We start from the raw sequence: 279,084 nt of genomic DNA on the forward strand, positions 1-279,084 counted from the left end.
GGAGTGATGTTCCAGACCCATGGAAAGGGGGACAGGGTGTTCGGGGAGGGGGGGGGGGGGGAATGTTATAGGGGGGGTGGGAAGGGAATGGCAGGAGGAAATGAAAGGGGGCACCTCCTCCTCAGATGAGACTGCATGTCCCTCCTCCTCCTCCAATATGTTGCCCTGCTGCAGTGCCAGATTCAGGAGGGCACCACGAGTGGGTATCCTCCTCCTCCACTGGGAGCCATGTCCATGAGAACGGGGCACAGGTGCCACACCGTCTCTCTGCTGAGACACAATCTTCTGCAATATATAGTGTCCGTCAGCGCAAGGAATGACCAACGATGCCTGTACACCTTGGGCTGTGGCTGGCATCCCCTTCTGGGTCCTTCCTCAGCCTGATGACTGGCCGGGTCTTCAGGGTGTGCATCGGCTCCCTGAACATGAGGTGCTGCCTCCGGCCTGTGTTGGCATCACTGCCTTCTGCGGCATCTGCACGGCTGCCACAAGCAACGCGAGGGCAGCCTCAACAGGATCCACACCTACAAACACAGTTTCATCTGGAAGGAATTGGAGAAGGAGAGATACTGAAAGTCTATAAGTCTTCCATCCCGGGACTCTCAAATCCCCCAAGCCTCCCGCACCCTTACCATGACTGCCCTGCCTTCTTTCATAGTGCCATCCAGCGAGCCAGTTGTCCTCACAAACCTTGCTCTGCACACTTACCCCTGACCAGGTCAGGAGCCCCTAGATCCCAGACCTGTGTCAGGGACATTAGGGTGACCATGCTCAGCTGCCCTCCACTCATCCAGACATTTACCCTTTGGCTACGAGAGAGTCCTCAATGGTGAAACCCTGCCCTTTACTGTTAGACTGTTGGTAGCTGCCTCTATGGTGCTGACGCTCCTCGAGTTCAGGCAGACTGTTGAAGCATCAAAGTTTGCTGGACATGCAGTGCACCAATCATCCTCTGAGACATGGCACCTGTGCTTTCAAGGAGGCACTTGAGAGCTGAGGAGCGTGAAGTGCTCTCACAACTACAAGGCTAATTCCTCATTTGAAATAGCCTTCAGCTAGAGGCTAGAAGCTGGAGGCTACTCACAGTCAAATGGGGCAAAGTTCACTTTCAGGAGAGAAGCTTCAGCATGTCTTTGTCCTGTGAGTGTTTGTTAGGACAGGTAGGCTGCAGGTGTGGTTGCCACGGTTATGGGTCTCCACAAAATTTAAAGATGGTTTGAAGGCCTCATGGATGCAAAGGCCCTCCCCGCCTCACCCCCAACCCCCCCCCCCCCCCCACCCTCCCGCCCCCGGGCCAGAGGCGACGTCCGACCTGGAACGTTTCAGCCCCCCTCCCCGACCAAGCCCACCCCTCCTCCTCCCCTGCCCGCCCCCAAGCACTGGTTCTGCAGCGGTTCTGGTGCTCCTGAGCTGCATGCCGGAAAATGGAAATGACTTCTCACCTCCTCACTTCCCTCAGTCGCCATTGCGCCAGCTTCATGTTTTTGAAAAGGAGTATTAAACAACGTCCGCATGACCCCCCGGGAGGCCACTGCATTCTCGCTAATGAGATTGAAATGCATGCAAATTAAGGTTGATGACGTTTTCCCATTTTTGGGGTGAAATTCGGAGCTCACCATCGTGAGCAGGCTGGATGAATCGCAAAATGGTTCGCCCTCTCCGCTATTCACCCAAGCACCCCGATCCGCGCCGGGCATAATGTGTTTGCTGAATCACACCCATAGTCATTGTGACACTGAAAGAGGTCATTCTACCCATCAAGGCCATGAAACTCACCTCAGAGCAATTCAAACAGTCCCATTACCCCACTCTATCCCCCATAGCTCTGCAAGGTTATTTCCCTCAAGTGCCCATTTAGTTTCCTTCCAAAATCATTGTTTCTGTCCTGTGGGGTTGGCAAACCTATATATTGTATCCCCACTGCAAGTAGAGAAAGATAGCCATTCAGAGTTTTCAGGCAGTTCCATAACTTTCGACAGTGGACCCCCATATAAGGAGAGCAAGGTACGAGTCTTCTCCTCCATGGAAACCCAGACCGCTGCCCTGGTAATGATAGGGGGGGTAATACCCTGAATATTACTTTCTACCCCTGGGGACAGGGTGCAGACTGCTGTCCATTGCATGGCTTTCAGACTCTAATAATGGCCATCACCTTTCACCCAGGAAATGCACTAGAATAGGGGAAATAAGGCACCAAACAGAATCACAGTGTTCGGAAAAAGAAGCTTGGCTTGTATTTACTTTAGACTAAAGAGCATAGTATAGAGGCCGGCCCGAACAGGGACCGGCATGTTGATAGTCTCAATGGGACTGTGCGATGTAAATATATTCACTGCTATGGGAAGACTTTGTGTGACTGTAAATATGTCGGTGTTCATCCTCCCACTCGACTTCCTGGGTCCTAACACATATAAAACACTATCGACATCGGTGGGACCTGAAAATCTAGCTTGCAGCCAATGGGGAGACGCCTCCACCACCGTAAAACATGCGTAGGTGGGAGAAGAGGGAGGTAGTTTAATTACATCTCTATTCTGTTCCCTCAGGAAAATGTCTCCATTGGATGTCTTCCTTTCCCTGAACCGAGGATTCCCATCTGTTGTGGTTTACACAATTGTGTTTACTTAATTTGTCCACATTTCTGCTCGCACCCCTTCCCTGTCTCATCCCACCCCCAGCTTCCTAGAATCGCAAAATGTCTCCCCTCGGTCTCACCTTGCGCCTCACCAACCTTCCAATTCAATGGATCATCCCCCCACTATTACTCCCGTCCCCAGCACAAGGCTTCAACAAGCACATCTACACCTCCCCTCTCTGCACTCTGTTCTCCCTGCGGCATCCTTGTCCAGTCTTCCATCACTTCCGAAACCCTCTCCTTCCATCCAGCACCTTCAATGTAATTTGATGTAATCCACATATAATCTTTTTTGCATGGTAAAGTACTGAAGGAGCAATATTGCACCCCCCCTAATTTAGGCAATGAAAGATTGCAGTAATTTTCTTGTCGAAATGTCAACCTAAGGCGCTCGTCACGTGCACTGTCTGTGCGGAGTCTGCACGTTCTCCCCGTGTCTGCGTTGGGTTTCCTCCGGATGCTCCGGTTTCCTCCCACAGTCCAAAGATGTACAGGTTAGGTGGATTGGACGTGATCAATTTCAACCGTTGCAAATACAGACAACAACCAAATATCCAACAAGACAATCATTCATTCTGAAATGTATCCAAGAGTGACCCGAATTGAAAGCTCGGCATGGAATCGTCTGAATCTTTAATCGGATACGTTTACAGTTTTGCAAATCCTGTTATCCCCGCCTGCAACGCTTCCAGTTTGCAGGATCAAAGTGCCAATTTATTAGTTCACTCTGGCAAGGGAGTTGGGTAACACATGATTTTGTGCTACTGCCTAATAAATCCTCATTTTTTGCCTGCATGTTTCTTTTTATGTCTGGTCAGAGAGTAAAGTGAGTGACAAATGCGAGTCTTCAGTGTCTTCAGATGGTGTTAAATGAAATTACTTGTCCTGGACCCCGTATTTTATCTATCTGAACGCACTGTTCACACAAAAATGCAGCACTCCTCTACTCGGTATTCTGCCATGGAGTCAGAGAATTTACAGTGCAGAAGGAGGCTATTCAGCCCATCGAGTCTGTACCGGCTCTTGGAAAGAGCACCCTACACAAGGTCCACACCTCCACCCTATCCCCATAACCCAGTAACCCCGCCCAACACTAAGGGCAATTTTTGGACACTAAGGGCAATTTATCATGGCCAATCCACCTAACCTGCACATCTTTGGACTGTGGGAGGAAACCGGAGCACCCGGAGGAAGCCCACGCACACACGGGGAGGATGTGCAGACTCCGCACAGACAGTGACCCAAGCCGGAATCGAACCTGGGACCCTGGAGCTGTGAAGCAATTGTGCTAACCACTATGCTACCGTGCTGCCCTGTATGAGTACATGTCCATGTAGCAACAACAATTTTCATTTATATAGTGTCTTTAGCACAGTAAATTGTCTTGGGGCACTTCAAAGGAAGCATTCTCAGTAATTGTTGACATCAAACCACAAAAGGAGATGTGAGGACAGGTGACGTAAAGCTTCAGCAGAAAGGTAGGGAATTCCAGATTGTAGAGCTCGGGGTAAGGCCACAGCGGTGGACTGGTAGAAACTGGGGACGTGTAAGTGGGCAGAATTAGGAGAGCACAGAGACTTTGGAGGGTTGCAAGGTGGAAGAAATTACAGAGGGAGGGTGGCAGGGTGGTGGTGATTACAGAGGGAGGGTGGCAGGGTGGTGGTGATTACAGAGGGAGGGTGGCAGGGTGGAGGTGATTACAGAGGGAGGATGGTAGTGTGGAGGTGATTACAGAGAGGATGGCAGGGTGGTGGTGATTAGAGGGAGGGTGGCAGGGTGGAAGTGATTACAGAGGGAGGGTGGCAGGGTGGTGGTGATTAGAGGGAGGGTGGCAGGGTGGTGGTGATTAGAGGGAGGGTGGCAGGGTGGTGGTGATTAGAAGGAGGGTTGCAGGGTGGTGGTAATTACAGAGGTAGGGTGGCAGGGTGGTGGTTATTACAGAGAGGGTGGTAGGGTGGTGGTGACTACAGAGGGAAGGTGGCAGGGAGGTGGTGATTAGAGGGAGGGTGGCAGGGTGGAGGTGATTAGAGGGAGGGTGGCAGGGTGGTGGTGATTATAGGGAGGGTGGCAGGGAGGAGGTGATTAGAGGGAGGGTGGCAGGGTAGAGGTGATTAGAGGGAGGGTGGCAGGGTGGAGGTGATTAGAGGGAGGGTGGCAGGGTGGAGGTGATTATAGAGGGAAGGTGGCAGGGAGGTGGTGATTAAAGGGAGGGTGGCAGGGTGGAGGTGATTAGAGGGAGGGTGGCAGGGTGGTGGTGATTATAGGGAGGGTGGAAGGGTGGTGGTGATTAGAGGGAGGGCGGCAGGGTGGAGGTGATTAGAGGGAGGGTGGCAGGGTGGTGGTGATTACAGAGGGAAGGTGGCAGGGTGGTGGTGATTACAGAGGGAGGGTGGCAGGTTGGTGGTGATTAGAGGGAGGGTGGCAGGGTGGTGGTGATTACAGAGGAAGGGTGGCAGCGTGGTGGTGATTAGAGGGGGGTGGCAGGGTGGAGGTGATTAGATGGAGGGTGGCAGGGTGAAGGTGATTACAGAGGGAGGGTGGCAGGGTGGTGATTAGAGGGAGGGTGGCAGGGGGAGGTGATTAGAGGGAGGGTGGCAGGGTGGAGGTGAATACAGAGGGAGCTTGGCAGGGTGGAGGTGATTACAGAGGGAGGGTAGCAGGGGGAGGTGATTAGAGGGAGGGTGGCAGGGTGGTGGTGATTACAGAGAGGGTGGCAGGGGAGGCGATGATAGAGCGAGGGTGGCAGGGTGGAGGTGATTAGAGGGAGGTTGGCAGGTGGAGGTGATTAGAGGGAGGGTGGCAGGATGGAGGTGATTAGAGGGAGGGTGACAGGGTGGAGGTGATTAGAGGGAGGGTGGCAGGGTGGAGGTGATTACAGAGGGAGGGTGGCAGAGTGGTGGTGATTACAGAGGGAGGGTGGCAGGATGGAGGTGATTACACAGAGGGTGGCAGGGTGGTGGCGATTACAGAGGGAGGGTGGCAGGGGGAGGTGATTAGAGGGAGGGTGGCAGGGTGGTGGTGATTAGAGGGAGGGTGGCAGGGGGAGGTGATTAGAGGGAGGGTTGCAGGGTGGTGGTGGTTACAGAGGGAGGGGGCAGGGTGGTGGTGATTAGAGGGAGGGTGGCAGGGTGGAGGTGATTAGAGGGAGGGTGGCAGGGGGAGGTGATTCGAGGGAGGGTGGCAGGGTGGAGGTGATTAGAGGGAGGGCGGCATGGTGGTGGTGATTACAGAGGGAGGGTGGCAGGGTGGTGGTGATTAGTGGGAGGGTGGCAGGGTGGAGGTGATTAGAGGGAGGGTGGCAGGGGGAGGTGATTAGAGGGAGGGTGGCAGGGGGAGGTGATTCGAGGGAGGGTGGCAGGGTGGAGGTGATTAGAGGGAGGGTGGCAGGGTGGTGGTGATTACAGAGGGAGGGTGGCAGGGTGGTGGTGATTATAGAGAGGGTGGCAGGGTGGTGGTGATTAGAGGGAGGGTGGCAGGGGAGGTGATTAGAGGGAGGGTGGCAGGGTGGTGGTGATTACAGAGAGGGTGGTAGGGTGGTGGTGATTACAGAGAGGATGGCAGGGTGGTGGTGATTAGAGGGAGGGTGGCAGGGTGGTGGTGATTAGAGGGAGGGTGGCAGGGCGGAGGTGATTAGAGGGAGGGTGGCAGGGTGGAGCTGATTAGAGGGAGGGTGGCAGGGCGGAGGCGATTAGAGGGAGGGTGGCAGGATGGAGCTGATTAGATGGAGGGTGGCACGGTGGAGGTGATTACAGAGGGAGTTTGGCAGGGTGTTGGTGATTAGAGGGAGGGTGGCAGGGGGAGGTGATTAGAGGGAGGGTGGCAGTGTGGTGGTGATTAGAGGAAGTGTGGCAGGGTGGAGGTGATTAGAGGGAGGGTGGTAGGGTGGAGCTGATTAGAGGGAGGGTGACAGGGTGATGGTGATTACAGAGGGAGGGTGGCAGGGTGGAGGTGATTACAGAGGGAGGGTGGCAGGGTGGAGGTGATTAGAGGGAGGGTGGCAGGGTGGAGGTGATTACAGAGGGAGGGTGGCAGGGTGGAGCTGATTAGATGGAGGGTGGCAGGGTGGAGGTGATTACAGAGGGAGGGTGGCAAGGTGGAGGTGATTACAGAGGGAGGGTGGCAAGGTGGAGGTGATTAGAGGGAGGCTGGCAGAGTGGAGGTGATTAGAGATGGAGGGTGGCAGGGTGGTGGTGATTACAGAGGGAGGGTGGCAGGGTGGAGGTGATTAGAGGGAGGCTGGCAGGGTGGAGGTGATTAGAGACGGAGGGTGGCAGCGTGGTGGTGATTACAGAGTGTGGGTGGCAGGGGGAGGTGATGATCGAGGGAGGGTGGCAGGGGGAGGCGATAATAGAGGGAGGGTGGCAGGGGTAGGCGATGATAGAGGGAGGGTGGCAGGGGAGGCAATGATAGAGGGAGGGTGGCAGGGGGAGGCGATGATAGAGTGAGGGTGGCAGGGGGAGGCGATGATAGAGGGAGCGTGGCAGGGGGAGGTGATGATAGAGGGAGGGTGGCAGGGGAGGTGATGATAGAGAGAGGGTGGCAGGGTGGTGGTGATTACAGAGAGGGTGGCGGGGAGGTGATTACAGAGGGAGGGTGGCAGGGGGAGTTGATGATAGAGGGAGGGTGGCAGGGGGGTGATGATAGAGGGAGGGTGGCAGGGTGGAGGTGATTACAGAGGGAGGGTGGCAGGGTGGAGGTGATTAGAGGGAGGGTGGCAGGGTGGTGGTGATTACAGAGGGAAGGTGGCAGGGAGGTGGTGATTAGAGGGAGGGTGCAGGGTGGAGGTGATTAGAGAGAGGGTGGCAGGGTGGAGGTGATTACAGAGGGAGGGTGGCAAGGTGGAGGTGATGATAGAGGGAGGGTGGCAGGGGGAGGTGATTACAGAGGGAGGGTGGCAGGGGGAGGCGATGATAGAGGGAGGATGGCAGGGGGAGGCGATGATAGAGTGAGGGTGGCAGGGAGAGGCGATGATAGAGGGAGGATGGCAGGGGGAGGCGATGATAGAGTGAGGGTGGCAGGGGGAGGCGATGATAGAGGGAGTGTGGCAGGGGGAGGTGATGATTGAGGGAGGGTGGCAGGGAGAGGTGAAGATAGAGAGAGGGTGGCAGGGTGGTGGTGATTACAGAGAGGGTGGCAGGGGGAGGTGATTACAGAGGGAGGGTGGCAGGGGGGGGCGATGATAGAGGGAGGGTGGCAGGGGGAGGTGATTACAGAGAGGGTGGCAGGGGCGGTGATTACAGAGGGAGCGTGGCAGGGGGAGGTGATGATAGAGGAGGGTGGCAGGGTGGAGGTGATTACAGAGGGAGGGTGGCAGGGTGGTGGTGATTAGAGGGAGGGTGGCAGCGGGAGGTGATGATAGAGGGAGGGTGGCAGGGTGGAGGTGATTAGAGGGAGGGTGGCAGGGTGGTGGTGATTACAGAGGGAAGGTGACAGGGAGGTGGTGATTAGAGGGAGGGTGCAGGGTGGAGGTGATTAGAGAGAGGGTGGCAGGGTGGAGGTGATTGCAGAGGGAGGGTGGCAAGGTGGAGGTGATGATAGAGGGAGGGTGGCAGGGGGAGGTGATTACAGAGGGAGGGTGGCAGGGGGAGGCGATGATAGAGGGAGGATGGCAGGGGGAGGCGATGATAGAGTGAGGGTGGCAGGGAGAGGCGATGATAGAGGGAGGATGGCAGGGGGAGGCGATGATAGAGTGAGGGTGGCAGGGGGAGGCGATGATAGAGGGAGTGTGGCAGGGGGAGGTGATGATTGAGGGAGGGTGGCAGGGAGAGGTGAAGATAGAGAGAGGGTGGCAGGGTGGTGGTGATTACAGAGAGGGTGGCAGGGGGAGGTGATTACAGAGGGAGGGTGGCAGGGGGAGGCGATGATAGAGGGAGGGTGGCAGGGGGAGGTGATTACAGAGAGGGTGGCAGGGGCGGTGATTACAGAGGGAGCGTGGCAGGGGGAGGTGATGATAGAGGAGGGTGGCAGGGTGGAGGTGATTACAGAGGGAGGGTGGCAGGGTGGTGGTGATTAGAGGGAGGGTGGCAGCGGGAGGTGATGATAGAGGGAGGGTGGCAGGGGAAGGTGATGATAGAGGGAGGGTGGCAGTGGGAGGTGATTGCAGAGGGGAGGCAGTGGTGCAGTGGTATTGTTGCTGGACTAACAATCCAGAGTCATGCTTGGGGACATGGGTTCGAATTCCGCCTTGGCAGATGGTGAAATTTGAATTCAATTAAAAATAAATGTGGAATTCAAAGTCCAAAAATGACCATGAACTGATTGTTGTAAAAAAAACCATCTGGTTCACTAATGTCCTTCCATTAAGGAAGGAAATCTGCTGTCCTTACCAGGTCTGGCCTACATGTAGCTCCATGTTCACAGCAATGTGGTTGACATCCACATTCCATGAACAATTATTTTAAAAAGGGGGAGGGTGGTAGGAGGGTGGTGATTAAAGTGGGAGGGTGGCAGGAGGGTGGTGATTAAAGTGGGAGGGTGGCAGGGGGGTGGTGATTAAAGTGGGAGGGTGGCAGGGGGTGGTGATTAAAGTGGGAGGGTGGCAGGGGGGTGGTGATTAATGTGGGAGGGTGGCAGGGGGGTGGTGATTAAAGTGGGAGGGTGGCAGGGGGGTGGTGATTAAAGTGGGAGGGTGGCAGGGGGGTGGTGATTAAAGTGGGAGGGTGGCAGGGGGGTGGTGATTAAAGTGGGATGGTGGCAGGGGGTGGTGATTAAAGTGGGAGGGTGGCAGGGGGGAAGTGATTGCAGAGGTTGAGAAGGACAAAGCAACAGAGGGATTTGAAAAGGAGGTTGGGAATTTAAAAATGGAGTCAATATACGTCAGCGAGCTTAGGGATGCTGGGAGAAAAAACTAGGGTGTGTTATTAGGATGATGCCAGCAAGGCTCCTGGATGAGTTTAAGTTCATGGAGGGTGCAGGCTTGAAGGCTGGGCAGTAGAGCACTGGAGAATTGCCACGTCCCAGAATAACAAAGGACTGGGTTTCAGCAGCAGATAAAATGGTGAGTGGTGACATTACAGAGATGGAAGTTGACTGCCAATAATGTGAAAAGTAATTCAGGAAGTAAAACCTTGGAGCTTTGGTACATCTGAAGGTAATTTGTGACTCTGTTTAAATGTTCATTCCTATGGAGAGAGTGACTGATGGTCCCATAGGTTTTCTTCAAACACACAATGCCCTTGTAAATGCCAAATTTTGAAAAAAAAGAATAGAATTCGAATGATGGTGATTGAATTGTACTTTAGGCTGGTGGATGAGAGTGAGAGATTTATCCACTTGCTGAATTCAGTGAATCCGCTGCCCTCACATTGTTCAGCACAGGAGGAGATGGGGTAACTGGCTGGCTGCCAATTTAAAATGAGGTGTCTTTTTCATGTGTTCGTTGCCGATGAGCAGTCTGTGAGCAATAGCATATGGCAAGGTACCCAGGTTTTCACATGGATTAGGGGAGGTCCACTTTGAGCAAGTCAGAGCTTTGAGACAGGAATGCGCCGAGGCTGACGCCATAGCGGGACCCACGCAGAGGTGGCAGAAAACGTGAATGTTGCAGAGGGTCAAAATAAGCACAACTGCTTTACCTATGCCAAGTACCAGCAAGAAAACGGGGGAGGCCTGCAACCCAGACCAGCCACAGCTCCATGTACAAACCCACCTCAGAAAAGGATGTCTCAGAAGATTCAGAGGAAACAACGTCACGGCGTTCACCTGCACGCTCCCCCAGCTGTGATGATTTCAGTAGCGCCATCTTTGGTCTAGGGCGGCACGGTGGCACAATGGTTAGCACTACTGCCTTAAAGTGCCAGGGACCTGTGTTCGATTCCGGCTTTGGGTCCGCGTGGAGTCTGCACGTTCTCCCCGTGTCTGTGTGGGTTTCTTCCAGGTGCTCCGGTTTCCTCTCACTGTCCAAAGATGTGCAGGTTAGATGGATTGGCCATGACAAAAAAAATTGCCCTTGAGTGTCTAGGGATGTGCATGTTAAGTGGGGTTACAGTGTTATGGGGACAGGGCAAGGGGGTGGGGTCGGATGATCTTTCTGGGGGAGTCGCTGCGGGCTAGGGGATTTTCACAGTAACTTCATTGCAGTGTCAATGTAAGCCTACTTGTGACGCGAACAAAGATTATTATAAAGACTCACTGGTCTGAATAGCTTCCCTCTGCACTGTTCTGCACTACACTGATTCCTGACGGCTGCCTATTGGGGACCTCCAAATGACATCACTGCGCAACACACTCGAACTGCCCATGCTCAAAGCGTGCCGCCTTTGAATATTGTTTTGTGTTGTGCTCGGCAGTTCCATTCCTCTTCATTTTTCGTTCTCCCTCTTGAAGGGGCTGGCAATGTTGTCCTATGCCAGGTCTTGGATGCCACACAGGACCTCACTCAACAATGCTTCCACACGGGTAAGGTCAGACAGTTTGAACAGGAAGCTATTGGTAGGGGTAACTGAGCCTAATCCTGACACCCGCACTCCATCCTGCGCACACTCTCAGTCGGAACGGTGACGAGGAATGCAATCCATCCCTTAATCTCCGACACAGGGCATTGTGTACAATTGGGGAACACTAAGTGCCCCTCACGTGACATCAGCTGTCTCTTCCCATTGTCACAGCCAGGTGAGGATTGGTAGGATGTCTCCCCTCTCTTTCCGTCTCACAGTTGACCGCACCAAGTGGTCTGAAAATAATTTGCCAAAAACAATTCTGTGAGTGTTTACCTGTTTGAGTGCTTTGGCTGTAAAAGTCACGTGCAGACAGGTTTTCCTGTAAGTTCTAAAAGAAAATGAAATATTATTTATTGCACTTAATGCCCTATATGTAAAAATAAGTTTTGAAATCACTCCAACTCTTACGCACACATGCATCCATGCGAGCCACATGCGTAGGAAATATGCTACAAAGGGGGAGGGAGGGTAGATTAAATTGTTTTAAGAATGTCCAAAAAGAAAGTAGATCAAATACAGGTGATGTAGATTTATGCGTTGGTCGGCTTCAGGCCTTGTTTGGTACTTTTTCCGACATTCTGCTTTGAGATGTTTAAAGTTTTGGCAGACAATATATGTCTTTTCCTCTGGAGTTAGTAGCTGCTTGGTTTATGTTGAATACACTTCATGTGGTGTTTGGCTGGTCATCTACAGGCAGGGCACAAACTTGCAGAGTGGCTGGAGAGAGAGAGAGAAAGAGAGTGAGAGAGGGAGAGACCCCAAATTCCCGCCTCGCTATTACCAACTCTTGGTCTTTCTGGTCTATATATCTGACCCTTGGAATGCAGTTTCCTGAAACACAAAGGATTAAGGTTGCTCAGCGCATGACCACCATTCACAAACTGTCCAGTTTCCAAATAGGGTCTCAGCACGTTGGAGAACCCTCATTCCAGGTCCATTATTTAAAGGTGATTAGATTATGACTGGTGGAGCCTCTTTCACAGCCGGGGTCCTTTTCCTTAAGTGATCGAGTTCAAGGGCTTGGCCCGCCCCCATCTGAATAACAGATTATGTCTGGATATCTGTGGATGGTTCAGGAGTTTGGCCATCTACACTTGTTTAAGTTGATCGTGTCTGAGGAGACTATTTCCAGACAACCTGACTCCTTCCTGATAGCTTTGTAATTTGTAAGGGAAGTTATGTAAGTATTCGGCTATCTTAAGAGCTGTTGCTGTTCAGGTCATTAGAATGTGGCTGCCAGTCTTTTTTAAACTTATCCCGGGGCTTCAACCCACTCAGTAAATAAAGTAATTTTCAAAATATAAAATATGGTTATAAAACACCACGGTGGAAGCTGAGATCTGCCAGGCCTTAGAGCAGTTTTTCAGCAGCTTATAAAAAAGGGATAGAAAGACTTGTATTTTTATCGCACTTTTCATGACCACTAGACATCTCAAAGAGCCTGCGGTGATTAGCACTTTTAAGATCAGCCTTAAGGGCCATGTGGCCTGAATAATCAATCAACACCTAGCATTGGGAATCCCTCAAAGGGGAGGAGTTTCCCTTGTTAGAAAGAGTGTACTGTGGACTAACTTGAAGAATGCAACTAATGAAGCAAACTTGTAAACAACACATGTTTGTTCAATTTAAGAAGCCTCTGAGAGTATATCTTCACATCTGGCGATGAGGATAAATGATCCTGGCACTGCCTTTAGCCCTTTACCCTGTGAATATTGCATTTTAAACAATGACTGAAGAAACAAATATATGCTCACCTGTTTTCAGACAAGTAGACTCATTCGAATCCTCCATGGAGGACTGGCGTCAATACATCGAGCACCTTGGGTTTTATTTCCAGGCCAAAAATAAAGGGGAGGAGACAAACTGCAAAGCAATTCTCCTGAGCTTTTGTGGAAGTCGGGCCTACAATATTACTTGCGGTTTCACAGCCCCAAGAGCGCCTGACTCCAAATCATTCAGTGAGCTTGTAGATTTAGTAAAGGGTCATTTTCAATCCAAACCATCAATCCTAATCCAGAGATTCAAATTTGCTTCATGGGTGAGAGCCTCAGGCGAATCGACTGCAATTTATATTGCTACACTGAAGCAGTTATCAGAGTTTTGTGATTTTGGAGCATCCCAAAATAATATGCTGCATTATCGGTTAGTTTGCGGCATAAGCAATAACACCATGCAGTGTTATTGATTGCTTACTCTGCAGTCTTGACTCAGCTCTGCATTGTTTAATCAAATGTCCTTTTTTGTGACAACAATGGCACTCAATCTTAGAAGAGGTGTAAAAGAGATTTCAGGAGGCTGGAGTTTGCCTCAAGAAAGAGAAATGCACCTTTCATGCCACCAAGGTGACCCACCTGGTGCACTGTGTCGAGGCACAAGGGTTGCTCCCCATGGAAGAAAAGATCAAGGCGACAAACACAAATGAACCAAAATCATTTTTGGGGATGGTAAACTACGATGGATATTTTTTACCAAACCAATCAACGATACTGGCCCCCTTGCATATTCTGCTCAAGAAGCACCATCGTTGGTCTTGAAAGGCTCCCCAGAGTGGAGCAATTGCCGCAGTCCTAAAACTTTTCAGTGCACTTTGGCCCACCTAAAGAACTGACATTGACTTATGACATCTCTCTATATGGTATTGGTGCGATGTTGTCCGATGAGATGAACACAGCTCTGAAAGGTCAATCTGGTATGTATCAAGAGGCCTCCCAGTGGGCAAAAGAGGGCATTCACACATCAAGAAGGAAGGCCTACCAACAGTCAAGAAGTTCCGTCAGTACTTACATGGTAGACACTTCATCCTCGTTTCTGACCACAAATCACTTTTAGGCCTCTAAAGAGGACAAGGTTATCCCACCGATACCTCGGCAAGATAACAGTAATTGACTTTATATTACTCCACCTATGATGATACTTTAAAAAAAAACAGACCTGGGGCCCATATAGCGAATGCGGAAGCCCTTAGCTGCCTACACTTGCGGGAATGTGTACTCCCGTACCCGAAGAAATCATAGAATTTACAGTGCAGAAGTAGGCCATTCGGCCCATCGAGTCTGCACCGGCTCTTTGAAAGAGCACCCTACCCAAGCCCACATCTCCACCCTATCGCCATAACCCAGTAACCCCACCCAACACAAAGGGCAATTTTGGACACTAATGGCAATTTAGCATGGCCAATCCACCTAACCTGCACATCTTTGGACTGTGGGAGGAAACAGGAGCACCCGGAGGAAACCCACACAGACACAGGGAGAACGTGCAAACGCCGCACAGACAGTTACCCAAGCCGGGAATCGAACCTGGGACCCTGGAGCTGTGAAGCAATTGTGCTAACCACCATGCTACCGCGCTGCCCCCTGTCTAGGCGTTAAACCTTTTACACACATTACCAGCCTGTGTGAAGCAGATCAGGAACTAGAGCAATTAAGATCCACCTCTGTCCAAAATGAGAGATAAGCAGCGGGATTCTCCCGAATCCCCGTGAAGGCCCGACGCCGGCGTAAAAAGCGGCGTGACCCACTCCGGATCGGGCCAACCGGCAGTTGCGGAATCCTCCGCACCTCTGGGGGCTAGCCGGCGCCGGAGGGTTTGGCACCGCACCAACCGGCAGTGAAGGGCCGGCCCGAGTTAATGCATGCGCAGAACCGCCGACGTGATTCTGCGCATGCACAGGGGATGTCTTCTCCGCACCGGCCACGGTGGGGCCCTACAGAGGCTGGCGCGGAAGGAAGGAGTGCCCCACGGCACAGGCCCGCCCGCACATCGGTGGGCCCCGATCGTGGGCCAGGCCACCGTGGGGGCCCCCCCGGGGCTGGAAACCCCAAGCCCCCCTGATGACCGCACCAGCTGGCCTACCAGCCAGGTCCCGCCGTGTGGGACCATGTCCAATCCACGCCGGCGGGACTGGCCAGAAACCGACTGCCGCTCAGCCCATCGGGGCCCGGAGAATTGCCAGGGTGGCCGCTGCCAATGGCCCTGACCGGTGCGGTGGGATCTCCTGCCCGAAAGTGGGCACCGGAGAATACGGCAGCTGGCGTCGGAGTGGCGGGGCGGGATTCACGCTGCCCCCCCGGGGATGCTCCGACCCGGCGGGGGGTCGGAGAATCCCGCCCAAGGTACGTATGGGATGGGTAAATGAGCCAGTTTCCGAGGAAATGAAACCATTCTTTACCTGCAAGAGTGATTTGAGTTCTCCAGATGGCATCATACTCTGGGCAGCAAGAGTAGTAATTCTCGTACCAGAGCTGCTGCTAACTGCATTATACAGCATTCATCCTGATATCACTATGATGAAGATGCTCACCAGGAGTTATATGTGGTGGCCTGGCATTGATACAGATATCGTATGGGTGGCATGGTAGCACAGTGGTTAGCACTGTTGCTTCACAACGCCGGGTTCGATTGCCGCTTGGGTTACTGTCTGTGGGGAGTTCTCCCCGTGTCTGCGTGGGTTTCCTCCGGGTGCTCCGGTTTCCTCCCACAAGTCCCGAAAGACGTGCTGTTTGGTGAACTGGACATTATGAATTCTCCCTCCCCGTACCTGAACAGACGCCGGAGTGTAGCGACTCGGGGCTTTTCACAGTAACTTTATTGCAGTGTTAATGTAAGCCTACTTCTGACACTAACAAAGATTATTATTATTATTAGAAGGATTGTAAAAGGAGTTAAAGGGAGAGGGATGTGCTGATTATCACTGTAAGGTCAGCCTTACTTAGTAAGGGTCACGTGGTCTGAATAATCAACCGACACCTAGCACGAGGAACCTCTCCATGGGGGTGGATTTCCAAGTTAGAAAGTGTACTATGGACTAGGTCAAAGCATGCAGTTAATGAAGCAAACTTATAAATAAAGCTTATTTGTTCAACTTAAGAATCCTCCCAAAATACATCTTAAAGTGCCTTTGAGCCAGTGATGTGCTTTTGAAGTATAATTAATCACTATTGGAATGTTGTAATAATTTCAGCCAATTTGCACAGCAAGTACGCAGATACTCTGTTTAAATAATGTTGGTGAAAGTCCCCTAATTTTCATCAAAATAGAGCCATGGGATCTTTTACAAAAATCTGAGAGGGAAGACAGTTTAACATCTCATTCAGAAGACATCGCCTCCAACAATGCAACTGTCCCTCAACAATGCACTGAAGTGTCAACCTAGAGCGTGTGTACAAGTCATTGGAGTGGGACTTGAACCGACAACCCTCTGATTCAGAGGTGAGGGTGCCATTATACAATCACAACAATGCAGAAGGGTGCCAACCTGTTCATGGAGTCCATGCTGGCTCTCTGCAGATCAATCCAGTCAGCTCCATTCCACTGTTTTATGACTGTAGTCCTGGATGTTTTTTGTTTGCCTCAAGTGCCCATCCAATTTCCATTTGTTGTGTATACGGAATAGAGTTTATCGCACAATAATGGATGCATGTCTACAACCACAAGATCACATCACCTTCCCCCCGCCCCGCCCCACACCATTTTAATCTCTCCCTTGCTGCAGGAATTTTGTCTTATGCACCAGATCTCCCTCTCCTTTTCCTCGGGAGGGAGAAGCCACAACTCTATTAACCAGAAGCCCTCTCTCACAAATTGGTACATTACAATACGTTTTTGTGGAGTTCAAAAGTGAATTCAATAAACATTTGAAGGAGGGAAAGAGTGAGGCAATGGGACTAACTGGATTGCCCTTCGAAAGACATACAGATGCAATGGGTCAAAACGACCCCTTCTGTGTTGCATTATCCTTTGGCTCTACAATGCAATCATTGCACTACAGGTTAACATTCCAGAATTGCATTAAATTGTTTGCTACTGCCTTTGAACCAGAGAAAGCAGATCGCTGATTCAATTACAAATTCACAGAGCTCTGCTCCCCAGCATTCAGATACCAGTCAAAGCAAACACGAGTGATTAGGCATTGGATGGTTTCAAACTTTGCCCTACATTTTTTGAAGTGACACTACCCCATTTCGCAGCCAAGTCGGTGTAAGCGCTCCTGGAGGTGACTTCACCTTCTCGTTAAAATTCAAAGCACTGTTGGTTCCAGACTCATTCTCTTTATTTGGTGTAAATAAAGCAGAAGTGTGTTGAATTAAACTGGTTGATTAAACTCACCAGCACAAAACCTTGTGCTTTGTGAACACAAAGGCCACTGTTCTGGCCGGAACTCACAACAGGATTTCAGGCACAGAAACCATGAATAATAGTGTAACGAGCACTGATCTCCGAACTTATTCTTGCCTCGCACGTAGCTCTTCTCAAGGAGTCCAAACTCAACTCCAAAATATGTTGACCGGGATTCTCTGTTGGCTGACGCCGAAATTGGGAAACGCGATTGGGCGAAGAATATGTTCCAATGCCGAAACCGTGGTGGGCGCCGATTTGACGACAGATTGTAATTCTCCATCACCTCGACAGCGGCGTCAATGCATTCATAAACACCATTTGCATATCATTAGAGGGCGTGATCCGGTATTCTCCGGGGGCGGCGGCACTCCTATCCAGCGCCTCGGCCAGCGTCTGCACAGATTGTTCCAATTGGGCATGCTGATCCATAGTAGAAACCCTTGCCCCAAGACCTCCACCGTGGACGCCACCCAGGCGGTGTTGGCCTGGGTGGCATGCATGATCGGCTCCACCTCCTGCTCCTGCACACGGTTGGACGCCTCCAACTGCTCCTGCAGGTGCTGGATGCTCGCCAACAACCCCTCATGTAGTCCCTGGCTCTGTGACTGCATCTCCACTATGGATGGAACTGTCCGTTCCAGAAACATGACCCTTTTGAAAAATGGCTGAAGGGTCTTCATTATTTCTCAAGTTATTTATTGGGTCATAAAGATATCCACGTTGATCCAAATATCAAGGAACAGACTGTCGTAAGCAGCTTTCCTGAAAGCTTGGATTTGGCACATTTAGGAAACACTTTTTTCAATGGTTGAGTGAATTGATTAATCTGCTACTGCAATGACAATCCGTGTCTAAATAATGATTTAATTTTTATCAAATGCATCTCCTGTGCTTAAGGCTTGCATTTCCTCTGATGGCCCATTAAGCGAAGCCCAGTTTCTTCAGATGCACAGAACAGCATCTATCACCCATAGAGAGCCTTCAATGCAGTGGTGGCCAACCTGCGGCCTGGGGGCCACATGCGGCTCATCTGGATTCTGAGTGCGGCCCAAGAGACACTTTGTTGATCATTGCTCAAGCGCAGGGTTGTCACATTCCGCTGATTTCCATCCGCGTAGTTTTTTTCCTACCGGTATAACACTTTGCAGACCGCAACCCAGCATACCCAAACCCTGGGTACCATAACCCAGCATACCCCAACCCAGCGTATCCGAACCCAGCAGACACAAACCCTGTGTACCATAAACCTGCATACCCCAACCCCGCATACCCCAACCCAGCGTACCCAAACCACGCACATCCAAACCCTGCAAACCCCAACCCCGCATACCCAAACCCTGTGTACCATAAGCTTGCATACCCCAACCCAGCATACCCAAACCACGCACATCCAAACCATGCAAACCCCAACCCCGCATACCCAAACCCTGTGTACCATAAGCTTGCATACCCCAACCCAGCACACCACAACCCACAGACACAAACCCCGCATACCTCAACCCCGCATACCCCAACCCAGCGTACCCCAATCCAGCATAAGCAAACCCTGTGTACCATAATCTTGCATACCCCAACCCAGCATACCCCAACCCCACATACCCAAACCCCGCATACCCCAACCCTGAATACCCCAACCCAGCGTACCCAAACCACGTACATCCAAACCCTGCAAACCCCAACCCCGCATACCCAAACCCTGTGTACCATAACCTTGCATACCCCAACCCAGCACACCCCAACCCACATACCCAAACCCCGCATACCTCAACCACGCATACCTCAACCCAGCATACCCCAATCCAGCATACACAAACCCTGTGTACCATAATCTTGCATACCCCAACCCAGCATACCCCAACCCCACATACCCAAACCCCGCATACCCCAATCCCACATACCCCAACCCAGCGTATCCGAACCCAGCATACACAAACCCTGTGTACCATAACCCTGCGTACCCCAACCCCGCATACCCCAACCCAGCATACCCAAACCACGCACATCCAAACCCCGCATACCTCAACCCCGCACACCCCAACCCAGCATACCCCAATCCAGCATACCCAAACCCTGTGACCCAGAATCTTGCATACCCCAACCCAGCATACCCCAACCCCACATACCCAAACCCCGCATAACCCAATCCCACATAAACCAACCCAGCGTACCCCAACCCCACATACATGTACCCCAATTCCACATACCCAAACCCTGCATAACCCAACCCCACATACCCAAACCCCGCATACCCCAACCCAGCATACCCAAACCCCGCACATTCAAACCCTGCAAACCCCAACCCCACATACCCAAACCCCACATAGCCCAAATCCACATACCCAATCCCCACATACCCAAATCCTGCAAACCCCAACCCCACATACCCAATCCCCACATACCCCAAATCCACAAACCCCAACCCCGCATACCCCAACCCCACATACCCAAACCCTGTGTACCATAACCTTGCATAACCCAACCCAGCACACCCCAATCCAGCATACCCAAACCCTGTGTACCTTAATCCTACATACCCCAACCCAGCGTACCCCAACCCCACATACCCGTACCCCAATTCCACATAGCCAAACCCAGCATACCCCAACCCCACATACCCAAACCCCGCATACCCCAATCCCACATACCCCTACCCAGCGTATCCGAACCCAGCATACACAAACCCTGTGTACCATAACCCTGCGTACCCCAACCCCGCATACCCCAACCCAGCATACCCAAACCACGCACATCCAAACCCCGCATACCTCAACCCCGCACACCCCAACCCAGCATACCCCAATCCAGCATACCCAAACCCTGTGACCCAGAATCTTGCATACCCCAACCCAGCATACCGCAACCCCACATACCCAAACCCCGCATAACCCAATCCCACATAAACCAACCCAGCGTACCCCAACCCCACATACACGTACCCCAATTCCACATACCCAAACCCTGCATAACCCAACCCCACATACCCAAACCCCGCATACCCCAACCCAGCATACCCAAACCCCGCACATTCAAACCCTGCAAACCCCAACCCCACATACCCAAACCCCACATAGCCCAAATCCACATACCCCAACCCCGCATACCCCAACCCCACATACCCAAACCCTGTGTACCATAACCTTGCATAACCCAACCCAGCACACCCCAATCCAGCATACCCAAACCCTGTGTACCTTAATCCTACATACCCCAACCCAGCGTACCCCAACCCCACATACCCGTACCCCAATTCCACATAGCCAAACCCAGCATACCCCAACCCCACATACCCAAACCCCGCATACCCCAATCCCACATATCCCAACCCAGCGTATCCGAACCCAGCATACACAAACCCTATGTACCATAATCTCGCATACCCCAACCCAGCATACCCCAACCCAGCGTACCCAAACCCCGCACATCCAAAGCCTGCAAACCCCAACCCCACATACCCAAACCCCACATACCCCAAACCCACATACCCAAACCCCGCATACCCCAACCCAGCGTACCCAAACCACGCATATCCAAACCCTGCAAACGCCAACCCCGCATACCCCAACCCAGCGTACCCCAATCCAGCATACCCAAATCCTGTGTACCATAACTTTGCATACCCCAACCCAGCACACCCCAACCCACATACCCAAACCCCGCATACCTCAACCCCGCATACCCCAACCCAGCGTACCCCAATCCAGCATACCCAAATCCTGTGTACCATAATCTTGCATACCCCAACCCAGCATACCCCAACCCCACATACCCAAACCCCGCATACCCCAATCCCACATACCCCAACCCAGCGTACCCCAACCCCACATACTCGTACCCCAATTCCACATACCCAAACCCTGCATAACCCAACCCCACATACCCAAACCCCGCATATCCCAACCCAGCATACCCAAACCCCGCACATCCAAACCCTGCAAACCCCAACCCCACATACCCAAGCCCCACGTACCCCAACCCCGCATACCCAAACCCTGTGTACCATAAACTTGCATACCCCAACCCAGCATACCCCAATCCAGCATACCCAAACCCTGTGTACCATAATCTTGCATACCACAACCCAGAATACCCCAACCCCACATACCCAAACCCCGCATACCCCAATCCCACATACCCCAACACAGCGTACCCCAACCCCACATACCCGTACCCCAATTCCACATACCCAAACCCTGCATAACCCAACCCCACATACCCAAACCCCGCATACCCCAACCCCGCATTCCCAACCCCACATACCCCAATCCCGCATACCCCAACCCAACATACCCCAATCCCGCATACCCAAACCCTGTGTACCATAACCTTGCATACCCCAACACAGCACACCCCAACCCCGCATACTCCAACCCCGCATACCCCTACCCCGCATACCCCAACCCCACATGCCCAAACCCCGCATACCTCAACCCCGCATATCCCAACCCAGCATACCTCAACGTTGCATACCCCAACCCTGTGTACCATAACCCTGCATACCCCAACCCCGCATACTCCAACCCCGCATACCCCAACCCCACATGCCCAAATCCCGCATACCCCAACCCCGCATTCCCCAACCCAGCATACCCCAACCTTGCATACACCAACCCTGTGTACCATAGCCCCTCACACCCCAACCCTGCATACCACAACACCACATACCCCAACCCTGCATACCCAAAACCCGCATACCCCAACCCCGCATACCCCAACCCCGCATACCCCAACCCCGCATACCCCAACCCCGCATACCCAAACCCCGCATACCCCAACCCTGCATACCCAAACCCTGCATACCCCAACCCCGCATACCCCAACCCCGCATACCCCAACCCCGCATACCCCAAACCTGCATACCCAAACCCCGCATACCCCAACCCCACATACCCAAACCCCGCATACCCCAACCCTGTATACCCCAACCCTGCATACCCCGACCCCGCATACCCCAACCCCGCATACCCCAACCCCGCATACCCCAACCCCGCATACCCCAATCCTGCATACCCCAACCCCGCATAGCCAACCCTACATACCCAAACCCCGCATACTCCAACCCACATACCCAAACCCCGTATACCCCAACCCCATATACCCCAACCCCGTATACCCCAACCCAGCGTACGCGAACCCTGCATACCCCAACCCCGCATACTGTCATGTGAGAGTACCTTTAAGTAATGGATGTTTAAGCAATGTACCTTTAAGAAATGGAGCTGATCATATTACTGAAGTGATGTCAGAGGGTGGGGGGAGCTGAGCTCACTTCTGCGTTTTTGAGTTTCAGTTTGAGAAGGCAGCTGGGAGTGTCTGTGTGTTTTGCTGAGAGCTGCAGGAAGAAACACAGAGCTGGTCTGTTGATTTCTGAAATCCAAAGACTATAAATATATTGAATGTAACCTCATGTCTGTTTTTGAAGGTTTGAAGTCTTTTGGATGTTTAAAGGAACAGTTTGAAGGATTATTTAGTGTTGTAGTCTTTTGGGGTTATCTTTGAAGTAATGGCTGTTAAGATATTCAATGTTTGTTTTCAAAAGGTTAACTTGAGTTCATAGAATAAACATTTTTTTGTTTTAAAAACCATTTGTCCAGTTCTGCTGTATCACACCTGGAGAGTATGCCGTGTGCTTCCCACACCACAATCTATTAAAAGTTGTGGGTCGGTTGAACTCCATGAAACTTTGGGGTTCTGTAAACCCGGACCCATAACAATTGGGGGCTCGAGGGGGATAAAAGTCTATCTATTGGGTTGGCTTAACGAACTTAAAGACAGTGAGGGGTGAGCATATTGTGGTTGCATTTCAGGTGTGGTATTTTAGTTTAAGTGGGGAGTGTGTTGTGGACAATGGCTTTTTCAGAGGCTCAGGAGGTTTTGGGGGTGGACACGGTAACACGCAATACCTTACGGACAGAGACTAAAAGCAGACTGTTAGATTTGGCAAAAGCATTGCAGTTAACATTGCCTGGCAAAATGTGAAAAGATGAGGTACTTACAGCGGTAGCTGGCATTTACATTTGCCTGAGATACATTCTGGCTCATTAGAAATGGCAAAGCTTAAATTGCAGATTAAGCAATTTGAACATGAAAACGAACTAAAGCAGCTTGAATATGCAATGAGAGAAAAAGAAAAGGAGAGAGAAGAAAGAAACAAAGAAAGAGATAGAGATAGAGAGGAAAAAGAAAAGGGGAGAGAAGAAAGAAACAAAGAAAAAGAAAGAGTTAGAGAGGAAAGGGAAAAAGAGAGAGAGTTTGAACTTCATAAAATGGCTATAAAACATGAAAATCAGTTAAAATTGGCAGACGCAAAGGGAAACATACAGTTGGATGAGATTGGTGAGTGGGGATCTATTTAAATATGTCCAAGCATTGCCAAGGTTTGACGAGAAGGAGGTAGAAGCCTTTTTCATTTCATTTGAGAAGGTAGCTAATCAAATGAAATGGCCACAGGACATGTGGATATTACTGATTCAAACAAAGCTGGTAGGTAGAGCTAGTGAAGTGTTTGCATCACTACTGGAGGAGGTATCTGGAACGTATGAGGAGGTGAAAAAAATCCATCTTAGGTGCATATGAGCTAGTGCCTGAAGCTTACAGACAAAGGTTTAGAAATTTAAGGAAAGAATTTGGTCAAACATACATGGAGTTTGTAAGGCTCAAACAGAGTAATTTTGATAGGTGGATAAGGGCTTTGAAAGTAGACCAAACATATGACGCTCTCAGAGAAATTATACTTTTGGAGGAATTTAAAAATTCAATTCTTGATGTAGTGAGAACTCATGTGGAAGAGCAGAGGGTTAAAACTGCGAGATTAGCAGCAGAAATGGCAGATGATTATGAATTAGTTCATAAATCAAGACTTGGTTTCCGACACCAGTTTCAGCCGGTGAGGGATAGAAATTGGGGACATGAGAAATACTCAAGTGGTAAAGGTAAAGGTGATCTGATGCGAGATAATAAAGAGAGTGTACCTCAGATTAAAAAAGTAATCCAGGAGGATGGAAGAGAAATGAAAACTTTCAAGTGTTTTCACTGTAGTAAACTAGGCCATGTAAAGTCACAGTGTTGGTGGTTGAATCTATTAAAAGTTGTTGGTCGGTTGAACTCCAGAAAAACACTGTGGGGTTCTGTAAACCCAGACCCATAACAATACCCCAACCCAGCATACCCCAACCCCACATATTCAAACCCCCCATACCCCAACCCCGTATACCCCAACCCAGCATACGCCAATCCCGCATACCCAAACCCTGTGTACCATAACCCTGCATATCCCAACCCTGCATACCCCAACCCCGCATATCCCAACCCTGCATACCCAAACCCCGCAAACCCCAACCCAGCGTACCCCAACCCAGCATACCCCAATCCCGCATACCCAAACCCTGTGTACCATAACTTTGCATACCCCAACCCTGCATACCCCAACCCCGCATATCCCAATCCCGCATACCCCAACCCTATGTACCATAACCCTGCATACCCCAACCCCCATACCCCAATCCCGCATACACCAACCCCTCATACCCAAACCCAGCATACCCCAACCCTGCATACCCCAACCCCGCATACCCCAACCCCACATACCCCAACCCCGTATACCCCAACCCAGCGTACGCCAATCCCGCATACCCAAACCCTGTGTACCATAACCCTGCATATCCCAACCCTGCATACCCCAACCCCGCATATCCCAACCCTGCATACCCAAACCCCGCAAACCCCAACCCAGCGTACCCCAACGCCGCATACCCAAACCCAGCGTACGCCAACCCCGCATACCCCAACCCAGCATATCCAAACCCAACCCCACATACCAATACTCCGTGTACCATAACCTTGCGCACCCCAACCCCGCATACCCCAACCCTGCAATTCAAAACCCTGCATACCAAAACCCCATGAACCACAATCCATGTACCTCAACACCGTACACATATCAGATGCAATGAGGCTTCTCAGGGCACTTCACAGAAGGAAACAGCAATGAAACCAAGAGGGGAGAAATCAGAAACAGGTGACTAAAGCTTGACCAAAACCATTTGCAACGGTACTGTAGTTCATTGGCCACGGAAGGATGAAAAATAAGCATTGCAACATTTTTTCTGAACCAATTATATAAATTATATTGGTGTGACGTTATAGATAATATTATTCTTTTGTGCGCTGTGAGAGTTTATCACCCGTTCCTAATTTTTCTTTTTCCCTTTGTTCATTCATGGAATGTGTGAGTCACTGACTGAGCCAGCACTTATTGTCGATCCCTAATTAATCACTGGACATTTCAGAGTCAACCACATTGCTGTGGATCTCGGATCACATGGACACCATAAAGGACATTAATGAATCGGTGGGTTTTGTTACGACAATGGCTTCATAAAGGAACCAGATTATTATTTAATTCAAATTTCACCATCTGCTGTGGTTGGATTTGAACCTGGGTCCTCAGAGTATTACCCTGGGTTTCAGGATTACTAGTCCAATGAAAATATCATGAGGCCATCGCCTGCCCTGAGAAGGCAGGAGTGAGCTGCCTTCTTGAACCACTGCAGTCCCTGTGGTGTAGGCTGTTTGGGAGGGAGTTCCAGGATTTTGACCCAGCAACAGTGAAGGAATGGCTATAAAATTCCAAGTCAGGATAGTGAGTGTCTTGGAGTGGAAGTTTAAGTGGTGGTGTTCCCATGCACCCAATGTCACTGTTCTTCCAGGTGGTAGGTGTTGTGGGCTTGGAAGGTGCTATTGAACGAGCCTCAGTGAGTTCTACAGTGCTTCTTGTAGATGGTACAAATGGCTGCCACTGTGCGTCTATAGTGGAGGGGGCAAATATTGAAGGTAGTGACTGGGTGCCAATCAAACGGGCCGCTTTGTCTTGGGTGATGTCAAGCTTCTTGAATATTGTTGGAGCTGCACTCATCCAGGTAACAGAAGAGCATTCGATCGCACTCCTGCCGTCTGTCTTGTAGATGGTGAACAGGCTTCTGGGAGTAAGGAGATGAGTTTCCTAGCCTCTGACCTGTTCTTATAGACACAGTATTCATATGGTTAATCCAGTTCCGTTTCTTGTCAATCGGAACACCTGGGATGTTGATAGTGGAGGATTCAGCGATGATAATGCCATTGAATGTCAAGGGACATGGTTGAATTCTCCCTTCTGGAGATGGTCATTGCCTGGTGCTTGTGTGGCCCGAATATTACCTGCCACTTTAGAGCCTGCGCCTGAATGTTGTCCAGGTTTTGTTGCACGATGACATGGACAGCTTCAATATCTGAGGAATCGCAAATGGAGATAAACATTGTGCAGTCATCAACGAACATCCCCACTTCTGGCCTTATGACGGAAGGAAGGTCACTGATGAAGCAGTTTAGGATGGTTGGGCCTCAGCCACCAAGGAACCCCTGCAGTGATATCCTGGGACTGAGATGATCAAACGACATCTTGAATTTATATAGCACCTTTACCATAGTAAAATGGTTCAGGGGCCGGGATTCTCCTGCAATTGGCGGGACGGCCCGACGCCGGCGCCAAGAGCGGCGCGAACCATTCCAACGTCGGGCCACCTGGAAGTTGCAGAATCCTCCGCACTTTCGGGGGCTAGGCCGATGCCGGCAGGGTTGGCGCCAACCGGCGCCGAAGGGCCGCCGTGGGCCAGCGCGAGTTGGTGCACGCACAGAACCGCCGGCGTGTTTCTTGTGCATGCACAGGGGGTTTCTTCACTGCGCTGGCCATGGCGGACCGTTACACCGGCCGGCACAGAGGGAAAGAGTGCCCCGCGGATTGGTGGGTCCCAATTGCAGGCCAGGCCACGTGGGGAGCCCCCCCCCAGGGGACCAGATCCTTCCGTGCCCCCCAGAGGACTCCAGTAGACGGCCTACCAGCCAGGTCCCGCCGGGATGGACCATGTCCATTTCACGCCAGCAGGACTGGCCAAAAACGGGCGGCCGCTCGGCCCCTCGGGGCCCGGAGAATTGCTGGGGGGGCCGCTGCCAACGGCCCCTGACCGGCGCGGCGAAAACCACGCCCCTGCACGAAAACCGGCGCCGCAGAATTCGGCAGCCGGCGTCGGTGCGGCGGGGCGGGATTCACGCCGCCCCCCACCGATTTTCAGACCCAGCAGTGGGGGGTCGGAGAATCCCGCCCAGGGTCTTTCGCAGGAGTGTTATCAAAGTTTGGCTTTGAGTCACCTAAGGAGATATTGGGTCAGAATGTCTGAGGAGTGACAATTGCCCACTGTGCTTAGACTAGAGTGGCACCTTTCTCGCCTAACCTTTTAGCTCGGGTCGGATGAGAAACGTTTATCACAATGAGTTCCCGAGGCTTTCTGTTCCGGGCAGCAGAGTTGGAAGAAGTGAAGCCATGCCACCTTTTACAGAACGTGTTGCTGTAAAGCAGCTAAATTTAAATGGCCCAACCACTTTGCGAGGCCAAGGAGACGGTAAGTGGGTACGTAAGTGAGTAGGATGAGGATGGTTGGGGGGTAAATGGGGGTTTGGATAGTCAATAGGATAGGGTAGGATGGGTAGGGGGATTTGGGGGGTTCAGGTGGTCAATAGGGGGGGTGAAGGATGGGTTGGGGGGTTCGGATGATCATTGGGGGTGTCAGGCGGTCAGTGATCGGGTGGTCAGTACAGGAACTCGGGTCAACAGTGGGGATGGGGTCAGGGGGGGAATCAAATGGCCGGGGGGGGCAGGTTGGGTGGTAAGTCAGTGGATGGGGATAATTGTGGGGGGTTCAGAAGGGTAGGTGAGTGGTGGGGGTTTGCTGAGCTTTGGGTGGGTAGTCGGGTGGGTGTTGGGGGGGGGGGGGTGCGGTAGTTGGGGCATCGAGAGGGTAGTTAGGTGGATAGGAGTTAGTCGAGGTTCAGGAGGGTAGTTGGGCAGGTGGATGGATAGTCGGGGGGGGGGGGGGTGGGGGGTAGTTGGGAGGTCCTCTGGGGAGTTGGGAGGTTAAACAGGGAGAGAGGTTTGGGGATAGTCGGGAGGGCAGCTGGGAATGTAGTCAGGAGTATGGAGGAGTGAGGTGTTCCCATGATGGGTCAGGGGTTGTGGGGGGGGGGGGGGGGTTGTCAATGTATAATTATCAGGAGTTAGAAGTGCTATTAATCCTAGCTTTTACCTTCTCACATTTTCTGCAAACGGATTCAAAACCATCCAAAGTCTTTCATTTAAAGCAGGATTTTGGATTGTTCTGTATGCAGGGTATTTGCCCATTCGGAAGTTTCAACTTTCTGTGCAATTCCCTTGTGGTCCTTGCATAGGAATTTCCCAGCAGGGCCACCCAGCACATCTTCTCGGCTACCCCCTCCCGGGTATAACCACCCCTGGAGATCAGAAGCTGTGGCCGGTGATCAATGCAGAGCCAAAGGTTACATTTCGGAAGCATCTTAAAGAAGGGGAGAGGTAGAGAAGCAGAAAGATTGAGGGTGGGGACTCCAGGCTTTAGTACTCAAACTGCTGCAGGCACAGATGCCAAAGGTAGAGTGAACAGAATCAAGGATGTGCAAAAGGCCAGAGTTGTAGATATCTCAGAGGGTGGTGGGGTGGAGGATATTACAGACATGGGTGGGATTGAAGCCTTGAGAGTTGGAAGGTAAGGACGATTACTTTACAATTGAACAATTGTACTTTCAGGAAATAAAAGTCGGGGGCTTAATGAGGTTGTACACTGACTGCTTGCCAGCTGCAACTACCGAGCTTGCCATCTACTTTCTGTGGGGAGCGAGCGTCTGCTACACTTCAGTGCATTGGGCACTTTTAACATGTTATCAGCCCTATTGCATTGATTCCATTATTAATTCCATCGGTCCTCAGAGGTAAAGCAATGCAAACGTTCTCCATACTTTTTTATTATAGCTTTAAACAGAAAACCAATACTCGGTCTCTCTTCTAATGCACTCTGACTGTTAGTGCCGTCTGCCCTGCTTAACATTAATCTGATGGTCAGGATATTAAACACAGGCTCTGTCTTCTGGCTCAGACGCACCCCTCAATCAACACCATCAAAAATGTAACTTTGAATTCCTACAGTGTGGAAGGAGGCAATTCGGCCCATTGAGTCTGCACCGACCCTCTGAAACAGCACCCTGCCTTGGCCGACTTCCCCACCCTAACCGCACCTGCACATCTTTGGACACTAAGGGGTAATTTAGCATGACCAATCCATCTAACCTGCACATCTTTGGGGTGTGGGAAGAAACCGGAGCACCCGGAGGAAACCCACGCAGACACGGGGAGAACGTGCAAACTCCACACAGACAGTCGCCTGAGGCCAGAATTGAACCTGTGCCCCTAGCGCTGTGAGGCTGCAGTACTAACTTCTGTGCAGCCGTGCTGCCCATTGTGCCACAGTGCCAGCCATCTATTAACTAGAGATTAATCTATCTCACCACTGGCTCATAATTGTGGACACATTTGCCGACATAATGTTGCATTCCCCATGGACACTGTGGTGATGTGCATCAATGTAAGTACATGTAGGCTAGCTAGACACTAGAGGGAGCACCAGAAACATCACACACACACATTCAACTAATAGATAAGTTAGATAGGACGCGACCAATGGACATTCACGATACACAAGGAGGTGACACGACCACAGGGGGGCATTACACCAACCCATATATAAAGGACACCACACACATGATCTGCCTCTTTCCAGTGGAGACAGTCAGTGAGTAGAGACACAGGGTTGATTCAATATTACACCCACCACGTGGATTGCAGTAACTGGTTCATCAGTCTGGGTAGCTATAGTAGGATTAGCAGTAATGTCGAACCCGAGTAATAGAAGTGTAAATAGTTTAATAAACGTGTTGAAGTTATCTCCACGTCTGAACCTTCCTTTGTCAAGTGCACCACAAGGAAGCCGCTTATGTTACACCTACAACATAACAAATCAGAGACCAATAACTGTTAAAGAACTACGATTTTCCCAGCAATTCATAGAAATTACTAGAACATAATGGGCTGGATTCGCCGATCCCCGACGCCAAAATCACGTTCGGTGAAATCAGGGGCGGCGCCGCTTTCGTGATGCTCCGCCCCCTGAAAAGCGGCAGACAGTACGCCGCGCGCCATATCCACGCCCACCTTACGTTGGCTGAGGCCTGCCCCGCGATGCTCCATCCTCGACCGGCCGCGTTCCTGACAGCGTGGGTTGCGTGTGGGCTCACCCGTCTGGAACTCAGTATGGCGGCTGCGGACTCAGTCCAGCGCCGCCATAGTCAGGGGAGGGCCTTTCCGCGGGCAGAAGGGACATATTTGGGGCTGGGGCCACTGTCATGGGGCGGTCTGGGGTGCGCGAGCCGGCCGAAGGGGGGCACTACTTTTGCGGGTCGGGACTGCGAGCGGCATCCGCCATGATGCACGGCCGTGGCCGCTGCAGGCTGCCGCCGTGCGCCTGCGCGGCCACCGGAACCGCCAATTCTCCAGGTCGTATCGGCAGCTAGAGCTGGGAGCACTACGCTGCCTCCCTGCTAGCCCCCAGCAAAACGGGGAATCGGTGGCCATTTTGCACCAGTTTTCCTAGTGTAAAACACCACCGTTTGCACGCCGGGGTGGGGCCATTGGGCAGCATGGTATCACAGTGGTTAGCACAGTTGATTCACAGCTCCAGGGTCCCAGGTTCTATTCCCGGCTTGGTCACTATCTGTGTGAAGTCTGCACGTTCTCCCTGTGTCTGTGTGGGTTTCATCCGAGTGCTCCGGTTTCCTCCCACAGTCCAAAGGTGTGCAGGTTAGGTAGATTGGCCATGCTAAATTGCCGTTAATATTAGGTGGGGTTACTGAGTTACGGGGATAGGGTGGAGGCATGGGCTAAAGTGGGGTGCTCTTTCCAAGGAACGGTGCAGACTCGATGGGCTGAATAGCCTCCTTCTGCACTGTAAATTCAATGATTCTATGACTTAGTCTCCGGAACGGAGAATCCAGCCCAAGATAACACGTTTTAAGACTTTTATTTTATTTTTTAAAAAGATTTTGTGTACCCAATTCATTTTTCCCAGTTAAGGGGCAACTTAGCGTGGCCAATCCACCTAACCTGCACATCTTTGGGTTGTGGGGGTGAAACCCTCACAGACATGGGAAGAATGTGCAAACTTCACTCAGACAGTTTAAGACTTTTATTAAACAAAGTAAAATCAACACATAGTTCAAACATTACTTAACAGGCAACTAATACGCCAAATTAAATGCAATTAAAATACCTCTTATAACTCCATTATCTGGGCACTTTACGTCTGGCAGATGTGCAGCAATACAAGATTAAGTCCCAAGTTAGTGTCAGCCTTGTAGCAGGCTCACTTATCCCTTGCACACCAGGTCAAGTATTCTAGTGGACTTCGACAATCATACCACTCAATCTGAATGTTTCAGAATTTACTTTCACCATCAAAGTTCACCTCGGGCACTCCTTGTTCCTTAAATCTCCAAAAGCCCCATCTTTTCTGTCGACCAGGTAGTCATGTGGATATGGGGATAATGCAGGTACAAAAGCGATCACTTGCCTGGAGCATGAATTCTTTCCTGGGCGCAGGCAGACACACAGCATGTAAGAGCTGCACAGTACCGTTAATAAACCACCATAGTTGTCCGTCCCTTGTTGCCAGTTATTGCAACTTTTATATTGTGTCGGGAGTTGGCAGTCGCCGCATCAACCCACATGTGTTTGCTGAATATGTTGCAGGCATTAATTGCCACCTCCATCTCAGAAAAGCCTTCTGCCTTTCAAATCAGGTTTTGAAAAACATGACTGCAGCAGTCACACTCTAACCCACACTTTTAACCCTTACTGCACCAAACACTTATAATGCAATCCATCTGAAATTCCTACATTCATTGCACACTCCACTGGTAATGTAAGGTCTTTTTCAGTGTTTCACTAGAGCCATTATGTGCTATGTAAATGCATTGCAGAGTGTAGAAGGGTAGACCAGATACAGCTTTAAATTTATGACTGCAGCAGTCACACACTATCCCAGGTTTTTAACCCTTCCTGCACCAAGATATACTTTGTGTGAGATACCAACACGAGTGAAGCTATTATACTTTTTCAGTTTGTGATATAAACAGCAGGTTATTGATGGAATTTAGCAGCCCCATAACAAATAGATCAGAGCAAAGCACAACCAGCTGTGAATGGTAATGGACAACCAAGCTAAGAGACTTCATGATCATCCCCATTCTTAACTGCAATTCCACGAATTCAAAGTTTGATCTCAAAGTCGCCACGATCATCAATGCCAATTGCAAACACATTTGGTTCATTCCACATGACATTAAGAAGTGGTTGAGGGTCGTGGGTGCATGTTAAATTACCAATGGAGTGTGCAATGAATGTAAGAATTTCAGATATATTTTAACAGGAGCTAGTTTAGCACAGGGCTGAAGAGCTGGCTTTTAAAGCAGACCAAGGCAGGCCAGCAGCACAGTTCAATTCCCGTACCAGCCTCCCCGAACAGGCGCCAGAATGTGCCGACTAGGAGCTTTTTACAGTAACTTCATTTGAAGTCTACTTGTGAAAGTAAGCGATTTTCATTTCATTTCATTTCATTGTATGTGTGTGATGCAGTAAGGGTTAAAAGCCTGGGTTAGTGTATGACTGCTGCAGTCATGTTTTTAAAAATCCTGGTTTGAAAGACAGAAGGCTTTTTGGAGACGGAGATGCAATTAAAGCACTGTAAAAGTTGGGCACTGAAAATATTATGGCCCCTGAAATATTCTAACATTCGTGACAAGTGCACCAGAGCTCACCACTCCCCTAGCCAAGATGTTTCTATACAGCTACAGTCAGAACTGTAATACCCAACAATTTAGAGGTTTTTCAGGTCTGATCTATCTGACAAAAAATTAGATAAATGTAAACTGAGTAATTACTAACCATAATATCCTTGAAAACAGTTGGGAAACTCAATTTTCGTCAGCGTCTCTCGAAAGGGCAGATTACATAAGCATTCCTCTGCCTGTACAGCCAGTGCGAACTCAATTGGCAGCAGGTTTCACAATATTTTCCCCCAACTAATCATTGTGCTATCTGTAACTGCCCCCCTCTCCCCCACCTCAAACTCCCTCATTGCCCCTGGTGCTATGCAGATTGGCATGTGCCCATCTCTTATTCGGGCAGCACACAATGGAGCCTTCACTTTGCCGTCCATCTATGTATGGGTGCAATTCTCCGCACAAGCGTAACGAGGCTGATGAACAGCGGGAGAGGCCAAAAACGAGATCCGCGCCAGGCGCCAAAACAGTTTGACATGCCACTGGCCTGCTCCCATAGGCAAAATCGGGATCTCGCCGTAGCGTGGCGAGAAACCAATTATCACCACTTAAGCCCCATTTCCATACATTTAATGGGAGCCACCCCTTATCGAACGGCCTCCTCCATCCCCAGCAAGTGCTCATGCTGGCACCGATTAGTGCACCTTTTGAAAAACGTGAACCTGGTGGAAGGGCTTCCGTGAGCAGCCGAGGAGGTGAGTAGCCACTGTTGCTCGCAGGCAAAGAGCCCGGGGTGCTAGGCTTGCCACCCCAGTGCTCGGTGGGGGACCCTAGGCTGCGGTGGGCTGCCGTTGGGGCAAGGGGGGGTGCGCTGGAGGGGCAACCAGACTATTTAACTCGTCCCATGGTCCTCAATGACCCTGCTGAGCGTCCTTAGGGGGCCCTGGCTCACTTGTCGGCGGCACATGCACAGCCATGCCGGCCTGTCCCATGCGCTGACTGCGTGACACGGCCTCATCAGAGGGGTGGAATTTGGGGGAGTTGGTGGCCACCTTTGCAACTCCAGGGGACGGATCCAGCTTGTTAACCCACTGCCCCTTCCTCACGATCAGTGTCCATAGGGCCCTGAGGTTTACCTTGGGATGGAGGGGCAGCTGGTTTGGGCCCTGGCTGCCCCTGCATCACCTGACTCTGCCAGCCCTGGTGGCTCCCCATGGTCTGCACCATTGTGTCAACGCCCTCAGCGATGCTCCTCAGTGACTGGGCTCTGCAGCGCCTCAGCCAGGCCCATCTGAGAGTGGGACGTGTCCCGTAGGACCTCATCAAGGTCTGCCTGGTACTGGTGACATCCCCCAGTGGATCGGACATTCTGCCGAGACCCTCGGCCATGGCCGTCACCGACTGCGCGTTGCCTTGGACTCGTGGTGCCGATGTAATGCACCAAGCTCTCCACTGCTGTTGGCCTCGGTGCCACACGTTGCCAGCGTCATCTCCTGTGCCCCTAGCCTCTGTGACTCCTCCAAGCGGCTATGTATCTGCTGGAGTGATGCTGACATCTTCCTTTGAACGTCCAAGTTGGTCACTATCATCTCCATCAGCTCTGGATACCTCTGTTCCACAGGCTGAGCATAAGGCTGGGACCCAGCTGGGTCCTGGGATCCAGCACCCCTCCGACTGCTGTCTTCTCTGGGGGTTTCTGCCTCCACCTGATATGCATCAGTAGCTGTGTGGTGCTCACCAGATTGTGCCCCAGAAGCCTGTCCACTAACATGTCCCATCGGGGTGTATGTATCTGCACTGGTTGGGGGGGGGATGACAGCTATGCTGCGACAACCATTGCAACCTCGGAGCTTTCCTTCGAGGTGTTCTCCTCGGAGCCAGGAGAGGGGGCCGCTGAAGGATTTGTACTATTCGGTTACCAGCTGCACTTTGCGATTACTGGAACTCAGTAGAAATTTAAGTTAAAACTTCTCAGGTGCCAATAGGAATTGTTTTATTTGTCTTCTATTGATTACAATTTGAAAGTCATTTAAAAGGTAATTCGTAGACAATTTGAAGCTTTCAAAGAATCACAGACATTATCTTCTTGCTTAGGCACACAGCTGGACAATAACTTTTAAAAGTCAAAGTCTGAAAATGAAATATGAAAAAGAGAGAGAGAGAGGGAGAGCTAATCTAAAACTAATCTAAAACTAAACTCCAACTAAACTAAAACACCCAAAACACACAAAAAAACACAAAATGGCGGGCCAAAACTTCTTCAGTTATACCCTTTCATATCTGTCTTAAGTCATCTAATCACACCCCAATATAATCCTAATTGGTTTGGGTTAGACTCAAACACGTTTGATTTGACGGCAAGCCGTCCATCTTCAATGTGCAACATTAATTTTAATTGTTTCTTGTCTGAATACTTGTGCATGTTATGGAATGCGATATTCTGCTTTGTCTTTACCAGCTTCAACTGGTCTTCTGCTGACTTAGCTGTTATCTGCATTGTGAACAATGGTGCCTTCATATTACTGTGGCATTGCTATGGTGTAGCTCTGTCCTTGATCTGACAGCACAAGTATGGTGTCAAACTGTCTTACAACTGTGCTGTTTTAATCTATGATGGAATTATGCTGTTTCATGCTGTTTTGAGTCTCTGTATGTTCAGAGATGACCTGAGGTTATAAGTGAATTTTAAATGGGTATTTAAAACTGGGGCTTAATATTTATGCTTAAACAGCTATCTTTTACCTATATTAGGTGTATTAGAAATACCTGGCTTCTCCAGCCGCCCAGGACTGACCAGCGGCATCGGCTGGATGGCCTGCGGGAGAATGGACATGTGGTCAGTGGAAGGGATGGGTCAGTCAGTAAGGCAATTACTACTCACATTTGACAGGTCCCCCAGGTGCCACGCAGAGGTTCCTTATCACTGCGTTATTCACCAGCCTCCGTGTTGGTGACCCATGTGTCCTCAGTCACCTCCAGGGCACGCTCCTCGAAGGAAGTGAGGATTCTGGGGCGTCATTCTCCGACCCCCCGCCGGGTCGGAGAATGGCCGTTGGCCGCCGTGAATCCCGCCCCCGCCCCCGCCGAAGTCTCCGCTCCCGGAGATTGGGCGGGGGCGGGAATCGGGCCGCGCCGGTTGGCGGGACCCCCCGCTGGATTCTCCGGCCCGGATGGGCTGAAGTCCCGCCCAGAAATTGCCTGTCCCGCCGGCGTAAATCAAACCTGGTATTTACCGGCGGGACCAGGCGGCGTGGGCGGGCTCCGGGGTCCTGGGGGGGGGCGCGGGGCGATCTGACCCCGGGGGGTGCCCCCACGGTGGCCTGGCCCATGATCAGGGCCCACCAATCCGCGGGCGGGCCTGTGCCGTGGGGGCACTCTTTCCCTTCTGCCTCCGCTACGGCCTCCACCATGGCGGAGGCGGAAGAGACTCTCCCCACTGCGCATGCACGGGAAACTTTCAGCGGCCGCTGACGCTCCCGCGCATGCGCCGGGAAACTGTCAGCGGCCGCTGACGCTCCCGCGCATGCGCCGCATTTCTGCGCCAGCTGGCGGGGAAACAAACGCCATTTCCGCCAGCTGGCGGGGCGGAAATCCCTCCGGCGTCGGCCGAGCCCCTCAATGTTGGGGCTAGGCCACCAAAGATGCGGAGCATTCCGCACCTTTGGGCCGGCGCGATGCCCGTCTGATTGGCGCTGTCTTTGGCGCCAGTCGGTGGACATCGCGCCGTTGGGGGAGAATTTCGCCCCAGATGTCTGGCCCCCTCCGCCAGTCTGGACCCTCTCCTGACGATTATGGGGGAGCTTTTCCTGAGGATACACAGAGGGGGAATCATTAGCCACACGTGTGGTTCACAGTGGTGAGAGAAGGGGTTGGGGGGTTGAGGTGGGTGGGAGGGAGGGCTAGGGGTTGCATGCGGAGTTGGGGAGGTGGATGCTCCTTGGGCGGGGTGGGGGATATTGGTGTCCACTCACTCGTGCTGCACAGTGTAGGTCGTTGACCTTCTTCCTGCACTGAAGGCCAGTCCTCTTGGTCACACTGCCCGAGCTGACAGCTGCGGCCAGGCAGCACTGGCTGCATTGTGGCTCACCCTCCGGGATCCTCAGGGGAACAGAACATCCTTCTTGGTCTGCACACTGTCTGGCTGCCTCCCCAGGTCAGCACCTCCGAATCTTGGGGCCGGTCTCCTGGACGCCATTGTTGCGGGCTGGCTGGGGTTGGCTGAGCAAGTGCAGTTTAAATGCTGCTTGACCTTGTTAGCGGGGGGCTGACGAGCGCGGTCCCGGCGAATCAGCTGGCGAGCCTTCATTTGCAATGAAAAGCCCGTGAGGCCTCGTTAAGTGGAACTATTAACTTGAGTAGTGTTGCCGAGCGCCAGGAAGCTCGAGGCAATTCCCGCTTGCTACCACACTTGGAAATGTTTACGGAGAATCGCGCCCTACATCTCCAGAACAGTGCCATATTCACCCAGAAGGTCATTAAGGCGTGTTCAATGAACTACACCTAAAGATGCTCACCTCTGCTATGACCTCCATCCAGGCTGCTTTGGCCAGACTGGGAGGTCTCCGCTTGCCATCAGCAGGCACGAGGATCTCCCGCCTGTCATTTACATCCTGTAGGAGGGTTTACGGGACGTTATTGTCGAACCTGGAGACCACCCTTGACCTCTTGCCCTCCCATCTCCTGGCTCCTTTCTCTCGGCCATCTGGGGAGAGTCACAGGGAGTTATCAGCCTGAAGTTCAGTCTCTCCATGTTCACTTGATGTTCCTCAACGTTATGAGTCAGATGCATTTCTTCCCAGGTAAATGTCCTGAATGCTTCCCAGTTATAAGAACAGCCATATGTATTTAAAAATTTGAAACATGTAAGATCCTGAGGAGTATTGACATGGTGGATGGGGAAAGGATCATGAATTTAGGAGGAATCACAGTTTGAGTATAAGGGCTCGCTCATTTAAGACAGAGATGAAAATTCTTTTCACTCAGAGGATCATGAGTCTCTGGAGCTCTTCCTCAAAAGGCAGTAGAAGCAGAGTCTTTGAATATTTTTAAGGCAGAGCAAGATAGATTCTTGATAATCAAGGGTCTGGAAGATTATTAGGGGAAGGCAGGAATGTGGGGTTGGGGTTACAATCAAATCAGCCATGATCTTATTGAATGGTGTAGCAGGCTCGATGTGCCGAGAGGCCGACTCCTGCCCCTAATTTGTGCGTTCGTATGGGTGGCCTTGACAGAACCCAAACTGAGTAGGTTATTGATGAGTAAGGGCTGCTTCATAGCATTTCCAATGACGCTTCTGTAATAAAATCAAAGTGGGGCTGTTTGATGAAGATTACATGATATTTGTCTCCATTTATGGCTCCTTTGGTAATGAAGCAGTCAATGGCATTGACAGTAGGACCTGGAGATTTCCCTGGTGCGGAATGACTAGTGACAGCTAACATTTATTTCAAATAGGTGCCTGATAATGGTCGCCTCAAACAAGTAGAAGCCTCACCATCACAGTGGCCCAGATGAGCAGATATTTGGGGTGGAGGACAGGTGCACAAAATGTGCAGGTGCACCGGCGAACCATGTCCACATGTTCTGGGCATGTCCAAAGCTGAGGGGATTTTGGCAGGGGTTTGTGGACGTCATGTCCAAGGTATTAACAACAAGGGTGGCATTCAGTCCAGAGGTGGCAATTTTCGGGGTGTCGCAGGATCCGGGAATTCAGGAGGAGAAAGAGGCAGACGTTCTGGCCTTTGCTTCCCTGGTAGCCTAGGGGCGGATGTTACTAGCATGGAGGGACTCAAAGCCCCAGACGTCGGAGACCTGGCTTTCGGACATGGCTAGCATTCTCAGTTTGGAGAAAATTAAGTTTGCCTTGAGAGGGTCACTGTTAGGGTTCGGCTGGAGGTGGCAACCGTTCGTCAACTTCTTCGTGGAGAACTAATCATCAGCAGAGGTGGGAAGGGGGGGGGTGGGTTAGGTTAGCATAGATTAGGGGGTTAATTAATGGTGGCACCTGTCGGGGAGGGAGGTGGTATACCCACTATGTTCATATTTTCATGTACATTGTCTATATTGCTGCTATTACAATGCCAAAAAAAAAACCTCACCAAAATGTTAATTAAAAAAAAAGCCTCACCATCTCTTTTATCTTTACAAGATTGGGAATCTGAGATCAGGGCACCAATTTTAAAGAGCATTCCGAGCTCAAAGTTTAATTTAAAGCCTATCTCCCCCCCCCCCAAGAACATCGCCTCCTCCAAAGGATGTCGGGACCCCCGCATGGACATGGGACCCTCCCACGGACATCAGGACCCGCCCCCCACTGCTGGATAAGGGGAACATCCCCAACCCCACACACGCAGAAGGGGAACACCCCCAAAATGGAGGAGGGTACCCTGTCTGGCAATGCCTCCTGGCATTGTCTCCTGGCATTGCCCCATGACAAATGCCTCCTGGCAGTGCTCCCTGGAATTACTGTGGCATTGCCCCTGGCAGTGCTCTCTAGCAGTGCCAGGGGGCAATGCCCAGGCATGTGCCTCAACCCCCCCAGGAGCTACAAGCACATTTGTGCCGCCGGCATAGTAATCACGACTGATTTTCGTTTTTGAAAAGTAGTTGTCAATCGCGCCAGCGTGACGTCACATCGCTGGGGGGGAGGGAGATATGTTGGGGCCAGACGCTGCAGCATCAAGTCCTGTAATGACACTATAATTTATGTAAAACTATGTCTCCCTTTCTGGGCGTGAACCTGATCATGTCACCAGCAGTGGGGTGGGCGGGGAAACTTGGAAACTCATCTCTTCGGGTGGCACGGTAGCATAGTGGTTGCTTCACAGTGCCAGGGTCTCGGATTCGATTCCCACTTGGGTCACTGTCTGGCCAGCTTGTGAACATTCTCCCCGTGTCTGCGTGGATTTCCTCTGGGTGCTCCGGTTTCCTCCCAGTAGTCTCGAAAGACGTGCTTGTTAGGTGAATTGGACATTCTGAATTCTCCCTCCGTGTACCCGAACAGGCGCCAGAGTGTGGTGACTAGGGGAGTTTCACAGTGACTTCATTGCAGTGTTAATGTAAGCCTACTTGTGACAATAAAGATTATTATTATTTGTAATTCTGAATCAGCGCGCGACCATTACGGAATCTCCCACAGCGGCCGCGGCAGCTGAATTGCTCCACTTGTCTCTGTAGAGCCGTAATTAAGATGTTCCAATTGGACTCAGCCCCAAATGTGATTGGGAGAAAAATGTAGCCGATCATTATTCGGTGAAGATGCAAATAAGATTGGATCCAGCTCCTACCTGTGGTCTTATATCCCGAATGGCCCAGGTTGAAGAAAAGGTACCTGGATGAGGATGTACTTTAGCCAAAATCAACATGTCCCGAAGAGGAAGTATAAACTGAAGCAGAAGAGAGAGCCAACTTTATTGAAAGGTGTCTGACAGGAACTTTTGGGTTTACTGACAGACATTGTAGTCAGAGGTCTCTTTGATTGTAATGACACTCCAGGACCATCATATCGCATGACAATGATGATTAGATGCTTCATGAAAATGGAGACCACCTTTCACAAAATCAGAGAAGTATACATAATGGCAATTTGTCTGAGGGACAGGTCTGTTTTGTTTATTTTCCAGATGAAAGGATTAAAGCTGATTTCTCAGTTCAAAAGGATGACTCATTTAATCCTGCACTTCGTCCTGATCTCACAAACATATAAATGGATTTTATATTCCATTATGGTATCTATTTATTTTCATATAGAAGGAAATAATGGACCCTGGAGCATTAGAATTAGCCCTGTATCTGACTTCCAGCTGATGTCATGCTGTAGAAAAGGTCTGGCCTGAAACCAGACTCAGACACAAACAGCCACCAGACTCCGCAAGTAATTCCTTGAGATGTTTTTTCAAAAAATATGTTTATTAAGGCATTTATAAATGAACATCAAATAAAACCAGAACCAGGATGAAAAAAAACCCAATAGATAACAAGCAGGAGAACACAACATAACTCAATAAATAGCTTACAAATGTGCCACGCCCTCCCGAACATAGCTCCCCCACCCCACCCTCTCTGCCTCCACTTTTTCCAGTTATTCCTTGAGATGTTTTGACATGATTAGATGCTCCATAAATGCATGTATTTCTGTGGAGTCCTTCAAAAAACACAACTTTCTTGTGGAACGAGGTAGATTTTAAAAAAGGATTCTCCAAATCCAGCGTAGAACAGTAAGATGGTTGTCTGTTGTCTAGTTTCCATGTGTAATGAATGCGTTTATAGGAAGTCTCAATCCTTTTTATTAGCAAGCAGATGTCCAAGTGAAAATCAGGTTTCTTGACATCTTCGAACCAGGGAATTTGTCTTTTTTATTAAAGTTGATTCAACTATTTTTTTAAAGTTACATTTTGAAACTGGCTATCTCATCTGTGCTTAGTTAGCAGTTCAAAGGGTCAATGCTAATTACTTACACCTGTGAAATAGAACTTCCAATTTCTAACACCAACGGGACAGAAACACACACAAATTTTAAAAATAGGCATTTCTTCCCATGTCCTAATTTGGTTTCTATTTTTGTGAAAGATAGATTAAAAATCCATAAACAAATTTCTTTCAGCACAACAGTGATTATATATCAAGAGTGCTTGCACAAGTCGATTGGATTACTTCAACTGTCTCTCTCACTCCCTCTACCACTAAGAAGGGCAAAAGCAGCAATCATAAAATCCGTACAGTGCAGAAGAAGGCCATTCACAGTAACTTCATTGCAGTGTTAATGTAAGCCTACTTGTGACAATAATGAAGATTATTTTTAAACTGTGTTCTTCACCACCACACTCAGGTCACAAAGCACCACAACATTTAATGTTTGAACCATTATAATCTCTCAGAGATATTTTGTGATTTCTTCTAATCGGCTGAATTTTTAAATCAGTCATGCTGATTAAATTGGCTTTGGCACCAGTGTCTACCTTCAGTTGGACCACTGTACCGTTCACTTCACGTGGTAGCAGCCATTTGTCCTCATCAACCACATTTATTTTGAATGGAGCACCAGCTTGCATTTTTTTAAGTGCTGGGGATTTTTTTGACGTCTCCAAAAAATTCTTCTTCTCTGTTATTACTCCAACAAACAATGGTGTTTCATCACTGGCGACTGTGTCTTCCACCGTACTGACTGATCTGGGGTTGAGCATAGAGTAACAATTGATTTAACACTGAGCAAGTGATTTTTGTCTTTGCATCTGGAACAAAACTTGCCAAATGCAGGACACTGTCTTAATTTGTGCCTTTGAGCACATCTTTTATGCAGAAATACTTCATCCTGATCTTTCACCTGTTTTTTGGTGTGCGAGGAGCTGCAGGAACTTTCCCATCATTTGTTTGGAAGTTTCCCACTTTCCTCCAAGAAGACCCCACCATTACTGAGAAACATTTTAGAATGCTGTGTTGCTAGCTCCTGAGCCTGACAAATCTTAACTGTTTGTTCCAAGGACAGTTGCGATTCCCGCAGCAACCGTTCCCTCAGCTTATTTTCATTCACACCAAACACAATCTGGTCCCGAATCATGGAAGATTCCACCAAAGAAAAATGACAGGTTTTAGCATTTAACTTTGATTTATGGACTCTTCTGTCTTCTGTAAACGTGATCTAAACACATAGCGTTCATAAATTTCATTCTTTCTGGGGGTGCAATGTGCATCAAATCTTTGACTTACTTCGTTAAAATGTTTACCATCTTCATCGTTTGCAAATCTAAATGATTTAACACAAATATTGCTTCAGACACTGCTGCTGTTAGGAGCATCGATACCGTACGCAAATCTGATTGATCTCCTAAATTTACTTCAGCAATAAACAAATTAAATTGTTGTTTAAACACACGCCAGTTGCTGTCCAAATTATCATGAAATCTGAGACTCATCGGTGGCTTCAACGACTCCATGTTGTTAATTCGTGCAGTCTGCAAAATCTTCAAATCTTTGTGGACCTTGTGGCAGGCTGATAGTGTTTTTTCTCCGTGTTTAATATCATCCATGTAATGTTCTTATCGGATGGCCTGATTTGTATTACAAGAACACTTGTAGCTAATGCTATAAATGATTTATTAACAATAACTGTGGGCCAACTATATAGAAAACAACAGAGGAATAGCAGTATTAACATGCACAACATGGTGTATGGGGTATTTGAGGCTTTTAATGGGAGGTTGTATGAGTCGGAGCCCCCGGCTGGGGGTGGATGGGGGGGGGGGGGGGGGGGTGGCGGGATACGATGGTTCCTGGATAGGCTGAAGTTTCCCAGGGTGGACGAGGAGTTGGTGCAGGGATTGGGGGCCCCTATTGGGTTGCGTGAGGTGATGGAAAGTATGGGGGCAGTGCAGGCCGAGAACGCCCCAGGCCAGGATGGGTTCCCGGTGGAGTTTTATAAAAGGTTTGGGAGGAACCTGGGGCCATCGCTGGTGAGGGCATACAATGAGGCTAGGGAGGAGGGGGGGGGGGGGCACACCACCCCCCTACACTGTCGCAGGCATCCATGTCCCTGATATTGAAAAAGGATAAGGATCCAGAGCAGTGTGGATTGTACCATCCGATATCGGGGAAGACCACGTGGGTCAAAAGGGATTTTTTAGAGCGGGGACGAGCAATGGGGTGGTGGCGTTGCCGAATATAATGAACTGCTGCTGGGCAGCAAACATCGCTAAGGTTAAGAAATGAGTAGTGGGAGTGGGGTCGGTATGGGGGTGGATGGAGGCAGCTTCTTGTAGGGGAGCGAGCTTGAGGGCATTGCTAATGGCGCTTCTGCTGTTCTTGCCAGAGAGGTACTCCGTGAGCCCAGTGGTGGTGTCAGCCTTGAGGGTATGGGGGCAGTATAGGCAGCATTTGAGACTGAAGGCTACCTCGGTATGGGCACCAATCTGCGACAACCATAGGTTTGCACCAGGGAGCTGGATGTGAGGTTTCGAGGGTGGCAGTAGGCAGGGGTTGAGTGATTCAGGGACCTGTTCTTAGGAGCAGCTTTGTGAAATTTAGAGGACCTAAAGGAAGAGTATGAGCTGCCCGGGGACTGATTTCAGGTACCTGCAGCTTCGGGATTTCGTGAGGAGAGAGGTGCTGTCCATTCCCCGCATTGCTGCCCTTTGAGCTGCAAGATTATGTGCTGTTGAGGGACGGGGTTGGGGAGAAGGTGTCTGAGGTCTACATGGGCCTGATGGATTGGGAGGGGACCGCAGTAGGGGACATTAAGCGGAAGTGGGAAGAGGAGCTGTGGGGGTGGGGGGGGGGGAGGTGGGTGGGCGGGGAGGGGGGGGGGCTAGTGAAGACCGGGTTGTGGGAGGAGGGTCTGCGGAGGATGAATGCGTCCTCGTCATGTGCAAGGCTCAGTCTTATTCAGTTTAAAGTAGTTCACAGGGCATATGACAGTGGCAATGATCAGTAGGATCTTTGAGGGAGTAGAGCGTAGGTGTGGGCTGTGCGCGGGGAGGCCACGAATCATGTCCACGTGTTTTGGGCATGTCTAAAGCTAAAGGGTTCTGGCAGGGGTTTGCAGACGTAATGCCCGAGGTGTTGGGGATAAAGGTGGCCTTGAGTCCAGAGGAGGCAATCTTTGGGGTGTCGGAAGACCCAGGGGTCCAGAGGACGAGAGAGGCTGAGGGTTTGGCTTTTGCCTCCCTGATAGTCTGGAGCCGGGTTTTGCTTGGGTGGAGGGACCCAGAGCCGCCAATAGCTGGCATGTGGGTGAGTGACCTGGCAGAATTTTGGAGGCTGGAGAAGGTCAAGTTTGTCCTGAGGGGGTCAGTTGATTGGTTCGCTCCGAGGTGGAAGCCATTCATTGACTTCTTTATGGAGGATTGAGGGGTCAGCAGAGAGGGGAGGGGGGAGGGGGGGGGGGGGTGGGGGTTGAGAATGAGGAAGGCTGGACGGGAGGAGGGGGTATGGCATGGAGTGGTTGTGGGTGTTGGTTATTTATTGTGTTGTATAATTTTACTTCTGCTTTCATTGTTTTGTTTGTTTATGTAAATTCCTGAATAAAATATTTTTAAAAACATTCTGGTGAATCTTCTCTGCATCCCCTCCAGTACAATTACATCCTCCCTATTTTGTGATGACCAGAATTGCACACAGTACTCCAGCTGTGGCCTCATCAAAGTTATATACAACTTCATCATGATTTCCCTGCTTCTGTAATCTATGCCCAGATTGATAAAAGCGTGTGTCCCATTTTCTCCTTTCACCACCCTATTAATCTGCCCTTCTGCCTTCAGAGGTCTACAGACAAACACACCAACGTCCCTTTGTTCTATGGAACTTCCCAGTTTCAGACCTTTCCTTGTTATACTTCCTTGTTAAATTGCTCCGTCCAAACTTTCAGGGTGAAATTTCATCTGCCATTTATCCACCCATTTGACCATCCTGTGTATATCTTCCTGTAACCCAAGACACTCAACCTCACTGTTAACCACCCGGTCAATCTTTGTGTATCCCCAAACGTACAGATCTTACCCTCCACAAAGTCATCTATGTCATTTGTATAAATGTCAAACAATAGGGGGCCCAGCACGGATCCCTGTGATGTGCCACTGGTCACTGCCTTCCAGACACTAAAGCAGCCGTCTATCACCACCATCTCTTTTGTACCGTGAAGCCAACTATGAATCCACCTTATCAAATCATCCTGTATCCCCTATGCATTTGCGGTCTTAATAATTTGTCTCCCATGTGGGACCTTGTCAAAGGCTTTGCTGCAATCTATTTAACTACATCAACTGCACTATCCTCATTTCGTTACATGCTCAAAAAATGCAATCAAATTTGTTAGGCATGATCTCCCTCTGACAAAGCCATGCTGGCTATTCCTGATCAAACCTTGCCTCTCCAAGTGGCAATAGATTCTCTCCTTCAGAATCCTCTCCAGTCGTTTCCCAACCACTGCAGTGAGACTCACTGGTCTGTGCTTCCCTGACTTGCCTCTACAACCATTCTTAAATAATAGGACCTCATTAGCTGTTCTCCAGTCCTCTGGCGCCTCCCCGTGGCCAGAGAGGAACTTAAAATTTGGGTCAGAGCCCCGGCAATCTCCTCCCTCGCCTCCCACAGCATCCTGGGACACAATTCATCCGGTCCTAGAGATTTGTCCACTTTTATGCCCGCCAATACATCCAACACCTTGCCACTCCCTATGAAAATTTGTTCAAGAACCTCACAATCTCTCACCCAGAGTTCTATGACTCCTCATTCTCTTGGGTGAAGACAGATGTGAAATATTCGTTCAACACCCTACCAATGTCCTCTGGCTCCACCCACAGATTTCCCCGTTGGTCCTTCATGTGCCCTACTCTTTCCCTGGTTATCCTCTTCTCATTGATATATTTATAAAATATCTTGGGATTTTCACTCATTTTACCAGCCAGAGCTTTCCTATATCCCATCCCTGCTCTCCTAATTGATTTCTTAAGGTCCATCTTGCACATTCTGTACTCCACTAATGCCTCTGCAGACTTTCTCACCTTATACTTTTAAAAGGCGGGAATTGAACCCGGGTCCCTGGTGCAGTGAGGCAGTAGTGCTAACCACTGTGTCACAGTGTCATCAGAATTTTTCTTCAGGTCACAATCAATCTTTCTTTAGCAGAATATTAGTGACTAACCCATCAGCTATTTTGGTCCCAATGGTTTGGAAATCCGTTTCTCTGGTCCTCTTGCCACTTTCAAAAAAGCTTACTTAACATCCACCTTGGTGGTCACCGTACCTTCAAGTCTTAAGGCTTCCCGGGTTCGATTCCGGCTTGGGTCACTGTCTGTGCGGAGGCTGCACATCCTCCCCGTGTGTGCGTGGGTTTCCTCCGGGTGCTCCGGTTTCCTCCCACAGTCCAAAGATGTGCAGGTTAGGTGGATTGGCCATGATAAAAATTGCCCTTAGTGTCCAAAATTGCCTTTAGCGTTGGGTGGGGTTACTGGGTTATGGGGATAGGGTGGAGGTGTTGACCTTGGGTAGGGTGCTCTTTCCAAGAGCCGGTGCAGACTTGATGGGCCGAATGGCCTCCTTCTGCACTGTAAATTCTATGTAAAAAACATTCCTCATCTATTGAAGTTAAAGCAACTAAATGGGTGCCAACTGGTGCTGTAAAGCATGCAGCGCATTTACTGATCATCAGGGAAGTATTGTAACAATCCAAAGGTTTCCAAAGATGTGCAGGTTAGGCAGACTGGCCATACTAAATTGTCCCTTAGTGTCCTTGGATGTGCAGGTTAGGTTTCGGGGCTAGAGCGGTGGAGTGGATCTAGGTAGGATGCTCTTCCAGAGGGCCGGTGCACGCCTGAAGGGTCTCTTTCTGTACTGTAGGGATTCTATGATGAATCATTAGACTCTGGCAGCATGGTGACACAGTGGTTAGCACTGCTGCCTCACAGTACCAGGGACCTGGTTCAATTCCAACCTTGGGTAACTGTCTGCCTCCATGGGTTTCCTCCGGGTGCTCTTTTGGAGGGTCAGTGCAGACTCGATGGGCCGAGTGGCCTCCTTCTGTACTCTAGGGATGCTATGATTCGAATACCAACTGTGATAACCGACACGTAAACAGCTGTGCAGCAGCACCTTGAGTTTTAACATTTCCAGCTGTGTTCCAACCCCGCCATCGCCTCACCTTTCCCCAGCTCTGTCACCTTTTCCTGATGCATGACCCTATGAAAACCCTAAATTCCTCCAACTCCGGATTCTTGCCCATCCCCAACTTCCTTTACGTCACCGTTTTCTGCCATGGCTTCAGGCGACTGGGCCCAAAGCTCTGAAATTCCCGCCTCTCCTCTGCCTCATTTCAGATGCCCTTTAAAACTCGCCGTCTTGACCAAGCTGGTGTTCATCTGCTGTTGCGTTGCAGGCACTATATAAATGCAAGTCGTTGTCCGTGACCAATTAACACAGGTTGTTGCATATGTTTATATTTTATTCATTAACAGAAAGATACAAATTGTTTTTTATTACAATACAAAGCAAACTTTTCTTTTAACATGTGTTGGCCCATGAAGTACACAACCATCCCAGGCAATGCTTACATACCACACTCCAAGACAGATGCAAAAGAAAATTTAAAAAGAGATTTTTTTTTCTTTTTTATTAAAAACTACAATATACCGGGTTACGACTGATTCGTACTCAACGTTGCACCAGACGAAACATCTTTTATCATTTTCGTATTATTTCATCCACATTAACCTCATGCTAAGAAAGAGGGGAAGAGCATTAAATACAACACTCACTTTAAAAAGAATGGTAGCTTCAAAACCCAGTAATGAGTACAATACATATTTAAAAAATAAACTGGAGGAAAACAAAGAAATCTTATATATCTTAAGGCTTTTAAATGTGTATAAAAATAACAGACATTTTATCGTAAAAGTTTCAAATGGAATTAGTATGTGGTAGATGTAGTCATTGACATCGTAAAATTTTAAAACATTTACTCATTATGTACACGGGAGTAAGGAGCAACATTAAAATTCAGTTCCATCTTCATAGCTGCTCAATAGTGTTTAATGCGGTCACGTTCTCAGTGGGGAACCTTGCCCGCCCAAAGGGCACACTGGCGAATCGCGCCGCCCTGGTGCACAATTCGCCTCCGCCAGAGCACAAATAGTAAAGTTCTGTGTGCGCAATTGATGATCCCGCAATATGTACACCTGACAGCAAGGTGCAAGCAGGCGTGCAGGGGGGGGGGGGGGGGGGTCAGGATATTCACCCTTTAAACGATCTGAAAGAAGGCGGCTCAATTTACTGGCTTACGGGTGACTCGTTAAACAGGGAAGCAAAGGATGGCTCCACAGAGAGTAGGGATGCCAGTGCGGACTGGGCACTCACATTTCTGAAGGGGCCTTGCAGAAATGTCCAAAATGTACAAGGCCTGCATTTAAAAAAAACCACAAATTCATGTTTCTTCTCAATCCTCCACCTTAGGATGTGGTGGCATTTGTTCGGGTTTCAGAGCATTTTCATGAGGGGCCACTCGATTAGTCGCTGGTAGGATCCAACACTGAGTGGTAAAGGAGGTCGTCACTCTCAGGCAGCTGCTTTGAAGTTGTTTGGCTCAACCCAACACAATTCCTACGCACTTTGATGCCTAGTACAGAAGCACCTTCACGACTGGTTAAAAATTACAAAATTAAAAAAAAAAAATTTGACATGAAAAGCCCACTTGGGTGACACAAGTCAAATTGAGGAAAAGCGATTTCATTATTCCAAACTGGAGAGTAATTCAGACACAAAGTCGCCCACCTCCATGGTCACCATGAAGCCTCTCGTCTAAATGCCTTGTATCAGCCCATCTGGCAGCTACTTACACTTCACTTTGGATCGTTTTTATGTTCAATGAAAATTAATAGATTTTAAATTACTTATTGGCTAAATAAAATTTAACTGGCCTATGGATGACGCAGGACTCGATAGTCCCTGACCTATCAATGTTGTGGAACTGATAGCAATAACTTGCACCTGCCAGTCATTGGCCACTGTCCATGGGCTCCATTCTTCGAAAAGGTAGTGATAACTGGACTGAGAGTTATACTTGAGCGGGATATTAAGATTTTGCTTTTTGCTCAACAAATTCAGATTTGCTAACTGCTGCAGTTAAATCTTTGGTTAAACAGCAACTATTTCACGATTTCAGTGTTATCAGTACTTTGGTGACACTCTGATCCTACAGTTGGCTTTTATGGGTCAGGTTTTAGAAGGTTGAAGGGAGTGGATTGGGATACTCAGTCGGGTTTGGAGCCTGGGTAGTTAGTGTTATTGTTTCATGTGGTTATATCATATTACAAACGGGTTTACAATGTTGTTGCAGCTCGTGCATAGAGTGAAACTTCCTGCCGGGTATAAACACGGCCGGAATTCTCCGACCGTTGGGATTCCCCTGTTCCCGCCAGCAGCGCACCCCCCGAAATCCCGTTAGCAAGTGACAGGAGCAGAGAATCCCGCTGCCCTCGAACGGCGCACCGTGGAGAAACACGCGTCTGGGGTAACGGAGACTCCAGCCCCAATCTCTGCTGTGGGCGCCAGGTAGGGCACTGCCCCAGGGAGGAGAAATACTGACTGATTTCGGAACACAATTAATTCTCAATGGAACGCAGGTACAAAATGTTGGAAATTCTGGTCAGCAAACGTTCACATGGGTCGTCCACTGGTTGCACTTACTACTGGCTGCTTTGGTGCAGGTGTCAACATCTGCATTTTAAAAAATCCACGCCAACGACCGTGAGTCCCAGTGGGAGAAGCATTGAGAGGCAAATTCTGACAATCAGAATTTCTAATCCTTGAAGATTGGCTTTTAAAATAGAACCTTGTTAGACCTTAAGAGGTGCGTTGCGAGGTTTTGACAAACTGGGAAGCATCGGAACGTCAACCCTCTCGCCCTGCTCATGTTCTGCACTCTGCTCTCTTCCATTCTGCATCTCGCGGAGTTTTAATGGGTCACCTTCATCAGCCAGTAAATGCCATGCCTTCCTATGACTTGTCTTTGGTGCTGAGGCATTGGTGGGTCAACTCTCCAATTGCAACCCCCCACCCACCCCAAGCCAGGCCCACAGCTCATCCATTGAGAGCAGCTCTCGGGAAATCAGGTTTGGGCCGCACACGTGACTCGCCCCGTTACAATGTCCGTTGTGGGCTGGAAGCGTGGGTTCCAAATATCCGTTGGGCGGGTTCTGAGCCAGAAGCAGCAAAACCAACAATCTACTCTAAACAGTGCACTAGACTGGATTCACCACAGGAGGCATCAGGTTGTCTGAGAAATCTCTCCTATGGCAGCTGACCAGTTTTAAAACTATCATAAAAAGATAAAACAAAATATATTTCCAGCTATTTTTGCAAAAATGCTCAAATGCTAGGACAGTACCGTTATTAAAAATAGAAAGTTGACTTCCGTCACTCAATTGTCATCAATAATTAATTACTTGCAAAGTACAAACCTGAATCGGCAGTGTAAGGCTGATCATGAACCAGCCTGTTGTATCTACTGTGGCAGAAAGATTGTCCATCTCCCTGACACCCCCACACAAATCTTCTCCTGGGGGCGCCACCTCATACCAGGGTCCACCAATGTGAATGTTGTTTATTGGGAAGTGGTTGCTTACAAGTGAAGAATTGCTGATAACGCTGAAGCTCCCGAAGTCACAGACAACATTGCCAATCTAATGGCATTTCTTAGAGAGTGAAATTACAGTATTAATCCATGGAACAAAATAAGAATTCAGTAATAGCTATCAGACTGGTGTTTCCAATTCCCTTACTGGCCTTGTACCTTGTGATACCAATGCTTCCACGCGTACTTGTTTCTGGGTCTTTATATTTGATTCAAACCCCAGCTTCGAAATACTTTACTAACACATGTACAGGGTGCAATCCAAGCTTGATCTCTCCTTAGGAGAAAGCATTCGGAAATCATACATCGGCTGCAACCAAAAACGCAAACTGATCTTTATTTTGCTTTGCAAACTGCAGCTAATTTGACAGTCTATATGGTACCTAGTTTTGTGAATGAGAGCTACTCTGGCACACGGGATCTTGTTAATTGTTAAGGATGCAGATCTGCACCTCCGCTTTTCAAAGAGTTCCAGCATGGACGCCAAAGCCATCTTGTGCGGCTCTCGCATGTTAACTTTTCATGTGTAAGTCAGTCATTTGACCATGAGACGTATTGCAACTGTGCCTGGTCATCTTAACCCGTGCATTTTCCAGGAAAGACGTGGGAATACAGAAAGGAGCAGGGAGCAGTTGTCCCCCCCCCCCCTCTTCACTAGCTTTTGGGTACTGAGGCTCACTGCGGTATCCCCCATAACATTCTATCCTTAGAGTGTGGTGTTTCAGGTCTTGCGGTTGCGACTAATCCTTCCCTCCTGACAGCGGGCACAGTGTGCCTGCTATGTGTCACCGAGGGACAGGGCACGGGCTTGCGCCCATGACATTTTGGTGACTAAAGTTGTGAGAATAAGGATTTGAATGTGCGGAATAATATGAAAGGGGCTTTTGGGGTGTGTTTTCTCAAGCTGGTAACCTGTTACGATTAAATAAATTGCCGCTCAATCGACTAACCTAACCCCTAAGCACTGCCTTGCGTGGAACTGGAAAGTTTCTGCATGCCAGTTGAGGTTATAATACTCAGCTGTAACGCCTTTCACAGTCAAATAGTCATTGGCTGCAATCCTGCGAAATGAGATTGCGGCCCGTTGTGGCCAGCCTGAAAGAGCAGCCTAAAGAGGGTGAAAATTATGCTCAGAAAAATCTCTGAAAAATTACACCGTTAGAATACAGGCTTAATGAACCCATCCACAGGTTTGTACAGGGATTATCAGGAGGCGAAATCAGCTGTCTGTTTACTCAGTCAATGTTGCTTAGTGGTGTTGCTCCGAACATTCAATTACAGGGCACAAATCTACAATCTGAAAGAGTACCTGGCGTGGTTTCTGATTTGCAATAGGACAGGTGTCGTAGCAATGGCACAATCCTAACATTGACATCCTCTTGTGACATGAACAGATATATTGAATTTGGCATGGCCTGCGTATTTCATGGGAGGGAGTGTACTGGCTGTAAATAGTGTTGCCACGTCGGCCTGGAGAAGTACTGTACAGAGTGTTCAATCCAGTCCCATTGCAAACAGGTGGCTGGCCTCCCAAGGAGGCATCACGAAACAGGTTGTCTACATTGAAAAGGGATCCACTACCAACGGTGCAACACTCCTGTCTTATCACCAGGCGATGCTAGCAATATATGCTGTATCCAATCATATTTACAAGATTTGTGAAAGCCACAACATGCTTACTGCGCCAATATTAATTTCTGCTTGGATTCCAATTTTGGATTATTCTAAACATTAGGCTTGGAGTCCGAAGGTTTAAATTTCAGTTAAGGTTTATAAAGGGTTTCAGTGATGCCGCCTTTTAACAAAAGGCAGCAACCGAGTTGCGAAAACTCATCCTATTGTTTACCCATTACCTACAACAGCAAATTAACTGGATGAATGTGCACTTTTTAACAGTCCACCATGAACTGGTGTCGCCAATCAGTCATTTGAATCAAAGGTTCATCACTGGCTGAGTTTCCAATTCCAGGGCGCCCAACACGGAAGGAGGGAGCTCTCTGACGCCCACCACTGTTTTGATGGACAAGTTTACAGAGGGCTGGAAAACATAGGAGAATTATTTGCTTGCCCTGCGCCCCAGAGAAAGGGTGGAAGAAATAAAGATGCGAAAGGTATAAAATGTGATCGGAATTTGAGAATACTAGCTGTGGCCTCGAAACTATTAAGAGAGCATTTCCCCATCCGACATACTGTGCCTGTTTAGGTGGCAGCCAGCTGATTGCCACCATCGTATCTGACGCAAATGGAACCGGATCCCCAGATAAATCCACGCTAATCCAGTGTGCTGTTTTCAGGCGTGTGTCAAAGGTCACATGACAGCCACTATGCCCTTGCCTTTGTTATCTGCATCTCACCAATCAAAGCACATAAAATCCCTACAGTGCACCATATCTAAGCCCACTCCTCCACCCTATCCCCGCACATCTTTGTACACTAAGGGGCAATTTTGCATGGCCAATCCACCTAACCAGCACATCTTTGGACTGTGGGGCGAAACCGGAAAACTCGGAGGGAACCCATGCAGACAGGGGGAGAAAACGCAAACTCCACACAGACACCCGAGGTCGGAATTGAATCCTGGTCCCTGGCGGTATGAGTTAGCAGTGCTAACCACTGTGCCACCATGCCACCCACATTAGCTTCCCCTGAATTTTCTTGGCCCCTCGCCTGAGGGCACTGAACGGAGCAAGCAGAGACTGCTAGATCTCGCCAAGTGACCATCCTTCACATGCTGACCATCCAAACTGTGAAAGCCGTCAGGCTGTATAACCGTGGTAAGCATCATGGGTCAGCCTGAGCACTCTGCCCTGGTGTGTTGCGGGTGCTACTGAGACAGGGGGACTTTAATCAGCCTGGGTTTCTGATCACTTGGCACAAGGTGCAAACGTAAAGACCATGGGCAAGGACAGGAATTAAACATTCGAGTATCTCAGCACCACTTCTCCAAAATCCACAACTGAGCTATGAGAACAGACCTCACCCTCTCTAGAGGGCTTCAGATTAAAAATTTTCAAGTTCCAGAATGCACAGTGCAGGAATGGAAAAGCAAATGGTTAGTGGTCCAGCCGTGTAGGCTAATACTCTGTGGGTCATGGGTTCAAATCCCGCCATTGCAAGGAGAAATTTAAAATTCAGTAAATGTTTTTTAGATCATTGTGATATGGAAAGCTGGTGTCAGCAATGGTGGCCATCGACTTGTAAAAAACCAGCTGGTTCACTGATGTAAGGAAATCTGCCAGCCTTCCCCAGTCTGGCCTACATGTGACTCCCGGCTCACAGCAATGTGGTTGACTCTTAACCACCCTCTGAAATGGCAGAGAAGGCCGCTCAGTTCAAGGGCAATGAGGGACGGGCAACAAATTCTGCCCTTGCCAGCGACGCCCACATCCCATGAAAGACATTTTTGAAAAACAATGAACAGAATCCTCCCAGGCCCAGGGAGGCAGGTTTGAAGGCGGGCCTGGAGCAGACTCAGGAAGTCACGTGTCCGGTCCAATGTGTTCCAGCCTCTGACTGGTCTTGCCGAAGGTGGGGTCGAAATGACAGCAGCAACACAATCGGCAGTGATGGGAAGATAGTTGAGGCATCAGTTGAATAGTTAGTGACTGATGAGTCTGACATTCTGCTGTGTGCACATGAGACTCGCACTTTGTTTGCAACCCATCCACTCACAGAGGTGGAGAGCAGAGCGGCGAAAATCAGGGCACCATGAGATCAGCAGGAAATCTTCATCTTGAGGGACGAACTGGAAATGAAAATGAAATGAAAATCGCTTATTGTCACAAGTAGGCTTCAAATGAAGTTACTGTGAGAAGCCCCTAGTCGCCACATTCTGGCGCCTGTTCGGGGAGGCTGTTACGGGAATTGAACCGTGCTGCTGGCCTGCCATGGTCTGCTTTCAAAGCCAGCGATTTAGCCCTGTGCTAATCCTTTCACCCGCAAAGGTTTTCAAGAAGATTGGCCTCACCTACAGATAGACCCAGTGGAAAGTGCTGGGTGGGAGGGTTAGGCTGCCAGTCACATAATGAGGGTCGTGCCACCATGGCCTGCTGCCCTCTCCTGCACTGTGTAGATCAGCAGTCCAACAGCCTTTCTAGTCAGTCTGGTGTCCACTCTTCACTGTGGGGCTGGTGTCCACACTTCACTGTGAGGCTGCTGTCCACTCTTCACGTTGAGGCTGGTGTCCACTCTTCACAGTGAGGCTGGTGTCCACACTTCACTGTGGGGCTGGTGTCCACTCTTCACTGTGGGGCTGGTGTCCACACTTCACTGTGGGGCTGGTGTCCACTCTTCACAGTGAGGCTGGTGTCCACACTTCACTGTGGGGCTGGTGTCCACTCTTCACTGTGGGGCTGGTGTCCACACTTCACTGTGAGGCTGCTGTCCACTCTTCACGTTGAGGCTGGTGTCCACTCTTCACAGTGAGGCTGGTGTCCACTCTTCACAGTGAGGCTGGTGTCCACTCTTCGCTGTGAGGCTTCTGTCCACTCTTCACAGTGAGGCTGGTGTCCACTCTTCACTGTGAGGCTGGTGTCCACTCTTCACAGTGAGGCTGGTGTCCACTCTTCACTGTGAGGCTGGTGTCCACACTTCACTGTGAGGCTGCTGTCCACTCTTCACGTTGAGGCTGGTGTCCATCCTTCACAGTGAGGCTGGTGTCCACACTTCACTGTGGGGCTGGTGTCCACTCTTCACTGTGGGGCTGGTGTCCACACTTCACTGTGAGGCTGCTGTCCACTCTTCACGTTGAGGCTGGTGTCCACTCTTCACAGTGAGGCTGGTGTCCACTCTTCACAGTGAGGCTGGTGTCCACTCTTCGCTGTGAGGCTTCTGTCCACTCTTCACAGTGAGGCTGGTGTCCACTCTTCACTGTGAGGCTGGTGTCCACTCTTCACTGTGAGGCTGGTGTCCACTGTTCACTGTGAGGCTGGTGTCCACTCTTCGCTGTGAGGCTGCTGTCCACTCTTCACTGTGAGGCTGGTGTCCACTCCTCACAGTGAGGCTGGTGTCCACTCTTCACAGTGAGGCTGGTGTCCACTCTTCGCTGTGAGGCTTCTGTCCACTCTTCACAGTGAGGCTGGTGTCCACTCTTCACTGTGAGGCTGGTGTCCACTCTTCACTGTGAGGCTGGTGTCCACTCTTCACTGTGAGGCTGGTGTCCACTCTTCACTGTGAGGCTGGTGTCCACACTTCATAGTGAGGCTGGTGTCCACTCTTCACTGTGAGGCTGGTGTCCACACTTCACTGTGAGGCTGGTGTCCACACTTCACTGTGAGGCTGGTGTCCACTCTTCACTGTGAGGCTGGTGTCCACTCTTCACTGTGAGGCTGGTGTCCACACTTCATAGTGAGGCTGGTGTCCACTCTTCACTGTGGGGCTGGTGTCCGCACTTCACTGTGAGGCTGGTGTCCACACTTCACTGTGAGGCTGGTGTCCGCACTTCACTGTGAGGCTGGTGTCCGCACTTCACAGTGAGGCTGGTGTCCACACTTCACAGTGAGGCTGGTGTCCACTCTTCACTGTGAGGCTGGTGTCCACACTTCACTGTGAGGCTGGTGTCCACTCTTCACTGTGAGGCTGGTGTCCACTCTTCACTGTGAGGCTGGTGTCCACTCTTCACTGTGAGGCTGGTGTCCACTCTTCACTGTGAGGCTGGTGTCCACTCTTCACTGTGAGGCGGGTGTCCACACTTCATAGTGAGGCTGGTGTCCACTCTTCACTGTGAGGCTGGTGTCCACACTTCACTGTGAGGCTGGTGTCCACACTTCACTGTGAGGCTGGTGTCCACTCTTCACTGTGAGGCTGGTGTCCACTCTTCACTGTGAGGCTGGTGTCCACACTTCATAGTGAGGCTGGTGTCCACTCTTCACTGTGGGGCTGGTGTCCGCACTTCACTGTGAGGCTGGTGTCCACACTTCACTGTGAGGCTGGTGTCCGCACTTCACAGTGAGGCTGGTGTCCACACTTCACAGTGAGGCTGGTGTCCACTCTTCACTGTGAGGCTGGTGTCCACACTTCACTGTGAGGCTGGTGTCCACTCTTCACTGTGAGGCTGGTGTCCACTCTTCACTGTGAGGCTGGAGTCTACTCTTCAGTGTGAGGCTGGTGTCCACTCTTCAGTGTGAGGCTGGTATCCACACTTCACTGTGAGGCTGGTGTCCACTCTTCACAGTGAGGCTGGTGTCCACTCCTCACAGTGAGGCTGGTGTCCACTCTTCACTGTGAGGCTGATGTCCACACTTCACAGTGAGGCTGGTGTCCACTCCTCACAGTGAGGCTGGTGTCCACTCTTCAGTGTGAGGCTGGTGTCCACACTTCACTGTGAGGCTGGTGTCCACTCTTCAGCGTGAGGCTGGTGTCCACACTTCACAGTGAGGCTGATGTCCACACTTCACAGTGAGGCTGGTGTCCACTCTTCACTGTGAGGCTGGAGTCTACTCTTCAGTGTGAGGCTGGTATCCACACTTCACAGTGAGGCTGATGTCCACACTTCACAGTGAGGCTGGTGTCCACTCTTCACTGTGAGGCTGGAGTCTACTCTTCACTGTGAGGCTGGTGTCCACTCTTCACTGTGAGGCTGGTGTCCACTCTTCACTATGAGGCTGGTGTCCACTCTTCACTGTGAGGCTGGTGTCTGCACTTCACTGTGAGGCTGCTGTCCACTCTTCACAGTGAGGCTGGTGTCTGCACTTCACAGTGAGGCTGGTGTCCACACTTCACAGTGAGGCTGGTGTCCACACTTCACTGTGAGGCTGGTGTCCACTCTTCACAGTGAGGCTGGTGTCCACACTTCACAGTGAGGCTGCTGTCCACACTTCACAGTGAGGCTGGTGTCCACACTTCACTGTGAGGCTGGTGTCCACACTTCACTGTGAGGCTGCTGTCCACTCTTCATAGTGAGGCTGGTGTCCGCACTTCACAGTGAGGCTGGTGTCCGCACTTCACAGTGAGGCTGGTGTCTGCACTTCACTGTGAGGCTGGTGTCCACTCTTCACTGTGAGGCTGGTGTCCACTCTTCACAGTGAGGCTGGTGTCCACTCTTCACAGTGAGGCTGGTGTCCACTCTTCACTGTGAGGCTGCTGTCCACTCTTCACAGTGAGGCTGGTGTCCACACTTCACTGTGAGGCTGGTGTCCGCACTTCACTGTGAGGCTGGTGTCCACACTTCACTGTGAGGCTGGTGTCCACTCTTCACTGTGAGGCTGGTGCCCACACTTCACTGTGAGGCTGGTGTCCACTCTTCACTGTGAGGCTGCTGTCCACTCTTCACAGTGAGGCTGGTGTCCACTCTTCACAGTGAGGCTGGTGTCCACTCTTCACTGTGAGGCTGGTGTCCACTCTTCACTGTGAGGCTGGTGTCCACTCTTCACTGTGAGGCTGGTGTCCACTCTTCACTGTGAGGCTGGTGTCCACTCTTCAGTGTGAGGCTGGTGTCCACTCTTCACTGTGAGGCTGGTGTCCACTCTTCACTATGAGGCTGGTGTCCACTCTTCACTGTGAGGCTGGTGTCCACTCTTCACTGTGAGGCTGGTGTCCACTCTTCACTGTGAGGCTGGTGTCCACTCTTCACTGTGAGGCTGGTGTCCACTCTTCACTGTGAGGCTGGTGTCCACTCTTCAGTGTGAGGCTGGTGTCCACTCTTCACTGTGAGGCTGGTGCCCACACTTCACTGTGAGGCTGGTGTCCACTCTTCACTGTGAGGCTGCTGTCCACTCTTCACAGTGAGGCTGGTGTCCACTCTTCACAGTGAGGCTGGTGTCCACTCTTCACTGTGAGGCTGGTGTCCACTCTTCACTGTGAGGCTGGTGTCCACTCTTCAGTGTGAGGCTGGTGTCCACTCTTCACTGTGAGGCTGGTGTCCACTCTTCACTGTGAGGCTGGTGTCCACTCTTCACAGTGAGGCTGGTGTCCACTCTTCACTGTGAGGCTGGTGTCCACTCTTCACTGTGAGGCTGGTGTCCACACTTCACTGTGAGGCTGGTGTCCACTCTTCACAGTGAGGCTGGTGTCCACTCTTCACTGTGAGGCTGGTGTCCACTCTTCACTATGAGGCTGGTGTCCACTCTTCACTGTGAGGCTGGTGTCCACTCTTCACTGTGAGGCTGGTGTCCACTCTTCACTGTGAGGCTGGTGTCCACTCTTCACTGTGAGGCTGGTGTCCACACTTCACTGTGAGGCTGGCGTCCACACTTCACTGTGAGGCTGGTGTCCACACTTCACTGTGAGGCTGGTGTCCACTCTTCACAGTGAGGCTGGTGTCCACTCTTCACTGTGAGGCTGGTGTCCACTCTTCACTATGAGGCTGGTGTCCACTCTTCACTGTGAGGCTGGTGTCCACTCTTCACTGTGAGGCTGGTGTCCACTCTTCACTGTGAGGCTGGTGTCCACTCTTCACTGTGAGGCTGGTGTCCACACTTCACTGTGAGGCTGGTGTCCACTCTTCACAGTGAGGCTGGTGTCCACTCTTCACTGTGAGGCTGGTGTCCACTCTTCACTGTGAGGCTGGTGTCCGCACTTCACTGTGAGGCTGGTGTCCACTCTTCACTGTGAGGCTGGTGTCCGCACTTCACTGTGAGGCTGGTGTCCACTCTTCACTGTGAGGCTGGTGTCCACTCTTCACTGTGAGGCTGGTGTCCACTCTTCACTGTGAGGCTGGTGTCCACTCTTCACTGTGAGGCTGGTGTCCGCACTTCACTGTGAGGCTGGTGTCCACTCTTCACTGTGAGGCTGGTGTCCACACTTCACTGTGAGGCTGGTGTCTGCACTTCACAGTGAGGCAGGTGTCCACTCTTCACAGTGAGGCTGGTGTCCACTCTTCACTATGAGGCTGGTGTCCACTCCTCACAGTGAGGCTGGTGTCCACTCTTCACTGTGAGGCTGGTGTCCACTCTTCACTGTGAGGCTGGTGTCCGCACTTCACTGTGAGGCTGGTGTCCACTCTTCACTGTGAGGCTGGTGTCCGCACTTCACAGTGAGGCTGGTGTCCACTCTTCACTGTGAGGCTGGTGTCCACTCTTCACTGTGAGGCTGGTGTCCGCACTTCACTGTGAGGCTGGTGTCCACTCTTCACTGTGAGGCTGGTGTCCGCACTTCACTATGAGGCTGGTGTCCACACTTCACTGTGAGGCTGGTGTCCACTCTTCACTGTGAGGCTGGTGTCCACTCTTCACTGTGAGGCTGGTGTCCGCACTTCACTGTGAGGCTGGTGTCCACTCTTCACTGTGAGGCTGGTGTCCGCACTTCACAGTGAGGCTGGTGTCCACTCTTCACTGTGAGGCTGGTGTCCACTCTTCACTGTGAGGCTGGTGTCCACTCTTCACTGTGAGGCTGGTGTCCACACTTCACAGTGAGGCTGGTGTCCGCACTTCACTGTGAGGCTGGTGTCCACTCTTCACTGTGAGGCTGGTGTCCACACTTCACTGTGAGGCTGGTGTCCACTCTTCACTGTGAGGCTGGTGTCCACTCTTCACTGTGAGGCTGGTGTCCACTCTTCACTGTGAGGCTGGTGTCCACTCTTCACTGTGAGGCTGGTGTCCGCACTTCACTGTGAGTCTGGTGTCCACTCTTCACTGTGAGGCTGGTGTCCGCACTTCACAGTGAGGCTGGTGTCCACTCTTCACTGTGAGGCTGGTGTCCACTCTTTACTGTGAGACTGGCGTCCACTCTTCACTGTGAGGCTGGTGTCCACTCTTCTCTGTGAGGCAGGTGTCTGCACTTCACAGTGAGGCAGGTATCCGCACTTCACTGTGAGGCTGGTATCCGAACTTCACTGTGAGGCTGGTGTCCACACTTCACAGTGAGGCTGCTGTCCACTCTTCACTGTGAGGCTGGTGTCCACACTTCACAGTGAGGCTGCTGTCCACTCTTCACTGTGAGGCTGCCGTCCGCACTTCACTGTGAGGCTGGTGTCCACACTTCACAGTGAGGCTGCTGTCCACTCTTCACTGTGAGGCTGGTGTCCACTCTTCACTGTGAGGCTGCTGTCCACTCTTCACTGTGAGGCTGGTGTCTGCACTTCACTGTGAGGCTGGTGTCCACTCTTCACTGTGAGGCTGGTGTCCACTCTTCACTGTGAGGCTGCTGTCCACTCTTCACTGTGAGGCTGGTGTCTGCACTTCACTGTGAGGCTGGTGTCCACTCTTCACTATGAGGCTGGTGTCCGCACTTCACTGTGAAGCTGGTGTCCGCTCTTCACTGTGAGGCTGGTGTCCGCACTTCCCTGTGAGGCAGGTGTCCACTCTTCACTGTGAGGCTGCTGTCCACTCTTCACTGTGAGGCTGCTGTCCACTCCACCTTGGCCAATCCAATTGGGCCTCCTGTTACCGCAGCCCACCGTCCTGCCTAATTGGTTGGAAAACAAGGTGGCAGCCAGTTACCTCGGCTACCTCCAGAAAGATTACACAGGCAGGACACCGGACACCTGAGGGGAGTCAGGTCCTTGGAAATCGCCCTGATGCCTGAGATTCCTCCAAGTCTGGAAGATTCCGCTTAAAGAGCTTTGTTGTCTTAGCAACATGTGAACAGGAGTACATCATTCAGCCCTTTGAACCACTATCACCATTCAATTAGATCATGGCCGATCTGCACCTGGTCTCCATTCACCTCCTTTGGTTCCATAACCTTTATTCTATAAACCTCATTTCTGATTTTTATTTTCTCTTTCTACACCATCTGGCTTAAACCCTTTTGACAACAATCCAGTTTCCTGCACCTGATCTGGAGGAAATGTTTTTAAAAGGTGGACAAACTCAGTCAGTGTACAGGACAATTAATTATTCAATGATCGCTGGTTTCTCATCTCGTACAGGCAGTTTTCAGCATAAATTGCTGCAACTGGTCTCGGCGACCTCCACCTAAGGAGGGAAGAATAAAGCTATGCAGAGCTCTTGCTGACCATCACTGCCCAAAGACCCCTGCTGGGGGGCATATGGGTGCAGAGGTCAGCCAAGGACACATACATAACGAATGGGCACTTGGGTGAGGTACTGGAATGAGTAAGTTCAGGGGAGGAGGGTGAAACATGCTGGGAAGGGATAAAAGTTACACAAAGTGTAAAGCTGGAGTTGAAAAAACCTTCTCTGAACCAATGTAGATAAAAATATTCCTCCAACATCTTCTCTACAGAGAATTTACAGTTAATCATCGAACACAGTATTATGTCTCCTTAGGTGGTACATACAATCTACGGACGACATGGTAGCACAGTGGTTAGCACTGTTGATTCACAGTGCCAGGGACCCGGGTTCGATTCCCAGCTTGGGTCACTGTCTGTGTGGAGTCTGCACATTCTCCCTGTGTCTACGTGGGTTTCCTCCAGGTGCTCCAGTTTCCTCCCACCAGTCCCGAAAGATGTGCTGTTAGGTGAATTGGACATTCTAAATTCTCCCTCAGTGTACCCGAACAGGCGCCGGATTGTGGCGAGTAGGGAATTTTCACAGTAACTTCATTGCAGTGTTAATGAAAGCCTACTTGTGACACTAATAAAGATTATTATTATGTGAATACAGAACTGGACCCATAGGAGTCATTGTAATATTTCTTACACAGGTCCTAATGGGAATAACTTAAGCACCAATGGTAAAGTCTCCTCCCTAACTGCCAACCCTACTCCCCAATGCCGGCATGCTTCCTTGCCCCTGAAAAGTGGCAATCATTCATTTCTCCCCTCTGCATTTTATAATATCGAATTTGTGAAACCTTTTCCAATTGTCAGCATCAAGCGTCACCAGGCACAGCAGAGGAAGCAGCAGAGTAAAGGTTCCTGTCTCCTTCAACAGCGAGCAATGCCCTCTGGCCACCATGGGCAGGATTTTCCCACCCCCTGGCCACAGTATGGGTAGGCAGCGGAGGCGGCTCACCACTGGCCACTGGTGGAATCAGCCCGTCCCGCCGATGCCAATGCCGTTTCATGTGGTTCACCCGTCCCGCCGGGGAACCTGCTGCGCGGTGGGGGTCGACTTCAGCGGGACTCGAAGGTCCTACAGCTGGGAAGGGCTGGAAAATCCTGCTCATTATGTGTTGGCAACCCCACGGAGGGCATTGTCGGCAACCCCATGGATGCAACTGGAAAATGCACTTACCAAGGTGATAACCTACAGTGGACGGGGAACACTTCTGGCAGCCACATGTTATTAGTGACATCATAGCACCGCATCAAGATAGAGAACAATCAAAAATGATTTCCTTTTAAATGCTATTGTTATTTTGTTAGGGATAGTGACCAATGGAAACTTTCTGACTTGAGTTTACCACGCTGCTAATCGTGACTAGAGGGAGTAATTCCCCAAAGGGCCTCTGGTGAGCAGGCGCTCTGCCCTTTTCCTCCTTCCCTCCGAAGGAGAGAGCCCCAATTTAGCAGCGGATTCGAGGCGGCTTGGTGCTATGGGCAGGCGGAACCCCAGTGCGACTGTGTAAAAGTTGCTCCCCACACAGCACCCTCGCACCCAACCAATGGAGGGGAATTTCCACCCAACAGCCTGGGCTCCATTCAATCCCAGGACCCAGAGCTGAAAGGCCAGCCTTCTGTTCCACCCAGACAGGGGCCCTTAAGTGAAACCAACCAGAAGACAGTTTCCTTTACAAACCCACCCATGCCCCACAAACATTTTTTTCCAAACATTTTAACATATGTACTGTTCCACAAGAACATCAGGTCAGTGACAGTGCAGGCCATGTCTAATCTATATTTGTAGACTCAGAGGGACATTCCCTCGGGCATAAATGAATTATACATACTTATATATATATAATATATATAATATATAAAAAATTAAAGAAAAGATTACTATCATTGATTCTGTTGTATAAATCTCTTTGAAATAACAGTATGAAAAGTGTATGAGACATATGAATCTTAATTTTTTTTTAAAACAGGGGACGTGAATGACCAGGACCAGCAGAGTTGGGTGCATTAAATGTTTACGAGTTGTTCAGTATGCCATAAGATTGCAGTGTCCTGTGCTGCTGTACTATTCATTATAGACCAATTATTGTACATCTGGCCACCTATACGTTGTCAAGTCTCTCTCTGCTGCAGTCCAGAGCCACCAGTACTTGATTCCTCCTTAATCAATTGTCCATCCTCATCATCAAGCACTGCCAGGCCAAGGAGAGCACAACGAGATTGCAGAGTGAAGCTCTCCCATCGACTCTGCCCCAACAATCTGCTTCAGTCCCATCCTGGATGGGCATCTCCAATTGCAGCACTGCGTCATTTCCCTCCCCCTCTCTCTCTCTCTCTCTCTCAGGAGTGTGACCTCCAGTTTACGGCTGAATTATGCCGTCGATGGTCAAATCCATTTCCTCTTGGTGGCCCCTTGCAGCACAGAGGGATTCGGCAAGATCAACCCCATCTGTTTGCCCCGCATTTCAACTCCAGGTTTCAGAGGTAGAAGACGAGTTTTGAAGCTCAGCGTTCAGACAGCTGCTCCATGCAACGTGTGCTTCACTTTCTCTGATCTGCGCTATGATTAGATTCCAATCTTTTAACTCACTCCTGAGTTTCAGGTCTAAATAAGAATCACACATCTGCAACATAAGCTCACTTAAGTCACCTGGAGCTGCTGAATAGATTCCAGTCTTTAACTCACTCCTATGTTTCCATTAGTCTGTATATAAACCACATAAGCTTTTTAAGTTCCGCCCCATAATTCACTCTTGGGTAGCTTGTGTGTATCCATTCTGTATAGAAGCAATTTGAACCCCTAGACTTGACTTGATTCCAGTCGATCATCCCAATCTATATCTTATTAAAGGAGACTGACGTTATGCCAGAGTACTTGACAAACCTCTTTGTTTCCAGGAATGTTTTAGCACCTTTGTCACAAAGACATCGCGGGGATGTATTTCAGCAGGATTTACATTATGTGTTTGCGAAAAGAAAGAGGTTTGCCATTCATTCCTTTATGATTCAACCCACGTTAGATGATGAATTGACTTAACTCCCAGAAGAGAAACACTCACAAATTGGTGGCGCAACGTGGCAGGATGTGTAGATGTCTGTTAGTGAAGCACGGTAAACAGCGGGCATTCGGGCAAGGCCAGATTTGATCACCCCCCCCGGAATGGCACTGATAATGTTTAATAGTGGTGGGAGGCATCTGCGGGAAGTCAGTGCCAGCTTGACAAAGTGCCTCAGAATCAATTTCCTGGTCTGCAACCTTCGAGCCACTGGGACTCCATTAAACGGAGACGAGTCCTTTCTCTTTGCAGATTACGTTTGCCCTGGGGCGCCTCTACGCTGCAATTAAAGGCACTCAAACTCGATTCCTGCTATTCACGGTAACCTGCCTCAAGTGCACAGAGGCAGTGCAGATGACATTAAAGCAGTCTATATTATCACAAGCATGTTCTGTGAGGGTGGATGGGTATTCTGTATTGAACTGGTTAGGATGCATATTAAAAATGAGTTGTGTCTGGGCCTGGATGCCGAGCCTGTGAAAGGTAGGGCAAAGACGTCAATTAAACACATGAGAATTGACCATACATTTAGTATAATAATTCATATTAGCTAATAACCGATAATTGAAAACTAGAATTGTCGCACTATCACAGAACAACAAAATGCGATACTGTTTAATAATTCTATATCTAGTTGCTTCTCTTATCTTTTTTCCTCCTTAGTCTTCCTGTGTAATAGTAAGACATATTAAACATTAATAAAAGTGGTGCTCTCAGACACAGCTTATTAAGTCTCAGACAGTACAGATCCAATGCCCTTACTGAGGAAGTTACCAGTCTGTAGGTTACGCTGTTGCTTCCAGTGCCGTTGCCCAGCAACGGAAGGCGTTCCTCCGAGGGATATAGGCACTCACCTCCTTGGCAACGGCCGACACTCGGCTCAAATTGCGTCGTCGTAGTCTTTGGGAGTCTCAGCACTCCTAAGAACTCGGTGCTAATGTTACTGCTGTGGTTGGGCCTCTTGTCAGAGGCTGAATAAATAGCGGGAGGAGACAAATGGGAACGGAAAACTCCTCATCCATCCGCAGAAAGCGCCTGACCTTTGCCCCGGAGCATCCACTTCCTGGAGTTCTGACACAAGGGGCCGATTAAAGAAGGGAAATCCGAACAGGGCAACTTGGGGACTCCGTCCTCTGAGGGGAGTGGGTGTCCAATGCATGTTCCACTGCCGTATGCTTTGCCATATGCTTAATGAGGTATGTCTCCTGTAAATTGTACAAAAGCAATCAATTTCAGCATTGGGTTCTTCATGCAATAGATTCATAGAACACAGTTGTGAGGTTCAATTACAACCAATTTCCAAGGAATGCATGCCAATTATGCAGGTGCTACCGACTTAAATCCATTCCCCGCTTCTCCTGTGACAGCTGTACATACCATATGTAAGTTACACTGCAGCAAGTCGTTGAGATGGCTTTAACAGCACTTCTGGAGCTGGTTTAGCACACTGGGCTAAATAGCTGGCTTTGAAAGCAGACCAAGGCAGGCCAGCAGCACGGTTCAATTCCCGTACCAGCCTCCTCGAACAGGCGCCGGAATGTGGTGACTAGGGGCTTTTCATAGTAACTTCATTTGAAGCCTACTTGTGACAATAAGCGATTTTCATTTCATTTCATTTCACCTTCCTAACTTCATCCCTTAGCACCTCGAAGGACAAGGGCAGAAGACGCATGGGTACACTATCACTTGCAAGTCCCCCTCCAAGCCACTCACAATCCTGATTTGGAATTACATCGCTATTCCTTCGCTGTCACTGGATCACCATCCTGGAACTCCTGCCCCTAACAGCACTGTGGGTGCACCGACAGCTCAGGGACTGCAGAGGTTCATGAATGTGGCTCACCGCCAACTTCTCAAGGGCAATTAGGGAGGGGCAAGAAATTATGACCACGTGCGATGCGCACATTACATGAAATAACTTTTTTTAAAGCCACACGAAGGAGCAAATAGATGTGAAATGTGCCCTGCAATGTCCCACATGTTGAAATTCTCAATCTCGGTTACGGCAAACATGAGCCCAGAGAATCTCTCATAATGAGGGCAAATCTGGAGATGGGCTCTCCCTGCCTCATCTCCCCATCAACATCATATTGAGGTCAAGCAATAAAAGCAAGAGAGCGTCAGCAAAGAACAGGACTGAGTATAATGCACCCTCATGACCACACAGGAATAGGAATGAACATTAGAAGATGCCAGATTGGGCACTGCCCTGTGCTGGATCAGTGATATGTGGTATGGGACGACATTGCAATACAGCAATGGGGCTACAGAGGAGAAAATGCGCAACTACTGCTCCCCCTCCAGATTCACATCAAGTGACTCCTCCCATCAAATGTATGAGAGTGGACTTTAGGTAAAAAAGGGCATTGAACAAGACTTGAATGTGCACTTCTAAAACACATCCAAATTCCAGCAAAAGAAAATGCCCAAAAGCCCTCAACCACTTAATAACTGATATCAAACACTAATCAATATCCCATATCCAACATTCATCAATATCCTATATCCCAGAGCTAATAAATATAACATATCCAGAACCAATCGATATTCCATTTTCCAGCATGAACAGATATTCCATATCCCAGCACAAATCAATGTCACATATTCCAGCACTAAACAATATTTCAGCATTAATCTGTATCCTTTATCCCAGCACTAATCAATATCTCATATCCCAGCACTAATCAATATCCCATATCCCAGTCGTAATATATATCCCATATCCCAGCACTAATCAATATCCCTTACCCCAGTACAATTCAATATCCCATATCCCAGCACCATTCAATATCCCATATCCCAGTCGTAATATATATTCCATATCCCAGCACTAATCAATATCCCATACTCCAGCACTAATCAATACCCATATCCCAGCACTAATCAATATCTATACCCCCCCAGCACGATTCAATATCCCATATCCCAGCACGAATCAATATCTCATATCCCAGCATTAATCAATATCCCATATACCAGCACTATTCAATATCCCATATCCCAGCACCATTCAATATCCCATATCCCAGCACTAATCATTATCTCATACCCCAGCACTATTCAATATCCCATATCCCAGTACTAATCAATATCTCATATCCCAGCACTTTTCAATATCCAAATCCCAGCACTAATTAATATCTCATATCCCAGCACTAATCAACATCCCATATACCAGCAATAATCAATATCTCATATCCCAGCACTCTTCCAATATCCCATATCCCAGTCGTAATATATATCCCATATCCCAGCACTATTCAATATCCCATATCCCAGTCGTAATATATATCCCACTTCCCAGCACCATTCAATATCTCATATCCCAGTCGTAATATATATCCCATATCCCAGTCATAATATATATCCCATATACCAGCAATAATCAATATCTCATATTCCAGCACTATTCAATATCCCATATCCCAATCATAATATATATCCCATATCCCAGCACTATTCAATATCCCATATCCCAGCACTATTCAATATCCCATATCCCAGCACTATTCAATATCCCATATCCCAGCACCATTCAATATCCCATATCCCAGTCATAATATATATCCCATATCCCAGCACTAATCAATATCTCATATCCCATATCCCAGCAGTAATCAATATCTCATATCCCATACCCCAGCAATAATCAATATCCCAGCACTTGTGACAATAAAGATTATTAAAATTAATCAATATCTTATATCCCAGCAGCAATCGATATCCATTATTCCAGCACTAATCAATATCCCGTAGCCCAGATTGAATCAATATCCCACCTGCCAGCATTAATCAATATCCCATACCCTTAGATTAATCAATACACCACATCCCAGTACTAATCAATATCCTATATACCTGAATTAATCAATATCCTATATCCCAGCAATAATTGATTTCCTACATTTCAGCATTAATCAATATCCCATATACCAGCACTGAGCAAAATCTCATACCCCAGATGTAGATGCAGTATTCCAAGGTGGGGGGTGGGGGGGGGGGGGGGGAGCCGGATTGTTGTTTTATGGTTGGGGTGTGTGAAGATTGGGATGGGGGTGGAAATGTTTATTATACCTTGTTTATGTCATTATTATTATTATAAAAACTTGCAAATACCTTAATAAAAATATATATTTTTAAAATAATAATAATAATCGCTTATTGTCACAAGTAGGCTTCAATGAAGTTACTGTGAAAGTACCCAAGTCGCCATATTCCGGCGCCTGTTCTTGGAGACTGGAATGGGAATTGAACACGCGCTGCTGGTCGAGGTCTGCATTACAAGTCAGCTGTCTTGGCCCACTGTGTTAAACCAGCCTCTCATATTCCAGAATTAATCAATATCCCATACCGCAGAATTAATCAATATCCCATATCCCAGCACTAATCAATATCTCATAACCATATTCCATATACGGGATTCAATCAATATCCATATCCTAGCACTGATCAATATCCCATGCACCAGAATAAATAAATATCCTGTATCCCAGAACTAATCAGTATCCCACATCCCAGCACTAATCAATGTCCCATATACCAGCGCTAATCAATATTCCATTTCCCAGAATTAATCAATATCCCACATCCCAGCACTAATCAATATCTCATATATCAGCACTAATCAATATTCCATTTCCCAGAATTAATCAATATCCCACATCCCAGCACTAATCAATGTCCCATATACCAGCGCTAATCAATATTCTATTTCCCAGAATTAATCAATATCCCACATCCCAGCACTAATCAATATCCCATATACCAGCACTAATCAATATTCCATTTCCCAGAATTAATCAATATCCTGTATCCCAACGCCAATCAATATCCCATATACCAGCACTAATCAATATTCCATTTCCCAGAATTAATCAATATCTTGTATCCCAACACCAATCAATATCCCATATACCAGCACCAATCAATATCCCATATACCAGCACCAATCAATATCCCATGCACTAGCTCTAATGAGTGTATTGTATATTGCCCCATTTATCGTTTACTATTTCAACCTGAGTCTGAAATTTGGGAATAAAAATATGAAGAGCAATGTGATATATTTTGAAAAGAGAATTCCTCTATGCCATGTGGTGGCTGAAGGGTGTTCATTGGAACGAAAGTCACTGATACGTACTGAGGTGTAGGCTCGTCCACACATGCTGCAGCAGTAGGCTTTCGTGTGTTTAACCGTATGCGTGGAGAGGTGGATCTGAAGTGAGGCGGAGTCCGAGTACGCTCTGTAGCAATTCGGACATTTGTACGGCTTGTCTTTGTTGTGCTGTCGTTGATGAGACTGCAATTAGAAAATAGAGAAATATAATACAGACCTTACATGACACATCCCGAGGACCTCCAAAAGCTCTTCTGTGCCAATGAGTTAATTTTTGAAGATTTGTTAATGGTGTAAATTTGCCAAGAATATAGCAGCCACTGTGCGTGGAGCCTTGTCTCACAAAGGCAATGGAATCAACAAGCATGCTTTGGTGCTCTCAACTGAGAGGGAAATGTTGACCTGGGTACTGGGCCAACGTCCAGTCCCGGGAGCCTTCTACCCATGCATGGGCAGACTGGGATTCAGATCAACGTTGGAAGATTTCTTGGGGTATGTGACCAGTCCACTGGATTTTTGAGGCTGAATAAATGTTCCAAAATCTGGCAGGCTCCTTTAGGGTCTTCTCTCCGACATGCCTGACTCCCTGATGTTCACTGCGCCCAGGTGATCCTAGGTTCGGCCTTGGGAAATATAAGATACCGAGGGGACTTTGCAGGGTGGATGTGGACAGATGTTTCCTCTTCTGAGGGAATCTGGAACTCGGATCAGCTTTCAAAATAAGGATTCGCCCATTTATGACAGAGAGCTCGTTTAACTGCGTGTTTCCCGACCCTTGCAGTGCTGAGAAACACAATGTTGGCTACCGTCCGATTAGATACGGGGCCTCTGTGAGGAACACAAGGCCGAGGCCGCACTTAGTCCCATTTCCTGCATTGAGGAGCCCCACTCGCCAAAACTCTTTAGTGCAGGGAGAGATCAGGGCGCCACTTATGAATGGCATCCCGATCTCTCGAGCCCCTGACGCGATCCCTGAAACTCTCCCTCCCCAAGTCCTAACTCACTGCAAGGGGGTCCCTGGAACACCCTCTCGCCCCTCACACTTGGGCAGGGCAGCCTCCACCCGATCGCCACAAACGGTCTCCACAAACAGGGACCAGATGGAAGGCACTTGTGGAGGTCACACCCAGGGGATTGGAGGCTCCCAGGTGCATGCCCTCTAGGCCAGAGTACCAGGTTGGCACTGCCAAGGTGCCAAGTTGGCAATTTATGCATGCCGATTGGTCGGCGGGGTTTGCCTTGCGCGGGTGTGGGAGAAGGGGTGGGGGTGTGGCCCGGGGACGCGGGGTGGCTTAAATGGGAAATCCCATTGACAAGCAGAGGACAACCCACCGCTGAGAAACATCCGGCTGAGGAAGTGGAGAATCCAGCACCAGGTCCTGGAGATAAAAGGCCTATCTGGGAAGTGATTGCTCTTTCTCTCGCTGCCAAAGCAAACTCTAGATTTGCATCGTAACCTTTCCCTCACTCTCTGTTCCATTGATATTACGATGTCTGCTCTTCTAAATCTTCCTTTCCTGTTCTTCCTAAAATTCAAACAGAAAATCCTGCACATTCTCCATCCTCCTCGTCCTGAATTATCACACCACCTGCTACTCTGGATTACTCTTCTCTCCGGTCCACAATAAACACCGTCAGACCGATTGCTCTTTGAACCGAGTTCAGCTAGCTCACCCCAAAGCCCGTCTATTTGAAAAGTCGATTCTTTTGACAACCGCTGCAGAAAGGATTTCTGGCAACCTGCCTTGGTCAAGTGAGTTCACGATCTACCACCAGCACCTAAACTAGGTGCATACTCATTCACTGACCTGCAGGTTCGATAGCTGGGTGAATGCCTTCTCACAGCCAGGGTGTGCACATTTGTATGGTCGGTCCCCAGTGTGGATCCTGCATTGGAGAAAACACAATTCAGTTGTTTTTTTATCGGAATATTGTGCTGTTGATACCTGATGGGGGAAATTTTCCCCAAAATAACCTAGGCCGGAATTATCCCTCCGTTCCTGCCTGCGGGATTCTCTGGTCCACCTGAAGAGAATGGAGTTTTGGCTGAGTACCAAGGGCGGGTTTCTCTCAGCCCTCGCTGGGCCGGAGGGTCACCGGGCGCGAATCGCACGACGCAGCCCCGACACCGGTCCTCCGATTCTCTGGAGAGTGGAGAATTGGCGGCAATGGCGCCGGCATGGTCGGCGCGGTGCTGGTCGGAGCGGTCCCCCCGGCGATTCTCTGCCCGTGATGGGCCGAGCGGCCGCAAAAAAAATCCGAGTCCCGCTGGCGCCGTCCATGTGTGGTCTTACCCGGCGGGACCTCGGCGTGCATCCATCCGGGGGCATCCATCCGGGGGGAGGGGGGTCCGACCCCGGGGGGGGGAGGGGGGGGGGCCTCCGCTGTGGCCTGGCCCGCGATCGGGGCCTACCGATCGGCGGGCCGGCCTCTTAGGCTGGGGGCCTCTTTTCCTCCGCGCTGGCCCCTGTAGCCCTACGCCATGTTGCGTATGGGCCAGTGTGGAGAAGGGAGCCACCGCACATGCGCTACCGCGCCAGTCGCAGTGCGCATGCGCAGACCCGCGGCGCCCATTTGAAACCGGCATCGGCAGCTGGAGCAGCGTGGGTCGCTCTAGTGCCATGCTGGCCCTCTGTAGGGCTCGGAATACCTGCTCCTGAGGGCATGTTGACGCCTTCATGAAACACAACAGCGTTTACGATGGCGTCAACACTTAGCCTCTGGATCAGAGAATCCCGCCCCAAATTCTCCGTCCTTGCTGGCAGCGGTGCCAGGGCAAACCCGGATCGGAGAATCCCGGCCTAAGTGTCATTTTGGTCAAGAAAACCGGTGAGAATCCGGCACGATTCCCATCACATATTCATCCACACTTAGACATTTTTATGGAACTTGGAGAGATTCTCACTGAATTCTCCCGCACTTAGAATTCTTTCTGGAGTGGGGACCGAAAGACGGCGGCAAAACAGGCTCCTCAGAGATCAGGGCACCCTTTTTAAAGGAATATTTCTCGGGCATGTTCGGCAAGATGGTCGGTGAGGGTGCATTCACATCCCCTCATGAATTGGGCCGAGCCCATTGTCCACTTCGGCTGAGGTCTCGTCCTTAGATCCACCGTGTTCTGTGATAGTGAGGTTCTACATCTTCAAGGCAAAGGAGGGTTTTGCAATGGGCAAAGGAGCACCGTAACTTTAAGTGGGAAGGCCACTCCATCAGGTTCTATCAGGACATGGGTGTGGAGCTAGCAAAGAAGAGGGCCGCATTCAATGGAGTCAAGGACGCCCTATATAAGAGTGAAATCCGGTTTGGTCGACCAATCTCGGCTCAGTGTTACCTTTGAGGTAAAATACTATTTCTTCGATGAAAGGGGCGGACTCTTGTTAAAAGTTGAGCGCAGTATAATTGGGTTTTGGGTTTGTCAACAGGAGTTTTGAATTGTTACATTTGGGGGGTTTCACGTTTGTTCTTGTGTTTTTCTTGTTCTTGTTGGGGTGGAGTTCTTATAATTCTTGTTTAGATTTGGGATTTTACATTATGTTGAGTTTTGTTTGCTAGGTAGCTTCCTTTCGGTGTGCAAGGTATAAGGGGTTTTGGTATTTTGCTGTCTACATCTATTTTTGTTTTCTCCAGTCGGGAGTCTCCCTGCTAACTAAAGAGTGAGCTAACGGGAACGGTTTTGAAGAGTTTGCAGCAGCTCATTATAGTTTTTAGATATGAGCTTAAGAGTTTTTGTTTTGTTTGGGTTTGTTAGATGAAGACTTTAGTGGTTTTGTTTGCCTCACTTATATTTGTATTATATGGGTGTGGCTGTATGATGGGCAATAGCATGGGTGGAGGAGTAGTTTGCTGATGGCATTTGTAGATTTCTCTTTGTCTAGTCTTTTGACTTGGTTTGGTGGCCATCTTGGGTGGACCTGTTTGCTGTACCTTTTAAGTATCCCTTGGGTAATCACTCTTGGTGAAAATGGACTCCGGATTGAGGAGAGGTGGGGTGGGAGATCTCCAATTCATTTGATTACCTGGAACGTTGGGGGTTGAATGGCCCAGTGAAAAGATCATGGACATTTGCTCACCTTAAAAGTTTAAACTACGACGTGGTGTTTTTGCAAGCGACTCTTTTACGGGTCAGAGACCAAACAAGGCTGCGCAAGGGGTGGTTAGGGCAGGTTTTTCATTTGGGCAATTTTAATTAATAAAAGGGTTCAGCTTTTGGCTTCTAAGGTTGTAGCCAACTCCCAACGGTATCATGTGAGAGAACCTTTAAGAACTGGGTGTTTATTAAATAGCTGTAGTGGATGTACCTTAAGAAATGGGTGTTTATCGAATAGCTGCAGTGATGGCAGAGCTGGGCTGTCTGTCTTTCACTTCGTTTTTGAGCAGGCAGCTACATGGTATTTTTAGTTTCGTTTTGAGAGCTGGATAGCTGTAGGAAAAGCAAGCAGCTGTATAAGGATCTCTCTGCAATCTAAAGACTGTCTCCAGATCATTTGGGTGATTTCAAAGTGATAACTGCTCTCAATAGAGAATTTAAACCTGACCCCTGTGTTTAAAAAGGGTATTTGTCTTATGGATGTTGCAAGGAAAGATTAAGGGTTACTTATAGAATATTGTATCTGTGGGGATGATTGTGTTGATAGTTGTTAAGATGTTTACTGTGGGTTTATAAAGTGTTTCATAAATAAACATTGTTTTAATTTAAAAGTACTTTAGCTCTCTGTTGCATCACACCTGTAAAGTAGGCCCGTGTGCTTCCCATAATCAAAATCTATTAAAAGTTGTGGGTCAGGTGAACTCCATGATATACTTTGGGGTTCTCTAAACCCTGGCCCATAACAACGGTCAATTTGGCTCCCTGGTGAGCACCCTGGTGGTCATGGATAATATTTACGTCCCCAACTGGGATACAAATTTTATTAATACCCTCACATCAGCTTATTTTAGGTGGGGACCTGAATTGTGTCTTGGACCATAGATTTGATCGTTCCAAGCCTAAATCTCTTGCTCCATCGGGTGTGACCAGTGCTTTGTCATCTTTCATGATGCAGATTGCGGGGGGGGGGGGGTGTAGATCCTTGGCACTTCTTGCACCCAAGCGATAAAGATTTTTTGTTTTTTTCGCATGTCCATCAATTATATTCGCGGGTTGATTTTTTTTGTTCTAGATTAGTGTCTCCTCCCCTCAGTGGTGGAGGCTGAGTGTTCAGAAGCTACTATTTCAGTCCACGCCCTGCACATTGTTGATTTGTCGCTAGAGTCTGGCCCCATCCAACATCCACCACAGAGGTTAGACACAACATTATTAGTGTATAAAATATTTTGTGAGCGTATGTCCACTGCCATAGAGGACTATATAAAATTTAACAAAACCAAGTCAGTCTCACCTTCAATGCTTTGAAAGCTCTTAAGGTGGTCCTTAGGGGGGGGGGAAATGATCTCAAACAGAGTGCAATGGTGAAGACAACGAGGGTGGAGTAGCAGAGGCTGGTGGACTCCATTCTTGAGGTGGACCACTCGTTTGATCCCACCCCAGAGTTGCTGGCGAGTAGGAAAACACTGCAAACACAGTTCGAACTATTGCCGACTAACAGAGCGGTATGCCAATTGCGACGTTGAAGGGATATGTTCTATGAATACAGAGAGCAGGCAAGTCGTCTTTTGGCTCACCTGCTGAAACAGCAGGCGGCCTCCCGGGAGATCGCACAGATATGCAATTTGAACAGTAACCTTGTTTCCACCCTTCCTCAGGTTAATGCGGCTTTTGAATCTTTTTAATGCGATCTCTAAAGATCGGGGCCTCCTGTGGATGGATCGGACATGTCTGACCTTTTGGACGGCCTACCCACCCCAACTTTTGAGGTGGAGAGGAGCAGTGAGTTAGAATTCCCGCTACACCCTGATGGAATTTTAAACTGTATTGGACTGATGCAATCTGGCAAAGCCCCCAGTACGGATGGTTTCCCATTTGAATTCCGTCAACGTTCTCGGAGCAGCATCGCTCAGGACTCTATCACTTTACTTCTTAAGAGGAGAGTCCTATTTCACTATTGAATGCAGACATCAAGCTACTTGCCAAGATGCTGTCTCTTCGGCCTTGCCCCCCAAATATAATCTGAGGATAAGGCGGGCTTCGTGAATGGTCAACAATTGTCAGTCAATATATATCGCCTGTCAAATGCTGTCCTTTGCCCCTCCTCGGTGTCCAAACCTGAGGTGATTGCATCTCTGGATGCCGAAAAAGCATTTTATAGAGTGGAGTGGGAGTATTTATTTGAGATTCTTGGGAGGTTTTGTTTTGGGCATAAATTTATTTCTTGGATTTGTCTCTTGGATAAGACCCCCACTGCCAGTGTTCGTACGAATGCTCTGAACCCTGATTATTTCGCTCTGAATAGGGGCACAAAGCAGGGCTGTCCACTGCCCCCATTCTAGTTTGCTCTGGCAATAGAACCGCTTGCAATAGTGCGGAGGTCCTCTGTTAAGTAGAAGGGGATTAATCGGGGAGGGTTGGAGCATCGGATGTCCCTTTACACGGACGACTATAATGCAGACCCAGTACCCTCCATGGACGACATAATGAAGTTGCTTAGCATTTTTGGCTCCTTCTCTGGGTACAAGTTAAACTTAGGCAAGGGTGAATGCTTCTCAGTCAAACCTCTGGGAAGAAAGCCCCTTACCTTTTCACTTTGCCAAGACAAGCTTTCTTTATCTGGGGGTCCGGGTGGACCACAGCTGGGCCTCACTTCATAAATGACTCCAGTCTGGTTAGTGGTATAAAGGTAGACTTACAGAAGTGGAACACCCGCCCCCTATCCCTGGTGGGTAGGGTTCAGATTATTAAAATGAACGTACTCCTGAGATTTGTATTTCACTTTCAGTGTCTATCCATTTTTCTCCCCAAATCCTTTTTTACTAAGGTCAAGAAATTGATATCTTCTTTTATTTGGGCGGGTGGGACTCCCAGATTCTGTGGAGTTCGGCTCCAAAGAGACAGACAATTGTGGGGCCTGGCTCTTCCCAATTTTTTGTTTTATTGTTGGGCAACCAATATTGAGAAAATATTGTTGTAATATAGCGATCCAGGGTCCATAGGGGGTCAAATGGAAGCTCACTCCTCCACTACTTCTAGTCTTCGTGCAATAGTTACTGCACTGTTGCATTTTTTTCCATTAGATTGTTTTCAAATCCAGAGGTGGTCTTCTCCCTGAGAATTTGGAAGCAGTAAAGGGAGCATTTCCAGCTCCTTTCCCTGTCTTCGCCAGCCCCCATATATAGTAATCATCTTTTCCTATCAGCTGATATAGACTCGACGTTTACATTTTGGGATGATAAGGGTTTGGAGCGGTTTGGCGACCTTTTCGTGAAGGGAAGGTTTGCCAGTTTTAAGGAGTTAGCTGAGAAATTCCAGCTGCCCAGTTCCAGTCCTTTTAGGTATTTCCAAATTCGTGATTTTTCGAGTATAGTTTTTCTCTCCTTTTCTTTGGTGTCACCTTCTTCCTTGATGAAGAGGATTTTGCCTCTGGCTAAGCCTGACAGGAGGGGGGGGGGGGCTCCGTTGAGTGTTGTGAGAGCAAAATGGGAGGGTGAATTGGGTTCCATTCTCAATGGTGATGAATGGAGTGAGGCTCTTCATAGGGTCAACGCCACGTCTTCATGTGCTTGGCTGAGTCTGATTCAGTTTCAGGATTTTGCATAGGACGCATTTGCCCCAGCGCTAGGATGAGCGGGTTCTTCGCTGGGGTTGAGGATAAGTCTGAGCGCTGTTCTACTGGGCCAGTAACCATACCAACATGTTCTGCTCCTGTCCCAAACTGGTAGGCTTCTGGACCTCATTCTTTGACACCATGTCAGAGATACTCCATGTAGATTTGGATCTTCTGGTGGCCATATTTGGGGTGCCAGATCCGCCGGTGATACAGTCTGGGATGAAGGCAGATGTCCTCACCTTTGCCTCGCTGTTATGCGGCAAGTTTTGTCTGGTTGTAGGTTTCCCACTCCGCCTAGTGCCCCTGCGTGGCTCTGTGACCTAATGTCATTTCTGCATTTGGAGAAGGTCAAGTTCACCCTCAGGGGGTCGGTGGAGAGGTTCTATCTAAGGTGGCAACCATTTATTTCCTTTTTAAAGGAGTTAGTCACCGTCAGCTGTTCGGGGGTTTAGGTTAGTTTTTGTATTTAAATTAATTCGGCGCTTCGTGTGGTTTTGCCTTTTTTTTGTTCTCTTCTATTGTATTTTTCTGTTTCACTGTTTCCGGTTGTTCCGATTATAATGAAAACTTTCTTAATAAATGTTTTTTTTTTAAAAACCCAGGCAATGAGAGAGGGAGAGAGATAGAAAAAGGGGCTCTGACGAAGAATCATCCAGACTAGAAATGTTAGCTCTCTTCTCTCGCTCTCAACAGAAGCTGTCAGACCTGCTGAAATTGTCCAGCATTTTCTGTTTTGTTTGAGGAAGGAGGGCTACTTGTTTTCACCTGCATAGATTCCGCTGTGTATGTGTGTGTGTGTACATGTGCATATGTCTATGTGTGTGCGTGCACGCATGTGACTCTGTGTGTGCTCATGTGTCCGTGTCTGTGCGTGTGCATGAGAGTGAGTGTGTGCACGCATTTGTGTGTGTGTGTGTTCTGCGTGTTGCGCATGTCTGTGTGCATGCATGTGTCTATGTGCGTGCATGCATGTCTGCGTGTGCACGTGTGTCTGTGTGCATGTGTCTACATGTGTGTGTGTCTGCATGTGAAAGGGTGAGGGCCATGCTGCGCCCAAAAAGCTGTTTGCCACAGCGCAGTCTGGCCGTTGAAAATCGGCAGATCCCACTCCCGGGATCTACCCGGCTTGTAACGCCTCGCGCGATTCAACGCAGACATCGCGATGTGAATCACTTTTTAGCAAATCTGCATTTTAGAGCAAAGCAGTCAGCCTCACTCTAATGTGCAGGTTTCCGAGGTACCTGAGGCTTTGGGATTCAACCCCTTCGCCTCAGAGGCCTTGGGCTAGCACTGGTCCCCATTTCGGAATGGAACTCGTGGGGGTATTCAAGGGGATCAGAGGCCCCCAGCTGCATGCCCTTTGGGCAGGGTAGTGCCCTGGCACTGCTGGTGCCACCTGGGTGCCAGCCAGTGGCACGGCCAGCTGGCAGGGGGGCTGCCAGGTTGTCACTGCCAAGGTGTCGAGCTGGCATTGTTTTGCGCCTACCGAGGGGGTTGGGGGGGGTGCAATGGGGGGGGGGGGGTGCAATGGGGGGGGGGGGGGGGGGTTAAAAATGGCATCCTGATCTCTCACTACAATGGGGAGTTTTGGCGAGCGGTGCTCCCCACTGTACAAAATGGGGTTATGTGCGGCCTCGGTCGCCCATTCCCCGTTCAGGCCCCTATTTAACGGGTGTAATGTTGAATAGCCATGTGTTTCTCACCACTAGGGGACTTGCTGAGGGAATTCGTTCCCTTTTGAGAGAATCATGCTCAAGAGCGTTTTTTGTTCCATTTATATTTGGGGGTCTTGTGTGAACAAACGTTATATTTTCTTCTGATTTAAACTTGACTTGAAGTCATGTCATTAAAAGTCACAGCACTAAAATAGAATACTATGGGGAAGAAGTTAAAAGTCTGGTTTAGGGTGATCTAGAATAAGAGGTCACAGACTCAGGATACGGGGCAAGCCATGTAGGACTAAGATGAAAAGAAACCTCTTCACTCAGAGGGTGGTGAAACTGTGGAATTCTCAACCACAGAAAGCTGTGGAGGCCAAGTCGCTGAATGCATTTAAGAAGGAGAAAGATAGATTTCTAGCCTCTAAAGACCTAAAGTGGAGAGCACAGGAATATATTGAGATAGGGGATCAACCATGGTTATATTAAATGGCAGAATAGGCTCGAAGGGCCGAATGACCTACTCGATCTCCTATTTTCTATGCTTCTATCGCATCACATCTTTCCCGTCCATAACAGGGCTGTCCTCAGCAATGTTTCAACAGAACATAACCTGCGATTTCCCACACACCCGGAGCTCTTGATTTCAAGCTTCTCACTGTCAGGTGCTGCCAAGTGGAGACCAGACATTACTGCACAGGGAAAGACGAGAAAAAAAACTAACGGATCAATAGTTTGATGTTAATTGGGCCCAGGGAATCTTATTTCCAATTAACCAAGCTCCTTTTCCAACCCTATCTTCCACCATTTTGACAGAGCCATTTGTCCTGCAGACTAACTTGGGCCGATGTTGATTTTATAACCGCTATCACCACCCCCGCCCCCCCCGCCCCCCCCCCCCCCCCCGCTCCCCTCCAGCCAAATGAGGGGTAATGATCACAGTCAGTATTTGGAAGAAGGCATGACCACCTGGGGGAAAAAGATGGGGGGGAAGGTGATGGAATTCAAATGTAACCATGCTGACGAATTCATCAGGGCAGAATCACAGTTCCACAAAGAACATAGTCCCCACCTTGTGTGCTGCTGCAAGTGAGAGAGCTGGCGGAAGGATTTCTCGCAGTAGGAGCAGTGATAGGGCTTGACGCCTAAGTGGATGCGTAGATGCTGAGCCAGGTACGAAGCGTTGGCAAACGATTTGGAGCAATGCGGACACTTGTGAGGTTTCGCTTCCGTGTGCGACTTTGAATGAATTTGCATTTCGGACTTGGAGAAGAAGGTCAATGGGCAGATTTTGCACCTGGGCGGCAGAGGCAGAAACAGGATTCCGTTAGAGAAAAAAAACATTCTTACAAGTCAAAGTACCTCAACTAGCTTTCTGGACCCCGACTGCTCTCTTGAAAATGCTGACAGGCTTGGCGACGGGCTCCACAAACGTCAGTCAGTGCCTCATTTAAACAGCCTTCCCAGTCTGTGACTCTGGTCTCTTTGTTACCTGAGGCAGTAAGGAGGCTGCAAATGCCCTCGGCGTCCAGGGGCAGCTGAGAACAAAATCAGCCAACCTTCCAGCACCTGATTGTTTTTAAAAAAATAAATTTAGAGTACTCAATTCATTTTTTCCAATTAAGGGGCAATTTAACGTGGCCAATCCACCTACCCTGCACATCTTTGGGTTGTGGGGGCGAAACCCACGCAAACACGAGGAGACTATGCAAACTCCACACGGATAGTGACCCAGAGCCGGGATCGAGCCTTGGACCTTGGCACCGTGAGGCCGCAGTGCTAGCCCACTGCGCCACCGTGCTGCCCTTAGCACCTGATTGCTACCCAGCGACCCCTCACTACACTTAAGCTGCATTCTGATAGTCTCCCCAACTGCTGACACAGAAAGAATGGCCATGAAGCTTGGACATCAAGGTGGGCCACCTGAGCAGGGCAGCAGGTGCGCAAGGCCCTCCTCCCGTGCTCTTCCCACAACAGGTCACCCAGCCATAGGTCAACTCTGTCAACTGGGAAATGTCTCACAGCGCCAAGGAAAAAGGAGTCCTCTTCAGGGTTGTGGAAAGCTCTGTAACAGGGGCGCTCAGTTCTGGAGTGGAGATCTATATCAGAATAGTGAACCGTTTGTGATCTAGAGAGGCAGATCAACATCAGAATACAACGTTATCCAATAGCGAGCTGGTCTGGAATGGCATGGTTCACCCTTGAATAAGGGGACGGGTAAGAACCTTATTCTAAAACGCGTTCCATCCCATAGTAGGGAGCTCCATTCCTGAATAGAAAGCCACCCCGCAGAATGGTGCACCGTTATAAAATGCTGAGCAATACCCGAGTGTGCTGAACTTGGTTCTGGAGTGTTTCCTTTGGAATAAAGAGTTTTGTTCTTTGAGGACGAGCTACAAGAGGGAGTCTTGTGCCTTGGTCCCCATTGCCCGCTCTCACTGGTAATAGTCTAACACACATCGGCAACGCCTGAGGTGTTTCAATGGAGTCAACAAGGGGAAACCAGTTTCCATTGAATGTGAGGGTCCGTAACCAGAGACACAGATTTAAGACAATTGCCTAAAGAACCCGAGGGGAAGATTGTTTTTTTCTTTTAGACAGCGAGTAATTAGGATCCGGAAGGTGCTGCCTGAAAGGGTAGTGGAAGCAGGGAACTGGATGTATAGCTGAAAATGGAAACTTTGCGGGGTTATGGGTAAGGAGCAGGGACTAGCAGGAAAGTCTTTCATAGAGCACTGCATAGGCATGATGGGCCGAATGGCCTCCTTCTGTGCTGTACAATTCTATGAATCCTGTTAGTCGGCAGTGGAAATGTCAGGTTATGAGAAACATGCCTTACTCTGTGTGGGACAAGTTGGACTCACATATTGCGACAGCCCGTTGCTTCAATGGGAAGGAGTCGCATCATGAGCAACTCAACCTGCCGGAATATAAGAACAGTTTTGGCCAACTGGGTTGAAAGTGACCCATTCAGAACGATTAAAAAATTTTGAACATTTTTAAAACAGACCCTGGTTGTAAGCTGCCGTTTCTGCTGGTTCAGCTCTGACTTTATGCCCACTCTCAGCCCGCCGTCCCAGATTCGACGTCGAGGACAATGCTCGGCTGGTGCAGCCACTTGAGTGCGCCCGCACCCCAGCCCCACTGCTCCTCATCGGGACATCCTACATCTCTGGGATTTGGAAGGTCTCAATTTGTGTAATGGCTGTTCCGCCGTTTATTTTCCAACCTGTACGTTTTCCCATCCTTGGCGGATTCGTTGCCTGAAGCCAGTATGGGATATGGCACCACGAGAACAGGAGGCCCGATGCAGTTTTCGCCCTTGATCTTCTTCCTGCCTCGCTCAATCTTCAGGGTGCTGGTTAGGCCGTTCTTGCTGGAGTATGCGGGGTCCATGCCGTGATGGGTGATTAGCCCGGAGATCAAGCTGGGAGAGGAGACCTCGGCGCGACCTTGGTTGCCTAAGGTAGGAGTTGTCACACTGATGGAGTCACAGGTGGCAGTGGGGGAAGATAGGCTGAGCCCTGGGATGATAGGGGGGAAGAAACAGAATGGCATCTAAAAAATCAGACTTGGGGCATTGTTAATTCTAGAATTTCAGAGACCAAAGTGTGCATGCTGAGAATTCAACATTTATTTCTTTTAAAGTGACACTGCCACTGAAGATTCTATTTTGCCAACAAGAAATACACACACACACAGGCAGAACACACACAAAACACAGAGAAAACACACACAACAAAACAGAGAATACACACAGAACACACACAACAAAACACACACACAAAACACACACACACACACAAAACACACAGAACACACAAACACAGAAAAAACACAGAAAACACACAAAACAGACAACACACACAAAACACACAGAAAACACACAGGTTGCACAGAAAACACACACAACAAAACACACACAACACAGACGACAAACACAACAAAATGCACAGAAAACACACACAAGACAGCAGACAAAACACAGAAAACACACACAGACAGCAGACAAAACATACACAGAATCCATAGAAAACACACACAACAGCACACATACAACAAACAGAAAACACACACACAACACATACAGAACACACACAACACACTGAAAACACACACAAAACACATACACCCAATAAAACACACAGAAAACACACACAACACACATGCACAAAAAATACACAACACACACAATAAAACACACAGCATAACACACACAGGAAACACAACAGGAAACACACAGAACACAAAACACACACAACACTCAACGAAACATACACACAAACAAATCACAAACAAAACACACATGCAACACAACTCACAAACACAAAACACAAGAAAAAATGCATAAAACACACAACAGAAAATACACATAACAAAACACACATCAAACACAATATAACACACACAACACATACACAGAGAACACAAGACACGCAGAACACAACAAAACACACATAGAACACCCAACAAAACACACAGAACGCACACCAAAACACACAAAACGCACAACATACAGAAAACATAAAACACACAAGAGAACACACACATAAGACGCATAACACAAAGAACACACACAACCACATGCACACACACACCCAAACACAAGAGCAAACACACACAGATACAAACACACAGATACAAACACACACAAGCAAAACAGACACGCATGCAGACACATCATATATACATAAACTCACAGACCATACACACACACAACACAAACACAGATACATACACACAACACATAAACACACCATGCACACATAAGCATACATAAACACACACACACTCATAAACGCACGCACCCACGCACCTCAAATTTAAACATATACAAACAACATGCACACACACACACAATTCTAATGTATAGTGCGATGATTGAATTATACTTGACCTGGCCTGTTCAGGTATCCGATGGAGAGGTGATCTTATGTAGGTAAATCCGCAGTCTACACGTAAACATAAGGTGAACACTATGTGGGAGTGCACACTAGGGAGCTGGGCATTTTCTGCCCATGATTTTCCATCTATTTAATTGAATGGTTAAGTGGAAGGCACTCCTGAAAAATATATATTTATATATGTTCTCCTCTGGGATGAGCTGATGATGAGCTCCCAATGGGATGGGGGCACAGACTGTCAGTTCAGACACTCGCGATTGCTTTGTCCCCTTTTCTCCATTCCAAGCATCTAGTCCTGTGTTGCAAACCATGAATCCACAAGGACTGTAACTCCATGTGAAATATCAGGGCAACAGATGTGACGTGCATAGCACCCAACTCAGTCAATTCTTCCGGTATGAGGACGAAGATTTGCTCATTATGAAATAGAACCATAGAATCCCTATAGTGCAGAAGGGGGCCATTCGGTCCATCGAGTCTGCACCAACACTCCGAAAGAAAACTCTGCCTAAGCCCACTCCTCCGCTCTATCCCTGTAACCCCATTCATTGATTATGGCCAATCCACCTAACCAACACATCTTTGGACACTAAGGGGCAATTTTGCATGGGCAATCCACCTAACCTGCACATCTTTGGACTGTGGGAGGAAAACGGAGCACCCGGAGGAAACCCATGCAGACACGGGGAGAACTTGCAAACTCCACACAGTCATCCAAGGCCGGAATTGAAACCGGGTCCCTGGCCCACCAAGTGCCATTACGCCTGGCCCATGTTCGTTTGGATCAGTGTTAAACGATGCCACAGCAGGTACTCCCAGACACAGTCATTTGATCCCGGGCCTTGGGAGACTCCGGCGCAGAAATATTTAAGTGAGGCTAACTGCTCACCTAGATATACAAATCTAGATTCCGCCCAGTGAGGGCTAGGTCCAGATCACAACATCTCACGAGATCTCGATAGATCTCATGAGGCACTCCTAGCATCGCAAATCTCGCAAGAGGCCTCTCATGAGGTCTTGTTGCATCACTGAGTCAGGCGCACAAGGCTGTACGATCACGCCGTGGGGGAGACAAAAGAGATTGTGGGGAGCCAGGGAGATTGCGAGGAGACAGAGAGATTCGTGGAGGCTGGTGAAGACAGGGAGATTGGTGGGGAGACAAGGAGATTGGGGGAGACAGGGAGATTGGGGGAGACAGGGAGATTGGGGGAGACAGGGAGATTGGGGGAGAGACAGGGAGATTGGGGGAGACAGGGAGATTGGGGGAGAGTCAGGTAGATTGGGGGAGAGACAGGGAGATTGGGGGAGAGACAGGGAGATTGGGGGAGGGAGATTGGGGGAGAGAGGGAGATTGGGGGAGAGAGGTAGTTTGGGGGAGACAGGGGGCGAAATTCTCCTACCCGCCCCGCCACATTTCAGCCCCGACCGGCCGGCGGGAGTCTCCGTAACACCGGCCGGTCAATGGGGTTTCCCATTGTGGGGCAGCCCCACGCCGTCGGGAAACCCCCCCGGTGCCGGCAGAACGGAGACTCCCGCCGGCGGAGAATGACGCCTGGGGAGATTGGGAGTGAGACAGATAGATTGGGGGAGAGACAGAGAGATTGGGGAGAGACAGGGAGATTGGGGGGAGGGACAGGGAGATTGGGGGAGAGACAGGGAGATTGGGGGAGACAGAGATTGGGAGAGACAGAATGATTGGGGGAGACAGAGATATAGGGGGAGAGACAGAGAGATTGGGGAGAGACAGGGAGATTGGGTGGAGACAGGGAGATTGGGGGAGAGTCAGGGAGATTGAGGGAGAGACAGAGAGATTGGGGGAGAGACAGAGAGATTGGGGGAGAGACAGAGAGATTGGGGGAGACAGGGAGATTGGCACTGAGAGACAGGGAGTTTGGGGTAGACAGGGAGATTGGGCGAGAGACAGGGAGATTGGGGGGAGACAGGGAGATTGGGGGGAGACAGGGAGATTGGGGGAGAGTCAGGTAGATTGGGGGAGAGTCAGGGAGATTGGGGGAGAGACAGGGAGATTGGGGGAGGGAGATTGGGGGAGAGAGGGAGATTGGGGGAGAGAGGGAGTTTGGGGGAGACAGGGAGATTGGGAGTGAGACAGAGAGATTGGGGGAGAGACAGGGAGATTGGGGAGAGATAGGGAGATTGGGGGAGAGACAGGGAGATTGGGGGAGAGATAGGGAGATTGGGGGAGACAGGGAGATTGGGCGAGAGACAGGGAGATTGGGGGAGACAGGGAGATTGGGGTAGAGACAGGGAGATTGGGGTAGAGACAGGGAGATTGGGGGGAGACAGGGAGATTGGGAGAGAGTCAGGTAGATTGGGGGAGAGACTGAGGGATTGGGGAGGGAGATTGGGGGAGAGAGGGAGATTGGGGAGAGAGGGAGTTTGGGGGAAGACAGGGAGATTGCGAGTGAGACAGAGAGATTGGGGGAGAGACAGAGAGATTGGGGAGAGACAGGGAGATTGGGGGAGAGACAGGGAGATTGAGGTAGAGACAGGGAGATTGAGGGAGAGACAGGGAGATTGGGGGAGACAGAGATTGGGGGAGACAGAGAGATTGGGGGAGACAGAGAAATTGGGGAGACAGGGAGATTGCGGGAGAGACAGGGAGATTGTGGGAGAGACAGGGAGACTGGGGGAGAGGCAGGGAGATTGGGGGAGAGACAGGGAGATTGGGGGAGAGACAGGGAGATTGTGGGAGAGACTGGGAGATTGGGGGAGAGTCAGGGAGATTGGGGGAGAGGCAGGGAAATTGGGGGAGAGGCAGGGAGATTGGGGGAGAGACAGGGAGATTGGCTGGAGAGACAGGGAGATTGGGGGGGGGAGATTGGCGGGAGAGACAGAGAGATTGGGGGAGACAGGGAGATTGGGTGAGACAGGGGGATTGGGGGAGAGACAGGGAGATTGGGGGAGAGACAGGGAGATTGGGGGAGAGACAGGGAGATTGGGGGAGAGAGGGAGATTGTGGGAGACAGAGACTGGGGGAGACAGAAAGATTGGGGGAGACAGAGAGATTCGGGGAGAGACAGAGAGATTGGGGAGAGACAGAGAGATTGGGGAGAGACAGAGAGATTGGGGGAGACAGGGAGATTGGGTGGAGACAGGGAGATTGGGGGAGAGTCAGGGAGATTGGGGGTGAGACATAGAGGTTGGGGGAGAGACAGAGAGATTGGGAGTGAGACAGAGAGATTGGGGGAGACAGGGAGATTGGCACTGAGAGACAGGGAGATTGGGGGAGACAGGGAGATTGGGCGAGAGACAGGGAGATTGGGGGGAGACAGGTAGATTGGGGGAGACAGGGAGATTGGGGGAGACAGGGAGATTGGGGGAGAGACAGGGAGATTGGGGGAGAGACAGGGAGATTGGGGGGAGACAGGGAGATTGGGGGAGAGTCAGGTAGATTGGGGGAGAGACAGGGAGATTGGGGGAGAGACAGGGAGATGGGGGCGAGACAGGGAGATTGGGGGAGGGAGATTGGGGGAGAGAGGGAGATTGGGGGAGAGAGGGAGTTTGGGAGAGACAGGGAGATTGGGAGTGAGACAGAGAGATTGGGGGAGAGACAGGGAGATTGGGGGAGAGACAGGGAGATTGGGGGAGACAGGGAGATTGGGCGAGAGACAAGGAGATTGGGGGAGACAGGGAGATTGGGGGAGAGACAGGGAGATTGGGGGGAGACAGGGAGATTGGGGGAGAGACTGGGAGATTGGGGAGGGAGATTGGGGGAGAGAGGGAGATTGGTGGAGAGAGGGAGTTTGGGGGAAGACAGGGAGATTGGGAGTGAGACAGAGAGATTGGGAGTGAGACAGAGAGATTGAGGGAGAGACCGAGAGATTGGGGAGAGACAGGGAGATTGGGGGAGAGACAGGGAGATTGGGGGAGAGACAGGGAGATTGGGGGAGAGACAGGGAGATTGGGGGAGAGACAGGGAGATTGGGTGACACAGAGAGATTGGGGGAGACAGAGAAATTGGGGGAGACAGAGAAATTGGGGAGACAGGGAGATTGCGGGAGAGACAGGGAGATTGTGGGAAATACAGGGAGACTGGGGGAGAGGCAGGGAGATTGGGGGAGAGACAGGGAGATTGGGGGAGAGACAGGGAGATTGGGGGAGAGACAGGGAGATTGGGGGACACAGAGAGATTGGGGGAGACAGAGAAATTGGGGGAGACAGAGAAATTGGGGAGACAGGGAGATTGCGGGAGAGACAGGGAGATTGTGGGAAATACAGGGAGACTGGGGGAGAGGCAGGGAGATTGGGGGAGAGACAGGGAGATTGGGGGAAAGACAGGGAGATTGTGGGAGAGACAGGGAGATTGGGGGAGAGTCAGGGAGATTGGGGGAGAGGCAGGGAAATTGGGGGAGAGGCAGGGAGATTGGGGGAGAGACAGGGAGATTGGCTGGAGAGACAGGGAGATTGGGGGGGGGAGATTGGCGGGAGAGACAGAGAGATTGGGGAGACAGGGAGATTGGGGGAGACAGGGAGATTGGGTGAGACAGAGGGATTGGGGGAGAGACAGGGAGATTGGGGGAGAGACAGGGAGATTGGGGGAGAGACAGGGAGATTGGGGGAGAGAGGGAGATTGTGGGAGACAGAGACTGGGGGAGACAGAAAGATTGGGGGAGACAGAGAGATTCGGGCAGAGACAGAGAGATTGGGGAGAGACAGAGAGATTGGGGAGAGACAGAGAGATTGGGGGAGACAGGGAGATTGGGTGGAGACAGGGAGATTGGGGGAGTGTCAGGGAGATTGGGGGTGAGACATAGAGGTTGGGGGAGAGACAGAGAGATTGGGAGTGAGACAGAGAGATTGGGGGAGACAGGGAGATTGGCACTGAGAGACAGGGAGATTGGGGGAGACAGGGAGATTGGGGGGAGACAGGTAGATTGGGGGAGACAGGGAGATTGGGGGAGACAGGGAGATTGGGGGAGAGACAGGGAGATTGGGGGAGAGACAGGGAGATTGGGGGGAGACAGGGAGATTGGGGGAGAGTCAGGGAGATGGGGCGAGACAGGGAGATTGGGGGAGGGAGATTGGGGGAGAGAGGGAGATTGGGGGAGAGAGGGAGTTTGGGAGAGACAGGGAGATTGGGAGTGAGACAGAGAGATTGGGGGAGAGACCGAGAGATTGGGGAGAGACAGGGAGATTGGGGGAGAGACAGGGAGATTGGGGGAGAGACAGGGAGATTGGGGGAGAGACAGGGAGATTGGGGGACACAGAGAGATTGGGGGAGACAGAGAAATTGGGGGAGACAGAGAAATTGGGGAGACAGGGAGATTGCTGGATAGACAGGGAGATTGTGGGAAATACAGGGAGACTGGGGGAGAGGCAGGGAGATTGGGGGAGAGACAGGGAGATTGGGGGAGAGACAGGGAGATTGTGGGAGAGACAGGGAGATTGGGGGAGAGACAGGGTGATTGGGGGAGAGCCAGGGAGATTGGGGGAGAGGCAGGGAGATTGGGGGAGAGACAGGGAGATTGGGGGAGACAGGGAGATTGGCGGGAGAGACAGGGAGATTGGGGGGGGGGGAGATTGGCGGGAGAGACAGAGAGATTGGGGAGACAGGGAGATTGGGGTAGACAGGGAGATTGGGGGAGACAGGGAGATTGGGGGAGACAGGGAGATTGGGGGAGAGACAGGGAGATTGGGGGAGAGACAGGGTGATTGGGGGAGAGCCAGGGAGATTGGGGGAGAGGCAGGGAGATTGGGGGAGAGACAGGGAGATTGGGGGAGACAGGGAGATTGGCGGGAGAGACAGGGAGATGGGGGGGGGGGAGATTGGCAGGAGAGAGAGAGATTGGGGGAGACAGGGAGATTGGGGGAGAGACAGGGAGATTGTGGGAGAGACAGGGAGATTGGGGGAGAGACAGGGAGATTGGGGGAGAGACAGGGAGATTCGGAGAGAGACAGTTAGATTGGGGGAAGAGACAGGGAGATTGGGGGAGAGACGGGGAGATTGGGGGAAAGACAGAGAGATTGGGGGAGAGAGAGTGAGATTGGTGAGCGACAGGGAGATTGGGGGAGAGACAGGGAGATTGGGGGAGAGACAGGGAGATTGGGGGGGGGGAGACAGAGAGATTGGGGGGGGGAGACAGAGAGATTGGGGGGATACAGGGAGATTGAGGGAGACAGGGAGATTGGGGGAGAGACAAGGAGATTGGGGGAGAGACAGGGAGATTGGGGGGAGACAGGGAGATTGGTGGAGAGACAGGGAGATTGTGGGGAGACAGGGAGATTGGGGAGGGAGGGAGGTTGGGGGAGAGAGGGAGTTTGGGGGAGACAGGGAGATTGGGGGAAAGACAGGGAGATTGGGGGAGAGAAAGGGAGATTGGGGGGAGACAGGGAGATTGGGGGAGAGACAGGGAGATTGGGGGAGAGACAGGGAGATTGGGGGAGAGACAGGAAGATTGGGGGAGACAGAGAAATTGGGGAGACAGGGAGATTGGGAGAGACAGGGAGATTGGGAGTGAGAGTCAGGGAGATTGTGGGAGAGACAGGGAGATTGGGGGAGACAGAAAGATTGGGGGAGACAGAGAGATTGGGGGAGAGACAGAGAGATTGCGGAGAGACAGGGAGATTGGGTGGAGACAGGGAGATTGGGGGAGAGTCAGGGAGATTGGGGGAGAGTCAGGGAGATTGGGGGAGAGTCAGGGAGATTGGGGGAGAGACAGAGAGATTGGGGGCGAGACAGAGAGATTGGGAGTGAGACAGAGAGATTGGGGGAGACAGGGAGATTGGCACTGAGAAACAGGGAGTTTGGGGGAGACAGGGAGATTGGGCGAGAGACAGGTAGATTGGGGAGAGACAGGGAGATTGGGGGAGAGAGGGAGATTGGGGGAGAGAGGAAGTTTGGGGGAGACGGAGATTGGGAGTGAGACAGAGAGATTGGGGGAGAGACAGGGAGATTGGGGGAGACAGGGAGATTGGGCGAGAGACAGGGAGATTGGGGGAGACAGGGAGATTGGGGGAGAGACAGGGAGATTGGGGGGAGGCAGGGAGATTGGGGGTGAGTCAGGTGGATTGGGGGAGAGACTGGGAGATTGGGGGAGAGATAGAGAGATTGTGGGAGAGGCAGGGAGATTAGGAGAGAGACAGAGAGACTAAGGCAGACAGGAAGATTGGGGGAGAGACAGGGAGAGTGGGGGAGAGAGAGGGAGATTAGGGCAGACAAGGAGATTGGGGGAGAGACAGAGAGATTGGGGGAGAGACGGAGATTGGGGGAGAGACAGAGATTGGGGAAGAGACAGGGAGATTGGGGAAGACAGGGATAATGGTGGGAGATACAGGGAGATGGGGGGGGGAGGAGATTGGCAGGAGAGATAGAGATTGGGAGAGACAGGGAGATGGGGGAGGGAGATTGGGGGAGAGAGGGAGATTGGGGGAGAGAGGGAGTTTGGGGGAGACAGGGAGATTGGGAGTGAGACAGAGAGATTGGCGGAGAGACGGGGGATTGGGGGAGAGACAGGGAGATTGGGGGAGACAGGGAGATTGGGCGAGACTCAGGGAGATTGGGGGGAGACAGGGAGATTGGGGGAGAGACAGGGAGATTGGGGGGAGACAGGGAGATTGGGGGAGAGTCAGTAGGATTGTGGGAGAGACAGGGAGATTGGGGAGGGAGATTGGGGGAGAGACAGGGAGATTGGGGGAGAGACAGGAAGATTGGGGGAGACAGAGAAATTGGGGAGACAGGGAGATTGGGAGAGACAGGGAGATTTGGAGTGAGAGTCAGGGAGATTGTGGGAGAGACAGGGAGATTGGGGGAGACAGAAAGATTGGGGGAGACAGAGAGATTGGGGGAGAGACAGAGAGATTGCGGAGAGACAGGGAGATTGGGTGGAGACAGGGAGATTGGGGGAGAGTCAGGGAGATTGGGGGAGAGTCAGGGAGATTGGGGGAGAGACAGAGAGATTGGGGGCGAGACAGAGAGATTGGGAGTGAGACAGAGAGATTGGGGGAGACAGGGAGATTGGCACTGAGAGACAGGGAGTTTGGGGGAGACAGGGAGATTGGGCGAGAGACAGGTAGATTGGGGAGAGACAGGGAGATTGGGGGAGAGAGGGAGATTGGGGGAGAGAGGAAGTTTGGGGGAGACGGAGATTGGGAGTGAGACAGAGAGATTGGGGGAGAGACAGGGACATTGGGGGAGACAGGGAGATTGGGCGAGAGACAGGGAGATTGGGGGAGACAGGGAGATTGGGGGAGAGACAGGGAGATTGGGGGGAGGCAGGGAGATTGGGGGTGAGTCAGGTGGATTGGGGGAGAGACTGGGAGATTGGGAGAGGGAGATTGGGGGAGAGAGGGAGATTGGGGAGAGAGGGAGTTTTGGGGAGACAGGGAGATTGGGAGTGAGACAGAGAGATTGGGGGAGAGACAGAGAGATTGGGGGAGAGACAGGGAGATTGGGGGAGAGACAGGGAGATTGGGGGAGAGACAGGGAGATTGGGGGAGAGACAGGGAGATTGGGAGTGAGAGTCAGGGAGATTGGGGGAGAGAGAGAGATTGGGGTCACAGGGAGATTGGGGGAAAGAGTGGGAGATTGTGGGAGAGACAGAGAGATTGGGGGTGACAGGGAGATTGGGGGAGAGAGAGGGAGATTGGGGGAGAGACAGGGCGATTGTGGGGGTGACAGAGAGATTCTGGGCGTGACAGGGAGATTGTGGGAGAGACAGTGAGATTGGGGGAGAGACAGGGAGATTGGGAGCGAGACAGAGAGATTGGGGGAAAGACAGAGATTGGGGGAGAGACAGGGAGATTGGAGGAGAGACAGGGAGATTGGGGGAGAGACAGGGAGATTGGGGGAGAGACAGGGAGATTGGGGGAGAGGCACTAAGATTGGGGGAGAGACACTAAGATTGGGGGTGAGACAGGGAGATTGGGGGAGAGACAGGGACATTGGGGAGGAGACAGGGAGATTGGGGGAGACAGAGAGATTGGGGAGAGACAGAGAGATTGGGGGAGAGACAGAGAGATTGGGGGAGAGACAGAGAGATTGGGGGGGAGTCAGGGAGATTGGGGGGGAGTGAGGGAGATTGTGAGAGAGACAGGGAGATTGGGGGAGAGACAGGGAGATTGGGGAAGACAGAGAGTTTGGGGTAGACAGAGAGATTGGGGGTGAGACAGAGAGACTGGGGTAGGGGCAGGGAGATTGCCGGAGACACAGGGAGATTGGGGGAGAGACAGGGAGATTGGGGGAGAGACAGGGAGATTGGGGGAGAGACAGGGAGATTGGGGGAGAGACAGGGAGATTGGGAGTGAGAGTCAGGGAGATTGGGGGAGAGAGAGAGATTGGGGTCACAGGGAGATTGGGGGAAAGAGTGGGAGATTGTGGGAGAGACAGAGAGATTGGGGGTGACAGGGAGATTGGGGGAGAGAGAGGGAGATTGGGGGAGAGACAGGGCGATTGTGGGGGTGACAGAGAGATTCTGGGCGTGACAGGGAGATTGTTGGAGAGACAGTGAGATTGGGGGAGAGACAGGGAGATTGGGAGCGAGACAGAGAGATTGGGGGAAAGACAGAGATTGGGGGAGAGACAGGGAGATTGGAGGAGAGACAGGGAGATTGGGGGAGAGACAGGGAGATTGGGGGAGAGACAGGGAGATTGGGGGAGAGGCACTAAGATTGGGGGAGAGACACTAAGATTGGGGGTGAGACAGGGAGATTGGGGGAGAGACAGGGACATTGGGGAGGAGACAGGGAGATTGGTGGAGACAGAGAGATTGGGGAGAGACAGAGAGATTGGGGGAGAGACAGAGAGATTGGGGGAGAGACAGAGAGATTGGGGGGGAGTCAGGGAGATTGGGGGGGAGTGAGGGAGATTGTGAGAGAGACAGGGAGATTGGGGGAGAGACAGGGAGATTGGGGAAGACAGAGAGTTTGGGGTAGACAGAGAGTTTGGGGGTGAGACAGAGAGACTGGGGTAGGGGCAGGGAGATTGCCGGAGACACAGGGAGATTGGGGGAGAGACAGGGAGATTGGGGGAGAGACAGGGAGATTGGGGGAGAGACAGGGAGATTGGGGGAGACAGCGAGATTGGGGGAAAGACAGAGAGATTGGGGGAGACAGAGAGATTGGGGGAGAGACAGGGAGGTTGGGGGAGAGACAGGGAGGTTGGAGGAGAGACAGGGAGATTGGGGGAGAGACACGGAGATTGGGGAGACAGGAACATTGGGTGAGAGACAGGGAGATTGGGGGAGAGACAGAGAGATTGGGGGAGAGACAGGGAGATTGGGCGAGAGACAAGGAGATTGGGGTGAGAGGGAGATTGGGGGAGAGACAGGGAGATTGGGGGGGGAGATTGGGCGAGAGACAGGGAGATTGGGAGTGAGACAAGGAGATTGGGAGTGAGACAGGGAGATTGGGGAAGAGACAGGGAGATTGGGGGAGAGACAGAGAGATTGGGGGAGAGACAGGGAGATTAGGGGAGAGACAGGGAGATTGGGGGAGAGACAGGGAGATTGGGGGAGACAGGGAGATTGGGGGAGACAGGGAGATTGGGAGTGAGACAGAGAGATTGGGTGAAAGACAGCGAGGCAGGGAGATTGGGGAGAGACAGGGAGATTGGGGGAGAGACAGGGAGGTTAGGGGAGAGACAGGGAGGTTAGGGGAGACGGGGAGATTGATTGGGAGATCGGGAGATTAGGGGAGACAGGGAGATTAGGGGAGACAGGGAGATTGGGAAGAGACGGAGATTGACGGGAGAGACAGGGAGATTGATGGGGAGACAGGGAGATTAGGGGAGCCAGGGAGTTTGGGAAGAAACGGAGATTGGCGGGAGAAACAGGGAGATTGATGGGGAGAGACAGGGAGATTAGGGGAGACAGGGATAATGGCGGGAGAGACAGGGACATGGGGGGGGGGGGGGAGGAGGAGATTGGCAGGAGAGATGGAGATTGGGGGAGACAGGGAGATTGGGGGAGAGACAGGGAGATTGTGGGAGAGACAGGGAGATTGGGGGAGAGACAGGGAGATTGGGGGAGAGACAGGGAGATTGGGGGAGAGACAGGGAGATTCGGAGAGAGACAGTTACATTGGGGGAAGAGACAGGGAGATTGGGGGAGAGACAGGGAGATTGGGGGAAAGACAGAGAGATTGGGGGGGAGAGAGAGAGATTGGGGAGCGACAGGGAGATTGGGGGAGAGACAGGGAGATTGGGGGAGAGACAGGGAGATTGGGGGGGTGGAGACAGAGAGATTGGGGGGGGGAGACAGAGAGATTGGGGGGAGAGAGGGAGATTGGGGGAGAGACAGGGAGATTGGGGGAGAGACAGGGAGATTGGGGGGAGACAGGGAGATTGGTGGAGAGACAGGGAGATTGGTGGAGAGACAGGGAGATTGGGGGGACACAGGGAGATTGGGGAGGGAGATTGGGGGAGAGAGGGAGATTGGGGGAGAGAGGGAGTTTGGGGGAGAGAGGGAGATTGGGGGAAAGACAGGGAGATTGTGGGAGAGATAGAGAGATTGGGGGAAAGGCAAGGAGATTGGGGGAGAGACAGGAAGATTGGGGGAGAGACAGGGAGATTGGGGGAGAGACAGGGAGATTGGGGGAGAGACAGGGAGATTGGGGGAGAGACAGGGAGATTGGGGGAGAGACAGGGAGATTGGGGGAGAGATAGAGAGATTGTGGGAGAGGCAGGGAGATTGGGAGAGAGACAGAGAGATTAGGGCAGACAGGAAGATTGGGGGAGAGACAGGGAGAGTGGGGGAGAGAGAGGGAGATTAGGGCAGACAAGGAGAGTGGGGAGAGACAGAGAGATTGGGGGAGAGACAGAGATTGGGGGAGAGACAGAGATTGGGGGAGAGACAGAGATTGGGGAAGAGACAGAGATTGGGGAAGAGACAGAGATTGGGGAAGAGACAGGGAGATTGGGGGAGACAGGGATAATGGCGGGAGAGACAGGGAGATGGGGGGGGAGGAGATTGGCAGGAGAGATAGAGATTGGGAGAGACAGGGAGATGGGGGAGGGAGATTGGGGGAGAGAGGGAGATTGGGGGAGAGAGGGAGTTTGGGGGAGACAGGGAGATTGGGAGTGAGACAGAGAGATTGGCGGAGAGACAGGGGGATTGGGGGAGAGACAGGGAGATTGGGGGAGACAGGGAGATTGGGCGAGACACAGTGAGATTGGGGGAGACAGGGAGATTGGGGGAGAGACAGGGAGATTGGGAGGAGACAGGGAGATTGGGAGGAGACAGGGAGATTGGGGGAGAGTCAGTAGGATTGTGGGAGAGACAGGGAGATTGGGGGAGGGAGATTGGGGGAGAGACAGGGAGATTGGGGGAGAGACAGGGAGATTGGGGGAGAGACAAGGAGATTGGGGGAGACAGAGATTGGGGGAGACAGAGAGATTGGGGGAGACAGAAATTGGGGAGACAGGGAGATTGGGAGAGACAGGGAGATTGGGAGTGAGAGTCAGGGAGATTGTGGGAGAGACAGGGAGATTGGGGGAGACAGAAAGATTGGGGGAGACAGAGAGATTGGGGGAGAGACAGAGAGATTGCGGAGAGACAGGGAGATTGGGTGGAGACAGGGAGATTGGGGGAGAGTCAGGGAGATTGGGGGAGAGACAGAGAGATTGGGGGCGAGACAGAGAGATTGGGAGTGAGACAGAGAGATTGGGGGAGACAGGGAGATTGGCACTGAGAGACAGGGAGATTGGGGGAGACAGGGAGATTGGGCGAGAGACAGGTAGATTGGGGAGAGACAGGGAGATTGGGGGAGGGAGATTGGGGGAGAGAGGGAGATTGGGGGAGAGAGGAAGTTTGGGGGAGACGGAGATTGGGAGTGAGACAGAGAGATTGGGGGAGAGACAGGGAGATTGGAGGAGACAGGGAGATTGGGCGAGAGACAGGGAGATTGGGGGAGGCAGGGAGATTGGGGGTGAGTCAGGTGGATTGGGGGAGAGACTGGGAGATTGGGGGAGGGAGATTGGGGGAGAGAGGGAGATTGGGGGAGAGAGGGGGTTTTGGGGAGACAGGGAGATTGGGAGGGGGACAGAGAGATTGGGGGAGAGACAGAGAGATTGGGGGAGAGACAGGGAGATTGGGGGAGAGACAGGGAGATTGGGGGAGAGACACGGAGATTGGGGGAGAGACAGGGAGATTGGGGGAGAGACAGGGAGATTGGGAGTGAGAGTCAGGGAGATTGGGGGAGAGAGAGAGATTGGGGTCACAGGGAGATTGGGGGAAAGAGTGGGAGATTGTGGGAGAGACAGAGAGATTGGGGGTGACAGGGAGATTGTGGGAGTGACAGGGAGATTGGGGGAGAGACAGGGAGATTGGGGGAGAGACAGGGAGATTGGGAGCGAGACAGAGAGATTGGGGGAAAGACAGAGAATGGGGGAGAGACAGGGAGATTGGGGGAGAGAGAGGGAGATTGGGGGAGAGACAGGGCGATTGTGGGGGTGACAGAGAGATTCTGGGCGTGACACGGAGATTGTGGGAGAGACAGTGAGATTGGGGGAGAGACAGGGAGATTGGGAGCGAGACAGAGAGATTGGGGGAAAGACAGAGATTGGGGGAGAGACAGCGAGATTGGAGGAGAGACAGGGAGATTGGGGGAGAGACAGGGAGATTGGGGGAGAGACAGGGAGATTGGGGGGGAGGCACTAAGATTGGGGGAGAGACACTAAGATTGGGGGTGAGACAGGGAGATTGGGGGAGACAGAGAGATTGGGGAGAGACAGAGAGATTGGGGGAGAGACAGAGAGATTGGGGGAGATACAGAGAGATTGGTCTGAGACAGGGAGATTGGGGGGGGAGTCAGGGAGATTGGGGGGGAGTCAGGGAGATTGGGGGAGAGTCAGGGGGATTGGGGGGAGAGACAGGGAGATTGGGGAGACAGAGAGATAGGGGAGAGATAGAGAGATTGGGGGGAGACAGGGAGATTGGGGGAGTGACAGGGAGATTGGGGGAGATACAGGGAGATTGGGGGTGACAGGGAGATTGGGGGGAGACAGGGAGATTGTGAGAGAGACAGGGAGATTGGGGGAGAGACAGGGAGATTGGGGAAGACAGAGAGATTGGGGGAGACAGAGAGATTGGGGGTGAGACAGAGAGACTGGGGTAGGGGCAGGGAGATTGGGGGAGACACAGGGAGATTGGGGGAGAGACAGGGAGATTGGGGGAGACACAGGGAGATTGGGGGAGAGACAGGGAGATTGGGGGAGACAGCGAGATTGGGGGAGAGACAGAGAGATTGGGGGAGACAGAGAGATTGGGGGAGAGACATGGAGATTGGGGGAGAGGCAGGGAGATTGGGGAGACAGGAAGATTGGGTGAGAGACAGGGAGATTGGGAGAGAGACAGAGAGATTGGGGGAGAGACAGGGAGATTGGGCGAGAGACAAGGAGATTGGGGGTGAGAGGGAGATTGGGGGAGAGACAGAGAGATTGGGAGAACAGAGCAATCAGGTGAAGAGGAGACTGGGAGATAGATTGTGGGAGAGACAGGGAGATTGGGGGAGAGACAGAGAGACTGGGGGAAAGACAGAGATTGGAGGAGAGACAGGGAGATTGGGGGAGAGACAGGGAGATTGGGGGAGAGACAGGGAGATTGGGGGAGAGACAGGGAGATTGGGGGAGAGACAGGGAGATTGGGGGAGAGGCACTAAGATTGGGGGAGAGACAGGGAGATTGGGGGAGAGACAGGGAGATTGGGGGAGAGTCAGGGAGATTGGGGGGGAGAGAGGGAGATTGGGGGAGCCAGAGAGATTGGGGAGAGATCTCTCCCCAATCTCCCTGTCTCTCCCCCAGGGACAGGGAGATTGCGGGACACTGGGATTGGAGGGACAGGGAGAACAGAGTTACCCGAAAAAAGTGAAAAAGAGGAAGAGAATGAGAATAAGAAGTGAAAGATTAGAGAAGGGCAAGGGAAATGGGAGGGAAAGGGAAAATGGGGAAATGGAGCAACATTCGTAAAAGGGGGACACGAGGGAATGCAGAGAAAAATGTGGAGAGGAAAATGAGTCAATGGAGGGGATACCGGAACGGAGAGACAAGAAGGGATTGGGGGGGGGGGGTGAAAGAGGGTGAGAAAGACAAAAGGGGAAGAGAAAGAGAGGAAGACCCCGATAAGGTGATTATGTGAAGTACTACATATACACTGCGTAATTTTAACCTAATTTCGAATTACGCTAATCCAGTGTATTTTTCTACTTCAAGCCTATCCATTGTTTATAAATAAACATATTTAAGAAGTTTACGTGGGAAAATACCATGATTTAGTTTAGAAAAAACTATTTTCTCCATCAATGACCATCTAAAAATAACTTCAACGCTTCACTTTATTGTACTTTTTCAATCAACATATTTATTTAAATGGTGAACATTGATGACAACAGCTGGGAGGAATTACTGAGCCCAGGGGGCTGGTGCCTTCACATGATAGGGGGAACTCCAGTTAAACTGTTGTTAATCCATTGACTGGACTGCTCCAAATCAAGAACGTTTGAAGGTCCCATCTCCCATATGTGTGTGAATGCCTGTGCGTGTGTCTATGTGAGTGTCTGTGAGTGTGAATGCCCGTGTGTATGTGTGAGTGGTGTGTGTAGTGTGCCTGTGGTGCGTGTGTGGTATGCGTGCGTGTGATGTGTGAGTGTGGCTTGTTTGGTGTAATGTGTGTGTGTGAGTGGCTGTGTGTGTGGTGTATGCGATGTGTGTGTGATGAGTGGTGTGAGTGTGGTGTGTGTGTTTATGTGTCGTGTGTGCTGTGCATGTGTATGGGTGTTTGTGTGGTGTGTGTATGCATGTGTGTATGCATGCTCATACGATGAATGTGTGTTTAGAGTGTGTTTGTGTGTGTATCTGAGTGTGTGTGTGTCTGTGTGGTGTACCTGTGGTGTGTGTGAATGTGTGTATGTCTATTGTGTGTGTATGTGCATGTGCACAGTGTGGCATGTGTGGTGAGTGTAATGTGTGTATGTGCTGTTGGTGCATGTGTGTGTTGGTGTGTGTATGTGTTTGTGGTACGTTCGTGAGTGCGTCTGTGTGGATGTTTGTGGGTGGTGCATATGTGTATGGCATGTGTGTGTGTGCGCGTGTATAGTGTGGCATGTGTGTGTGTGGGGCGAGTGTGAGTGTGTGTGAGTGTGTGGTGTGTGTGTGGTGTGTATGGCGAGGCACGTGTGATGTGTGTGGTGCGTATGTGTGGGTGTTTGTGTGGTGAGTGTATGCATGTTTGTGGTGTGTGTTGTGTATTTGTATATGTGTGATGTGTGTGGTGTATGAGTCTGTGGTGTGTGTGGTATGTGTATGTATGTGTATGTTTGTGCATGTGCTGTTTATGTGTGTGGTGTGTATGTGTGTGTATGTGGTGTGCGTGTGGGTGGGTGTGGTGTGTGTGTCTGGTGTGTGCGTGGTTTATGTGAATGTGTATGTTTGAGTGATGTGCGTGTATTTATGGTGTGTGTATGTATAGTGTGTGTATGTGCGGTGCATGTGTGGTGCGTGTGTTGTGCATATGTGTGTGTGTATGGTGTGTATTGTGTGTGTGTGTGGGGTGTGTGGGTTGTGTGTGGGGGTGGGGGGAGTGTGTGTGGGGTGTGTGTGTGGTGTGTGTGTGGGGTGTGTGTGGGGGGTGTGGGGTGTGTGTGTGGGGTGTGTGTGTGGGGTGTGTGTGTGGGGTGTGTGTGTGGGGTGTGTGTGTGGGGGGGTGGGGGGTGTGTGTGTGGGGGGGTGAGTGTGAGTGGGGTGTGTGTGCATGGGGTGTGTGGGTGGGGTGTGTGTGTGGGGGTGTGTGTGTGTGGTGTGTGTGTGTGTGTGGGGTGTGTGTGTGTGGGTGGGGTGTGTGGTGTGTGTGTGTGTGTGGGGTGTGTGTGGGGTGTGTGTGTTTGTGGGGTGTGTGTGTGTGGGTGTGTGTGTGGGGGGGGTTGTGTGTGGGGTGGGGGTGTGTGTGGTGTGTGTGTGTGGGGTGTGTGTGTGGGTGTGTGTGTGTGGGGTGTATATGTGTTGTGTGTGTCTGTGTGGGGCGTGTGTGTGGGGGGATAGTGGGGTGTGTGTGTGGGGGGGAGTGTGGGTGTGTGTGGGGTGTGTCTGTGTGGGGGTGGGGTGGGGGGTGTGGGGGAGTGTGTGTGTGGGGTGTGTGTGTGTGTGGGGGGGTGTGCGTGTGTGGTGTGCGTGTGTGGTGTGCGTGTGTGGGGTGTGTGTGTGGGGTGTGTGTAGGGTGTGTGTGTGGGGTGTGTGTGGGGTGTGTGTGGGATGTGTGTGAAGTGTGTGTGTGGGTGTGTGTGTGGGTGCGTGTGTTGGGGGGGGTTGTGTGGGTGGGTGTGTGTGGGTGGTGTGTGTGGGTGGTGTGTGTGGGTGGGTGTGTGTGGGGGCTGTGTGGGATGTGTGTGGGTGGCCTGTGGGGTGTGGGGGGCTGTTTGTGTGTGTGGGTGTGTGGTGTGTGAGTGGCGGGTTGGGGTGGGTGGGGGGAGTATGTGGGCGTGTGTGTGTGGGGGGGTTGTAGGGGGTGTGGGGGGGGGTTGGGGTGTGTGGTGTGTGTGTGTGGGGGGGGGTGGGTGTGTGGGTGTGTGGGGTGTGTGCTTGTGTGTGCGGGGTGTGAGTGGGGTGTGTGTGTGTGGTGTGTGTGTGGGGGGGTGTTTGTGTGTGGGGTGTGTGTGTGCGGGGTGTGCGTGTGTGTGGGTATGTGTGGGGGGGCCTTTTTGGGTGTGTGTGTGTGTCTGGGTGGGGTGTGTGGGTTGTGTGGGGGTGGGGTGTGTGGGTTGTGTGGGGGTGGGGTGTGTGTGGGGGGAGTGGGGGGGGTCTGTGGGGTGCGTGTGTGGAGGTGTGGGGGGTGTATGTGTGGTATGTGGGGTGTGTGTGTGGTGTGCGTGTGTGGGATTGTGTGTGGGTGGGTGTTTGTGTGTGGGGTGTGTGTGTGTTTGTGTGTGGGGTGTGTGTGTGTTTGTGTATGGGGTGTGTGGGTGGGGTTTGTGTGTGGGGGGGGGTGTGGGGGGGGATGTGTGTATGGGGTGTGTGTGTGTGGGGTGTGTGTGTGTGGGTGTGTGTGTGGGGGGGTTGTGTGTGGGGTGGGGGGGTGTGGGGGGTGTGGGGGGTGTGTGTGTGGTGTGTGTGTGTGTGGGGTGTGTGTGTGTGGGTGTGTCTGTGGGGGGGTTGTGTGTGGGGTGGGGGGGTGTGGGTGTGTGTGGGGGGTGTATATGTGTTGGGTGTGTGTGTGTGGGGTGTGTGTGTGGGGGGATTGTGGGGTGTGTGTGTGGGGGGGGGGAGTGTGTGTGTGGGGGGGGGTGGGGTAGTGTGTGTGTGTGTGTGGGGGGGGGTGTGAGTGTGGGGTGTGTGTGTGGGGTGTGTGTGTGTGGGATGTGTGCGTGTGTGTGTGGGGGGTTTGTGCGTGTGTGTGTGTGGGATGTGTGCGTGTGTGTGTGTGGGGTGTATGTGTGTGTGGGTGTGTGTGTGGGTGTGTGTGTGTGTGGGTGTGGGGGGGGTGGGTGTAAGTGTGTGGGGTGGTGGGGGTGTGTGGGTGTGTGTGGGGTGTGTGTGTGTGGGGTGTGTGTGTGTGTGTGGGGTGTGTGTGTATGTGGGGTGGTGGGGGGGTGTGGGTGTGTGTGTGGGGGGTTGTGTGGGGATGTGTGGTGTGTGTGGGGGGGGGTGTGTGTGGGGTGTGTGTGTGTGTGGGGTGTGTGTGGATGTGTTTGTTGGGGGTGTGTGTGTGTGTGTGTGTGTGTGTGGGGGGGGGTGTGTGGGGTGTGAGTGTGTGTGTGTGTGTGTGTATGTGGGGGGGGGTTGTGGGGGTGCGTGGGTGTGGGGGTGGGATTGTGTGTGAGGATGTGTGGTGTGTGTGTGTGTGTGGGGTGTGTGTGTGGGGTGTGTGGGGTGTGTGTGTGGGGTGTGTGTGTGGGGTGTGTGTGTGTGGGGTGTGTGGGGGGGGGGTGTGTGTGGGGTGTGTGGGGGGGTGGGGTGTGTGTGTGGGGTGTGTGTGGGGTGCGTGGGGGGGTGGGGTGTGTGTGGGGTGTGGGGTGTGTGTGTGGGGTGTGTGCGTGTGTGTGTGGTGTGGGGTGTGTGCGTGTGTGTGTGGGGGGGGGTGTGGGGGGGGTGTGTGTGGGGTGGTGGGGATGCGTGGGTGTGTGTGTGGGTGTGTGTGTGGGGATGTGTGGTGTGTGTGGGGGGTGTGTGTGGGGTGTGTGGGGGGTGTGTGGGGGGGTGGGGTGTGTGTGTGTGTGGGGGTGTGGGGGGGGGGGGTGTGGGGTGTGTGGGGGGGGGGTGTGGGGGGGGTGAGGTGTGGGGGGAGGGGTGTGGGGATGTGTGGTGTGTGAGTGGGTGGGGTGGTGTGTATGGGTGGTGTGTATGTGTGGGATGTGTGGGGTGTGTAGGGTGTGTGTGGGGTGGTGTGTATGGGTGGTGTGTATGTGTGGGATGTGTGGGGTGTGTAGGGTGTGTGTGGGGTGATGTGTATGGGTGGTGTGTATGTGTGGGATGTGTGGGGTGTGTGTGGGTGGGGTGTGTTTGTGTGGGGTGTGTGTGGGTGATGTGTGTGTGTGGGGTGTGTGTGTGTGGGGTGTGTGTGGGGGTGTGTGGGGGGTGTGTTGGTGCGGGTGTGTGTGTGGGGGTGTGAGGGGTGTGTGTTGGTGCGGGTGTGTGTGTGGGGGTGTGTGGGGGGGATTTGCGGGGTGTGTGTGGGTTGTGTGTGGGGTGTGTGTGTGGGGTGTGTGTGTGGGAGGGGGTTGTGGGTGGGTGTGTGTGTGTCTGGGGTGTGTAGGGTGTGTGTGTGGGTTGTGTGTGTGGGTTGTGGGTACGGTGTGCATGTGTGGGTGGGGTATGTGTGTGTGTGGGTTGTGGGTACGGTGTGTGTTTGTGGGGTGACCAGGATTCTCTCCCGTGTTTGCTGCCTCTGACGTGTCGGCAGCATTTGCAAGTTGATACTCAGCCTGGGTGAGTATTATCTCACATTATCTTTTTAAAAATAAATTTAGAGTACCCAATTCATTTTTTACAATTAAGGGGCAATTGAGCGTGGCCAATCCACCTACCCTGCACATCTTTGGGTTGTGGGGGCGAAACCCACGCAGACACGGGGAGAATGTACAAACTCCACGCGGACAGTGGCCCAGAGCCGGGATCGAACCTGGGATCTCGGCGCCATGAGGCAGCAATGCTAACCACTGTGTCACCGTGCTGCCCACTTTCTGTGGTCATCAGATCCTGGGCTTGGACTCAAACCCACAGCTTCTGACTCTGAGGCAGGGATGGTACCCTCCTCATCAGAACACTCCTCAGGCTCGATACCACAGCAGAAATGTCTGACTTTAATATTGCTTACTCTCCTCTCCAGACCCATGAACGTGAGGCTTGGGAAAGAGCCGCATGGTGGGGCGGCATGGTGGCACACTGCTTCATGGCGCCGGGGACCCAGGGTCAAGTCTGGCCTTGGGCAACTGTCTGTGTGGTGTTTGCACTTTCTCCCGTGTCCTCCCACAGTCCAAAGATGTGAATTGAAATGAAATGAAATGAAAATCGCTTATTGTCACAAGTAGGCTTCAATGAAGTTACTGTGAAAAGCCCCTAGTCGCCACATTCCGGCGCCTGTTCGGGGAGGCTGGTAGGGGAATTGAACCGTGCTGCTGGCCTGCCTTGGTCTGCTTTCAAAGCCAGCGATTTAGCCCAGTGTGCTAAACAGGCCATGCTATATTGCCCCTTAGTATCTCCCAGGTTAGGTGGGGTCACTGGGATAGGATGGAGGATTGGGCCTAGGTAGGGTGCTCTTTCAGAGGGTCAGTGTAGACTCAATGGGCCAAATGGTCTCCTTCTGCACTGTAGGGATTCTATGGTATGAATCCCTAAGATGAAATCATTCTCATTCCCAAAAGAGCTGACATGTTACTGAGGCGTTGACTGAGGCGGCGAGGTTTCTGAGATAGTGAAGGAAATAGGCTGTGGCGATTCAGACAGCTTGTTTCGAAGTTAACTTGTTCGAGGGCCGGATCAAAACACGATGTCTGAAGATGCTTCTGTTCCCGGAGAAGAGTGAATTTTGGGACCGTGTTGCTGATCTGCTGAATTCCTGCATTGAGAAGCTCAGGGTTCGAGTGCCACCCTGGGACCTGATGGCCAAGAATGGTGCATGCATAACGCCAGTCAATCAGGTGGAGTGCGAAAGCCTGCAAAATCCTTCCAAACACGCCAATAGCTGGCGGTAAGAGCGGGAGAGATTCCTGGTCAGTCATGCTGGACGTGGAGTGGTGCCCCTCAAGCTATAAGCCCCTGGCGACAGTCCAGCGACCTGTTCCAAGAATAACTAGCTATGGAAACAGACAAAAGTCTACCTTAGTGTAACCACTAGGTGTGAAACGAGAATCGGAACGCGTTTCCTTCAGAGTACCCTTCACTAACTGGAGTCATATTCCACTCGAAACGTTAGTTGCTTCCTTGTTCCGCCAGATACCGCCAGACCTGCAGTGTTTTTCCAGCCCTTTTTCTTTGTGTTTTTGGGTCTTTCATCGGCTGGTTTGCCAATGGTCACAAGATATCCAAGCGGGTCCGGGAAGTGGCTGAGCCCAGTGTCCACAGGCACTGCCTGACAGGCTCACTGAATAGTGAATGGGAGCACTGGACTTTGGCTGACCTTTGCTCCCTTGAGGCTGGGATGCTTACTGCCGCCACAGCAGAAATGGTCCAATTCAGCACATGCCAGGGGTCAGCTTGACCATCGTAGTCAGACCTGTATGACTTAGTAAGCCAGCGCATGAAGATTGGTCACTGGGAAAAAGAAAGTATGTGTAACGATGGCCAATTTGGACACCGAGCAGGGTGTTCTGGAGTATCATTAATGATGTGGTTAGCACTGCTGCTGTCACAGCGCCAGGGACCCAGGTTCAATTCCGGCCTTGGGTGACTATCGGTGAGGAATTTGCACATTCTGTCTGCGTGGGTGTCCTCCGGGTGCTCCGATTTCCTCTCACAGTCCAAAGACGTGCAGGTGAGGTGGATTGGCCATGCTAAAGAATTGCCACTTTATTGTCCAAAGATGTGCAGGTTAGGTGGGGTTACAGAGTTACGAGGATAGGGCGGGGGAGTGGAGCTATGAAAGGGTGCTCTTTCAAAGGGTCGGTTCATGACTCAATGAGCCAAATGGCCTCCTTCTGGACTGATGAGGTTCTATGTTCTGTTCTATGATATGTCCAACTGACGAACAATTCTGACGAAGGACCCAAGCCTGAAACATGTTCTGTTCTCCTTCCTGCTGTTGACTCGATTGTGCACAGGATTTTCTCTTTACCCTTGACTGACAGAGCCACCTGGTGTTTGGAACAATCTACTGCAGCTACACAACAAAACAAACCTATATTCCATTTGACAGCCCTTGTCAACTAGGAGCAGCCATGGGCCAAGTGACATATTTCTGACTTTGGTATCAATGGGTGGCAGACACATCCATACTTTCAGTGATTACCAGACTTTCATCCTCCCAGTTATATGCCAGCATTGAACCGGTCAAAATCCTGGCACTCCCTCCCTAACAGCACTGTGGGTGTTTCTGCACCTGAGGGACAACAGCGATTCAAGAAGGCAGCCCACCACCTTCTCAAAGGGCAATTAGGGATGGGCAACAACTGTTGTCCTGGCCAGTTCCGCCCATGTCCCGCAAATGGATTTAAAGGCAAAACAGACCTCAGGGACTTTATTTTTAGACACAAACGGAGCATTCACATTCTCTCCTTATTGCCCACTGGGCTGTGAGGTCGCTGTGTACATCTCGCTTGATTTCTCTCACTGAAATGTCAGGGGGGGCAAGTTGCAGCTATGGAGGTAGAGCTATCCCAGCATCCAAAGCATCAAGGAAAGTCCTCTATTAAAGCTTTGAGGCCAAGAAAAGGTCATAAGAAATCGGAAAAGGACAGACCATAGAGTCCATCGAGCCTGTTCTGCCGTTTAAACTGACCATGTCTGACCTTTGCCTTCAGGTCTGCATTCCTCCTCACCCCACATCCCTTCCTCCAATCCCCATATCCCTTGGTTCTCCGAAAGGCCAAACAATCCGCCTGCCTCAGACTTAAATATATTCCAAGATGCAGCGGTCACAACAGTCTGGGGTAGGGAATTCAGAAGGTTCATAACCTTTTGAGTGAAGAGAATTGTCCTTATTTCAGTCCTAAATGATCAGCCTCAAATTCTGAGTCTGTGGCCCTGGGTTCTAGATTGCCCAGCCAGGGGGCACAACCTCCCAATGTTCACCCTGCCAAGCCCCTTTCATGCCCAAAGAGGTGCAGGTTAGGTGGATTGGCCATGATTAATGCACGGGGTTACAGGACTCTTCCAGAGGGCCGGTGCAGACTGATGGGGCGAATGGCCTCCTTCTACACTGCGGGGATTCTAATTTTTTTTTTAAAATCTTCGTTCTTGGGCATCGCAGGTTGTGACAGCATTTATTGCCCATCCCGAATTGCCCTTGAGCGGGCAGTTAAGAGTCAACTACATTGCTGCGGGTCTGGAGTCACATGTAGGCCAGACCAGGTAAGGACGGCAGATTTCCTTCCCTCAAGGTCACTAGTGAACCAGATGAGTTTTTACAACAATCGACAATGGTTTCATGGTCATCATTAGACTTTTAATTCCAGATTTTTATTGAATTCAAATTTCACCATCTGCAGTGGCTGGATTTGAACCCAGGTCCCCAGAGCATTACCCTGGGTTTCTGGTCCAGTGACAATACCACCACACTACCGTCTCACACACCACCATCTCCCCTGTATGCTTCAATGAGACCGCCTGTCACTTGTCCAATCTCCAATATAGACCCAATTTACTCAACTGTTCGTCATGGACCGACCCTCTCACCCCAGGGACCAATATGGTGAACCTTCACTCGAGTGCCTCCAATGCAAGTAAATCCTTCCTCAAATAGAGAGACCAAAACTCATTGGAGGAATTTTAATTGAGGCTTTCATTACCAAACATGGAGATGGATGCTATAGCTCACTGTGTAGAACTCTCGCCTCTGAGCCAGAAGGTGGTGGGTTCAAGTCTCGCACTCGGGCACATAAGCTAGATTAACTTCCAGTGTAGTACTGAGGGACGGTTCCACTGTCAGAGGAGCTCTCATTATAAATGACATTTTAAATCAAGGCCCCAGTATCCTCACAGGGGGATTTTAAAAAAGTCCGGTGGCTTTATTTGAAAGGAGAGAAGGTGAATTTGTCTTGGTTAATACTTGTCACTCACCCACCATTCACTAAAACCGATGACCTGGCCATTTATTCCACTGCTACTTGTGGGAGCTTGCTGTTCGCACATTGGTTGTTGATCATAGAATTCCTGCAGTGCAGAAAGAGGCCATTCGGCCCATCGAGTCTGCACCGACCCACCAAAAGAGCAGTCTCCCTCCCTATCCCTGTAACCCCGTGCACTCATCAGGGTCAGTCCTCCTAACCTGCACATCTTTGGACATGAGCTTTCTGCATTACAACAGTGATGACGCTTCAAAAATGCTTGTTGTATGCTTTATGCCACAAAAATGCTATAAAGATTTGTCTTTCTTCGCACTCCTATGGCGGATGTCTGGGAGGGCTAGTACCCTTGATCCCCTTCGTCATTGCATACTCATGTCACAAGGGGAAACCGGTGCCCCAAGTCTCACTGATGACTCTAAGTTGCTGGTTGTGCACACCAGTGGCCATACCCTGAGGTGTGACTGGGCTGTCGTGCAAAGTGAGGGGCCCATTGGCTGGTGTGGTGTGGCGGCATCAGACCACATGCGCGTGACGACTGGGAACGGCAGAAGAGGCAGTAGATTCCTGCACGTTGGTAGGACAATGGCTCAGAAGGTGGAGACCAGCAAGGTCTTTGACACATCCAAGGGCACAATCATGACGCTCAGTAAGTCAATGTGGCCAGTAACGTGTGAAGAGACTGGGTCCTCACACGGCATAAGCCCCATATTTAGCCATAGTGAAAAACAGGAGGTACAGAAGACGTCCTGTTGAAGTAGTGATTGGAAATGGGAGAAGCCCTTGCCCAACTAAGTAACCAAAAAAGTTATGACAAAGTTGACCGAAACTCATAAGCAAGGTCAGCTTCAGAGCTCGTCACACTCAATAGAAGAGATACCTTCTTGAAAAGAGGAGCGTAAAATATAAATTAAACTGAATTGCATGGCACACTTCCTTTCTAGTGATGTCATGCTGCCATCCCTTAAAGGCATATTACAATAAAAAGCGCATGGAGCATAAGAACTTTATATCAGACAGGAAAGCATGATAATTGCTTACAGATAATGGATAGATACTATAATGACTTACTAGGACTTGTAGAAGCAAGTTGGTTAGAATCTGGCCAGATAGAAATGAAGAATCATGTGGTGTTTCTTCATGGAAATGAAGAGAAGCATAGGAATGCAGCAAGAATTTGAATAAACAAAAGAGACAAGAGATGATTAAGAATGGAGGAAAGCCTTTTGATCCGGGTGTCATACAAGCTTATGCCCTGACACAAGGTCACAGTGAGCAGGAAATAGAAGCATTTTATGGTGACATCCTGAAGTGTTATGATCAAATCAAGTGATGTGGTAATTGTAATGGGTGGCTTAAATGCTAAAATAATTAAAGGAACATCAGGACCGTATGTCGGTCAATATGGCTTTAGATTGAGAAATGAAAAAGGAGGGAGACTGGTACAATTTTGTCAAGAAAGTGATCTGACGGTGACAAACACCTTCAAGAGTCATAAAAGAAGAATATACACGTGGTGGAACCCAGGCGTTGTGTAACGAAATCAAATAGATTATGTGATGTTAAAACAGCATTTTGGATAAAGAACATCCATCTGTACCCCGATATAAATTCAGACCATTTCCTCATTGTTGAAAAAAGAAAGGTGAAACTGAAAATATCAAAAATGAAAAAGATGTCACTTTTTAGACCATGACATGTTGAAGGATGAGAACATCAGAGGGACATTCACTCTTAAATTTAAATGTCCCAGGACTAAGGAAACAGAACATGCAGAGGCCTCAGAACCAGAAATAGAAAGACAAATGGAAAAATATGAAAGAGAATTTACAACATGGTACAAAGGAAATATTACCAAACCAGAAAAGAAAAAGACAAGGAGTGGATGACAGGTGATATCCTGGCAAAGAAGGAAAGAAAAAAAACATACCTCAGCATGATGAAGTTGAAAAGAAAATGAAGAATGGATAGACTGGCGAAAGAGAAATAAATGGTTTAACGAGATCTGTGTTGAAGTATTGGAGCTGGAAACAAGTCACAAAATGGGAGTTGTGCACCAGAAGGCGAAGGGTGGGATTTACCAGCTGTTCATGCCAATGGGAAATTCTATTCCCACGCCGGCGCACGGGTTTCTCGGCAATGAGGAGTGCTGTCACCGGGAAATCCCATTGACAATGGCAGGGATGCCGGTAAATCCCGCCCCAAATCTTTGACAAATAGTTGGAAAGGGATACCGACAGATGGTGGTTGCATAAAAGACAAATAAATGTTGTTTGAAAGGGAAGCAGTAGCAAAACGATGGACAGAGTATATATGTGAACTGTATGATAATCCAAATCGAGGGAGCCCTCAAGATATGGAGGCAAATGAAGAATCAAACATTATGAGATCAGAGGTAAAGAATGCTTTGAAATTATTGAGCACAGAAAAAGCTCCAGGCATAGATGAAGTAGCAACAGAAAATCTAAAGAGCCTTGGAGAAGCAGAATTAGAAGTGATAACAGACATTTGTGATCAAATATACAGCAATGGACACATTCCAAATGACTTGAGATGTTCATTATTCGTTAAGTTACCGAGTAAGGCTAAAGCAATGGAGTGCAATCAATTTGGAACTATAAGATTAATGAGTCATCTCATTGAATTGGTTTTGAAAAGAAAAAGAAGAACACTTTTGTAGCAGAAATTGGTGGACGGTTGTCTGGATTTAGTCCTGGGGTATAAACGAGAGAGGGAATATTTAACCTGAAAACAATATCCACTAAATATCTAAAAAGTAAACAAGAATAGACCAAGAAAAAATGCTTGATTGTGCTTATCACCAAACACAAATAGACGTGCTGCTGAAACGTGACATTGACAGTAAAGATGTGAGATTCATCCAGAGCCTACACTGGGCTCAAATAGCGAGCTTCAGATTAGAAGACAGACATGTTTCAAATGAAGAGAGGAGTACAACAAGGCTGTGTACTGTCGCAAACATTATTCAATCTGTGCACAGAACAAATATTCAGAGAATTGAGTGTGCTTCCAGGAGTAATAACTGGAGGCAGAAACATGATAAACTTGCGTTATGCTGACGACACAGCACTGCTTGCAGAATCAGAAGAAGCCCTACAAAATCTCGTGGACCAGATAAATCTGGAAGTTTCGAGTATGGATTGAGTATGAACACCAAAAAGACAAAAGTGACGGGAGTTAGAACGAATATATTGAAAGAAACTAGAGTGAAGATTGAAGTGAATGGTGTTACACTGGAACAAGTAGATTAGTTTGTCTTTTTAGGACAAATGATAACAGGAGTTGGTAGATACGATGCTGAAATTAGAGGGATGGAGTAGTCAGGAGTAATTTTATGAAGATGGAAAGAGTGTTACCAACATGAAAACTCAAGCTAGTAACAAGGAAAGAATTGTTAAGATGTTACATTCCATCTACTTTCCTGTAAGTCTCAGAAACCTGGACAATAAATGAAGATCTGAGGTAGAAAATAGAGGCCGTTGAAATGTAGGTGCTACGACGTCTGCTAGAAATTCCATAGAGAGGCCATAAGCCCAATGAAGAGGTGCTCGAAATTGCAAGAACAAAAATAACTCTAAAAAGTGACATCCAGTCATTAGATCGGAACTGAAAAACTACAGCGATCTTTTTGAGAAGGTACAGTGGAGGGCAGCACAAAGAGGGGTCGGCCTAGGCGTAGTTGGATGACGGGCATCACAGAATGGCTGCGGATGAGCTACCTGCAAGGATGGCGCAAAATAGACGAGTGTGACATACCGTGACAGCAGATCTCCTGCGAGGAGTAGCTGCAGGCAACAGCAACGGCATTCCCTAAGCTGGTGAGAGCCTGAATTCACGTTCCTGACCCCTTTCCAATGACACCTGCAGGGCACCTGTCATCTGGCCATCACACAAGGGGTAGCTGCAGGGTTCGAACAGCTTACCGGCACTCACACTCAAGCTTTCGCACATAGAGAATGATCATTTTGGGCGTCAGCCACATGTGGAAAACTTCCGTAGCAAGCAAAACTGACCTACTGAGTGTTTTCAGCTATTTCTCTTTCAGTTCCTTATTTCGGTGGTACTTCTATTGAGGCCTGAGGGTCCATTAGTGGCTCCTCCCTGTCATCAGAGTTGGCACTCTTCACTTGCCTGGAGGCCTCTTTCATGGATCGAGAGGCGGGGCGATGTTAACTTGAGCTGGATCCACCACGTCCCTTCCTCCTTGCCCCTCCCCAGATTAGCAAGAGGGTTGCACCATACTGAGAGCGGGAAATGGCACAACTTTAATATGATCAATGCCCCTATAGTTTTAAACCTTCCTCTAAGCAAGTGTCTGGCCCCCATTTACCAAATGCTACAGTGACACGATTGAAACCAGATGTGTGTGGTGCGACTTCAAAGCACCACTTCGCCTCCTGAGGAAACAGGTTCAGATATAAATTAACATTCACAAGTAAATAGAGTGTGAGAAAAAAAAAATGTCCTTACAGTTCAAAATACCTGTTACAGAACTGGTAGCAGGTCTGGCATGGAGGGCCACGTCCGGCTGAGAAACCTGCGCGTGGATCTCCGACAGCTGCTGAGGCTTCAGGATGGACAAGGGCGACTGGCCGCTCTGCGAGGTCGACGGCAGCAGCAAAGGCTGCTGGGATTGCACAGACGACGGGGTCATGTGTGGTGGGCGGATCTTCTCTGCCATCAGCTGCTCCTTGATCTTGTTTATCAGCATCAGGTTATCAAGCTGCGGGGGAGGGGGGCGAAGAAATAAGACAACAGAACATTAACAACTGGGCGGCACGGTAGCACAGCGGTTAGCACAGTTGCTTCACAGCTCCAGGGTCCCAGGTTTGATTCCCCGTTGGGTCACTGTCTGTGTGGAGTTTGCACGTTCTCCCCGTGTCTGCGGGGGTTTCCTCCGGGTGCTCCGGTTTCCTTCCACAGTCCAGATATGTGCAGGTCAGGTGGATTGGCCATGATAAATTGCCCTTAGGTTAGGTGGGGTTACTGGGTTATGGAGATGGGGTGGAGGTGTGGTCTTAAGTGGGTGCTCTTTCCAAGAGCCGGCATAGACTCGATGGACCAAATGGCCTCCTTCTGCACTGTAAATTCTATGATTCTATGATGATCAACAACTAAACAGGTTTACTGGGATCATAAAGCTGTGCTTCCAAGCACAGTCTACCCCAGTAGAATGACCGGTGTCAATGCTGTGGGGTTGATACCAGTTTTTTTTATATTCAACTATTGTTGGCAAGGCCAGCATTTATTCCCCATCCCTATTTGCCATTTGTCTGGCTTGCTAGGCCAGTTAACCACATTGCTGCCACATGTAGGTCGGACTAGATTAGAAGGACTGATTTAATTTCCTAAAGGACATCCGTGACCCAGATGGGTTTTTAACAGCAAACCAGTGGTTTCATGATCTTTATTCATGAGTGTGGCATTTTGTTCCAGATTTGTTTTGAAAATAAATTCAAAAAGTACCCAATTATTTTTTTCTAATTAAGCGGCAATTTTGTGTGGCCAATCCACCTACCCTGCACATCTTTGGGGTGCAGGGGTGAGACCCACGCAGACACGGGGAGAATGTGCAAACTGCAGACAGTGACCCGGGGCCGGGATTGAACCCGGGTCCTCGGCAGTAATGCAGCAGTGCTAACTGATGTGTTGGGTGTTCTGGATCACACACAGGTCACCAACACTTGAAGTAGTGCAACACTATTTTATTAAAAGGTTAACTATTTAAACATACTTGAACTGTGGGTAAATACGATACCAGCTTTAACTAAAGATCTTTGCCTTGTCCTAACCAGTTGATGCACTCAGCACATGGTGAATGTCTGTGTTGCAGGCTGTGAACTCTGTGCTCCTAGCTAGCTGCTACTCGAATCCACGGGAACTCTGATGCCCCCTGTCTTTATAGTGCGTGTACTGTCACTGGTGATTGGCTGTGGTGTTGTGTATGTTGATTGGTCCCACTGTGTGTCCATCAGTGTGCGTCTGCACCATGACATATTGGTGTACATTATGACACTAACCACTGCACCACCATGCCACCCCCAGATTTATTTGGTAATTAAATTTGGATTTCATCATCCGCCGTGGTGGAATTTGAACCCATTTCTCAGTAGCATTAGTCTGGGTCTGTGGGTTGCCTGTCCAGAAACATTGCCGCCTTCCCCTGCAGCTAAGTGCGTTGCCCTCAGGTCAAAGTTCAGACTCCCGTTCCTTCTCCCTGCCTATCCTGGAGGTTCTGAGTCGTCGCGAGATGCAGGTCATTGGGTAACCACCACCCTATGGGTCCTTGCGCATGCTGCCATGTGACACCCACCCCCACCCCCCTCCAAGAGGGGGAACGTTGCCAAGATGGCTGTCAGTGGGCGTTATCACATCTGATGCCCACCCTAACCCCAATCCTAAGGCCTGACATGCACTGTATGGAGGTGATACAAATGCAAGTAAGTACTCAGAGTGATTCACCGCCCCACCCCTACCTCTCCTAGCCCAGGGGCACTGCAGGTCTTTTGCAGCATCTGAATGATTGTCCCAGCCAGAAACACCAAACTCAACACAGACAGCACCGGCAGTCATCGTGACTCAGCACAAGGTGCATTTGCTGAGTCAGTCACAGGGGACAGCGGCACCACAGGTGGAGAAGTGCGTCGTGTCGCCCTGAGGTCATGAAAGTTGCTGTGGAAATGCAAGATATTTGGTTTTCTTTGCCTCCTTCAATCACAACACCACATTTGGCAGCAAACGTCATTCAGATCTGGGTTTGTCGGAATTCCACAGCTGGGAGGTAATATTCCACGGAACGCAAGAACTTCACGTCTCTCAGCTGTTTTAATGAAATGAAGCAAGTGGCTTTTGTGTTTTGCTTTTCCCTCTGGGGTGTGTCCTTGCCCCATGATCCTCTCCAGCCCCACCAATAGGAAGGTGATAACATTATGGCTTCTGCCAACAAAGTTGACCACGTGACCAGAAATGAGCCTTCCATCTCACTCTTTCTGTTACTTCTGTGACCACCCACCCTGTGGCATTTATTGGGTGGTTTACATTAGTTGGGTGGCACATGCTGTGCTCTTCTGGGCCTTACCCATGTGGACGGAGATACCCGTGAGCTGAATCTCTTAATGTACCATTACAGGGGGCCATTGGTAAAGTGTTTTCTTGCTCAACAAATGGTACACTTGACCCTAAAGGGACCGGGAGCAAAACTGTACCTTTTGTCTTACCACTTGCACAGAGGAGACTCTGGTCCCTTCAGCCTGGGCTAGATTTGTACCCAGCGTCCATGGATGGACAGGCAGTGTTACTGCTGTGGAGAGCACAGGTCCTCTCCACACCCCACCCCCCTCGCCAGTCTATGCTGGGAAATAATGGATGGCCCATTTTAAACACTGTAAAGAAACCAGCAATAACAAAATGCAACAGCATTTACTAGAGAGATATTGGTGTACATTCCCTTGTCCTGTTTCTCCCTCAGATATAAAAGTACTGCAAACTCCAAATGTCGACGTGTACTCCAGTGCCTGATGCTGTTACATTCTTTAAACGGTCTGCATATTCACTCGTACCTGGCTTGACATCGTGGGTGGTGGAGGCCAGAAATACGGATTGTTGAATCGTGGCTCGGCCATGGCAACTCTGGAAAAGCAACAAATGTGTCAAGTTAGAGTAGTTATGTGGCGAGCCCCCCACCCCCTCAACTCCCTAAAAAGCTAACTCTGTCCAAGACTGGAATGTTGCTCCTGAATCTGGGAAGCATTTGCAAACTTAGGAGCAGGAAAAGGCCAGACAGCCCCTTGAGCCTGTCCCTGCACAACACACCAGAAAGAGTTTGATGCCTGATGAGAAATGCTTCGCTCTCTCTCCCTCTCTCTTTCCATTATTATCCCACCATTCCTTACCGGTTTTCCAGCGGCGAAGCGGTGGAATCTTCCTGTCCCGCCAAAGTCAATTGTGTCGCTTGCCATCCGCATCACCGTGGAACCCGTGGGAGGGGTCACCTTCGGTGGGACCGGAAGATCACAACCGACAGGAAGGGTTAAAAAATCCCGCCCAGGTCTTACTCCTTCCGTCCCCTCTCTGCATTCTCATCGCATTAAAGAGTATTTTCTCCTTGATGTGTTGGGTGATCTGCTACACAGACGAACCAACACGGTTGCGAATGGTACAACTCAGTTCTATTACGAACATATATTTACAGTGGTAAGCTGGTTACTGAGGTTCGATCATAACCCTTGAATCTGTGGACCTATTCCTAACACTATCTTGGAGTGGCACTCAGCACATGGTGGATGTCTGAGTGGCTTGCTATGAGCTCTGTGCCCTGAGCTGTCTCCTGCTCGAATGAGCCGGAAGTGTCGTGTTCCCTGTTTTGTAGTGTGTATGCTCTTGCCTGTGATTGGCTGTGGTTTTGAGTGTGTTGATTGGTCCGTTGATCTGTCCATCAGTGTGTATGTATGTTTGTACCATGATGTTTACCTGAATATCATGACACTCCTCTGGACTTTCCTCTTTCATTCCTCTCAAATTCGAGACCTGTCCTATTCGTTCTGTCCCCTTTCGCTGCATTCAAACTAATCATCACACCGTCCCCATCTACTATCTCGTTCTATCACAGGACCTCAAAACCCTTGAATTTTAATTGTGTATCCATTATGTTTGATTTCATTAAGATATGCCCTGGTAAATAGCCACAGACTGAAACATGTGGCTGTTGGGTTATGAGGTGCAGGTTTGTAAAGGATAACTCGGTGATTACTTTTTTATGGGTGGCACGGTAGCACAGTAGTTAGCACTTTTGCTTCACAGCATCAGGGTCCCAGGTTCGATTTGCGGCTTGGGTCACTATCTGTGCGGAATCTGCACATTCTCCCCGTGTCTACGTGGGTTTCCTCCGGGTGCTCCGGTTTCCTCCCACAAGTCCCGAAAGACGTGCAGTTCGGGGAATTGGACATTCTGAATTCTCCCTCTGCATACCCGAACATGCGCCGGAATGTGGCGACTAGGGGCTTTTCACAGTAACTTCATTGTAGTGTTAATGTAAACCTACTTGTGACAATAAAGATTTTTTTTTAAATTAAAAGAGTGTATAAATTAGCACAGATTCTATGTTTCACTACCTGGTTTTCTGGAATATAACCCTGAAGCCCTCACTTTATTCAATAAAATTCAGGTTCAGCATCAACTAATCACTAATTTTCTACATTTACCTCACATCTTTTGCTCGTTAGAATGCGATATGACACCGCCGCGCCCCAGATATTTGGCATTCTCTCACAGGCAACTTTGCTTCACTATCTGGTCCCTCTACATGAATAAACCTTCTGACAGCCAGCCTCTTTGACAGCCTTCATTTCCAATTTGGTGTCCAACTCTTCCCCCTTTTAAAGGGATCAGACACATTTATCAACGGTGTGCTTTGATATAAATGCAAGCTGTTGTCCCGCACCGTGGGACTTGGCCCACCATCAAGGCCTCTCAACTCGAAAAGAACTTTGGGATTCCTGACAAACTTCCGAAGCAGGCCCACTGTGCAGCTCATAGCTCGTGGCTTGGCTTGTATTCCCCTGCATCTATGAAGATTGAGGGATGATTGGCCTGAGGAGACGAAGGGTTTAATTATAGAATCCCTACTGCGCAGAAGGAGGCCATTCGGCCCATCGAGTCTGCACCAACCCTCTGAAAGAGCACCCGACCCAGGCTCTCGCCCCCGCCCCCCCGCCCTATCCCCATAACCCCACCTGACCTTTTGGACACTAAGGGGCACTTTAGCATTGCCAATCCACCTAACCTGTCCATCTTTTGGAATATGGGAGGAAAGCAGAGCACCCGGAGGAAACCCACCCAGAGACAGGGAGGCCATGCAAACTCCACACAGACATTCACCCAAGGCCAGGATTGAACTGGGGCCCCTGGCACTGTGAGGCAGCAGTGCTGACCACTGTGCCACCTCTGGTGTGCGAATCAAGAGCAAAGGGGCAGGAGGGCTATGGAGCAAATGCAGGAAATGGAGTTGAGTTGCAGTTGAACCATGTTCAAACTGAATGGCAACGCAGACTCCTGGGGCTTCCTACTACTGAACACTTCTACGGTGAGGTCAAACAGATAATAATAATAATCTTTATTAGTGTCACAAGTAGGCTTGCATTAACACTGCAATGAAGTTACTGTGAAAATCCCCTAGTCGCCATATTCCGGCGCCTGTTCGGTACACGGAGGGAGAATTCAGAATGTCCAATTCATCTAACAAGCACATCTTTCGGGACTTATGGGAGGCAACCAGAGCACCCGTAGGAAACCCACGCAGACATGGGGCAGTGACCCAAGCTGGGAATCGAACCTGTGTCCCTGGCCCTGTGAAGCAACAGTGCGAATCAGTGCGCCACCGTGCCGCCCATTGTGGAGCTTTCAGCAGCTAATAGCATTGCAGATTGGCTGCACTGCATTCAGCTCTTAGCCTTGAGTGTGTTATAGTAACAGTGTGATGTTCACATTGAAACCATACACAAAAAACAGTCCCCTCCACCTCTCCAATGAACTCCCCACTCCCGTCTAACCCACGCTGGAATTTTGCGGTCATCAGTGGCCCTTCTGCGCAACAATTCCTCATGTATGAGCATCAGGTGGCTGTTTTAGACCATTCCTAACCCTATCCCCGCTCCGTGTCCGCACCTGCTAAGTCGCAACTATGTAAACCAATCAGGATGGGAAACCTGGCCATTTGTTCTCTTCATCAGCTCAGGAAAGAACGCAGCCAATTAGACCCCGAACACAGACCGGACGGAAATCAGTGAATACGGCAAAAGGAAACCTCCGACCTTCCTGCTCTGCAGGACCGTGTAGCGCAATGCAATGAGTACTTACCAATTCAGTCACAGGGAAAAACTAGTTACTACAAATCAGGGCCTGTGCTCAACTCCTGTTACCCTAATTACTTATCATTTACAATAACAAAGTGAAACACTTCATATTTCACCCCAGCTCCATATAAAACTGAAAACAGGCCCTGGACTGCACACCAGTTTCTGTTAACATCCACCACAAAGAGTATATTGCAGAGCTGGTGCCAGCGTCCTGCAGTACCCCAGTCAGCCTGTCAGTGCTGCTGTTGACAGCAGAGTGGTGCCTCAGGCAGACATGCAGCAATATCAGAGAATCACAGACTCGTTACAGCGCGTTCGGCCCAGCGTGCCTACAACGGCTCTCCAGATGAGCATTATGACTCAGTGCCTTTCCCCTGCCTTCTTCCCCGTACCCTTGCACATTATCGGAGCAGAAACAATCACCCAATTCCCTCCTGAATGTTTTGAATGAACCTGCCTCCACCACACTTCCAGGCAGTGCGTTGCAGACCCGAGCAACTCGCTGTGTGAAAAAGCTTCTTCTCACATCACATTTGCTTCTTTGGTTACAGCACAGGAGGACATTCAGCCCATTGACGGAAGCTTTGTTACAAATGCTAAATCCCAAACTTCTAAATCCATCCAGAAAGGTGGAAGCAAACAGAAACAACTAGGCATGGCAGCCTCGGTGGAAATTTCAGGGACCAGAATAGTGTTTATTGCTGGTGAGTTCCCTTGCAGCATTGCTCTCAGGTTTGTGTAGAGTGCTGTGGTGATTTTTAATTGTTAATCTGGCCTGTCCCTTTAAGGCCCCTGTACCACATGTTCAGTGTGGGGAAATGCTACGTCGACAGATTTAGGTAACTGATTTTAAACTATGAGTGTCAATCACTGGGCACCTTGTTTCCGGGTCTGGAGCACCGATTATGAAATGGCAAATTTATTTTTCCCGTTTTCCAAACATGTTCGGCATCAGTAATTTGAAATCTGTTTGGAGAGTATCAGGCCTGGGTTAAATGCGAGGCGTTTTAACTACATACCCAGCCCTCTTGATTGGCATCCCATCGACAAACATTCACTCCCTCCACCACCGACAAACAGTGGCAGCCGGTGTACCATCTACAGGAAGCACTGCAGGAACTTGCCAACGCTCCTTAGGCAGCACCTTCCAAATCCGTGACCTCTACCATCTAGAAAAATGTTTTGCAAACTTTTTTGCCCAGGGCCCATTTTTACCAACCGGCCATCCTTCTGGACCCAGGGCAGCCAACATTCGCGAGCCATCATTTTCTCTTACCGTTATTGCGAGAGGTGAGCCTGGGCTTATATTCTATAGTCTAGAGTAGTGAAGAATGAGAAATGGCCTCATTGAAACAGGCATTATGCTCTCAGGACTCTGCAGAGCAGGCGCAGAATGCAAGTTTTCCTCAGATGGGTAGTTTACAGCCTGGGGATATAGTCTGCAAATTACAAGGCGACGATTTTGACATAGATGAGGAGGAGTTACTTAACTCAAAGTATTATGAATCTTTTTAATCTCTAAAATTCACTATTAAAAAGAGTTCTGCAGGCTCAACCATTGAGCATATTCAAGACAGATGCAGGAAAACTGAATTGAATTTTAAAAATATCCTTCTCCTGGGTTAGCGCGCTGACGGTGTTTCTCTCCGGGCTCCGGGCATGCGCACTGATGAGCGGGCACGCATGCGCAGTGCGCCCGCATTTTTAAAGCCGGTCGTGGCCGTCATTTTTAAATGAAATTGAAAAAAACTCATCTCTCAGTGTCATTGCTCACTGTTAGTGAAGGACACAGCTATGATAATAATAATCTTTATTGTCACAAGTAGGCTTACATTAACACTACAATGATGTTACTGTGAAAAGCCCCTAGTCGCCACGTTCCGGCGCCTTTTTGGGTACACTGAGGGAGAATTCAGAATGTCCAATTCATCGAACAGCATGTCTTTTGGGAATTGTGGGAGGAAACTGGAGCACCCGGAGGAAACCCACGCAGACACAGGGAGAACGTGCAGACTCCGTACAGACAGTGACCCAAACTGGGAATCGAACCTGGGACCCTGGCGCTGTGAAGCAACAATGCTAACCACTGTGCTACCGAAACAAGATGTTGAGCAATCTGATTGGTTGTGCATCTGCATCATTTCATTGGTCAACTTTGCAGACTGGTGTTCGTTAATTTGAGGCTCTTAATTAGCAATTTTAGTTGTGATTGTTGACTGGAATTTGCCCAGTTTCACTGCTAGATGCAGGGCCCATCTACAGGCACCCGGTACCTGGTGTTCAATGCTCGAAGAAGAAGCAGCCGGGCTGATCTTGTGCAAGCATTCTCACGGCACGGCCAGACACAGGAGATTTCTGAAACAAATTCTTTATCCTCACATGGCAGCCGAACTCTGACACCTGCCATGGCAGGGCCGCTCCCCATGTTTGGCAAACACCCTGGCACAGACTGGAGAGCTCGTACAACAACAGGGAGGGCCAGGCGGTTGATTCAGGTTGGGTGCATCTCCATTGCAGGCAGACGTCACGGTGTTCCCATGTGGAAGATGAGTGTTCCACTTTTATAACAAGAGAGGCGGATAAATAAATATATAGGCAGAGTTACATATCCCATGCCCGTTTTCCTCTACTTCCTTCCTCTCCTGTGTGGGATTTGACTTACTGATTTTCCGGTAATACCTCGATCCTGTTACCATTGTTCAGCAGGAGCGTTGAGGATATGGTTGGAGAGTGATGGGAAATGGGAGCCCTGACTGAGTTTTTTCTGACTATAGGCCACAGGCAGTGTGTTATTAGCTTGTACAGGTCAGTGCAGCAAGCAATGCTCGTCTGAATCTCACATGTGGGATATTAATTCCTTGAGTGAGCACTAGCTATGAGCAGGGTGATGCGACCATCAATTCACACAAGGACTCGTGTCGGAGTAAAACAGTGGTTTTAATTAACTATCAACTTTGCCTGCCTGCGACTGGTACAGACTGAGGACAGCCTCACAGGCCAGCTACTCTTATACTCCTTCAAAGGGGCTGAGCCATGGGCGGAGCTCGTACATGCTCCAACATCCTCCAACATCTCCCCTTGTGGGTGAAACCATACAATGGCCCACAGATAAAACCCACAGGGTTAATAACATAGAACATAACTGGTGAATTAACTGTATTTACAGATATAGAACATAACTGGTGAATTAACTGTATTTACATTCACCCCATTCACCCCCTGTAAAAAAATAAAGTCCGGCGGGGATGATGGGTCACATGTTCAGCCGGTCCGGCGCCCGGATCGTACGCTGCGACCACCGAAGCACTGGTGTTGCAGCCGCTTCAGGTGGCTGGGGAAGTGGGTCCGGTGCAGCCCCAGGGGTGGACTCCGGAGCGGCTCTTCCTGAGCTTCATTCCTGCAGACTGGTGTGCCGGATGGAAGGGAGCCAAATGGGCGCGGGGGCACTGGGCATGGGAGAAAGAGCGGGGTATAGCACGGGGGTACTGTGGACGTAGTGGTGGTGAAGCCTGCAGGAGCAAGGTCTCGGAGGGAGACGGTATCCTGTCGACCATCGGGGTGCTCAACATATGCACAGAGCGGGTTTTAGTGCAGGAGCTAGACCCTCTCTACCAGGGGATCGGTCTTATGGATCCGAACGTGTTTCCGGAGGTGGACTGGTCCCGGTGTCATCAGCCAGGGTGGGAGCGAGGCCCCTGAGGTAGTCCCCCTAGGGAAAATAAACAAGCGGTCATGAGGAGTCTGGTTTCTGGCCGTGCAAAGGAGGGACCTAATAGCATGGAGCGCAACGGGGTGGACATCCTCCCAGTGGGAAACCGGGAGATTCCTGGACCATAGGATCAACAGGACGGTCTTCCAGTCCGTCGCGCTCTCCCTCTCCACCTGTCCGTTTCCCCAGGGGTTGTAACTGGTAGTCCTGCTCGAGGCGATGCCCTTACTGAGCAGGTACTGACGCAGTTCGTCGCTCATGAACGACGAGCCCCTGTCGCTGTGGATGTAGTTGGGGAAACCAAACAGGGTGAAGACACTGTGCAGGGCTCTGATAACAGTGGGGGTGATCATATCGGGGCACGGAGATGGCAAACGGGAAACGGGAGAACTCATCAATAATATTGAGAAAGTAGGTATTGCGATTATTCGAGGGGAAGGCCCCATTGAAATCGATACTGAGGCGTTCAAAGGGCCGGGACGTCTTCACCAGGTGGGCCTTATCTGGTCGATAGAAGTGCGGTTTACACTCCGCACAGATTTTGCAGTCCCTGGTCATTGCTCTGACCTCCTCGGTGGAGTAGGGCTGGTTGCGGGCCTTGATATAATGGGCAAGCCGGGTGACCCCCGGGTGGCAGAGGTCGTCGTGGACAGCCCGTAGTCGGCCCTCTTGCGCACTGGCACGTGTGCCGCGGGACTGGGCATCTGGGGACTCGTTGAGCTTCCCGGGAAGATATACTATATTGTAATTATAGGTGGAGATTTCGATTCTCCACCTCAAGATCTTATCGGTCTTGATTTTGCCCCGCTGCGCATTGTCGAACATGAAGGCTACTGATCGTTGGTCGGTGACGAGGGTAAACCTCCTACCAGCGAGGTAATGCCTCCAGTGCCGCACGGCTTCCACGATGGCTTGAGCCTCTTTTTCGACCGAGGAGTGTCGAAGTTCAGAGGCTGTGAGGGTGCGTGAAAAAAACGCAACCGGTCTGCCTGCTTGATTGAGGGTAGCAGCGAGAGCGACCTCTGATGCGTCGCTCTCCACCTGAAAGGGGACGGACTCGTCCACCGCGCGCATCGCAGCTTTGTCGATGTCCGCCTTGATGCAGTTGAAGGCCTGGCGGGCCTCGGCTGCCAGAGGGAAAAGGGTGGCCTTAAATAGTGGGCGGGCTTTGTCCGCATACTGGGGGATCCACTGGGCGTAGTAGGAAAAAAATCCAAGGCACCTCTTTAGGGCCTTGGGACAGTGAGGGAGAGGGAGTTGCAGGAGGGGACACAGACGGTCAGGGTCGGGCCCTAGGACTCCGTTTTCCACGACGTAGCCGAGGATGGCTAGCCTGGTGGTGCGGAAAATGCATTTCTCCTTATTATAGGTGAGATTACGTTTTGGGCGGTTTGGAGAAATCGGTGGAGGTTGGCGTCGTGGTCCTACTGATCATGGCCACAGATAGTGACGTTGTCCAAGTACGGAAACGTGGCCCGCAGCCCATACTGGTCCACCATTCGGTCCATTGCTCGTTGGAACACCAAAACCCCGTTCGTGCCGCCAAAAGGGACCCGGAGGAAATGAAAAAGGCGGCCGTCTGCCTCAAACGCCGTGTAGTGGCGGTCCTCCGGGCGGATTGGGAGCTGGTGGTATGCAGACTTCAGATCCATCATGGAGAACACGCGGTAATGAGCGATCTGATTGACCATGTCTGCAATCCGGGGAAGGGGGTACGCATCGAGTTGCGTAAACCGGTAATGGTCTGGCTGTAATCAACCACTATCCGGAACTTTTCCCCGGTCTTGACGACCACCACCTGAGCTCTCCAGGGACTATGCTGGCCGCTAAGACTCCTTCCCGCAAGAGACGCAGGACCTCAGACCTAATAAATATTCTGTCCTGCATGCTATATCGCCAGCTGCGAGTGGCTACTGGCTTGCAATCAGCGGTGAGATTAGCGAAGAGGGAAAGAGGATCAACTTTCAGGGTGGCTAGGCTGCACACAGTGAGTGGGGGCAGGGGTCCGCCAAAGCTAAGCGTCAGGCTCTTGAGATTACATTGAAAATCGAGTCCAAAAAGGAGGGGGCGCAGAGATTTGGGAGCCTGTACAGCTGGAAATTAGTGTACTCAGCGCCCTGTACCGCTACGGTTACCGTAGTGCACCCTCGGATTTGTACCGAGTGTGACCCGGAGGCGAGGGAAATTGTTTGTTGCGCCGGGAATATCGGGAGCGAGCAGCGGCTTACCAGATCCGGGTGGATGAAACTCTCAGTGCTCCCGGAGTCGAACAGGCAATGTGTCTCGTACCCGTTAACCCGGACGGCCATCATTGAGCTCTTGAGGTGCTTGGGTCGCAACTGGTCCAAGGTGACTGCGCTGAGTTGAGGGTAACCGGCTGCGTGGTCGGCTGTGCTGGGGCGGCCCTCGGTGACTGGCCGAGCAGGTCATACGCGTCGAGCGGCGTAGCAGATGGCGTCCAAGATGGCGGCCTCTGTTGATCAAGCATGGCGGGCGTCGAGGAAGATGGCGTCCAAGATGGCAGCCCCCATGGATCGCACGTGGCTGGCCGCCTGGGGGAGGATGGCCAAAATGGCGGCCCCCGTGAGTCGCACGTGCTGTGCGGAGTTGGAGCCGGCTGGCACGCTGCCACATTGCGAGGTCTGCGGGCCTGAGAGTCGGTAGTCCGGGTCTGAGAGTTCGCGTGCTTAGGTTTTGGCGAGGCAGAGCTTGGCGAAGTGCCCTTTTCGGCCGCAACTGTTGCAGTGCGCGTTGCGGGCCGGGCAGTGCTGTCGAGGGTGTTGAGGCAGGCCGCAAAAATAACAAGGCAACCCCCCCATGATGAGCGGGTGGGTGCGTAGCACAGGCCTGGGGTAGGCTCTGGTCGGGAGCCCATGAGGGGGTCGAGTGTTCGACCGGAAATGCAGTGAGGCTCTGGAAAGCGACCTTCAGTGAAGTCGCCAGTTTCACCGTCTCGTCCAAGTCCTGGGCCCCTTTCTCGAGCAGTCGCTGCCGCACGTAATTTGATCTGACCCCCGCAACGTAGACGTCTCGGACGGCGAGCTCCATGTACTGAGTGGCCGTAACGGCCTGATAGTTGCAGTTGCGCAAGAGGGCTTTGAGGTCGCGCAGATAGTCGTCGTGTGACTCCCCGGGGCGCTGGCGTCGAGTAGTGAGAATATGTTGCGCATAGACCTCGTTCACAGGCTGCAAGTAGATGCGCTCGAGGATTGCGAGAGCGGCGGTGTATGAGGTGGCCTCTTCGAGTTGCACAGAAATGCGGTGACTCACCCGTGCGTGGAGGAGACTCAATTTTTGTTCGTCCGTGACGGATGGCATCGACGACGTGGCAAGGTAGGCCTTGAAACACCGCAGCCAGTCTGAAAAAATTTCCTTCGCCTCCGCGGCCTGTGGATTGAGCTCCAGTCTGTCAGGTTTGAGGGCTGGCTCCACAATTGTTTTTGTTCAGATAGTTAATTAAATTGATGCGACCATCAATTCACTCAAGGACTCATGTCGGAGTAAAACAGTGGTTTTAATTAACTATCAACTTTGCCTGCCTGCGACTGGTACAGACTGAGGACAGCCCCACAGGCCAGCTACTCTTATACTCCTTCAAAGGAGCGGAGCCATGGGCGGAGCCCGTACATGCTCCAACATCCTCCAACATCTCCCCTGTGGGTGAAGCCATACAATGGCCCACAGATAAAACCCACAGGGTTAATAACATAGAACATAACTGGTGAATTAACTGTATTTACATTCACCACACAGAGCCCCTCCAATGGCCTTAAGTACCCACAATCCCTGCAAATAATCACTGCGCCTGCAGTAAACTAACCAATCAGCTTCTGAATTAAACCGGGATCAACCACTCACCTCCCCTCGCATGGATCACTGGTAAACCTTTTATCTTATAGATTAACACGACTGCCTCAAGAGCTCAGTTGCTTCACTAATGTCCTGTAGGGAAGGGAACATAACCTTACTGGCCTTTCTGTGATTCCAGTCCCCCGCTAAGCTGTCAGAAGCGACCTAGCAAGCCACTCCGCTGCATCTAGAAAAGAACAAAACAAAAGGGGCAGCATGATGGTACAGTGATTAGCACTGCTGCCTCACAGCGCCAGGGACCCGGGTTCAATTCCAGACTTGGGTGACTGTCTGCGCGGAGTTTGGACTTTCTCCCCATGTCTGTGTGGGTTTCCTCCGGGTAAGGCACGGTGGGGTTGCAAGGATAGGGAGTGGGCCTGGGTTGGGTGCTCTTTCGGAGGGTCGTTGCAGACCCGATGGGCCGAATGACCTCATTCTGCACTGTAGAGATTCTATCATTCTAGATGGACCACTGGATTAAAGGCTTGTGGTAAACACCACTGATCATACACTGCGTGTATTACGGTACTGCCAGTGTACTCCAGTCATTACAGCAAATCCCGGCCTGCTGGCTCCACCCAGCAGACTCTGTATAAAAGTGTACGCTCTCCTGCGCTGCCCCCATTCTGGTTCCAGCTGCAGGTGGCTTAAGATCCAGCACAATAAAGCCTCAATTGTTCACCATTCGTCTCGTAGTCATTGATGGTGCATCAATTTATTGTGCTAGAATTTGAAGATGAACGTCTTACTCAAGCCGGATCGCCTGGAGCCGAGCCCTCACGCAGCCGACGCCACAGCCACTTCGAGCACTGGCTAGCCTGCTTTGAAGGATATCTCGGAGCTTCCACAGAAGTCATCTCAGACCCACAGAAGCTCCAAATACTCTACGCATGGGTGAGCCCACACGTTTTCCTCCTCATTCGGGATGCTCCCACTTACACGGAAGCGATGGAATTGCTGAAAGGGCAGTACATCAAGACTGTGAATCAGGTGTTCGCCAGGCACCTCCTGGCCACGAGACGGCAACTCCCGGGGGAGTCCCAAGACGATTTCCTGCGTGCTTTGCGGATACTTGGCAGAAACTGTGATTGCCAGGCGGTGTCGGCAGTCCAACACACAACTGCTGATCAGAGACGCCTATGACACGGGCATTAAGTCCAATTACGTCCGCCAGCGATTATTAGAAGGGGGTACACACCGGCCTTGCAGAGACTGTACAGCTCGCTAACTCCTTAGAAGTGGCCTCCCGCAATCTGGAGTCCTACACCTCCGGCCGTGCCGCACCCTAGTGGGCGGCATGGGCCCCACCATCATCTGACCCGGGTGCACCGCAAGCCTGCGCCACGCGGCAGCCAGCTAACTCCGGAGGCCCCATGTGCTACTTTTGTGGCCAGACAACGCTGCCCAGCACGGAGCGCGACCTGCAACGGATGTGGCAAGAAGGGCCACTCCGTCTCTGTTTGTCAGGTCCGATCGGTCGCTGCCGTTTCCAGGCCCAGCATCGCTACACCTCCCACATGCGATCCAGGGGCGCTGCCATCTTTGCCGCCGCCCGCCACGGTCGGCCCGTGGGCACAGCCATCTTGGATGTCGTCCGCCATGTGCGCCCCATGGGCGGCGCCATCTTGGAATGCACCCCAGGACCCCTGCGGTGGTGAGCTTGATCTTGAGCTCTTCCCATTCCTTCTGGTGTGCGGGCAGCCACTGGAACTCCATAGTCTTCTTTACCAGGTGGCGAAGAGCCGTTGTGTGTGAGGCAAGGTTGGGAATAAACTTCCCCAGGAAGTTGACCATCCCGAGAAAGCGTAGCACTGCCTTCTTGTCTGCCGGCTGCGGCATGGCTGCAATAGCTGCCACTTTGTCGGCATCTGGACGCACCCCTGACCGGGATATGTGGTCCCCCAGAAACTTTAGCTCAGTTTGGCCAAAAGAACACTTGGCTCGGTTGAGGCGCAGGCCGTGATCTCGTATCCGAGCAAAGACACGCTGGAGACGACTGATGTGCTCCTGTGGTGTGGTGGACCAGATGATGACGTCGTCAACATAGACGCGCACCCCTTCGATGCCCTCCATCATCTGTTCCATGATTCGATGAAACACCTCGGATGCCGAGATGATGCCAAACGGCATCCTATTGTCGCAGTATCTGCCAAAGGGAGTGTTGAAAGTGCACAGCTTCCTGCTGGACTGATCCAGCTGAATCTGCCAAAAGCCCTTTGAGGCATCAAGCTTGGTAAAAATTGTAGCCCAGGCTATTTCGCTCGTGATTTCTTCCCGTTTGGGTATGGGGTAGTGTTCCCTCATGATATTATTGTTCAGGTCTTTCGGGTCGATGCAGATCTGGAGCTCGCCGGAGGGCCTTTTTACGCACACCATGGAGCTGACCCATGGCGTAGGCTCCGTGACCCGGGAAAGCACTCCTTGGTCCTGCAGCTGCTGTTTGAGGCAGTCCTTGAGTGGTGCTGGGACTCTACGAGGTGCGTGAATGACCGGGGTGGCGTCCAGTTTGAGCCGTATTCTGTAAGTGTCGGGCAGTGTGCCCATGCCCTCGAAAACCTCCTGGTTGTGGACGAGGAGTGAGTGGAGCTGCGCCCTAAAGTCTGCATCCGGGAAATCAGACGTGCCTTCTGGAGACAGAGTGTGTATCCGCTGAACGAGATGGAGGATCTTGCACGCCTGTGCGCCTAGCAGAGAGTCCTTCGAGGATCCAACTATCTCAAAAGACTGTGGCTGTGTATGAATTGTGTGCAACCTCGAGCTGGCAGGACCCCATGGCCGTGATAACATTACCATTGTAATCGACCAACTGAGAGTGGGATGGCTGAATCGGTGGTTTGTCCTTCAAGGTGTGGAAGGCTGACCATGCAATGAGATTGGCGGAGGCACCAGTGTCTAAACGGAATGTGATTGGTGATCGGTTGACCGTTAGGGTGGCACACCATTCATTGCCAGGATTAACACTGTGCACTGGCATCGGCTGGTGGGTCCTATTTGGGGACATCCGATTTCTGTCTATTACCGCAACGCGGAAGGGTTCCTGGTCGTCGGTATCACCGGTCTGTACGTCGTCAGGGTATGACTCGGTGTATGGAGGCAGAATGGCCCGCAAGTCCCTGCGAGGCTGGCGATATTGCGGAGCCTTGGCAGGTTGAGCTGCTTGACAGCAGGCAGCGTAGTGGCCCATCCTGCCACAGCGGAGGCATTGTTGAGTTTTGGCTGGACATTGCCGCTTTAATTGTGCGGATCCACAGTTGCCGCACATCGTGACGTCATGGTGTTCGTTGTACCACCACGCATGTGCGGTGTGGTCCTGCGTAGAGCGCGCCTGCGCATCACGTCCCTCTGCGTCGCGTCCCCTTTTTTGGCGCGTACAAGCGCGGGAGGCCTCAGAAAGCGTGCGAAATGGCCGCCCTCGTCCGGGCCCCGGGCGGGAGGAACTCGATCGACTGGACCCACTCGGCCTCGTAGTACCCCTGCCGTGCTAATTCGGCCGCCTGGAATTGGGAGTACCGGCTGGTCGCGTTTTCGTGGAGGACGCAGGTTTCGATGGCGGTGGCTAGAGTGAGGCTCTTTATTTTGAGGAGCTGCTGGCGTAGGGTGTCCGAGGTGACCCCAAAAACTATCTGATCCCGAATCATGGAATCGGAGGTGGCCTCATAGCCGCAGGACTGCGCGAGGATACGGAGGTGTGTCAAAATAGATTGAAAAGACTCAACCTTACCCTGCAGGTGCTGCTGGAAGAGGTACCTCTCGAAGCTCTCATTCACTTTGACGCTGAAGTGTTGCTCAAATTTTAGAAGGACTGTCTTGTACTTTGTCTTGTCATCGCCATCCGCGAATGCCAGAGAGTTGTAGATGTGGATGGCGTGTTGCCCCGCCGTGGAGAGGAGGAGGGCGATCTTCCTAGTGTCCGATGCATTCTCCCTGTCTGTGGCTTCTAGGAAGAGCTGGAAGCGCTGTTTTAAACAGCTTCCAGTTGACGCCGAGATTTCCAGCGATCCGGAGCGGCTGCGGCGGGCTGATGGTGTCCATGGCGCAGGATGGCGGATCTCTGAAGAGGTGCAGGTAGGTCTCACAGTCGCTGGCGAGTTTCAAATCCTGGTATCATGTCGTGTTGGGTGTTCCGATACACAAACGAACCAACACGGTTGTAGATGGTACAACTCTGTTTTATTGTTCTGTACAATAACAACTGTTAACTTCTGGCTGTGGTTCGTACTTCACCAGTTAACCTGTGGACCCAGCCCTAGCACTATCTTAGAGAGGCACTCAGCACATGGTGTATGTCTGAGTGGCACGCTGTGAGCTCTGTGCTCTGAGCTATCTCCTGGTAGAATGGCCGGGAACTGTGGTGTTCCCTGGTTTATAGTGCGTGTGCTCTCACTGGTGATTGGCTGTGATGTTGTGTGTGTGTTGATTGGTCCGTCGACCTGTCCATCAGTGTGTGTGTGTGATTGCACCATGATATGTTAATATGGATATCATGACAACAGGGTGGCAGTGCCACAGTGCCCACATTCCAGGGGGAGGGCCAGGGGGTCACCCTGCCCTGTCCCTGACCACACACGGGCCTCCAATAGCCAGGGAGACCCCCCCCCCCGGGTGCCCTTCCACCTGGTCCAGCTGCTCCCTGATGTGGCCGATAGATCCCGGAAGGTCGGTACACCCTGGATGAGCTCGCTTAAGTAGGTTTAACCCCATTATGGGCGTGCGCCTGATTCTGATGCCTCGCAAGGCATACTGGCTGCTGGGCTGGTTTAGCACAGTAGGCTAAATAGCTGGCTTGCAATGCAGAACAATACCAGCAGTGCGGGTTCAATTCCCATACCGGCCTCCCCGAACGGGCACCGGAAAGTTGCGAGTAGGGGCTTTTCACAGTAACTTCATTGAAGCCTACTTGTGACAATAAGCGATTATTATTATTATTATAGGAGGCCATTCAAGCGTGGCACATCTAGTTGATCCCACCCAAAGTCTGGCATTTATAATCGCACCGTTCACAACCTCAGGTTGTCCCAAATCACTTCAAAGCCAAGGAAGTGCTTTTGAAAGTATCATTGTAAATGCAGCAGTCAATTTGTGTACAGCAATCCCCAACAACCAACGATGTCACATGGCCAGCTAGTGACGGTGTTTGAGGACTAAATACTGCCCAGGACATCAGGGGCGGGGAAGCTCCTCTGCTCATCTTCTAGCCTCGGTTTACCATCTCGGCTGTTAAGTGGCATCTCTGACTTTGCAGCACTCTCTCAGTTACCGCACTTGACACAGGGAGAATGTACGAACTCGACACAGACAGTGACCCAAGGCCGCAATTGAACTTGAGTCCCTGCCGCTGTGAGCAGTAGTGCCAACCACTGTGCCACCGTGCCAATCCTGTTGTGGCTTTGGACTTTCCGAGCGTCATAGGTGGCGTTATCATCCTTAATAATCCTTAAGTATATTCCGTTGTGATTATACTGTTGATTTCATGTTATTGGCTATTTTCCTGATAAGCATATATGAGCACAGAGGCAAGGTTCACCTGTTATCCTGTTTTGGCAAAAGCCATACTATGTCGGTAATGTGACATGGGGCGAGATTCTCCGACCCCCCCCCCCCCCCCCCCCGCCGGGTCGAAGAATCGCCGGGGGCTGGCGTGAATCCCGCCCCCGCCGGTTGCTGAATTCTCCGGCACCGGAGATTCGGCGGGGGCAGGAATCGCGCCGCGCCGGTTGGCGGCCCCACCCCCCGCGATTCTCCAGCCCGGATGGGCCGAAGTCCCGCAGCTAGAATGCCTGTCCCGCCGGCGTGGATTAAACCACCTCTCTTACCGGCGGGACAAGGTGGCGCGGGCGGGCTCCGGGGTCCTGGTGGGGGGCGCAGTGCGATCTGGCCCCGGGGACGCCCCCACGGTGGCCTGGCCCGCGATCGGAGCCCACCGATCCGCGGGCGGGCCTGTGCCGTGGGGGCGCTCTTTTCCTTCCGCCTTCGCCATGGTCTCCGCCATGGCGGAGGCAGAAGAGACTCCCTCCACTGCGCATGCGCGGGGATGCCGTGTGCGGCCGCTAACTCTCCCGTGCATGCGCCACCCGGCAATGTCATTTCCGCGCCAGCTGGCGGGGCACCAAAGGCCTTTCCCGCCAGCTGGCGGGGTGGAAACTGTCCGGCGCGGGCCTAGCCCCTCAAGGTTAGGGCTCGGCCCCCCAAGATGCGGAGGATTCCGCACCTTTGGGGCGGCGCGATGCCGGACTGATTTGCGCCGTTTTTGGCGCCGGTTGGCGGACATCGCGCCGATACGGGTGAATTTCGCCCATGTAGTGTGTACATAGTCTTGTCATTTTTTAATGTGCCATAATGCTTGTATTTGCAAAGAGGGAGTGCGAGGACTGGGTTCTTTATGAATCTTCTTTGCGCTTGTTGAGGTGGGGGGAAATGTGTGTTGCACGTGCCTGCATGTGGTTGATTAATCCTTGCTCTATTTGTTAGAGTGAGGGTCTGTACGCTGTGGATGTACGTTGTCGGAGCGCTTCGATTTGAGGGACACTAGGTGGAATGATGACCGTTCTGTATTATTCCCGAGTTTGGGGTTTTGTTACGTCTTGTGGTATATGCAAAATATCCTTTTATATCTGGTGTTCGCGCCAATTTTTCTTTTCTCTGTACTTTCTTTATTTCTGTTATTGTGAGGTTAAAGAATTTGAGTTTGGCTCCTGCAAGGGTACAGACTGGTCTGATATCCAAAAGGAGGACGTCACAGAATGTTATTGGTGCCTCTGGTATTGCTGGAGTTGAGGGAGGTATGTTCTGGTTTGCGCCCAAAATTGGCGCGAAGACTTTATCCTGAATTCTCGTGGTCATTGCCAGCAATCGCTGCTTGGGAAGGTATACGTTTTCGTGGCCTTATCCTCCTTTCCCTTGTTCTCTGGTAATGCATAGTGTGACACCAAGTAGGGTTTAGTGACTATATTTTGGGCCAACTCTATTGCTATTCTTCTATTCTTCCTCTTCTTGTGCAGTCCCTCAGGGTCGCGGATGACTTGCTTCCACTCCGGGGAGTCGGATTCTGTGGTGGTTGAATAGTCCAATCCTGGATCTGCCACAGGTTTGGCAGGTGGTGCTTGATGAGGTGGGTGGGACGCTCGGGATTCTGCGCTCTCCTTCCGCTGTTTACACTTGGCCTCCATGTGCTCCACCCTGTGACGCTCAAGGTGCTTGCCACTCTCAAAGATGCTTCTTCCCAAGTTTGCACATTCTAATGCAAGCGATTCCCACTTGTCGGTGGGGTTGTTGCATTTATTTAGGGAGGTTTTCAAAGTGTCCTTGTAATGTTTCCTCTGCCCTCCTAGTGATCGCTTGCCATTGCCGAGCTCGGAGTAGAGCACTTGTTTCGGGACTCTTGTGTTGGGCATGCGGGCAATGTGGCCCATCACAGCTGGTCGAACATGACCAGTGCCTCAATACTGGGGATACTGGCCTGGGGAAGATGCTCACGTTGATAAGTCTATCCTGCCAGTGGATGTGCAGAATTTTCCAGAGGCAACGTTGGCGATAACTCTCCAGGGATTTTAGGTGTCTGCTGTATATTGTCCATGTTTGATGCATACAGGAGGGTTGAGACCACGGTTGCTCTGTAGACCACGAGCTTTGTGCTGGATTTGAGGTCTCGGTCTTCGAACATTCTGTTCCTCAGGCGTTCGAAGGTTGCAGTGGTGCAGTGGAGTGGATGTTGGATTTCATCGGCAATGTCTGATTGCGCTGAGAGTAGGCTTCCGAGGCATGGGAAATGGTCCACATTGTCCAGAGGCTCACCATAGATCTTGATGATTGGGCAGCAGTTTTGTGTGGCAGGAGTGGGCTGGTAGAGAACCTTTGTGTTCCGATGTTTAGTCTGAGGCCCATTCTCTCATATGCCTCAGCGAATCCGTCCACGATAGTTTCTAGCTCGGTTTCTGAATGTGTGCACACACAGGCGTTGTCCGCGTACTGCAGCTCAATGACAGAAGTTGGGGTGGTCTTGGTTCTGGAGGTTGAACAGTTTTCCGTTTGTCCAGTAGATTGGCTCCACTCCAGCGGGGAGCTTCAGGGTGACAGAGTGGAGTGTTACTGCGAGGAAGATGGAGAAGAGCATTGTTGCGATGGCGCAGTCAGGGCGGCACGGCAGCACAGTGGTTAGCACTGTTGCTTCACAGCGCCAGGGTCTCAGGTTCGATTCCGGCTTGGATCACTGTCTGTGTGGAGTCTCCACGTTCTCCCAGTGTCTGCGTGGGTTTCCTCCGGGTGCTCCGATGTCCTCCCACAAGTCACGAAAGAAGTGCTTGTTAGGTGAATTGGACATTCTGAATTCTCCCTCTATGTACCCGAACAGGTGCCAGAGTGTGGCGACGAGGGGATTTTCACAGTAACTTTATTGCAGTGTTAATGTAAGCCTACTTGTGACAATAATAAAGATTATTATTATGGTTGACCCCCAGTTCACACACATATGGGGTCTTTGGTGATTACGGGTTGTTGTCGGGAGCACTTATGTCGAAGGCTGTATCTTGGTTGAGGAGGTCCTCGAAATGCTCTCTCCAGAGGGCGCTGACTACCTGTCTCTGATGAGCGCCTCTCTGTTTGTGGCTCTCAGTAGGGTGGGTGCCCAAGTGCTCGGACCATAGCTGATTTTAATTGCGCTGAAGAAGCTACGCACATCGTGGTTGTCACTGAGTTGCTGAATCTCCTGTGCTCTTTCCACCCACCATCTATTCTTTAGGAGCGAGTTCTCTGCTTGTTTCCTCTCAATCGAGTTTTAATGGAGCTGCCATTTCAGGAATGCCTTGCATTTGTGGACAAGGAGATCATGTATCTCTTGTATCTATGCATGTTGAGACATTTTTGCAATGTGTTCTTTAAATTTTTTTCCAAAAAGGGCAATTTAGCATGGCCAATCCACCTACCCTGCACGTCTTGTGGGTTGAGACCCACACAGACATGGGGAGAATGTGCATTTTTGCTATGCTGTCCCATTCCTGTGGCTTTGTTGCGTATTTGATAAAATGGAAAACGATCAATTAAAGTACTTAAAAAAAATACTTTTCGCAGATTTTTAACCGTAGAATGACCATAAAAAGGAGTTTATCAGAAGTTTCCTTTGGGAATGGCAGAGAGACTGTGAATCATAATGAACAGTTTCTAAGGCAGGCTTCCCTATTCCCAAAGTGCCGAGTATGATGGTCCTGCTATTTAGGGGTTCTATGTACAGGAATCCTTATTTGTAAAATGTTAGGGTCCACAGTTTGCACATGGGCTCTAAGTACTGATTATCCCCAAGGCACATATTGAAAGGCCTACAATGGAATGTACAGAGCATACAGTACACCTCAGGCCTTCAGGGCAACAGTAGAGAGCGAGCAACCAATGTAACAGCTACTCATTGACAAAGAATGCATTCTCCAAACATAAAGAGCTCCACGGCATAGTAATGGGTTGAGATCTTAAGAAAAGAATGATCAAGAATGTGATTTGGAGTGCCTCGTTGTACTTGGCTTAAACACGGACCTTGAGAAAAACAGAGATCCAAAGACTAGAAGGTTGTGAAATGTGGCTTTGGAGAAGGATGGAGTGGGTTAGTTGGAGGGAATACAAGAGCAAGGAAGAGGTTCTCGGGATGGTGGAGGAGGAAAGATCGTTAACGAATACCATCAATAAAAGATGACAAGTTTTGACTGGCCATATTCTCAGGCACGAGAACTTACGAAAGGAGGTGACTGAAGGAATATTAGAGAGATATAGATCAAGAGGAAGAAAGGGGATAATAATGTTAGACAAGTTGAAATTGAAAATGGGATGCTCCCACAAGCAACTGAAGAGGAAAGCGGCAGTCCATCACACAAACCTGCCTTCCATCCATTGACTCCACCTACACCTCCCGCTACCTGGGGAAAGTGGGCAGCATAATCAAAGACCCCTCCCACCCAGCTTACTCATTCTTCCAACTTCTTCCATCGGGCAGGACATACAAAAGTCTGAGAACACGCACGAACAGACTCAAAAACAGCTTCTTCCCCGCTGTTACCAGACTCCTAAACGACCCTCTTATGGACTGACCTCATTAACACTACACCCCTGTCTGCTTCACCCAGTGCCAGTGTCTATGTAGTTACATTGTGTACCTTGTCTTTACCTATTGTATATTTTATTTTGTTTTCATGTACTAAATGATCTGTTGAGCTGCTTGCAGAAAAATACTTTTCACTGTACCTCGGTACACGTAACAATAAACAAATCCAATCCAGACCGTGAGGCGTGGGGAAATGAACAGTGGAACTGCCTTTTGTCAAATCACTTAGATCATTCATTGGCTTATAACCCACTGACCCATTTGGTAAACCGCCTTAGAATGCTCCCAAATTTCCAATCTCAGCAATACTGCTTTTTTATCGAGTCCCTATTGTGCAAAAGGAGACCATTTGGCCCATCGAGTCTGCACCAACCCTGTGAAAGAGCACCATACCTCGGTGCACACTCACACCCCATCCCCGTAACCCCACCTAACCTGCACATCTTTTGAACACTAAGGTTCAATTTAGCATGGCCAGTCCACCTAAACTGCACATCTTTGAAATACGAGAGTAAACCACAGCACCCGGAGAAAGTCCACAAAGACACGGGGAGAACGTGCAAACTCTACACTGACAGTCCACCCAAGGTCAGAACTGAACCCGGGTCCCTGGTGCTGTAACGGCAGTAGTGTTAACAAGCATGTAAGCACTGAATGGAAAACAGTGAATGGAGGAGGGAAAATCAGAGGGGAGGGCCCTTGAACTTCCAGACCCTATGTGATTTTTGATATCCCATCCCCATTTAGTGCCTTCCAGTATATTTCACCCAGCAAGCTTCATAGAGCTCCAATGCTGACCTTGTGTCCATCCTAATTTCCTGTGTTCCACCATTCTCAGCTATGCTTTTAGTTGCCTGGGTCCTAAGCTCTGGAATCCCCTTGATAAGTCGCTATGCCTCTCTATCCTCCTTTAATATCGTCTCACTTGCCTCTTTGGCCGAGTGTTTGGTTGCCTTTCCTAATACCACTTCAGTGGTTTGATGTCAACTCTTATCTGATAACGCTCCCATGAAGTGCCCTGGGATAGTTTAGTATATTAAAGACATTATACTGTGCAAGCTGCTGTTGCGCCATCCTGGTGGCATTCAATTCAAACCTCAACTCCCTCATAATGGCAAGTGCAACTTAAGCCCAACGCCTTCAGAGGATAACAAAGAGAGAAATAAGGAAAGAGAGGATCAAATATGAAGGTAGGCCAGCCAGTAACATTAGGAATGATAGTAAAAGTTTCTTTAAATACATTAAAAACAAACGGGAGGCAAAAAGTAGACATTGGGCCGCTCCAAAATGACGCTGGTAATCTAGTGATGGGAGACAAGGAAATAGCTGAGGAACTAAATAAGTACTTTGCGTCAGTCTTCACAGTAGAAGACATGAGTAATATCCCAACAATTCAGGAGAGTCAGGGGGCAGAGTTGAATATGGTAGCCATCACAAAGGAGAAAGTGCTAGAGAAACTAAGAGGTCTAGAAATTGATAAATCTCCGGGCCCAGATGGGCTACATCCTAGAGTTCTAAAGGAGATAGCTGAAGAAATAGTGGAGGCGTTAGTTATGATCTTTCAAAAGTCACTGGAGTCAGGGAAAGTCCCAGAGGATTGGAAAATCGCTGTTGAAGAAGGGAACAAGAAAAAAGATGGAAAACTATAGGCCAATTAGCCTAACCTCGGTTGTTGGCAAGATTCTAGAATCCATCGTTAAGGATGAGATTTCAAAATTCTTGGAAGTGCAGGGTCGGATTAGGACAAGTCAGCATGGATTTAGTAACGGGAGGTCGTTCCTGACAAACCTGTTAGAGTTCTTTGAAGAGATAACAAATAGGTTAGACCAAAAAGAGCCAATGGATGTTATCTATCTTGACTTCCAAAAGGCCTTTGATAAGGTGCCTCACGGGAGACTGCTGAGTAAAATAAGGGCCCATGGTATTCGAGGCAAGGTACTAACATGGATTGATGATTGGCTGTCAGGCAGAAGGCAGAGAGTTGGGATAAAAGGTTCTTTTTCGGAATGGCAACCGGTGACAAGTGGTGTCCCGCAGGGTTCAGTGTTGGGACCACAGCTGTTCTCTTTATATATTAACGATCTAGATGACGGGACTGGGGGCATTCTGGCTAAGTTTGTCGATGATACAAAGATAGGTGGAGTGGCAGGTAGTATTGAGGAGGTGGGGAGGCTTCAGAAAGATTTAGACAGTTTAGGAGAGTGGTCCAAGAAATGGTTGATGAAATTCAACGTGGGTAAGTACGAGGTCTTGCACTTTGGAAAAAAGAATAGAGGCATGGACTATTTTCTAAACGGTGACAACATTCATAATGCTGAAGTGCAAAGGGACTAGGGAGTCCTAGTCCAGGATTCTCTAAAGGTAAACTTGCAGGTTGAGTCCGTAATTAAGAAAGCAAATGCAATGTTGTCATTTATCTCAAGAGGCTTGGAATATAAAAGCAGGGATGTACTTCTGAAGCTTTGTAAAGCACTAGTTAGGCCCCATTTAGAATACTGTGAGCAATTTTGGGCCCCACACCTCAGGAAGGACATACTGGCACTGGAGTGGGTCCAGCGGAGATTCACACGAATGATCCCAGGAATGGTAGGCCTTACATACGATGAACGTCTGAGGATCCTGGGATTATATTCATTGGAGTTTAGGAGGTTGAGGGGAGATCTAATAGAAACTTACAAGATAATGAATGGCTTAGATAGGGTGGACGTAGGGAAGTTGTTTCCATTAGCAGGGGAGACTAGGACCCGGGGGCACAGCCTTAGAATAAAAGGGAGTCACTTTAGAACAGAGATGAGAAGAAATTTCTTCAACCAGAGAGTGGTGGGTCTGTGGAATTCATCGCCACAGAGGGCGGTGGAGGCCGGGACGTTGAGTGTCTTTAAGACAGAAGTTGATAAATTCTTGATTTCTTGAGGAATTAAGGGCTATGGAGAAAGAGTGGGTAAATGGAGTTGCAATCAGCCATGATTGAATGGTGGAGTGGACTCGATGGGCCAAATGGCCTTACTTCCGCTCCAATCTCTTATGGTCTTATGGTCTTCAAAGTCCAATGACGGACCACTATGACCCAGTGGGAGTCGGTGCACCGTATCCACTGGCTGACGTTCAAAGAGACTTGGGTGTGCTCGTACATGGAACAAAAGTTAACAAACAGGTACAGCAAGCAATTGAGAAGTTAAGTGGCATGTTAACCTTTATTACAAGAGGATTGGAGCAACGGAATGTAGAAGTCTTGTCAGAGTTGCTCGGGGTTTTGAAAAAACCACATCTGGGATATTGTGTGCGGTTTTGGTCTCCACATTTAGCAAAAGATATACTGACGCCAGGTACAGCGAAGATTCACTAACCTAATCCCTGGGATGAAGGGGTTCGTAGAATCATAGAATTTACAGTGCAGAAGGAGGCCAGGTCTGCACCCTACCCAAGCCCAAACCTCCACCCCACCCCGCAACCCAGCAACCCCACCTAACCTTTTTTGGATCCAAAGGGACAATTTATCATGGCCAATGCACCTAACCCGCACATCTTTGGACTGTGGGAGGAATCTGGAGCACCCGGAGAAAACCCACGCAGACGCGGGAAGGAGGTGCAGTCTCTGCACAGACAGTGACCCAAGCCGGAAATCAAACCTGGGACCCTGGAGCTGTGAAGCACAGAGCTAACCACTGTACAATCGGGTTGTCCTATGATGGAAGGCTGCGCAAATAGCGTTTGAAACTTAGAAGAATGAGAGGCAATCTCATTGGAACATACAAGATTCTGAAGGGGCATGAGCTGAGAGATTGGTACTGCTGGTCGAGCAGTCTAAAAGTCTCAGGATATGGGGCCGATCATTTAGGACCGAGATGAGGAGAAATTCCTTCCTCAAAGGTTGTGAATCTTTGGAATTCTTGACCGCAGAGGCTTGTGGATGTTCCATCATTGACACGTTTAAGGTTGGGATAAGCAGATTTTTGATCTCTCAGAGAATCAAGGGATGTGGGAACAGTCAGGGGAGTTGAACCCCAAGATCAGCCATGATCATATTGATGGGCTATGCGGCCTAGTCATGCTCCTATTTTTTGTGTTATTGAAGGAATGGAGGTCAAGTACCTGCTCCCTCCGATTCTCTTTGTTTTTTCTCATTTTCTCTTCCCTTTTCTCACCAAGGTCTCGTTTATTCTGGACAATTCCACGGATGCTCTCCATAGTCGTGCCCAATACTCTATTCTTAATGAGTGAGGCCGGGCACCGAGTGTTCGACCACAACGACAAATAACAGACTGCCCTTATCCTAAACACAGATCAAGGGGCGGCCCAGTGGTTAGGGCTGAGGACCGGGGTTCAATCCTGGCCCCGGGTCACTGTCCATGTGGAGTTTGCACATACTCCCCATTGTTATGGGCCGGGGTTTAGAGAACCCCAAAGTGTATCATGGAGTTCACCTGACCCACAACTTTTAATAGATCGTGGTATGGGGAGCACACGGCCCACTCTACAGGTGTGGTACAGCAGAAATGGAAAAAGTATTTTTTAAAGCAAAACAATGTTTATTCTATTAACTCAAGTTAACTTTTTAAAAACATACAGTGAACAACTTAGCAACCATTAATTCAAATACAACCCCCAAAGAATAAAACACTAAGTAATCCGTAAGTTGTCCTTTTAACATCCAGAAGACTGAAGAAACACCTTTCAACAGAAGCACATTAGATTTACATTCACTACTGAGAACATTTATAATTCTGAATTCACCAAATGATCAAGAGATAGTCTTTTCATGGCAGAGAGTTCAACATACACCTGCTCTGTCTGGCTTCAGCTCCAACACTGAAAACTAAACTAAAACATACTCTGCAGCAAACAGCCCAAAACAAAAGTAAAAAGCTGACAGACAGCCCAGCTCCACCCACTCTGTGACATCATTACAGTAGTAAACACCGATTTCTTAAAGGAACTCTCACTACTGATATTTATAGACACCCATTTATAAACGCCCATTTCTTAAATGTACTCTCACATGACACCTCCCCCCAAGAAAAAAAAATAAACCATCAACTTCAAGGTGGTTTCATTTTTCACCTTTTCGCTATCCTTTAAAAAACGCACACAGTAAATATACTTTTTTGTTTAAAAAAAACAACACACGCAAACAGGTACAATAATATAGTCCATTTTTGTTCTTCTTCATCCAACTGAAATCCTTCCTGATTGACAGTCTCTTTGAACAAGAAGGTCTCTGCACGATCCATCCATTTCTCTACATCTCGGCATTTCTCTTTAAAGTCAGATACTTTCATTCAATCTGATCGCAGAGTCCCTTGTAATTCTCCAACACATGAGCATTGGTTATCACAGCTTTCAGGCAGTCAAATGCCTGTTGAAAGTCCGCTGTCCACTGAAATTTTCGACGTGTCTTCAGCAAGTCCATCAGTGGAGCAACCACGCTACAAAAACTTTTCACAAAGGTTCGATCAAATCCACTCATGCCAAGAAATCGCATAATTTCCCTTGTCTTGAGGGTATCGGAAACTCCTTAAGGAAAGTGACTTGGGCTTTTCCAAATTCACCAAACCCGCCTCCTATAGTCGATCGAATAATTCCATCAGATATTTTAAATGTTCTTTCCATGTCTGGCTGAAAATTACCAGATTGTCGATGAATACCACACAATTGGGTTATCCTAAAACTACTTTTTTAGTTAACCGTTGAAATGTGGCTGAGGTGTTTTTCATGCCAAATGGCATAACTTCGAATTTGTACAAACCATCTGGAGTCACAAAAGCTGAAATCTCCTTCGCCCTTTCGGATAAAGGTACCTGCCAGTAACCTTTAAGTAAATCCAGTTTAGAAATAAAAGATGATTGTCCCACTTTCTCAACGCAATCCTCCAAACGTGGGATAGGATAAGAGTCCGTTCTTGTAACTGCAGTAACCTTTCTATAGTCTACACACAACCGTTGGGTACTGTCTGGTTTTGGTACCATCACTATGGGTGAGCTCCATTGGCTGCAACCCACTTCAATTATACCATTTTTAAGCATACACTCAATCTCTTTGTTAATCTGTGCCAATTTTAAAGGGTTAAGTCTATATGGATGTTGTTTGATTGGAACAGCATTTCCCACATCTACATCATGTATAGCCATTTTAGTACTTCCCAATTTATCTCTACAAACATGCCCACGTGACATCAATAACTCTTTCAGGTCAGTTCGTTTTTGCTCTGGAAGGTAACTCAACAATTTATCCCAATTATTAAGAACATCCTCATTTTATAATTTAATTTGAGGTATGTCAAATTCACAGTCATCTGGATTTGGTTCGTCACTTTGATTTAGAATCATTAAAACCTCCTCCATTTTCTCTACTTCCCTTTCAAAGTACCTTTTAAGCATATTCACATGACACACTCGGTTTCCCTCTATCTGGTGTTTTTACCACATAATTCACCTCACTTAATTTACTTTCAATCTGATATGGTCCACAAAACCTAGCCTTTAAAGGTTCGCCTACCACTGGTAACAACACTAAAACTTTATCTCCACTGGCAAAACGAACTTTGGATTTCTTATCCGCTACCCGTTTAATCACATTTTGTGCAACTTTCAAATGTTGTCTAGCCAATTCACCTGCTCTATTTAATTGTTCACTAAAGTTTGGCACGTAATCCAATAATATAATTTCCGATTTCTCACTCACCAATTTTTCCTTAATGAATTTAAGTGGTCCTCTTCCCTCATGACCAAAAATTAGTTCAAAAGGACTAAATTTGGTTGACTCATTAGGTGCATCCTGTAGCCATCTGGGATGGCCACTTCAAGAATACAAAATGGACATTTGCAAGGATTGCAGGGAAAAATGGACAATGTTAAGAAAGCAAGCAGGCACAGAGCCTGTCTACATATTGGAGCCGCAGCTCCCAGACAAGATTGAAACTTTAGGCCCATTAGCATATGGATGGCCCATCTCCGGGAACAAAGGAAGATACTTAAGTAACTGATCTGGCCCCAGACCTCACGGCGCCAGTTCCCCAAACCAAAAGCAGAAAACAAAGCAGGCCAACTGCCACCTAGGACACGCCCAGCCATCAGTTCACCCACCCCTTTATTGGTCAGGAATAATACGAGTGATCAAGATGCAGCCCAATTAATTGGGGCCAAGTTCAAGGCCCGCTCAAAAGCGCACGAAGCCCCTTCAGGTTCAGGTATAAGAAGAAGGCCCCAAGAGGGAATCACTCTCTTGGACTCGGCTCTCATGGCGGAAAGACCCGTCCACCAGCTGCACCAGAAGCAAGTAAGTCCAGGGTCAACGCTCGCTACCAGACGGACGACCTTAGCTGTTTCCCCTTCACCACTTCGACCCCAGCAGCCTCAGAACCGAACAACGGCCATTGTTCCTCTGACTGAGTGGGCGCCCGAAGCTAAGTATAGGAATTAGCAGGAGTGATAGTTTAGTCTGTAGCGTTTCGTGCATGAGTAGATATTACTGTGTGTGTAAATAAATAGTATTGACTTTGAATTAACTAACTGGTGTACCGACTCTTTGATCAGTATTCGGGTTTGAACCTTGTGGCGGCATCGAAAGATACCTGGCGACTCTAGAGCAAACATAAATAGGATTAAGGAAGGCGACCATATTGACCGCCATATTCAGAGCCAACCAAAGAGAGCAACATCCCTAAATGCAAACAGTACGAATGGAATTCCTTTATCCCAATCCTCTGGATAATCGTGACAATAAGCCCTCAACATTGTCTTTAATGTCTGATGCCACCTTTCTATCGCTCCCTGCGATTCTGGATGGTACCCAATTGATTTAAATTGTTTTATTCCGAAGCTATCCATAACTTCTTTGAATAACCTCGAGGTAAAATTTGATCCTTGGTCCGATTGTATTTCTGTGGGTAGCCCATATCTAGGAAAGAATTTAAGTAACTCCTCCCCAATCTTTTTAGCTGTAATATTACGTACTGGAATGGCCTCTGGAAACCTAGTAGACACATCCATTATCGTCAAAAGATACTGATTCCCACTTTTCGTTTTAGGAAGCGGTCCTATGCAATCAATTAGGACCCGTGTAAAAGGTTCCTCAAATGCTGGAATGTGTATTAAGGGCGCTGGTTTTATCACTGCTTGAGGTTTCCCTATCACTTGACATGTGTGACATGATTGACAAAATTGAACTACATCTTTATGTAGTCCATGCCAATAAAAATGTTTCTGGATTTTAGCTTGAGTTTTCTTTACTCCCAAATGACCTCCAACTGGTACCTCATGTGCAACTCGCATTCTATACCCTACTGGCAATACTACTTGATGAACTTCTGCGCACTTTTCACCCGTCTGCATATGTAAAGGTCTCCATTTTCTCATCAAGTCATCACTTTTACGGTAATAACACTCTGTTACGCACTCAGATTCCTCTTCTGTGTATGCTTTCTGATACATCCGTTTATTTCTATATCTTTTTGTTGTAACTCCAGCAGTTTTCCGGAACAAAAAATATCCGCCTCATCCGCCTGTTCTTGTTCTTTTTCAACCATCTGATCAAAAATTGTTTCTGATAATTGCACTTCAACTTCACTCTTTAATTTCTCCTCTTGTCTTAACCTGTGACTTTGCGACCTTGTTACTACACAATCCGGAAAAATCCCAGGATATTCGTCCTTCAACACTTCATAGATTATCATAGAATTTACAGTGCAGAAGGAGGCCATTCAGCCCATCGAGTCTGCACCGGCTCTTGGAAAGAGCACCCTACCCAAGGTCAACACCGCCACCCTTTACCCATAACCCAGTAACCCCACCCAACACTAAGGGCAATTTTGGACACTAAGGGCAATTTATCATGGCCAATCCACCTAACCCGCACATCTTTGGACTGTGGGAGGAAACCGGAGCATCCGGAGGAAACCCACGCACACACGGGGAGGATGTGCAGACTCCGCACAGCCAGTGACCCAAGCCAGAATCGAACCTGGGACCCTGGAGCTGTGAAGCAATTGTGCTATCCACAAGGCTACCGTGCTGCCCCTTCAGTTGTCTGATTTTTCACTGGCTTATCAACCACAGTAGGCATCACTCCCACCTGCGATCCAGCTATATCATTACCCAAGATAAACTGTATTCCTGGACAAGATAGTTTCTCTATTGCCCCAACTGCCACTTCACCACTCTTCACTGGACTTTCCAACCTTACCTTATATAATTGAACACTACTCTTCTCACCCTGAATTCCACATATTACCACCTTTTCTGGCAATATTCTTCCCAGACTACATAACTCCTCATCTCTTAGCATTAAAGATTGATTAGCTCCCGTATCTCTTAAAATTCTGACTTCTTTACCTGCTCCTCCTGATACACGAGTAAACTTTACCCACACAAGTAAATTCTTTCAAGAGATCTGGCACCTTCTTATCAATCACCTCTTGATCAGCCTGTACAATCTTTTGCACCTCCTTTGCTTCACTTGGGCTTTCCTTCACCACTTTAACAAACCCCACTGTCTTATCCTGTTTTACCACATCAGCCTTCCCAGTGCTTTTCTTCAACCACCAACACTGTGACTTTACATGGCTTAGTTTATTACAGTGAAAACTTTTGAAACTTTTCATGTCTCTTCCACCCTCCTGGATTTAATTTTTAATCTGAGGTACACTCTCCTTATTATCTCCCATCAGATCACCTTTACCTTTACCACTTGAGTATTTCTCATGTCCCCAGTTTCTATCTCTCACAGGCTGAAACTGATGTCGGAAACCAAGCTTTGATTTATGAACTAATTCATAATCATCTGCCATTCCTGCTCCCAATCTCGCAGTTTTAACCCCCTGCACTTCCACATGAATTCTCACTACATCAGGAATTGAATTTTTAAACTCCTCCAAAAGTGTAATTTCTCTGAGAGCTTCATACGTTTTGTCTATTTTCAAAGCCCTTATCCACCTATCAAAATTACTCTGTTTGAGCCTTCCAAACTCCATGGGTGCAATTCTCCCATTGGGAGTCTAAGTGCCGACGCCGGAGTGAAAACCGGAGTTTTCACTCCGGCGTCGGAGCCCGCTCCCAGCCCCCTATTCTCCCGCTCCCGGGGGGGGGGTTAGGAGCGGCGCCGCGTCATTTACGCGCGCCGGGACGTGGCGCTGCGGAAAAGCGACGGCGCGTAAATGACGCGGCCGGCACCACGGAAATTATGTCACCCGCGCATGTGTGGGTTGGCCGGCGCCAACCCGCGCATGCGCGGTTGCCGTCCACTCCGAGGGCGCCCAACAAGAAGATGTCGGATGGATCTTGCGGGGCGGTGGAGGAAAGGAGGTCCTCCTTCAGAGAGGCTGGCCCGCCGATCGGTGGACACCGATCGTGGGCCAGACCCAATTTGAGGCCCCTCCCGGTGCAGGAACCCCCCCACATAGTCTGCACCCCCAGCGTTCCCGGGCTGTTCCCGCCGGCAGCGACCATGTGTGGATGACGCTGGCGGGAACCCGTCGTACTGAGCAGGCCGTTCGGGCCGGAAAATCGCCACTCGCCCGTTGCAAACGGCGAGCGGCAATTCTCCCAGCGGCCAGCCGGGATTCTCGCCGCGCCGGATTGGGGGGTGGGAGAATCGCGTGCGGGCGTCGGGGCAATGTGGCAGGACATGCACGCTGCCCCGGCGATTCTTCCACCCGGCGGGGGGCGGGGGGGGGGAGAATTCTGCCCCACGTATGTTTTACCACATTCTTTCCTTAAATTTCTAAACCTTTGTCTGTAGGCTTCAGGCACTAGTTCATATGCACTTAAGATGAATTTTTTCACCTCCTCAAACGTCCCAGATACCTCCTCCGGTCGTGATGCAAACACTTCACTAACCCTACCTATCAGCTTTGTTTGAAACAGTAATACCCACATGTCCTGTGGCCATTTCATTTGTTTAGCTACCTCCTCAAATGAAATGAAAAAGGCTTCTACCTACTTCTCGTCAAACCTTGGCAATGATTGGACATATTTAAATAGATTCCCACCAAGCCTTCGACTATGACGCCCTTTCTCACTATCCTCATCACTATCATCCAACTGTACGTTTCCCTTTACATCTGCCAGTTTTAACTGACTGTCATGTTTCATGTCCATTTTCTGAAGTTCAACTCTCTCTTTATCTTTTTCCCTGATCTGTATCTCCCTTCTCTTTATTTTTGTTCTGCCAGGGCTATTCTTTCTGTTTTCCTTTCTTCTGGGTGGGTTAGTAAGTTTGTCGATGACACAAAGGTTGGGGAGTTGTACATAGTGTTGAGGGTTGTTGCAGGTTACAACAGGACATTGACAGGATGCAGAGCTGGGCTGAGAAGTGGCAGATGGAGTTCAACCTTGACAAATTTGAAGTGATTCATTTTGGAAGTTCAAATTTGAATGTTGAATACATGGTTAAAGGCAGGATTCTTGGAAGTGTGGAGGAACAGAGGGACCTTGGGGTCCACGTACATAGATCCCTCAAAGTTGCCACCCAGGTTGATAGGATTGTTAAGAAGGCGTATGGTGTGTTGGCTTTCATTAATAGGAGGATTGAGTTTAAGAGCCGCGTGGTTTTGCTGCAGCTTTATAAAACCCTAGTTCGACCACACTTGGAATATTGTGCCCAGTTCTGGTCGCCTCATTATAGGAAGCATGTGGATGCTTTGGAGAGGGTACAGAGGATATTTACCAGGATGCTGTCTGGACTGGAGGGCATGTCTTATGAAGAAAGGTTAAGGGAGCTAGGGCTTTTCTCACTGGAGCGAAGAAGGAGGAGAGGTGACTTGATAGAGGTGTACAAGGTGATGAGCGGCATGGATAGAGTGAATAGCTAGAGACTTTTCCCCAGATTAGAAATAGCTGTCACGAGAGGACATAATTTTAAGGTGATTGGAGGAAGGTATAGGTAGGTTCTTTCCACATAGAGTGGTGAGTGTGTGGAATGCACTGCCAGCAGAGGTGGTGGAGTCAGAGTCATTACGGACATTTAAGCGACTCTTCGGCACACGGACAGCAGTGTAGGTTAGGTTGATCATAGATTAGGATAAATGTACGGCACAACATCGTGGGCTGAAGGGCCTGTACTGTGCTGTAATGTTCTATGTTCTCTCTCTTTTTCCTCTCGCTCTCTTTCTTTTTCCCTCTCTCTTTCGTATTCAAGCTGCTTTAATTCTTTTTCATGTTCCATTTGTTTAATTTGTAACTGAATTTTTGCCATTTCCAATGAGTCAAACTGTATCTCAGGCAACTTTAAATGCTTAGCCACCACCATAATTACCTCATCTTTTCGCATTTTGTCAGGTAATGTTAACTGCAATGTTTTTGCCAAATCTAACAGTCTGCTTTTAGTCTCTGTCCGTAAGGTACTGCGTGTGACCGTCTCCACCCCCAAAAACTTCAGAGCCTCTGAAAGAGCCATTGTCCACAACACACTCCCTACTTAAACTAAAATACCACACCTGGTAAGCAACCACAATATGCTCGCCCTTCACTGTCTTTAAGTTCACTAAGCCAAACCAATAGATAGACTTTTATCCCCCTCGAGCCCCCAACTTGTTATGGGCCAGGGTTTAGAGAACCCCAAAGTGTATCATGGAATTCACCTGACCCACAACTTTTAATAGATTGTGGTATGGGGAGCACACAGCCCACTCTACATTTGGGCACAGCAGAAATGGAAAAAGTATTTTTTAAAGCAAAACAATTTTATTTTATTAATTGAAGTTAACCTTTTTAAAACATAGAGTGAGCAACTTAGCAACCATTAATTCAAATACAACCCCCAAAGAATACAACACTAAGTAATCCGTAAGATGACCTTTTAACATCCAGAAGATTTAAGAAACACCTTTTAACAGAAGCACATTAGGTTTGCATTCACGACTGAGAACATTTATAATTCTGAATTCACCAAATGATCAAGAGATAGTCTTTTCATGGCAGAGAGTTCAACAGTACACCTGCTATGTCTGGCTTCAGCTTCCACACTGAAAACGAAAAAACACACCCTGCAGCAAACAGCCTAAAACAAAAGTAAAAAGCTGACAGACAGCCCAGCTCCACCCACTCTCTGACATCACTGCAGTAGTAAACACTCATTTCTTAAAGGTACTCTCACTACAGATATTTATATACACACCCATTTATAAACATCCATTTCTTAAAGGTATTCTCACATGGCACCATGGCTGCGTGGGTCTCACCCCCCACAACCCAAAGATGTGCAGTGTAGATGGATTGACCACACTAAATTGCCCCTCGATTGGCAAAAAAAATTGGGTACTCTAAATTTTTGAAAAAATCCGAAACACAAATCCACCTCACCTACACCTGCACTTCCACCAGATGTTACTGGCCGACATTCAGGAAAGGGAACCTTGACTTATTTTACCCTCCCTAATTTGTGGCACTGAGCCCAATTTTGCATCCTTTACTACCCAGCTGAGATTAGTTTACTTGGTACAAGATTGGGATCGTAGCAGCGACCTTCCTTGTTTGTACAGCTCAGTTACTCAGTCCCAACCCACAACTCTTCTGGGTTCCCAATCTCAGCCGTCCTGCTCTTGCGAGCCACTGAACAGAACCATGGAGGAAAGATCAGAGGGGAGGGTCAGGAGAAATCCACTCCGCATGACCTTTGATACCTCGCTCAGGAGTGACATTATCAGAGGCTTGAGGGTGGGTGGCTTGCCCTACTTTTTGTCTGATGGGGGCCCAGAGAGAGAGAGGAAAGAGGAAGAAAACAGGGAAATACATGCACTTAGAAAACCTCTTCTCAATATCAAAGCCAAATGAGAACCTTATTTAGCTTGCATTCCTATCATATTTCTTAGTCTGGTAAAGTAAAGTCGCCATAGTCCCAGATAGCCATAGGCTGCTTTTCCCCTTTGAAGGGGAGAGTTGACTGGTGGTGATTTAACCTGAGGATCACCACACCTCAGGCGAGGGGCAAGGTTGAGAAGGCAGGGCCTTCATGAATAACCTCAGTCGGTACAGGAATTGAACTCGCGCTGCGTCACAAACCAGCCGTCCAGCCAACTGAGCTACTCTGGTATTCCTCAGTTAAAATTAGTTTTACTCCATATTTAAACTCACTGGTGCCACAGCAAAAGACATAGAAAAGCTATTGGGCTTCTCGTGTGCATCCAGCTTTCCTACCTCCTGTTGCTGTGCACGATGCCATGGTGACCAGCAGCCATGCATCATCTACGTGACAGTCATAGTGGGCAAGGTGCTCGGCAGTGTGCGCAGGAGGAAGGCAGCATTAGAATAAAGACTGATCCACCCCCAGACCAGACACACAAATAATTTCCAGAAATGTCACTGCACAGCCATCAGGAACAGTAACCGTAGATGATTTGCACATCCACCCCCTCCCGGGTTACTAAAGCCACCGGGGCCTTCTGTCTGAGGACAAACCAGAAATCAGACGTAGCACTTGCTGGGTGATTTCCAGCCTCCGTCTGAACCATCTCCAATATCAGTGATGTCTAAAAGAACAGATCTAGCTGAGACGATGGAGGAGACTGCAGGGAAATCCCACAGGCTCAGCACATTTCACGTTGCTACAACGTGAAGTGTCGATGCAACATACATTCATAAACTATTGATGAATTCTCAAATGCTGGAAAACAAGCATCTGCGAAGTTCTTTACCGCAGATGGCTGTAGAGGCTGGACCGTTAAGTATGTGTCAGGGAGACTTCCGGTCTAAGCCGCACGTTTCGGCGGCTCCAGCTCCGACGGACTTTCGGGCTCTTTTTGAGAGCCCCAACGGGAATTTTTTTTGTTGACAAAACCCAGTGTGGGGTGAAGAAATAAGGAGTCCCCCGCAGTGTGCAGGAAAAATATCAGTGGCAGTGGCCAGATCACGAAGGATCCTCGAGGGCAGCGGCAGAGAAAAGAAGGAAGCAAGATGGCGTCGGAGGGAGGCCAGGCGACATGGGGACCGGATCAGGATGAATTCCTCAGAAGGTGTGTGGAGGTTTTGAAAAAGGAGGTGCTGGCCCCGATGTTGCTGGCAATCGATGGGCTCAAAGAAACACAAAAGGCCCAGGCGATAGAGCTCCGTGTGGTGAAGGAGAAGGTAACTGAAAACGAGGATGAGATCCTGGGCCTAGCGGTCAAAATGGAGACGCACGAGGCGCTACATAAGAAGTGCATCGAAAGAATTGAAGTCCTGGAAAATAGATCAAGGAGAAAGAACCTCCGGATCCTGGGTCTCCCCGAGGGAGTGGAGGGAGCTGACGGCGGGGCTTATGTGAGCACGATGCTACATTCGCTAATGGGAGCTGAGGCCCCCTCGGGCCCCTTGGAGGTGGAAGGGGCTCACCGGGTCCCTGTGAGGAGACCAAAGGCTGGAGAACCACCAAGGGCGATGGTCGTGAGATTTCACCGCTTCAATGACAGAGAGGTTGTTTTGAGCTGGGCCAAGAAGGTACGGAGTAGCAGATGGGAGAATGCGGTGATACGAGTGTATCAGGACTGGAGCGCGGAGGTGGCGAGAAGGAGAGCGAGTTTCAATCAAGCCAAGGAGGTGCTGCATAAGAAGAAAGTAAAGTTCGGGATGCTGCAGCCGGCGCGATTATGGGCCATGTACCACGATAGACACTATTATTTTGAAACGTCGGAAGAAGCATGGACCTTCATCCAAAAAGAGAAACTGGTCCAGAACTGATGTTGGGGGAGAAACGACAATGTTGATGTATAGAAATGTAAATTGGGGAAAGGGAGGTTCACTGTATCGGGACGGTCTTTAATGGGGGGGGGGGACACTGAGAAATGTGGGCGCCGGTGGGGAAAAAGAGACACAGGCGGGGGATGGGGAATGGGAATGGGGCTGTAGGGGGAGCTGCGCCATATGGGGCGGGACAGTTCTAGTAAAGCGCGGGTCTATTCCCACGCTAGAGAGATGATGGCGGGAAGACAGGCGCAAGGAGGATGGGGGTTCCACGCACAGGGGGGTCAAGGAGAGAGCGGGAGAAGCCGGGGTCAGTTGAAGTCAGCTGACTTTCGGAAGCAATATGGGGGGAGTAACCATGCTAGATGGGGATCTAGCGGGGGGGGGGGGGGGGGGGAGATAACTGGGTTGCTGCTGCTGGGATCGAGAGGGAGCTGGCAAGGGAAGAGGTGGTTGGGGCGGGAATGCGCCGCCTGGGGGACTGGTGGGTGCGCGGGACCTGGACGTGGGACTGGCCCAGAGTGGGTGATGGCTAGTCGACGGGGGGGGGGGGGGAGCAGCTCCCCAATCCGGCTGATCACGTGGAACGTGAGAGGCCTAAATGGGCCGATTAAGAGGACCCGAGTGTTCACGCACTTAAAAGGACTGAAGGCAGACGCATCTGAAGGTGGCGGATCAGGTTAGGTTAAGGAAAGGATGGGTGGGACAGGTGTTCCATTCGGGGCTGGACGCAAAGAATAGAGGGGTGGCTATATTGGTGGGGCAACGGGTGTCGTTCGAGGCTAAGAATATAGTGGTGGACAACGGTGGCAGATATGTGATGGTGAGTGACAGACTGCAGGGAATGGAGGTTGTGCTGGTAAATGTATATGCCCCGAACTGGGACGATGCGGGATTTATGAAGCGGATGCTGGGACGTATTCCGGACCTGGAGGTAGGAAACTTGGTAATGGGGGGGGATTTCAATACCGTGCTGGACCCAAGGTTATATAGATCTAGATCCAGGACCGGAAGAATGCCGGCAGCGGCCAAGGTGATTAGGGGGTTTATGGACCAAATGGGGGGAGTGGATCCGTGGAGATTTGCTAGGCCGCTGGCCAAAGAGTTCTCCTTTTTCTCCCATGTCCATAAGGTATACTCTCGGATACATTTCTTTATTTTGGGTAGGTCACTGATTTAGAGGGTGGAAGGAACGGAGTACTCGGCCATAGCTGTTTCAGACCATGCCCCGCACTGGGTGGATCTGGAACTAGGAGAGGAGAGGGAACAGCGCCCACTCTGGCGACTGGATGTGGGATTATTGGCGGATGAGGGAGTCTGCGGAAGGGTGCGGGGATGTATCGAAAGGTACCTGGAGGCCAATGATGATGGGGAGGTCCAAGTGGGGGTAGTATGGGAAGCGCTGAAGGCGGTGGTCAGGGGAGAGTTGATCTCCATCAGGGCTTACAAAGGGAAAACAGAGGCCAAAGAGAGGGAGAGATTACTGGGGGAGATTTTGAGTGTGGATAAAAGATATGCGGAGGCCCCGGACGAAGGATTATATAGGGAGAGGCGAAGACTCCAGGCGGAGTTTGACCTGCTGACCACAGGGAAGGCAGAGGCACAGTGGAGGAAGGCACAGGGGATGAGATACGAGTACGGGGAAAAGGCGAGTCGGCTACTGGCCCACCAGCTTCGTAAGAGGACAGCGGCGAGGGAAATAGGGGGAGTTAGGGATGAAACGGGAACTACGGTGCGGAGTTGAGGTGTTTAAGACCTTTTATGAGAGGTTATATAGGTCCCAACCCCCGGAGGGAAAAGAGGGGATGCAGCAGTTTCTGGACCAACTAAGGTTCCCGAAGGTGGAGGAGCAGGAGGTGGCAGGCCTGGGGGCGCCAATTGGGGTGGACGAGGTGACTAAAGGGCTGGGGAACATGCAGGCAGGGAAGGCCCCGGGACCAGATGGGTTCCCGGTGGAATTTTATAGGAAATATATGTGGACTTGCTGGCCCCGCTGCTGGCAAGAACCTTTAATGAGGCCAGAGAAGGGGGGACTCTACCCCCGACAATGTCGGAGGCGACGATATCACTAATCCTGAAGCGAGATAAAGATCCGCTACAATGCGGGTCTTATAGGCCTATCTCGCTCCTGAATGTGGACGCCAAGTTGCTGGCAAAAGTGCTGACAATGAGGATAGAGGATTGTGTCCCGGGGGTGGTGCACGAAGACCAGACAGGGTTTGTAAAGGGGAGACAATTGAATGTCAACGTGCGACGGCTATTGGGGGTGATAATGATGCCCCCAGCAGAGGGGGAGGCAGAGATAGTGGCAGCAATGGATGCAGAGAAGACATTTGACAGGGTAGAGTGGGAGTAATTATGGGAGGTGCTGAGGAGGTTTGTGTTCGGGGAGGGGTTTGTCAGCTGGGTTAAACTCCTCTATGGGGCCCCAGTAGCAAGTGTAGTCACAAATCGGCAAAGATCGGAGTATTTTCGGTTACATAGGGGAACAAGGCAGGTGTGCCCTCTGTCCCCATTACTGTTCGCGTTGGCAATTGAACCACTTGCCATAGCGCTGAGAGACTCTAGGAAATGGAGGGGGGTGGTTAGAGGGGGAGAGGAACACCGAGTGTCACTCTACGCAGATGACCTACTGCTGTATGTGGCGGATCCAGTGGGGGGGATGACAGAGGTTATGCAGATATTGAGGGAGTTTGGAGACTTTTCGGGATATAGGCTTAACATGGGAAAGAGTGAGCTTTTCGTAATACACCCTGGGGACCAGAGTAGAGGGATACATGGCCTGCCGCTAAGGAGGGCGGAAAGAAACTTCCGATATTTGGGGATTCAGATAGCCAGGAGCTGGGGAACTTTACACAAACTCAATCTGACTCGGCTGGTGGAGCAGATGGAAGAGGATTTCAAAAGGTGGGATATGCTGCCGCTGTCACTGGCGGGCAGAGTGCAAGCAATTAAGATGATGGTCCTCCCGAGGTTTCTATTTGTGTTTCAATGTCTCCCCGTCTTGATCACTAAGGCCTTTTTTAAGAAAATAGATAGGAGCATTATGAGCTTCGTGTGGGCAGGGAAGGCCCCAAGGGTAAGGAGGGGGTTCCTGCAACATAGCAGGGACAGAGATGGACTGGCGTTGCCGAATTTAGGCGACTATTACTGGGCCGCCAATGTGGCGATGATCCGCAAGTGGATGATAGAGGGAGAGGGGGAGGCGTGGAAGAGGCTGGAGATGGCGTCCTGTAAAGGAAGAAGCTTAAAAGCGCTGGTGACGGCGCCGCTACCGCTCTCCCCGAAAAGGTTTACCACGAACCCAGTGGTGGCAGCAACATTAAGTATCTGGGGGCAATGGAGGTGACAGAAGGGTGTGATGGGAGCCTCGGTGTGGTCCCCGATCAGGAACAACCATAGGTTTGCCCCAGGGAGGTTGGACGGAGGGTTCCAGAGCTGGCACCGGGCAGGAATTAGGAGAGTGGGAGACTTATTTATAGATGGGACGTTTGCGAGCTTGGGAGCGCTAGAGGAAAAGTATGAGCTGCCTCCGGGAATATCTTAAGGTATATGCAGGTGAGGGCGTTCATGAGACAACAGGTGAGGGAATTTCCGCTGCTCCCGACACAGGGGATCCAGGATAGAGTGCTTTCGAGGGTGTGGGTCGGGGAGGGCAAAGTGTCCGAAATATACCGGGAGATGAGAGACGAGGGAGAAAAGCTGGTAGAAGAGCTGAAAGGAAAATGGGAAGAAGAGCTCGGGGAGGAGATTGAGGAGGGCTTGTGGGCTGATGCCCTAAGTATGGTAAATTCCTCTTCCTGGTGTGCCAGGCTTAGCCTGATCCAATTTAAGGTGCTACATAGAGCACACATAACGGGAGCGAGGTTGAGCAGGTTCTTCGGAGTGGAGGACAGGTGCGGGAGGTGTGGGGGAAGCCCGGCGAACCACACACATATGTTTTGGTCGTGACCAGCACTGGAGGAGTATTGGAGGGGAGTGGCAAGAGTGATCCTGAAGGTGGTGAAGGTCTGGGTCAAGCCAGGCTGGGGGTTAGCTATATTTGGGGTAGCGGATGAGCCGGGAGTGCAGGAGGCGAAAGAGGCCGATATTGTGGCCTTTGCGTCCCTGGTAGCCCGGCGAAGGATTTTACTCATGTGGAAGGAAGCGAAACCCCTCGGCGTGGAGGCCTGGATAAACGATATGGCAGGGTTCATAAAACTGGAACGGATGAAGTTTGCGCTGAGATGATCGGCTCAGGGGTTCTCCAGGCGGTGGCAACCGTTCCTTGACTATCTAGCGGAACGTTAGGGGAAAATAGATAGCCAGCAGCAGCAGCCCAGAAAAGGGGGGAGGGGGGTGGGGAGGGAAGGGGGGGTTGGGGGGGGCAACTTGTTTTTGTTCTAGTTGGGGTGGAGGGGGGGGAGCACCATTTCTTGTTACTTTGTTAGTTCACTACTTTATTTAAACAATGTTGTGTCAGGCTGAGATAGACAGGTTTTCAATCAGACAGGGAATTGTGGAGATAAGGCGGGAAAGTGAAGTTGAGGATTGTATCAGATCAGCCATGATCTCATTGATTGGTGGAGCAGATTCGATGGCCCGAATGGCCTACTTCTGCTCCTACGTCTTTTGGTTTAAACATTTCACATGCCAGGAATGGTCATCGAGGTGTCATAAGGATGGCACTGACCCATCTGACATCCAATGTTAGACAGTAAAGATAGTCAGGTAGTGAATGTAGAACCAGAGCCTTGCTTTTCAAGCTTTGATTTAGAAATGCACGCCAAACAAGTGTCCCTTGGACCCCAACCTCTATGCTCTTAGTCTCCCCCTCTTCATAGCAGCAGAAGTGAATCCCTGGTTAATACCTACCCATCTACATAGAATTAAACACAATTCATATACAATTAACAGACTTCACCCTTAAGAAAAAAGTTCACACACGCAACCCACAATTTTGACGCAAATAAAGTCAAAAGACCTCCATATTCTTTTCAAAGCATTACACTGCAAGATTCCCAACCTCTTGGAGCCCCAACAATTTCTTCAGACGTGCATTTCTTTCTGTAAAACAACCCAACATTTAATTTTAGGAGATTTCCTTTCTCTCTCGAATTTGTTTCAAGTCAGCAAGATCAATCCGTCCTATTTTCTCGCCCAGATTTCGTTTTACAGTCTACATTGTCCCACAACAAACAATTATCAACATAACATTCGTTCGGTGTGCTAACTTCAATACCCGTCTTGTACAGAATCTCACTTAAAATATTGGACAAATAGTATCCCGTATCCACTGCCTCTGTAAGAACCAGTGTTTCAGCAGCCAGAGTACTTTTCACAATCCTTTTTATTTTCTTACTTTCGCGGGCTAAAGGACAACATTTCCCATTCTCACCCACCAGGAATATTGTGAAACCAGCTGAACTTGAATACCCAAAAGGAAGATTATAAATTGAAATATCGCTAAAAATGTTCTTTGAATGCCCATGGATGGGAGCTTAAATATGCATTTCTCTCAAATTAATTTTCTTAACCTCTTTTTGCCCTTAACACATTCTCTACTTCAGATGTTCCATCATAATGCTCAAGTCCAACACATCAATATTAGAACATAGAACATACAGTGCAGAAGGAGGCCATTCGGCCCATCGAGTCTACACCTACCCACATAAGCCCTCACTTCCACCCTATCCCCATAACCCAATAACCCCTCCTCACCTTTTTGGACACTAAGGGCAATTTAGCATGGCCAATCCACCTACCCTGCACGTCTTTGGACTGTGGGAGGAAACCGGAGCACCCGGAGGAAACCCACGCAGACACGGGGCGAACGTGCAGACTCCGCACAGACAATGACCCAGCGGGGAGTCGAACCTGGGACCCTGGAGCTGTGAAGCCACAGTGCTAACCACTTGTGCTACCGTGCTGCCCATCTGGTCCAATCATAGTGCAAAGCCAGTTGAACTGACCAAGTAAGCACTGTAATTAATAATAATAAATGCTTCTATTTCAGCATTTGTAATTATTTTTCCCTTCTTTAGATAGCTCATCTTTTTGGGATGACCTAGTATGATGTACCAGGATGGGAGTAACATTCTCAAAGTGGGATTGTCGACTGAAAGTTATTCCAAACATACTCTGCTTAATATTTAAACCAATATATTTAAAAGCTCCTGACTCCTAATTTTAAATTCTTCATTAATCTTATTTAACACATTTCTCAAATTCCACGGTACAACCCCTAAGAAATAATCGACATGCATTCAGTAAGTTTTCCTTTGTATCAAGGAAATATAATTAGATTAACTTTGAGCTGAATCTCACTGAAAAATACAATGCCTTGAAGCAACATTCTGGCTTTAGATGCATTAGTTTAGTTTCCAGAGCTCTCCTTCTGCATCTGGTGCCTCTTTGGGCAGTTTTAAAAACGCCTCTCGCTGAAAAGTACTGTCCTGCAGAAATACTGCTTTTATACTGATTGACTAAACTTCCATGAATATGTGGCCAAGATCTAAAAACAAAAATTACATTTACTTTCCTGTTGTGGAGCGCCCACTCTCTAACATCTGTATCAACCCAGTTGTTTTTCAAAACCGCTGGCAATTAGCCTCACAACCTTCACCAGCAAGGATATTTTCCATATAAATCCACCTATGCAACAAAGCTTATCTGGAATCCTTATCTGGAACCTTAGAATAAATTCCAAAGTCTCTCCAGCAACTGAACTCCCTTGTTTTGCCTTTCTTATTAGTTTATCCTCAGCTTTATTGGTTGCTACCAAAGCTTCTAGTTCTGTTCTCAGGCTGTTCTGTGGCCTTTATTTCATTGCCTAATCTCTACATTGTGGCCTCCACTTCCACTTTTATGTCTGTTGGGACTTAACAAGATCTCCCGCTTATCGTTATCGGACTGGCTCTCTGCGGTACGTGACATTTTTCTCGACATGATTTTGGCACTCAATTATCAGTACTTGCACTACACTTTCATCTCTTTCCCCATGGACCTCGTCTCTCATTCATCACCCTGAGTATTCAACCAACATTTAAAACTGGTCACTAACTGTTCCTGCATATCCCACAATTGTCGCATTCCTCCATTTACTAGGTCATTCTGAAGTGTATGTCACCTGAGTATCCACACCGGATTGGCCTGTGGATGTGATAATTGTGTCATGTAAATCATGATCACTCACATTATCACTATCCAGCCTTTTAAAAATAAATTTAGAGTACCCAATTATTTTTTTTTCCAATTAAGGGGCAATTTAGTGTGGCCAATTCACCTACACTGCACATCTTTGGGTTGTGGGGCCAAAACTCACGCCGACACGGGGAGAATGTGCAAACTCCACAGGGACAGTGACCCAGGACCGGGATTCGAACCCGGGTCCTCAGCGCTGTAGTCCCAGTGCTAACCACTGCGCCACGTGCCGCCCCTCACTATCCAGCCTTGATCTACTGCATTGTATTCATCCGGTCCTTCATCACAAAACACATTTGATGTAGATGGTCATTTATCTGTCAGCAAATACGAGGCAGTGACCGTCTCCAACAAGAGAGAACCTAACCATCTCTTCTTGGCATTCAATGGCATTACCATTATTGACACTATCAACATCCATTGATCAGAAAATGAACTGGACCGCCACTTAGATACCATGGCTACCAAGAGCAGGTCAGAAGCTGGGAATCCTGCGGCAAGTAACTCACTTCCTGACTCCCCAACGCCTGTCCACAAGGCATAAGTCAAAGCATAAACGTGATGGAACTTGCCTGGATGAATGCAGCTCCAACAACACTCAAGAAGCTTGACACTATCCAGGACAAAGCAGCCTGCTTGATTGGCACCCCATCCACCGCCTGCAACATTCACTCCCTCCAACACCAATGCACAATGGCAGCAGTTTGTACCAACTACAAGATGCACTGCAGCAACTCATCAAGGCTCTTTCGACAACACCTTCAAAACCACCTAGAAGTACTGGGGCAGCAGATGCATGAGAACCCCACCACCTTCAGGTTCCCCTGCAGCCTCTCACAATCCTGACTTATATATCGCGGTTTCGTCACTGTCACTGGGTCAAAATCCTGGAACATCTTTCCTAGCAGTACCTGGATTGCAGCTGTTAAAGAAGGCGGCTCACCACCACCTTCGCAAGGGCAATTAATGAAGGGTAAGAAATGGGTAAGATACCCACACCCAGGAAATAACACATTTTTAAAATTCAGCTGCTCAAACACAGAACATTTTGTATTTTATTCCGAGGAATGGACCGTAACAGTTTCATTGCCATAGTTGATAGCACTGTCTAAACATCATACCCCATTATCTTAAAAGGCTTGTGCATTCCCTGCGGCACTCTCTTTTAAAGGCTACATCTCCTGGATTGAACTTTGCCCCATGATGTGATGCCTCCGTCCTCTCTGACTGTTCTCCAACCTTGTTTAAAATGTGCCTCCCTGCATGTAAAACTTTCAAATGAACAGAAATTTATGGAACTAATTGCAATAGCTTCTAGAGCAGGACTGTCACACAGAAAAGAAGGCAACTTGCGATTTTACCCATGGATCAAATGATAGGGACTACACCCTCCAAACGTTCTCAATACATTCTAGGGCAGTGGTCAACTTCTAGTCTGGTTGATTGATAAAATGCTACATTAAAATGGCAGCCAATCACTGCATGATTCCTTTCGCAGAGTCCATTACTGAAAGCACTTTCTGCTGTGCTATTCATGACCAAAATGTTCATGCTTCCACACATGTCTCTGAACTTGCCATTGGCGAATTCCCCTCCAATACCAGTCTTGCTTTACTTGCATCCCAAGTCCAGTCCCTGTCCACTTCTCCACGATTTTGTCTACATAACCCTTTTGCTCTTGGGCTTATTGTAGTGAGACTAAATCTGGTCACCAGGTCTATAAAATGTAGCATGAAAATACTTTCGGCTTTGTCCCATAGGTGTGGATCCACAGCAACTAATTCAGTTAAGTCATCTGCCAATGGAATGCTTATGATAATATGTGACAACATGCTTTGATAATTTTTAGATTTCACAGTTCTCAATAATTTCTTCTCTCAGCCTCATATACTCTTTAATAACCACACTTATATCTTATAACAGGATGTTCATTCTTTGGCAGGTTGGGTGAAGAAATTTGTCTATGTAATTTGGTCAAAAGTGGGGATGTTCACAGATGATTGCACAATGTTCTGCACCATTCACAACTCCTCAGATACTGAAACAGTCCATGCCCATATGCATCAAGGTCTGGACAACATTCAGGCTTGCACTGATAAGTGGCAGGTTACATTCATGCCACCCAAGTGCAAGGCAATAACCGTCGGCAACAAGAGAATCAAACCATCGCCCCTTGACACTCAATGGCATGACCATCACTATCAACATTCTGGGGATTATCATTGACGAAACGGAACTGGAGCAATCATGTAAATACTGTGGCTACAAGAGCAGGTCAGAGGCTGGTAATTCTGCAGTAAGTATCTCGCCACCTGACTCCCCCAAGCCTGTCCACCAAGTCAGGAGTGTGATGGAGCACTCCCACAACACTCAAGAAGCTTGACACCACCTCGGATAAAGCAGTCAACTTGATTGGCACCCCATCCACCACCTTAAACAGTCACTCCCGTCACCACCAACGCAGCAGTATGTATAATCTACAAAAGGCACTGCAGCAACCTACCATAAGAAATAGGAACAGGAGTAGGCCATTCGGCCCCTTGAACCTGCTATGCCATTCAATAGGGTCATGGCTAATCGGCATTTCTCGCGCCCACTTTCCTGCCCTTTCCCCGTAACCCTTGACTTCCTCACTGATCAAGAATCTATCTCAAACTTAAATACACATGGGGACTTTGCCCCCACAGCTCTCTGTGGCAAGGATTTCCAAAGACTTATAACTCACTGAGAGAATAAATTCTTCCTCATCTCAGTCTTAAATGGGCATTTCTTTATTCTGAGACTATGCCCTCTGGTCCTAGTCTCTCCCATGAGGGAAAACATCCTCTGAGCATTTACCCTGTCATGCCCCTTAAGCATCCTATATGCATAAACAACCAAGGCTCCTTTGACGGCACCTTCTAAACTCGCAACCTCTGCTACCTCGAAAGACAAGGGCAGCAGATAAATGGAAACACTATGAACTACGGGTTCCCCTCCAAGTCACACGCCATCCTGCCGTGGAAATATATCTCAGTTCCTTCAGCATCGCTTGGTCAAAATCGTGGCATCCCTTCCTAACAGCACTGTGGGTGTACATCCACTACATGGATTGTAGCTGTTCAAGAAGGCAGCGCATTGACACCTTTTCGAGGATAATGAGGAAGGACAATAAATGGGATGAGCAATAATTATTGGCCTAGCCAGCGATGCCCCCATTCCCTGAAAGAAAATAATTGCCTCATCATAACTCATGAGTTACTCATTAGCATAGGTATCTCACTGGAGACTACATCAGTATTTATAAAATGACTTATTCCACATGGCATTACAGCTCTCTTCTGATACCTCAAGGCGTTGCCATCAACAAACCCCAGGCAATTAGAGGGAGATGGTGCCATGGTAATGTTGTTCGACTCATTAAGCGCAATTTACCGGCCGCAGCTCGACAAAATCGGGATGGGAATCAGCCTGTAGATTCCGCAAGGGGCCTCTTCCGAGGTTCCGGATGGTCTTAACGTCACAATCTGGATCCTGCAGACGGCAGATCTATCCAGCACCCGTGATCTACCAGCCTTGCCGAGGAGATCCCAGCCGGGTGCCGTTTAGCACCGGTCCCCACAAACGGGGACAAGTGGGAACGGCAGTTGGGGGAGTCTCCCAGGCATTAGTGGCCCCTGGGTGATTGGAAACTGGGCAGGGTGGTACCCTGGCATTGCTGATTCCACCCAGGCACCCTCACAGTGCCAGCCAGGCACCCTGCAGTGCTAGGGTGCTGAAGTGGCACTGCCAGGCTGGCTGGTTGTCAGTGCCAAGGTGATCAGATGGCATTTTGCCCGTGTCAGGGATCTGGTCCGGGGGTGCCCTACCCGTTTGAGGTGGTTGCAGGGGGGAGGGGGGGGGGGGAAAATCGAGGAACCCCAAAAAGGTGAGTTGGAGTGTTGGGGGAGGGGGGATATGGGGGTCAGGTTGGGGTTGGGGGCCGCTGAGGCCCAAAGATTGCGGGGTTGTTCCCGGCACTAGAAGCGATGAGAAAAACCCCTCTATTCCCATCCAGAACGGACTCTGCTTTTTATTTCTTATATCGTGACCATAATTACGGCGGCACGGTAGCACAGTGGTTAGCATTGCTGCTTCACAGTGCCAGGGACCCGGGTTCGATTCCCGGCTTGGGTCACTGTCTGTGTGGAGTCTGCACGTTCCCCCCGCGTCTGCATGGGTTTCCTCCGGATGCTCCGATTTCAAACAAAGAACAAAGAAAAGTACAGCACAGGAACAGGCACTTCGGCCCTCCAAGCCCGTGGCGACCATGCTGCCCGTCGAAACTTAAATCTTCTACACTTCCGGGGTCCGTATCCCTCTATTCCCATCCTATTCATGTATTTGTCAAGATGTCCCTTAAACATCACTATCGTCCCTGCTTCCACCACCTCCTTCGGCAGCGAGTTCCAGGTACCCACTACTCTCTGTAAACAAATTATCTCATATATCTCCTCTAAACCTTGCCCCTCGCACCTTAAACGTATGCCCCCTAGTAATTGACCCCTCTGCCCTGGGAAAAAGTCTCTGACTATCCACTCGGTCTATGCCCCACAAAATTTTGTAGACCTCTATCAGGTCGCCCCTCAACCTCCTTCGTTCCAGTGAGAACAAACCAAGTTTATTCAACCTCTCCTCATAGCTAATGCCCTCCATAACAGGCAACATCCTGGTAAATCTTTTCTGCACCCTCTCTAAAGCCTCCACATCCTTCTGGTAGCATGGCAACCAGAATTGAACACTATACTCCAAGTATGGCCTAACTAAGGTTCTATACATTTGCAACATGACTTGTCAATTTTTATACTCAATGCCCCGGCCAATGAAGGCAAGCATGGTTAGCACAATTGCTTCACAGCTCCATGGTCCCAGGTTCGATTCCCGGCTTGGTTCACTGTCTGTGCGAAGTCTGCACATTCTCCCCGTGTGTGCGTGGGTTTCCTCCGGATGCTCCGGTTTCCTCCCGCAGTCCAAAGATGTGCAGGTTAGGTGGATTGGCCATGCTAAATTGCCCTTCGTGTCCAAAATTGCCCTTAGTGTTGGGTGGGGTAACTGGGTTATGGGCATAGGTGGAGGTGTGGGCTTGGGTAGGGTGCTCTTTCAAAGAGCCGGTGCAGACTCGATGGGCCGAATAGCCTCCTTCTGCACTGTAAATTCTATGATCTATGTCGTATGCCTTCTTGACTACCTTCTCCATCTGTGTTGCCCCTTTCAGTGACCTGTGGACCTCCAAGATCTCTCTGACTGTCAATACTCTTGAGGGTTCTACCATTCACTGTATATTCCCTACCTGTATTAGACCTTCCAAAATGCATTACCTCACATTTGTCCGGATTAAACTACATCTGCCATCTCGCCGTTCAGTCTCCAAATGATCTAAATCCTGCTGTATCCTCTGACAGTCCTCATCGCTATCCGCAATTCCACCAACCTTTGTGTCGTCCGCAGACTTACTAAACAGACCAGATACATTTTCCTCCAAATCATTTATATATACTATGAACAGCAAAGGTCCCAGCACTGATCCCTGCGGAACACCACTAGTCACAGCCTTCCAATCAGAAAGGCAACCTTCCATTGCTACTCTCTGCCTTCTATGACCTAGCCAGTTCTGTATCCATCTTGCCAGCTCACCTCTGATCCCATGTGACTTCACCTTTTGTACCAGTCTGCCATGAGGGACCTTGTCAAAGACCTTATGAAGTCCGTACAGACAACATCCACTGCCCTACCTGCATCAATCATCTTTGTGACCTCCTCAAAAAACTCTTATCAAGTTAATGAGACACGACCTCCCCTTCACAAAACCGTGCTGCCTCTCACTAATACGACCACTTGCTTCCAAATGGGAGTAGATCCTGTCTCGAAGAATTCTCTCCAGTAAGTTCCCTACCACTGACATAAGGCTTATCGGCCTGTAGTTCCCTGGATTATCCTTGCTACCCTTCTTAAACAACGGAACAACATTGGCTATTCTCCAGTCCTCCGGAACATCACCTAAAGACAGTGAGGATCCAAGGAATTCTGTCAAGGCCTCAGCAATTTCCTCTCTTGCCTCCTTCAGTATTCTGGGGTAGATCCCATCAGGCCCTGGGGACTTATCCACCTTAATATCAAGTCCCGAAAGGAGTGCTGTTAGGTGAATTGGACATTTTGAATTCTCCCTCTATGTACCCGAACAGGCGCTGGAATGTGGCAACTAGGAGGTTTTCACAGTAACTTCATTGCAGTGTTAATGTAGGCCTACTTGTGACAATAATAAAGATTATTATTATTGTTAATCCTGAGGCCCTGCTCACTTTATTTCTGATTCTACTCCTCATAGGAAGTGACAGCCATATCTTGTTTCCTCTTTGTTGCCTATGTACACATGCCCACATATTCACTGCATTCTTCCACTGGGTTATGGTTCAGACTCTGCTAACATTGGAATGTAATTATACCCTGACAATTTATACTTCATTTCTGCCATTTTTCACAACGGTGACTAGGATTTTAGTTCTCTGTCTGAAAATCTTAGTTTCCAACCTTCATCTTTAGACAACTACTTACTGCCAGCTTGTAATAATAATAATCTTTATTAGTGTCACTAGTAGGCTTACATTAACACTGCAATGAAGTTACTGTGAAAATCGCCTAGTTGTCACATTCCGGCACGTGTTCGAAAACAGAGTGAGAATTCAGAATGTCCAACTCACCTAACAGCACATCATTCGGGACTTTTGGGAGGAAACGGGAACACCCGGAGGAAACCCACGCAGACACAGGGAGAACGTGCAGACTCCGCACAGACAGTGACCCAAGCCGGGAATCGAACCTGAGTCCCTGGCGCTGTGAAGCAACCTAACAGCGAAGGGTAGAACCAGGGCTGAGTTTTAATGGTCATTAATTTAACATCAGAAATAAAACACTTTGTAAGATGGATGCCATCACTTCCATAAAGGTAAAGGTTGGACCTTCTATTATCTACAAGAAAGATGATCTATTAAACGCCTATAAGGCATGGTTAAAATTTTACTGACTTTGAAAAATAATGACCATTGCAGGGAAGAATATATCATGGAATTTAAGCGACCGTATAAAAGATTGATGGAATTCGATTTGGAAATCTCTGGATTGGTACTGGCATTTAAATTACTGGATTGTGCTGAGGTGTCACATATGGGCAGGCAACTGGTTCTAACTGGCATTTGATCCCAGAGCGTGCAAAACTTAGATGAGACGTCAATGCCTTAAATTAATACCTGGGGAAAGAGTTGCTTTCCTTAGCATTCACAGAAAAGTAACAAGTTCCTAACGACGCATAAATAGAGGACTCAATGGTTGTCATAGATTGAAATTGTCCAGATAGGAGACACACACTTAGATATAATATCAAAGAAGCTAAACATCACCTACATGCCTCTCCTACCCAACCCTAACCATTGGTTTCAATCTCTTTCTCCTTACAGGAGCACTATCAACATACTGGGGATTAGCATTCACCAGAAACTGAACTGGACCAACAACATAATTACACTGGCTACAAGGTCAGAGACGAGAATTCCACTAGTAACTCACATCTTGGCTCGCAAAGCAAGTCCACCATCTACAAGGCACAAGTCAGGAGTGCTATGGAATACTCTCCACTTGCCTGGATAAGTGCAGCTCCAACTACAGTCAAGAATCTCGACATCATCTAGGACAAGGCGGCCCGCTTGCTTGGCACCCTATCCACCACCTTAAACATTCATTCCCTCCCACTTCTGGTGCACAGTAGCAGCAGGATGTCCCATCTACAGGATGCACTGCAGCATCTAAGACTTCTTCGACAGCATCTTCCAAATCCATGGCTCTTACCACCTTGAAGGACAAGGGCAGCAGACGCATGGGAACACCACCATCTACGGGTTCCCTTGCAAGCCACACACCATCCTGACTTGGAAATATATCGCCGTTCCTTCGCTGTAGCTGGGTCAGAATCCTGGCACTCCCTCCCTAGTAGCAGAGCGGGTGTAGCTACACCATGTGCACTGCAGCGGTTCAAGTGGGCAGCTCACCTGCACCTTCTCAAGAGTAATTAGGGGTAGGCAATAACTACTGGGCACGATCAGCAAATCCCATGTTCTGGGAATGAATAAAGGAAAAGGGAATCCTGAGTTAATGCCCCCAATCTGCACATAACTAAACACAATTAATGCACAATTAACACTCGACTGGGATAAAGATATTATAATCAGAACACAGGCCGGCAGGAGTGAGGACAGTAGAGTTTTTATCTGTTGAGAAATTTAGGTGAGGGCATGGGTCATAGTGCAGCACATAGTGCAGGCAGCAGAACAGAAGGCAAGTTCAGGTGCAGCAGTTTCATGACACCAGGCAGCAGCTTGAAAAACAGCCTGGCAGCTTGCAGGAGGAAAAGAAGAGCAACAAGAGGTCAGGAGCTTTGAGGTCCTGAGTGGGATGCGTTCGCGCAAGAGATGACTCTTAACTTCAACACAGAAAAGATGCACGTTACAGAAAAAGTGTGTAGCATGATGTCTGTTGATCACATGGAGGACAAGAGAATAAAACTCAACAGGGCATGGGTCAAACGTGCTGCTAAAATAAAGGAAAAAGATTACAGTAGATTGTTGATGGATAGATAGTTGGAGAGGGGAAGCAAGGAAAGGTACCAATCACCTTTATTTGATATCTTGACATACAGTCCACAAAGATCAGTTCAACAGTGTTCAAGTAATATATTCTCCTCAGTTAAATACTGCTGGTACAAAGGATATTGGGCGGGATTCTCCAATAATGGGGCTATGACCCCACGCCCGCGAAATAACGCGAGCGAATCACTCCGGACTTTGTTGAAGAAAGTCCGGAGTGATTCACTTACCTGGAGGGGCCTAGGAGGGCCCTGGAGTGCTCCTCACAGCTCCAGCTGCCAAGGCGGGGCTCTGCACTTCTGGTCGGGGGTCCGCGCATGCGCACGGCAGCAGCCTGTGTTGGCCGCCCCGCGCGACATGGCCGACCCACACCGCGGACCGGCATCAAGAAGATAGGCCCCCCCAGATCGCGCGCGCCCACGGATCGTGGCCCCCGATCGATAGCCTGGCCATCCTGGAGGCCCCCCCGGTGAATGACCCCCCCCCCCCCACCCCCGGCCAACCACCAGGGCGGCCACGTACTGAGTCCCCAGCTGCCACGCCGAGTGCCCACCGGGTGGAACCACGCCGGCGGGAACTCGGCCACTTACTCTTGGAGAATCGCCGTGGGGGCCTCTTTCAATGGCCCCCGACCGGCGGCGCTTTGACCGCGCGCGCCTGATTGGCGGCGATTCTCCGGACCGGAGAATCGTGGGAGCGGCGTCAGACCTGATCTCGGGTTTGACGCCCATTCTCTGCCCCCGCGCCGAGCGTGGTTTTGGCGCGGAGCCTCGGAGAATCCCATCCCTTGAGTCGGATTTTCTGTCAGTGGGATCCTCCGCTTCGCCAACAGCGCACTCGCTCCCAACGGCGTGGGGGTGGCCACAATGGGAAACCCCATGTGCTGGCTGCCGGGATGGAGGATCCCACTGTTGGCAGGGAAGCGCCGGGCCAGAAAACAGGTCTGGGGGACAGAGAAGCCCACCCATTGACTATCTCGGAGGTCCAAATTCACTTTTTCTGGCATAACATAGAACATAGAACAATACAGCGCAGTACAGGCCCTTCAGCCCACGATGTTGCACCGAAACAAAAGCCATCTAACCTACACTATGCCATTATCATCCATATGTTTATCCAATAAACTTTTAAATGCCCTCAATGTTGGCGAGTTCACGACTGTAGCAGGTAGGGCATTCCACGGCCTCACTACTCTTTGCATAAAGAACCTACCTCTGACCTCTGTCCTATATCTATTACCCCTCAGTTTAAAGTTATGTCCCCTCGTGCCAGCCATTTCCATCCGTGGGAGAAGGCTCTCACTGTCCACCCTATCAAACCCCCTGATCATTTTGTATGCCTCTATTAAGTCTCCTCTTAACCTTCTTCTCTCCAACGAAAACAACCTCAAGTCCATCAGCCTTTCCTCATAAGATTTTCCCTCCATACCAGGCAACATCCTGGTAAATCTCCTCTGCACCCGTTCCAAAGCCTCCACGTCCTTCCTATAATGCGGTGACCAGAACTGTACGCAATACTCCAAATGCGGCCGTACCAGAGTTCTGTACAGCTGCAACATGACCTCCCGACTCCGGAACTCGATCCCTCTACCAATAAAGGCCAACACACCATAGGTCTTCTTCACAACCCTATCAACCTGGGTGGCAACTTTCAGGGATCTATGTACATGGACACCTAGATCCCTCTGCTCATCCACACTTTCAAGAACTTTACCATTAGCCAAATATTCCGCATTCCTGTTATTCCTTCCAAAGTGAATCACCTCACACGTCTCTTCACACTTCTCGACATTAAACTCCATTTGCCACCTCTCAGCCCAGCTCTGCAGCTTATCTATATCCCTCTGTAACCTGCTACATCCTTCCACACTATCAACAACACCACCGACTTTAGTATCGTCTGCAAATTTACTCACCCACCCTTCTGCACCTTCCTCTAGGTCATTGATAAAAATGACAAACAGCAACGGCCCCAGAACAGATCCTTGTGGTACTCCACTTGTGACTGAACTCCATTCTGAACATTTCCCATCAACCATCACCCTCTGTCTTCTTTCAGCTAGCCAATTTCTGATCCACATCTCTAAATCACCCTCAATCCCCAGCCTCCGTATTTTCTGCAATAGCCTACCATGGGGAAACTTATCAAACGCTTTGCTGAAATCCATATACACCACATCAACTGCTCTACCCTCATCTACCTGTTCAGTCACCTTCTCAAACAACTCAATAAGGTTTGTGAGGCATGACCTACCCTTCACAAAGCCAACCTTACTTTAGCTTTTCCTTTTTCTTCATTTTTCCACCTGGTCTTCAATACTCTTGGGCGCTATCTAGGCTCACACCCACTGCTCCACATTCGCCTCAGACACACCTCCTCCACCTTCCTGTTCCCACTCCTACCCATTAATGTTTTTCCACTTTCTTTCCTTCCAGCCATTGCCTTAAGCTGGAATCCCCCGGGAACAAACCCAGGGCTTTCCTTTGCGCCCCTCTCAGCATTCCCTGATGTCCTTATTAAAGGAAGGTTTTAAAAGGACCCATTAATCACTAAACTTTTCAGCTTTCTCTCAGGGCCTCCTAACTAAGACTTCCCCAGCTTTCAGTCAGCCGGTGTGGTACCCTCAACAATGACGTAAATGGTAAAGAAGGCTGAAATAAGCTAAGAACTAGCCTGGTGCCGAGACGTGTGCTAACTGGGGTGCCGCCCACAAGGCGGCCCCTTATATACAGCTCCCAGATAGGCGGAGCCGGAGGCAGAGTCCCCAGGGCTCCACGCCTGGTCTTAAAGGGGACACCTGTGCATGCGCGGTGGCCTCTCTCAACGCGCCAGCCCCGACGCAACATACGCGGGAATCCAGGGGCCGGCGCGGAAGAAAATAGGCCTGGGGAGCGAGAGGATGGCCCGACGATTGGAGGGCCCTGATTGCGGGCCAGGCCTCCCCCCCACCCCCCCGGGGTCAGAGCCCAACCCTCCCCCCCCACCCACATGCGGCCCCCCAACCCTGCGCGCAGAGTTCCCGCCGGCTGCGAGCAGGTGTGGCCGGCGCCGGCGGGACTCTGCCTTTTTAGAGCGGCTGCTCAGCCCATCCGGGCCGGAAAATCGGTGGGCGGACTGGCCACGTACAGCGGCCCGCGACCGGCGCCACGCCAAACCAAATGCGCCAGCGCCAATGGTGCCAATTCTCCGCGGGGCGCCGGGGCCACGTGGCCCGGTTGCAGGGATTCTCCGGCCCAGTCCCGGGCTGGGAGAATCCCGCCCCTGATCTCCGATCCCACTCCACCCCATCATCAGTGATCCCTTGTGAAGGCCCAAATGGTAACGGCAGTAGCCACCCCTCCCAATGGCACAGCCTGTAGTGTAGAGTTGCCTGCCCCTGTCTGCCCAGAAGGTCTCTGGATGCGATTTCCGCAGAGTGGGGAGATGGAGTAGCCCTACAATTAAAATGTCCCCCGTCAGGCTAGGAGCCCAGAGGCTGGGTTCCCGCTGCCAATCGAGGACTTAATTCCCTTGGAGCTCCTGGAGATTGGGTTGGCGGGGTGCCACCAGTTTTGGTGGTGGCCATTGGGTTCTCCCCCATCACCCTCATTAAATTCTGCCCAAGACTCATTCAAAAGTGGCCCTCCAACAATATAACACTGTTTTGGTACTGTACTCAGTAATCAAATTCCGAGATAAAGTTCCGAGTTAACAAGTCAAAATAGAGGAGCATTTGTACCTACATTCTAATCACAAAGGTTGAAATTATGATAGCATTTATTAAATGTATCACGGACATTTACTGTGAGAAGACCACATAAAACAAAACAATCTTTTCATGAATCGCACAGGTCCTGAGACACGGCACGGGGTGGTCAGTAACCGGCAGTAAGATTGGGATGTCCTGCTGCTAAACTGATCTGTTCCTACAAAGGTCACTACTCAAATCCTCATGGTTTGTAAACTGATCAGATTAATTAGAAGTGGGGCAGCACGACGGCGCAGTGGTTAGCACTGCTGCCTCACGGCGCCGAGGTCCCCGGTTCAATCCCGGCTCTGGGTCACTGTCCGTGTGGAGTTTGCACATTCTCCCCGTGTCTGCGTGGGTTTCGCCCCCACAACCCCAAAGATATGCAGGCTAGGTCGACTGGCCACGCTAAATTGCCCCTGAATTGGAAAAAATGAATTGGGTACACTAAATTTTATTTTAAAAAGGTTAATTCGAAGTCAACGGATTGCTTGGAACTTTCATGTCTCCAGTCAATGGCTGGCTTACTCTTTCAAAGATGAGTTTGCATCCGTTGCACAACATGAGGTCTGGTGATGGCTTGATGAATTATTCAATCTTAAACCTTTGTCACTTGGATTGTGGAGAGGTAGAGATGTTCTGCACGATGTTAGAGGGCGGGGGGGGGGGGGGGGGGGGGGGCGGGGGGAGGTCCCAATCTTCACCAACGTGGGAATACTGATGGAGGTTTGCTTCCTCAGCATGCAGGCTGCAGGAGGGCGTAATCTATTTCCAGCCCTGTTCGCTCTCTGTAAGTTTTCAATAACCAATCAAAATAACATAAAGGACAAACAATGGGGACGGTGGGTCAGGAGCAAACTTCATGCGAGCCCAGCACTGTACGTTGCGATTCTTCCTCACTAGATAAAGGTAAAGTCGCCATTGTCCCGGATGACCATAGGCTGCTTTCCCCTTTGAGGGGGGACAGCTGACTGGTGGGGATTTAACCTGAGAATCACCACACCTCAGGCGAGGGGAAAGGTTGAGAAGGCGGGGCCTTCATGAATAACCTCACTATTTCATTACTGAACACCCAACCAACAATTAAGCCCTCAGCTTGTGAAGAATTAATGAATCCTTGGGTGTGGTACAAAATGCTCTCCAAGATCCTGTGATACCACAAACCAGCATCACGGAACGGAAGGGAGCAACCTTAAGGGCCGTTTAAAAATAAAATATTTACGTGTTACAGGCTGTGGTCTTCCACAACTGACAGATTTAATCTTATCTGAATTACTTTGAGACAGAAAAGTCAGGTTAAGTCTTTTTTTTAAATAAATTTACAGTACCAATTCATTTTTTCCAATTAAGGGGCAATTTAGTGTGGCCACTCCACCTAACCTGCACATCTTTGGGTTGTGGGGCGAAACCCACGCAGACACGGGGAGAATGTGCAAACTCCACATGGACAGTGACCCAGAGCCGAGATCAAAACTGGGACCTCAGCACCGTGAGGCAGCAGGGTGTCAGGTTAAGTCTTCTCCTCCATGGCGAAGCAGGAAGGGTGACTGGTTAGAAGTGAGATAAGTGCTTTGAAAAGGTAGTGCCAAATGCATTTCAACTGAAAGGTTCGAGCTCCAGTGCAACATAACGCAGAATGGTTAAACCCAAAGTTAATTCCCTGGATGGCAAGATCCCAATCTTGGAGCATACCGTCAAGGAAAAACGTTGAGGAGCAAGGGAGCGATAATTCAGCAGTCAACCTGCCCAGGCCATTCACGTTGTTGGAACCCACACGTGACGTACGGGGTTGGAGTAATCAACCTCCTTGTGAGCCTCACCGAATACGAGCTCCCCGCTAAAGGGAAGGGGAACCCCGAAATCATCCAAAGTTAAGGTCTGTATAAAGTCGACCAGATATAGTACCGAAAGTTCAGACCTGGTTGGGATCTGGTTGTATTGTAAATACTGATGTGTGCTCATAAACCAAGTTTTCTTAAATCTACTCGATCCAGACTTGTTTGTGGTCGATGCTGCCACGCTGTCGGGTGAATCACCTCACTTCCTCTGTTACACCAAGGTTGGATTTTGGTTTTGAATATGCCTCTGTTTGGAAGATTAGACGCGTTCGACGTAAGCTCAGAGGATTGGACACAGTACGCAGAACACATGCGTTAATTTTTCTGGGCGAACAAGATCACCGAGAATGAGTGTCAGACAGTAATTTTGCAAACTGCCTGTGGCGTACATACATACGAAGCCTCACATATTCTGCAGCTCCCGACACTAACACTTTCAAACAATTGGTGACACTGGTGGGACAACACTTTAACCCTACGCCAGAGTTTTTCAAACTCAGGGCAGCTCACGGACAGGTGTCGGAAGATCCGCAGTGCGATCGGTTGTGGCACTCCCGATCACGGGAAGAGGTCCCCAACAGCCACGACTAGTTGTTGAATACCGGCCGTGGGCAGTCCCCGATTGGTTGCGCCGTTTTGGGGGGGGGAGGGGGGCGGTGCGAGGCTGGGTTGTGTGCTGGTCACATGGACGCGCGATGCTAACGGTGGTCACAGTTTGGAGCTCCGCTCTGTTGCTCATGATCTGTGCGTTGCTCGGCTCATCCCCCACCACCGATCGGAAGTATGCGACCTGCGACTCAGTGGTCAAGCTGTTCAACGGCCGCTGCGACGTTCGCTTACACTCCCATGACGTGAAGGTCAGCCAACGTGGGTCGCCAAGGTCGGCGGGCATGGGTCGCAAACGTTGGCCAGCGCTGATCCCAAAGGTCCCTTGGTTGGTAACATGGGTCCCAGGAAAAAAAGTTTGGAAAACATTGCCCTGCGCCATCTGTAATTGTGCAGGGATACCATTTCAATACAGATGAGGAGAGGACCATGGAGAGTCCACAACCGAGTTTAAGTCCAGATTGCGCAAGAAAGCTGAATTTTGTGAACACGGCTTCAAATGGACTAGTGATAAGGGCAGTGCAGACATTCAAATGTGAAACATTTCAGACATGAAAAAACAGTCTTTGGGGTCCATATTGACGAGGCTGGCCAGGTGTTTGTTCTGATATAGGACCACATGCTGCGACTGGGGAGGCTCCGGCTGAATTGCTGATGAGCCAGAGGCTTCGGACCTGTCTCAGTATAGTTTTCCCTGTCCACCTGACAGGGCCAGTATTTTATCGAGTACAGGCACCCGGGCGAATCATGCGTAAGCACCTTGATCACATTCAGTCCAGACGACCAATTCTTCCTAAAGTTCCTCAGGGAAGGAAAGTTCTTCTCAAGCCAAAACTGATGCCCTAAGCGGCCAGATCATTGCGCCATGGGTGCCCTGACACCAACATGAGAGAGGTCGATGATACAGATTTGGATATGGAAACGCAGGCATCGGAGGTCTCCAGACAGAGAGCAGATAGTGCAGCAGCCTCCGACAGTGCATCCACCACAGCATCCTTGTCAGAAGTGGTGTTTGCAGTCCAGGTATACACCACCCGATCCAGCACTGCACAGAAGCACCGCCGGATATGAAGAGGGCCGTGCCCTCCTATTCTGTGGGTGTCGGAGGAATCCTCGGATTTGAGGGAGGGGGGACTGTTATAACCCCCATGAGACCTACAGGATTGGAGCAATCAACCTCCCTGTGAGTCTCGCCGAATAACAGCTCCCCCGCTAAAGGGGCGGGGAAAGGTATATCATCCATAGTTAACTACTGTATAAGGTCGGCCAGGTATGGAGCCAACATTTCAGACCCGGTTGGATCTGGTGTATATTGTAATTACTAGTGTGTGTTAATAAACCAAGTTTTCTTAAATCTACTCGGTCCGGACCAGTTTGCGGTCTGCAAAACGTGGACACATTTTTTTAGAAGCTATCTTATTCGGAGGTCACTGTTGTATATTTCATATCTCAGAACTATTCAGAGATGACAAAAGTTTCTTTCTTTGTGTGTAACAAGTTTCATTCACAGAGCTTTACGATGTCTGCTCCATGCCTCCAGCTTCCAGCTCTTTCTAGTTTGTTTACTTTTCTGAGTCCACTCCCACGTTTAATCAATCAAGCATCAGCGAGCATCAATAGAAAACAGACTTACACAATCAAACTCAGAACAATTGATCACGTCAATCATCGGTTGGATTAAATTAAAATTTGGTGCAAATTACATGGGGGGTGGGGGGGACACAGTTTAAGAATAAGAGGTCTACTGTTTAAGATGGAGACGCGGAGAATCTTTTTTTCTCAGCAGAGGGTCGTTACATGTCAAGTTCTCTTTCCCAGGAAGCAGCGGAGGCTGGGTCATCAAACTCATTCAAGACAGAGTTAGATTTTTGATAACCGAGGGACAAAGTGGAGCCGAGACCACAGCCATACTGAATGGCGGAGCAGACTCGAGGGCCAGGACAGCACCACCTGCTCCCAAGTCCTATGTCCCTATAAATGGTGGCATGGTCGCACAGTGATCAGCACTGCTGCCTCACAGCTCCAGAGATCCGGGTTCAATTCTGGCCTTGGGTGTCAGTGAAAACTCCACACATTCTCTCCGTGTGTGCGTGGGTTTCCGCCAGGTGCTCCGGATTCCTCCCACAGTCCAAAGATGTGCAGGTTAGTTGAATTGGCTGCCCTAAATTTCCCCTTAAGTGTCCAAAGATGTGCAGGTTAGGTGGGGTTACGGGGCTGGGGCGGGAGTGTGGACAGAGGTATTATGCTCTTTCAGAGAGTGGGTGCAGACTCAATGGACCAAATGGCCTCTTTCTGCAATATAGGAATTCTATGGTACAATCGTAAAAGGGTTGTAAGAATCGAGGGAATCCGGGGGAGTATAAGCACAAATCTATGAAGGTGAACGCAGATTGATGTGGCTGTGAAAAAAAAGCAATAATGGCTTCAAAAACATGGGATAGAAAAGGAAGAAAACGTTTACAAAGCCTAAACCTTTACAAAACACTGTTAAAGCCTCGGCTGGAGAAAAGTGATCAATTCCGGGCACCACACTTTCGGAAGGACGTCAGGGCCTTCAGAGAGGGCATGAAGAAACTTCTGAGGATTTTGACAGCAACAAAGGCTTTGTGGAATATGGAGAGACAAGCTGGGATGGTTCTCCATACAGCAGGGAAGTATTCAAAATCATGAACAGTTGTGATGAGAGAACGCAAGTTGAAAATGCCTTCAGTGGCAGAAAGATCCGTAACCAGAGAGCACAGATTCAAAGTGATTGCAAAAGAACTGAGTGTATAAGGAAACATTTTTTATACAGCGAGCTGTTATGATCTGGGATATGGGATGGAGCAGGTTCAATCGGGGTATTCAAAAAGGAATTGTATTCCTATCTGAAAAGAAAGAATGTACAAGGTTACAGGGATAAGGAGGGGCGTGGGATTAGGTAGAGTGCTCTTTCAGAGAGCCAGTGCAGACTCGATGGGCCAAATGGCCTCCTTGTGCACTGTAAAGATCTGTGCTACCTGAATCATAAAATGTAGAGTGCAGAAGGAGGCCATTCAGCCCATCGAGTCTGCACCAGCCCTTGGAAAGAGCACCCTGCTTAAGCCCAGGCCTCCACCCTATCCCCGCAACCCAGTAACCCCACCTAACCTTTGGGGCCCTAAGGGGCAATTTAGCATGGCCGATCCACTTAACCTGCACATCTTTGGACTGTGGGAGGAAACCGGAGCACCCGGAGGAAACCCACGCAGACATGGGGAAAAAGTGCAAACTCAGGGCAGCACGGTAGCATGGTGGTTAGCACAACTGCTTCACAGCTCCAGGGTCCCAGGTTCGATTCACGGCTTGGTTCACTGGGTGTGCGGAGTCTGCACGTTCTCCCCGTGTCTGCATGGGTTTCCTCCGGGTGCTCCGGTTTCCTCCCTCAGTCCAAAGATGTGCAGGTTAGGTGGATTGGCCACGCTCAATTTCCCTTAGTGTTCAAAATTGCCCTTAGTGTTGGGTGGGGTTACTGGGTTATGAGGATAGGGTGCTCTTTCAAAGAGCCGGTGCGGACTCGATGGGCCGAATGGCCTCCTTCTGCACTGTAAATTCTATGACAGTTACCCGAAGCCGGAATTGAACCCGTGACCCTGGAGCTGTGAGGCAGTAGTGCTAACCACTGTGCCACCATGTCGCCCGAGAGGACTGGTGGAAACAGCATCTGTCGTAACTTTCAAATGGGAATTGGATAAATCCTTGAAGGGGAAGGAACTAATCAGATAGATCTATCAGAGAGTTGGGGTAGGCACGATGGGTCAAAGAGTCTCCCTCTGTGCCATGTAATTCCATCACTTTATGTTGTTATAGGTTAGGGTTTAGAGAACCCCAAAGTGTATCATGGAGTTCCCCTGACCCACAACTTTTAATAGATTGTGGTATGGGGAGCACACGGCCCACTCGACAGGTGTGGTACCACAGAAATGGAAACGTATTTTTTTAAACAAAACAATGTTTATTCTATGAACTCAAGTTAACCTTTTTAAAACATACAGTGAACAACTTAGCATCTATTAATTCAGAACCAACCCCCAAAGAATACAACACTAAGTAATCCTTTAAGCTGTCCTTTTAACATCCAGAAGACGTACAAAAGAAACACCTTTTAACAGAAGCACATCAGGTTAAAGTCACTACTGAAAACATTTATAATTCTGAATTCACCAAATGATCAGGAGATAGTCGTTTCATGACAGAGATCAACAGTACAGCTGCTCTGTCTGACTTCAGTTCCCACACTGAAAACGAAACTAAAACGCACCCTGCAGCAACGAGCCTAAAATGAAAGTAAAGAGCTGACAGACAGCCCAGCTCCACCCACTCTCTGACATCACTGCAGTATTAAACACCCATTTCTTAAAGGTACTCTCACTACAGATATTTATATACACACCCATTTATAAACACCCATTTCTTAAAGGTACTCTCACATGACACCTCCCCCCAAGAAAAAAAAAAAAACCATCAACTTCAAGATGGTTTCATTTTTCACGTTTTCACTATCGTTTAAGAAATGCACACAGCAAATATACTTTTTCCATTTCAAAAAACAACACACGCAAACAGGTATAATAATATCGTCCATTTATTTTTTGTTTTTCTTCCTCCAACTGAAATCCTTCTCGATTGACAGTCTCTTTGAACAAGAAGGTCTCTGCACGATCCGTCCATTTCTCTACGCCTCGGCATTTCTCTTTAAAGTCAGATATTTTAGTTCAATCTGATCACAGAGTCCCTTGCAATTCTCCAACACAGGAGCATTGGTTATCACAGCTTTCAGGCCATCAAATGCCTGTTGAAAGTCCGCTGCCCATTGAAATTTTCAACGTTTCTTCAGCAAATCCATCAGTGGAGCAACCATGCTACAAAACGATGCTACAAAACTTTTGCACAAATGTTCGATCAAATCCACTCATGCCAAGAAATCACATTATTTCCCTTTGTCTTGAGAGCATCGGAAACCCCTCAAGGAAAGTGAGTTGGGCTTTTCCAAATTCACTTTTGGCTAGCTTTATCACCAAACCCGTCTCCTGAAGTTGATCGAATAACTCCATCAGATGTTTCAAATGTTCTGTCTATGTCTGGCTGAAAATTACCAGATCATCGATGTATACCGCACAATTGGGTAATCTTGAAACGATTTTCTTAGTTAACCGTTGATATGTGGCTGGGACATTTTTCATGCCAAATGGCATAACTTTGAATTGGTATATACCATCTGGAGTCACAAAAGCTGAAATCACCTTCGCCCTTTCGGATAAAGGTACCCGCCAGTAACCTTTAAGTAAACCCAGATTGGAAATAAAAGCCGATTGTCCCACTTTTTCAATGCAATCCTCCAAACGTGGGATAGGATAAGAGTCCGTTCTTGTAACTGCATTAACCTTTCTATAGTCCACACACAACCATTGGGTACCATCCGGTTTAGGTACCATCACTATGGGTGAGCTCCATTGGCTGCAACCCAATTCAATTATGCCATTTCTAAGCATACTCTCAATTCCTTTGTTAACCTGTGCCAATTTTAAAGGGTTAAGTCTATGTGGATGTTGTTTGATTGGAATAGCATTTCCCACATCTACATCATGTATAGCCATTTTAGTACTTCCCAATTTATCTCCACAAACTTGCCCATGTGATATCAATAACTCTTTCAGGTCAGTTCATTTTTCCTCTGGAAGGTAACCCAACAATTTATACCAATTTTTAAGAACATCCTCGTTTTCCAATTTAATTTGAGGTATGTCAAAATCACAGTCATCTGGATTTGGTTCGTCACTTTGAGTTAGAATCATTAAAACCTCCTCCTTTTTCTCTCCTTCCCTTTCAAAGTGCCTTTTACATATGTATTTTACAAGCATATTCACTTGACACACTTGGTGAGTTTTCCTTCTAGCTGGTGTTTTTACCACATAATTCACCTCACTTAATTTCCTTTCAATCTGATAAGGTCCACAAATCCTTGCTTCTAAAGGTTCACCTACCACTGGTAACAATACTAAAACTTTATCCCCACTGGCAAAACTATGAACTTTGGATTTCTTGTTCACTACTGTTGCATCACATTTTGTGCAACTTTTAAATGTTGTTGAGTCAATTCACCTGCTCTATTTAATCGTTCCCTAAAATTTGACACGTAATCCAATAATGCAAGTCCTGATTTCCCACTCACCAATTTTTCCTTAATCAATTTAAGTGGTCCTCTTACCTCATGACCAAAAATTAGTTCAAAAGGACTCAATTTGGTTGACTCATTAGGTTAATCCCTAATTGCAAACAGTACGAATGAAATTCCTTTATCCCAATCCTCTGGATAATCTTGACAATAAGCCCTCAACGTTGTCTTTAATGTCTGATGCCACATTTCTAAAGCTTCCTGCGATTCTGGATGGTACGCAGTTGATTTAAATTGTTTTATTCCTAAGCTATCCATTACTTTTTTGAATAACCTGGAGGTAAAATGTGATCCTTGATCTGATTGTATTTCTGTGGGTAGTCCATATCTAGTAAAGAATTTAAGTAACTCCTCCCCAATCTTTTTAGCTGTAATATTATGTACTGGAATGGCCTCTGGAAACCTAGTAGACACATCCACTATTGTCAAAAGATATTGATTCCCACTTTTTGTTTTAGGAAGCCGTCCTATGCAATCAATTAGGACCCATGTAAAAGGTTCCTCAAATGCTGGAATGGGTATTAAGAGTGCTGGTTTTATCACTGCTTGAGGTTTCCCTATCACTTGACATGTGTGACATGATTGACAAAATTGAACTACATTTTTATGTAGTCCAGGCCAATAAAAATGTTTTTTTTATTTTAGCTTGAGTTTTCCTTATTCCCAAATGACCTCCCACTGGTACCTCATGTGCAACTCGCAACACCTCCTTTCTATACCCTACCGGCAATACTACTTGATGAACTTCTGCCCACTTTTCATCCGCCTGCATATGTAAATCATAGATCATCATCAGGTCTCCATTTTCTCATCAAGACATCACTTTTGCGTTAATAACATTCTGGTATACACTCAGATTCCTCTTCCGTGTATGCTTTCTGATACATCCGTTTGATTTCTACATCTTTCTGTTGGAACTACACCAATTTTCCGGAACTAAAAATATCCGCCTCATCCTCCACCTGTTCTTCTTTTTCAACCATCTGATCAAAAATCGTTTCTGATAAGTGTACTTCAACTTCATCTTCACTCTTTGATTTCTCCTTTTGTCTTAACCTATGACTTTGCAACCTTGTTACTACACAATCCGGACAAATCCCAGGATATTCGTCCTTCAACACTTCAGTTGTCTGATTTTCCACTGGCTTATCCACCACAGTAGGCATCACTCCCACCTGCGATCCAGCTATATCATTACCCAAGATAAACTGTATTCCTGGACAAGATAGTTTCTCTATTACTCCTACCAGCACTTCACCACTCTTCACTGGACTTTCCAACCTTACCTTATATAATGGAACGCTACTCCTCTCACCCTGAATTCCACATATTACCACCTTTTCTGGCAATTCTTCCCAAACTACATAACTCCTCATCTCTTACCATTAAAGATTGACTAGCTCCCGCATCTTTTAAAATTGTGACTTCTTTACCTGCTCCTCCTGATACACATGAGTAAACTTTACCCACACAAGTAAATTCTTTAAAGAGATCTGGCACCTTCTTATCAATCACTTCTTGATCATGCTGTACAACCATTTGCACATCCTTCGCTTCACTTTAAATTTCCTTTACCACTTTAACAAACCCTACTGTCTTATTCTGTTTTACCACATCAGCCTTCCCAGTGCTTTTCTTCAACCACCAACACTGTGACTTTACATGGCCTAGTTTATTACAGTGAAAACATTTCAAACTTTTCATTTCTTTTCCACCCTCCTGGATTTCTTTTTTAATCTGAGGTACACTCTCTTTATTGTCTCCCATCAGATCACCTTAACCTTTACCACTTGAGTATTTCTCATGTCCCCAGTTTCTACCCCTCACAGGCTGAAACTGACGTTGGAAACCAAGCTTTGATTTATGAACTAATTCATAATCACCTGCCATTTCTGCTGCTCATCTCACAGTTCTAACCCTCTGCTCTTCCACATGAATTCTCACTACATCAGGAATTGAATTTTTAAACTCCTCCAAAAATATAATTTCTCTGAGAGCTTCATACGTTTTGTCTATTTTCAAAGCCCTTATCCACCACTCTGTTTGAGTCTTTCAAACTCCATGTATGTTTGACCAAATTCTTTCCTTAAATTTCTAAACCTTTGTCTGTAAGCTTCAGGCACTAATTCATATGCACCTAAGATGGATTTTTTTCACCTCTTCATATGTCTCACATACCTCCTCCGGTAGTGATGCAAACACTTCACTCGCCCTACCTACCAGCTTTGTTTGAATCAGTAATACCCACATTTCATGTGGCCATTTAATTTGTTTAGCTACCTACTCAAATGAAATGAAAAAGGCTTCCACCTCCTTCTCATCAAACCTTGGCATTACTTGGACATATTTAAATAGATCCCCACCAAGCCTTCGACTATGATGCTCTTTCTCACTATCCTCATCACTATCCACCAACTGTACGTTTCCCTTTACGTCTGCCAATTTTAACTGACTGTCATGTTTCATGGTCATTTTCTGAAGTTCAAACTCTCGCTCTTTATCTTTTTCCCTGATCTGTATCTCCCTTTCTCTTTCATTTTGTTCTGCTTGGACTATTCTTTCTGCTTTCCTTTCTTCTCTCTCTTTTTCCTCTTTCTCTCTTTCTCCTCTCTCTCTCTTTCATATTCAAGCTGCTTTAATTCTTCCTCATGTTCCATTTGTTTAATTCGTAACTGAATATTTGCTATTTCCAATGAGTCAAACTGTATCTCAGGCAACTTTAAATGCTTAGCCACCGCCATAATGACCATATCTTTTCGCATTGTGTCAGATAATGTTAACTGCAATGTTTTTGCCAAATCTAACAGTCTGCTTTTAGTCTCTGTCCATAAGGTACTGTGTGTGACTGTCTCCACCCCCAAAAACGTCAGAGCCTCTGAAAGAACCATTACCACAACACACTCCCTACTTAAACTGAAATACCACACCTGAAAAGCAACCACAATATGCTCACCCCTCACTGTCTCTAAGTTCACTAAGCCAATCCAATAGACGTTTATCCCGGACGAGCCCCCAATTTGTTATGCGTGAGGGTTTACAGAACCCCAAAGTGTATCATGGAATTCACCTGACCCACAACTTTTAATAGATTGTGGTATGGGGAGCACACGGCCCACTCGACAGGTGTGGTACAGCAGAATGGAAACGTATTTTTTAAAACAAAACAATGTTTGTTCTATGAACTCAAGTTAACCTTTTTAAAACATACAGTGAACATCTCAGCAACCATTAATTCAAATACAACCCCCAAAGAATACAACACTAAGAAATCCTTTAAGCTGTCCTTTTAACATCCAGAAGACTTACAAAAGAAACACCTTTTAACAGAAGCACATCAGGTTAAAGTCACTACTGAAAACATTTATAATTCTGAATTCACCAGATGATCAAGAGATAGTCTTTTCATGACAGAGAGATCAACAGTACAGCTGCTCTGTCTGGCTTCAGCTCCCACACTGAAAAACAAAATTAAAACACACCCTGAAGCAAACAGCCTAAAACGAAAGTAAAAAGCTCACAGACAGCCCAGCTCCACCCACTCTCTGACATCACAGTAGTAATCACCCATTTCTTAAAGGTACTCTCACTACAGATATTTATATACACAGCCATTTATAAACACACATTTCCTAAAGGTACTTTCACATGACAATGTACTGTTGGCCTCAGGAGGCAAGGAGTAAACTGGGGAGAAAAATCTGAAGGAAGCTAAATGCTCATACAAAGTAAGGAAATCTTATGTTGATCATCTCATAGTTATCATGAGGAATAATGTTCGTCCAAACAATTTCTTAGTACATGTCCCTAAATTGGCCACCACTACATAGTCTAGGTGTCTATTTCACATAGTGTTAAGAAGAACCAAAAGACATCAGCCCCAGATTTACTTCCTGCCACGTTTCCTGCTCCCCTACTATTACAGTTAGTACATTAAAAAAATAATCCGGCACAAATGTGCTAAAAAATCCAAATCTCCATTGCTTTTCAATGTTTGACAGGCAAAAAAAAGTATGTCTCATTGGGGTTAAATGCCCAACCAAAGTAGTTTGTCTGTTTAATCATTGAGGACTACTGTCTTAGTGTTCAGTTTTGGGTTCTCCCCATCACCCCTCCTCCTGCCCTCCCAGAGAAATACAACATCAGAGATTTTAGGGGAACGAACAGCTCACCTTGAAGACAAACTCAGTGGGTTTGGAACTTTCCAAGGTAAAACATGCATGGTCACCTCACACCCCTTTCTCGACACATGCGCAAAATCTCACCAAAACGAAGGCACGGACGGTTGAGCCATTGGAGATTTCTGTGCCTTGGTTCTTAACCAGTCATTCTGGCTGGAAGAATGTTTCGGGGTCATTAACTATGTTCAAGGCTGAAATAGGCGCATTTTTAATCAGTAAGGGAATCGAGGGAGATGGGGATAAGGCGGGAAAGTGGAGTTGAGGATTACCACATCAGATCAGTCATGGTCTCATTGAATGGCAGAGCAGACTCAATGGGCTGAAGAGTGAGGAGAGGTTTAGGTTCAGTGATTATGCCCCCAGGGTAGAATATCCTGCTTACATAGAAGCATTACATTTCTTCCAGTGGTGTAACGGCTAATACAGTTTCTTGTAAAATTCCATCATACAGTCTTTTACTGCATTAATGAACTGATTAAACCATGCGCTTAACAGACTGCGAAGCTTCACTCCAGGAATTACCAAGTGTGTTACCTAATGGAGTTAACCACATGAAATTGTAAACCAGTGGTGATATGTTATGTTGTAGGTGTAGCATAAGCGGCTTCCTTGTGGTGCACTTGACAAAGGAAGGTTCAGACGTGGAGATAACGTCAACACGTTTATTAAACTATTTACACTTCTATTGTTTACGTTAATGATGGAAAGGGATAAGTATACACCGCAGGGCAAGAGTTATAGCTGGGGGAAGGGCAATTATGATGCCATTAGACGTGACTTGGGGGGGATAGGTTGGAGGAGTAGGCTGCAAGTGTTGGGCACACTGGATAAGTGGGGCTTGTTCAAGGATCAGCTACTGCGTGTTCTTGATAAGTATGTACCGGTCAGACAGGGAGGAAGGCGTCGAGCGAGGGAACCGTGATTTACCAAGGAAGTGGAATCTCTTGTTAAGAGGAAGAAGGAGGCCTATGTGAAGATGAGGTGTGAAGTTTCAGTTGGGGCGATGGATAGTTACAAGGTAGCGAGGAAGGATCTAAAGAGAGAGCTAAGATGAGCAAGGAGGGGACATGAGAAGTATTTGGCAGGAAGGATCAAGGAAAACCCAAAAGCTTTCTATAGGTATGTCAGGAATAAGCGAATGACTAGGGAAAGAGTAGGACCAGTCAAGGACAGGGATGGGAAACTGTGTGTGGAGTCTGAAGAGATAGGCGAGATACTAAATGAATATTTTTTGTCAGTATTCACTCAGGAAAAAGATAATGTTGTGGAGGAGAATGCTGAGCCCCAGGCTAATAGAATAGATGGCATTGAGGTACGTAGGGAAGAGGTGTTGGCAATTCTGGACAGGCTGAAAATAGATAAGTCCCCGGGACCTGATGGGATTTATCCTAGGATTCTCTGGGAGGCCAGGGAAGAGATTGCTGGACCTTTGGCTTTGATTTTTATGTCATCATTGGCTACAGGAATAGTGCCAGAGGACTGGAGGACAGCAAATGTGGTCCCTTTGTTCAAAAAGGGGAGCAGAGACAACCCCGGCAACTATAGACCGGTGAGCCTCACGTCTGTAGTGGGTAAAGTCTTGGAGGGGATTATAAGAGACAAGATTTATAATCATCTAGATAGGAATAATATGATCAGGGATAGTCAGCATGGCTTTGTGAAGGGTAGGTCATGCCTCACAAACCTTATTGAGTTCTTTGAGAAGGTGACTGAACAGATAGACGAGGGTAGAGCAGTTGATGTGGTGTATATGGATTTCAGCAAAGCGTTTGATAAGGTTCCCCACGGTAGGCTATTGCAAAAAATACGGAGGCTGGGGATTGAGGGTGATTTAGAGATGTGGATCAGAAATTGGCTAGCTGAAAGAAGACAGAGGGTGGTGGTTGATGGGAAATGTTCAGAATGGAGTACAGTCACAAGTGGAGTACCACAAGGATGTGTTCTGGGGCCGTTGCTGTTTGTCATTTTTATCAATGACCTAGAGGAAGGCGCAGAAGGGTGGGTGAGTAAATTTGCAGACGATACTAAAGTCGGTGGTGTTGTCGATAGTGTGGAAGGATGTAGCAGGTTACAGAGGGATATAGATAAGCTGCAGAGCTGGGCTGAGAGGTGGCAAATGGAGTTTAATGTAGAGAAGTGTGAGGTGATTCACTTTGGAAGGAATAACAGGAATGCGGAATATTTGTCTAATGGTAAAGTTCTTGGAAGTGTGGATGAGCAGAGGGATCTAGGTGTCCATGTACATAGATCCCTGAAAGTTGCCACCCAGGTTGATAGGGTTGTGAAGAAGGCCTATGGAGTGTTGGCCTTTATTGGTAGAGGGATTGAGTTCCGGAGTCGGGAGGTCATGTTGCAGCTGTACAGAACTCTGGTACGGCCGCATTTGGAGTATTGCGTACAGTTCTGGTCACCGCATTATAGGAAGGACGTGGAGGCTTTGGAGCGGGTGCAGAGGAGATTTACCAGGATGTTGCCTGGTATGGAGGGAAAATCTTATGAGGAAAGGCTGATGGACTTGAGGTTGTTTTCGTTGGAGAGAAGAAGGTTAAGAGGAGACTTAATAGAGGCATACAAAATGATCAGGGGGTTGGATAGGGTGGACAGTGAGAGCCTTCTCCCGCGGATGGATATGGCTGGCACGAGGGGACCAAGTCTGTCAGGAAAAGAGCTTCCACATCCAGTGTTTCGATTCAGGAATTTATTTTATTGCCTTTAAATTGAGGGGTAATAGATATAGGACAGAGGTCAGAGGTAGGTTCTTTACGCAAAGAGTAGTGAGGCCGTGGAATGCCCTACCTGCTACAGTCATGAACTCGCCAACATTGAGGGCATTTAAAAGTTTATTGGATAACCATATGGATGATAATGGCATAGTGTAGGTTAGATGGCTTTTGTTTCGGTGCAACATCGTGGGCCGAAGGGCCTGTACTGCGCGGTATTGTTCTATGTTCTATTACTCGGGTTCGACACTACTGCTAATCCTACTATAGCTACCCAGACTGACTAACCAGTTGCTGCAATCCACGTGGTGGGAGTGATGTTGAATCAACCCTGTGTGTGTACTCACTCACTGTCTCCACTGGAAAGAGGCAGGTCATGTGTGTGGTGTCCTTTATATATGGGTTGGTGTAATGCCCTCCTATGGTCGTGTCACCTCCGTGTGTATCATGATTGTCCATTGGTCGTGTCCTATCTAACTGATCTATTGGTTGAGTGTGTGTGTGTGATGTCTCTGGTGCTCCCTCTAGTGTCTAGCTAGCCTACATGTATTTACACCGAGGCAGGCCAGCAGCACGGTTCGATTCCCGTAACAGCCTGCCCGAACAGGCGCCGGAATGTGGCGTCTAGGGGCTTTTCACAGTAACTTCATTTGAAGCCTACTTGTGACAATAAGTGATTTTCATTTCATTTCATTTCATTAACCCCCTGTGTACCCACAGTGATGCACATCACAAGTGGGAGTTAGACCTTCCCATCAGGAGGTGAGAACATTGGAAGAGAGGTGGATGAAATACAAGATAAAACGGCAGGAAATGAGACAAAACATTTTCATTGCACATATTGGTATTGAAAACATTAAACTCCTTTCTCCCATTTAGCCTGCAGTGAATTTTGACAATTCTACTCAGAACAATTGCAAATGGCCAAGAAATCGAAGACCATTTCTTGCTCTCGGAAAGGAGTGGATAACATAGACATTGCAGAAAAGCTACTGCATTTTCTCTCCAAAGTTCTGCATCATTGGCCCAAATCCATCATCACACAGTACAGGAACTCTCCAGAAAAACAGGAATCGGGGCCAATGCCACAGGGTACTTTGATAGGTCACCTCATCTGTCCAACCACAAAACTTTTACAAACTAGAAACTTGACCACCTGCTCGCACATCACATCCGCTCAGAGACAAAACTGACTACCTATCCACGTCCACAATGACTAGCCCAAATGCAAAGTTAACCATTTGCCAGCCCTGCAGTGGGGTCTTCTGTCCCGACTGCAGACTGACCACCTCTCCAGAGATCGCCTGGCCAAACTGAGCACCGTCCCAGCTAATCATGCATCCAGAACGTCCAATAGCCCAAACAAGAAATTAGACAATTTTACTACCTCCGCAGGCCCTTTCAGGCACCTGCGGACAAGAATCGCATGTTCCCCACTCTCCAACAGTGAGTGAGATATGCTGTGGGATGACAATCTAGTCCAACACAGCCAGAGAGCTCTTCCATCAATCACTGTAGCTGTGAACCGCAACTACCATCACTCTGCCAGCAGAATTTACAGCATCAGCAAACAACATATGCAATTTTTTTTTTTTCATTAACAAAATACATTTCTGACATGAGCTGTCCCCCCCTTCCAAAACCCATGGTGGGGGGGGGGGGGGGTACATTTTGCTTTTACACAAATTAAACCCCGCTCTCCACTCAACATTCACCATCCAATTAAGCCAAACAGATTTAAAAGTTACATTTTCCTTTTTTTCCGTTGTTCTCACTGACAGCAGAATCAGATTTATTTTCTTAAAATGTCCACGTCCAGCGCAAAACTTTACAAGGAGGAAACATAAATAAATCAGGAAAACTTAAATCTTTCCGAAGCCAAGCCTTTTCCAGTTTAATCTCAAAACTAATGGGCAAATTTAGGTGCCAAGCCATTCTTTTATCCTCCAAAGCCCTTTGAAACAACAACATCTCAAAAAAGGATCAACCCCCCCCCCCAACAAACAACAAAAATAATTTACAAAAAGGCCCTAAAATGTCTCCAAACAAGAACAGAAAAATACAGATTTGCAATTAACAAGATGGAATTGTAGAAAAATTAAAATGTTGCTGCTCCTGTCTGTGTGTTTCAGAGAAACTTTGCATTGCAAGAAATGTAGGGCATTCCAGACACTGCAGAGATTGCTACAGTTGCCCCTCATGGTGGCTCTCACCTCTCCCACATTCTCAGACTGTCTGGAGTTTCCTCCACCCCAATTATATTTTTCTCTTTAAAAAAAAGCGACAAAAGAAAAAAAAAAGAAAAATGGCAGCCAGTGTGTTTTTTTTCCAAAAAAAAGGACATAGAGTCGCCATATTTTGCAGGTCCCCAAAGTAAATGTAACAAAAAAAAGCGATGTGCCCAGATCAGAAATCACATTTGCATGTCTGATGATTCATTGTTTACGTGCGATTTAAGAATTGCCAAGGGTTTGAATCGCCCGGCACATACACACACACACACTTTTTTAAAAAATCAGACGCTTTAACACTTCCTATAACACGCATGCCTTGCATTGCATTTGAATGCAAACGCCAAAGATCTGAAAATACTGTAGCACTTTGCACAGTAGCAAAGCTTCCCTCTCTCCCTCTCTCTCTCTCTACACCCTACACACCATTGCACCAGCCAGCATCGTTTGCATTGATTGCAACCAACCCAAGTTTTGAAATCAGAGCATTGCATACAGACCTTGCTTGCAAAGGGTCTTTTTTTTTAAAAAAAAGTGTTGTTGGTGGTGGTGGGGTGGGGGGAGGGGGTTGCGATGGATCTTCAGGCTTGTTTCAGGGAGATCTCATCTTCCGGGTCGCCTGCTATTCACTTCTGGTTACTGCATGCAAGGCAGTGAGGGGGGTCGGGGACTGGAACAGAACCAGCACCAGAAAACTAGCTCGTTACCCGCAGCTTTCTGGGGTTTTTTCTTCTGTGTGTTACTGACTCACTCTCAAAAAAAAGGCAACATCTCCCTCACCACATAACTTACTGTTTAAACATTGTATTATAATGCAATTGTATATAATGCTTAATTTATGTGGACTGGGCTCATATAGCCTTGGAAGGTGGCTGATGGCTCCCCCCCAACACATCACCACCAACATGGGGCCAGAAATTGGGCTCACGACAATGGGGCGAAACACTCTCCATCAGCTCGGCCGTTACCATCGTGTCACAGAATTTCTTACAGCATAAAATGAGGCCCTTCAGCCCATCATGGCTGTGCCAGCCATCAAGCACCTATTTATTCTAATCCCATTTTCCAGCACTTGGTCCGTAGCCTTGTGTGCTGTGGCACCTCAGCGCTCATCCGCAGCCCGCCCCCGTTTGTAAGGGGCAAAGAAAGGAGTCCACACCAAGTTGTAGAGAAAACACAAATTTATTCAATACATTAACTACTGGGTCTTCTCAAGTCGGTGCCTGACTGGCCGACTATTTATACAAAGGCATGTGAAGTTTGTTAAGGGGCTCCGCCTCCTTATCGGGAGAGCTCGTATTCTGCAAGCTTCTACTCGGTAATGGATCATCCCAACCCCGTAAGACCCGTACGGGTTATAACCCCCCCCCCCCCCCCCCCCCCACCCCGATATCCGGCTCGTGGGAATTAAAAATCAGGACGGGCAGCTGAACCATCTCCTTTTGTTTCGCGCCACCCCCTCGAGACAAATTTCTGAGTTGAAATTTCATCTTCCACCATTTTTCTCCGGGAGCCATTTTGTTTCCACGATTGTTTTTGATGCGACCATCAATTCACACGAGACGGAGAGTTGAAGTGAACAGTGGTTTAAATCAGCTAGAACTGTGCCTGCCTGCGACTGCTCTGTACTGAGTGCCGCCTACAGGCTGCAGCTCTAGATACCTCCCCCGAGGGTGCGGAGCCACAGGCGGAGCCCACAAGGGCATCAACATAATACAATACAATGTAATGCAATTACAATGAGGAATGGTAGCAGTAATACATTCACCACAGTTTTATTATTGAGTAACTTTAACGTCTTCATTTTAAATTCCTCGTTCTCGCTTTCAAATCCCCTCGCACCCTCTCTATCTCTGTAATCTCTGCCAGCTGGACAAGCCTGGAATATCTGTGCCCCTCAGCTGTTTCTGACCTCTTGAACATTCCAAATGTCCCACCATTGGTGGTTCTGCCTTCAGATGCCTGAGCACTAAGCTCTGGAATTCCCGTCCCTTTATCTCCCCACCTCTCTATCTCATTTTCCTCCTTTAAGATACTAAAGCTTGGTCAACAAGGAAGCTATGTCGTTGACCAAGCTTTTGAATATCTGACCTAATATCTCCTGAAGTTGCTTGATCTCATTTTTTGGTTTTATAATGGTCCTCTAATGCATCTTGGAACATTTTATCATATTAAAGGTGCTACATAAATATAACATTTTTAAAAATTCTTTCACGGGACATGAGCTTCACTGGCTCGGCCACCATTTTTATTTCCCATCCCTAATTGCCCTTGAGATGTCTGCAATATTTTGTATCCATAATAAGCCCTTGCTTTAAAACTCTTCATGAATGGTGCAAGAGGCTGGACAGGTTGAATATTATGACCTGCTCCTGTTGCTATTTTCAGCAGCCAAGGTATCACAGGTGTGCCTAATTCAGCTGTCACCTGACGCACACTTTCCAGGAGGATGTCACTGAGAATAGATGAGGAACAGGAACCCTCAGCTAATGGGTCCCATCGTGAGGAGCGCTAATGACGAACATACAAATTTAGGAGCAGGAGTAGGCCACTTGGCCCCTCGAGCCTGCTCCGCCATCCAATGAGATCACGGCTGATGGGATTGTAACCTCAACCTCACATTTCGATTGTGTCAACGTTCTCCATTCGGAACAGACTGGAGATATTGAGGTCAGTCTGCCCCAGTAAAACGCTACAAGCATGTGGGGGTTTATTCCACTCCCCCCATCATCCCCATCTCCTGTCAGCAGCATTAAAACATTTTTCTTCAGTGTGGTAGCCTTTCTCCTGCCAAATCTCTCACTGCCACATTCCTGCTCCTCAGCCCTATTTCTTCTCTTTTCTTCTTCTTTCCTCTGGGTCGAAGGTGACTAGTTTCCGGAGGCAGGAGCAGATGGGTTCTGCGGTGCCTGAATCGACCAATCACGGAGTCACAGACTCTGCCAAGATGGGCAGGTGGTGATCGATGAGGCACTCTGGATTCTGCGGGTTCTTTCCGCTGCTTACGCTTGGCCTCCACATGCTCCATTTGGTGACACTCGAGGTGGTTGGCATCTTAGCGGATGCTTCTTCTCCAGTTTGTGCGTTCTAGGGCAAGCGATTCACACATGTCAGTGGGGATTTTGCATTTACTTCGGGAGGCTTTCATAGTGTCTTTGAGGCATTTCTTCTGCCCTCCTAGGGATCGCTTGCCATTGCGGAGCTCAGAGTGAAGTACTTGTTTTGGGAGTCTTGTGTTGGGCATGCGGGCAATGTGACTCGCCCATCGCAGCTGGTCGAGAGTGACCAGCGCATTGATACTGGAGATACTGGCCTGGGGGAGGACGTTGGTACGCCGATTCTGCCAGTGGATTTGCAGAATTTTGCGGAGGCAACATTGGTGATATCGCTCCAGGGATTTGAGGTGTCTGCTGCACATTGTCCATATTTCTGATGCATACAGGAGGGTGGAGCCCACAGCTGCTCTGTAGACCATGAGCTGGAGAAGAAGCATCCGCTTGGTGCTGGGATTCAGGTCTTTGTCTTTGAATACTCTGTTCCCCAGGTGTCCGAAAACTGCACTGGCGCATTGGAGTCGATGTTGGAGTTCAACGTCAATGTCTTCTCAGGCCAAGAGGCAGCTCCTGAGATATGGGAAATGTTCCATGTTTTCCAAGAGCTTGCCATGGATCTTATGATCAGGGGACAGTGTTGTGTGGCAGGAAAGGGCTGATGGAGAACATTTGTTCTCCAAATGTTTAGTCTGAGGCCCATTCTCTCATATGCCTCGGTGAATGTATCGACAATGGTTTGTAGCTCGGCCTCTGAATGTGTGCACACAGGCATCGTCTGCGTACTACAGCTCGATGACAGAAGTTGAGTTGGTTCTGTCCTGGAAGCGTCGGTAGTTAAGCAGTTTCCCGCTTGTTCTGTAGGTTTGTTCCTCTCTGACGGGGAGCTCCATGGTGATGGGGTGGAGTGTTGCTACGAGGAAGATGGAGAAGAGCATTAGTGAAATGATGCAACCCTAGTTGTACTCATATCGGGTCTGTGGTGGATCTGTTGATGAGGATCACAGTTTGCATGTCATTGTGGAGCAGGTGGAGAATGGTGCCGAATTTCTGTGGGCAGCCAAATTTGAGGAGGATGTTCAACAAGTCCTCAAACTTGACGAAAGTCGAAGGCCTTTGACAGATCGAAGAAGACCATGGACCACTCCCTGAACTTTTTCTGTATTTGTTGCATGCTGAAGATCATGCCCATTGTGTCTCTTGATGGACAGAAGCAGCATTGAGACTTAGGGAGGAGCTCTTCAGACACTGGGTGGAGGCAGTTATGGACGATTCTCGCAATGACCTTTCCTGTGGTGGACAGTAGAGAAATCCCTCTGCAATTTCCGAAGTCGGTGCTGACTTCTTTCTTCAAGCTGGTCACGATTACTGTGTCTCTGAGATCTCCCAGCATGCTCGCTTCCTTCCTGCCAAGGGTGACGAGGTCATTCTTTCGTGTCAAGAGTGCCTCTCTGGGGCAGCACGGTGGCGAAGTGAGTAGCACTGCAGCCTCACGGCGCCGAGGTCCCAGGTTCGATCCCGGCTCTGGGTCACTGTCTGTATGGAGTTTGCACATACTCCCCGTGTTTGCGTGGCTTTCACCTCCACAACCCAAAGATGTGCAGGGTAGGTGGATTGGCCACGCTAAATTGCCTCTTAATTGGAAAAAATGAATTGGGTACTCTAAATTTATAAAAACAAAAGAATGCCTCTCTGCTGTATTTTAGTACTTCAGCGGGGATCCCATCTGCGTTGGAGGCCTTGTTGATTTTCAGTTGTTGTTTTTTTTACCGCGCATAGGCTGGGATTGTGCTGAGATGGGGGCAGGTGGTAGTTGCGGGACGGCATCGATGGCACATGCATCAAGGGCTGCGTTTTGAGGAGGTCCTCAAAGTGCTTTCTCCAGCAGGCATTGATTGCCTCTCTGTCTTTGATGAGCGACTCTCTGTTTTTGGCTCTCAGTGGGGTGGGTCCCTGGGTACTTGGACCGTAGATGGTTTTAATTGCGTTGAGAAAAAAAACCCAACAGCTGAAAAACAACAAGGCCTCTGACGCAGAAGGCATCTCCGCTGAAGTCGCTCACATCGTGATTGTCGGCGAGTTGCTGAATCTCCTGTGCTCTTTCCACCCACCACCTGTTCTTTAGGTTTTCTGTTGCACCTCCACCTTCAGTCGCCTGTGGTCTGTTTCCTCTTGCTCGAGTTTTGATGGAGCTGCCAGTTCAGGAATGCCCTGCGTTTGCGGTCTAGCAGATCCTGGATGTCCTGATCATTCTCATCAAACTAATCTTGATGTTTCCTGGCCAATGGACCTAGCGTCTCCTTGCAGGTGCTGACTGCAGTGGCTTTTGGGGAGGACCAGGCACTCTGGGCGCTCTGCAGCTCTGGCTCATTGATCGTCCTTAGGTTGGCTGATAGGCGCCGGCTGAGTAGTTCTTTCTTCTCAGCGTCTTTGAGTCCAACGACATTGAGTCTCCTGCGGCAGAGTTATTTCTACCTCTGCCTGTTTGGGGCCAGGTTGATGGAGATGGAAGAACGGATTAGTCAGTGGTCAGTCCAGCAGTCGTCGGCTCCGGTCGTGGTATGGGTAATGCGGACATCTTTGACCCCCTTGCTTGGACGATGATGTGGTCTATTAGGTGCTTGTCCCGCTGGTGGAACAGGGTGTTCGTTATGACAAAGTCATGTTTTAGTCATTGCCTCAGGAGGAGCACTCCATTGGGGTTTGTTTACCCTATATTTTCCCTGCCTTTCCAAAATGTGGAGATGCCGGCACTGGACTGGGGTGAGCACAGTAAGAAGTATCAAAACACCAGGTTAAAGTCCAACAGGTTTGTTTCGAATCACTAGCTTTAGGAGCACAACTCCTTCCTCAGGTTGAGGAAGGAGTTGTGCTCTGAAAGTTAATGATTCAAAACAAATCTGTTGGACTTTAAGCTGATGTTGTAAGACTTCTCACTGTGCTTACCTTTCCAAAGGTTTGCATCCATAGAATTTCGTAGAACTTACAGTGCAGAAGGAGGTTAATCGGCCCATCGGGTCTGCATCGGCCCTTGGAAGGAGCACCCACACCTCCACCCCATCCCGGTAACCCAGTAACCCAGGAACATCACCCAACCGTTTTGGACACGAAGGGCAATTTATCATGGTCAACCCCCTAACCTGCTCATCTTTGGACTGTGGGAGGAAACCGGAGCACCCAGAGGAAACCCACGCAGACACAGGGAGAATGTGCAGACTCCACACAGACAGCGACCCAAGCCAGAATCGAACCTGGGACCCTGGAGCTGTGAAGTAAGTGTGCTAACCACAGTGCTACCATGCTGCCCCAATCCCTCCCAACACTGGCATTGAAGTCGCTGAAGAGAATCAGCTTGTCTCCCTTTAGGATGCAGGACAGCGTTTGGCCGAGGCTAGAGTAGAATGCCTCTATTGTCTTGTCCGTTGTGCCTAGGGTAGGGATGTAGGCACTGATGGCTGTTTTTGAGAGGGCCACGAAGAATCCAGCATGAGTTTGTAGAACAGAAAGAAAACTTTATTTACAATAACATATATATATACACAACAGCAGCAGTAATTCCCTTGCTGCTCACTCCTCTCTAGCTGGTTCCATACTGGCCAGCTTTCTTTATGCAGGGACCTGCTAATGATTTCTCCGCCCCCCTCATTGGGGAAGCTCATACTCCCTAAGGATTGTGGAATTTCCATTAGTCCCCAGCCAGCGGTAAGAAGGCAGGTTATAACATCCCTCCCCCCAAAATCCAAGGAATTCACCGAAGACCCTGGCGAAGGAGGGCGTCGGACTCGTTTTGCCGCAGGCCGGATACCATTTGCACGAGGCGCTGGATCAGGCAGCGTGTAACGAGACGGAGAACGGCGCTTCCGACGTAACAGTTGTACATCCACGGCCCGTGGGACCAAGGTCTCCCCTTCTGAGGCATCCTATGTCTCCATCTCGGCGTCGGAGTCCAAAGCCTCTGTCATCTCGGCGTCCCTATCTTCACGTGGTTCTGCAACGACCTATGCAGGCTTTGAGTGCGGCGCCAGAGTAAGATCGTGAGGAACACCCTCCACTGTAATCAAAACGTTGTCTAAGTAGACAGCGACACGAGGTAAATCTCTCAAGATGCCCTCCATGATGCGTTGAAAGATAGCGCAGGCAGAGGATACCCCAAAGGGCAACTGTGGATATTCATACAGGCCCCTGTGTGTATTAATAATTACACATGGCCGGGAGGCAGGGTCCAGCTCCAACTGTAGGTAGGCGTGACTCATATCTAATTTCATGTGAGTCCGCCTGCAAGCTTCGCGTAGAGACCTTCTATGCGAGGCATTGGATATCAGTCGAGCCGGGAAGCCTATTTACTGTAAGTTTATAGTCGCCGCGCAAGTGAACTGTGGCATCTGGCTTCATTACAGGTACAATTGCCGTTGCCCAGTCAGCGAAATGGACGGACCAGATAATACCCAAAGTACCAAACGAGTGAGTTCTCCTTCTACCTTCTCGAGCAAGACGTAAGGCACTGGGTGGGCCCGGAAATAGCGCGGCGTGGCTCCTGGTTCGACCTGGATACGGGCTACAGCTCCTTTTATCTTCCCCAAACCGGGAATACATCTGGGTACCGTCCTAGTACCTCCATCAACCCTCCAGAAACTGTTTGGAGGATGTGCTGCCACTGCAGCTGCAAATGGCGCAACCAGTCCCGACCTAACAGGCTGGGCCCGTGGCTGCACACCACGATAAGTGGGAAACACCCCTCCTGGCGTCCATAAACAACAGGAGTCATCGTAGTTCCAGCGATGTCCAATGGTTCCCCTGTGTAGGTGACAACCTGGCCTGTGTATCGGTTAATGCAAGGGTCTGTATACCCTGCTTGATGTGGTCGAATGTCCTCTGGCCGATCACGGAGACCGCTGTGCCAGTGTCCAACTCCATCTCAAGCGTGTGACCATTGACCCATACTTTCACCTTAATGGGGGCCACACGGGGAGCTGCCACACAATGCAGCTGCAGGCAGTCGTCCTCCGGCCCACAAGTCCGACACTGACATGGCTCCTCATCCATTGGTTCTGGAGAAGGCTCCCTTCGGGGAGGAACGCCCGACGGCCACTGCCATCGATCCGGACGCCACCTCACCCAAGGTACGGGTGGGGAGACACTTTTGAATGGAAGGGGTTGCGCCCCAAGGCGTGCACCTCCATTCCCTGTAGCTCCTGCACTCCCCGTTCTGCGCTCTCTCAGCACAATACTATCTGAATGGCCTGTTGAAAAGTCAATGTTGGCTCAGCTGACAACTTTCTCTGTGTTGCCGCATTGTTAATACCGCAAACCAAACGGTTGTGTAACATTTCTGACAATGTCTCACCATAGTCACAGTACTCTGCAATCCTACGTAGCATGGATAGAAACGCTGCAAGGGATTTTCCTGGGGTACTCTCAGCAGTATTCAACCAGTAACGCTGGACTATCATGGACGGGGTTTGGTTAAAATGTTACCCCACTAAGATCACAAGTTCATCAAATGTCTTGGTGTCCGGCGCAGCTGTTGTTTGCCTGGAAATAGTAATGCATCTGGTGTGCGTACTGGTTCCAACTCTCCAGCGTAGCATCAAAGACATCCAAACGTCCATAAAGAGGCATGGTGTAACAGAAAAAGAATTCCAACCTGTACCAACAAAAATCCAGGGAGGTGGCTTCAGCAGCGTAGACAGCTATCCACTTTAACCTTCGTCGCCAGTTTTGTGAGGGCCACAAAGAATCCAGCATGAGTTTGTAGAACAGAAAGAAAACTTTATTTACTTTTTTTTAAATTTAGAGTACCCAATTCATTTTTTCCAATTAAGGGGTGTGGTAAACGACTGTGTTCCTATATTAAGGGTTGTACGGTAGAACCTATACTACAGGTTCACCTGTGGCCCCTGCATACTAGCTCCGCCCAGGAGGCGGGTTATAAATATGCGTGGCCTCCAGCTCGCAGCCATTTCGGCGCTGCTGTGGGAGTCCACACATCTGATACTAATAAAGCCTCAGTTTGGGTTCAACTTCGTCTCCAGTAAAATTGTTCCTGCCTCAATTTATTAGCATCAAATTCAGAAGATGGACCTCCGGATTAAACCAGATCGCCTGCAGCTGGATCCACACGCAAGCGATGCCAGAAAGGACTTCCAGCATGGCTAGCTTGTTTTGAAGCGTATATCAACGCGGCGCCGACCCCGGTTCCAGAGGCTCAGAAGATCCAAATATTGTACTCCAGACTCAGCTCCAAAGTCTTCCCGCTGATTCAGGATGCGCCCAATTACGCTGATGCCAAGACTCGACTCAAAAAAAATTATGAACAGAAGACGAACACGCTCATCGCCAGACACGCGCTCGCAATGCGTACTCAACTACCAGGTGAGTCAATCGAGGACTTCTGGAGGGCCCTGATCCCACTAGTTCGGGACTGTGACTGCCAGGACCTTACAGCTAAGGAGCACTCAGATCTCTTTATGCAGAACGCTTTTGTGACTGGGATTGGGTCTGATGTTATCAGGCAGCGGCTCCTAGAAGGGGCCACGTGCGACCTCGCAGAGACTAAAACACTAGCGCTCTCCATGATGGTTGCCCTCCGCAATGTCCAGTCCTACGCCCCCAACCGCGCAGCCCACTCCTCCTACGCTCATGGGCCCCACACGCAGCCGCCCAGCGGGGACGCTACCCACCCAATACGCCTGCGCTACGCGCCAGCTAGTGATCTCCGGGGGGCTCCGTGCTATTTTTGCGGCCAGCAAGGACACCTCCGCCAATGCTGCCCGGCCTGCGCTGCCCTCTGTAAGGCCTGCGGGAAGAAGGGCCACTTCGCTGTGGTGTGCCAGGCCCGCTCAGCAGCCGCAGTCGCCCCCACCGCCCCCCCCCCCCCCCCCCGTCACGGACAATGGGCGCCGCCATCCTCCTCTCCTCCCCAGGCCATGTGCAACCAATGGGTCCGCCATCTTCTCCCCCGCACAACACGTGCATTTCATGAGCGCCGTTTTCTTGCTCCACCCCCGCAACGTGCGTTCCATGGGCTCCACCATTTTGTAATCCCCAGGACCTCCGGGCGCCGCCATCTTGTCCACTCCGCAGCACATGGACAACAACAGCATTCCAGGACCTCAACTCAATGTCCTCCCTAACCTCTGCACTGCACTTATCCTCGGTCTGGACTTCCAGTGCAACCTCCAGAGCCTGACCCTTAAATTCGACGGACCCTTGCCACCCCTCACTGTGTGCGGCCTCATGACCCTGAAGGTCGATCCTCCTTCCCTCTTTGCCAATCTAACTCCAGATTGCAAACCCATCGCCACCAGGAGCAGACGGTACAGCACCCAGGATAAGGCCTTCATCAGGTCCGAGGTCCAGAGGTTGCTTTGGGAATGCGTCATTGAGGCCAGCAACAGCCCCTGGAGAGCTCAAGTAGTAGTTGTTAAGTCTGGGGAGAAAAGCTGAATGGTCGTGGACTACAGCCAGACCATCAACAGGTATACACAGCTCGACGCGTACCCCCTCCCACGCATATCTGACATGGTTAACCAGATTGCACAGTACCGGGTCTGCTCAACGGTGGACCTGAAATCCGCTTACCACCAGATCCCCATCCATAAATCGGACCGTCCATACACCGCCTTCAATGCAGACGGCCGTCTATATCACTTCCTTAGGGTCCCCTTCGGCGTCACCAATGGGGTTTTGGTCTTCCAAAGGGAGATGGACCGAATGATCGACCGGTACGGTCTGCGGGCCACGTTTCCATACCTAGACAATGTGACCATCTGCGCCCATGACCAGCAGGACCACGACGCTAACCTCACTAAATTTCTCCGCACCGCCACTCTCCTCAACCTCACGTATAACAAAGCGAAGTGTGTGTTCTGCACAAACCGCTTAGCCATCCTCGGCTATGTGGTCCAGAATGGAGTTCTGGGGCCCCATCCCGACCGCATGCGCCCCCTCATGGAGTTCCCCCTCCCCCACTGCCCCAAGGCCCTCGAACGTTGCCTGGGGTTCTTCTCATATTACGCGCAGTGGGTCCCAAACTATGCGGACAAGGCCCGCCCACTCATACAGTCCACTTATTTCCCCCTGACGGCCGAGGCCCAACAGGCTTTCGCCCGGATCAGAGCTGATATTGCCAAAGCTGGAATGCACGCTGTAGACGAAACACTTCCTTTCCAAGTAGTGTTGCTCTTTTTAGCCTTAGTTTATTACCTCTGATTATGTCACCTTTGCTCACGAGTCGCCAGGTATCTTTCTGATACCGCCACGTGGTTCAAGCTCGAGTTATGATTAATAAGTCAGCACACCGCTTAGTAAGATTGAAATCAACGGTCATTTATTATATACAGCAATTAATACTTATACAATAATGCTACTTCTAGACTAATACCTATAACTAACAGGCCAATACTTAACTTTAGGAAGGGCCCACCAGGTCAGGGAAACGAATGGCTTATCGAATCGGATCTGTCCCGCGGGATTCAAAAGGCTGATACGGGTCGATGGCTAGGAGTCTTTATCGGGTAGCGATTGCTGGAGTCAAACTTACAGTTTCTGGTCGATGTTCTTGCGAAGGTCGCGAGCAGGAGAAGAAGGGAGAGAGAAGGCTCTGAACTTGGCCCCTCACTTTATAGGGCCCAGGGGCTTCCCGCCTCTCGGGGCGACCCTTGACCCTGAGTCCCAAGTGATTGGACTTGTTCCCAATCAATCACTGGGTTCGATATGCTCCAATAATGGGGCGATTCATCGATTGGGGGGTGGTCGTTCACCTGTCTTTGTTTCGGCCACTGCAGGCGCCGAAAGGTCTGGCCCGGCATTCAATTGCTAATATGTTGCAATTGTTCCCGGGAATAGCCGATTAAACTGCAGATGTCTGTGTTGAAGTGCTGTTAATAGTCTTAGGTCTCGATCTGGGCCGACTTCCCCAGATCCGAATACGCTATTCTGTCTGCAGCTGTCCGTTTGTGTCCTGTTGGCTGCTTTTCCCATCAGCCTTTTCGGTTAGCCATTTTAAATCGGGTTTTGGCCAAATTAATAGGGAATCAGCCATTTTAGGTGGCTACAGTAGCAAGTGACGCATCGGATGTCGCCCTTGCCGCCACCCTCAACCAGGCAGGCAGGCCCGTGGCATTCTTTTCCCGCACCCTCCATGCCTCTGAAATTCGGCACTCATCCGTCGAAAAAGAGGCCCAAGCGATCGTTGAGGCTGTGCGACATTGGAGGCATTACCTGGCTGGCAGGAGATTCACTCTCCTCACTGACCAACGGTCGGTAGCCTTCATGTTCAACAACACACAGCGGGGCAAGATCAAAAATGATAAAATCTTGCGGTGGAGAATCGAGCTCTCCACCTATAATTACGAGATTCTGTATCGCCCTGGCAAACTCAACGAGCCCCCAGACGCCCTATCCTGAGGTACATGTGCCAGCGCACAAGTAGTCCGACTCCGGACTCTGCACGACAGCCTTTGTCACCCAGGGGTCACTCGGTTGTACCATTTCATTAAGGCACAAATTTTGCCCTACTCCATTGAGGAAGTAAGGACAATCACCAATGACTGCCAGGTCTGTGCGGAGTGCAAGCCGCACTTCTACCGGCTGGACCGCGCGCGCCTGGTGAAGGCCTCCCGCCCCTTTGAATGCCTCAACGTGGATTTCAAAGGCCCCCTCCCCTCCTCCGATCAACACACATATTTTCTCAGTGTGATCGATGAATACTCCCGGTTCCCCTTCACTATCCCATGCCCCGACATGGCGTCTGCCACCGTCATTAAAGCCCTTAATTCTATCTTCATTCTGTTCGGCTTCCCCGCCTACATCCACAGTGACAGGGGATTCGCATTCATGAGTGATGAGCTGCGTCAGTTCCTGCTCAGCAGGGGTATTGCCTCCAGCAGAACGACAAGCTACAACCCCCGGGGAAACGGACAGGTAGAAAGGGAGAATGGGACGGTATGGAGGGCCGTCCAGGAATCGCCCGGCCTCCCGCTGGCAAGAGGTCCTCCCTGATGCACTACACTCCATTCGCTCATTACTCTGCACTGCCATTAACAATACACCACATGAACGTCATTTTGCCTTTCCCAGGAAGTCCACATCCGGGGTATCGCTCCCAACTTGGCTTACAGCTCCAGGAACTGTGCTTCTCCGTAAACATGTGCGGCTCCACAAGGCGGATCCATTGGTGGAAAGGGTGCACCTGCTCCACACAAACCCCCAGTACGCCTACGTGGCGTTCCCCGACGGCCGCCAGGATTCCGTCTCCCTCAGGGACCTGGCACCAGCAGGTTCCACCCCCACACCACCCCCGTCGCCCCTGGTGCCACCCTCCCCTCCCCCCCGCCACCCCCCCTGGGACCCCGTTGATGAAGAGGATTTCGGCACGCTCCCAGAGTCAACTTCGACTACGACAGCGCCAACATCGCCGTCACCGCTTCATCGATCTCAAAGAACCATCAAGGCACTGGACCGGCTGAACCTCTGACCGACCCGCCGCATGACCAGAGACATTTTTTTACTGCTCTGTAAATATTACAATTTCTAATTGTATACAGTTATCCACCCTCCCCGCCGGACTCAATTTTAACAGGGGGTGAATGTGGTAAACCACTGTGTTCTGATATTAGAGGTTGTACGGTAGAACCTGCACTACAGGTTCACCTGTGGCCCCAGCATGCTAGCTCCACCCAGGAGGCGAGTTATAAATATGCGTGGCCTCCAGCTCACAGCCATTTCGCCAGCTGCTGTGGGAGGCCACACATCTGATACTAACAAAGCCTCAGTTTGGATTCAACTTCGTCTCCAGTCAAATTGATCCTGCCTCAAGGGGCAATTTAGCATGGCCAATTCACCTACCCTGCACATCTTTGGGTTGTGGGGGCGAAACCCACGCAAACACGGGGAGAATGTGCAAACTCCACACTGACAGTGACCCAGAGGCGGGATCGAACCTGGGACCTCGGCGCTGTGAGAGAGCTGGTTCCAGACTGGCCAGCTTTATTTATGCAGGGACCTGCTAATGATTTCTCCGCCCCCCTCATTGGGGAAGCTCATACTCCCTAAGGATTATGTGATTGCCATTAGTCCCCAGCCAGTGGTGACCAGGCAGGTTATAACAGCTGTGATTTGCAGGTTATGGGCCGGGGTGAGCCATAGGTTTATGAGGTGCTCACTTACTCCAGGGCCTGTGTGTGGATTTTTTTTTTTCATTTTTTTTCTAAATTCAAAATACCCAATTCTTTTTTTCCAATTATGGGGCAATTTAGCGTGTCAGTCTTTGGGCGCAGCCGACATTGGTTATCTCCTATGCTTATGCCTGTCCCTCAGGTGCTCCCACTCCCCTCACTGATCCTTCTGGGCCTTTTTTTGTGGACCGCACGCCACTGCCTGGCCTTGCCCAGGTTGGGCCGCCGGTGCTCTTGCTGCTGCCTCAGCCCTCCCGCACCTCTTGCTGCTCCCTCCAGTCCTTTGGTAGGACCTGCGCTGCCTGGCCTCACCAGGGTGGGTCCTCAGTGCTCTCGCTGCTCCCTCAGTGCTCCCCTTACATGGAGCAGTTGAGTGACCTCTTGCACCAGTGAGTACAGTGATTGTCAAGCTCCTGCTGCTCTTCAGCACCCAGAAAGCCACTCTCTCTTATGTCTCTTGAAGTACTGCTGCTTCTTCTCTCTCTGGCATTTCTTGAAGTCCCAGTCCCATTTACCTGCCTTTGAATCACATCACCAGACATCCTGACTAAATGAAAATCTACCAATCGCAATCTTGAAAGCTTCAATTGACCCAGCATCCTGAGTCTCCTGGGAAAAAAAAGTTCCAGATTTCTTTTGCCCTTTATGTGAAGAAATGCTTCCTGGTTTCACTCTTAAACTTTGTACTGTTATAAGAATCTAACGACCACCTCCCACTCTCCCCATCGAATTCTGACCTTCTATACTATTGTATTTCAACAGAATTCAATTCAATCCCATCTCCACTTAATTTAAGCAGGGGCAATTGCCAGCCTGGTGGATACTATACGGATATTGTGTTCCCTGATGCCTCAAGCCTACATTGGGTGTTGTCTGAACTCTTTTCACGCTCTACAGAAAAAGGCGGCCAGTGAGTGATATTAGGAAGCAGGATTTCCCCAGATATCAGACAGCAAGTGGAAGGGTCCCATTCAAATCAAAATTAAAAATGTCCCACTGTCTTCTTTCCTCCTTTCGAGATGTGTCCGGTTTCCACAAGTGGTGTGATTGAGATCAGGATCTCACTCGGTGGGGAAATCTCAAATGCAGAAAGACACCCTAGCGTATGCCATGTTCGTCGTGTTTCTGAGAGTGGGGCTCAAGCAGGACGCTAGCCAGCTTTGTGGTCTTTGACAGACAAAACGAGGAAGGGACATGTGGTATTCCAACCTCGGCAGTCACACACCCAAAATAGGTCACGTTGCATTCACACAGGTGGAGAAAAAGAATTATACACATAGTTTTAGCATGGAGGATTTAAGGAAAAACTTTATGTACCCAGAGGGTGGTGACGGTCTGGATTGCACTGCCTGGGAAGGTGATACAGGCCTCACATCAGCCTCACATCCTTTAAAATGTACCTGAATGAATATTTAGCACGCCATAACATTCAAGGCTAAGGGCCTAGTGCTGGCTAGTGGGATTAGGTGTGCAGGTCAGGGCCTTTCATGCGCCGGTGCAGACTTGATGGGCCGAAAGGCCTCTTCTGCACTGTTGTATTCTGTGATTCTGTGAAGAAAATAGAAAATTTTGATGATTAAATTTGATTTTTTTTTTTAATTAACTGTTCGGATATAAGCCTTGTAGATTAAAATGTTGCAGATTTGATCCTTGAGGAAGGTAAGCGAGGAAACAAAATGCAGTTATTTTTTTCCAATTAAGGGGCAATTTCATAGAATCATAGAATTTACAGTGCAGAAGGAGGCCATTCAGCCCATCGAGTCTGCACCGGCCCTTGGAAAGAGCACCCTACTTAAGCCCCATGCCTCCACCCTATCCCCGTAAACCAGTAACCCCACCTAACCTTTTTGGACACTAAGGGCAATTTATCATGGCCAATCCACCTAACCTGCACATCTTTGGGCTGTGGGAGGAAACCGGAGGAAACCCACACACACGGGGAGAACGTGCAGACTCCACACATACAGTGACCCAAGCCAGGAATCAAACCTGGGACCCTGGAGCTGTGAAGTAACTGTGCTAACTACTATGCTACCGTGCTGCCCCAATTTAGTGTGGCTAATCCACCTATGCTGCACATCTTTGGATTGTGGGTGTGAGACCCACACAGACACAGGGAGAATATGCAAACTCCACACAGACAGTGACCCAGGGCCGAGATTGAATCCGGGTCCTTGGCACCATGAGGCAGCAGAGCTAACCACTGAGCCACCGTGCCAACCTACAGAATGCAGGTCTAAGTAAATTGAAAAGATCTTGGTTGCCAGAATAGAAATACTGTTGGGTTTGAGATTCACTTTAATATTATTCCACATCGACGTTGCTTTCACAGTTGATATGTAGTGATAAAGGGCTTTGTATGAAATTCAAAGAATTTCTTCAGATGCCACGTACAAAGCTTTCCTCTATACAGCTCAGTCAGCATGCAGCGATCCAAGCATTGCTCCTGGCCCTCCTGATGCTAAAAGGCAGAGTGAGTTTGTCATCTTCCTCCTCAATACACTGCCACATGTCAACATCTGAGGCTCGGAGCCAAGTGACAGCAGCTTATCTGAAAGCTACATTGTTCCTTTCACCAGTACCATGCTTGTCAATTTCAGGTTAGTCCATTAGTTTCAAAACCAGCCAATCTACGAATCCTACACAATGTATTGTTTGGAATGCCAACTCAATCAAGCAGGATCACTGCAGTATTTTATTCTCTGCAAAATATATTTAATCTCTTCCTATTAGACATGCTATTTCCAAAGTGTCACCAAAGCTGGGTAGCCAAGTGCCCCGCTTGGGCGTGCAACACTTGTCGTTGGCCTTATGATTCACCAGGGCAACTTTTTCAATCTTCAGATACAAATATGTAAAATCAGAATTGGGAAGATAGATACAGACGATGGAGGTGGAGATTATTTGACCCATCGCTGTTCATCCATACAGGGGAAGCAGGATCTTGAAGAAATCTATAGCTTTATGCCTCACTAATTTCCACTGTAAGTTAATAAAAGGACCATTGCAAATGTTGCCCACTCTGTGTGAATACCTTCTTCTTAATGTTAACCCTAAACTGAGATTTCCCCTTCCCCAATGTGCCCCACTGTCTCCTTAGTTAGTCTTGGCTAGCCTTTGGCTCATTCACACCATGTTATTTATCTGTTCATGGGATGTCAGTGTTGTTGGCTAGGCCCTCATTTATTGGCCTTTGAGAAGGTGGTGGTGAGCTGCCTTCTTGATCCGCTCCAGACCATGTGGTGTACGTACATCCACAGTGCTGTTCAGGAAGGTAGTTCCAGGTTTTTGACCCAGTGGCAGTGAAGGAATGGCAATATATTTCCAAGTCAGGATTGAGTGTGGCTTGGAGAGGAACCTGGGAGTGTTCCCATGTGACTACTGCAATTTTCCTTCTGAGTGATAGAGGCTGCAGGTTTGGAAGGTGGTGTCAAAGGTGCCTTGGTGAGTTGCTACAGTGCATCTTGTAGATAGTACCACTACTGCCTCTGTGCGTCGGTGGTGGAGGGAGTGAATTATTATGCTGGTGGATAGCATGTCAATCAAGCGTACTGCCTTGTCCTGGATTGTGTCAAACTTCTTGCATGTTATTGGAGCTACATTCATCCAGGCAAGTGGAGAATATGCCATCACACCATTGTTTTGTGCCTTGTACATGGTGGATAGGCAGTGGGAAGGCTTTGGTGAGTCAGGCAATGAGTTACTCACCACAAGGTTCATAGCTTCTGACCTCCTCTTGCAGCCACAATATTAATATAGCTAGTCCAGTTCACTTTCTGGTCAATGGTAACCCCCAAAATGTTGATAGTGGGGGATTCAGCAATGGGAATACCATTGAATGTCATGAGGAGATGGTCATTGCCTGCCATTTGTGTGGTGTGAATGTGATTTGCAACTTCTGTCCAGGTCTTGTTGCATATGGGAATGGATTACTTCAGTATCTGAGGAATTACAAATGATGAACATTGTGCAATCATCAGCGAACATCCCCATTTCTGACCTTAAAACAGAGGGAAGGTCATTGATGAAGTAGTGGAAGATGGTTGGGCCTAGGACACTGCCTGATGAACTCCTGTCGCGAAGTTCCAGGACTGGGATGGTTGACTTCCAACAACCATAACCATCTTCCTTTGTGCGATGTAAAACATCAACCAGTGGAGAGTTTTCCTCATGACTCCCACGGAGTTCAGTTTTGCTCAGGCTCCTTGATGACACACTCGATCAAATGCCTTGATGTCAAGGGCAGTCGTTCTCAGCTCACCTCAGAACTTCATATTTGGACCAAGGTTGTAATGTGGTCAGGTGCTGATGATACGGGTGTCTGGCCAGATCGCAACAGTGGCTAAAAGACTGAGCAGAACCATAACTTTTCAAAGGTGCGGAAAGATCAATTTGTTCCAGGAGTGATAATATAAGAAATAGGGCTTGGTTATTTTATAAGCAAACTTTATTAAAACAAAACAAAAGAAAACAATATTTAAACTTTTAAACTTCAACTCTAACACTAACAAATTACATGTACTTTCTTAACCTTAAGACACTAGTTCCCATTAAACAACACTTTAGCAGAACATGCAGCGCTCATACCACTTACATAGGCAGACAAAGGCAATACTTGCATTTGTGAAGCAGTTTTTCTTGTGTTAGGGACATTCATTCAGAACCCTTTCCAAAGCCTGCCTCAGTGGCAACTTTCATGACCTCCCTCGGTCGATTTCCAAAGCCATGTCTCCGACCTGTTCAAACAGGATTCTTTTTCTCTCTCTCTAAGCTCCACCCAGCCCCTCAAACAAAGGTTATCTGAAGCTTCCAGACTTGAACCTATCATCATTATCTTGGTTGTTTGATGGCCCACTCCGGTTTATGCAAAAGAACCAAGCCATGCCATTGATATGCAACTAGCCTCCCATTGGTGGACAAAGAGACGATCAGACTCTGTAATGGACTAATTGCTGGTCAGACATAAGTGTCCCAAAGGACAATGGACTGGGTCATTCTGTGTATCCCCACTAACAATTTTTTTTTAAAAATCAATTTTTCCAATTAAGGGATAATTTAGGGGGGCCAATCCACCTACCCTGCACATCTTTGGGTTGTGGGGGATGGGACCCACACAGACATGGTGAGAATGTGCAATCTCCACATGGACAGTGACCTGGGCCCGTGATCGAACTTGGGTCCCACTAACAAGTTTAAGTCTGACTGGGACAATGGAACAACTTGGCCAGGTGTGGGTGTGTCCTTATGACTGCGCTAGCAGTTTTTTTTCCCCTCAGTCTGTTTAACCCCTAAATTACTTGCTACATCTTGGATCTCATTTCTGGACCCTAGTTCCTAATATCTCCCTCGCATAACGCTGAGTGACCCAAGCGGAGCCCAAATTGAGCATCCGTGAAGAGGTAAATGCCGCTTCTTGCATTGTTGATTATCCCTTCCATCACTTTACTGATGATCGGGAGTGGACTGACAGGGTGGTAATTGGCCGGATTGGATTTGTCCTGTTTCTAGTATACAGGACACACATGGGCAATTTTCCACATTGCCATTAGCTGTACTCGATCAGCTTGGCTACGGGTGCAGTAAATTCTGGTGCACAAGCCTTCAGTACTGTCCCCAGAAGGTTGTCAGAGACTATGCGCGGGATTCTCCGCCGGCAGGATGCTCCGTTATGCCAGCACCCACGGGTTTCCCGACTGGGTGGGGCTGCCCCACAATGGGAAACCCCATTGACCGGCCGGCGTAATGGAGAATCCCGCTGGCGGGTCGGGGCAGAAATGTGGCACAGCGGGGCGGAGAATCCAGCCCTACATCTTTTGCAGTATCCTTTGCAGTGTCCGTGCTTTCAACTATTTCTTGATATCAGGTGGAGTGAATTAAATTGCCATCTGCGATGCTGAGAAACTCAACAGGAGACCAAGATGAATCATCCACCCGTCACGTTCTGGCTGAAAGTGCTTTCAAATGCTTCAGCCTTATCATTTGCTCTGATGTGCTGGGATTCACCATCATTGAAGATGGTGGGATATTTGTGGAGTTTCCTTCTCCAGTGAGTTGTTTAATTGTCCACCACCATTTACGACTGGATGTGGCAGGGCGGCAGAGTTTAGATCTGATGGTCCATTGGCTGTCAGATCACTTAGCTCTGTCTATCGCATGGTGCTTCCACTGTTTGGCACATAGTCCTGTGTTGCCCTGTGTTTACACCTCATTTTCAGGCATGCCTGGTGTCGCTCCTGGCATGCCCTCTTGCACTCTTCATTGAACCAGGATTGATTCCCCAGCTTGATGGTAATGATAAAGTGGGGGTTATGCAGTGGGGAATCCTGAGGATATGAAAGGTAGTATATCCACAGAATCTCTACAGTGCTGAAGGAGGCCATTTGACCCATCGAGTCTGCCCTGACCCTCTGAAAGAGAACTCTATCTGTAATTTGTTTTATTTTTAATTTAAAGTACCCAATTCTTTTTTTGTTCCAAGAAAGGGGCAATTTAGCATGGTCAATCGACCTACCCTGCAGATCTTTGAGTTGTGGGGGGTGAGACCCACAAAGACAATGGGAGAATGTGCAAATTCCACACGGGCAGTGACCAAGGGCTGGGATTGAACACGGGTCCTTGGCACCATGCGGCAAGCAGTGCTAACCACTGCACCACTGTGCCATCGGAAAGAGCACTCTATCTAGGCTCACTCCCCCACCATATCCCCATAATCCCATAACACCACCTAGCCTACACATCTTTGGACACTAAGAGGCAATTTAACATGGCCAATCTACCTAACCTGCACACCTTTGGACTCTATGGGGCAATTTAGTATGGTCAATCTACTTAACCTGCACATCTTTGGACTGTGGGAGGAACCCGGAGCACACGGAATGAACCCACGCAGACACGGGGAGAAAGTGCAAACTCCACATAGACAGTCACCCAAGGTTAGAATCGAACCCGGGTCCCTGGCCCTGTGCTAACCACTGTGCCACCCTAGATAAATATATCTTCCTTCTTAATTGTGGCAAAGAATATAAAAAATATTGACCAAGCCTCAATGCAATCCCCTTTTAACAACCACTTGGTATGTAAATCAGGGGGGAGACGTTTGAGTCAAATGTTACTTTGCAAAACTATTTCCCAATGATGCACGCGTGTTTGGGGACATCAGTGTTGAGCAATGGCTGTTCAGCTGTGCAGATCAATTTTAAAGTGATTTCCTTTTATGATTCGCAGCCAGGAATGAATTTCATAACTTGGAGTGCGTGCCTACTTACGGCAATAGGAACGGAATTGACCTGCCTCCAGTATAAAAGCCTCTGCTTCATTGTGCTTCTTCCTAAATAGCAGCCTTTAACAATTTGAAATACCTGGGGGAACTCAGTTTGAGCTGCCTTTGTGATGGAATGTAATGGTCATGTCAGGCAATGAGACAAATTTGAGGAAATACTTGAAAATCCTATCGTCAGTGTTGCTCTGTTTCTCTGGTTCTAATTATGGCGGTCAATATGGTCGCCTTCCTTAATCCTAAGTAGGTTTGGTTTAGAGTCGCCAGGTATCTTTCGATACCGCCACAAGGTTCAAACCCGAATACTGATCAAAGAGCCGGTACACCAGTTAGTTAGTTCAAAGTCAATACTATTTATTTACATACACAGCAATATCTACTCATGCACAAAATACTACAAACTAAACTATCTCTAACGCTAACGCCTATACTTAGCTTCGGGTGCCCACTCAGTCAGAGGAACAATGGCCGTTGTTCGGATCTGAGGCTGTTGGGTTCGAAGTGGTACAAGAGAACAGCTAAGGTCGTCCGTCTGGTAGCGAGCGTTGTCCTTGGACTTACTTGCTTCTGGTATAGCTGGTGGAAGGGTCTCTCCGCTTTGAGAGCCGACTCCAAGAGAGCGATTCTCTCCTGGGGCCTTCTTCTTCTACCTGAAAGGGCTTCGTGTGCTTTTGGGCGGGCCTTGAACTTGGCCCCAATCAATTGGGCCGTATCTTGATCACTCGTATTGATCTTGACCAATAAAGGGGTGGGTGCCCTGATGGCTGGGCGTGTCCTAGGTGGCCGTTGGACTGGATTTGTTTGTGCTTTCAGTTTGGGGAACTGGCGCCGCGAGATCTGGAGCCAGATCGGTTACTTGAGTATCTCCCCTTTGTTCCCGGAGATGGGCCATCAATATGCTAATAGACCTACAGTGTCAGTCTTGTCTGGGAGCTGCGGTCCCAATACACGTACAGGCTCTGTGCCTGCTTGTTTTCTTAGCATTGTCTATAGTTCCCTGCAATCTTTGCAAACATCCATTTTGTATTCTGGAAGTGGCCATCCCAGATGGCTACACACCCTCCTTGTGATCCTCAACGCGAAGCGTGAAGGATCAAATTACCGCATCTTCTTCATTCTCATCCCAAGTCAGGCACCCATAAGCACTGACAGGCACTACACTGCTCTGCCCTATGAATTTAAACTTTTACTTAAATTATTTTATGTACATACTTCATTAGAAAATTCTACAGGGCGTTATGACATTCAGGCATGTATTATAACATTTTTTAAACTGGAACCTCTAACTGTCCTTAACTAAACTATCCTCAATCAATCAAAATAATTTACAACATTTTAAACTGTACAATAGCAGCAACACAGGTCTCTCTGGCTTGGCAGTCAAGCACAGAGTTTTACATTAATTTATTAGAACGAAACAAACACACAAAAAAACGGATGTACTTTAATTCACTTAAAGGGGTTGGGGCGTTTGTTGAAGTCCGAAGATAGGGGACCTGAAGGTGTATACCGGGGTGCGGGAGGCTTTCCTCCGCCATTTCCTGAGTCTAAGGGTCTGAACGACACTGCAGAGTATCGCCAGTACTAACAGTACTTCCACAACGTAGGACCGGGAATACCAGGTTATGAACTTGTCACACCAGGTCGGTGTATCGGTAAATATCTCAGGGGACAGTGCATGGCAGGGGTGGGAAACATTCACGGCCTGTGTGGTAGGGGTCAGGGGGGGTCACGCGCAACTGGAGCGATCCTGCTAAGATCCAACTGTAGAGCATGATGGTTGTCTTCATCTTTTCTTCTTTTTTTCTTCCTCTTGAGGCTTCCGTGGTTCCGGAGTTCTGTGGACACAAGCATAATTTCTGTTATTATCTTGTTTAAGATCTCGTATGTCTGTCTGTCTGTCCTTTGTTGCCAATTACCCATTATGATTGGTCACCATCTGTGGCTCCCTCATTTTTTTTTAAACCAAATATTTGGGCCAAGACATCCGAGAAGAATACTGACACAGTGCGAGCCGTCTCGCAGCCTGTGCGATCTACCAGTGTTTGAGGATGTAAATAGCATCTGGAAGCAACCGAAGGGTCGCCATAAACAAACAAAAGAGTTTCAAACTAAAAAAATGGGCTGTGTATGGGCCGCGGTGGATAAGAATGGGTGAAATCCCTGGGTAGGACGGTGACCAGTGCCGTATGTGCTCTACCTGAGGGTAGCTGACCAGATGGGGGTCCTCAGGCAGGACGGAGACCAGTGCCATTTCTCCACTGCCTGAGTGACCGGCAAGATCGGTAAGAATTTGTGGTCGTCATGGGGGTTGCATTTGTGCTAACCTCTACCTTCAAAGCAGAAGAGCAGTTATGATCGCTTGTTTGTGGCCAAACTTGTTCCATTAACTGCCAGTGGGCATTAAGAGTGGTGGCGTGGAGCCATGAAAAACTTTAAATGAACAAACAACATGCAACATTCACAGTAACAAACAAACATACATAACAAACATGGTGCAGGTTCAACAGAAAGGACACCGTAACTCTCCATCGGTTCCTTTTTACCATCATCTGGACACCTCATTGCTCTAAAGCGAACAGAGTCGCAAAGGGATTCGTTTGGTGGGAGTCAGACTCCATGTCATCATCTTCTCCCAGCTGCCATAATCGTGACTGGAGTAGGTTTGCTAAAGCTGCGTGGGGTGAATTGGGGTCCACCTCATCATTCCGGATGAGCCTGAACGAATTGTCTTGGTGCCAGAATTTTGTATTGAGGTTGGAGCTCCTAGGGGTTCATCCATAATCGTCGGGTGGTAGGTCTGGGTCAGGGGCTTTAATATACGTTATCTCGAAGAGGTCGCTGGAATCATGTTCGGAGTCGCTGGGAGTGGGACCTGGTGCAGGATGTAATTGTAGCGTGGTGTGCTGGGGTTGTCGCCATCGCTATCGCTGTCGCTGTCGCTGCTGGTTGAAGAAAGGGAGAGTCGGAGTCGGAGTCATAGTCATGTCTGAAGATGGGCTGAACAGGTTGGGGGAGGGTAGGAATATGTCATTCGTGGGCGGGGCGTGCTCATCTGCTGCTGCAAGCGAGATGTGGTGTGAATGGTTGTTCTGCGAACCATAAGCCTTAAGCTGGTTTATGTGGAACCACGCAGACTTGCCAGTCGGATAGGTGATCTTATACACAGGGGGGGCTGACTTTATCAGAGATGGAGTACGGTCCGGCAAATTTGGGGGAAAGGATTGAACTGGGATTGTATAGGGATAGCATAACTTGCTGCCCTACTACAAACTCGGTGGCATGTACTGTTTTATCAAAGCAAACTTTGCTTTGCTTCTTGCGGTTTCCAAGCCTGACGGCTGCTGCAAGCTGGGCTGCTTTCACATTTTCTAAAATCTGTTGTACTGCTTTCTCATGCGTGAGAGCGGTGACTGCGGGGCTGGCCAATTCCAGTCCTAACACATATTCTGTCCCTTTCATGGGGCATCCGGTCATGAGGGTGTGGGGGGTGTATCCTGTGGATGTGGATACTGTGTTTTGAATGAACATTAATGCAAATGAGAGAACTGTGTCCCAGGTGCTGTTGTGTTGTTGCACCATTTTTCTGAGGGTCGCTTTTAAAGTTCTGTTCATTCTTTCTACTATGTCGCTTGATTGGGGGTGGTATGCAATATGGAACTTTTGTTTTTTGCCAAAAATTGTAAGGACATTTTTCATCACTCGTCCTGTAAAATGGGAGCCTTGATCAGACTCTATACTGCATGGGAGTCCCCATCTTGTAAAGATGTGCTGAGTGAGGATTTTAGCTGTCGTTTTGGCAGTGTTTGTTCTGGATGGAAATGCTTCCACCCATTTTGTGAAGGTGTCGATGACCACCAACTCATACTTAAAACCGCTTCTGCAGGGGGGTAGGGGTCCTATGTAGTCGATTTGCAAGTTCGTCCAGGGGCGGGTGTGACTTAGCTGAGCTTTTCTTCCATATCTGAGCGGATTGTCCTGGGCACAGATTAAGCAATTCTCGATGTAATGTGTAACATTGGCTTTTAAATCAGACTACCAGCAGAGAGGTCTGAGGTGGGCGAGGGTGGGTTCAATGCCCTGGTGTCCATGGTTGTCCTGGAACTGACAAATAATTTGGTTCCTGTCCTGGCTGGGGACTACATAAATGCCGTCTTTTAAAATCACACCGTCATGTGTGGTTAACGCGTGATTAAACTTATCATAAGGGGCTGGGAAGTTGCCTTTTAAAACTTCCCTGAGCTTCTCATCGTCTATTGAGCCTTAGCCAAATCTTAAATGTTGTACTGTGGGACCTGAACCGCGTGTACTGGGGCGCTTTCGGGGGGGGTTCCAAAAGTGACCATGTCTGGAACCGGCTTTTGTGAGGGCGTCTGCTTTAACGTTACCAGGGGGGAAGAACGATGATGACTACGAACTTTGATGATTCCATATTTCCTATCTTTGGCCGTTTTCAGAATATGTTGGAGTAATGGGGCTGAGGGTAGGGGCTTTCCGTCTGCAGAAACAAATCCTCTAGTTTCCCACAGGGGTAGGAATTTGGTTAAACTGTTGCAGACATATAGACTGTCAGAATATATGTCGGCTGGGGTCGGAAACGAGTCGGGGTGATCTACAATACAAGCTATGGCTGCCAGTTCTGCTGCCTGCGAGCCTAAATGTCCTGGCAATTTTAACGAAATCTCTTCTAGGGCGCGTCCCTGCGCGTCCTCTACATAAATACCGCAACCGGTAATTCTTTTCCCGTTTAGAACTGTGGAGGAGCCATCCACATAGATTCTAAGGGATGTGCATGTGTCTGTGGGCTGGGGTCTCTGGGGTGTAGTACCTGGTTTCGGGGGAGCTGACTTCAAAGAACAAAGAACACAGAAAAATTACAGCACAGGAACAGGCCCTTCAGCCCTCCCAGCCTGCGCCGATCCAGATCCTTTATCTAAACCTGTCACCTATTTTCCAAGGATCTACTTCCCTCTGTTCCCCACCAGTTCATATATCTGTCTAGATGCATCTTAAATGATGCTATCGTGCCCGCCTCTACCACCTCAGCTGGCAAAGCGTTCGAGGTACCCCCTCTGCGTAAAAAACTTTCCACGCACATCTCCCTTAAACTTTCTCCCTCTCACCTTGAAATCGTGACCCCTTGTAATTGACACCCCCATTCTTGGAAAAAGCTTGTTGCTATCCACCCTGTCCACACCTCTCATAATTTTGTTGACCTCAATCAGGTCCCCCCTCAACCTCCGTCTTTCCAACGAAAACAATCCTAATCTACTCAGCCTTTCTTCATAGCTAGTACCCTCCATACCAGGCAACATCCTGGTGAACCTCCTCTGCACCCTCTCTAAAGCATCCACATCCTTCTGGTAATGTGGCGACCAGAACTGCACGAAGTATTCCAAATGTGGCCTGTTACAACTGTAACATGACCTGCCGACTCTTATACTCAACACCCCGTCCGATGAAGGCAAGAATGCTGTATGCCTTCTTGACCACTCTATCGACCTGCGTTGCCACCTTCAGGGTACAATGGACTTGAACTCCCAGATCTCTCTGTACATCAACTTTCCCCAAGACTCTTCCATTGACCGTATAGTCCGCTCTTGAATTAGATCTTCCAAAATGCATCACCTCGCATTTGCCTGGATTGAACTCCATCTGCCATTTCTCTGCCCAACTCTCCAATCTATCTATATTTTGCTGTATTCTCTGACAGTCCTCCTTGCTATCTGCAACTCCACCAATCTTAGAATCATCTGCAAACTTGCTAATCAAACCACCTATACCTTCGTCCAGATCATTTATGTATATCACAAACAACAGTGGTCCGAGCACGGATCCCTGTGGAACACCACTAGTCACCTTTCTCCATTTTGAGACACTCCCTTCCACCACTACTCTCTGTCTCCTGTTGCCCAACCAGTTCTTTATCTATCTAGCTAGTACACCCTGAACCCCATACGACTTCACTTTTTCCATCAACCTGCCATGGGAAACTTTATCAATAGCCTTACTGAAGTCCATGTATATGACATCTACAGCCCTTCCCTCATCAATTAACTTTGTCACTTCCTCAAAAACTTCTATTAGGTTTGTAAGACATGACCCTCCCGGCACAAAACCATGCTGCCTATCACTGATAAGTCTATTTTCTTCCAAATGTGAATAGATCCTATCCCTCAGTATCTTCTCCAACAGTTTGCCTACCACTGATGTCAAGCTCACAGGTCTATAATTCCCTGGATTATCCCTGCTACCCTTCTTAAACAAAGGGACAACATTAGCAATTCTCCAGTCCTCCGGGACCTCTCCCGTGCTCAGGGATGCTGCAAAGATATCTGTTAAGGCCCCAGCTATTTCGTCCCTCGCTTCCCTCAGTAACCTGGGATAGATCACATCCGGACCTGGGGACTTTCCACCTTAATGCCTTTTAGAATACCCAAAACTTCCCCCTTCCTTATGCCGACTTGACCTAGAGTATTTAAACATCCATCCTTAGCCTGAACATCCGTCAAGTCCCTCTCCTTGGTGAATACCGATGCAAAGTACTCATTAAGAATCTCACCCATTTCCTCTGACTCCACGCATAAATTCATTCTTTTGTCTTTGAGTGGGCCAATCCTTTCTTTAGTTACCCTCTTGCTCCTTGTATACGAATAAAAGACTTTGAGATTTTCCTTAACCCTGTTAGCCAAAGATATTTCATGACCCCTTTTAGCCCTCTTTATTGCGCGTTTGAGATTTGTCCTACTTTCCCAATATTCCTCCAAAGCTTCATCAGTTTTAATTCGCCTAGATCTTATGTATGCTTCCTTTTTCATCTTAGCTAGTCTCACAATTCTACCTGTCATCCATGGTTCCCTAAGCTTGTCATTTCTATCCCTCACTTTCTCAGGGACATGTCTGTCCTGCACTCTAATCAACCTTTCCTTAAAAGACTCCCACATTTCAAATGTGGATTTCCCTTAAAGAGCTGCTCCCAATCCACATTCCCTCGCACCTGCCGAATTTTGTTAGACTTGGCCTTTCCCCATTTAGCACTTTGTTTACTTTAGTGATGGAAAGGGATAGGTATATACCGCATGGCAAGAGTTATATCTGGGGGAAAGGCAATTATGATACGATGCGGCAAGACTTAGGATGCATCGGATGGAGAGGAAAACTGCAGGGGATGAGCACTATGGAAATGTGGAGCTTGTTCAAGGAACAGCTACTGCGTGTCCTTGATAAGTATGTACCTGCCAGGCATGGAGGAAGTGGTCGAGCGAGGGAACCATGGTTTATTAAAGCAGTTGAAACACTTGTCAAGAGGAAGAAGGAGGCTTATGTAAAGATGAGACGTGAACGTTCAGTTAGGGCGCTCGAGCGTTACAAGTTAGCTAGGAAGGACCTAAATAGAGAGCTAAGAAGAGCCAGGAGGGGACATGAGAAGTCTTTGGCAGGTAGGGTCAAGGATAACCCTAAAGCTTTCTCTAGATATGTCAGGAATAAAAGAATGACTGGGGTAAGAGTAGGGCCAGTCAAGGACAGTAGTGGGAAGTTGTGCGTGGAGTCCGAGGAGATAGGAGAGGTGCTAAATGAATATCTTTCGTCAGTATTCACACAGGAAAAGGACAATGTTGTCGAGGAGAATACTGAGATACAGGCTACTAGACTAGAAAGGCTTACGGTTCATAAGGTGGAGGTGTTAGCAATTCTGGAAAGTGTGAAAATAGATAAGTCCCCTGGGCCGGATGGGATTTATCCTAGGATTCTCTGGGAAGCTAGGGAGGAGATTGTTGAGCCTTTGGCTTTGATCTTTAAGTCATCTTTGTCTACAGGAATAGTGCCAGAAGACTGGAGGATGGCAAATGTTGTCCCCTTGTTCAAGAAGGGGCGTAGAGACAACCCCGGTAACTATAGACCAGTGAGCCTTACTTCTGTTGTGGGCAAAGTCTTGGAAAGGTTTATAAGAGATAGGATGTATAATCATCTGGAAAGGAATAATTTGATTAGAGATAGTCAACACGGTTTTGTGAAGGGTAGGTCGTGCCTCACAAACCTTATTGAGTTCTTTGAGAAGGTGACCAAACAGGTGGATGAGGGTAAAGCAGTTGTTGTGGTGTATATGGATTTCAGTAAAGCGTTTGATAAGTTTCCCCACGGTAGGCTATTGCAGAAAATATGGAGGCATGGGATTCAGGATGATTTAGCAGTTTGGATCAGAAATTGGCTAGCTGGAAGAAGACAAAGGGTGGCGGTTGATGGGAAATGTTCAAACTGGAGCCCAGTTACTAGTGGTGTACCACAGGGATCTGTTTTGGGGCCACTGCTGTTTGTCATTTTTATAAATGATCTGGAGGAGGGCGTAGAAGGATGGGTGAGTAAATTGGCAGATGACACTAAAGTCGGTGGAGTTGTGGACAGTGCGGAAGGATGTTACAAGTTACAGAGGGACATAGATAAGCTGCAGTGCTGGGCTGAGAGATGGCAAATGGAGTTTAATGCAGAAAAGTGTGAGGTGATTCATTTTGGAAGGAATAACAGGAAGACAGATTACTGGGCTAATGGTAAGATTCTTGGCAGTGTGGATGAGCAGAGAGATCTCGGTGTCCATGTACATAGATCCCTGAAAGTTGCCACTCAGATTGAGAGGGTTGTTAAGAAGGCGTACGGTGTGTTAGCTTTTATTGGTAGAGGGATTGAGTTTCGGAGCCATGTTGCAGCTGTACAAAACTCTGGTGCTGCCGCATTTGGAGTATTGCGTGCAATTCTGGTCGCCGCATTATAGGAAGGATGTGGAAGCATTGGAAAGGGTGCAGAGGAGATTTACCAGAATGTTGCCTGGTATGGAGGGAAGATCTTATGAGGAAAGGCTAAGGGACTTGAGGCTGTTTTCGTTAGAGAGAAGAAGGTTAAGAGGTGACTTAATTGAGGCATACAAGATGATCAGAGGATTGGATAGGGTGGACAGTGAGAGCCTTTTTCCTCGGATGGTGATGTCTAGCACGAGGGGACATAGCTTTAAATTGAGGGGAGATAGATATAAGACAGATGTCAGAGGTAGGTTCTTTACTCAGAGAGTAGTAAGGGCGTGGAATGCCCTGCCTGCAACAGTAGTGGGCTCACCAACACTAAGGGCATTCAAATGGTCATTGGATAGACATATGGACGATAAGGGAATAGTGTAGATGGGCTTTAGAATGGTTTCACAGGTCGGCGCAACATCGAGGGCCGAAGGGCCTGTACTGCGCTGTAATGTTCTATGTTCTATGTTCCTTTAGGACCACTCTCGTCTTTGTCCATGAGTATTCTAAAACTTACAGAATTGTGATCGCTATTCCCAAAGTAATCACTAACTGAAACCTCAACCACCTGGCCGGGATCGTTCCTCAATACCAGGTCCAGTATGGCCCCTTCCCGAGTTGGACTATTTGCATACTGCTCTAAAATACTCTCCTGGATGCTCCTTAACAATTCTGCTCCATCTACGCCTCCAACACTACATGAGTCCCATTCAATGTTGGGGAAGTTAAAATCTCCCATCATGACCACCCTATTGCTCCTACATTTTTCTATAATCTGTCTACATATTTGTACCTCTACTTCACGCTCGCTTTTGGGAGGCCTGTAGTAAAGTCCCAACAATATTACTGCACTCTTCCTATTTCTTAGCTCTACCCATATTGCCTCAGTGCTCGAATCCTCCATCGTGCCCTCCTTAATCACAGCTGTGATATCATCTCTGACCAATAATGCAACTCCTCCACCCCTTTTACCTCCCTTTCTATCCCTCCTGAAGCATCTATACCCTGGGATATCTAGTTGTCAGTCTTGCCTTTCCCTCAACCAAGTCTCCGTAATACCAATAACATCATATTCCCAGGTACTAATCCAAGCCCTAAGTTCATCTGCCTTACCTGCTACACTCCTCGCATTAAAACAAATGCACCTCAGACCACCTGTCCCTTTGCGTTCATCATCTCTTCCCTGTCTACTCTTCCCCTTAGTCACATTGAGTTTATTATCTAATACCTTGCTGGCTTTAGTTGCTGCCTCTTTACTGACCTCTAACTTCCTAATCTGGTTCCCATCCCCCTGCCACATTAGTTTAAAACACCCCCAACAGTGTTAGCAAAAGCACCCCCTAGGACGTTGGTTCCAGTCCTGCCCAGGTGTAGACCATCCGATTTGTAATGGTCCCACCGCCCCCAGAACTGGTTCCAATGTCCCAAAAATCTGAACCCCTCCTTCCTGCACCATCTCTCAAGCCACGGATTCATTCTGACTATTCTTGAATTTCTACTCTGACTGTCTCGTGGCACTGGTAGCAATCCTGAGATTAGAACCTTTGAGGTCCTACTTTTTAACTTATCCCCTAACTCCCTAAATTCTGATTGTAGGACCTCATTCCGTTTTTTTGCCTATTTCGTTGGTGTCTACATGCACCACGACAACTGGCTGTTCACCCTCCCTCTTCAGTATGCCCTGCAGCCGATCTGAGACATCCCTGACCCGTGCACCCGGGAGGCAACATCCCATTCGGGAGTCTCGTTTTCGACCACAGAAACGCCTGTCTACTCCCCTTATGATTGAATCCCCTATGACTATAGCCCTGCCAATCTTTTTCCCGCCCTTCTGTGCAGCAGAGCCAGCCACGGTGCCATGAGCCTGGCTACTACTGCCTTCTTTGGTGAGTCATCTCCCCCAACAGTACCCAAAACAGTATACCTGATTTGGAGGGAGATGACCGCAGGGGACACCTGCACTGCCTTCCTGCTCTTTCTCTGCCTTTTGGTCACCCATTCCCTGTCTCCCTCACCAATCCTAATCTGCGGTGTTACCAACTCACTGAACGTGCTATCCACGAACTCCACAGCATCGTGGTACAAAGGGTCCTGAATTGTGCTTAGTGGTTATTATTTCATACTGATGTGGGGTGCCTGCATATTGTAAATTGTCAGCGAGGAAAGTGTGGGTCTTGGTTCTCTTAACTGTGATGTCCCATCCCTGTAAAAGAAGGGTCCAACGGGCTGCGCGGATCTGGCTGACTGTGCCATCCTTAAGTCTACCGTCTAGTAGGAGCTGTATTGGGGTGTGTTCAGTGAGAATGGTGATGGGGTTGAGTCCTGTAATGTAGGTGAAGTATTGTACTGCCCAGAAAACTGTGAGCAGGTGCCTTTCGCAGGCAGAAAATCCTTGCTCGGCTGGATCTAATACGTGTGAGGCGTATGCTACGTGGCCTAATCGATCATGTCATTCTTGGAGGAAGTTGCAACCTCAATTGTGTACGGGGAGAGTGGATCTGGGACCTGTAGTGTGGGGGCTGTGCTGAGGGCTCTTTTTAAAGCATCCACGGCATCTGTGTGCTGTGGAAGCCATTCCCAAGGTGCTTGTTTCTTGAGAAGTTTGGATAGGGGCGCTGCTTTTGAAACCGTCGATATGGTTTTTGCAGTAGCCAACCAGTCCTAGAAATGACCGGAGGGCTGTGACATTATGGGGCAGGGGTAATTTGACGATCGAGTCGATTCTTTTCTGCTCGATCTCGCGTTTGCCATGCGTGATTACTGTACCTAAGTAAATTACTTTTTCCTTCAAAATCTGAGCCTTCTTGGGGTTCACTTTACAGCCAATTTGTTGTAGGAGTCCTAAAAGTTCGGCGAGAAGTGAAATGTGCTCTCCCTTTGTGTCCATCTGTAGTAGCAGATCAACTACATATTGAACCAAACAATCGGGTCGGAAAAAGTTTGCCAATCCATTTGCCAGCTGTTGGTGGAAAATGGAGGGGGAGTTGTGGAAGCCTTGTGGAAGGCAGGTCCATGTATACTGCTGTCCCTGGAATGTGAATGCGAATTTTTATTGGCACGCTTTATCCAATGGAATGGACCAAAAGCCGTTGCTAATGCCCAAAACCAAATTTTTTTTTGACTGTAGTCCCTGTTTGAGCATGCACTCGGGACTCGTGGCTACGGTGGGGGCTGCTACTGGGGTTACTTTGTTCAGTTCCTGGTAATCGATGGTCAGTCACCATGATCCATCGGGTTTCCTGACGGGCCAAATTTGTGCATTATTCGTGGAGGCTAATGATCGGAGTATGCCTTGATTAAGCAAACTCTGTATCTCTTTTGAGATTTCTCCCTCTGCTTCTTGGGGAAAACCGTACTGCTTTTGGGGTCTGGGGTCGGGACCTGTAATATTCACTAAGCCAGCGTTGTGTTGCTGCAGGACTGCCCTAACTTGTTTGTCCTGATTAATGGCTTGAGGGTCGAACCAGAAGTCTCCTACTGCGCTGATCCGATTTTCATACTCTCCAACTGTGAGCGTGGCGGGGGCTCGTGCTGCCTTTGCCATTCTCCACACACATTTATTGACTGGATCAAATGAGAGATTGTGGGAGCTCATAAAGTTAATTCCTAAAATGTGTTCGGCTGTTTGGGGTCGAGCGACCAGAACTATGGGGTGTTTTGCTTTAATGTTCCCTATCTGGATTGCTACAGGGGCTGTGATGTGTCCCTGCTGTAAATGCTATGTAAAACCGCTGAGTGTGATGGTGTCGGTGGTGGGCCACGTGTCTCGCTGAAACATCGTGGAGGAATTGAGCGTGGTGCGGGACTCTCCTGTGTCCCAAAGGATTTCTACGGGGTGTCCCCTGACTGTGCCTACCATTACCGGTCTACTGGACTTGTCCCAAAGGGTGTCGCAGACCCAAGTTGGGGAGCCCGAACACCGTCAGTCGGTGCCGTTCATATCTGCATTCTCAGAACGGGCGCTAATACTGTGAATTGGCTTTGCCCTATTCTTATTTAGGGTGCCTGTCTGCTGGTTTCTCTGCTGCTTCTGGGGCGCATTGCGTTCTCGTGCATAGTGTCCTAATTGGCCACAATTATAACACTCCTGGATTTGGGTTGCTGTGGGCTGTTCCTGCCCTCATTTACCCATGCGGGGTGCTGGCGCGTCCTAACTGGATGCATGTCTGCCTGTTGTTCCTCTGCTTCAACAAATGCAGTTTTGCCATGGATGGACTGTTCCCAAGCGCAGGACAATCTTTTCAAAACCCATTTCTCGTTGTGGGCCTCGTCTGAGGGGTCGTAATTTGCCCAAGCTCTCTGTCCTGCCTCTGTCGCATGAGAGACTAGGATGCGAGTCCATTTGGCCATATTATCTGGGGACAAATGGGCGCGGGCTAACTCTCCAAATACTGCTGTGAAATGTATCCACAAGCATCCTGCAATTGCTGTAGGGTGCTCTGTCTTCTTCTGCCTACACTTGTCTAGGCCTTCTACGGGGTCTCCTTTGTTATAGCCGATTGCATCTCAGATCGCTGTGTGCATTTCTTGGAGTGTGCCTTCTCCTACATTTTGTGGGTTTGGAAGGGCAGCCATGACTGAAGGGTCGAGGCTTAAAACTGTGAGTTTTACTTGCCCCTTTTCATCCAGGCCGTACATGGTCGCCTGTTGTTTTACCCTTGCAAAGGACTGGTGGCGCTCCGATGTGGGTAGGAACGGTGTTATTTTATCACACGTGTCCCGTAATTGAGTAACGGTTAATGGGGTAGTGTATAGGAAATCTGGGTCTCCTTCCGCTGTGGTCCTGCGCTGTGTGGTTACAGGGTTCATAGGGGTGTGTTCTGCCTGTGCAGTCGGGGGTTGGGGCGCTTGTCGTTTCTGGGGTCTGTCCTGTGTACATGTCCCATGTACATATCTGTGGGCAGTCTCATTTAACTCCTGCCAATCGGGGCCATTTTCTTGGTCTAACTGGGGTCCAAACGTGCTCTGAAACCCATTCTGAACAGAAAGCAGAGATTGCAATTCTGCAATTTACTTCCGGCACTTTGCGTGACCTACAGAGCTCTGCCTTTGTTCCGTCGTGGAAGTGTGGAGTGCTCGTAGGGCTGCTTTTAGAACGTTACACTGTTTCTGTAACTGCTCAACTTGTTCTGTTTCCTCCCTTACCAACACCGCGCATTGCGTGTCTTGGTAGGCTTTTTCATATTGGGACTGAAAGCTGCTCAAATGGGCGAGACAAGATTGGTATGCCCGCTTGGCATCAGCCATCTCCTTGTCCCTCGCCGCTAACTGCTCTCTCAGTTCCCTGTTCTCTTTCTCATACCCACTCTAATCTCCTTCACTACTCTTGTCTCTCTCCTCAATCTCTCTACGGAGTGTCGTAACGACCTCCTCTGTGCCTCGGAATTGTGCCAAGCAGGACACGATTGCCATTGGCTTGCGAGCTTTCCCTAAGCTCTTCTTATGGATCTCTGTCAGGTTCTCCCACCAAGTATGCCCTATACGTCTGGGACCTGTTTCATCGTTGGCGCAGAATTCACTCCAAAGGGGCCATTCTTTCCCTTTGAGATATTTTCTGATCTCTTCTTACCATACAGGATGCTGTCCTACTCTACTGGTCGCTGTGACCTCAAATTCTTGGGGGTTCATAAGGCGTTCCATTGCCTTCATTGCCATTTCTCTCTCTATCTCTGTGGTCTCTACCGAATTTGGAACAGGGGGTGATAAAGTGGTAATGTAAACATGGGTACGGCTTACGCTAATTTCCGGCCTACAGTTTTACGCAACAAAATCTCTCAGGTTTACCTTATATCCCTGTTAGTACACATGCAAATAACACACTTCCGAATCTTGGAGGTTTGATCAGTATCGTTCTTACACTTGTAGTTTTTCTGTTTCCAATTGCATTCCTATTCAAATTTGGGTTCTCTCGGAGTGACGAGGTCACTTCTAGATAGAGTCCCACCAGTCGCCAGTTAGCTCTGTTGCTCTCTTTATTTGGTTCTAAATATGGCGGTCAATATGGTCGCCTTCCTTAATCCTAATTACATTTGCTTTAGAGTCGCCAGGTATCTTTCGATACCGCCACAAGGTTCAAACCCGAATACTGATCAAAGAGCCGATACACCAGTTAGTTAGTTCAAAGTCAATACTATTTATTTACATACACAGCAATATCTACACATGCACAAAATACTACAAACTAAACTATCTCTAACGCTAACGCCTATACTTAGCTTCGGGTGCCCACTCAGTCCGAGGAACAATGGCCCTTGTTCGGATCTGAGGCTGCTGGGTTCGAAGTGGTACAAGGGAACAGCTAAGGTCGTCCGTCTGGTAGCGAGCGTTGTCCTTGGACTTACTTGCTTCTGGTGTAGCTGGTGGAAGGGTCTTGCCGCTTTGAGAGCCGATTCCAAGAGAGCGATTCTCTCCTGGGGCCTTTTTCTTCTACCTGAAAGGGCTTCGTGTGCTTTTGGGCGGGCCTTGAACTTGGCCCCAATAAATTGGGCCGTATCTTGATCACTCGTATTGATCTTGACCAATAAAGGGGTGGGTGCCCTGATGGCTGGGTGTGTCTTAGGTGGCCGTTAGCCTGGCTTTGTTTGTGCTTTCGGTTTGGGGAACTGGCGCCGTGAGGTCTGGAGCCAGATCGGTTACTTGAGTATCTCCCCTTTGTTCCCGGAGATGGGCCATCAATATGCTAATGGGCCTACAGTTTCAGTCTCGTCTCGGAGCTGCAGTCCCAATACACGTACAGGCTCTGTGCCTGCCTGCTTTCTTAGCATTGTCTATAGTTCCCTGCAATCTTTGCAAACATCTATTTTGTATTCTAGAAGTGGCCATCCCAGATGGCTACAGTCAACACAGCCGACTTTGATAACGCACAAGGTTTAATTGGCAAATCAGATTGTTAATGCAGATAGATACCCAGATGTTGAGAATACAGTCATGCAGTTGATACACCATGCCCTCTTATGTGGTACGCTTTGAAAGAAACCATACCTTTTATAGAAAGCAAACAATTTGGCGATAGTGATGATGAATCCAAATCTCATGTCAAAAAAGTCTGACCTAGATGCTGGAAAACACAGAGAAGGATTTTAAGTGAGATGTTTAATGCCAAAGTACAGCTGTAGTATTTTATTTACTTATTCGGTCATAGGCGGTGGGTATTGTTGGCTAGGCCAGCATTTATTGTCCATCGCTAATTGCCCTTGAGAAGGTGGTTGTTGTAGCATAAGGGTCTGGCACATAGAGGGTTAATGTGGGGCGGAGTGCAGTACTGACAACCAGGATCAACACGGTGTTGGATCGAGCCGTGAGCAGATCCAAGCATGTAGACAGCTCCTAACTTGTTTTATTTTGCGGCTGCTGTTGAGTAAAGAGTCAAGAGTTCCGTTCCTTTCCCAAACACCTTTATTTTCCTTGAACCCACTCCATACAAAACTCTATCACCAACACCAAATGCCACCTGCAACCCCTTTACATAACCAGTGTCAATGATTGGATACTTAACATCAATTTCATATGTAATTGGAATGTCTCTTAACCGAGGCATTTTCAAAGTGGGGGTTGCGACCCCCGGGTGGGTTGCGGGCTGGTTTCGGGAGGGTCGCGGAGCCAGCCATCGTGGCATTTCCGATTGTGGGAATTCATGCGCAACAGCTGCAGTGGCCGGCTTTTAACAATGCCGGCTGCGAGCGGCTATAAAAATGGCGGCCGCAACCAGCTAAAAAAATGCGGGTACACTACGCATGCATGCCTGCTCAGCAGTGCGCCTGCGGCCTGGGAGTGTTGGGACCTGAACCCAGGGTCAAAGTGCGATCGCGGCGGCCCGGGGTCAAAGTGCGATCGTGGCATGGTGGCGGCTGAGTGCGTGGTGATCACCGATGATGAACAAGGCTGTGACCTCGATTTGTTTTGCATCCCTAAATATTACTCAAATGACCTGGAGAGAGTATATATTCCTCATGGTTTAATCATGGACAGAACTGAACGTTTGGCAAGGGATACAATGAAAGCCATGGGAAATCATCACATCATCGCCCTTATGTACTGAAGGGTGGCTGACCTTCACGACCCACACCGGCTGATCTTCATGACCCACGCCGGCCGACCTTGATGACCCACCATTTTCTCTTGCCTTTAATGCGATAGGTGAGCCTCACTCCAATCAGGTTCACAGGAGGAGAGGGTTTTTTGCTGACCTTTTAGACTACATTAAAGCATTGAATCAAAACAGTGACCAGTCAGTCCAATGACGGTGGATGTCATCCGCTTGAAGAGTTACTGTAATGATCAGTCAACAGGGGAGATACTCAGAGTTTACAAACTGAGGTATGAAATCCACGCTTCCCTCCTCGAGAAATTGTCCTCTCTGACTGATTCTTTGCTGATGAAACCTTGATTCCAACTATGTCTTACCTTGCAGACATCTTTTCAATTCTAAATGAACTGAACCTCAAATTGCAAGGGAAGGATGACAATGGCTTTCGGCACTGTGAAGAAATCACAGCTTTCCAAAAGTCATTGAAAGTTTGGCAAATGCGAGTGCAAAGCAAAAATTTCTATTTGTTCCCCATACTGCTACGACACATCGAAGAAAACAGCATTAGAAAGGAAAGTGTAAATGGACTGGCAAGCCTGTCTCCAAATGAAGCTGATTGAACTTCTGTGCCTCAGCTTTGACAGCACATTAAAAGCATGGCACAAGTCAATGAAACTGTCAACGTTCTGGAGTAGAGTCTCTGAGGAGTATCTGGAGCTGAGTAAAACAAGCATTTTGTTGCTTTTGTCCTTCACAATGATCCACATGTGCGAGGTTGGATTTTCTGTCCTCACATAGATGAAGATGGCACAAAGGAACCGGCTGAATCCTGCACCCGATATGTGCATAGCCCTCTCCTCCTGTGAACCTGATTGGAGTGAGGCTCACCTATCGCATTAAAGGCAAGAGAAAATGGTGGGTCATCAAGATCGGCCGGCGTGGGTCATGAAGATCAGCCGGTGTGGGTCGTGAAGGTCAACCAGCGTGGGTCGCGAAGGTTGGCTGGTTGGTAAAAATGGGTCCCCGGAAAAAAAGTTTGAAAAACACTGTCTTAACCCATTCCTAACAGTCTCCCCTTCCTTGGAGAAAAAAAAATAATTTGGTAAATATTGTTTCCCCCCGAAAAAACAAAATTACAAGAAACTCAAAAACACACACAATTCCCCCCCCCCCCACCTTTTTCTTCTTCAGCTCATTCCTGGAAGGAAAAAAAAGTCACAGAAACAGACACCCCTGATTAACAATGTCCAAAGATTTCTGCAAACTCGCCCCTTTCTTCGTAAAACAATTGGAAATTGTCAACCTACTTAATTTTTGCTATCTCCCTTTTGTCCAGCATCCGCTTCAAACTGGCGATGTCTAACCTTAACCTTTTCCCATTCGCACTTTTTGTAGAGTGCACATTTTCCCACAGGGATTTATTGTCAATGTGACACTCAGTGGGTATGTTACCCAAATCCCCAATCCCAAAACGTCTGTCAATATCTGGGATATTTAAAAGGCCATATCCAACGTCTCTACAAGGCTTAACGTCTCAGCGGCCAAAGTGTTTTTGGCCACTTCCTTATTTTCTTTGTTTCCCACACAAGGAGGTCAAATGTACCATTGTTCCCCAAAAGGAAAAGTGTAAAACCTCCTGCGCTTGAAACCCCACCACATTAATTTGTATAGGACGCATCACTATAAACTATGAGTTTCAAGTGCCTAAGATCACCAAAAACCGGGAACCTCAAAACACACTGCTGCATCTTTAGTTTGGCCAACGGTTTATTTGCTTTCATTATGGAGGCGATTCTCCGAGCCCCGCGCAAGGAGGCTGGAGCGGCATGATGGGGCTGTTTAGCACAGGGCTAAATCGCTGGCTTTGAAAGCAGACCAAGGCAGGCCAGCAGCACGGTTCGATTCCCGGAACAGCCTCCCTGAACAGGCACCGGAATGTGGCGACTAGGGGCTTTTCACAGTAACTTTATTTGAAGCCTACTTGTGACAATAAGTGATTTTCATTTTCATAAACCGCTCCACCGCCGTTCTGGCCCCCTGTGGGGGCCAGAATCGGTCGTACCAGGGCCAGTTTGCGCTGTCGTGAAACGCGACGGCGTTCACGACGGCGCGAACACTTGGGCTCTATATTAAAGAATCACCACTATGTCTTCCACTTTAGGATCATTCATTTTTGTACTCAACTCTAGTACATCAAAACTAACGCCCGGTCTAGTCTGTCTACCGAACCAATTCAGTTGCCCAATTAAACTTAGCAGTTGCTCTTTTTCCGTCTTTGTAACCACCGCGTCTTTTCATGAAACCCGACCACGACTAATTGCTATTGGGCTGAGGCTCTCCAAATAAGATTGTCGACTTAACATTGCACCTAACTCAGTCTGTCCGATTTCCAGTCCAATACATTTAAATGCACCGGAAGCCTGACTTCCAACCCTGAATTCTTTCTTGAACCCAGAGATTACAATTGCTTCAAAATCACTAGTACCACCCCACAAAGACATCATCGACATGCATCATAAAGATGCCAGAAAGATTTCCTTTATCATGTCAGTAAAACATTGCCGGATCTGCTTTCAACTGGCAACAGCCTAACCTTAACAAAACTGACCTTACCGAAAAATACCAGACTCTGGACGCATCATTTAACCCAGATACACGTTTGTTCAACTTCCAGAGTAGCCCTTCTGTGTTGGCTGCCTTTTAGGAGGATGGAAAAAATGTCTTTCTGAAGCTGATGCCCTGCAAAAAGGCAGCTTTTATATCTATAGATTTGCAGTCCCATGCCTTTGTGGCTAACAGAGCCAAGAAGATCTTTAAAATAATCTTCCTGCCATAGGGGAATCTACCCTTAAATCCTAATCTTCATGGTTTTCTTCAAATCCCCTTGCCACAAGCATGGCCTTTGCCTTATAAGTTCCATCCAGAAGAACCTTTTTCGTGCAAATCCATCTTTAGGATAAAGCTCTTTGTCCCCTATCCGGTACTTCCATGTATACCCCAAATTCACTCCAACATGCAGTTCTTGCTGTTTGGCATCTTTGATAACTTTTTCATCTAATTTATTGGAAGCCACCAAAATCTCACGTGCATGTGGGCTTCTATTCCTGGTAGCATTCGTAATCTTACCCATGCTCCGAGATCTTGACAAACTATGTCCTCTATCCCGCCTGGTATCTCGTTCTGTACTACAGTGCTTGATCTTTCCCTCCTGCAGTGGGATGTCCTTTCAATAGTTCTCGACTTTTTCCTGTGAACCTGTTCACTATCCGACTTACTATCTGAACTGGCACTGTGTTTTTGTGCCCTTATTTTGAACTTCATGTTCCCAATCCATTGTATTGACAGCCTCCCCTGTATGCTGTACATTCAACCAGTGTTTATACTTTCCAGTGGCCTTCCCTGCTCGACTAATAACAGTTGCATCCTTCCATTGACTAGAACCTTCAGGCAAGTATGTTACTTTTGTACCAACTTTTGGCAGTTGTCCTTTTGGAAAAATGGTCTGTTCTAATTCATCAGAAGTATTGTGTTCCTCTACAGAAACCCTGTCTATATCAGTTAACTGGTCCTCATAGTTCTGTAACATGTGCGTATCAGATGACCCTGGTTCCTCATCATGTTCGCCTGCTCTGTCTAAATTTGCAAGTTTATCATCTGTACCCATTATCCTTGATGAATGTACCCTAATAGTCTGATTGCCATGTTGCAAAACAATTGTTTTGCCACCTATACCTATGACCTTCCCTGGGCCTTTCCATTCATTAAAATTGTCTCTCTTATAGTATACTATGTCTCCTTGCTGAAAAACGGCATTTGATGGCCGTACATTATGCCTTAAAGCTCTGCGAATTCTTTCAGAGACTTCTGCTTCCAAAAAGCTTTTCTACTGCTATGTAATGCATTTAAATGCTCAGCCAAGGCAGAGCTAATTGTAGTCCCTTCCCAAGCTGGAGGCTGGTCATCCAAAATGGACGGAAATGTAGGATTTCTACCAAACACTAATTGATAGGAATTATAGCCCCCAACCATTTGCAACAAATTCTTTGCATGTACCGCCCATGTTAAGGCTGAATTTAACTTGCAATTTGGTCAATCTGCCAAAATTTTCCAGAGCATGTCATGTATTACAGGATGGTTTCTTTCACACACATCATTACTAAATGTGCTTTCCGCACCGTGTTCATAACTGATATTCACGATTTCACACATATCCCTAAACTCATCATTAGCAAATTTTCCCCCATTGTCTGTAAGGAATTTTGGCAGTGGGCCCATTCCTGTCCCTAAACATTTTTCCATGATCTGATCCAGGATTACTCTCTTTTCTTTATTATGTACAATGGTTGATTGACTAAATCTGGTCGGTAAATCTACAAAATGCAAAATAAATATATTATTGGCTTTATCCCAGACCTTAAGGTCCATAGTCACAATGTTGTTAAAATCTCTGGCCAAGGGTGGGGTTACTATCGGTCATGATGGTGTCCGTCTATACTTCCTACAAACCTCACAGCAATCACTAACCTGTTCTATCAACTTAGTATAGTCTTTGTCCCTTACCTCTGCATCCTTTAATACATTTTTCAGCCTCCGAGGAGATGGATGTGCAAATTGCCTCTGCAGTTTCAATACAATGAACTTTTATCAGCTAAAGTCCAATTTCCAGCTGCTAATAACATTTCCTTAAAAACTGCACCTGAAATATTATTTGTCAGTCATGGAATACAATAGTGACCCGACTGTGTAAATTGTAGGTCCATCGTCTTTCCAAAAACTGTTGCCTTATGCTTTTCCATATCCAGTTTTATGTGTGCTTTCTTCATTGATGGTCTGCTTAGAAGCAAAGGTATCTCACTTGATACAATATCTGTGCTACTGAAATGATTCACACCGGCAATATTGCAAGAAATCACCACTCTTTTCAGCGACTTCAGGGTATTACCATCCCCAAACCTGAAACATGTGGAACTTTCAAATTTTTTAACCTTTTTACGATTTTCAGCATTTAAAGAGTCCAGGTAACATTTTAACTTGTCAATTTCACACACAGTAGATGTGCAGCCACTGTCCAATACTGCACAATTGAAGGACTCTGCAACCAACACTCTCATTACAGGAGTAAAACTGCTTGTTAATAGGACAATATCTTCTTTCTGGTCACTATCTTTTTCCTCTTCCGACTCTTCCGTGTCATGTGTAGCTTCAAACACTCTATTATAACGCGTCAGACAGTTGAAAGCATAATGAAATTGAGAGTCACACCGAAAACATCGATTTATCATATCCCGGGAATTTCTGGGATTCATTTTCCTATTATCATTCCCCATATCCCTCCTGTTATAGGTTTTAAATGGGTTTCTGTCCTCATAACTTCTGTGTCCCAATCTCCTTCCATACTCTCTTGGCCTGTTTGTAACCGTACGATCTTGCAGTGTTTCTCCCACAGTGAAAACAGTGCGGGAGGTGAGTGAGCCGGGACAGTGAAATCAGCGCGGGAGCTGAGTGAGCCGGGACATTGAAAACAGCGCGGGAGCTGAGTGAGCCGGGACAGTGAAAACAGCGCGGGAGCTGAGTGAGCCGGGACAGTGAAAACAGCGCGAGAGCTGAGTGAGCCGGGACATTGAAAACAGCGCGGGGGGTGAGTGAGCCGGGACATTGAAAACAGCGCGGGAGCTGAGTGAGCCGGGACAGTGAAAACAGCGCGGGAGCTGAGTGAGCCGGGAGATTTAAAAAGCGCGGGAGTTGAGTGAGCCGGGAAATTGAAAACAGCGCGGGAGCTGAGTGAGCCGGGACATTGAAAACAGCGCGAGAGGTGAGTGAGCCGGGACATTGAAAACAGCGCGAGAGGTGAGTGAGCCGGGACATTGAAAACAGCGCGAGAGGAGAGAGAGCCGGGTGATTTAAAAAGCGCGGGAGATTTAAAAAGCGCAGGAGCTGCTAGTCAGAGCGGAGATTTTAAAAGATCGCGGCCTAGTTTCGGGAGCCGTTCGGAGGAGGAGGAGCAGTCTCTGTCAGGGAGAGAACCTGAGAACATCTAAGACACTGAGAAGGTAAGAAGGTAAGTCAGTGATTTTTACTCATTTTTACTTTTATACCTTTTTCAAATTGTGTGTGTCAGGGGGAAACTGAAGTGACATCACAGAAAAGCTGTGACCTGAGTGGCTGGTTGGGAATCTACACTAAATTTAAAAAATTAAGCATTGGTAACTAATTAAACATAATTACTTAATTATAATTTAGAGGGGTATCTAAGCCAGAGATCGGAGAGTACTATATTTAACTTTCGCATTTATATTAGAAATCTAGTGCTAGGAAACAGTAACTTTGAAATTTAAAAAAATATATATAAAACATTTTTAAAAACTTTTAATTTTAATTAATTGACGCAATGTTAGTTAGAGGGGTGCAGTGCTCTGACTGTGAGATGTGGCAGGTCCGGGAGGCTTCCAGCGTCCCGGGTGGCTTAATCTGCAGAAAGTGCACCCAACTGGAGCTCCTCACAGACCGCATGGTTCGGTTGGAGCAGCAATTGGATGCACTTAGGAGCATGCAGGTGGCGGAAAGCGTCATAGATCGCAGTTATATAAATGTGGTCACACCCAAGGTGCAGGCAGAAAAATGGGTGACCACCAGAAAGGGCAGGCAGTCAGTGCAGGAATCCCCTGTGGTTGTCCCCCTCTCGAACAGGTATACCCCTTTGGATACTGTCAGGGGGGATAGCCTATCAGGGGAAAACAGCAGCAGCCAGAGCAGTGGCACCACGGCTAGCTCTGATGTTCAGAAGGGAGGGTCAAAGCGCAGAAGAGCAATAGTAATAGGGGACTCTAGAGTCAGGGGCACAGATAGGCGCTTCTGTGGACATGAAAGAGACTCCAGGATGGTATGTTGCCTCCCTGGTGCCAGGGTCCAGGATGTCTCCGAACGGGTAGAGGGCATCCTGAAGGGGGAGGGCAAACAGGCAGAGGTCATTGTACATATTGGTACTAACGACATAGGCAAGAAGGGGCATGAGGTCCTGCAGCAGGAGTTCAGGGAGCTAGGCAGAAAGTTAAAAGACAGGACCTCTAGGGTTGTAATCTCGGGATTACTCCCTGTGCCACGTGCCAGTGAGGCTAGAAATAGGAAGATAGAGCAGCTGAACACGTGGCTAAACAGCTGGTGTAGGAGGGAGGATTTCCGTTATCTGGACCACTGGGAGCTCTTCCGGGGCAGGTGTGACCTATATAAGAAGGACAGGTTGCATCTAAACCGGAGAGTCATAAATATCCTGGCCGCGAGGTTTGCTAGTGTCACACAGGGGGGTTTAAACTAGTATGGCAGGGGGGTGGGCACGGGAGCAATAGGTCAGAAGGTGAGAGCATTGAGGGAGAACTAGGGAATAGGGACAGTGGGGCTCTGAGGCAGAGCAGACAGGGAGAAGTTGCTGAACACAGCGGGTCTGGTGGCCTGAAGTGCATATGTTTTAATGCAAGAAGTATTACGGGTAAGGCAGATGAACTTAGAGCTTGGATTAGTACTTGGAACTATGATGTTGTTGCCATTACAGAGACCTGGTTGAGGGAAGGGCAGGATTGGCAGCTAAACGTTCCAGGATTTAGATGTTTCAGGCGGGATAGAGGGGGATGTAAAAGGGGAGGCAGAGTTGCGCTACTGGTTAGGGAGAATATCACAGCTGTACTGCGGGAGGACACCTCAGAGGGCAGTGAGGCTATATGGGTAGAGATCAGGAATAAGACGGGTGCAGTCACAATGTTGGGGGTTTACTACAGGCCTCCCAACAGCCAGCGGGAGATAGAGGAGCAGATAGGTAGACAGATTTTGGAAAAGAGTAAAAACAACAGGGTTGTGGTGATGGGAGACTTCAACTTCCCCAATATTGACTGGGACTCACTTAGTGCCAGGGGCTTCGACGGGGCGGAGTTTGTAAGGAGCATCCAGGAGGGCTTCTTAAAACAATATGTAGACAGTCCAACTAGGGAAGGGGCGGTACTGGACCTGGTGTTGGGGAATGAGCCCGGCCAGGTGGTAGATGTTTCAGTAGGGGAGCATTTCGGTAACAGTGACCACAATTCAGTAAGTTTTAAAGTACTGGTGGACAAGGATAAGAGTGGTCCTAGGATGAATGTGCTAAATTGGGGGAAGGCTAATTATAACAATATTAGGCGGGAACTGAAGAACATAGATTGGGGGCGGATGTTTGAGGGCAAATCAACATCTGACATGTGGGAGGCTTTCAAGTGTCAGTTGAAAGGAATTCAGGACCGGCATGTTCCTGTGAGGAAGAAGGATAAATACGGCAATTTTCGGGAACTTTGGATAACGAGAGATATTGTAGGCCTCGTCAAAAAGAAAAAGGAGGCATTTGTCAGGGCTAAAAGGCTGGGAACAGACGAAGCCTGCGTGGAATATAAGGAAAGTAGGAAGGAACTTAAGCAAGGAGTCAGGAGGGCTAGAAGGGGTCACGAAAAGTCATTGGCAAATAGGATTAAGGCAAATCCCAAGGCTTTTTACACGTACATAAAAAGCAAGAGGGTAGCCAGGGAAAGGGTTGGCCCACTGAAGGATAGGCAAGGGAATCTATGTGTGGAGCCAGAGGAAATGGGCGAGGTACTAAATGAATACTTTGCATCAGTATTCACCAAAGAGAAGAAATTGGTAGATGATGTTGAGTCGGGAGAAGGGTGTGTAGATAGCCTGGGTCACATTGAGATCCAAAAAGACGAGGTGTTGGGTGTCTTAAAGAATATTAAGGTAGATAAGTCCCCAGGGCCTGATGGGATCTACCCCAGAATACTGAAGGAGGCTGGAGAGGAAATTGCTGAGGCCTTGACAGAAATCTTTGGATCCTCACTGTCTTCAGGGGATGTCCCGGAGGACTGGAGAATAGCCAATGTTGTTCCTCTGTTTAAGAAGGGTAGCAAGGATAATCCAGGAAACTACAGGCCGGTGAGCCTTACTTCAGTGGTAGGGAAATTACTGGAGAGAATTCTTCGAGACAGGATCTACTCCCATTTGGAAGCAAATGGACGTATTAGTGAGAGGCAGCATGGTTTTGTGAAGGGGAGGTTGTGTCTCACTAACTTGATAGAGTTTTTCAAGGAGGTCACTAAGATGATTGATGCAGGTAGGGCAGTGGATGTTGTCTCTATGGACTTCAGTAAGGCCTTTGACAAGGTCCCTCATGGTAGACTAGTACAAAAGGTGAAGTCACACGGGATCAGGGGTGAGCTGGCAAGGTGGATACAGAACTGGCTAGGTCATAGAAGGCAGAGAGTAGCAATGGAAGGATGCTTTTCTAATTGGAGGGCTGTGACCAGTGGTGTTCCACAGGGATCAGTGCTGGGACCTTTGCTCTTTGTAGTATATATAAATGATTTGGAGGAAAATGTAACTGGTCTGATTAGTAAGTTTGCAGACGACACAAAGGTTCGTGGAATTGCGGATAGCGATGAGGACTGTCAGAGGATACAGCAGGATTTAGATTGTTTGGAGACATGGACGGAGAGATGGCAGATGGAGTTTAATCCGGACAAATGTGAGGTACTGCATTTTGGAAGGTCTAATGCAGGTAGGGAATATACAGTGAATGGTAGAACCCTCAAGAGTATTGAAAGTCAAAGAGATCTAGGAGTACAGGTCCACAGGTCACTGAAAGGGGCAACACAGGTGGAGAAGGTAGTCAAGAAGGCATACGGCATGCTTGCCTTCATTGGCCGGGGCATTGAGTATAAGAATTGGCAAGTCATGTTGCAGCTGTATAGAACCTTAGTTAGGCCACACTTGGAGTATAGTGTTCAATTCTGGTCGCCACACTACCAGAAGGATGTGGAGGCTTTAGAGAGGGTGCAGAAGAGATTTACCAGAATGTTGCCTGGTATGGAGGGCATTAGCTATGAGGAGCGGTTGAATAAACTCGGTTTGTTCTCACTGGAACGAAGGAGGTTGAGGGGCGACCTGATAGAGGTCTACAAAATTATGAGGGGCATAGACAGAGTGGATAGTCAGAGGCTTTTCCCCGGGGTAGAGGGGTCAATTGCTAGGGGGCATAGGTTTAAGGTGAGAGGGGCAAGGTTTAGAGTAGATGTACGAGGCAAGTTTTTTACGCAGAGGGTAGTGGGTGCCTGGAACTCACTACCGGAGGAGGTGGTGGAAGCAGGGATGATAGTGACATTTAAGGGGCATCTTGACAAATACATGAATAGGATGGGAATAGAGGGATACGGACCCAGGAAGTGTAGAAGATTGTAGTTTAGTCGGGCAGCATGGTCGGCACGGGCTTGGAGGGCCGAAGGGCCTGTTCCTGTGCTGTACATTTCTTTGTTCTTTGTTTGTTCTACTTTATATCGGACTTACCCATTTGTGTCATAAGAGCCATAGGAATTGAATGTTTCCCCAGATACTTTTTTAAGGCCTCTATCATTTGATCGAATAAGGTATTATTATCTGCAAACGTAACTCCTGTCAAAACCAGGAGCCTATCCATATTGGTCACTCTAGCACAGTCCAGTAACTTTAAATGCCAAAACAGGCTGTGAAAATTCCAGGCGGTATTTTTGCAGCCTTTTGTATAATCTGCTAAATTCTATGATATATTCCTCAATAGAAATATCCTCCGTTTTCCAAAATCTATCAAATTCTGACCAGGCTTCACATGCATTTAATAAGTCATCCTTTTGATAAATCTTATCTATGAAGCTCAATAGAGTCTCCAGACCTTCTTCTGAGTCCAACTGTTCCAATTCTAGTTCAGAAAACACTTTGCTTCGGATTTTACTCTCATAAGGTAGTGAAAAATGGCATACCTTGTTTCCTTTTCCCTAAAGCAGTTACCTTAGTCCACTTGACAACTGCACTTCTCCATTGGTCATAAGATCCCCTTTCAGAAAATAATGGTGGATAGACATATCCTGACATCTTTATTCTAGGTTCAGCCATATTTTTTTTTCTCACTCACTCCTTGGTTAATGCAGAATTTTTTTTTCTTCTTCGGGAAAAGTTGTATCTTTCAACCCTTTACAACCATCCTCTGCTACCACTGTTAGTTTGTGGCTGCTGTTGAGTAAAGAGTCAAGAGTTCTGCTCCTTTCCGAAACACCTTCTTAACCCATTCTGAACAACGTGCACCATTTGCTATATCTTTGCAAATAGTTCTTGGAGTTAACAAAGCCTTACAGTTAACCTACTTCAGACCATGAAGATTTCATTAAAATTGATGAATGTTTGAATTCAAGGGCTTGAAAGGGCGAGATGGGTTAGTGATAGTGTTGTAGTGACAATGTAAATGTATTATGTTAGTAACAATATAAGACATATGACAATCTACAATCATTGCATAAAGACTTTTGGGGAAGTGTAATGTAAGGGGCTGGCACATATAGGGCTAATGTGGGATGGTGCACAGTACTGACAACCCAATGAAGTAAGAGAACACATGAGCAGCACCCAGGGTCAGAGCCATGTGCAGACCTCAGCATGGAGACAGCTCCTCCTTGTAGAATTTACTGTCTTTTTATAAATAGTTCTAGTAGCCAATAAGGACTTGCAGTTATCCTACTTCAGAGTATGAAGATTTCATTAAAACAAACTGCGATGCAATCAAGACCTTACAACAGCAGTGAGCCACTTTCTGGGAACGTTGCAGGCCATGTGGTGTAGGTACACCAACAGTGCTGTTAGGGAGGGAGTTCCAGGATTTTGCCCAGCGACAGTGAAGGAACGGCAATATATTTCCAACTAAGGATAGTGAGTGGCTTGGAGGGGAACACACAGTTGTTGGTGTTCCATGCATTTGCTGCCCTTGTCCTTCTCGGTAGAGGAGGGTTTAGAAGGTGCTGTTAAAGAAACCTTGGTGAGTTCCTGTAATGCATCTTATAGATGGTACATGCTGCTGTCGTTGTGCATTGGTGGCGGAGGGCTTGATTGTTTAACGTAGTGGATGGGGTGTCAATCAAGCAGGCTGCTTGTCCTGGATGGTGTCATGCTTCTCGAGTGTTAGAACATAGAACATAGATCATAGAACATTACAGCGCAGTACAGGCCCTTCAGCCCTCGATGTTGCGCCGACCTATGAAACCACTCTAAAGCCCATCTACACTATTCCCTTATCGTCCATATGTCTATCCAATGACCATTTGAATGCCCTTAGTGTTGGCGAGTCCACTACTGTTGCAGGCAGGGCATTCCACGCCCTTACTACTCTCTGAGTAAAGAACCTACCTCTGACATCTGTCCTATATCTATCTCCCCTCAACTTAAAGCTATGTCCCCTCGTGCTAGACATCACCATCCGAGGAAAAGGGCTCTCACTGTCCACCCTATCCAATCCTCTGATCATCTTGTATACCTCAATCAAGTCACCTCTTAACCTTCTTCTCTCTAACGAAAACAGCTTCAAGTCCCTCAGCCTTTCCTCATAAGATCTTCCCTCCATACCAGATTGTTGGAGCTGCACTCATCCAGGCAAGTGGAGAGCATTCCATCACATTCCTGACTTGTGCCTTGTAGGTAGTGGACAGGCTGTGGGGAGTCAGGCGGTGAGTTACTCGCCACAGAATTCCTAGCCTCTGATCTGCTCTTGTGGGCACAGCATCTATGCGATTGGTCCAGTTCAGTTTCTGGTCAATGGGGTTACCATTGACCAAGATGTTGATAGTGACATTACTACTGGTTCCTGTAATCCAATCAGAGCCCAAAAGAAATTAAAAACCAGCACACCACTAGAAATGATATCATGGTCTAAATTCATGCCAAACTCACGTACCAGCCTTCCTGAACAGGCGCTGGAATGTGGCGACTAGGGGCTTTTCAAGTAACTTCATTTGAAGACTACTCATGACAATAAGCAATTTTCATTTCATTTTCATATCTGGGCAGTTTGCTTGAGCGAGGAACCAATTCAAGCCAAAACCTACTGCAGGATGAGTTCAGAATGTGCAGAATGTGTCTGGTCAATTATTTAAGTAGTAAATTATGCAAATCGTACAAAGCCCCAATAACGGTTAACTAGTTACTTACTAGTCTGGAGTTGTTCAACAATCATTTTTTTTTTAATTTAGCGTACCCAATTATTTTTTTTTTCCAATCAAGGGGCAATTTAGTATGGCCAATCCACCTAACCTGCACATCTTTGTGTTATGGGGTTGAAACCCACGCAGACACGGGGAGAATGTGCAAATGCCACACGGACATCCCAAGAGCTGGGATTCGGCCCCGGGTCCTCAGCGCCGTAGTCCCAGTGCTAACCACTGTGCCACATGCCGCCTCGCTGTTCAACAATCTTTAAGTTCAAACAGATACTCTGATTGGAGGAACGCAAAAGCATTTGTCACAAAATTAGCTCATCATTCACTTCCATCTATTTTTTACATTTTTCCAATTAAGGGGCAATTTCGTGTGGCGAATTCATCTACCCTGAGCGTCTTTGGATGAGACCTATGAAGACACGGGGGCAATGTGCAAATTCCACATGGACAGTAACCTGGGATCGAACCTGGGTACGAGGCACCGTGAGGCAGCAGTGCTAACCACTACGCCACCGTGCCGCTCCTTTCACTTCCAGAGTTGAGGAGAATATAAAACAAAGCAACATATATAAAAACCAAGTGTAAATCATAATTCAGAATAGAGATTGAGCCATTTATTATTTTTATACTGAGAGTCAGCATAGCATACAGCTGTAAATTGTCTCACTTATTTATTTGCTAATTCGGTTATGTTCAATTGTGGTGAACCACGTATTGCTACTATATATATATTTACCGTTATTCGCTATTCGTCCTACTGTTATCCACCACTATATATATGTTCACTGTTGTTCTTATTCACTGTTACTTACTGTTATTGTGTTGATGCTTCTGTTGGCTCTGCCTGTGGCTCCGCCCCTCGGGGAGGTATATAATTGGCAGACCTGTGGCCAGCTCTCAGTGTGGGAGCAGCAGCAGGCTGGCATACTTCTTAGCTTATTAAAACCACTGTTCTCTTCTACAACTCGACCCATGTGAATTGATGGTCCATCAATTTAATAAGCTAAAAAATCACATTGGAAGCTGCTCTTAAGCCTGACCGACTTGAACTCGACCCGCAGTCAGCTAAAGCCACTGCAATCTTTGAGCATTGGCTAAGTTGTTTCAAGGCCTACTTCGACTCCTCGACCGACGCGTCTCCGGGGCACACAAGCTGCGCCTCCTCAACGCTCGGGTGAGCCACAAAATTTTCCTATTAATCAGAGACGCGGCCTCGTACGAAGAGCCAGTTTCACTGTTGAAAGGACAGTTCATGAGGCCGGTGAATGAGGTGAATGACGATACAGTGCTCAGGACAAGGCCTTTATCAGGTCGGAGGTCCAGCGACTCTTGCGGGAAGGGATCATTGAGGCCAGTAACAGCCTCTGGAGAGCCCAAGTGGTGGTCGTCAGGACCGGGAAGAAGAACCAGATGGTTGTTGACTACAGTCAGACGATCAACCGGTACACAAAACTCGATGCGTACCCTCTTCCCCGCATACCTGACATGGTCAACCAGATTGCGCACTACCGAGTCTTCTCCACGGTAGACTTGAAGTCTGCGTACCACCAGCTCCCTATCCGCCCGGAGGACCGCCACTACACTGCTTTCGAGGCAGACGGCCGCCTCTACCACTTCCTCAGGGTTCCCTTCGGCGTCACCAACGAACAATGGTCTTCCAACGAACAATGGACCGAATGGTTGACCAGTACGGGCTGCGGGCCACGTTCCCGTATTTGGATAATGTCACCATCTGCGGCCATGATCAGCAGGACCACAACGTTAACCTTAAGAAATTCCTCCACACCGCTCAACTCCTTAATTTGACCTATAACAAGGAGAACTGCGTTTTCCGCACAACCCGACTAGCCATCCTTGTCTATATCGTGGAAAGTGGAGTCCTAGGGACCGACCCCAATCGCAACTTCCCCTCCCCCACTGCCCCAAGGCCCTGAAGAGATGCCTGGGGTTCTTTTCCTGCTATGCCCAGTGGGTCCCCAATTATGCGGACAAGGCCCGCCCACTTATCAAATCCACCATTTTTCCCCTGACGGCTGAGGCCCGCCTGGCCTTCGACTGCATCAAGACAGACATTGCCAAGGCCACGATGCACGCAGTAGACGAGTCCATTCCGTTCTAGGTGGAGAGCGATGCGTCGGACTTTGCCCTGGCCGCTACCCTCAACCAGGCAGGAAGGCCCGTGGCTTTCTTTTCCCGTACCCTCCATGCCTCCGAGATTCGACACTCCTCTGTCGAGAAAGAAGCTCAAGCCATTGTGGAAGCTGTGCGACATTGGAGGTATTACCTGGCCGGCAGGAGATTCACTCTCCTCACTGACCAACGGTCGGTTGCCTTCATGTTCAATAACACACAGCGGGGCAAGATCAAGAATGACAAGATCTTGAGGTGGAGGATCGAATTCTCCACCTATAACTACGATATCTTGTATCGTCCTGGGAAGCACAATGAGCCCCCAGATGCCCTGTCCCGCGGTACATGTGCCAGCGCGCAAGAAGACCGACTTCGGGCCATCCACAATGACCTCTGTCATCCGGGGTCACCCAGTGTCTCCATTTCATCAAGGCCCGCAACCTGCCCTACTCCATTGAGGAGGTGTGGACCATGACCAGGAACTGCCAAGTCAGCGCGGAGTGCAAGCCACACTTCTATCGGCCAGACAGGGCTCATCTGGTGAAGACTTCCCGCCCCTTTGAACGCCTCAGCATCGATTTCAAAGGGCCCCTCCCCTCCACTGACCGTAACGTGTACTTTCTCAACATCGTTGACGAGTTCTCCCGTTTTCCCTTTGCCATCCCATGCCCCGACATGAACTCGGCCACTGCCATCAAGGCCCTACACAGCATCTTTACCTTGTTCGGTTTGCCCACCTACATCCACAGTGATCGGGGCTCCTCTTTTATGAGTGATGAGCTGCGTCAGTTTATGCTTAGTAAGGGTATCGCCTCAAGCAGGACTACCAGCTATAACCCTCGGGGAAACGGGCATGTGGAGAGGGAGAATGCGACGGTCTGGAAGGCCGTCCTTCTTGCTCTATGGTCTAGAAGTCTCCCAGTCTCCCGCTGGCAGGAGGTCCTCCCGATGCGCTCCACTCCATCTGGTCGCTTCTCTGCACCACCACGAACGAGACCACTCATGAACGTTTGTTTGTCTTCCCCAGGAAGTCCATCTCCGGGGTCTCGCTTCCGTCCTGGCTGACAACACCAGGGCCTGTCCTCCTCAGGAAGCACGTGAGGAGCCATAAGTCCGACCCCCTGGTCGAGAGGGTTCAGCTCCTCCATGCAAACCCTCAGAATGTCTACGTGGCACACCACGACGGACGGCAGGACACAGTCACCCTCCGGGATTTGGCACCTGCAGGTTCCCCAGCAAATATCACCAACACGCCCACCCCTACACCGCCTATCACCATCACTCGAATGTGGCGAGATTTGCGACCGGCAGCCCTCCCTGGGGCTGTTACCACCGCCCCCGTCCCTGCACCGTCTCCCTCTCCATCAACACATGGCGATGAAGCTGCAGACGACACACTCCCAGAGTCGAAGGTCCCGACACCTGTGCCCACACCGCAGCCGGGGCTGAGGCGATCACGGCGGAAGATCAAGGCTCCCGTCAGACTCAACCTGTGAGTCCACTTCACCCCCGCTGGACTTTTTTTTAACTGGGGGTGAATGTGGTGAACCACGTATTGCTACTATATATATATTTACCGTTATTCGTTATTCGTCCTACTGTTATCCACCACTGTATATATGTTCACTGTTGTTCTTATTCACTGTTACTTACTGTTGTTTTGTTGATGCTTCTGTTGGCTCCGTCTGTGGCTCCGCCCCTCGGGGAAGGTATATAATTGACAGACCTGTGGCCAGCTCTCAGTGCGGGAGCAGCAGCAGGCTGGCATACTTCTTAGCTTATTAAAACCACTGTTCTCATCTACAACTCGACTCGTGTGAATTGACCTAAACAAAAGGTATCCTGTAGGTTCTTTTCGTTACTCCTTGCAGACACAAGGAGGATCTCGCAGAGGCTTAGTTTACAACCAGAAACAGAACCAGGATTGACTATTCATAACGGGTTACAGCCCTCAGGACTCAACGTTGGGTTCAGCAGCTAGAGACTGTGACCTTTGTCCTCCATCTTAAACCACCTTTTTTAAATGTCCCATACACCCATACATGTATTGCCTCAATGCACCCCCCCCCCCCGACCCCCCACTGCCCACCCAACATCAGGCTATCTGCCTTTTGATCTTAAAGTTGCTACTTTTTGTTGCAATCTCTCATGGCCACACTTTAATATCTGACACATTCTCCCTCCTTTCAGTTCTGACAAAGCCAAATGGACTCAAAACGTTAACTTTGCTTTCTCCCGAGCGATGGATGAGACATAGTGGCGGTGGCATAGGAAAGGGGTGGAACAGGTGAGGGATTTGTTTGTGGAAGGAAGGTGTGCAAGTTCACATGTTTTGGTCATGTCCGAGATTGGTGGGGTTCTAGGGCTCGGTAATTTGAAGTATTACCGAAGATTGTGGGGGTGAAGATGTCATTGAGCCCTCTGATGGCGATCTTCGGGGTGTCGGAGTTACTGGAGCTGTTGGGGGGGCTGACGGAGTGACCCTTCGCCACTCTGATTGCCCGCTGGCGAATTCTACTGGTGTGGAGCTACCGAACATGTCGGCATGGCTGGGGGATGTAGCAGAATTCCTTAGGGGCTCAGAGGAAGGGGAGGGGGTGCTTGTGGGTAAGATGGGGGTTGTCCTTCTGTTTGAGGACCTTTTCATTGCCAGCCAAATGGGGAGGGTGGTGTTAAGGGGAGAAAAAAGGGGAGAAAATGTCAAACTGCAGGGATTGTGTTATGTTTTTGAATGATTATGTGTTCATGTTTATGTATGCTCCGGCTTGAATACAAATACTTAAAACTCTGCTTTCTCCCCTGACAGATGCTGCCAGACCTGCTGAATATTCCCATCATCCTCTTTTCTTGTCTACCGTTCGTTATCCTGGATTTATTATTACATCAGCGCAAATATCGGGACATGTGAACTCTCTTCAGAAAATGAGGAACAAGTGTAGCCTTGTAAGAGCAATCAGAGACACAGTTGCCAAAAATATGCCGACAATAAGTAGGATCAAAAGCCCAAATGTATAATAGAAGTGTTTGAAGTTTGGACCAGGAGGTACCATAACCACTGAAGAAATACTCTCTGTGCAGCAAAATGATTGAGGCATTGATTATCATGACAGATTTACTGCACTAGATTATGAGCATATTGATCTACTGGTTGTAATATATACAACTGTTATTGCTACTGGAGAAATCTTGCAAATGTGTATAAGTGGCTTTTACAGATCTGAGTTTAAATCTCCAAATTGCCAGGCAATTGCTGAAAGCAATTTTAAGTAGATGGTGATGTCCCCTGATCAACTGCAATGACATTCTAAGTATACCTAAGTGTAAACCAGGATGTCAGAAATGGAGAGTTTGACTGAGTGGTAGCATTGCTACCTCTGACTCAGAAAGCTCAGCATTCAAGCCCTGCTCCAAGCAGTCCTAGTTAGTGCCTTTGGCTCCAGCTCCAAATTCTAGCTTGACATCCAATGCAATATTCAAGGTTGTGGCTGGTTCACCTCGTTGAATGGGTTGTGAGAGTCGATAAAAGAAAACATCGACTGCATAAGACTAACAGCCACATCAGTGGGTATGCCAATAGTTAAGGCCATGCAAGGAACGTTAAAGTCATGGCCCAACAGACTGTTAATCAGCCTGCAACCCCTTTCACTGACTGTGATCTCCAAGGGAAGAGTGTGAAGATATTTTTTTTTAATAAATAAATTTAGAGTGACCCAATTCATTTTTTCCAATTAAGGGGCAATTTAGTGTGGCCAATCCACCTACCCTGCACATCTTTGGGTTGTGGGGGCGCAACCCACGCAAACACGGGGAGAATGTGCAAACTCCAGACGGACAGTGACCCAGAGCCGGGATCGAACCTGGGACCTCGGTGCCGTGAGGCAGCAATGCTAACGACTGCGCCACCGTGCTACCTAGAGTGTGAATATATGATGATAATGACCAGGATGTCCAGTTTTTCCTTCGTTTGACTTTGTGTTTGCATCTATAGATAGCACACAACGTCTCTCTTTCCTAACGTGATGTCGAATAGGTCGGGTCTCATTTTTAGCCTCGGGTTTGTCAGTGATTTGTTGCTCCATCCATAAGAATTTATGAAGTAATCGAAAACCCGACAAACCGAAAGGCCATTACTCCAGGTGCAAATGTGACAGCAATTAAGTCACTCATCCATTTGGTCCTTTCACAGCCTATGGACTTTGAGATGATCAGAATGCCTTCTTAGACCACTACTTTTATAGTACCTACCCTTTCTCCCCTGACTTTTCACTCCTTTCCTAAAGGTACTCGCTTCTTGCTCAGATACCGAGTCTCATGAATAGCGGCAGCTGTTTAGGTGCCTCACTCAAGTAGCCTTTTGTCCTGTATTTGTTTAAATTGTGAACTTTGTCAGCCTCTTCAAGTATTGGGGACATCACCGCCCAGCTGAAAATAAGAAACAGCAAAATCAGGAAACATAGGAATGTAAGACTTCCCAAAGTCCGGATAATATGATGCTCTGCTCTAATCCAATTCTGCTGCTCTGAGAGAGGTTGTTCCGCATGTTCAACATCTACGTGTAATGTAATTAGGTCCACATCAACTCGGCCTTTGCCTTCTGAACTTGAGCCCATGATCTTTGTGGGGAGGTTTGTTTGGGTGAAGCAATAAGTGGTGGCAGGGTATCAGAAATGCCCCAGAACATTGCATTGTGAGACGACAACAGAGAAAGCTGGAAAAACCCAGCAGGTCTGGCAGCATTCGTAGGGATAGATAACAGAGTAAACGTTTCGAGTCCGCATGACCCTTCTTCAGAACTAAAGAGAGGGAGAAAGGTGATTATATATAAGAGGGTGTGGGACGGGCGGGACAGTGACACAATGGTTAGCTCTGCTGCCTCACAGATCAAGGGACCCCAGTTCGATTCCAACCTTGGGTGACAGTCAGTATGGAGTTTGCACGTTCTCCCCGTGTCTGCATGGGGTTCCTCCGGGTGCTCCAGTTTCCTCTCACAGTCTAAAGATGCACAGGTTAGGTAGATTGGCTGTGCTAAAATTGCTCCTTAGTGTCCAAAGGTTAGGAGAGTTTAAGGTGATGGGGTGGGAAGTGGGCCTGGGTAGGGTGCTCTTTCAGAGGGTCAGTGCAGACTTGATGGGCTGAACGGCCTCCTTCTGCACTGTAAAGATTCTGTGATAGAACAATGGAACAGTGATTAGTGGGAGCTCGGAGAGATTATGTTGTATCTTTAGATGAACAGTACAAAAGAAATAGGATTGCAGAAGCACGTGGGTTTGATGCAAGATTAACAGAGGTTTATTGAATAGATCATCACTAAACAAGGTTTGCAACGAGACTCCCTAAAAGCCTTCAAAGTAACCGATGATGTCACATAAGCCATGTCACTCAGTTCTTAAAGAGACATTGCACACAGCTTGATAACCCACATATATTTCCCTTTATTTCAAAGGGCCAACACAACTAATAACTAATATATTAACAAGATAATTTACATATATATATATATATATATATATATACACACAAGTGCAGGCATCATATTATTACATAGTAAAATCACAATCAATAAGATAGATGATCAGGTGGGTGTCTATATCACGCTGGTTGCCTGCGCACTTCCTGGACTTTGTCATTCTCATCCTTAGATGTATTTTCAAGTTCTCCAGTAGGTGTCTCTATCCTGGAAGGTGTTACAGTCTCTTTCTCCGTGAGAAGACTAGTAGTAGCAGCTACTTTTGGTGCAATCTCTTCTTCTGTAGATGAACGAGAGGTTACACAGTCAGATGGAACAGGGACTGTTACCTCTTGAGGTAGTTCCGGCACCAGCAAACACGTGTTGACAATAATTGACATGCATGGCATCTCCATATGAGCTTGTCTGTCGTTTGGACTGTTTTGGGTATTACATCGAATAACTCCATCAGATGTTTCAAATGTTATGTCCACGTCTGGCTGAAAATTACCAGATCGTTGATGTATACCGCGCAATTGGGTAATCCTGAAACAACTTTGTTAGTTAACCGTTGAAATGTGGCTGGGGCGTTTTTCATGCCAAATGGCATAACTTTGAATTGGTATATACCATCTGGAGTCACAAAAGCTGAAATCTCCTTCGCCCTTTCGGATAAAGGTACTTGCCAGTAACCTTTAAGTAAATCCAGTTTGGAAATAAAAGCTGATTGTCCCACATTTTCAATGCAATCCTCCAAATGTGGGATAGGATAAGAGTCCATTCTTGTAACTGCATTAACCTTTCTATAGTCCACACACAACCGTTGGGTACTGTCTGGTTTTGCTACCATCACTATGGGTGAGCTCCATTGGCTGCAACCCACTTCAATTATGCCATTTTTAAGCATACTCTCAATGTCTTTGTTAACCTGTGCCAATGTTTGATTGGAACAGCCTTTCTCACATCTACATCGTGTATAGCCATTTTAGTACTTCCCAATTTATCGCCACAAACTTGCCCACGTGATATCAGTAACTCTTTCAGGTCAGTTTGTTTTTCCTCTCGAAGGTAACTCAACAATTTATCCCAATTTTTAAGAACATCCTCATTTTCCAATTTAATTTGAGGTATGTCAAATTCACAGTCATCTGGATTTGGTTCATCACTTTGAGTTAGAATCATTAAAACCTCCTCCTTTTTCTTTCCTTCCATTTCAAAGTACCTTTTAAGCATATTCACATGACACACGGTGAGTTTTCCTTCTATCCGCGTTTTTACCACATAATTCACCTCACTTAATTTCCTTTCAATCTGATAAGGTCCCCAAAACCTAGCTTTTAAAGGTTCACCTACCACTGGTAACAATACTAAAACTTTATCTCCACAGGCAAAACTCCGAACTTTGGATTTCATGACCGCGACCCATTTCATCACATTTTGTGCAACCTTTAAATGTTGTCTAGCCAATTCACCTGCTCTATTTAATCATTCCATAAAATTTGACACGTAACCCAATAATGTAATTTCTGATTTCTCACTCACCAATTTTTCCTTAACCAATTTAAGTGGTCCTCTTACCTCATGACCAAAAATTAGTTCAAAAGGACTAAATTTAGTTGACTCATTAGGTGCATCCCTAATTGCAAACAGTCTGAATGGAATTCCTTCATCCCAATCCTCGGATAATCGTGACAATAAGCCCTCAACATTGTCTTTAATGTCTGATGCCACCTTTCTAACACTCCCTGTGATTCTGGATGGTATGCAGTTGATATAAATTGTTTTATTCCGAAGCTATCCATAACTTCTTTGAATAACCTCGAGGTAAAATTTGATCCTTGATCCGATTGTATTTCTATGGGTAGTCCATATCTAGTAAAGAATTTAAGTAATTCCTCCACAATCTTTTTAGCTGTAATATTACGTACTGGAATGGCCTCTAGAAACCTAGTAGACACATCCATTATTGTCAAAAGATATTGATTCCCACTTTTCGTTTTAGGAAGCGGTCCTACGCAATCAATTAGGACCCATGTAAAAGGTTCCTCAAATGCTGGAATGGGTATTAAGGGTTTTATCACTGCTTGAGGTTTCCCTATCACTTGACATGTGTGACATGATTGACAAAATTGAACTGCATCTTTATGTAGTCCAGGCCAATAAAAATGTTTTTGTATTTTAGCTTGAGTTTTCCTTATTCCCAAATGACCTCCCACTGGTACCTCATGTGCAACTCGCAACACCTCCTTTCTGTACCCTACCGGCAATACTACTTGATGAACTTCTGCCCACTTTTCATCCGCCTGCATATGTAACGGTCTCCATTTTCTCATCAAAACATCACTTTTACGGTAATAACATTCTGGTATCCACTCAGATTCCTCTTCCGTGTGCTTTCTGATACATCCGTTTTACTTCTACATCTTTCTGTTGTAACTCCGCCAATTTTCCTGAACAAAAAATAGCCGCCTCATCCTCCACCTGTTGTTTTCCAACCATCTGATCAAAAATCGTTTCTGATAATTGCACTTCACCTTTATCTTCACTCTCTGATTTCTCCTTTTGTCTTAACTTGTGACTTTGCGACCTTGTTACTACACAATCCGGAAAAATCCCAGGATATTGGTCCTTCAACATTTCAGTTGTCTGATTTTGTACTGGCTTATCAACCACAGTCAGCATCACTCCCACCTGCGATCCAGCTATATCATTACCCAAGATAAATTGTATTCCTGGACAAGATAGTTTCTCTGTTACTCCTACTATCACTTCACCACTCTTCACTGGACTTTCCAACCTTACCTTATATAATTGAACACGCCTCCTCTCACCCTGAATTCCACATTTTACCACCGTTTCTGGCAACATTCTTTCCAAACTACATAATTCCTCATCTCTTACCATCAAAGATTGACTAGCTCCAGTTTCTCTTAAACTTCTTTACCTGCTCCTCCTGATACACATGAGTAAACTTTACCCACACAAGTAAATTCTTTAAAGAGACCTGGCACCTTCTTATCAATCACCTCTTGATCAGGCTGTACAATCTTTTGCACCTCCTTCGCTTCACTTGGGCTTTCCTTTACCACTTTCACAAACCCCACTGTCTTATCCTCTTTTATCACATCAGCCTTACCAGTACTTTTCTTCAACCACCAACACTGTGACTTTACATGGCCTAGTTTATTACAGTGAAAACATTTGAAACTTTTCATGTCTCTTCCACCCTCCTGGATTTCTTTTTAAATCTGAGATACACGCTCCTTATTATCTCCCATCAGATCACCTTTACCTTTACCACTTGAGTATTTCTCATGTCCCCAGTTTCTACCCCTCACAGGCTGAAACTGATGTTGGAAACCAAGCTTTGATTTATGAACTAATTCATAATCATCTGCCATTTCTGCTGCTAACCTCGCAGTTTTAACCTCTGCTCTTCCACATGAGTTCTCACTACATCAGGAATTGAATTTTTAAACTCCTCCAAAAGTATAATTTCTCCGAGAGCTTCATACGTTTTGTCTATTTTCAAAGCCCTTATCCACCTATCAAAACTCTGTTTGAGCCTTTCAAACTCCATGTATGTTTGACCAAATTCATTCCTTAAATTTCTAAACCTTTGTCTGTAGGCTTCAGGCACAAGTTCATATGCACTTAAGATGGATTTTTTCACCTCCTCATACGTCTCAGATACCTTCTCTGGTAGTGATGCAAACACCTCACTCGCCCTACCGATCAGCTTTGGTTGAATCAGTAATACCCACATGTCCTGTGGCCATTTCATTCATTTAGCCACCTTCTCAAATGAAATTAAAAATGCTTCCACCTCCTTCTCATCAAACCTTGGCAATGCTTGGACATATTTAAATGGATCCCCACCAAGCCTTCGACTATGACGCTCTTTCTCACTATCCTCATCACTATCATCCAACTGTACGTTTCCCTTTACGTCTGCCAATTGTAACTGACTATCATGTTTCATGGCCATTTTCTGAAGTTCAAACTTTCTATCTTCATCTTTTTCTCTGATCTGTATCTCCCTTTCTCTTTCTTTTTGTTCTGCTCGGGCTATTCTTTCTTTTCTCCTTTCTTCTTTTTCCTTTTCTTTTTCCTCTCTCTCTCTTTCTTTTTCCTCTCTTTCGTATTCAAGCTGCTTTAATTCTTTCTCATGTTCCATTTGTTTAATTTGTAACTGAATATTTGCTATTTCCAATGAGTCAAACTGTATCTCAGGCAACTTTAAATGCTTAGCCACTGCAATAATGGCCTCATCTTTTCGCATTTTGTCAGGTAATGTTAACTGTAATATTTTTGCCAAATCTAACAGTCTGCTTTTAGTCTCTGTCCCGTAAGATACTGCATGTGACCGTCTCCACCCCCATAAACTTCAGAGCGTCTGAAAGAGCCATTATCCACAACACACTCCCCACTTAAACTAGAATACCACACCTGAAAACCACCACAATATGCTCACCCCACACTGTTGCAGCTGTCGACAGCGCTCCAATTCAATTTAATCCTTCCAAGCCAGGAGCGACCAAAGAAAGGTGGAAAACCACAAGGAGTGGTAACTCTGCAGTTTGTCCACTTAACTATGATGTAACCTCTCAATTGTCCTATCTCTTCAATGTAGGTCCTTAAGATCACATCTGCTGGCTTTAAAGGCAGCTATGATGTGGAGATGCCGGCATTGGACTGTGCTGAGCACAGTAAGAAGTCTTACCACACCAGGTTAAAGTCCAACAGGTTTGTTTCGAATCACTAGCTTTCGGAGCACTGCTCCTTCACCTCAGGTGAATGAAGAGGTGAGAATTAAAGGCAGCTGATTAAGTTTCCGATCATCGATGGTCTCTGGAATTAGGGAGACGGCAGCCCCCTTTTCCATTTTAATAGATTGCCCATTCAACTTTGGCACTACCCAAAAACGTTGTGACTTACCCTGAACTGAGAGCATGTTCAACTTTAATTTCTCATCAGAATGAATTGTTTTAGTTTCATTGTGGTTGTTATTCTTTTCTTCCACATTATGAATTTTCTTAGTTGAATTTGGTTTGTTTCTTCCTTTGAATGAGTTATGTGTCTTCCTTTGAGAGTTCTTCTCTGGAGAAGTTATTTTACTCCCGCAAGCTCTTGCTGTGTGGCCAGTTCTGCCATAATGTTTACATTGGCTGTGCTTGTTCCAGCAATCACGTTTGTCGAAGCTGCTCCACTCCAACGATTGTTTTGAAAAATAATTTTTTTTCTTTCTTCTGGTCCCTTTCTCATCTCCAATTTTCTTTTTGTAAACTGTTGTATTTCTGGATGAACTGTACAAAAGAAATAGGATTGCAGAAGCATGTGGGTTTGATGCAAGATGAACAGAGGTTTATTGGCCTTCACTGTACAAGGTTTCTCACTAGACTCCCTAAAAGCCCACAAAATAGCCGATGCGTCACAGGTCACGTGACTCCGTTCTTAACGAGACATTGCACACAACTACAATAACCCACCTATGTAACAGATTGCAACAAAGATGTAGCAAAACTTAAGGACAAGTGACAGATGGCCCATTGGGGGAGGTGGAGGGAGGGATCTTGCCTAGGAACAAAAAACTGTTTGGGATATAAAAGAAGGGTAAAGGTGGAGGTGAAAGATCATGGTATAAAGTTGTTGAACACAGTGTTGAGTCCTCTGGGCTGCAACGTATCTTTGGATTCAGAAGCCCAGGCAAAGGCTTATGACTGAGAGGTAGCCACGCTTCGTGCTCCCAGGCCTCTTCCAGTCATGGTCTGAAATATTTGCTCAGTGGTGTGTAAAAGGTGACATTTTACATTTTCCTTTAACACCCAAGTCAGGCTCCTGACAGTGGCCCCAGGACATTACTGCTGCTATTTGAACTCAGTGACGTGTCCAGCTTGTCTTGCCCTCGCCAGTGTCCACAAACAGGTATATTTCAGCAAAGGTTACTGGATGATGACCAGGAGCAAGAGCCTGGGTGATATTTACCCTCCCTGGTACTGTGGCATCGCGACCAATCATATTGTCCAGGCCGTGCCCGGGATCTTAGTGATGAACCTTCACCCCATGTGGTACGTATGGCTCAGTTCAAACATCAGGCAATGAAATTTTCTAACTGAGAAATCCGGGGAACTCCAGTTTAGTGGGTTAATCGAATTGCTAAACTAATTGTGTGACATTTTCCAGCTCCCCCATGGCACTGACAAAGGATTGCCGAGATGAAAGGTAATCTCAAGGAGGTAAAGTATTAACACTGCAAGTGAGACTGTAGAACACACAGGCCCTGGAGCTATTCCATCAGCCCTCTTATCTATGCATTACATGGACAGATATGTTACCTTGTGCTCCTTCAGGCCAGGCCTCATCCATCAGCTCCTTCCAAAAAGTGTGTTTTATTTATAAGCCTTAAATCTTTAAAGGTATTCAACAGGAATTGATCTTGTAATGAGTTTAATTTGGATTTGCCATTTTAACTTTACTTCTTATCTACAAGGAGGTCAATGTTCATGTGAGCACACAGGAAAGTGGAGTTAAGGGCACAATCAGATCGACCATGATATAATTAAATGGTTCAAGGGTCCACATGATTAACTCCTGTTTCTATTTCTCATATTCCAATGTTAACCTCATAATTTAATCTGAACACTTTGTATAGGCTCTAGCACAATCCCCGTTGTGACTGATAACCTTTAAAAAGAGATTTGAATTGCCAGTGACTGATTCAAAGCATCACATGGTTTCACATTTTCAGACTTTTACTTTAACAATCAAACTAAAATCAACACAAGTAAACATTACACAGTCGGCACCTAACATAGTAAACTACAGAAAAAATAACCTCCTCCCCACCACCATTAACTTCATAACGCAACTGAAAACATAACATTGTATTTCTATATTACACCACACCCACTGGACACAGGCTTCCAGTCAGAAAAACAGCCCTCGACCTTCACCCTCTGCTTCCTGCCACTCAGCCAATTCTAGATCCAATTTGCCAATTTCCATGGATCCCGTGGGCTCTTACCTTCACTATCAGTCTCCCATGTCAACCCTTATCAAAAGCCTTGCTGAAGCCCAAGAAGACCATGTCAATGTCATTGCCTTCATCTGCACACCTGGTCACCTCTTTGAAAACTTCTATCAGGTTGGTCAGGCACAACCTCCCCTTAACAAAACCATGCTGACTGTTCTTGATCAATCCCTGCCTCTCCAAATGCAGATTAAATCTGTCTCTCAGAATTGCTTCCAATAGTTTCCCCACCACTGAGGTTAGACTGACTAGCTTAAAGTTTCCTGGTGTATCCCTTCCTCCCTTCTTGAATAACAGTACCAGGTTGGCTAACCCCCACTCCTCTGGCACTACTCCTGTGGCCAGAGAGGAATCAAAAATTGTTGCTAGAGCCCCTGCTATTTCCTTCCTTGCCTCACTCAACACCTGGGATACATTTCATCTGGCCCTGGGGATTTGTCTACTATTAAGCCTGCCAGACCACTCAGATCCTCCTCTCTACCTATGCTAATTTCTTTAATTTTAGCACAGTCCGTCTCCCTGATTTCTAGACGCACACCGGCCCTTTCACTAGCGAATGTCACGGGGAGATGGTGATTCATAGATTCATAGAATTTACAGTGCAGGAGGAGGCCATTCGGCCCATCAAGTCTGCACCGGCCCTTACAAAGAGCACCCTATTAAAGCCCACATATCTACCCTATCCCGGTAATCCACTTAACATGCTTTGGACACTCAGGGCAATTATAGCATGGCCAATCCACCTAACCCGCACATCTTTGGACTGTGGGAGGAAACCGGAGCACCTGGAGGAAACCCACACAGACATGGGTAGAACGTGCAGACTCCGCACAGACAGTCACCCAGCCGGGAATCGAACCTGGGACCCTGGAGCTGTGAAGCAACTGTGCTAACCACTATGCTATGGTGCTGCCCCTGATATAGTGGTATTGTTGCTGGACTAGTAATCCAGAGACCCAGGGTCATGATCTAGGATGTGAATCCCACCATGGCAGGTGATGGAATTTAAACTCAATAAAATATTTGGAACTAAAAGTCTAATGAAGACCATGAAACCATTGACGATTGTCATAAAAACCTATCTAATTCACTAATGCCCTTTAGGGAAGGAAATCTGCCATCCTTATTTGATCTTATCCCTACCTACATGTGACTCCAGGCCCACAGCAATGTGGTTGACTATTCAACTGCTACAAAAAGGACTGAAACTGGGCGGACCACTCGGCATTGACCCAGGTACCAGAAATGACAACGGCAAACTCAGCCATGTCAACGCTGCAAAGTTCTTCTTACTAACAACTGGGGGCTTGCGCCAAAGTTGGAAGAGCTGTCTCACAGACTAGTCAAGCAACAGCCTGACATTTTCATACTCACAGAATCATATCTTACATTATCACCATTCCTGGGTATATCCTGTCTCTCTGGCAAGACCCAGCAGAGGTGGCACACAGTGGTATACTGTCGGGAGGGAGTTGCCCTAGGAGTCCACAATATCGACTCTGGATTCCATGGGCAAGGAGACCTGCTGCTGATTACCACGTACCGTCAACCATCAGCTGATGAATCAGTACTCCTCCATGTGAACACGACTTGGAGGAAGTACTGAGGGCGGCAAGGACACAGAATACTTCAATGTCCATCACCAAGAGTGGCTCAGTAGCTCTACCACAGTCTGAGCTGGCCGGTTCCTAAAGGGCATAGCTGCCAGACTGGGACTGAAGCAGGTGGTGAGGGAACCAACAATAGGGAAAAACATACTTGACCTCATCCTCACCTGCTGTAGATGCATCTGTCTATGGCAGTATCGATAGAAGTGACCACCATACAATCCTTGTGGAGACAAAGTTCCATCTTCACATTGAGGATACCCTCCATCGTGTTGTGTGGCATTATCACCGTGTTAAATGGGATAAACTTCGAACAGATCTAGCAACTCAACATTGGGTATCCATGAGGTGCTGTGGGCCATCAGCAGCAGCAGCAGCAGAATTGTATTCAACCACAATCTGCAACCTCATGGTCAGGCATATCCCCCACTCTACCATTACCACCCAGCCAGGGGATCAACCCTGGTTCAATGAAGAGTGCAGGAGTGGTAGCACGGTGGCGCAGTGGTTAGCAGAGCTGCCTCACGCGCTGAGGTCCCAGGTTCGATCCTGGCTCTGGGTCACTGTCCGTGTGGAGTTTGCACATTCTCCCCGTGTCTGCGTGGGTTTCGCCCCCACAACCCAAAGATGTGCAGGGTAGGTGAATTGGCCACGCTAAATTCTCCCTTAATTGGAAAAAATGAATTGGGTACTCTAAATTTTTTTTTTTTTAAAGAGTGAAGGAGCAACACCAGGCATACTGAAAAATGAGGTGTCAACCTGGGAAGTCACAGCGTAGGGCTACTTGTGGGCCAAACAGCATAAGCAGCAAGTAATAGACAGAACTAAGCAATTTCACAACAAACGCATCAGATCTGAGCTCTGCAGTTCTGCCACTTCCAGCCGTGAATGGTGGTGGACAATTAAACAACTCACTGGACGAAGAGGCTCCACAAATAATCCCATCCTCAATGCTGGAGGAGCCCAGCACATCTGTGCAAAACATTCGCAACAATCTTCAGCCAGAAGTGCCGAGTAGATGATCCATCTCGGTCTCCTCTGGAGGTCCTCAGCATCACAGATGTCCGTCTTCAGTCAATACAATTCAATCCACGTGATATCAAGAAACGGCTGAAGGCACTGGATACTGCAAAGGCTATGAGCCCTGACAATATTCCAGCAATACTACAGACGATTTGTGCTCCAGAAATTGCCGCACCCCGAGCCAAGCTGTTTCAGTACAGCTACAACACTGGCATCTACCCGGCAATGTGGAAAATTGCCTAGGTGTGTCCTGTACACAAGAAACAGGACAAATCCAACCCAGCCAATTATCGCCCAATCTGTCTACTCTCCGTCATCAGCAAAGCGATGGGAGGAATCATCAACTGTGTTATCTTTTAAAAATATATATATTTATTAAAGTTTTTCAACAACACAATTTTTTCCCCTTACAAACAATAACCCCCCCCCGCCCCCCCCCCCCCCCCCCCCCCCCGCGTAACAAAATAACACAAAATCGCCCTGAGCAAGATATATACATGGCAAAATGGTATATTTACATAGCTTTATACACTGGCTCTCGCCCGCACGTGCCAGTTTCCCCCCACCCTCCATGTTATCTCCTGCTCGTCCATCCCCTCAAACAATCTCTCGTCCCCCCCCCCCCCCCCCCCCCCCCCCGGTTCCCCCCCCCCCCAGGGTTGCTGCTGCTGCTGACCGACCTTCCTCTAACGCTCCGCGAGGTAGTCCAGGAACGGTTGCCACCACCTGTAGAACCCCTGCGCAGACCCTCAAGGCGAACTTAATCCTCTCCAACTTTATGAACCCAGCCATGTCGTTTATCCAGGCCTCCAGGCTAGGGGGCTTCACCTCCTTCCACAATAGCAAGATCCTTCGCCGGGCTACTAGGGACGCAAAGGCCAGAATTCCGGCCTCTTTCGCCTCCTGCACTCCCGGCTCATCCACTACTCCGAATATTGCTAGTCCCCAGCTTGGCTTGACCCGGACTTTCACCACCTGAGATATTGCTCCCGCCACAGCTCTCCAGAACCCCTCCAGTGCCGGGCATGACCAAAATATATGGACATGGTTCGCCGGACTCCCCGAGCACCTTCCACATCTGTCCTCTACCCCAAAGAACCTACTCAACCTCGCCCCCGTCAAGTGCGCTCTGTAAACCACCTTAAATTGTATCAGGCTGAGCCTGGCACATGAGGAGGAGGAATTAACCCTACCCAGGGCATCAGCCCACAAACCTTCCTCGATCTCCTCCCCCAACTCCTCCTCCCATTTATCCTTTAACTCTTCTGCGAGCGCTTCCCCCTCTTCTTTCATCTCCTGGTGTATTGCCGAAACCTTGCCCTCCCCGACCCATACACCCGAGATCACCCTGTCTTGAATTTCTCGTGCCGGGAGTAACGGGAATTCCCTGACCTCTCGCCTCACAAAAGCCCTCACCTGCATATATCTAAGTGCATTTCCCGGGGGTAACTCAAACTTCTCCTCCAGTGCCCCTAGGCTCGCAAATGTCCCGTCAATGAACAGGTCCCCCATTCTTCTAATCCCCGCCCGATGCCAGCCCTGGGACCCCCCGTCCATCTTCCCCGGGACAAACCAGTGGTTACCCCTGATCGGGGACCACACCGATGCTCCCATCGCACCCCTATGCTGTCTCCACTGACCCCAGATCCTGAGCGTTGCCGCCACCACCGGGCTTGTGGTATACTTTGTCGGCGAGAGCGGCAGCGGTGCTGTCACCAACGCCCCCAGGCTCGTTCCTTTACAGGACGCCATCGCCATCCTCTTCCATGCCGCCCCCTCTCCCTCCATAACCCACTTGCGGATCATCGCCATATTTGCTGCCCAGTAGTAGCTCCCTAGGGTACCCTCCTCGGTCCCTATTGCGTTCCAGGAACCCTCTCCTTACCCTTGGGGTCTTATTTGCCCACACAAACCCCATAATACTCTTACCTACTCTCTTGAAAAAGCCCTTAGTGATCACGATGGGAAGGCACTGGAACACAAACAAAAACCTCGGAAGGACCACCATTTTGACCGACTGCACTCTACCCGCCAACGAGAGTGGCAACATGTCCCATCTTTTGAAGTCCACCTCCATTTGGTCCATCAACCTCGCCAGATTCAATTTGTGTAGGGCCCCCCAACTCCTGGCTATCTGGATCCCCAGATACCGAAAACTCCCCACCGCCCTCCTCAGCGGTAGGGCCCCTATCCCTCTTTCTTGATCCCCTGCCTGTAATACAAAAAGCTCACTCTTCCCTACATTGAGCTTATAGCCCGAGAACTCCCCAAACTCCCTCAGAGTCTGCATGACCTCCACCATCCCCTCCATTGGGTCCGCCACGTACAGCAGCAGGTCATCCGCATATAGCGACACCCGATGCTCTTCTCCCCGCGGACCACCCCCCCTCCATTTATTAGACTCCCTCAGTGATATGGTCAAGGGTTCAATTGCCAATGCAAACAACAGGGGGGACAGGGGACACCCCTGCCTTGTTCCTCGGTATAGCCGAAAGTACTCTGACCTCCGCCGGTTCGTCACCACACTCGCCACCGGGGCGCTGTAAAGGAGCTTAACCCAGCTAATAAACCCTCCCCCGAACCCAAACCTACGCAACACCTCCCAGAGGTACTCCCACTCTACTCGGTCAAAGGCCTTTTCCGCGTCCATAGCTGCCACTATCTCCGCCTCTCCCTCCTCCGATGTCATCATTATCACGTTTAAGAGCCGCCGCACATTAGTATTTAATTGCCTGCCCTTTACGAATCCCGTCTGGTCCTCATGAATCACCCCCGGGACACAGTCCTCAATCCTCGTGGCCAGCACTTTTGCCAATAACCTAGCGTCCACATTGAGGAGCGAAATCGGCCTGTACGATCCACATTGCAGTGGGTCCTTGTCTCGCTTTAGAATCAAGGAAATTGTCACCTCCGACATTGTCGGGGGCAGGGTCCCCTCCTCTCTTGCCTCGTTAAAGGTCCTCACTAGTAGTGGGGCCAACAGGTCCACATACTTTCTATAGAACTCCACCGGGAACCCGTCCGGCCCGGGTCCTTCCCCGCCTGCATACTCCCCAAACTCTTACTCAGCTCCTCCAACCCGATTGGTGCCCCCAAACCAGCCGCCTCTTGCTCCTCCACCCTCGGGAACCCCAGTTGGTCTAGGAATCGTCTCATCCCCTCTTCCCCCCCCTGGGGGCTGGGATCTGTACAGCTCTTCGTAGAAGGCCTTGAATACCTTGTTTATTTTCGTTGCACTCCGAACTGTGGCTCCCCTTCCATCTTTGATTCCCCCTATTTCCCTCGCTCCCATCCTCTTACGGAGCTGGTGTGCCAGCATCCGACTGGCCTTTTCCCCGTACTCGTAGGTCGCCCCCTGCACCTTCCTCCACTGTGCCTCCGCCTTCCCTGTGGTCAACAGGTCAAACTCCGCCTGGAGCCGTCGCCTTTCCCCAAGTAATCTTTCCTCCGGGGCCTCTGCGTATCTCCTGTCCACTCGCAAAATCTCCCCCACTAACATCTCCCTTTCCATGCCCTCTGTCTTCTCCCTATGAGCCCTGATGGAGATTAGCTCTCCCCTGATCACCGCCTTCAACGCCTCCAATACCACCCCCACTCGCACCTCCCCGTTGTCGTTGGCCTCCAAGTACCTTTCGATACACCCCCTCACCTTCCCACACACCACCTCATCTGCCAGCAGTCCCACGTCCAGCCGCCACAGCGGGCGTTGGTCCCTCTCCTCTCCCAGCCCCATTTCCACCCAGTGCGGGGCATGGTCCAAAACGGCTATGGCTGAATCCATCCCCTCCAACTCCGTCCCCTCCACCCTCGGGATGAGCGCCCTGCCCAGAACAAAGAAATCTATCCGTGAGTAGGCCTTGTGCACGTGGGAAAAGAAAGAAAATTTCCTGGCCTGCGGTCTTGCAAACCTCCATGGGTCCACTCCCCCCATCTGATCCATAAACCCCCTAAGTACCTTGGCCGCCGCCGGCCTCCTTCCCGTCCTTGATCTGGAGCGGTCCAGTGCTGGGTCCAGCACCGTATTGAAGTCCCCTCCCATTATCAGTCCTCCTACCTCCAGGTCCGGAATGCGCCCCAACATGTGCTTCATAAATCCCGCATCATCCCAGTTCGGGGCGTATACATTTACCAACACCACCCACGTCCCTTGCAACCTACCACTCACCATCACATATCTCCCTCCATTATCCGCTACGATAGTCTTGGCCTCAAATGACACATGCTTTCCCACCAGAATTGCCACCCCTCTATTTTTCGCGTCCAGTCCCGAGTGAAATGCCTGTCCTACCCATCCCCTTCTTAACCTGACCTGGTCCGCCACCTTCAGGTGTGTCTCTTGGAGCATAGGCACGTCTGCCTTCAGTCCCTTCAAATGCGCGAGCACTCGAGCCCTCTTCACCGGCCCATTCAGGCCCCTCACGTTCCACGTTATCAGCCGGATTGGAGTTTCTGGGCCAATCCCGTGTCCGCGTCTCCCTCACCCTCCACTCCCCCAGCCGGGGGACCTCTGTCCCGACCACCTCTTCTGTGTCCCATTCCCTTTCGGCCAGTGCAGCAGCAACCCTTTTTCCCCCCCTCCCCCCCATCCCCCCATCCCCCCTTCCCCCCCTCCCCTCCCCCCGCTAGATCCCTGTCTAGCTTTTTTGCTCCCCGCATATCACTCCCCTAAGTCAGCTGACACCTGCTGACCCCGGCTTCCCTCGCCATCCCTTTGACCCCCCCCGTGTGGGAGTCTCCCAATCAATATACGTTCCTTCGTTCCCCATCCCGCCTTTCTTACCGCGCACGGGAAAAGAACCCCCTCTGGCGCAGCGCCTGTCACGGCCTTGTCTCTCCCCCCCAGCCCATATAGCATTTCCTGCGCGTGATTGACCCCCTATATACAACAACCATCGTACTTCAACCCTCAAACACCCTTCACCCTCACAAACCCTCAATTAGAGTCCAGCTTTTCAGTTAGTCTAAAGGTCCACGCCTCTTTGGGCGTATTGAAATAGTGGTGTTGGCCATTATGTGTAACCCACAGTCGCGCTGGCTGCAACATTCCACATTTCACTCCTTTCCGATGCAGCACCGCTTTGGCCCGGTTGAAACCCGCTCTCCGCTTAGCGACCTCCGCGCTCCAGTCCGGGTATATTCTGATCTCTGCATTGTCCCACTTGCTGCTCCGCTCCTTCTTGGCCCATTTCAGGACCCTCTCTCTGTCCGTAAACCGGTGAAATCTCACCACCATTGCCCTTGGCGGCTCATTTGCCTTGGGCTTCCTCGCCCCTTCCAGCTCCAGCAGCCTCGGGGGGGCCCGATCATTGTGCCCGCATATACCGCGGCATCAGCCCCCTCCACTCCTTCTGGGAGACCCAGGATCCTCAGATTATTTCTCCTCGACCTGTTCTCCAGGTCTTCGAGTCTTCCCGCCCACGTCTTGTGTAGCGCCTCGTGCCGCTCCACTCTCACCGCCAGGCCCAAGAGCTCGTCCTCATTCTCATTCACTTTTTCCTGGATCTCCTGGATCTTCACCTCGTGGGCTTTCTGGGTTGCCCCAAGTCCTTCAATTATTGCCAACATAGGCGCCACCATCTCCTTACGCAGCTCCTCGAAGCAGCGCTTGATGAATTCCTGCATCTCCTCTTTGTCCCCGGCCGCCGCCATTTTGCTTGTTTTCCCTCTCTTCTCCCGTTGTTCCAATGCCACTTTTTTGGCCGTTGCACTTCGGGTCCGGTCCATACAAGTTAGTAGGGGACCTCTCTCCTCTCTTCCCCATGGGTTGGCTGTAAAAAAAGTTCCGTTGGGGCTCCTCTAGAGAGCCCAAAAGTCCATGTTCGCGGGAGCTGCCGAATCGTGCGGCTCATCTCCGCATAGCCTCAACTGGAAGTCCATCAACTGTGTTATCAAGTGGCACTTACGGATGCTCAGTTGGGTTTCCGCCAGGATTAATCATGGGCACAGTGGTTAGCACTGCTTTCTCACAGCGCCAGAGAGTCAGGTTCAATTCTGACCTTGGGTGACTGTGTGGTGTTTGAACATTCTCCCCGTTTCTGCGTGAGTTCATGTCATTTCGATAACAGATTACAGAATCCAGAGACCACATTGTCAGAAGATGCAGAGAAAATGGCGCGTTCTATGGTTTTTCAAACATAGACCCAGCTGACAGAATTGTTTAGTTGGTGATTGCATCTGCTCCCATGGAGGCATTTCAACAAGACCTGCTGGACAAGCCCAAAAAGTATCACTTCGGGGAACTTCTCATGGATTGAAGTAGGTCTGAAGAGATCCTTCCAGGTCAACAAAGCTTACAGGTCCTAATACCACCCGGATTGTTGACACACTTACTGAAACACTTAAACTGAGCAAGACATATATGGAAGGTGTGGCTTTCTGCATGCACCAAGGATTTGCCCAATTTTCCATCAATTCTGCCAGGTATGTGGCAGAAAGGGTCATTGGCAGTGGCAGGGCATTAGAGCAAAAACCGATGCAGCTACAAAGGGCCATGCACTGATCCAAACAGGACAGACACAACTGGTACATTCTAAATGCTATGTGCACTATCAGTGTTTATTGGTTCGGTAATTCTATGTACCTACAGGATCCATAGCCCTGAAATGCAAGTACAATCAATCCTCCTGGGTGTTCTACATCATGGAAATTAAAAGCCTATTAATTGCAGGTCTACTGGCATACCATGAGCTCGCACTAATGACAATTCATACAAACAGTCAGATTTCTCATGGCAGATCAATATCAGAAACAACTCCAATCATCTCATTTCACAACCTAATATCAAAATACCAAGAATATTTTGATAAAATTGGCAGTTTCAAGGCAGCTGCAACATTATGCTTGCAGAAGAATGCAAGTCCGTCAATTGATCTAGTACATTTTTCACAATGCCAGCAGATACAAGGTGAAACAGTGAAAGATTCCAAACTACAGAAACTGTGGAAAACCATCATTGAAAGGCAGCCCGATTTAATTCAGCATGTCCACGAACACATAAGACCATTTTGACCTGATCGGGAGAAGCCCGGATCTCCCAGGGACTCATTTTTAAAGGCAGGTAAGTCATCATACTGGAATCTTTGCGGCCTGATATTCTTCAACAACTTCATTACTCACAAATCATGGGTCAGATGAGAAGATTCGCAAGGAGACTCTATTGGCTGGGTATGAACAATGACATTGAAGTTATGGTCAAGAAATGTGAAGCAAGTCATGAGAATATGTGAAGTCAGCGCAAAGAACCACTGATTCCACATGAGGTTTATACCCATCCTTTGTCCAAAACTGCACCTGACATCTCTCTTGTCCATGGCACTGACTTCATCGTGCTTGTCAACTACTTAAAATTTTTTTTTTAGAGTATCCAATTCATTTTTTCCGATTAAGGGGAAATTTTGCGTGGCCAATCCACCTACCCTGCACACCTTTGGGTTGTGGGGGGTGAAACCCACGCAAACACGGGGAGAGTGAGCAAACTCCACAGTGATCCAAAGCCGGGATCGAACCTGGGACCTCGGCGCGTGAGGCAGCAGTGCTAACCACTGTGCCACCGTGCTGCCCTGATTGTCAACTACTTTGCCAGGTACCCTATTATTTAACAACTGAATAATACATCAAGCACAAGGGTCGCACATTCTAAATGCTATTTTCAGCTTATTTGATATACCTAGAGAGATCATTATAGATAACAGTTTGCAATTTATTGGTGAACCATTTCAGGATATGTGTGAGAATTGGAATATCGATTACACTACTTCTTCTCCTCAATACCCTGGATCTAATGACTTCACTGAACAAATAACTTGCATGGTGATATCCATAATTCTAAAATTTAGACAGACTAAGCAAGCATTGTAATGTTACGTCTGAGAGTGATGTTTAGAACGCCAGTGCGCACCAATTTACCTACTCTTACCCATTCTAGTCTCTCAGAAACTGGAGAGCAACTTTTAAAACTGCAAGAGAAGGTGACCTGCACAATAAAAATGCAGGTACAGAATTGTCAAATTTAGAGTTGAGCCAACAAACTCACATTCAGGATCGTACAGGATATACGTGGCAACCAGACGAAGAAACAAGGATTCGTTCAGAACCAAATTCCCATGAAGTCATTCAACACAAAAGCGCAACGGCGAGGTGTAACCAGGACAAATTGGATCAATTTCGGCTCATCAACCATTGTGCAGTCCTTTTGCATCCAGGACAAGATCCCAAGTACAACCAGGAACTGTATCTAAGAATGACAATCCCACAGATCACAGTGAGCAATTTAAAACATGTTCAGACAAGGGGCGGGATTCTCCGACCCCCCGCCGGGTCGGAGAATCGCCTGGTGAATCCCACCCCCGCCGGTTGCCGAATTCTGCAGCACCGGATATTTGGCGGGGGCGGGAATCGCACCACGCCAGTCGGCGCCCCCCCCCCCGCCCCCCGGGCGATTCTCCGGCCCGTGATGGGCCGAAGTCCCGCTGCTATCATGCCAGTCCCGTCGGCGAGAATCAAACCACCTCTCTTACCGGCGGGACTAGGCGGTGCGGGTGGACTCCAGGGTTCTGGGGAGGACGCGGAGCGATCTGGCCCCGCGGGTTGTCCCCACGGTGGCCTGGCCCGTGATCGGGCCCCACCGATCCGCGGGCGGGCTAGTGCCGTGGGGGCACTCTTTTCCCCCCGCCTCGGCCACAGCCTCCGCTATGGCCAACGCATAAGCGACACCCCCCCCTGCGCATGCGCGGGGATGATGTCAGCGGCCGCTGACGCTCCCGCGCATGCGCGGACTTCCGCTGCCCGGCGAAGTCCTTTTGGCCATAGACTGGCGTGGCGCCAAAGGCCTTCCACGCCAGCCGGTGGAGCGGAAACCACTCCGGCGCGGGTCTAGCCCCTCACGGTGAGTGCTTGGCCCCTAAAGGTGCGGAGAAATCCGCACCTTTGGGGCGGCCCGACGCCGGAGTGGTTCACGCCACTCCATCTCGCCAGGACCTCCCGCCCCGCCGGTTACCATTACAAGATCTGGGAGTACTAGTAGGTTATTTTTCCACTTTAGAGACTCATAGATTCTCTCATCCTATACACTTACATAATGGTAACTAAACATGAAGATGTATTATAAATAGTTCTACTTCTCTGGAAGGGGTATAAGAATCTTTAAAAAGAAATATGCCATTATGGAATAGCAGCATGCCGTCACTGGAGGGTAAATGTGCCATGTTATCCAGTCTCAGTTTCACTTTGGCCTCTGAGCAGAATAGAACACACACAGTTCTGCTGTTGAAGTCTTCATGCTTTCTGCCTACATATAAATGTTCCCATTAGCCGAGTTCAAATAAATGAACCCACAGCATGTTTGCATAATCCCTTATGAACAATTGGTGCCTTTATATCATTATAAAAACACAACAGTTTGTGGTGGTGACCAAAGTCAATGACTAATTAGGGTCGAGTTAGAGACCAGCAGAATCTAATTGGGGCGAAGGGTTCAGAAAGCCTATTTATAAAAATGACAAATTCAACTTACACCTGAAATTTAATTGAGGAGTCCTGATGATTTATGTGAAGGGTAACAGATACATAGACGAGCAAGGGAGATTCTTCCCAATATCAACCAGCTGCAATCTGTACAAGTGGATTTTATTTCAATCATTCATTGAATGTGAGCATCACTGGCAAGGTCAGCATTTATTTCCCATCCCTAATTGCCCTTGAGAAGGTGGTGCTGAGCTACCATATGGAACCGCTGCAGTCCATCTGGCTTAGATACGCCCGTCGTGCAGGTTCTAGTGCCTACAGTCCTATTATTTTTAAAAAAGCTCAATAATTTGACACATATTGATGTTAAAGCAGTGTTGAAATTAAGTTTTGTGTAGCTTGGGATTTTAGGATGTGTGTTCAGGCAGAGCGGTGGAGTACTACTTTGCGTTCAGGTAATGTCGTATCCTGATCTGGGAATGTTACATATGAAGGTACAAAAAATAATGGATAGGTAAACAGTCAATTGTTGCACACAATGGCGATGCCTTGCACATCACAATATACAAACACCCTGCTCCACAGTCCATCAATTCATGTTTGATGTGTATTGTGGAGGAGCATGGATTGGTTTCTGATCTGAAAATACTTGACAGGAGATGCGGGGACACGACATGGCATTCTGTACTGTAAATTCCATGATTCTATAACCCATGTTCACATTGGAATTGCTTGGCGAAACATTTTAGAAGGCATTTTACTAAATATATAACTCGTGATGTACCTGTTCTGAGTTTTAGTTTGGATAGTATGGGGGACCTTTATTCTGTGTGAAACCTGTAGGTGACCAGTTCTTAGTGTGCCCAAGGGACAATGTTCTACATTAGGTAGTCAAATTATGATAAAACTGGGCTGAAACGTCAAGAGTCGTTTTTTCCTTTGCAAGGAATACAAGCAGGAGGCATATTTTCAGGAAGGGAATAATGATCAATGAAATTCCAATGATTATGTCAAGCTTGAAGCTTTTTTGGAAATTGCACATCTCCAGCCCATTGATTTTAACAGCTGCAAAATCACTGGGCTTTTTCTTTTCTTGATATGGTCTCATGGCAGGTGACAGCGGCACCAATGAGGAAAATCCATTTTAAGACTCATAGGGTGGAAGAACAAAGGGACCAAAGGGTGTAGAAACGCAATTTTGCTAAATGTAGTAACACAGGCTAATGGGTGCTTAATAAAAACAAAGCATTGGGATTCACGTTGAGTGGGAATGGGAAAGCTATGATATTGGGCTGAATTCTCCAGTCCCCCAGTTCCACGGTGGCATACCTTATGCTGGTGGCGGAATGCTCTACTCCTGCTGCTGATCAATGGGATTTCCCATTATAGCCACCCCACGCCGCTGGGAAATCCGTGGGTGGGGGTGCGCCGCCGTCCGGGTCAGAGAATCCCAATAGCCGGAGAATTCTGGCTCTTAGTTATACTTGTATTGTGTTAGATGTACTTAAGAGTATTGTGAACACTTCAGGTCTCCGTATTATAAAAAGGAGAAGATGAAAAATAGATTTATTAGCACGATACCAGAACTGGGGGCAGCACGGTGGTGCAATGGTTAGCACTGCTGTCTCTCAGCGCCGAGGTCCCAGGTTCGATCCTGGCTCTGGGTCACTGTCCGTGTGGAGTTTGCACATTCTCTCCGTGTTTTCGTGGGTTTCGCCCCCACAACCCAATGATGTGCAGGATAGGTGGATTGGCCACACTGAATTGCCTCTTAATTGGAAAAAATGAATTGGGCACTCTAAACTTTTTTTTTAAATGATCCCAGAACTGAGTGCTTAAATCCACATGGAAAGACTGAACTGGCTGGAGTTCTTTCTCCAGTAAAGAGAAACACGAAGGGTGACCTAATGGACATCTTTAATATCACGAAAGGGTTTGATATAGTCACAGTACGAAAAGATGTTTGCACTTGTGTGAGAGACCAAAACTAGGAGCCACCATATAAGATCCATATAAGTAAATCCAATAAGGAATTCGGGAGAAACTTCCTTACCCGGATATGTTGGAATGTGAAAATTGCTACCACAGGGAAGAACTGAAGCGAATAGCGAAGATGCATTGAAGGAGAAGCAAGGAAAATGCATGAGAAAGAAAGAAATCAAAGGTTATTCTTATGGGGTTAGACAAAGAGGGACAGGAGGCGGCTTGTGTGGACCTTAGACACTGGCATGGATTAATTGCCGTTTTTGTTGTGTGCAGACTATGTGGTTCTGTATCCTTACTGAGCATCAAAAAGAAGGAACTGCAAAAAAGAATGTGCAAAGAGTGAAATCCTAAAATAAAATGGTTGTAAAGAATATCAGCTCAGTCAATCAGCAGAGGGCGAACCATTACTACCTGAGCTGCTCCAGTTTTCCTGTTCTTCATTCGCTGAATACGCAAACTATTATTGCAGGCCAGTCGTATGGTGACCAAGACTTTAAAGAAAGACAGAAAGAACGTTCATTGATCTAGCACCTTTCATGACTTCAGGGTGTCTCAAAGCACTTCATAACCAATCGTTTATGGGATGTAGGCATCACTGGCTGGGTCAGCATTTATTGCCCATCCCTGAGGGCGTTTAAGAGTCAACCACATTTAGTGGGTCTGGAGTCACAAGTAGACCAGATCAGGTAAGGACAACAGATTTCCTTCCCTAAAGGACATTAGTGAACCAGGTGGGTTTTTACGACAATCGAAAATGGTTTCATGGTCACCTTTAGACTTTTAATTCTTGATTTTTTTTTATTGAATGCAAATTTCATAATCTGCCATCGTGGGATTCGGACCCAGGTCCCCAGAGCATGATTCTGGGTCTCTAGACTACTAGCCCAGCGACAATACCACTATGCCACTGTTGCCACATAATGTACAGAATGTCCCCTATGACAGACATTGTCAAACTCGGGGGCGCCAGTTTATTTTATTCATTTAATTTTTATTTTTTTCATTTATTTTATTCATTTCATTTTTCTTTTTCTTTACAAGTTCGGGGGGGATTTATCTGATAAAAGTTTACAGGAGCAAAATGCAGAACTTTGGACAGATGGAAACTCCATACTTTCCAGAACACCGGAAGGCTTCACCTTCATCCAACAGGTTCCATTGGAGGAGCATGTACGAGGGCCAAAGGGACCCAAAACCATTTCCTCCATTTTTGTCACAGCAAACAAGTTAATAAAAAATGGTGGTCGGCCGGCGTGGGTCGCGAAGGTCGGCCGGCGTGGATCGCGAAGATCGGCCAGGTTGGGTCCCGAGGGTTGGCCGGTTGGTAAAAATGGGTCCCCGGAAAAAAAGTTTGAAGAACATTGCCCTATGATGTACAGAAATGAAGCACCCAAAGTGTACACAGTAGGATCCCATCAACAGCATTCACATAAATACCCATGTTAATCTGTTTTAGTGACACTGGTAGAGGGATAGGTTTTGGCCAGGGTACCGGGTGAACTCGCATTCATTGGCAAGTGGCATGGGCTGTCTTACTTCCACCTGAAAGTCAGGCGGTTTAACATCTCACTCAATAGATGGCACCTCCAACAGTGCAGCACACCCTCAGTACCCCACTGATGTGTCAGCCCGGATTATCTGCCGAAGGGGCGGCACTGTGGCATAGTGGTTAGCACTATTGTTTCACAGCGCTAGGGACTCGGGTTCGATTCCCGGCTTGGTCACTGTCTGTGCGGAGTCTGCACGTTCTTCCCATGTCTGCGTGGGTTTCCTCCGGGTGCTCCAGTTTCCTCCCACAGTCCAAAGACGTGCAGGTTAGGTAGATTGTCTATGCTAAATTGCCTTTAGTGTCCAAAAAGATTAGGTGGGGTTACTGGATTTGGGGCTAGGGTGGAGGTGTGGGTTTAGGTAGGGTGCTCTTTCCAAGGGCCAGTGCAACTCAATTCCCTCTCCGAACGGGCAGAGGGAATCCTCAAGGGGGAGGGCAAACAGGCAGAGGTCGTTGTACATATTGGTACTAACGACATAGGCAGGAAGGGGCATGAGGTCCTGCAGCAGGAGTTCAGGGAGCTAGGCAGAAAGTTAAAAGACAGGACCTCTAGGGTTGTAATCTCGGGATTATTCCCTGTGCCACGTGCCAGTGAGGCTAGAAATAGGAAGATAGAGCAGATAAACACGTGGCTAAACAGCTGGTGTAGGAGGGAGGGTTTCCATTATCTGGACCACTGGGAGCTCTTCCGGGGCAGGTGTGACCTGTATAAGAAGGACGGGTTGCATCTAAACCGGAGAGGCATAAATATCCTGGCCGCGAGGTTTTCTAGTGTCACACGGGAGGGTTTAAACTAGTATGGCAGGGGGGTGGGCACGGGAGCAATAGGTCAGAAGGTGAGAGCATTGAGGGAGAACTAGGGAATAGGGACAGTGTGGCTCTGAGGCAGAGCAGACGGGGAGAAGTTGCTGAACACAGCGGGTCTGGTGGCCTGAAGTGCATATGTTTTAATGCAAGGAGCATTACGGGTAAGGCAGATGAACTTAGAGCTTGGATTACTACTTGGAACTATGATGTTGTTGCCATTACAGAGACCTGGTTGAGGGAAGGGCAGGATTGGCAGCTAAACGTTCCAGGATTTAGATGTTTCAGGCGGGATAGAGGGGGATGTAAAAGGGGAGGTGGAGTTGCGCTACTTGTACGGGAGAATATCACAGCTATACTGCGAGAGGACACCTCAGAGGGCAGTGAGGCTATATGGGTAGAGATCAGGAATAAGAAGGGTGCAGTCACAATGTTGGGGGTATACTACAGGCCTCCCAACAGCCAGCGGGAGATAGAGGAGCAGATAGGTAGACAGATTTTGGAAAAGAGTAAAAACAACAGGGTTGTGGTGATGGGAGACTTCAACTTCCCCAATATTGACTGGGACTCACTTAGTGCCAGGGGCTTAGACGGGGCGGAGTTTGTAAGGAGCATCCAGGAGGGCTTCTTAAAACAATATGTAAACAGTCCAACTAGGGAAGGGGCGGTACTGGACCTGGTATTGGGGAATGAGCCCGGCCAGGTGGTAGATGTTTCAGTAGGGGAGCATTTCGGTAACAGTGACCACAATTCAGTAAGTTTTAAAGTACTAGTGGACAAGGATAAGAGTGGTCCGAGGATGAATGTGCTAAATTGGGGGAAGGCTAATTATAACAATATTAGGCGGGAACTGAAGAACATAGATTGGGGGCGGATGTTTGAGGGCAAATCAACATCTGACATGTGGGAGGCTTTCAAGTGTCAGTTGAAAGGAATACAGGACCGGCATGTTCCTGTGAGGAAGAAAGATAAATACGGCAATTTTCGGGAACCTTGGATGACGAGTGATATTGTAGGCCTCGTCAAAAAGAAAAAGGAGGCATTTGTCAGGGCTAAAAGGCTGGGAACAGACGAGGCCTGTGTGGCATATAAGGAAAGTAGGAAGGAACTTAAGCAAGGAGTCAGGAGGGCTAGAAGGGGTCACGAAAAGTCATTAGCAAATAGGGTTAAGGAAAATCCCAAGGCTTTTTACACGTACATAAAAAGCAAGAGGGTAGCCAGGGAAAGGGTTGGCCCACTGAAGGATAGGCAAGGGAATCTATGTGTGGAGCCAGAGGAAATGGGCGAGGTACTAAATGAATACTTTGCATCAGTATTCACCAAAGAGAAGGAATTGGTAGATGTTGAGTCTGGAGAAGGGGGTGTAGATAGCCTGGGTCACATTGTGATCCAAAAAGACGAGGTGTTGGGTGTCTTAAAAAATATTAAGGTAGATAAGTCCCCAGGGCCTGATGGGATCTACCCCAGAATACTGAAGGAGGCTGGAGAGGAAATTGCTGAGGCCTTGACAGAAATCTTTGGATCCTCGCTGTCTTCAGGGGATGTCCCGGAGGACTGGAGAATAGCCAATGTTGTTCCTCTGTTTAAGAAGGGTAGCAAGGATAATCCCGGGAACTACAGGCCGGTGAGCCTTACGTCAGTGGTAGGGAAATTACTGGAGAGAATTCTTAGAGACAGGATCTACTCCCATTTGGAAGCAAATGGACATATTAGTGAGAGGCAGCACGGTTTTGTGAAGGGGAGGTCGTGTCTCACAAACTTGATAGAGTTTTTCGAGGAGGTCACTAAGATGATTGATGCAGGTAGGGCAGTAGATGTTGTCTATATGGACTTCAGTAAGGCCTTTGACAAGGTCCCTCATGGTAGACTAGTACAAAAGGTGAAGTCACACGGGATCAGGGGTGAACTGGCAAGGTGGATACAGAACTGGCTAGGCCATAGAAGGCAGAGGGTAGCAATGGAGGGATGCTTTTCTAATTGGAGGGCTGTGACCAGTGGTGTTCCACAGGGATCAGTGCTGGGACCTTTGCTCTTTGTAGTATATCTCAATGATTTGGAGGAAAATGTAACTGGTCTGATTAGTAAGTTTGCAGACGACACAAAGGTTGGTGGAATTGCGGATAGCGATGAGGACTGTCTGAGGATACAGCAGGATTTAGATTGTCTGGAGACTTGGGCGGAGAGATGGCAGATGGAGTTTAATCCGGACAAATGTGAGGTAATGCATTTTGGAAGGTCTAATGCAGGTAGGGAATATACAGTGAATGGTAGAACCCTCAAGAGTATTGAAAGGCAAAGAGATCTAGGAGTACAGGTCCACAGGTCATTGAAAGGGGCAACACAGGTGGAGAAGGTAGTCAAGAAGGCATACGGCATGCTGGCCTTCATTGGCCGGGGCATTGAGTATAAGAATTGGCAAGTCATGTTGCAGCTGTATAGAACCTTAGTTAGGCCACACTTGGAGTATAGTGTTCAATTCTGGTCGCCACACTACCAGAAGGATGTGGAGGCTTTAGAGAGGGTGCAGAAGAGATTTACCAGAATGTTGCCTGGTATGGAGGGCATAAGCTATGAGGAGCGGTTGAATAAACTCGGTTTGTTCTCACTGGAACGAAGGAGGTTGAGGGGCAACCTGATAGAGGTATACAAAATTATGAGGGGCATAGACAGAGTGGATAGTCAGAGGCTTTTCCCCAGGGTAGAGGGGTCAATTACTAGGGGGCATAGGTTTAAGGTGAGAGGGGCAAGGTTTAGAGTAGATGTACGAGGCAAGTTTTTTACGCAGAGGGTAGTGGGTACCTGGAACTCGCTACCGGAGGAGGTAGTGGAAGCAGGGACGATAGGGACATTTAAGGGGCATCTTGACAAATATATGAATAGGATGGGAATAGAAGGATACGGACCCAGGAAGTGTAGAAGATTGTAGTTTAGTCGGGCAGTATGGTCGGCACGGGCTTGGAGGGCCGAAGGGCCTGTTCCTGTGCTGTACATTTCTTTGTTCTTTGTTCTTTGTTCAATGGGCAAAATGGCCTTCTTCTGCACTGTAAATGCTATGAAGTCTCTAGATTGGGACTTCTCTTTTTATTCAGAGATGAGAGTGTGAATATTGCCCCAAAGCTGGCAACAAAAACCAAGTTTGATGATATTTAACTATCATTGGCTGATTTACCTTGTTTTTCTCTCTTACTTTTTCCACCCTTGCACTTCCTGTCCCTCCAGAACAAAATAATGCAGGTTTGAGCTCCAGGAACAACCTATATGTGTTAGTGTGTGCTGGGTGTCTTGATAGTATTCTATTGCCAGTATGTGATAGCTGCAGGATCACAAGACGCTTTCCATGACTACTAACCAATTACTAATAGCTACTACATGACTGTGCTAGAGCTGAGTGAAAACCATAATTAACATTCCGAAACACTCATCCAAGGATAGTGGAGGCCAAGTGCAGCAAACGTTCTGCCACTCAGCTCACCCAGCACAGGATAGGAATTGAATAATCTTCTTCGACTCTGGTGTCAGCAACCTCCTGCTTTTCATATGTGGTACAGCTCGTGGTCTTGTGGCGCAGTATGTAGCATCCGTGACTCCGAGTCTGAAGTTCTCAGTTCAAATCCCACTCCAGCACTTGATGACCAAGGAAAGTGTGTTCATAACGTGGCCAGACAGGTTGACAATCAATCTGCAATTCCTTCCAACGCATGCTAAGAGTGGAGGGAGATTCCTGGTTAGCCATGTGATGGAACAAACATTGGAGCCTTTGCTGTCATGATCCATTCTGCAACATGTGTGTGCATGTTATCACAGCAACTTGGACTTCCTGAGTGAACTGTAACACATCACCGGCATAGCTTGTTGTCTGCGTTTAAAAAGCATTGGACACATTATATGGCAAGAAATCCTGTTGGGCAAACTAATTAAGGTTTATAGCTTGTAAAATGTGCCTCTCCGATAAGAAGGGGCAAGAGGTTCAATGGGCAGCACGGTAGCATTGTGGATAGCACAATTGCTTCACAGCTCCAGGGTCCCAGGTTCGATTCCAGCTTGGGTCACTGTCTGTGCGGAGTCTGCACATCCTCCCCGTGTATGCGTGGGTTTCCTCCGGGTGCTCCGGTTTCTTCCCACAGTTCAAAGATGTTCAGGTTAGGTGGATTGGCCATGATAAATTGCCCTTAGTGTTGGGTGAGGTTACTGGGTTATGGGGATAGGGTGGAGGTGTTGACCTTGGGTTGAGTGCTCTTTCCAAGAGCCGGTGCAGACTCGATGGGCCGAATGGCCTCCTTCTGCACTGTAACTTCTAGGATAATCTATGATAATAAAATCTCACCCTGTCCAAGCCTGGTCTCCTTTTGTGGACTATCAACCAGCTATGTCTCCAGCCAATTCAGGATGGGAATATTTAAATGAAATATTAATCAGCTGAGTCATTGATCAAACTTTGTAGTGTTCTGGCCACACTGCATCTTGAACCCTGTGACCTGTTCCAATCATTAAGGAATTCTCCAGGACCGTGGGATTGATCGTTAGGCTCTGTTGAGTGATAAAGACACAAGAAACTTGTTTAGCTGAGAAAGGAAGCATTTGAAATAATATATGGTAGGTTCTCAAGGGAATGGGAAAAAAATAAATCCAGAATATTTCTGAAAATTAAATTGCCATATTTCAGACCCGGGCTCGTCGGTGAGCGACGTAATGGGGTTGCTAAGGAGATTTGGAGTGTTTTCGGGGTATAAGTTAAATTAAGGGAAGAGTGAATATTTTGTGGTGTCCTCTCCAGGTGCAGGGGTGGGAGTGGGAGGGTTGCCATTCGGGGTAGCGACAACTCGTCTTAGATATTTGGGGGTGCAGGCGGCATGGGACTGGGCAAGATTTTGAAAGCTTAATTTCATGAGCCTGGTGGGGAGGCTGAAGGAGGACCTGGTGAGATGGGACAGCCACCCTTTGTCACTGGCAGGTCAGGTGCAGGCAGTAAAAATGAACATTTTGCCACGGTTTCTGTTTCTGTTCCAGTGTCTGCCAGTCATTTTGCCAAGGTCATTCTTTCGAGGAGTGGACAGGCTGGTCTCGTTGTTTGTGTGGGCAGGGAATGATAGCCAGATAAGGAAGGCGGTGCTCCAAAGGGGAGGGCAGTTGGGGGGTTTGGCCCTTCTGAACTTGGAACACTATTACTGGGCAGTGAATGCGGAGAAGACTGGAGTATGGTACCAGAGGCTTTGTGGGTGTGGATGGAGGCGGGTTCTTGTGAAGAGTCGGGGTTGCGGGCAAGATTTGGAGGCAATTTCAAAAGCATTTCAAGTTGTGGGCAGGTTCGTGGGAGATGCCGATAAGAGGGATTCATGGCTTTGAGCCGGGGAGGTTGGATGTGAGGTTCCAGGGATGGGAGGGGAAAGGGGTAAGGGAGATGAAGGATCTGTTGTTGGAGGGGTGGGGGTGAAGTATGGGCTCCAGCGTGAGGACGGCTTCAAGTATATGCGGGTGTGGAATTTTGCAAGGAAGTTCTTCCCGAACTTTCTGGTGGCACCGTCCTCCTCGTTGTTGGAGGGGGCGGGGGAGGGGGGGGGGCGCGGGAAAGTTAACGAAGGCGAGGTGAGTCAGCTGTTTGAAGGGGTATTTGAGTTGCGAGCCATGAGGGAGGGGCCCAACCAATCATGTCCATATGTTCTGGTCCTGCCCAGTTGGAGACATTTTGGGGGTCATTTTTCAGCATCATGCCTGAGGTTCTACATGTGGATTTGGAGCCAGGTCCCCGGGCGGCCATATTCGGGGTGTCATAGAATTTACAGTGTAGAAGGAGGCCATTCAGCCCATCGAGTCTGCACCAGATCTTGGAAAGAGCACCCTACTTAAGCCCCACACCACCACCCTATCCCCTTTTTCCCCGTAACCCAACCTAACCTTTTTTGGGCACTAAGGGCAATTTAGAATGGCTAATCCACCTAACCTGCACATCTTTGGACTGTGGGAGGAAACCGGAGCACCCGGAGGAAACCAACGCACACACGGGGAGAACGTGCAGACTCCACACAGACAGTGACCCAAGCCGGGAATCGAACATGGGACCCTGGAGCTGTGAAGCAACTGTGCTAACCACTATGCTACCGTGCCTTGGGTGGCTGGGGGATCTAATGGAGTTCTTGTATTTGGAGAAGGTGAAATTTGCTCTGAGAGGGGCGGATGAGGGGTTCTCCCAGAGGTGGGGTTTGTTTGTTTGGCTGTCTTACATTTTGGGGATCTGGTTGTCGTCAAGCAGCGTGGCGGGGGGGGGGGGGGGGGGGGGTTGTGTATTGTAAAAGTGTTGAAAATTTGAATGAAAATATTTTAAAATTAAATTGCCAAAGGGGACACAGGTTCAAACTGGTAATAAATAAATTTAGAGCTACATCAGGTATTCCTTCTTCAAATTAAGAGTATTGGACATGTTGCCGCTATTTGGGATTTATTTTAAATATTTTCACGTGCTCCCTTACTCTGTTGTGTCCAGCTACATGAGTTCAATGCCGTTTTGGTGGCATTGAACTCTTCAAATAGAAGCGCTGGTCTCAGGGACACATCAAACTGGGGGTCTGATTTGACCTGGGCGGTGATGCCTTCACAGTTGAATTGCAAGCCAGCGCTCACTACCTGGCATCATCACCCTTGGAGCTCGGAAGCGGAGGATGGGTCTCCCCTATTTGAGATTTAGCTTTCAAGAGGCGAGAGTCGAAAATTGGCAAAG

At 48.8% G+C, this 279,084-nt stretch overlaps 1 protein-coding gene across 2 annotated transcripts; it reads right to left on the reverse strand.

Moving 5' to 3' along the window:
- Positions 1-47,809: 47,809 nt before the first annotated feature.
- On the reverse strand, positions 47,810-190,610 carry LOC140392789 (zinc finger protein 362-like). 2 transcript variants are annotated; one of them, XM_072478427.1, is made up of 8 exons: positions 190,502-190,610; positions 116,093-116,162; positions 113,016-113,256; positions 82,679-82,973; positions 80,522-80,746; positions 71,900-71,978; positions 70,116-70,274; positions 47,810-66,180 (listed from the first exon to the last, which is right to left on the reverse strand). In XM_072478427.1, exons 2-8 carry the CDS (start codon positions 116,153-116,155, stop codon positions 66,064-66,066), a joined length of 1,179 nt encoding a protein of 392 aa, XP_072334528.1. In that variant the 5' UTR covers positions 116,156-116,162; positions 190,502-190,610; the 3' UTR covers positions 47,810-66,063. The 2 variants fall into 2 exon arrangements, with proteins under 2 accessions (XP_072334528.1, XP_072334527.1); XM_072478426.1 differs by having other exon boundaries at positions 113,004-113,256.
- Positions 190,611-279,084: the final 88,474 nt, after the last annotated feature.

This window comes from Scyliorhinus torazame, chromosome 16 (assembly GCF_047496885.1).
Source record: "Scyliorhinus torazame isolate Kashiwa2021f chromosome 16, sScyTor2.1, whole genome shotgun sequence".
Lineage (NCBI taxonomy): Eukaryota > Metazoa > Chordata > Chondrichthyes > Carcharhiniformes > Scyliorhinidae > Scyliorhinus > Scyliorhinus torazame.

What these genes read in the sequence shown, in the direction of transcription:
- LOC140392789 (XM_072478426.1), bottom strand. Translation starts at nt 116,155, where the DNA reads ATGGCCGAGCCACGATTCAACAATCCGTATTTCTGGCCTCCACCACCC. An exon ending in TGTAACAGGTATTTTGAACT is followed by an intron (nt 82,974 to 113,003) that starts GTAAGGACATTT and finishes CTATCATCCCAG; the next exon opens with GGCTCAGCCTATCTTCCCCC. An exon ending in AAGGATGGGAAAACGTACAG is followed by an intron (nt 80,747 to 82,678) that starts GTTGGAAAATAA and finishes TCTGCCGCCCAG; the next exon opens with GTGCAAAATCTGCCCATTGA.